General features: G+C 43.3%; 5 protein-coding genes across 5 annotated transcripts; 1 reads left to right on the top strand and 4 right to left on the bottom strand.

The window, feature by feature from the left end:
* Positions 1–33598: 33598 nt before the first annotated feature.
* ANTXR1 (ANTXR cell adhesion molecule 1) lies at positions 33599–215448 on the bottom strand. Its single transcript, XM_054019546.1, has 18 exons — positions 214936–215448; positions 199318–199389; positions 198263–198334; positions 192020–192101; positions 190265–190298; positions 188211–188290; positions 186863–186931; positions 184592–184672; positions 174216–174276; positions 166494–166592; positions 148826–148895; positions 146820–146898; positions 122685–122780; positions 108888–108929; positions 92532–92627; positions 89503–89670; positions 84162–84242; positions 33599–39825 (listed from the first exon to the last, which is right to left on the bottom strand). Exons 1-18 carry the CDS (start codon positions 215085–215087, stop codon positions 39553–39555), a joined length of 1707 nt encoding a protein of 568 aa, XP_053875521.1. The 5' UTR covers positions 215088–215448; the 3' UTR covers positions 33599–39552.
* Positions 215449–224309: 8861 nt separating this feature from the next.
* LOC128832290 (gastrokine-2-like) lies at positions 224310–233487 on the bottom strand. Its single transcript, XM_054019547.1, has 6 exons — positions 233430–233487; positions 232148–232201; positions 230670–230807; positions 229068–229178; positions 226595–226721; positions 224310–225113 (listed from the first exon to the last, which is right to left on the bottom strand). The coding sequence occupies exons 1-6, from the start codon at positions 233439–233441 to the stop codon at positions 225022–225024; spliced, it is 534 nt and encodes a 177-aa protein (XP_053875522.1). The 5' UTR covers positions 233442–233487; the 3' UTR covers positions 224310–225021.
* A 3301-nt stretch (positions 233488–236788) lies between these two features.
* On the bottom strand, positions 236789–243204 carry LOC128831008 (gastrokine-1-like). Its single transcript, XM_054017030.1, has 6 exons — positions 243149–243204; positions 242441–242494; positions 241005–241142; positions 240642–240752; positions 238224–238365; positions 236789–237071 (listed from the first exon to the last, which is right to left on the bottom strand). Exons 1-6 carry the CDS (start codon positions 243158–243160, stop codon positions 236977–236979), a joined length of 552 nt encoding a protein of 183 aa, XP_053873005.1. The 5' UTR covers positions 243161–243204; the 3' UTR covers positions 236789–236976.
* A 10874-nt stretch (positions 243205–254078) lies between these two features.
* Positions 254079–263716, bottom strand: LOC128830883 (gastrokine-1-like). Its single transcript, XM_054016744.1, has 6 exons — positions 263608–263716; positions 261075–261128; positions 258603–258740; positions 257640–257750; positions 256865–257006; positions 254079–254348 (listed from the first exon to the last, which is right to left on the bottom strand). The coding sequence occupies exons 1-6, from the start codon at positions 263617–263619 to the stop codon at positions 254278–254280; spliced, it is 528 nt and encodes a 175-aa protein (XP_053872719.1). The 5' UTR covers positions 263620–263716; the 3' UTR covers positions 254079–254277.
* A 5280-nt stretch (positions 263717–268996) lies between these two features.
* On the top strand, positions 268997–274052 carry GKN2 (gastrokine 2). Its single transcript, XM_054018544.1, has 6 exons — positions 268997–269082; positions 270492–270545; positions 271304–271435; positions 271853–271963; positions 272762–272915; positions 273796–274052. The coding sequence occupies exons 1-6, from the start codon at positions 269071–269073 to the stop codon at positions 273876–273878; spliced, it is 546 nt and encodes a 181-aa protein (XP_053874519.1). The 5' UTR covers positions 268997–269070; the 3' UTR covers positions 273879–274052.
* The last annotated feature ends 667 nt before the right edge of the window (positions 274053–274719 follow it).

The following is a 274719-nucleotide window of genomic DNA, read 5'->3' as shown; positions in this document are numbered from 1 at the left end:
TTTGTATAGCTCTTCCCTCCTCCAGACCACAGGCAGACGTCAACATGGAAGATGAAGGGGTCTACAGACAAAGTAAGCCACACTAAAGTGGATTGTGAATGCTTATGGCAAAGGCTAGGTCCTTTGGACATTTACCTCAAGACATGGGATCCCTCCCCAGTGTGAGAAAACTGACAGAAAACCATTGGTATCTGTCTGAATTGAAGGCTAACTTAGTTTTCTTCCTTCTTCAGTGTGTGTAAATTGAAATTTGAAGTGGCAAATATTACCATATCTTCCCTTCTAGCATTGTTTTCCTTTGCATGTACATATCCAGCTGGCTTGGTTTATGGGGACCATTCTGTATCTGGCTTCCTGTTATATGCTGTCTGCAGAAGATGTTTTAATTTTGTGTGTAGTATTTTATAATTTGGGTTTTGTCTTTTGCTTACTTTTTGTATCTCACCCTTTGAATAAAATGAAGTGCCCAACATTAAGTGGAGAGATGTCATGTGAAATTTTCTATTGCTAAGTAGATCCTGAGCATATTAGTAGAAGGAGCATTATTCTCTAAAAAGAATTAACTGAACCCAAATATTCATTATATAACTGAAGATCTAGTGGGAGTCTTACAGACTCAAATCACTGATTAAGGAATACAACTTCACCCTGAGGGCATCTGTAACTTCTATGAATGTAGTAATTGCCATACTTAATCAGAAGAGAGCACTATCTGCCCCTGCTCAGTGCTCCAGTTGGAAATAGCCTGCCCTTAGGAAAGCTTCCTCCTAAACCATGTCACTTACAGATAGGTTCAAGCATTTTTATTTCTTCCACTCTAACCAAATATGGATAATGAATATAGATTTAAAAACCTGAGTTGTAGATACCCAGAAACTGAACTGGTTCCCAGAGGTATAGCAGTAAAATATACCCCATTCCACCTAGAACCTCATGTCCCCAGAAGTGACTGATGCTGATTGAATCCTACCATGCGCTTGGCCTCGCTGATATCTTGTGACAGAGTTCCAAAGAATGGAGTCAGACCTTTCAGCGGGTTGGCTACTTGCTATTGTAATACAGGTCTGTCACATTTAGCGTGACAATTCAACTTTATGCGGTCAAAAAAAACAAATTTAAAAACTGTAGTGTGGGCGATTCCGCCTGCCATTACACTTAGTCAAAATTACATTATACGCAGTTTTCGCCTTACGTGCTGACCGCGGAACGTAACCCCAGCGTAAGATGAGACAGACCTATACACAAGGACATAAATAGGATAGGAGTCCTTGTGGCACCTTAGACTAACAAATTTATTTGAGCATAAGCTTTCGTAGGCTACAGCCCACTTCATCAGATGCATAGAATGGAACATCAAATTATATATAGACACACACACAGAGGATAGGGGCATTCCTGCTGTGAGGTTTTTGTTCTAATAGAACAGCACAGAGCACCAAGATCATGCCATTAGTTGTAATTTCTCATAAGACAGCAGCTGAGGGATAATCAAGATAGTTCACTGCTAGGAAATGCCTAGACAACCCAGTAAGTTAGACTCTCTTGCTTTTGTGGGTTTAAGTCTGAAATTCCATCCTCCAAGTCAAACCCGTAGATATTTGACCAATGCCTTTTTGTGATTTACTGGCCTCTGGTATTCCCCCCTGCAAAGAGAGGAGTCTGAATCTCTCACCAGCTACTGTTGTTCCTTGGTTAGATGTACAGCATTTAGGGTTGCCACTTTGACAAGCAATTGATTCACAATATCATTGTGAATCATCTTAAAGGCCAGCCTTTGAATGGCTTGTACCCCTAGCACCAAATTAAGACTGAAAGTTTAACAGCTATGCCAGAGAAAAGCTAACCCAGAGCCTTCCCTATGCATTTAAAACACTACACTTACCCAACTATGAAGTACCGTGAATACATTACTAGCATTGCCTCTCCTGCCTATGGCACAGGAGTCAATATGAGGGAAACTACCTTCTCTTAACCAATTACACTGAGCAATTAAGTACTACCGGATATGGCACTGACACTGCTTGGTCCTCTGGTTATTTGCATGCCTAATTCACAATAGTAACTTCGCTCAGGACCAGAATAGCAAGAATGTTACATTTGCTGTCACCTTATAATAGCCATCTAATGTAACCAGACAGGTGTGCATTAAGCAGCCTTACAATAACTTGCTACAGTTAGAGAAGTCTTCATTTAAATTATTCTGTTGCACAGAGATCCAAAAGCTCACATTAAGCATAGGAACAGAGAACCTGGCCATATGTATAGAATGGGGGACTATCATGGGAAGGAGTAACAAAGAATTGGGGGGTGGCTGGACAATCAGCTCTTTGGTCACATTCAGGGCTTGTTTTCAGCTAACATGATTCAGGGAAGCTTGAGATTATTTGACCATTGCTGGGATCCTGTGTCCTGTTCTGGTGCTCACAATTCAAGAAGGATGTTGATAAATTGGAGAGGGATCAGAGAATGCTTTGATTAAACTCAACAAAGAGGAAGTTAAAGGATGTCTTGATTACAGACTATGGGGAACAAATATTTGATAATGGCTCTTTGGTCTAACAGGGGGGAGGTCTAATGCAATCCAAGGGCTGGAAGTTGAAACGAGACAAATTCAGACTAGAAATAAGGTATACATGTTTAACAGCAAGTAATTAATCATTGGAACAATTTACCCCAAGAGTTGTGGTAGATTCTCCATCTCCAACCCTTTTTAAAATCAAGATTGGATGTTGTTCTAAAAGATACATTCTAGGAATTATGTTGGGGAAGTTCTCTGACCTATGTTATACAAGGAGTCAGTCTGGGTAATCACAATGGTTCCTTCTGGCCTTGGAATCTAAAACATGGTTGCCAATATGCATCACACGGTGACTGAAAAAACTCAGGTCCTGCCACTTGGCCTAGGGGGAAGTCTCTTACAGCAGCTGTAGTTACAATTGAATCTAGTAGAGGGCAGCGATGCACACATTAGCCTGTGAATGCATGCCCTAAGTACTAACAGTTGTCAAAAGAAATGAATCATTGCTTGAGCATAAGTTTCAAGTGGCTGTTTTGACTCAGAGCCAAATTCATTCCTAACACAACTCCATTGACTTAAAATGGACAAATCCCCCAAACACCAGCCTAGAAGCATTGTCAGCTCACTAACCCGTATGAGTAGTTCTCAGTGATTTGCATTACAGATTTTGCAACATCTAGAAGCCACAACCAAGAGCAGGCCACCCTCATGCTAGGGCAGGGTATATTCTAGAGCAGTGGCTCTCAACCTTTTCAGATGACTGTACCCCTTTCGGGAGTCTGATTTGTCTTGAGTACCCTCAAGTTTCGCCTCATTTAAAAACTACTTGCTTATAAAATCAGACATAAAAATACAAAAAAGTGTCACAGCCACACTAGTGCTGACTCCCATTTTTACCATACAATTATAAAATAGATCAATTGGAATATAAATATTGTACTTACATTTCAGAGTGTGTGTGTGTGTATATATATTACACACACACACACACACACCCCTCCCTATACACTGAAATATATAGAGCAGTATAAACAAGTCATTGTATGAAATTTTAGTTTGTACTGACTTCGCTGGTGCTTTTTCTGTAGCCTGTTTAAAACTAGGCAAGTGTCTAGATGAGTTGATGTAGCCCTAGTTGAGAAACACTGTACTATAGAATAATACACTCTAAATGTACCTATGTAACAGGTATACGATAGAAGGGGGAACAGACAAAGGGGTGTGTCTAAGGTGAAATAGTAAGTCAGTTGCACAGCTAAGGATGGAACTCAGATTTCTTGACTTGTAGTCCAATCCCTGTTCACTTAGCTAGGCAATCTTTGCTTGACTAAACCTAGTGGGATATCTGCAATGAAGGCAGCATTGGATCTAGCTCCTGCTAGCCCTTTTATGCACAGAGTGCCCTTTGAATTCAGTCAGTTCCATCCACTGCAGATTTGGGCCAGATTTGTAAAGGTATTTCATACCTGTCTAATGAGAGAAGCATCTAGTTGCCTAGCGCCCAATGAAATCACCAGGTGCCTATCTGCAGCCTTAGGCTCCTAAATACCTTTAAAAATCTGGCCCTTTGTGCTTAGTTGTTATTCCTCTAAATCTGAAAAATCCATTTATTTGATCGAAGATTTGCTGCTTTTATCCACCACAAGCTTTTGGGGACTATAAAACAGTATCTTAGAACACTTTCACAGCACAGGCATCATCTTAAGGCTTGTCTACACAGGTGCAAGTTCCTCCAATATAGCCACATGGATTTATTTACAAAACCATTAATGTCAGTACCATGCACAGGTGTTAACCTCTGCTTATAACAGGGCATTGGATCTATGTTAAGGGATTCCACTCATGTAAATACCAGCAGTGTAGTCAGTGGTGCAAATTTACTGTACAAGAGGATAGAGCCTTAATGGGGAACATTTAGAAACACTCTAGAGAAATCTCTCAAGTTAGATGACTCCCACATGCTCATTCCTATTCATCTAGAACTTCTAACCTGCTGCCCACTGGGCCCCTGCATATTACTCCTTGCCACTGTCACTTCTAGTATTCCAAATCTTGAGTCATGGTGCTTCCAGTTCTCCCCTCATTTATCCTACTCGATTACAAACTGTACCTCCAACAACTGCTGGAGCTTGAAGGGCCAGTGGTCAAAGTGCTATCCTGGGATTTAGGAGCCCTGGATTTCCCTCCTGCCCCCTGCTCTCGGTATTACCTTTGGCAAGTCACCTAAGTCTAGATTCTCAAAAGATGTAGGCACCTAACTCCCGCTGAAGTTAGAGTTAGGATCCTCAGTGTCTTTGGGCCTCAGCTCTGCCCTCTGTACAATGGGGATAATAGCACATCCCTCCCTCACAGGGGTGTTGTGGGGATAAAAACATGTAAAGAGTGTTTGATACTCAGATCTCACAGTAACGGGGTTATGGATAGAATGCCAGGATGAGTGGACTAATATTCCATTCAACTTGGGTGCTGGTGTTTGCACATGGACTGTCATGGGTCTTAAAATCTGGGTCCCCAAGATTCGCTAAAAACAGAGAGAATCTGGTAATGTCAGGTGTATGATCAGATTCTGTAATAACTTCAGTGTAACAACAGGGGAAGGCCTGCACGATACTTCTACAAGGGGTGTTTTAGACTCAGATTTAGAGACTTTAAGGCCAGAAGGGACCACCATGATCATCTAGTCCAGTGGGTTTCAACCTTTTTTCATTTGCAGACCCCTAAAAAATTCCAAAGTGAGGTGCAGGTCCCTTTGGAAATCTTAGTCTGCAGACAGCTGGGGATCCCTGGACCACATGTTCAAAACCACTGATCTAGTCTGACCTCCTGCACATTGCAGGCCACAGAACCTTACCCACTCCTGTAACAGACCCTTAACTTCTGGCTCAGTTACTGAAGTCCTCAAATCATGATTTAAAGACTTAAGTTACAGAGAATCCACCATTTTCATGTGTTGTTCAGACAGCAGGAAGGTGTAAAGGGTGTTTGAAACAAGAGGACTGTGATCTATCAGATCTGCCCTGTTTGTTCATGAGGAGCGAGATCCTCATTCACACAGCAACAAAGGAACACTCGCTTTTGGGTGAAAAAGTTTGTAAATGTAAGATGAAATAGTGCCCTCACAGGTTAAGACATGCCAATGTAAACAGTTTTAAACAAATCTCTGTCCTGGTGACAATCCAAACACCGCTAGTGCACAAAACAATGCCTTGTCTGTACTCATGGTCCAAGCCCACAATAATGCAGCACACTGAAAAGGAAGGCAGACTGATAAGTCCCACTCATCTGCTTCACCAGAACACAGCATTGCTAAAGCTAGTGTAGCCAGCCTTAGGTGCATGACCTAGCATATGGGGATGGAGCTTCTGGTAGCACAGAGCTGATGTAGCAGCGCCAGCCCCATCCCTCCAGTCAGCAGAAGGGGTGTGACCGGGGTATCCCTGTTTGCCAGCTCTTTACAGCTTCCACATAAGCCCATTGGGCTATAACCTAGAGCAAGCAGAAGGCTGCTCTAAATTATACAGCTGGGTGAACAGCAAGTCCCAGGTATGGAGGAGAAAGGGTGTAGGTCAACACACAGCCCTTGAGTTATGCTCCTTAGGGATTCAGGGGCTGTATTTGCCCCCTCCCCCCTCAGCTTTATGAACCTCTGCGCCCCCAGCAGCACTGGGGAAGTTTGGTTCTGGAAACAGGACGATGCTGCAGGGTAAAACTAATTCAGGCAAGTTTTTACAGTGTCTCCTCCCGGAGGGAGCAGGGTTTTGTTACATGCATCAACCAGTCATTTAAAAAACAAAGCAGATGCCAGCGGATGAGAAACGCCAACATTCTCATTCAGACTCTGATCACGGCTTTACAGGCCTGTTCAAGCGTAGGGAGCAGCAGCCTGTTTGGATTCCTAGGGCGCTTTCTGCCTGTACAGCGCCCACAGCATGCGAGTGAGCGCTTGCCTTCACCTCCCCTGTGGCTTATCTGAGACATGACTCATACTCCTCCGTCATGAGCAGACACCACAGGATCTGCCCCGACAGTTATTTCACATCTTATACATTATTACCCCTGGTTATCAATCACACAGCTCCTGCAATGCCTGATCTTTCCTTGGCTGGAGAAAACACAGCTCATTACTGGTTTATGCTACCAAAAATGTGGTTTAATTCAATTTCTAGAGTCCTCAGGAGGAGGGGGGTTGCTACGTGGCTCTGTGTGTGCGTGCGCGTAATTCAGAGACGGTCTCCATGCTACGCTTGCCACAGGGTAGAATTCCACATTCGCTGCAAAACCACTCCGCTTTAGCTGGGGAGAGGGCAGGTAGGGGAAACAGACAGTCTTTAAACTTGACCTGTACAGGGGTGGATTAAAACTCAGCAGAAGCAGTTACCAGCAAAATGCCACTGGACACATCTTCTAACCTAGATCCTTTGCTCAGCACAGCCTGCCTCTCTCACATAGACTATTCCTCCTCCTAGATAGATGCTTGACCCTCTATCCTGCTTCAATCTTTGACCTTCCTCCTGAGCTAAGCAGCCCAGTCACACTCCAGCAGGCAACAAGCCAGCAGCAATCAGCTGTATACCGTTCAGACTCCTGCTGCTTGTGCTCCCATTAATATCCGCAGCCACAGAGCAAAGATCATGACAATCCACCCCCCGGCATTTTAATTGAAGATTCCAGATTCCGTTGCTACACAATATCCTTCTAGTCCCATGGGGGTCCTCCAGGACTTAGGTTCTAGAGCTGTTAAGGAGGATGGATGCTGCTGGGCGTCTGTGAGATTTACAGCCATGCTCTGTCTTTTTTAAAAAAAAAAAAAAACCCAAACAAGTCTTCCTTAGTCAAGTAGCCCCAGCTGGCCTGCACTGTAGGAGGGGTTGGGAGAACTCAGGGCATACATATTCAGTGCCAGACAGTTATAGTAATGCAACATTCGCATTACGAAGCCAGCCATTTCTAAAGGGGGGCTGTGCCGTGCCAGGAATTGCTGAAAGCCGTGCAAATTCCCACCTAACCTCACCAAAAGTCCCAATAGTCTCAGATTTTTTTTTAATCACAAGGCAAAATAGGAGGTTTTGCTCACTAATCACTTTGCTAAGTAAGGGGTATCAGAGGATGGTGTTTGTTTAGATCACAGTCTGGCTTACAGAACCACTGCACCATATAAGAACTTAGTCGGACTGGCAGACTTCCTGCAGGAAGGACTCAAGGACAGAGCAGAACATGAAGAAAGGCCATTTCTGCGGGGCATTGCCAGAGTTAGGGCAGGGGAGGCAAACACGTTACGGAGATGAAACGAACATGGCAGGCAATAGACAGCCATGCCAATAAACTGAAACTTGGCAGGAGTTCCTAGCACTGGACTGTCCAGCCACAAAGTAATAAGTGACCCACTCAATGTGAGCTTGCGGGGGAGAGAAGGGTGTGAGCTCAATGTCTCGGGACTCTGAACACCAGATCAAGGGTGCGTGTGGGGGAAAAGGGCTTGTAGGTTTATATGATGATTAATTCAAACACCAAGCTCCAGGGGTACTCCTCATTCCTGGTACCCTTTCCTACGTCTCTGACCTGGCTTTGGTTCCTGGTGATAAGTTGTAATCAATCCCTCAAGGACAACCCCCTGCAAACTGCACCTGCTGTATTAGTCAGTCTGCCAGGGTCACACCCAAGCCCTGGACCCGAGCACCATCCCAAGCTGTGCTGCTCAGAACACACAGCACAGGAGCTGCCAACACAGCTGGAAAAGTTTCAGCTTGAAAATCCTGTTGGACACAGGCGAGGCTGTTTCAATCTGGATGCTGCACAGACGAGTGAGGTTGACATGAAGCGACCTAGAAATGGTGCGTGAATACAACATCGGAGCTCTTCTCTCTGAGCACCTCAGAGAGCAGGATTCGAATGGCATGACGCACACTGTGCCAGCATCAGCTGAAACTCAACTGCCTGAATCCAGGGCTTTTGGGTTGCTCAGCAAAGAGTAACTTGAATGAGAAATGAGGGCCATGGCCAAAGTCACAGACCCCACCACCAACTAGATTTTGAGGCTCAGACTTGCGATGAGTCTAGCTACAAATAAATCATCAGGAGACCTCAAGGCATTTTACAAAGGTCAGTCTCATTATATACATATTACAGATGGGGAAACTGAGGCACAAAGAAGGGATGCGACTTGCCCAAGGTCACCCAGCTGGCCAGTGGCACAGCTAGGAATAGAACCTAGGTCTCCTGAGTCCCAGTCAGAGTTTGAGGCCAGAAGAGACCAGATCATTTAATCTGACCACCTTTATAACACAGGCCACTACGACCTGCACACTAAATCAAATGGTTTAGTCCAGTGCACTCTCTTTTAGTACTCCCCATTTAATTTTCTTGTGTGCAGATACAGCAGCCATTTCCCCATCCAGAATAGCTGCAGTCTCTTAAAAAGGAGATACACACACTGTGCTCTCTCTCATCACATAATTCTTTCCCTTATTCTAAAAAGCAAGCCAGGAGTTCTCAAACTTTGTCACAGTGTGGACCACAATTGAGTAAGGCAGTTGTCTCCTGCAAACCTCCCCCAATTTATATTTGCAGTGTTCTGTCCAGCCATTAGATGTCACTGTGGGTAGTCCCTGGTAAACAAGAGAGACAAAGCTGGGACACAAGCCCATTGTGCCTAAGGCTGGTTTTGTGTTTTTTTTAAAAAAACACCCTTTAAGAAAGCTTCCATATATCCTGACACTCCCCCTCCACATATCCTGACACAGCAGGTGCAGTTCGCTGGGGGTTGTCCTCGAGGGATCGATCACAACATGCCCAACTACAGACAATGATTCTATGGAAAAGTAATAAGGAAAGTCATGTCTTCAAAGTGGCCTTGAATTTAATGCAACAGCTGGAAACAAAGACGAGCCAGAACCATGCGACCAGCCAGTGCTCAGCAGAACAGCAGCCAGTACTTTATGGATAACTGGAGGTTCGTGGACCATTGCTCTGAAACGAATCCTTCTCGACTCCAGGTATGGGGCTACTCTTTGCACACGGAAAATAAACCTTTCAAAATGACACTAGAGGTGAGTCTTAACTTGTTGGTTCAAGAAACCCCCTAGCGAGAGGGGAACGAAGAGGTAAATGTGACATTGGGGCAGACTTTATAAAAGGAATGATCGTCCCTGTTTTACAGATGGGGAAGCTAAGAGACAGGAGGGGAAGTGACTTGTCTAATGTCAGGCATTAGATTCAGACTTTAAGGCTGGAAGGACCATTATGATAATCTAATCTGACCTCCTGCACATCACAGGCCACAGAACCTCACCACCCACTCCTGTAACAGACCCCTAACCCTTGTCTGAGTCACAGAAGTCCTTAGATCCTGGTTTAAAGACTTCTATTCCCTATGCTATTCCTTGAACCCAGGACTTCCCCTCCCCCCATCCCCTTATAGGAAAGGATTCCAAATTTGAATTTGTATGTTTCCCCTGTCTAGTAGTTGGGCTCAGAGCCTCAGATGCATGTGCACGTACATGCTTTACTAAACAAGCTGCATTAGGGAGTGGAGACACGTTCTAAGCTCCACCCGCGTCATTACATTCCCATTGCCTTCCTACGGACTGGATGCTGCCAGCAGCACTCTCCATGCTGAATGGACAGCCCCAAGACTTAATGCAATTCAGCCTTCGGGAAATCCCAGCTGTCTCCAAGGCAGCCTGACACAACTGCTATCCTAAGCGGGTGCAGTTTGCCCACCTTTGGCACAAACAAAACCACAAGCCTGTATTCACCGAGGGAGTCCAAGGAGCTGAAGATCCATCTGCATGGAGTACGTAGTGAGACAAAACCCTGGGGAAGGGGCTGGGAAGGTGGAAAAAAGTCTTGGCTTTGCTTCTTGACTCCCCCTGGGCCTGTAGGTTTATGGGAGGGGCTGTTTCCACATGCCCCACTAGTTTTCCTGTTTCTAGGCAATGAATGGAAGAGCTGGACAGACAGATTGGACAGCTGATCCTGCTGCTAGTAAGATCAGTGGTGAGACTACCACTGGCTTTCGGGGGCAGCAGGATTAGACCCTCGCCCAGCACTTTTTGAATGTAGCCATTTTAGGAATATCCAAGGGCTCAAAATTTCACCTCTCCCTGTGTGTGACTCTCCTGTAGCCACAGTTGGCTAGAAAAATGCCCTGGCCACCATACTTCTGAGACTTGTTCTTTTGTGGACAACTGGGGGTGGGGGGGGGGAGAGGGGAAGAGAAGAGATTTAGGGCCTGATCCTGCAGTCCTTACTTGGGCAAGACTCCCACTGGAGTCCCAGGGATGGAGAAGGGTTCTTTAGCCTAGTTGCACTGATACGTGGACTATTTCTGGCTGGAGAGGAAGTCACAGCTCTACCTGCTGCACATTTTACCCCCAGAATTCCTGTCACATTATGTCCATTCTACCAGAACTGAGCAGGTATAGTGCTCCTTACAAGGGAATATTTTTCTCACTGCATAGTTCTCTGTAATTAGCTTACAGAGTGAATATTATTGTAAGAGTGGAATTATTCTCCTCCTAGGCAGAGGAAAACAAGCATACCAAATTCTTCTTTGTTTAAAGCAAAGAATTAAAACCAGTACAGATCTCTGATCTCAGAAAGCTTCGAAATAATGCATTATCTTCCCTGCTTAACATAGCACCACGAATGGCCTGATTTTCAAAGGGGCCCAACTTGTCATTCCTTAGAGGGACCTGATTTTCAAAGACCGCTTTTTGAAAATCAGGGCCTTTTAAGGCATCTCAAGTGGGTATCTCCAAAGTTAAGGCATCCAGAAGTCACTAGGCACTTCTGAAAAACTTGGACTAAAGATAAACATTTTTATAACAAGATCTCCATTCCCCACTCCCCCCCAACCATTAAAAAAAAAGATTGTTTTACAAAGAAAAAGAAGAAGAACATTTGTGCTGAAATGCATCTTTCTTGGCTGTCTCCTACCCCTCTTGGCCTCTAGAGGCCAAGAAACACTGCCGAGGTCAGGAACTGCTTGACGAGTATGCAAATGAGATTCAAGGTCAGAGACAGAATGTAGATGGTTTTGGTGCATAACTAAATTTTATGCCCTGGTTTAAATTCCATGCCTTTCCCCATGTTACAATGGCCAGGAAGTGCCTTTGTGGAGCTCTCTTAGGCTTCAAGTATTACTGATCTAAAAGCTGAAATGGAAAGACTGCCTAGCTAAAGGAAAAATCAACTCCAATCAGTGTGACATCATCTCTGTGCGAGAATTTGGAACGGGTTCTTCCAAACAATTCCACGTTCTTCAGGGAAGGGGAGAGGTCACTGCAAAATCCAGGAGTGAAATCCCAGCCTCCTTGAAATCAGCAGCAAAACTCACATCGACTTCAATGGAGCCAGGATTTCACCCTCTGGCTGTTTAGATGAATTTATTGGAGATGAAAGGAAACCCTGAGGATCTAAACTCCTTTGTTTATCAACAGCACTGGGGCAGAGAATGACAATCCACATTTCCTCCACTATTAGGCGCCAGCCACGAACTGATGGAGAAGAGGTTTTCATGGTGTTCTCAGGTTGCCCATCTCAGAAGGAGAACGACTAACAATTTCCTTTTTTCCTGTTCAAATACAGGATGCCTCCAATCCACTGCACTAACCACCCCGGGAAGGAAGGAGGGCTTATGGGGCTAGCCTGGGATTCATTCCCTGCTCCTCCACTGCGTGACCTTGGGCAAGTCACTTAGTCGTTCCGTGCCTTAGTTTCCAATCTGTAAAGCAGAGGTAACAGCCCTGCCTCACGGGGTGTTGTGAGGATAAATACATTAATGATTATGAGATGTTCATAAACTACTGTAACGAGGGCCATGTAAGTACCCAAGACAGAGAGATAAACAGAATCCACCCAACAGCTCTACCAACAGTGCAACAGGAATGTTGGTTTAAAAGCAGTAAACACCCCCTTCCTCCCCAACTGACCCTCTGCCCTCCCCAGGAGGCCTTCCAAGCATGCCCGAAAGGTCAATCGATTCAGGTTGTTTCACACCAAGGAAGGCCCCAGGCTCCAGAGCTAAAGGGCCTCCCTGAGAATGCCCTGTGGGCAGCCCTGTCCTTTGCCATGAGAGGGATCAGCAGCATGGCAGGGCAGGGCGGGGCGAAGAGGCGTTTTTGGGTAAGCAGGTTCCTAACCACTCAGAGCTTTATTGCTACAAGAAAATGCTTTAAAAACTCTGCCTGGGAACCAACCAATCAGTGGCCAGCGCAACCCTGAGCACGTTGCTATCCCACGTTCCTGGCAGCGCTGGTCGTCAGGCGGCCAGGTTTCTGTGCCAGCTTGTGTTACCCAGCGAATTGAAGCTGTGGCACGCCCCATGGGGAGCATGTTGCAGTGCGAGGAGCACGGATGACAGCAGCAGGGGCTGCCTTCAAAGGAAGGCACCCCGGGCAGACACAGCTGCACAGAGAGCCATCCTGCTGCAATGGGAGGCAGTGTGGCCTAGTGGATAGGGGACTGCACTGGAAGCCAAGAGTCCTGGGGTCACCCAGCTCTGCAACTGGATTTTTGAGTGACCTTGGGCAGGTAACTGCCCTGCACCTCAGTTTCTCCATCAATAAAATGGATCATGATACTGCTCTCCTTTGTAAAGTGCATTTTGATGGAAAGCCCTGTAGAAGGGTACTATGGTAATCATGTAAATGCCATGGCCAAACCTGAATGAGCAGGGGTGGCCAGGGACCAGCTCCTGCATGAGGACTTCCTCCCAGGGGTTCACCTGCCTCACTTCACTTCTAGTAGACGAGAGATCACTTGATCATTACCTGTTAGGTTCACTCCCTCTGGGGCACCTGGCATTGGCCACTGTCGGCAGACAGGATACTGGGCTGGATGGACCTTTGGCCTAACCCAGTATGGCCGTTCTTATGTGCCTATGTCCCCTCCCAGGGATGGGGTGTCACTGCTCTAGGAGGACAGGCTAAAAGGCAAGAGCTGAGCCTGGCATTGACTCAGTGGGCAAAGTCCGGGGGCCAGCTGCTGCCTGGCTCCATGGGGATACCTGGGGGAACATTTCTGGGGGTGCCCCTGAAGAGAACCTTAGTGGGCACACTCCGAATCCTAGTGCCAGCCCTATGAACGACCCAGCAAAGCCCCTGGCACACAAGGAATATCAGAGACAAATACAGCTGCGTTGGAAAGGAAATTTGATTGCACACACCTCATTGTAAATCCTTCTGAGTATCTGTCTGGGTCACTTACTGGCTTTGGGGTTAGATTTATTCTGTCTGCTTACCATCACTCTGTGTTGCACAATCGGCTGGGGAGACGGAAAAAACCCCAAAGGAACCCCTAACATTTCTACAGGAGAAAACTAGGCTGGATGCCATTTCTCTTTGTTACCAGGAGATCCTGCCTTCTGAAAGTCACCCAAGGCCACTCAGTGATTTGCCCCCTGGCTCCACTCCTGGTGAGAGAAACGCAGCTGGAATATTTATGGCAAGCTCTTGGGATGGGAAAGGAGCAGTTGCTGTGCACACCTCAAGTTCAGGCCTTGGTAACGAGAGACATAGGAAGAATGTTTGTGTGTTTAAGCCATTAGGCTGGGATGTAGGAGATCCCTGGCCCGGCCAGACTTCCTGTGGGCAAGTCACATAGCCCCAGGTCCTCAACAAGTATTCAGGGATTTAACTCCCATTGAAAATCAACAGGAGTTATGTGCTTTTAAGGCCAACATTCTCCAAAGCATGCGTCTCTCTGTTCCTCAGTTCCCCATCTATAAAATGCGGGTAAGATTTCATTTCAGTCATTGGTCTTGTTTATTTAGACTAAGTTCTTCAGGACAGGAACTCTCATGCATTTGTACATCTCTGAATACAACGGGGCACAAATCTTGGTTGGGGCCCTAGGTGCTCCCATTATACAAATAACCACCGGATACAGGCAGGTCAGGCTAGTCCCGGCGGAGAAAGGAAGGAGATCACAGGATTTTAATGTTGTTTTAGCCATTGTGTGTGATAATGTTTTTTAAAGGTCCTGTAGATTCACCTGGAGCAGACTAGCAGGGGCATTTAATCAAAATAAGAGAAGGTCCCTCTGTCTTCTCTGCACTTTCACCACATCTGAGCCTCACTGAGGGCAGGTCTACACTAACCCCCCAATTCGAACTAAGGTACGCAACTTCAGCTACGTGAATAACGTAGCTGAAGTTCGAAGTACCTTAGTTCGAACTTACTTCGGTCCAGACGCAGCAGGCAAGCTCCCCCGTAGGCACCGAGTCTGCGATTATATTGAGAACTTCAAAGCATCAATTGTTTCCGCTCTTCCTGAGCCCTGCCCGGCCCTCAGACTCGCCAGGGAAATGGCAGGAGCTGCATGGCTCAAACTAGACTGGAACAGATCACCCTGGAGTGACCACGCCTGCATCAGCCTGGTGACCTCAGCTCTCTGGTGCGGAGTTATGATACGCAAAACACATCTTCCAAAAAGTGGGAGGAAAACCCTGAAAAGCACCTGTTATTTTTCTTAGCTCCAAGTTTGCCATTTGCCTGAGTGAGTTCCTCTCTGCTCCCAAACTACCTCACCGCATCAGATCACAAAACCCATGTCTAGGAAAAGAACACCCCCTCCCCCCGGCCATGCTTTTTGCCCAGCTTATTCCCCTAAACTAAACCAAACAGCAGCCAGTTAGTTTTAAAAACCTTTTTATGGGAGCCTCTACCTAGATGCCTTCTTAAAAGGCGTTCCCTAATTCATGGTGGTCCAGTGCTTCACAAACATTCATCACCTCTAGAATAAATAAATAAATAAATAAATAAAAAAGATAGTAAAGCCTATTTCCTATACAGCACTTTCAATCAGTAGATCTCAAAGCGCTTCACAATCTGAAAGTTTTTTATCCTGAATGCTATTAGCCCCATTAACAGGTGGCAAACTGAGGCACGGAGATAAGGGACTCGCCCAAGGTCACACAGGAAGTCCACGGCAGAGCTGGGAATTGAACCCCGGGCTCCCACGTCCTAAGCATCTCAGGGTATGTCTACACTGCAATAAAAGACCCACATCACCAAGTCTCAGAGCCCTGGTCAATTGACTGGGTCCAGGGGGCTCGGGCTGTAGGGTTAAAGATAGCAGTGAAGACATCTGGGCTCAGGCTGGAGATCTGGCTCTGTGACCCACCCCCCTCAGCAGATTTCAGAGCCCAGGCTCCAGCCTGAATGTCTACACTGCTATTTTAGTCCCGCAGCCTGAGTCAATTGACCTGGGCTCTGAGACTTGGCACCGCAGGTCTTTTATTGCAGTGTAGACTTACCTAGGCAGGTAAGTTGGGGTGTAGAGGAGGAAACAGGTGCAAAGAGGTTTAAGGCCTGATTTCCAGAGGTGCTGAGCTCCCACAACTACAAGTCATTTGAGTTCTAGTCATGCCTGGTGGTGCTTAATGAGATCAGGTCTCCATTGTGCTGGAGGCTGGACATATTCTCTGTTCCAAATAGCTTACAATCTAAATAGACACAACACACAGAGGGTGGGCGGGGGAAACAGAGAAGTGACTTGCCCAAGGTCACACAGTCCCAGCTCTTCCACTGATCTACTGGATCTAGATCTGAATCCCTGTCCAGTGCTTTAGCCACTAAATCACGCAAGCAGAAATACAAACAAACACAGAAGCAGAAATCTCGCTGTCCTTGAAAGCAGTGGAGTTATTCACTTGGATAAAAAAGACAGGATTCGGCCAGAGTATTCTGCCATGCAAGTTACTAGCATCATGTATTGATGCTGTATAGTAACGATACTGATGCCTCCTTTATCAAATGCTTTGCGAGCTACTGATGAAAAGCACTTTGTAAGAGCTAGGTATTATTAGAAATTGTGCAGAATAATTCCAAAACACTTGTAAATCATGATATTGGCTTTAAAATTATGAGATTTGTTTTTAAATTGAGTTTCGGAATCTTTTTATTTGTGGGGTCACAGACAATAGGGGGTCAAGTTTTCAAGCTTCATTCCATAGCTGTGGGACTAAAAAAATTTTTTTTTTTAAATTGAAAGCTGAGATTCTCACATACAGTAGTCACCTGATCCCAGGAGCTGAGGCTTTAAGAAAATACCAAATATCCTGAGAGCTGACAATAGTTACGTTCACAGCACACACAATGGAGGGGGGGGGGGGGGAGAAATTTTTACACTCTTCCAATGGAACACTGCTTTCTCTTAGAATTTAGAAAAGCGAACACACAATGACCAATTACAGAGAGACACAAAGCAGGCTGGTCCCTAAGGCAGAAAGGTACAACTCAAGCAACCTTGTTCTGGACTAATCACCCTTTTGAAGACCCAGATCGCATGCCCTCTTGCCTGCAAGCAGGATCAGAAAACCCCTCACAATGTAAAGTGATAGTTTGTAATGCTAATGCGGTTTCCAATACACCACACTCCTAGAGGTACCCAACCTTAAGATGGGAGCACTGTCAACCAGAGCAAACAAGCTGTGAGCCCTCCCTGCTCATGGGGACAACAATTTACCTACCTCACAGCCTAAATCAGTTTCACGTTTAGAAAGTGTTCAGTGATCCCTGGATGAAAGGTTCTGTGCAGGCTCAGAGATGCCCAGGTCTTGCCAGAAATGAGGTGAGGGACTTTTAGTTATTAAAGCATGTTGCTGCTAGAGCTTAATCCTGGCGAGACTGATGGAGATAAGGAGTCACTGTGGTTTTCCACTGTGAGCGGAGGGGAAATAGATTACACACGACGGATGTATCGCCCAACTGGCTAACTCAGCTGTGTAAAGTCTGGCCGAGCCAGCGCTCCTCAAGGGTGCAGAAAGCTTCTGCCATCTGTGCAGTTCTGGGCTATTAATTCCCCCACACACACACTTGCCTGAGCATAGGGAAGGGATTGTATTATTCTGCTTGCAAATCTCAGTTCAAAGACTGAGTGGGAGCCACTAAAAAGTAAAAAAGTTACACTGGGCTGATCCCACAATGGAAGTATCTAATCCAATAGTCCAGTGACATCAATGGAAAAGCTCCCACAGGGGTTAGATCTGGCTCTTACTGCACAGATCTGGATTTCTTTATCTGGTCTCATCTATTTAGATTGTAAACGGTAGAGGGGAATGACTGACTCTTCGGGTACATCTACACTGCAGCTGGAGGCCTCATTTCTCCAGAAGTGGATTAAGCTAAACCGCAAGCAGGCACTTTTGGGGTACGTCTATGTCACACATTTCTTTTGGCAGTGTGCAGTGTACACACACACACACACACACGAGTCTCCCCCTTAGCACGGGTATAAATAGCAGCATAGATGGCCAGGCTTGGCTTGGGCGAGAAAAGACATCTGAAGGGTGTGGGTACATACCCGAGTACCTACCCTACACGGTTCTCTACTTGCCTAAACTGGGCTGACGTGTCTACTCTGCTCTTTTAGCAGCGTAGCGTTCCACTACCTCCCCCCGCCAGAGTCTTTCACCAATGCATGTACCTACACACTGCAGTGTGTGGACCCAGCTGGTTTGTCATTGGGGCATGTAGCTATGCAGACCCTGCACGCAGCTGCCAACGGTGCATGGCGTAGACATAACCTTAGGCAACACAGTCCCATAGTGAAGATGCAGCCGACACTGATGGAAGGGTTTTTTTTTTCTGCCAGAGTAAGACCACCACCTTCTGGAATGAGGTTAGTTACAATGATGGAAGCATAGCTGTGTCTACTCTGTGAGTTTTGTTGGCATAGCTATGTCAGGAGTGTGGTTCTTAGCTATACCAATAGGATATTTCACTGTGGGTCAAGACTTAGTGCAGAACAAGCGTCTCCACATCAAGAGCTAGCACAGAACAGCTGAATGCACTTTAAATTTGCACTTTAAATTCACACCCTAGCTTATTTTTCAATAGCTTCCTCATGCAGACAAGCCGTAACTGACTGACGCTAAACTGAAGAAAGCCTGGGTTAGAGGACAAGTGTCCACACAGCCTTTTGTGCCAGTTTAATTAAACCTGTTTAAAAAAAGTCTCATCTTAAGTTAAACTGGTGCAACTTGGCATGTAGACAAGCCCTTTAAAAATGAACTAATTTACCTGAGAAGATGGAAAATGAATTACCGGTATATGCTTCCTTACTACATTTTAATTTCAGGTGTGGAGCCCTAATAATAATAATACCTAGCTCTTATATAGCACTTTCCATACATAGATCTCGAAGAACTTTACAAAGGAGAGCAGTATCATTATTTCCATCTTACAGACAGGAAAACTGAGGCAGAGAGAGTCGATGTGATCGGCAGGCCAGTGGCAGAACCAAAAATAGAACCCAGGTTGCCTGAACCCCAGTTCAGTGCTCTATCCATTAGACATCACAGCTGCTGCAGCTTCACTGGTTGGGACCCGAGTTAGCTACATTAAAGCTACATCAGGTACTGCACTGCAATCATACCCAGCGACTGGGATATAGACGTACCCTTTGAATCTCTCCAACTTGCAAACCCTGGCTCACATATGCCAACTGTTTGTATCAAAAAAAGAAGAACAGGAGTACTTGTGGCACCTTAGAGACTAACAAATTTATTAGAGCATAAGCTTTCGTGGACTACAGCCCATGCATCAGTCTTCTCCTGAAAGGCACTCTCACTCCCCGCAGCTCGAAGAAGTTGGGAGATTTTCCTGGTGCGTTGGCAGTTGAATGGAACGACTGTTTAGCTTTCTTGTCCTCCGTCTTCAGGGTGGTCCTGCTAACGGGTGAATGGGCAGGGAGCTAAGATATGATCTGAGTTTGCCAGATTGCGGTTCTCCCTCTAAACGGAGATTAGTAAACTCTTAACGTTTCCTGCTAACATGGACACATTAAGGGTTCCCCAGGCTAACAACATCTCTGCCTACACTTCTGATGAAACTCAGCGGTTAACCCATCGAGTCAAGCAATTCTTCTCTGGCTAGCTTCCAGCAATTCATGCCTCCCTTTATGCTTTCCATATTCCAGTCTGTTTTCTATTTGTTTAATATTTATGTTGCGAGAACCTAAACTGTGCCCAGTAGATTAAACCACTGGTCTGGGTGAGCCAGCACCTGGCCTCCGCCAAAGCATGGTGCTTCAGCCAAATGCTTTTGGTGAAACATGGATTCAAAAGAGAAACAAAGCGAAGGCCAAATCCTGCAGTCCTTAAGCAGGCAAAACTCCCAGTGACTTCAAACCCAGGAGTGGAAGGATGGTCCAGTGGTTAGAGCATTAGCCTGGCATTCAGTTCATTTTTCTGCTCTGCCGCAGGCCTCCTGAGATACCTTGGGGTAGGTCGCCTAGACTCTGTGCCTCAGTTTCCCCAGCTGTAAAATGGGGATTATACTGCAGATTAACTACTACTGATTAGGATTAAACTAATTCAAAATAAGGCATTCATATTCTAGAATAAGAACATCCACCCATGGAGTTAATCAGGATGACCTACTCTGGAATAACTCTTCATGCAGTATAAGAAGTGTGTCCACATGGAAGTTGGTGCTGAATAGCTATTGTACTTCAAATCCAAAGCCTAGTTTATTTTGTAACAACTTCCCCACATAAACAAGCCCATAGTCTAATGCCTTGTCTGCCTATGAAACCATATCAGTGCCTGGAACTTTTGAAGCCTGTTCTCCAACAACTTTCCCAGTAACATAGAAGAGGCCAGTGTGTCATTGATAAGATTCAGCCTAAGAGAAAACCAATCAAGCTCTTTCTGTTGGATGGCCCTCATGCCTGGCTTTGTGATAATGTGGGATAATGACTTTCAAACACTTCCTGCATATTTAGCATTCCCCTAACATTGGTGTTTATAGCATCTTGTTCATATGCAGGAGTAACCATGAACGAATCGTCCTGTTCTAAAACCGCCTGGTGACAGAGGATGCTGTGAACCTGAACTGAGAAAGGGAATTCAAATCAGCAAAGGGCCAAGCAGAGGTTGATTGTTTGGCTCCAGTCTCTGTTTCAGGGAGTCTGTAAGACTGGGCTGGGACTCATGAAAACATGTTCTCTCCCAAAGCCCCAGGTGCTTCTGTTTCCCCTCTCAGATAGAAAGGTTGAAAGAACAGTCTCCTTTTCAGCACTGCTGATCCTACTCAGAACCCAGGAGTGTAACTTGCATGCCGGGAAACCCCCATTTAGCCAAACACTTTGGAGCCCCGCTGAAAGCTCCATGCTTGTTTTCAAGTGAGCTGCAGAGAGAGGCCTGAGCTGAGCTACACAGACGACTGTAACAGAGAAAAAGGGAGATTTCGTCATCTACAGAAGCTCCCGCTCATAGGGAGCCCGCATGGAAAAACAAAGCAAAAACACACATGAAAGGCTATAAGGGACCTTCAAAGAACATCCCTGAGATGGCCTTCATGGCCAATATTCCCTACTGCTGTTGCCATTGTAAATACACAGTCTTGGGTCCTCGCAGCTGATAATGAGAAACACGTGGCTCTAACCCTTGAGCCTATAAACAATTGCTGCAGAAGTCCAGAAAGAGCAATATGTATTGTTATGGCAGGAGTCACCAGATGGTGCCAGGGCACGTAGTCCTACAAGTTCAAGAGAGATGCTGTCTTTCAAGGAATACTGTGTTGTTAGTTGTGTGAGGTAGGTTCTCTGGAGGAGGAGCGGGGGAGCTGTGGCAAGCAGCAAGGGAGTTTGTCTGCCTTAATTGTTCTAACCAGATTAAATTTGTGGAACAGAGCTGCTGTGGGAACTGGCCTCTGGACGGAGATCCCTGAAAGAAGGAATTGCCTGTGTGCTGTTTGTGACCACCTCTGTTCCAGGACTGGTGTATACAATGTGCAACAACCAACTTACATGAAGAATATACCCAGTATCTGTGCCACTAATTTCTCCATTTCAAGGAAACAGATCTGCCTGGCCCCAGTATCAGCTACTGCTCAGCAGAGGGGAGACAATACCATCACACACATGCTCTGTTGTGTATTTCTGTATGGTTAGTTCATGATCTTCTTTGGGTTTTTTATTAAAGAAAGTACAGTCTGCTGATTGGAGCCCATGACCTAGGGAGAAAGGACCCAAGGTCTATCCTCTGGTTCCTTCCTGGGGTAACTTTGGGCCATTAACTTAACTTGACTTGACTACCAATCTTTAGAATGGGCAAAGATCCTCATTGTTTTCAGAGCACATCAAGATCCTTTGGAAAAAAGTGTTATGCTAGGTCCCATGCTGCCTCTCATGCTTGGGAGAAGCACCCCATAGCCATCTGCAAAGGCCCCCAACTTTTAAAACACTAGCATTTTCCTTTCATTTGTTTCCATGAGCTAGACAGAGTAATCCCAGGGAATTTCAGTCTTCAGATGGAAACAAGACTCCTTTTGTATCAGTAGAGCCCCAAATACCCCTAATGATTAGCAGCCAGAGCAGGGCTTTTCTTGGTCGTTATCTCGGATGTCTTCCATTTACAAAGGACGCCCTTTCAAACCTTGCCAATTTTGCCTCCGACAAGAAGATAAAGTTACTTCCATACGTGGAGCATTACCAAGTTTCCTCTGCTTGCTATAGGCAGAGAATGCTGAGCTATTTAAAGAACTGGCAAACTTTTAAAGGGGACTGATCATTGTGTTTCTTTTTCAAAGACCTCCAATACTCTTGCGACCGTGACCTCTTTCCAAACCACCTTTGCACATGGAAAGCTCCTCAGAGCAGTCACTGGGGCCTAGATGGAGCTACAGAGATTTACACCGGCCAGTTGAGCATCTGGTTCCACATCCTTAGTGTGTCTCTGTGGGCACAGAGCACCCTGCGGGATGCCCAGGGAGAGAGGAATATGTTCTACAGGAGACGTTGCTGCTCTCCCCATGTTCTAGTTCTGCTCCCACGGACTTCAGTGGAAAATTGTGACCTTGAGATTCAAAGGGAGCTGGGGCTGTTGCATCATAAAGAGTTTAGGCCCTGCAATTGGATCCACGTGGGTGCAAAAGTCTTCCCCCGTGGATCTGGCCTTAAATATGCGTCAGTTAGGAGTCGCTCTGTACTCAGTATGATCAATTGTTAACTAGAGGCGCTAATGGAGGATGTCTAGGAGGTGGTTGGCGAAGAACTTATGGGGTGGAAAGGGGGCTGGGAGGGAACATATTTGAAATACCAAGTAGGAGGGTCTTGGCAGTATCTTACTAAGCTGTTTGGCCTGGGCTTGGAATTCTGGTCAGAATCAGGGAGAGTGCACTCAGAGTGCACTGCATCGTAAGAGCCATGTCTGCTTGAAAAGTGCAAGATGGGGCACTTAGATAAAAGCACCTGATCTCCCAGGCATCTCTATCTGTCTGTGTGTGTGTGTGGGGGGGGGGAGGGTGGATGCACCTCTCTATCTGCTTGGGGGGAGAGGGGTGCACCTCTCAGCTTGCTCCCGGAGCCCCAGGGTCAGACAAGCCTCCAGGATTTGAAGCAGCTCACCGAGGACTAGGGGGTGGCTACAGTGCAACGGGTTTGGGTGTGGAGGTACAGCGCAGTGGCCGGAGAGGCTTCCTGCCAACAGCACCCAGAAGATGGTAGAGGGCCTTTCAGGGAGCTAAGGGGTGGCTTTTACATGTGGTCTTTGCCAATAGAGCCTAGTTCACCCAACTCCCCAGTGACAGCAGCCAGCTACCCAGCCAACCATGGCCCTCCTTGAGCGTGAACACCTAGAGCGCTAGAATTCTGGCTGACCTCTGCATACCAGGAGAGGGATGGGTTGCCAAGATCCTGTCTCCCTCTCCTCTTGCACAGGCCCACAGAATCTTGCCCTCGGAGCCATGTCCTGTTGGTGTGAAACCTTCAAACCAGTTCACATCAGAGCGAACAGACTTGTCAGTTTTCCAACCACTTGTGCCCTAGGCCAGGCAAATCGCAAGGGGTCACCTGAACGTTTTGCCCCATTCCAACAGCAATCTAGAGAAATACCTCCCAGGGGCCACGCCGCTGTGAGCCAGATCCTGCTTTCCCTGAACTTAATGGGCTCACTTTCCTGAGTGAGGCAAGCAGGACTTGACAGTATATTCTAGCAGGCAAGTTCCTGTTTGCAGGGCCGGTTCCAGCTTTTTTGCCGCCCCAAGCGGTGGAAAAAAAAAAAAAAAAGAGAGAAAAAAGAAAAACCCAATTGAGCTGCCACCGAAGTGCTGCCGAAGAGGAAGAGAGGGACTGAAGGACCCGCCGCCAAATTGCTGCCGCAGACCCGGACATGCCACTCCAATAACGGACGGAGTGCCGCCCCTTTGTATTGGCCGCCCCAGGCACCTGCTTCCTTCGCTGGTGCCTGGAGCCGGCCCTGCCTGTTTGCATTATCAGTCCCACCTAGCTGTCCCAGCTGAGGTCAGGGCCCCATTGTGTGAGGTGCTGCGCGTGCGCACACACACACACACACAGATCACCCAAATTTTACAGATGGGGAAACTGAGGCATGGAGGCTTGCTGAACGGTCCATAGGAAGTCTGCTGTCGATGAAGAGATTGACTCAGTCTCCTAAGTCCCAGCTCACTGCTTTAACCACAAAGCACTTTTTCTCACCCTTACATAGAGGGTGAAATTCACTCTTTGGCAGAGAATCAGCAAAATTCCTATGCATGGGAATGGGATTTAAGTAGCATATGGACCATTTGCTGGCAGTTAGTGGAAAAACTGCCCAGTCACACAGTGCTGGCTCTCTTAGCTTCCTGCTGCTACGTTGCATTAGACACGCCTAAAAATACTTACATGACTGGCCTATTATTTTTCCACCTCAGCCATTGCTGTAGCTACTGGAGAGACGTTCTGCCACTGTGAATGGGAAGGGGGAGGTAATTCACGCAGCCACGCATGGCTGAGGAGGTGGCCACAAGACAGCATCCTCATTAAGTTGTTGGTCTACGAAGAAGGCTTAGCACCCTGGCATTAGTCTATTTATTACAACATTCTAGCCCGAAAGGGTGAGAACATTTACACTGCAAAAAGTACCCCACAGTACTGAGTCGCAGAGCCCGGGACAAATGGGGCTAGTGCTCCAGGGCAAGAATGGCCATGTAGACATTCCCACTTGGACTGGAGCCTGGGTTGTGAAAGCTGGGAAGGGCGGGGCGGGGGGGGGGGTCTCAGAGCCCAGGCTCCAGCCTGAGCAGGACCATCTACTCTGCTTATTTTTAGCTTTGTAGTGCAAGGGATGACCCAGGCTCTGAGACTCACTTCCATGGTTGGTTTTTTTTTTTTTTTTGCAGCATAAATGTACCCTATATATATATATATATGTCTACACAGTGCAGTAAGCCAAGGCTTGGACTTAGGTTTGAACCCAAACCTCCCTTCTGTCCACACACAAATCAGTCTGACTCAGGTCAGTGAGGATTCAGGACCCAGGTCGTAGGACCCTGTTGGGATGGGAGAGTCAGAGACCGAGTCCCACTGTGACTCATTTCTAAGCTTCATTTTGCAGTGCGGATTATGTTTTAATCTAAACCAATCCAGTATTGTGTTTAAACTGAACTCCAGTTAAAGTAGCAATCTGTTGCATATTGACTCTGTACAGGAGCAATGAACCTTTAATATCTGAACTTTCCTGGAGGGGGCTGAACAGTGCAGAAGTCATGGTTTTGGAGAAATTGGGGACTGGGAGTGTATCAGGCTCATCCTGCAAGTAGTAACCAAGACTGGTGGAAGCCAGAGTGCAGTTGGTGTGTTGCTAACAGGTTGCTGGGGTCAAAGGTGTTGGACTAGGGCTGTAGTTATACACAGATATTCAGGTACTGCAACAGCAAAGCACCCCAAGGGTTGCAAGGTTGTGGGGCAGGCGGGTCTGGTCTGGATTGCACCCTCGAATGTACAAGTACAGGGGTAAGCGCATAGCCCATCGGTAACCGCCAGTAGCAAATATCACCAATGGCTGGTGATGGGACACTAGATGGGGAGGGCTCTGAGTTACTACAGATAATTCTTTCCCAGGTGTCTGGCTCGTGGGTCTTGCTCACATGCCCAGGGTCCAACTGATCACCATATTTGGAGTTGGGAAGGAATTTCCCCCCAGGTCAGATTGGCAGAGACTCTGGGGTGGGGGGGTTTCCGCCTTCCTCTGCCATATGGGGAACAGGTCACTTGCAGGTTTAAACTAGTGTAAATGGTGGATTCTCTGTAACTTGATGTCTTTAAGCCATGATTTGAAGACTTCAGTAACTGAACCAGAGGTTAGGGGTCTATGACAGGAGTGGCTGGGTGAGGTTCCGTGGCGTGCAATGTGCAGGAAGTCATAGAACAGGGGTAGGCAACCTATGGCACGCGTGCCGAAGGCAGCACACGAGCTGATTTTCGGTGGCACTCACACTGCCCACGTCCTGGCCACTGGTCTGGGGGGCTCTGCATTTTAATTTAATTTTAAATTAAGCTTCTTAAACATTTTGAAACCTTATTTACTTTACATACAATAGTTTAGTTTTATATTATAAACTTATAGAAAGAGACCTTCTAAAAAGGTGAAAATGTATTACTGGCACACAAAACCATAAATTAGAGTGAATAAACGAAGACTCGGCACACCACTTCTGAAAGGTTGCCAACCCTGTCATAGAATATCAGGGTTGGAAGGGACCTCAGGAGGTCATCTAGTCCAAACCCCTGCTCAAAGCAGGACCAAGCCAGACTAGAAGATTATGATTGTCCCTTCCAACCTTAAAGTCTATGAGTATCAGAGCCTAACTGAGCAGTCAGTGGCCAGCTAGAGGCAAGGAAGTTTTATTTTATTTGTTTAGATTTAAGATAATAAAAAGACACCTAAATCAAGGCTCCGAGCCCTAACACCCCATTAACACCGCAATAAATACAATGAAATCCTGGCAGTAATAAGATAAGAGGTGAAGTTACAGTCTAGTTAAAAGAGCCAATGGCTCATGAACAGCGTGGGGAAATAAACCAGCAAACAGCGCTGGTGATGTTTGGCCTGAGCATGACAGATCTGCAGAAGTTCTAAGTCTAACCGAATGGAGGCACTTTGGGAACCAAGAGGCTACATCTTCCCAGGCCATTTCTTGCATTTGATTGTTAAAACAACTGCTTAAATTTATGTGTTTGTCTACACAGGGAAAATGAGCATCATAGCTATAGTGGAATAATTTTTCTGCTTTAGCTATGCCAGTCAATTTCCTCTTGTAGAGAAGTCCTTATAAACACCACAACTAGCAAGACATTTACATTGATTCAGCAATCACAGTCACCAACATCAGGATAAAAGAATGCAAACATGCAAGTGTATTGCTCTATGCTTTTTGCTTTCCAAGGAAGTCTCCAACTAGGAGCTGAAATGTCATAACCAAAACCAGATCTCATGTTATTTCATCTCCCTGAAGCAGTACTGAGACAACACAAAAAATATAAGCACTAAGAACTGCTGGGCCTGACCCTGCCAACTGCTGAGCATCTTCTAAAAGCTGCTAAGTGCCCTAAACACACAGTGACATACACAATCAAGCCCTCAGAACAGAGATGATATAGGGCTTCTGAATGTGTATAAACAGTGGAACATCAATTCCTAATAGACCAGAAGGATTGTAAATTATGCCATACATCATATTCATTTCCCTGAACTTCTGTGTGCCTTAGTGACTATCTGTAGAATGGGTATAACAATATCCCAAAGCATCTTTGGGAGCTACAGTAATTAATTAGTCTGTAAAAAGCATTGAAAATTCCTGCTCAGGCCTGGGTAGGGTGACCAGACAGCAAATGTGAAAAATTGGGACGGGGGTGTAGGGTAATAGGCACCTATATAAGACAAAGCCCCAAATATCGGGACTATCCCTATAAAATTGGGACATCTGGTCACCCTAGGCTAGGGCATGCTTAGCTCAGGAGATTTTCTCACATCACAGGCCAAGACAACACCATATGTACTGCAGCTTCAGAGCACACATACAAACACCTTTGGAATTAAGAGGAAAATATCCACCTTACAGCAGATCCTTGAATCAAGAGACTCCCCCCCGCCCCTTTCATGATCAAATTTGTTTAGGCAGGATCCACGCTGACCTAGTAGTAACCTGTATATTGTACAAGATGCTGGCAGCATCGAGTTCTGATTAGGTCTGACTTTGCTCTTCTTCAAATAAAAAAAAAAACCAAAAAAACCAACAATGTGTGTGTGCGTGTGTATATACTCCACTACACACAAATACCACACATTGCTGGGGAAAACTACTCCAGATTTTCAGTGATTTTTCCACCCCCCTGCATGCAACAGAATTTCTTTGGCAGTGGGAACCTATTCTATTTGCCATTACGTTATCTACCAGTGCATGTTGTATAGACATGTTTCTTTAAAGAGGGCATGAGCACCACTTAAAACCTCTTGGTCTTAAAAATTAAAAAATAGCCAAGACTCTGAACACATTTTGAATCCAGTGAGAGACTTCCATTGTGCTCCTTACAAGAGCTATGAACTTAGCATGTGCAGACTGTACACATTATATATTAGAATTAGAAAAAAAATCACCCTGTTTCCTGCCCAGCATAGAATTCATCTGTTCTTGAGGTCAGAGTCAAATATCCTGGAGGGCTTTTAAAAGGGAGAATATTTATGACTCAGGACAACTCTCATAACTATGCCCCCAAAGGAAAAACATGATTCCAAACACCCCTGATGTTAGGGACTGGGGTGTTCAAATTATATTGCTCAGGCTGTCTCCAGACAGTTTACATGCCAAGATACATGTAGTCAGCTCTCACGCTCCAGACTAGAAGACTGACAGAGGGGTTAGGAAAGAATTATTCCCCTTCGCACCCACATGGGAATCCCTGGGCAATTGATCATGGGCCCGATCCAACTCCATTGGAGTCAGTGGGAATCTTTTCACTAACTGCAGTGGGTTTTGGCTTAGTTTGGGTGCACATGTGGGAAGAGAGTGTGTGTGTGTGTGTTTGTTTGGCCTTCCTGCATGGCTGCTGCTGGAGACAGAAATTTGACTCAAAGTTTCATCTGTTACGGTAAATCCTCAGAAGTGTGGAGCTACTTTTAAAACAAGAGACTAATGGCTCCAATCTGTCTCCTCCTCTAGGACCCTGAGGAAACAGTCTCCTTTCTTTGTAATCTCAACTGCTCTGGGAAACTGGGAACAATACATTAGGGAAGCTAGGAATGATACAGTATAAATTAGACTCACCGCTCACGCTCCTTCAGATAGCGCCAGCAGTCTGTACTTTGCTGTGCCCCCAAGTGGAATGGGGACCATCTCTTGCTGCGTGTTAGCTTCTTTGCAGGCTGACATTCCCAGCTGAAAGGCAAAACCCCACACTGAACTACGCTGACATTCCCTCACCCAGCCCAGAGCTGCTTAACCTGGGAAAAGACAGCAGCTTCCAGGACTTTCAGGCAAACTGTACCAGGGAAGCAAAGCACCACTCCCTGCTACTAGGCAGAGGCAAGTGCAGCTGGGGCTAATTGAGAGACACAGGTGAGTAATCAGCAGTGGCTAACAAGTAGCAGAACTCACAAAGCACAGTAGCCTGCTACAGACTTTCAAAAGCAGTTAGGGCCAGAGATTTTTCAAAGGCATTTAGACTCTTAACTTCTGTTGAAATCCCTAATGTTTTGCAGAACCTGAGCTGAGACACCTTAAGGGGGCCTGACTTGCAGGCAGTCCTCTGAAAATCAGGCCCCCTTTTAAGCGTTAACACTCCACATTACTAGTCAGACTTGGTCCTGAGAATGAAGCTGCTCCATCTCCTCAGAAAACAGGTTAGGGTAGGGCACTGTTCTAAGACAGAGGGGAGAGAATTTATTTGAGACTGTACAGTTCTTTGTGGTTTTGTTTTCCTATGCTCTTATCTGAGTCCCTCAGGAAGCGTATACAATTTCTAATGCACTCCCCACAAAGTCCCCACCTATTGGCCTCAATGCTCAGTGCAAAGATGAAATGCCTGAGGAAAACCCTGAGTTACAAACAGAGCTGAGCAAGTTTAAATCTTGTGCTAAGTTTAGGGCTGGACCTACAGCCTATCTTTGATAGCCTTTTCTTGTAGATGAGGACAGCTTGCAATTGTGCTGTCTTGTGTTGTAGGGGGAAGGGCTGTGACTTTCTGCTGTCTTTCCCCTGACAAGCCCCAGAAATAAGGCTCCTTGCTCTGATCTGAAGAGCAAGACACTGCAAGCAGAGTGAGTCTCCTCCGGTTTCCTTGCAGTAGTTAGGGTCAGGTACGTTAGATCCAACAGCAAAAACTGGCCTAAGCCTGCAGTGTTAAATATGCTGAAGGAAGCTGGGGGTAGGCCATAGAAGACCAGCCAGAGCCCACATTTTCAGGGATGGCTACTTATTTTGGATGCCCAATTTTTGAGTCCCCACGTGAGACATCTAAGGCCTGATTTTTTGCAGATTTCAGTGGGATCCTCAGTACCTCTGAAAATCAGGGTTTTGGTGGCTCAGGTTGGGAAGGGAACCCCAAAACAGAGGACTCAGAAGGAGGGGCTGTCAGATTCCAGTATATTGGGTGCTATTTGTTAAGCAATGGCAGGGGGTGTGTGAATGTGTACTCAGCACTGTACAGGATACAACATAGAGGCAATTCCTATCCTAAAGAGTTTGCAGTATGAAAGGCTGCCCGTATTGAATAGAAGTTGCACTGGAAAAGCTGGCGGAGCTTTTAATTCATTGTTGTGGACATGGTGGCAAAAGTGAGTCTTTAGGAGGATACGAATGGATAGGTGGGTTGGAAAACTGGTTCTGGCAGGTAGTCTGCAATGAGGTGCAGCGCACAACCTGGCGCATTACACCCTGCTGAATGGTTCAGGAGAACGTTTGCATGTTCCCAGCAAATTCAGTGCTGGCAGCAAGACAGATGGAGAGACAGATTTGGCAAAGAATGTTGTGGCTTGTCAATTTGCAAGCTCCCATTCGCACACCGTGTGCAAGGAGGGCCCCTATTCAGCAAAATACTTCGGCACATTGCTTAAGTCTCATTTGGGCATGTCTACAGTGCAAACGGAGGTGCTATTATAGCACAGGTAAGCACATCCATGCTAACTTTAATCTAGTGTAGAATGGTTGGGCATGGGCTTTAGTACAGGTTAGCTGCCTGAATACAAGCCCGCCAGGGACCCTGGGTACGGACTTGGGTTGCTGGGCCATGCTGAAGTCTGTACTATCATGTCTATACTACCATTGTTACCCACACTAGCTCGATTAAAGGCAAGCCCACCTCCATTTGCAGTGTAGACATACTCATTGAGGTCAATAGGACTCAAGCACATCCTTTACTGTTCAGGAAGGACAGGCAGGCCAGAAAAGGTGGGGGAGTTGCGTTGTATGTAAGAGAGGAGTATGACTGCTCAGAGCTCCGGTATGAAACTGCAGAAAAACCTGAGAGTCTCTGGATAAAGTTGAGAAGTGTGAGCAACAACGGTGATGTCGTGGTTGGAGTCTGCTATAGACCACCAGACCAGGGGGATGAGGTGGACGAGGCTTTCTTCTGGCAACTAGCAGAAGTTGCTAGATCGCAGGCCCTGGTTCTCATGGGAGACTTTAATCACCCTGATATCTGCTGGGAGAGCAATACAGTGGTGCACAGACAATCCAGGAAGTTTTTGGAAAGTGTAGGGGACAATTTCCTGGTGCAAGTGCTGGAGGAACCAACTAGGGGCAGAGCTTTTCTTGACCTGATGCTCACAAACAGGGAAGAATTAGTAGGGGAAGCAAAAGTGGATGGGAACCTGGGAGGCAGTGACCATGAGATGGTCGAGTTCAGGGTCCTGACACAAGGAAGAAAGGAGAGCAGCAGAATACGGACCCTGGACTTCAGAAAAGCAGCCTTTGACTCCCTCAGGGAACAGATGGGCAGGATCCCCTGGGAGAATAACATGAAGGGCAAAGGGGTCCAGCAGAGCTGGCTGTATTTTAAAGAATCCTTATTGCGGTTGCAGGCACAAACCATCCCGATATGTAGAAAGAATAGTAAATATGGCAGGCGACCAGCTTGGCTAAACAGTGAAATCCTTGCTGATCTTAAACGCAAAAAAGAAGCTTACAAGAAGTGGAAGATTGGACAAATGACCAGGGAGGAGTATAAAAATATTGCTCAGGCATGCAGGAGTGAAATCAGGAAGGCCAAATCACACTTGGAGTTGCAGCTAGCAAGAGATGTTAAGAGTAACAAGAAGGGTTTCTTCAGGTATGTTAGCAACAAGAAGAAAGTCAAGGAAAGTGTGGGCCCCTTACTGAATGAGGGAGGCAACCTAGTGACCGAGGATGTGGAAAAAGCTAATGTACTCAATGCTTTTTTTGCCTCTGTCTTCACGAACAAGGTCAGCTCCCAGACTGCTGCACTGGGCAGCACAATATGGGGAGAAGGTGACCAGCCCTCTGTGGAGAAAGAAGTGGTTCGGGACTATTTAGAAAAACTGGATGTGCACAAGTCCATGGGGCCGGATGCGCTGCATCCGAGGGCGCTAAAGGAGTTGGCGGATGAGATTGCAGAGCCATTAGCCATTATTTTTGAAAACTCATGGCCATCGGGGGAGGTCCCAGATGACTGGAAAAAGGCTAATGTAATGCCCATCTTTAAAAAAGGGAAGAAGGAGGATCCGGGGAACTACAGGCCAGTCAGCCTCATCTCAGACCCTGGAAAAATCATGGAGCAGGTCCTCAAGGAATCAATTATGAAACACGTAGAGGAGAGGAAAGTGATCAGGAACAGTCAGTATGGATTCACCAAGGGGAAGTTGTGCCTGACTAACCTAATTGCCTTCTATGATGAGATAACTGGCTCTGTGGATGAGGGGAAAGCAGTGGATGTGTTATTCCTTGACTTTAGCAAAGGTTTTGATACGGTCTCCCACAGTATTCTTGCCAGCAAGTTAAAGATGTATGGGCTGGATGAATGGACTATAAGGTGGATAGAAAGCTGGCTAGATCGTCGGGCTCAACGGGTAGTGATCAATGGCTCCATGTCTAGTTGGCAACCGGTTTCAAGCGGAGTGCCCCAAGGGTCGGTCCTGGGGCCGGTTTTGTTTAATATCTTTATTAATGATCTGGAGGATGGTGTGGACTGCACTCTCAGCAAGTTTGCAGATGACACTAAACTAGGAGGTGTGGTAGATACACTAGAGGGTAGGGATCGGATACAGAGGGACCTAGACAAATTAGAGGATTGGGCCAAAAAAAACCTAATGAGGTTCAACAAGGACAAGTGCAGAATCCTGCACTTAGGACGGAAGAATCCCATGCACTGCTACAGACTAGGGACCGAATGGCTAGGTAGCAGTTCTGCAGAAAAGGACCTAGGGGTCACAGTGGACGAGAAGCTGGATATGAGTCAACAGTGTGCTCTTGTTGCCAAGAGGGCTAACGGCATTTTGGGCTGTATAAGTAGGGGCATTGCCAGCAGATCGAGGAACGTGATCGTTCCCCTTTATTCGACATTGGTGAGGCCTCATCTGAAATACTGTGTCCAGTTTTGGGCCCCACACTACAAGAAGGATGTGGACAAATTGGAAAGAGTCCAGCGGAGGGCAACAAAAATGATTAGGGGTCTGGAGCACATGACTTATGAGGAGAGGCTGAGGGAACTGGGATTGTTTAGTCTGCAGAGGAGAAGAATGAGGGGGGATTTGATAGCAGCCTTCAACTACCTGAAGGGGGGTTCCAAAGAGGATGGAGCTCGGCTGTTCTCAGTGGTGGCAGATGACAGAACAAGGAGCAATGGTCTCAAGTTGCAGTGGGGGAGGTCCAGGTTGGATATTAGGAAACACTATTTCACTAGGAGGGTGGTGAAGCACTGGAATGCATTACCTAGGGAGGTGATGGAGTCTCCTTCCTTGGTGGTTTTTAAGGCCCGGCTTGACAAAGCCCTGGCTGGGATGATTTAGTTGGGAATTGGTCCTGCTTTGAGCAGGGGGTTGGACTAGATGACCTCCTGAGGTCCCTTCCAACCCTGATATTCTATGATTCTATGATTAAATTTACGCCTGTGCTTACATGGTTTGCTGAATCAGGGCCTTTGTCATGCCACTTATGCATCCATCTTCATCAATCTCCCTTCATTTCCTCCATGGAAGGAAATATTCTATTAGAAACCCACAACAGCAGAACACTGGTATGCCACACTGATGAAAGGGAAGTTTTACATGGAGCAGGTTCTCCTGCTTTTATCCTAGTGCGTTCGCCTTTGTCTAGTAAACACAACATATAGAAACAGGCATGAATTAGTGTAGTTCTTTAATAATAACCTCAAGATCAGCAAGGGTAATGACTGAATTTAACAAATGACACATGCAACAAACACAGGGAGTAGAACATCATCATTTAAACCTGGCTTAACTGTCTTCTTCCAACCAGTCCTGGGATATCAACACTGAAGTCAATATCAAAAAATAAAGCGCGTTTCCTTTCCACTGCTGCATCATTCCCAGCTATTAGCAATATTCTTGACTCAAACACTGCTAGAGTTCTCAAAGAAACTAGACAGCCCCCTCCCCTCCCTTCCAACTCCCCATCATCTAAATGATGACAGAACATGTTTTGACACAACATGGAGTATCTGGAGAATTTGGAAGATCACAAAGCTAATTTGAACAAAGGCTTCAAATTACAGCCAGCAGCAGCTTGTAACTTTTCAGCATTTTGAAATGTTCTTAATCCTCGTCAAATGCTACTGCAGATTTCTTTCAGGCTGTTGGACACAGATTGATGTAGAGCATTGAATATAAAAAATGTACATGAATAAAGAATAATATAAGTCCCAGGCCTGAGTGTCCTATTCAGAACAAATCACTCAGAGCTGTTCATTGCTATCAAGACCAATTCTGTTACTTCCATATTTTTGCATGTGCAAGTGGTAAAAACAATACAAAAAATGAAACCCTAATTCCTGTTGAAACTGCAGAGCAGATGTTTCACCGTTCAGCTCCTTCCTTTTGTTCTGTAATGAACATTTGCCTTCAAATGGCTAGTTTGGAACGACAGCTTTGTAATATGTACAACAGGAAAGTTCTATCAGGAGGGGATACATAGGGTACCATATGTCTGTATACAGTACACCAGTTCATTCAACCTCGTTTGCATAGCATTAATTGTCACTGGAAGGCGATGTGAAATTATGGCCAACATTGTCAAACCTGGTTGCCTAAAGTTTCATAAGCCTTGTCAACACTACTAAGTTAGGCTGACCCACCTATATCGCTCAGGGGTGTAGAAAATCAACACCCTTGAGCCATGTAGTTAAATCAACCTAACCCCAGTGCAGACAGAGGTAGGTGGACAGAAGAATTCTTCCATCAACCTAGCTACTTCCTCTCTGGGAGTTGGATTACTTATACTGATGGGAGAACCCCTCCCATCAGCGTTAGTAGTGCCACTGTAGCATTTCGAGTGTAGACAAGTTCATAGATTCCAAGGCCATAAAGGACCATTGTGATCATCTAGTCTGACCTCCTGTATCGCACAAGCCAGAAAACTTCCCCAAAATAGTTCCTACAGCAGATTTTTTACAGAAACATCCAACCTTGATTTTAAAATGGCCAATGATGGAGAATCCACCTTAATCCTGGTTCAATTGTTCCGCTGGTTAATTACCCTCCCTGTTAATTACTCTCATCATTATGAATTCCCACCTTATTGTCAGTCTGAATTTCTCCAGCTTCCCCTTCCAGCCACCTTTCTCTGCTAGGCCCCTAACTCCATATTTAGGCACCTCAACAAAAGGAGTCCGTTTTTTTTTTTTTTCTCAAAAGTGCCCTGCACTTGTGACTCCCCTGGATTTCAGTGAGGTTGGTGGGGGCTCAGCACCTTGGAAACTCAGCTCGCTTCTGCTAAGGTGCCCAAATATGAATGTAGGAGCCTAACTTTAAGCACGCATATTCAATGGGTTTTGGGCCCAAGCCTCAGCTGATCTCAATCACCATAGTCCCACTCAGTTGAAGATATGTCCTTTTGGTCTTAATTTCCATTCAGATTCTGGCTTTGGCAAAGGTGCCTTTACTCCCTTCCCTCTCCCCAATCTCTCCACCTGCCGCACCTTAGTTATTTCCTTTTCTCTCTTCATATTAATGCAATACAATGAAATTTAGAGATAAGTGCAGCTACCCGCCTGGTTCCCTAAGACCTGATCTTTCATAAATTCACAGGTTCTAAGGTCAGAAGGGGACCTTTCCAATCATCTAGTCTGACCTCCTGCCTAAAACAGGCAGCAGAATTTCACTTGGTCACTTCTGCATAAAGCCCATCATTTTTGGTTGAGCTAAAGCATAACTTTAGGAAAGACATCCCATCTTCTAGTGATGGAGAATCCATCAGATGCCTAAGTAAACTGTTCTAATGGTTAATTACCCTCACTGTTAAAAATGTGTGCCTTATTTCTAGTCTGAATTTGTCTAGCCTCAGTTTCCTGCCACTGGATTTTGTTACGCTTTTGTCTGCCAGATTATGTTTCGTGTACTACATGCTGGCTAATACATAAAAGGACTCCATGCTTGTAAACCTAAACTGGCCCTTTATTAAGAGAACTATTTACAGAGATGCTGAAACTGCAGCTAGCATTCCAGCCACGTGAACACAGGCTGACTTCCTGAAGCCTTCTCTGAATGGTTCCCTCCTCCAATCTGTGCTCCTGCCTCCAAGTTTCATGCAGGTTGCTACAGTTTAAAGACCCATCTGCTATCAGAAATCTTCTCCTCTTTGGGAAAATTCATTTCAGAGCTTTAGGACCATCTCTTCGGAAACTTAGGGCCACACATTTGCAGGAGCACATGTCTGCAAAGGACCGTGTACCTAGATGTTTTGCACCTGCTGAAAGCCTCTTCAGAACACACAAATGGGCCTCTGCATACATGCACAAAGGTTGGTGTTTGTGCCATGTCCCTTTCAATTTAGTACATGCACCTACTGCAGCCCCAGAAAATGTGGCCGTGGTCCTGTGCCTGTTGAAGTCAATTGCAGAACTCCCATTCACTTCAGTGGCACCAGGTTCCAAACCTGCATAATTGTACACCCATAGGTTGATTTTAAATATGACACTGGAGGTAAATTCTGCTAGCCAACATCTGCTCTGGTTTTGCTGAGTACATTTTACATGGTCAGGGCCTACTGAAAACAAGTAACTTAGATTACCCGTGGGCACTCTGATTCTATGTCCAGTTAATAACCTGCATGTTCAATGTCTAGTAAATAGCTGGTCAATAACCAGTTAATGATTCTGTGTTCAGTTAATAAAAAATAGGCATTTGCTTATCACTAGGTGTTTCTATACACACCCACTGCAGTATGGCTACACGCTACCCTAGATCCATGTGCATAACTCCCATTCAATGGATCGAGGAGTGTATATAGCCCATCTTCCTTGTAGTTCAATTAATGCTATGTAAAGCAGGTACTCGTCACTACAGGAAATATTTGTACATTTATAAAAAGCAATACAAACATAAAGAACAAAAATACAACAAGCACAGCTTGATACAATAACATGCCATGAAATATCATTGGCTTTATAATAATTTACTACAACTTGAAAAATGTTCTTTTATCCACACTGGATAGGAAATGCTTCCATCTAACATATGGTAAGCATGCAACAACAATATATACAACAACAATTTGGAGTTTGTTTTTACTCATGAGAAGGATTGTAGTACAGGGATACATTAAAATTATTTTTTTTCTGGCCTGATCGAGCTTTTCTGTTACTCTGTTTAAGTTTGTTTTTGGGGGGGCGGGCCTTTAGGGGGCTTTTTCCTCTTAAATTGTGGTAAAGAATTTTTTATAGGAATCTGCAAACACTACTTTTAGTCTTAGAGTAGTAAACTCATTTATTTTCCCCCAGCAGTTGTTCTGATTTACTGGTTGACACTAAAAAAAGATATTCTTAATGTCATTTGGTTAAAAAATAATTTTCTTTCCAAACTTTTTTGTACCGTTGAGGATCTGATAAGAGAAATACCTAGCAATCCAGCGGGACATTATTACACTATTCCCAGTTATTACACTTTCCATCTTCAGCTATTTAACTGGATGGCATCCATCTCAAGGGGAAGTCCAACCAAACCTTTGCAGGGCTTTCCAAGATTTCCAGTCCCACTTGACAATCCTAACGTCGTCTTGTTGAACCGACCGTGGCCAGTACCTGCTACAGTCTGAGTAGCATCTAACCCAGTGAATGTCAAAAGTGGGGACTGCTCTGTGCTGCCTGCAGACAAAACAGTTGTGATGGTGGCTACATCGGCCCTTTCAAATAACAGCCCGCACATGGCTGCAGACCTCAGAGACATTGTGATCCCTGTATGAAGTCATTTGTTCCATATGACATAAGACACACTGACCAAAGAGTTGGTGAGTGCCAACTGGGCTGAATCTGAGCCTGATAGAAAGGGACTGTTTATAAAGGTCCCTGACAAAAAATATCCCAGTTCGTTCCTTGACTGGGTCTTTATCTTTATATCTGCTCTGTTCCTCTTTCTTGAATAGCCTTTTCCCCTAGAAAAGCAATATTTCCAACAACACTGGAGTAACTACTTGGCAAAGCGTATCTGTGGTTGAAAAACCACCTGCTTTACATGAGTATGAAAACCCTTCGATATTCATAGAATTGTAGCTACAAAGATGATTTGTCTTTATGATGTGGCAATTTCTAGGGAGATATTCATGTCATGGGAGCTGATTGTAAAAGTAAACTAGGGAGGCAGAGGTTTGACTTTAATCTTGATCTTGTCTATTTCTAGCACTGTGTTACAAAGGCAGGTGCTCAGGAAGTTTACTATAGGTTAAAACGTGTACATACGCAGTATTGTAAACTATGGGGGGAGGGTACCACTGGGAAAAAAATAAAAAGAAGGAGAAAACATGGAGAAATGCAGCCAGTGCATTTCTTCGAAGACTGATTCCCATCTCAGGCAACTTTGTGCATGACTTCGCCTTGGCCAACAACTGATAATGGAAGTGACAAGAGCAAGATGTAGCCGCACTGTGTCCCTTTGACAAAGTGTATGGGAGACATCCAGTGCTTATTCAGGAAAGGAAAACAAACATCAAAGCAGAGAAGTTGGTAAGGTGGAAGAGGGCAATTTGCAAACAAAAAAGGCAGGGGTGAGATTCTGTGAAACTGATGACAATTACAGGATTTAAGAAGCCTAAGGGGATTGCAGTTAAAAAAAAAACTTAATAGAACCAACCACTCATTCCCAGTTCAGCTGTTTCAGAAACCTTCATTTTAAAATGGAAACGGTCACTGAATTACTCTGCTGCACTCATCAGACAGGCACTGTTAGCGAAGCGTAGTGTAACGACTCTTCTTTCAACCTCCTCTTCCATAGGCTCCTTTGCTCAGTGGTCTCCGGACCCATAGCCTGCTGAGAACATGGAAGGCTGATCTTTCATGAACTCTTCTTCTTCAGGTGTGGGGTTGGAGCCCTCCTGTGGGTTTTCTTTTTCTTTTACATGTAATTCATTTTTCTAGTAATACTTCAGCCTCGTTCACCCACACTTCCACATAACAACATACACAAATCCATACACCAGACACCTACTCCAACACCCTCCTGGGAACTAAAGGATGATGGCCCCGTTCATTCTCCAGAACAAAGTCCATTGGGATGGCTGCTTTTTTTTTTTTTTTTCAGATTAAAAATCAAAGATCTAACACTCCTCGTTGTTTTATCCTGCTGTTCGCAGGCATGTGAGAAATAATCAGCTTTCCATATTAATCTGAAGCACTGCAACAAGAAGAGAACTCATGCAGTTGTGGCAAAGTAGCCCATTGTGATCTCCACATGATCTGTAGGAAGCTTTCAGCTGTGCCCTTCACTGTGGAGGATTGCCCTACAGTCTCTGAATTTTCTAAGAGCGAGTCTAATTTCCAATTTCTTCCAGGATCACTGTGGTAAATCACAGAGGATGGGAGGGCTGAAGTGTGATTTATGTTTCTCCAGTGGCCTCATTTTTGCAGCCCCCTGGATTTTCTCTCCTTGCTGGTTTGGCAAGACTGATGCATTATGGGATTATATGTAAATAGATAAAAAGACTAATAAGTGGTTTGTTCTATTGTCACCCATTTCAGAATGTAAAGGCTTCCTATAAGCCCCCCTCCCCCCCAAGACAAGTTTGTTACAGTACTGCTGAAAGAGCCCTCCGAATGCTTCTGGAAGAGACAGGGACAAGGCTGAGCCCCTAGACGGAAGGGCGAGGGGGGGGCCTGGAGGGAGGAGGGGCTCGGTTGGGGGCCGGGGCCTGGGGAGGCGGGGGCAGTGGAGGGAGAGTGGACGATGGGGATGGGGTGGGAGGAGTGGGGGAACTGGGAGGAGGTGGGGTATAGATCGGGGCAGGGGGTGGAGGGTTGTAGATCGGGGCAGGGGGCGGAGAGGAGGGAGGGTGTGCATGGTTGAGTGGGTATTTCAGCGGTGCCTCAGCATTCTTCACTCGGGTGAAATTGATACAGCGGCCCTAAAAGAGAAACAAAAAGGTTATTGAGCGTGGCGGTGATGTAGGAGCCGAGGGCCATGCTGGTGGGTGCAGTGGTATTCCTACTCACAAATCAGCTGTCTACGTTTATTTCTCTGGGTGCACAGTTGGAGTCAAGGCCCCTTTATGGGCCAGATTCTTAACCCAATCCTTGACTTGTGTGGCTGTTCTGAGAAACCCAAAAGGATTCACATCTGGAGTGAACCATGCAGTAGCAAATGCAAGTTGACTAATCATGGATGGACCAGCCCTGCATCTGTGACTCCAGCTCGTGTGGTATTGTGAAAGTGCACACAGAACCATCCTTGCAACCACTGCTCACTGATTCTATTGCAGCCAGCACGTGCCTGTAGCCAGCGGCCATAGCATGTAAGGTCTTGTGAAGGGACATGAATAGGGCCCTACTAAATTCATGGTCCATTTTCATAAATTTCATGGTCATAGCATTTTAAAAATCTTGAATTTCATGGTTTCAGATAATTAAATCTTAAATTTCACAGTGTTATAACAAAATATGAGTATGTATTTAAAAGTGGCAACATATAAACATGTAAAGCCCTTAAGCCAGCGTTTCTCAAACTGGGGGTCCCAACCCAAAAGGGGGTTGCAAATCTATTGGAGGGGGGGTGATGGAATTGCCACCCTTCCTTCTCCACTGTCTTCAGAACTGGGCAGCCGGAAAGCAGCAGCTGCTGGCCAGGTGCCCAGCTCTGAAGGCAGTGCCGCCGCCAGCAGCAGCACAGAACTAGGGGTGTATTTTTGTATACTTTTACCTTATAGTATAGAGTAAATCACAAAAAAGACCAGATTTCATGGGGGAGACCAGATTTCATGGTCTGTGACTCGTTTTCCATGGGCGTGAATTTGGTAGGGCCTTAGGCATGAATGTCAGGGCTGAGGCACCAGTGGTTAGAATGCCAGCAGGGCAAAGGAGTATTATGGCTTTGTATTTGTTCCTTCCCACAACACCCACCCCATGGCCACAGAGTTTGGCAAGACCAACCATGGCTATATTGATGACTATGGCTGGATATCTAGATAAACAGGCATATCTGCTAATCTGTAGGTGTCTCTGCAGGCTCTTAGGACAGTTAGCCTTATGATCAACTCATTCCACTCATGTAGACGTCTGGCTAACAGTAGTTCATTCTAGCTGTCCAGGTGTGTGCATGACCACTATCACCCTGGGATCTCACTTACCCTCCATGAAAACAGATGCAGCCCTATTAAAATACTACACAGATGTCGCTACAGTTTCATACCAGACATTTGCTTGTGAGTTCAGGCATGCTTTCTCCCAACATACCCAAAGGACGGAAAATAATCAGTGCAACTATTCAACAGTGGACCAATATCTCCAGTAAGAATTCCCCTACAGTGTAATCTAGAGGGAAGACAGCTGTGAGCGACAGCCAGATTCAACTGTCAGATCTTGCTAGAAGTGTATCCACCCCCCCACCACATCTGTACACACAGGTGCTACAGACCGTGGGTGGCAAGCCTCTGAGATTAGATTTGAATTTACAATCGGTGCCATCGTGTGATGTAATAGATTTTGCACAACCTCTCTCATTTTAGCAGAGTTAAGGCAAAATTCTCCCCTTCAGAGTTTGTCTTTGGAATATATTCTGCCTACAGATCTGTCACAGGTGACAACGGAACCTACTGACCCTGCTGCAGAATACAAGTGATTCCCGGTCTGAGTACACTGATCCCACGGAGACAAGCCCGGGAGAAGAAATGGGCTGAGAAGTCAAATCATGGATTCAACAATATGGCCAGACTGAGGCACGAGTCAGCCCCCAGAATCAGGAGATAGCTTCAAAATAATGAGAGGGATATATTTGGGGTTTTTTATATTTGCTTTCTGAGCCTTTAGGATACACTTGGGTTACATTTACAAGCTTTTATCTGCAAGCAGGAGGGCTAGAAACCAACTTCTTGAAAAATGAAAGCTGAGAGTCTCATGCAATCACCTGACTCCAGCAGCTGGGGCTTTAAGAAAAACACCAAATATCACATGACTCATGATAAAATCTCAAGAGCTGGCAACAATGGTTCATGCTTCCCCTTTCCTGCTGTCGTTAGAATTCTGGCTCAGAATTTTTCCAGTGGCCCCCCCACCACCATTGGCTGATACAAAACTCCAGAGCCAAATGCCTTCCCCCCCCACACTCTGCTTGAAATCTGGAATCTGCATCTTGCATCTATATCAAATATCACTCATGTCCTGCTTCTAACCATTTACCAACTGGACAGGAGAGGGAGTATTATTTACCAAAGCTAGTTGCTTGTACCGTGTCCTTCCTGAAAGAGACAAACTGTTAAGTAGAATGTCTCCTTAGCCTGCTGCCCATGTGAAGCCAAAAACTGCTTTCTGTAGCTCTGCTATAAAAATGGTGCTAAGTTACAGTTTGTTATGCATTTTAAACAAAACCTTTGCCCTCTAAGCTGTTTAGCTTTTTCTAATAATTTCCACCTGTGAAAGATACCACAATAAATTCTCTACTGTCGGAATCCAAGTTATTATATTACAGGCTCATTCTTCCAGATATGAACTCATACGGTACAAAGAGACACTGGAGGGCTTCTGAGCCCACAGTTTGTTTTCCGTTTAGGGTGTTGGTGTGTGTTAGGACGGGGGAGGTCTGGAAGGTGAGGGGAACTGGGGGTGTTTGTGTTTTTCTCTTTCCTTTTTCAAAGTAAATGTTAGTGCTGGTGAAAAGATGCCAAACAGAACAATGATCCCAGGCAGACGGGAGTGGTTCCAACGCACAGGAATGTGGTAGGATTTAAGGCAACTACGTTAGGAGCGCTGAACCCTCTCTGTCCCATGGGGTAGTCTTATTATACCCATTTTACAGACGAGTAAACTATAGAAGAGGGATTATAAGCAGCTCGTCCATACTATCATATCACATTGCTGATAAAGCAAGATTAGAATCCAGGAGTCCTGACTCTCAGTCCCCCACCCTAAACACTAGACACCACTGAATCCCAAAAAACAAATGCAAGCAAGCTACATGGAAGTTTTGCATCAGATGTCCCTCCACTCCAGACGCTTTGCATTTTTAAAATACTAATGGCCTGTTTTTCCAAAGTGCTGAGCATCTGCAACTGGGTTTCATGCTCTGGTGCCCTGCACCTTTTGCAGTCATTTACACAAGGGGTCAGTGGTGGTAAATGCTACCAGATCAGATTGGAGTATATAACCACCCATGGTGCCAAGTTGCCACTGGGGACAGTCTAGTCCAATGGGAGGAGCGGGTGCTTAGCACCTTTGGCCATTAGGCCATAGATTTTAATTCAGTGGTAACTGTTTGATTCGTTGCACTGGGACAGGCTGCCAGATAGCGTGTCTTTATTTCAACTGCTGGGTTTGTCTCTTTAATTTTGATGCCTTCTAGTGGGTAGCTGGATATACATGTACCAACAATAAATCAGAAATAAAATGTTCCATTTCCTCCCTCCTCCTGCTCCGACGGCAGGCTGGAAAGGCTGAGAGAGAGGATTTGATGGGCTGTGGCGGCTGAAGGGAAGGGACTGATGTGAAAATAGCTTCAGACAGCTTCTATGCAAGTGCGCTGCCAAAGATATCATCATTGTTTGTGGATATTAAGAAACAGCTGTCTCAGTCTTAGACGAGCAGTAGAGGAAAGTGGATTCTGCTCTGAGACTATAAAATACCCTGCACGGCCCACAGTTGAGGACAGCCTGTTTTGTGTGAACAGAGGTCATCTAAAGAAAACTGGGTTGCAGAAATACTGTCAGTGCACACCCCGAGTCTGCTCTAAACTACACCATGGCTGCAATGGCCATCTGCTGGTAAGAGACTGGTGAAGCTTGCGAGGCTCTGGCCAGACCTTCACCAGTTTGGCAGAACTCCTAGCTACCTGTTGAAATCAACTAGGCGGCCTCTTTGCTCTTCTTGAATGGTGGGTCTGCTAAGTGAGCCATCAGTGCACAGTGAGTGTTTTAAACTAGTTCCCACTCACAGGGCTGTATTCATGCTCATTCTCAAATGTGACCCTGTTTAGACTTGCCCTACAGCATTGCAGTACACAAGGAGCCCTGTTTCCCCTCTACCCTGCCCCATGCATTGTCATTAAGGCTACATTTACACTATGAGCTGTGGGGGTGATTCCCAGCTTGCATACACATACTCTGTGCTAGCTTTCATCGAGCCAGCAGTCTAAAAATAGCAGTGTAACCTTGGTAGCACGGGCCGCGGCAGGATGGGTTAGCCGTCCCGAGTCCGTATCCATGGGGCTCAGGGGGCTTTGTATTCGGGGCGGCTAGCAACGGTGCCCATGCTGCCGTGGCTACACTACTATTTTTGGTGCGTTAGCTCAGTGACAGCAAGCGTGAGTATGTCTACATGAGCTGGGAATCATGCCCCTTCCTCCACAGTGAAGACGTAGCCTTGGGGAATGTCGACACTTCAAGTTGGAAGCTTAAACTCCAGCTCGAGGAGATATACCCATGCTAGCTCTGATAGTGTTAGCATGCTAAAAATAGAACGTAGCAGCAGCGGCGCAAGCGATGGGAGGAGCTTGCTGTCCTGAGCCCAGACCCGTCTGAGACACTGGACACTTACTCCGGGCAGCTAATCTCTTGCATGGCCATGGATACATTCTATTTGTAGCGTGCTAGCTTGATCGGCACTATTACAGGACTGTCTCCTCAAGCTAGAATTGATGCCTCCAGCTTGAAACAGAGATACACCCTTACATCTCTGCCACCATGGTGTGGGGCACTGCTCTTCTGATCTGATGGTATTTACTGCCCACTTTGCACAGGAATAAATGACAGCGTGCGGTTTAGGGCAATGGAGAATCAGGTCTGATATTTATAAGACCTGTCCCGGATACAAGTAAACCCGGGACATTACGCTGAAATATTGCACTCTTTTTTGCAAAGATCTTCACTGCATCTGTAACACTAGCTAACAAAGGGGCACCAGATGATAAAGCAGAAGAAGCATCTGAATTGAGGACACCAAGCATGCCCCAGTCTTAAATCATAGTGTCTTTGGTTTTATTTTCTCTCTGCGGGTTGGTGGCTCATCTTTAACATTGTTTTAATGCACTTTGCTGCAATTTTAAGTAAATACTGTGGGACAGGCCTGCTGAGTGAGTGAAAGTCTGAACCCAAGATTAACCAATTTTCTTCAGGAAAAAAAAAACCATAAGAATGTTTTCCTTGTGCTGGTTCCATCTCTCCTGCAATGTAACTTTAGCAGCTTCAGACTATCACTTGCATGGTCTTTGTTTATTTTCTTTATGTTGAAGTATTTATTTAAAAAAAATGGGAAACTGGGCCAGAAAATAATGGGTCGTGATTATTTTGCCCAAAGAGTTACTTAGTTTGGCGATGTGATAGTTTTGTGGATCCGACTAGAACACAAATCATACTATGGATCAGGACACTGCTGGCATCAGATATTCTTTTGGATCAAGTGGGGTCAAGTCTAGACCCCGGGCTTGGATCCTAAAAGCCATTTTGTTTCTTTGCCAGTTCAGCACTAGAGAATACAGAGAATAACTCAATCCTCAGAGAAGCACGATTCCCTCCCTGATTCCTCCACGCTTTGGGGGGTGAAGGAAGTAAGTTGGCTATTGGCCTATACCAGTCAGAAATTACTTCCTCCTCTGTGATACCTGGTGCCTTGGGTGGGCAGAGTGATGGTTCCACCTACTCTGGGGAATAGTGGGCCTGAAGATCTGGGGAGGCTGCACAGAGACCCAGGGAGGGGTTCCTACTTCCCCTGGGGTCCCATGTTGGTGAGTCCAAACGATAATTGAACCCTGATCACCTTTGCAATTAGAGCCAGTTGAAAAACAGAATAATGTTTTCACACAAATTTCATCCTGTTTTTTTTCCCCCTCACCGGAAAGTTTGAATTTTGAACCCTTCCACCCAGGTTTATTTGCCTCAGTCTCCTATGTCAGTTGAGCAGCTCCTCTTGCTCTAAACTGCTAGTTAAGAGGCCAAATTCACAGGCAATGTGGTATCAGTTGACTCCCTTAGACTTTCTCATGGCCACTTACTGATATGGGAGCGGTATGATTGCTCAGAGCTCCAGTTTGAAACTGGAGAAAAGCCTGTTGAGAGTCTTTGGGTTAAGTTTAGAGGCAAGAGCAACAAGGGTGTTGTCGTGATAGGCGTCTGCTATATCAGAAGGATGAGGTAGATGAGGCTTTCTTAGGACAACTAACTGAAGTCTCCAGATCACAGTCCCTGGTTCTAATGGGGGACTTCAGTCACCCTGACATCTGCTGGGAGAGCAATACAGCAGTGCACAGACAAACCAGGAAGTTTTTGGAGCATGTTGGGGACAACTTCCTGGTACAAGTGCCAGAGGAACCGACTAGGGGTCGTGCTCCTCTTGACCTGCTGCTTACAAACAGGGAAGAATTGGTAGGGGAAGTAGAAGTGGGTGGCAACCTAGGCAGCAGTGACCATGAGATGGTTGAGTTCAGGACCCTGAAAAAAGGAAGAAAGGAGAGTACCAAATTACTGACCCTAGACTTCAGAAAAGAAGACTTAGATTCCCTTAGGGAACTGATGGGCAGGATCCCCTGGGAGTCTAATATGAGGGGGCAAGGAGTCCAGGAGAGCTGGCTGTATTTAAAGAAGCCTTATTGAGGGTGCAGGGAACAAACCATCCCGATGTGCAGAAAGAATAGCAAATATGGCAGACGACCAGCTTGGCTTAACAGTGAAATCTTTGGTGAGCTTAAACTCAAAAAGGAAGCTTACAAGAAGTGGAAATTTGGATACATGATTAGAGAGGAGTATAAAAATATTGCTTGAGCATGCAGAGGTGTAATCAGAAAGGCCAAGGTACAATTGGAGTTGCAGCTAGCAAGGGATGTGAAGGGTAACAAGAAGGGTTTCTACAGATATGTTAGCAACAAGAAGAAGGTCAGGGAAAGTGTGAGACCCTTACTGAATGGGGGAGGCAACCTAGTGACAGATGATGGGATGTTAGATGGGGTGGGATCTGAGTTACTACAGAGAATTCTTTCCTGGGTGTCTGGCTGGTGAGTCTTGCCCACATGCTCAGGGTTTAGCTGATCGCCATATTTGAGGTCGGGAAGGAATTTTCCTCCAGGGCAGATTGGCAGAGGCCCTGGGGGTTTTTCGCCTTCCTCTGCAGCGTGGGGCACGGGTCACTTGCTGGAGGATTCTCTGCACCTTGAAGTCTTTAAACCATGATTTGAGGACTTCGATAGCTCAGACATAGGTTAGGGGTTTGTTACAGGAGTGGGTGGATGAGATTCTGTGGCCTGCGTTGTGCAGGAGGTCAGACTAGACAATCATAATGGTACCTTCTGACCTTAAAGTCTATGATTCTATGATGTGGAAAAAGCTGAAGTACTCAATGCTTTTTTTGCCTCAGTCTTCACAGACAAGGGCAGCTCCCAGACTGCTGCACTGGGCAACACAGCATGGGGAATAGGTGAGCAGCCCTCAGTGGTGAAAGAACAGGTTAAGGACTATTTAGAAAAGCTGGACATGCACAAGTCCATGGGTCCAGATCTAATGCATCCAAGGGTGCTGAGGGAATTGGCTGATGTGATTGCAGAGCCATTAGTCATTATCTTTGAAAATTCGTGGCTATAGGGGGAGGTCCTGGAAGACTGGAAAAAGGCAAATATAGTGCCCATATTTAAAAAACAGAAAAAAGAGAACCCGGGGAACTACAGACTGGTCAGCCTCACTTCAGTCCCTGGCAAAATCATGGAGCAGGTCCTCAAGGAATCCATTTTGAAGCACTTGGAGGAGAGGATGGTGATCAGGAACAGTCAACATGGATTCACCAAGGGCAAGTCATGCCTGACCAACCTGATTGCCTTCTATGATGAGATAACTGGCTCTGTGGATACGGGGAAAGCAGTGGATGTGATATATCTTGACTTTAGCAAAGCTTTTGATACGGTCTCCCACAGTATTCTTGCCAGCAAGTTAAAATAGTATGGATTGGATGAATGGACTATAAGGTAGATAGAAAGCTGGCTAGATTGTCGGGCTCAACGGGTAGTGATCAGTGGCTCAATGTCCAGTTGGCAGCCAGTATCAAGCAGAGTGCCCCAGGGGTCGGTTCTGGGGCTGGGTTTGTTCAACAGCTTCATTAATGATCTGGATGAAGGGATGGATTGCACCTTTAGCAAGTTTGCATATGACACTAAGCTGCGGAGAGAGGTAGATACGATGGAGGGTAGGAGTAGGGTCCAGAGTGACCTAGACAAATTGGAGGATTGGGCCAAAAGAAATCTGATGAGGTTCAACAAGGACAAGTGCAGAGTCCTGCACTTGGGATGAAAGAATCCCATACACCATTACAGGCTGGGGACCGACTGGCTAAGCAGCAGTTCTGCAGAAAAGGACCCTGGGATTACAGTGGACGAGAAACTGGATATGAGTCAGCAGTGTGCCCTTGTTTACAAGAAGGCTAATGGCGTATTGGGTTGTATTAGTAGGAGCATTGCCAGCAGATTGAGGGAAGTGATTATTCCCCTCTATTTGGCACTGGTGAGGCCACACCTGGAGTATTGCATCCAGTTTTGGTCCCCCCACTACAGAAGGGATGTGGACAAATTGGAGAAAGTCCAGTGGAGGGCAACCAAAATGATTAGGGGGCTGGGGCACATGACTTACGAGGAGAGGCTGAGGGAACTGGGGTTATTTAGTCTGCAGAAGAGAAGAGTGAGGTGGGATTTGATAGCAGCCTTCAACTACTTGAAGTGGAGTTCCAAAGAGGATGGAGCTAGACTGTTTTCAGTGGTGGCAGATGACAGAACAAGAAGCAATAGTCTCAAGTTGCAGTGGGGGAGGTCTAGGTTGGATATTAGGAAAAACTTTTTCACTAGGAGGGTGGTGAAGCACTGGAATGGGTTCCCTAGGGAGGTGGTGGACTCTCCATCCTTAGAGGTTTTTAAGGCCTGGCTTCACAAAGCTTTGGCTGGGATGATTTAGTTGGTGTTGGTCCTGCTTTGAGCAGGGGGTTGGACCAGATGACCTCCTGAGGTCTCTTCCATGATTCTATGAGTGTCTGTGTTGGAATACCTTAGTCCTTTAAAACCCACAGCTCTTTTCATAATTGTAGGGATGTTACCCCAACACATGCTAGCAAAATTCCAGTACAGGTCATTGTATCTGGCCTAGTTAAAGTCTCCCCAATGTCTCAATCAGGTATGGGCTGCTTATTCCTTTTGTGTCCTAAATTACTGCCCTGTGCTGTTGGACAGATGCTGCACTGAACCCCTGTGGTGGGTGCTGTTCCATGGAGAAGAAAGCCATATCCCATACCTACCTAACAAGCACGTGAGGCTTACTTAGTTGTCCGGAAAGTGCTTCGGACTCTTCGAATGAAAGTTGCTATACCAGGTATTATAGTATCATCATCCACAGCAGCAAATTAGGATACAGCAGATGGGACTTTCAAAGGGTTCCTGCACTGGCATAGAAGTTTTATTGACTTCATTTGGGAGCAGATAGGCCACTGGTGACCCCTTTTGAACATCCCAGCCCATGTGTCTTTCAATGCAGAGCTGACTCTGGATAGCAGTGCCAAAGCACTAGGGCTAACCTGTCTTGAGTCGTGACTTTTTTTTGTGTGTGGCTCTCATGCCAGTTTCTGATCAGTTACCCCAGTGTCAATATGGAGTAGCTCCAGTGACTTCTGCAGACTTTGGATTTGAACTGGCATGAAGGAGATCAGAATCTAACTCTCAGAATGTCAGTGAATCCACATGACATCACCATGGAGGGAACAGAAATCAGGTTGAGGCAGGCTGGCAATACATTTTCATGTCATAGCTGGAATACTGTCTCAGTACGGAAGAGAGCATCCCCAGGATCTCAGATGAGCTGCTTATACCATTGAATGCTGAAGCATTCTGAGGCAGCACTGCTGTGACTCAATAAATGCTAAGTACTGAAGTCCTGTTGCTCTTAATGCCACATTTACTGCAGCCTTCCATTTACTTTTCATCATGCTACATGGCTGCTTGCTAGTTTAGAGAGACAGTGTTGTCTTGGGCTCTCGGTGTTGAACTGAGAGAGTTGGCATTTAACTCCTGACTTCTAATTCTAGCTCCACTATGAACTCATCATGTGACCTTGGGCAACTCACCTGTACCTTTCTGTGGGCCAGATCACTGGCCTGCTTAGGGTTCCCTTTGGAGCACTCTAGCACCAACTTGCGCCTGCTTCATCAGCTGCACCAAGCATAAAGACCCAGCCTCATCTATCCAATAGCTATAATACTACTTTCTTGGGCCCCGATTCAGCAAAGCACTTTAGCATGAGCTTAACTTTAAGGGCGTGCTTAAGTAGATCTCTGTTCAGCAAAGTGTTTGTTAACGGTGGGATTTTCAAATGAGCCCTTAAACTCTGTTGAAAATCCCAGTGTTAATAAGCACTTCGCTGAATACAGATGGATTTAAGCAAGTGCTCCAGTGCTTTGCCTCAGGGTATGTCTACACTGCAATCATGGAGTTTGACTGCAGCCCAAGCAGACATATCTGAGCTAGCCTTAATCTACCTAGCCAAGGTCCTGCAGTAGTGAAGCTGAATAATTACCCAGGGTTCCAGGCAGGCTTGTACAGTGCATGCTGAAGCATGTGCTGGCACGACTTACTGCTCCAGGACCTGAGCTAGTTAATATTGGCCCTATGCCTTGACTGTGTAAAGCAGTAGGGAGCATGGTCCTGGATTTGGTGAAGTCGTATGGAAAGACTAAGGAGTGAAAAAAGAACCCCGGCAAATTTAGGCTAGAACGTGCTTTCATTTTGAGACCCAGCAGCCATGTTCTCCATATAGATTGATGCCTGCTGAATTCATGAATAAAGGCAGAATGTGCTGTGTGAGCTTCAGCTGTGTAAACACAACAATAAATGCTTCTACTTTGCAAAAATATATGAAAAGGAGCTAAATCAGCAGAAATCCCCCCTGTGAGTATGGTGGGAGGTGAAAGGAAAATGGCAACAGATGCTGATGTCATTTACTCATCTGAATACGAGTGAGTTTGTAAGCTGCTGTTTCCTGTCTACAGAGCATTTCTAATTACACAGGAGGACTTGCGGCTAGATCTGCTAGCCTCATTGGTATTCTGTTCATGCAGGCATCAAAATTATGAATGTTGAGATTGTTTTTAAAAGTTGAGACTTTCCTTTTTGCCAGTCACTTCATATTTCTAGATCTTCTTTCTCATGCAGATCTGGAGCTCTTTATTCAGAGATAATCCCAACACGATGACTCAGATTAATCCCTGGTGTAATTCAACTGACTTCAGTGGACGAGATTGCTTGGGTATCTGACCAATGTGACCACAACTAGACTTTCAAAATGTAATTAAAATGCAAACTTAACTCCAGTGGAGATTATTTCAAAAAATGGACTCTATTATTAATAATGTTCTGCATTTCTATCACACTTCGGATTCATAGAGCAACAATAAAACACAGCAATCTCTAGGGGGGAGGGCAGCAATCTGCCAGTTGATAAGGAAAGGAAAGTTTCAACCAATGATTTCTTACAGAAAGTATCCAGGAGTATTTATGGCCTGATTTCAGAGGTTGGTTGTGAGTATTTGCCACCACTGAAGATCGGGATATGCACAGTGGATTTAAGGTATCAAATGAAAGCTCCTTGCAACCTTGTCCTACTTAACAACAGAGCTAAGTATGTCCATTTCTCTGTTTCAGAGACTAGCAGAATTAAATTAATTCTCATAGGCGGTGAGTGATTTCATGGTTATGGAACAGTTAAATTCCAGCCTCTTTTTGATCTCAGTTACACCCATCTAAATCAGAAATGGCTCCATAGAAGCTTGTGAGGTACAGTGGTATAAAATCTCAGAACCGTCACAAACCCCAGTGCTCCTAATATATCACACCAGATAATAGATTACAGCTTGGGTGGGAAATGGTTTTCCCATCCTGTGAAAATTTTAATGATTCCAAAAAATTTCCAAACACAAATCAGAACAAAAAATTGAAATCTTCACATTTTTTTGTGAACTAAAAAACAAAACAAAACAATTGGGGGTGAGGGGGGGGGGGCTCTATCGAAATATTTTGTTCTGATAAATTTTGAAAAGTTTCATTTCAATGTTGACCTTTTTTATATTTAGTTTTTTTTTACTCTAATTAGCTTACATTTCAAAAGGAGAAGTCATTTTGAATCAGAAAAGCAGAATGTGTTGTTTCTGATATGTCAAAATGTCCCATTTTGACAATTTCAAAACTGTTATTTTTCAAACATTTTTCAAGTCGAGACATTCATCAAAACCTACCCATCACAGAAGATTAGGGTTGGAAGAGATCTCAGGAGGTCATCTAGTCCAATCCCCTGCTCAAAGCAGGACCAACACCAACTAAATCATCCCAGCCAGGGCTTTGTGAAGCCAGGCCTTAAAAACCTCTAAGGATGGAGATTCCACCACCTCCCTAAGTAACTCATTCCAGTGCTTCACCACCCTCCTAGTGAAATAGTGTTTCCTAATATCCAACCTAGACCTCCCCCAACTGCAACTTGAGACCATTGCTCCTTGTTCTGTCATCTGCCACCACTGAGAACAGCCGAGCTCCATCCTCTTTGGAACCCCCTTCAGGTAGTTGAAGGCTGCTATCAAATCCCCCCTCACTCTTCTCTTCTGCAGACTAAATAAGCCCAGTTCCCTCAGCCTCTCCTCGTAAGTCATGTGCCCCAGCCCCCTAATAATTTTCATTGCCTTCCGCTGGACTCTCCAATTTGTCCACATCCTTTCTGTAGTGGGGGGGAGGGGCATGAATGGAGGGCAGAAATATAGCCCAAGCTTTCTCCTTATTCCAAGTGAATTAACAGGCTAAGGAAGTTCTTTGTGTGTCTCACTGCAGAAGAGAACTCATTGTTCAACATTTCTCTCACCATGGCTGTGATTGGGAAAAGCCAGATGGCAGTTTTCATACCAGAATGGACTTTGGCTCTTTTTGTAGCTGCATAGAAGAGGGTGAAACCAACATCTGCTAGGGAAGGAACTGTCAGATCGAACGACAAGGAGAAGTCTGGGGAAAATTACCATACTATTTCACAAGAGAGCTGGAGAATGTTTTAACAGTGCTGTGAGCAAACATGAAAAGCTGACGGTGTGTGTGTTTGGTGATGGTGGGAAATGCTGCTTAGACCAAATAGCGGGATGTTAAAATAAACACAGCTTTTGGTTTGCATTTAACAATCTGATAATGGACACAGAAGCACTGAGGTTTGTGCTTGCCGGAGTGTAACCACAAGCCAAACAGGGAGTTATTTAATCTATAGTACAGGACGGCATGGCTGCCTCCAATGGAATGGTGGAGTAAGCAACGCATAAAGACCCATTAGCACCTAGAACAGTGGGGTTCTGCTCCATGAGTGGGGCTGCTGGGCACTACCTCCATACAAATAAATAAATAATAATGATACCAATATTCACTGAACTATTCCCTGGGTCTTAGTCATTTCAACGGGTAAATTGTTTGGATGAAGATTGATCGATCAATCGATCAATCTATCCTCATACACCCCGTCATCTATTATCTATCTATCTACCTACTTACATTGGTGTCCATCACCATAATATCTGAGTGCTTCCCACACGTAAAAACAATATAAGGCAGTACAGTTCTATCGCATTAATTATTGTTATTTATTTTCTCTATAATGATGGTGGGTCTCACCCACATGCTCAGGGTCTAACTGAACACCCTATTTGGGGTTGGGAAAGCATTTTTCCCCTAGTCAGATTGGCAGAGACCCTGGGTTGGTATTGGGGGAGGAGGGGTTGCCTTCCTCTGCAGCATGGGTTACTTGCTGGTTTGAACTAGGGGTAACGGTGGATTCTTTGTAACTTGAAGTCTTTAAATCAAGATTTGAGGACTCCAGTAACTCAGCCAGAGGTTATTACAGGAGTGGGTGGGTGAGGTTCTGTGGCCTGTGACGTGCAGGAGGTCAGACAAGATGATCATGATGGTCACTTCTGGCCTTAAAGTCTATGAGTATTTGGTCTGAATACGAAATCTAACCTTATTTTCCCCTCCAGACAGCTATGTAGGTGAACTCCTCTACGACAGACAGCGCCCCTCTCAGTGCAAAGCACAGCCCTCAGGAGGACCAGCCACTCTGTATTACTGAGTTCTTCATTTTTTTGGATTTGTATTGCAATAGCACTTAGGAGTCTATGAATTTATGCTGTATAGAGGTACCCACTTGAAATCAGGGACCACCCTTTGTGCTAGGTACTATATATACACTCATAGTAAGAGATAGCCCCTGCCCCGAAGAGCTTAAAATGTAAATAGAGAAGAAAGACACAGGGTGGGAGGAAGGAAATACTATTATTCCCATTTTACAGATGGGGAACTGAGGCACTGAGATTAAATGTTTGTACAGCACCTAGCACGTTGAGGTCCTGGTCTGTGATTAGGCTTCCTAGGCACTACAGTAATATAAATAATAAATAATAAGAAATGACTTGTTCAAGCCTACAGTAGGAGTCTCTGGCGGGGACAGGAATTTAGCCTATGTCTCCTCAGTCCCACAGCAGTGCCTCAAACACAAGACTGCCTTTCATCATACCAGGAAAAGCTTATAAGTACCTCAGCAACATGGCTTTGAATATAAGAGAAGCAAATTCCATCTGCGTTTCTAGCAGGGAGACAGTAGTTAGACCAGCATAATTTATGAATCTAGATAACAAGCTTTGAGTTAAAGGATTGCTCTTGCCAACTACTCAGCTATGTTTTATTTCCCTTTCTGCAGCTGCAATGCTTCAGGGGACAGAATCACAGCTGAGCCTTAGAAGAGACAACTGAAGTAATATGGATACATATTAAGGTCAGAAATTCAGTCAGGTCAGCAAAAATGGAGGTGGTAATTCACTCTAGCGTTTCATTGTTTTTCTAGACAGCGTTGCTTTCAGGCACAGGGCAGTCTGAATTCCTCTGCTTGTAGCATTCCTGCTCCTTCCCCTTTTTCTGCTAGGTGCTTTGGCATTGAACCAGCCAGCACTGCACCAGAATAGCAAAGCACCCAGATGCTCCCATAGAAAGCTAGGAAGTCTCATCTTAAGTGACAGCTGCCTCACCCCGCAAGCCCTCAGCATGCAGAACGCCGAGAAGTTACATGCAGGGAGGATTTGCTTGGCCAAGACTTTTGTTTGTCACTTACGGTGGTGTTAATAGTGCATGGCTGCTAGCACGTGTGTGTGTAAAGGTCCGTGTGGAAGCAGCTGAGAATTAAACTGGACTCTGTGGAGGCTCAGTGGGTTGCTGGTGTCTCCACATTTGGTCACAATCTCTCTCCTTTAATTAGAGAGCATCTGTTCACCCTTGATAGGGCTGTAAAGCATGGCTGCATAAAAACAGTGAATGCTCCATCCAAATAATGGCACCATAATTGGCACTTCTACAGCACCTTGGTCCGAGGGTCTCAAAGCTCTGTGCAACCTTGGCCACATCACTTGATGTCTCTGTTGACCCTCCTGCCCTTTATCTGTCTTGTCCATTTGGACTCTAAGCGCCTGGGGGCAGCGGCTGCCATTTATTCTGTGTGTATACAGCACCTGGCACAATTCATATATTCTAGGACTGGAAGCGACCTCGAGAGGTCATCGAGTCCAGTCCCCTGCCCTCATGGCAGGACCAAATACTGTCTAGACCATCCCTGACAGACATTTATCCAACCTACTCTTAAATATTTCCAGAAATGGAGATTCCACAACCTCCCTAGGCAATTTATTCCAGTGTTTAACCACTCTGACAGTTAGGAACTTTTTCCTAATGTCCAACCTAAACCTCCCTTGTTGCAATTTAAGCCCATTGTTTCTTGTTCTATCCTTAGAGGCTAAGGTGAACAAGTTTTCTCCCTCCTCCTTATGACACCCGTTTAGATACCTGAAAACTGCTATCATGTCCCCTCTCAATCTTCTCTTTTCCAAACTAAACAAACCCAATTCTTTCAGCCTTCCTGCATAAGTCATGTTCTCTAGACCTTTAATCATTCTTGTTGCTCTTCTCTGGACCCTCTCCAATTTCTCCACATCTTTCTTGAAATGCGGTGCCCAGAACTGGACACAGTACTCCAGTTGAGGCCTAACCAGCGCAGAGTAGAGCAGGAGAATAACTTCTTGTGTCTTGCTCACAACACACCTGTTAATGCATCCCAGAATCATGTTTACTTCTTTTGCAACAGCATCACACTATTGATTCATATTTAGCTTGTGGTCCACTATAACCCCTAGATCCCTTTCTGCTGTACTCCTTCCTAGACAGTCTCTTCCCATTCTGTATGTGTGAAACTGATTGTTCCTTCCTAAGTGGAGCACTTTGCATTTGTCTTATTAAACTTCATCCTGTTTACCTCAGACCATTTCTCCAATTTGTCCAGATCATTTTGAATTATGACCTTATCTTCCAAAGCAGTTGCAATCCCTCCCAGTTTGGTATCATCTGCAAACTTAATAAGCGTACTTTCTATGCCAATATCTAAGTCGTTGATGAAGATATTGAACAGAGCCGGTCCTAAAACAGACCGCTGTGGAACCCCACTTGTTATACCTTTCCAGCAGGATTGGGAACCATTAATAATTACTCTCTGAGTACAGTTATCCAGCCAGTTATGCACCCACCTTATAGTAGCCCCATCTAAGTTGTATTTGCCTAGTTTATTGATAAGAATATCATGTGAGACCGTATCAAATGCCTTACTAAAGTCTAGGTATACCACATCTACTGCTTCTCCCTTATCCACAAAGCTCGTTATCCTATTGAAGAAAGCTATCATGATTTGTTCTTTACAAATCCATGCTGGCTGTTCCCTATCACCTTACCACCTTCCAAGTGTTTGCAGATGATTTCCTTAATTACTTGCTCCATTATCTTCCCTGGCACAGAAGTTAAACTAATTGGTCTGTAGTTTCCTGGGTTGTTTTTATTTCCCTTTTTGTAGATGGGCACTATGCTTGCCCTTTTCCAGTCTTCTGGAATCTCTCCTGTCTCCCATGATTTTCCAAAGATAATAGCTAGAGGCTCAGATACCTGAAACCTTTGCTGGGCCTTCCAGGCACTCCTGTAATAAAAACAATAATAGTAGTATCTTCTGCCACACCCTTATTATAAATGCTACACTCTGCAGTCCTGATCCTGCACTCTGAGCTGCAGAGTCAGACTCTTACACCCATGTGGTATCTCATTGGGTGGGGCTCTGCATAGACACAAGCGTCCATCTGTGTGGATCAGCACGGAGCCTTCTGTAATATTGACTTTAAACACTACAGTTCAGCACAGCATGGTTTGGCCATTGCTCTGGAATGCTGTAGTATTTTTCTCTCCCCTCCATCTATCTTACCGTATTGGCTCCCATCACTATAGTATCTGAGCGTTTACACTTGGGTTGTCACCTTTTTCAGTATCTGCCTTGCTATCTATTATTCCAGCTGTTTTCGGTGATGTTCATGCAGCTGCACAAATAGAAAGTTAATTTGGGAAAGGGAAGTAGCCTGAAAGCATGTAAAGTTATGTGCTTTCCGTGGTAATAATCTGATAAGGTTGAAGAGCAAGATAAAGATAAAGATAAAATACATTTTTCTTAAGTAGAGATGAAACGTGTGTCTCTGTTTGCCCTGGTTTTATATCAACCTGGAAATAACCACCTGGAAAAACATCAACTTCTTAAGATCATAACATAGTGGGACTGGCTTCTGTGTTCCTGAGTTTTTAAAGAAACATTTGAAAAGGTTGGACCTTAATACCATTTTTCAGGGTTTATTAGTTATTAAAGATTTTCATAAACAATATTCCCCATTACTCTGTTGGATGGATGGACGGATGGAAGAAAGAAAGAAAGAAAGAAAGAAAAGCTATAGAACTGTGATTTGATTTCTGATTTCAAAAACAAGCACAAAAAGTTGTTGGATCTACTGGTCATGAAATGAACATAGGTAGTTGTTAAATAGATGCAACCCTTATTGCTCGTTTCTGGAAACAGATCGTTGACTAGAATGTAGCTAACATTAAAAGCTAGGCACGCACATTGGGAAGATTGAGGGAATCCTAGGCTAAATTGTATGGGCAAAAAACTCTTCCCCTGGATCCACACTTTGGAGCTCTGTTGCTTGATTTGAACTCAGTCCATTGGAGCTTCCACAAACATCTCTGGGAGCGATGCGTGTGGGCAGTACAGTCAAGATTCAGTGGATCCAAAAGCAGCACGGTGTCTCCAGACCCTAGGGTGGCCAATTGGCATTTTGCTTGGCTACCAGACCTGTAAGAAGAAATCTTGCCACCTCCTCTGCAGCTGTAGAGAGCCTCGCCTGCAGCAAATCCAGTGCAGTTCTGCTGCATAGGGAGGGGGTCACAAGGCCCAGAGCCTTTGCAGATGGTGCTCAACAGAGTTCCTCTTTACAGAGGCACTGAAGTGGGGATACTGGGCGTGGACTAGAGTAGGTGGGTGGCTATGCTGGCCAGAGAGCACAACCAGAGGCGATGCTATTATTGGATAGGCCACGACTCTGCAGTCTAGGGGAAAGAAGGATTGTTGAGTTTTTGGATTCATGGAGTTTCCCCGTTCCAGACCCCTAAATCTGTTCAGGAGCTAGCTTGGCTTCTGGCACATGATCAGAGTCTGAATGTTCGAAATGTGCCTGATTCACTGATTTGAACTGGCAGTGCTGCCCTTTGAAATCATGGCATCTGGAGACGGTTTTAGGAAACTAGCTTCTAGGATTTGTGAGCCAGCCTTTCAAAGAGAGTTCAGTCTCTGGGCTGAGGGTGCTTTGTAATGCCTGGAAACAATGCCTGTGCAGAAAGTACAGTCATCCTATGGCTACCTCCACCTCTTCTGGTCAGCAGGCAACTGTTACAACTGTTTTATTTCAAGATAAAATACCCCTGCACTGAAACCCCCTCCATCTGGCTCTCATTACAGAATACAGGGCCTTGTACTAAGTGTCATTTATAAGAACCTGGAAAACATTTCCCATGGTATTCCATTCACCTTGGGCATTCAATAAATGGTATATTAAAAGTCTGACCCAAAGTGCCTTTGGAGCAAAGGAAAAGATTTCCATTGACCTCAATGGGCTTCAGATCAGGCCCTAAATAAGGTTCAAATTTCCTGCATTTCTAGCATGTAAAAAGTGCACTTCAAATTAGGGATGAGCTTGAAGCTCCTCCCTGGTGTAAACTGGCATGCTTCCATCGAAGGCAATCAAGCTACATCAATTTATCCCAGTGGAGGTCATAAGCACAGTATCCAACCCAGTGACAAGTGAATCTCAACAGGAAGATGGTTAGTGTATTACAGATGGATGGGAGGATGGATCAGGGTAAGAGGTTTCCTCCACAGCTGATCAGCATTCATCTAAAATTTTGGCAAAAAAAGAAGGAAAAAAGGATAAAAAGTTAACTAAACTTTTTGATGTCCCAGAAAAGGTTTGGTTTGGATTCAGTTCAAATTCTGGGTAATGGTTTGGATTTGTACTTATTTTATCTTGCTTGGTTCAATCAAACCTAAGACCAAGACACCTAGGGGGAGGGAGTTTCTTCTATCGCTTTGCAATTGATGCTTTTGTTGACATAAGACACCTGTCTATAATAAATGGCAGAAGTAAAATAAATACTTTAAAATCATTAACATAATGTGGGTTCTCAGACTTTTCATGGGATTCTGAAAAAGCAAAAGGTTGCAAGGAAACTAGCTTAGTTACATTAGTTTGCTGAAAAGCTAGTCCAAGGATATGTGTCGTGGTAGTGTATTTCTATACAGCAGCTTTCACCTTGACAGCCCCCAGATCACTTTGGTTTAGGACCATGTAGTGTAAGCCCTATGGTACAAGGACTTTTAGTTGTGTATGTACAATGCCTAGCACAAGGGGGTTCTGGTCCCTAACTGGAGTTCCTAGGTGCTACCACAGTACAAATAGTAAATACACAATGCTTTACAAGTGAGAGATGGATCTGAACCAAAACCCTTCATTCACACACTGCCAAACTCTGGTGTGCTTGAGATCTGGGTCTACATTTTGCAGCTTCAACCCAGCTGGGAACCTACCAATGCTAGCAAGAAAAGAAAACATTGGCTAAGGGCAGCAGAGCAAACTCCATTGCTTATGAAAAGTGAAACAGTATGTCACCAGGCTGCCATGTAGCCAAATCCGAGCCTGAGACTAAATCTCGTTTCTCAGCTACTGGCCAGAGCCAGTAGAACTGGGGTGAAATGGCTCATCCGGACCGAGAGAGAGAGAGAGAGAAAGAAAGAGAAGGAGAGAGAGAGTCCTGATTGCTTTCACAGCAGCCATATTTGGCTGATCTTCACAGCATTACTGGTGTCACTTCTAGGAAGTTCTAGTCTTCCTTCCCACTGTCTTACTGGAAAGATGCAGCTACTCTTAGAGAAACACCACATGATGTAAAAAAAGAGCTTCCAGATTGATGTGGGATGTTGAGTTTTTAAGCATAAAGCAAAACCAACTCCAATGGCTGGAAGGTGAAGGCAGAAACATTCAAACTGTAAATCAGTTGCCATTTTAAAAATGACAGTGATAAATTATTGGAGTAATTAAGGGATAAAGAAAATTCCTCATCACTGGGAAGTTTTGAATCAAGCTGGATGTCTTCCTAGAAGATCCACTCTATTTCATCCATGAATTAGGGGTTCGATGCAGGAATTACGGGGTGAAATTCTATGGCCTGTGTTATGCAAGAAATGAGACATTTTAGGGCTGGATGTCTGAATTGCACGGAAGTCAATTTACACCAGCTGGGGATCTGGCCCTAAAAGCTGAGTTGTCGGAGTCCAGCAGCATTACTGTATTTAAGCACAAAATAGGTGACTATGGAATAAGTCAAAAGGGTTTTAGTTGTCTTTATATTTGTGAACAAGCAGTCACCCCTTCTGGAACAGGAGGGAGTATTTTAAGCTCAAGCTTTCCACTACCAAAAATATTGTGTGTTGGCCCTGCTGTCTTGGAAGAAAATGTAATAGGAAATGACAGTGCATCAAACTGCTCCATTCATGACGGGCTTGGAGCTGCCTTTGGTCTCACGTGACCATGGAACCGTCTGAGAAAAGAGGCACAAATCTGCATTTGGAAAAGAAGAGAAAGTTAGGGCTGTTCTCCTTCTGTTCTCTTTGGGTGCAATTCGCCTCTGTCCAGAAGGGCCAGCATGAAGGTTACACAGCACTTAAGCCGTCTTTAGGATTTGAGCAATGCATAAGCCCTCTGCACGGGGATGAATTGCATCCTCTTTGTAGTCTGGCTGCAGTTAAGGGGGGTGACAGAGACACTGCAGAACAAGGTCTAGTCCAGACCAAGAGTTCTGATGGGTTTTATTTGAACAGAAAGGAGTACTTTCCTCCAGGTTAATGCTTGTTTAGCAAATGGGGAGGGGAAGTTTGCTCCTAACCAGTGGTTGAAACCCTGGAAATAAGACTGAAGTAGGTTGTTTGGAGCTTAGTAGTTTATTAGACTCTTTGACCAGCTCCTGCATAGATAGAAATGGGAGCATTCAGCACAATTAGACTCCTATATAAACATGCTGTGGGACGGTGGCTGCTGGATACCAAACATAAATCTCTATTTAAATTCAGTTGATCCCTTTTCCATGGGGCTGAATTTCCCAAGAAATCGTGAACTTTTTTAATTAGGATTAACACCAGGACCATAAAGAAGCAGAACCTGCTTTGGGGCTGTAGCCCCACTAAACCTCTTCTGTTACACTCCGGCTGCACAAGCTGGGGGAAGATTCAGATAATGACAAGAGGAAGTGGACGGCTCATGGATTCAGATGTTTGCCAATAAACCAATTCGGAACCCCTCTGCTAGTCACACACATTTGACCAATAACCAGTTACACTGTTCTAAAAACACTAAAGAAAGTGGCTGCTGTTTTAGGAAATGGTCCAACATACACAGGGAAAGAAGATAAAGTTTGATGCTTGGGGAGAAGAGCTCCTGGCCTGATGCTGGTGATTAGGAGAGGGCTTATTGCAGACTGGTTTATAGAAGACCATGTTTTTGTATGGTGAATTTGCACTTGTAAATGATGGCCTCAGTTCGGTCTTGCCTAGGCCAAGAAATTGCACCAGTCTAACGTAAACTGATTTAACTAAACGAATTCAAAAGCCTGCGTAGACAGTCTTCTTTCAATGTGATATCTACCTCTTTTAAAGAGCTTTTCATCAGTATATTTCAACTTGCTCTACAAAGGAGGTCATGATCATTATCCCCATTTTGCAGATGGGGAAACTGAGGTACTGATCAAGGAAGTGAGTTGCACACGGTCACCCAGCAGCAGAGCTAGGAAGAGAAACTGGATTTCCTGAGTCCCAGTACAGTGCTCTAGCCACTAGGCCACAAGGGTTTCTACTTTAGCTTATGTTTCATGCCCTTTCATGCTACCAGAGTGATGTAAAGGGGGCATAATGAGAATCAGGCCCTTAAGGTTACTGCATGATAGCTAATTTAGTCAGTCACTTTCACTTCCCTTTTCTTCAGTCTAAACTTTTTCAGGGTGTAAACTATACATTAACAGTGCCATCTCCTCAGAAGGCCCTTGTCACAAACCACATTCTCCATCTCTGCATAGTCTCTTAACTTTCTTCCACTGGTCTCCTGTTAAATGAGACACAAGTCCCAATCCCACAAGCCCTTTGTCTGCAGAACTTCCATTGGCTTTAAAGGGAGTCCAGTGCATACAGAGCTTGAAGGAGTGAACTCAGTTCTGTCTGGTTAGAATGGTCCCTAGTATATTGATGGCTGGCTTGCTGTGTTTTATGAGCTGGCTATCCTTCCCCCTTCAGGAATATTGATCCTGCAGGGAAGAATTCAAGAAAACAATGCCAGAGAGAGACAAAGAGTGTGTGTGTGTATATATAGAGAGAGAGAGAGAGAGAGAGAGAGAGAGGGAGAGAGAGAGAGAGAGAGAGACACACAGTAATGAGCACTCTGTTCTGTGGCAGCACTGTAAGTTGATGAGCAGACGATCAGTGGAGCTTTTGGCTACCGAGCTGTTAGTTCCAGGAAAAGAGCGAATGTTTAGATTAATTTTCCATGACTGTATATAATGGAAAACCACACCACAATCACATGAGCAGAGAGAAGGTTACAGTTCCATTCCGAAACCCTGCAACCCATCAGCATAAACCTATTACTTTTGGCGGATACCTTTTTCTGAAGGCAAGTTTAACAATAGTTTCTAATTAGCATGTAATGAGATTTTTTTTAAACTGCAGGAAGAGGTATCTAGTAGTTAGAACACAGAGGACATGGGAGTCCAGACCCTTGGATTCTAATCCCAGGTCTGGAAGGAAGTGTGGTCTAGTGATAAAAGCAGGGACTTGGGAGTCAGAACTCATAGCTTCTAGTCTCAGCTCTTGGAAGCAGCGTGATCTGGTGTTTATAACTGAGAGTGGGATTAAAAACACATGGGTTCTATTCTGGATTCTGTGACCTTGCGCAAATCACTTACTCATCCTTAGAGTGACCAGACACCAAGTGTGAAAAATCGGGACAGGGAGTGGGGGTAATAGGCACCTATATAAGTTAAAGTCCCAAATATCGGGACTGTCCCTATAAAATCGGGACATCTGGTCACCCTACTCATCCTATGCTGCAGCTTCCTCACCTGTAAAACAGATACCTAATTTACATACTAACAATAAGCCAGGACATGACACACTTCACTGAGTCACGGCTCTGATCTGCTCCTTTTGGCATATATGATTGGTCTAGGAAAACAAACCTGTGTCACATGTTAATATTAATTTGACTATGCAGTGAAATGGCCTAGTAGACCCTATTGGAGAGATGTGTTGGAGAGACCTGGGCTCAGAATAAGCAGAGGAAAACCAGATAATATGATATGTAATTTCAATAATGTGAACTCTGAAGTATAATACTTGGGCAATACCAAAAACGTGGCTTCAAGTATCTGGGTTCCAGATTCCAGGAAAATGGGGAAGTGGAAAATGAGATTAGAGCTACGATAACAAATGCCTGGCTCACACAGAAAGAGATAAGTAGTATATCATGTGACAGGAAGATATCAGTACGATTAAAAGGGAAAGTCTATTCAATGGTGGCCCATCCAGTTTTAATGTATAGTGCTGAGCGTGGGGCAACAAGAAAACACAGGTGCAAATGGTCTGCTCCACAGAACTGTGAATGTTGAGATGGGTGGCTGGTGTAAGCAAGAAAGACCATGTGAGATATGCTCAAAGTAACACCCTTAAACAAAAACATCAAGGGAATCCAGGCTCAGATCGTTTGGTCATGCAGTCCTAGACAACTATGTAGGTAAGAGAGTCCAACAGATCAAGACTGAAGAAGAAAAAAAGACTGAAAGGTCGAGCCAAGAAGAAATGGTGAGAAGTCATAAAGGAAGACATGTTAGCATATGGTGTGAAAGAGGGTGTGGCACTGAAATAGCCTCTTAGAGTGGACCCCATTTGATGGGATTAATGCAAGGAAGAAGAAAAGTGAAACAGACTAATTCTTCCACTTTTACACCTTACTGATTTCAATCAGACCACTTGAGGAGGAAGGTATTACTCAATGTAAGTGTGGCAGAATCTGCCCCTAAATCTTCTATACTATTAGCAAATAGGTAGTGCTTTCAGGATCTTTTAATTGGATCCATGCACTTCAGATAAAGGCTACTGCTAACTGCTACATTCCCTGAGGTAGCACTAATAAGGTGTCCCCACAATTTAAAATGTACTCTGGTGTGCCGGCAATATTTAATGGGCTTTACGTTTCCTTGTGAACCTGCTGGAAACCGACTTTATGGCACGTGAATAATGGCTGAAAACTAGTAGTGGGTGATTAACACCGAAACAAATTGCTCTACGGTCCCTAGAAAGATATTTCACCCTGATTAAATCACAGATTATTAGTCACCTGGGAGGTCACCTTTCAGCAGAAAAGATACACAGATATACGTGTGATTGGGGTGGAGGGCAGCTTTGAGGCAGGAACTCTTTGCACTTGGTAAGTTCCTATCCTACTCCCCATGAGAGTTTTGCCATTGCTTACTTGCCTGCCTCTATTGATGAGTTTTGTGTCCTCTCAGGATCATAGTGTCTAAGTGCTATGGTGGGAGATGGAGTTTTGCTCTGCATTTATAGTTACATTGGAATAAGGCAGAATATATGTGGATATATATTGTATATATGGGCAACTATGGCACCCTCTGTGGGTAATCTTACATAATCAGGCACAAAGCCAGGTGGAGTTTTTCTAGCCACTCAAGAAGTACAGTTATTGCTCTGAACTACACCACCTGTGCTGTCTTTATTGCTGCTATGAAACTGCATTTATATATATGGAATTTGTAATGCATATTAAAAAAAAAATTGGAAAGCAGGCCCAGGCAATTACTGGGGATTACAGATGTGTGTCGTCACTGACCGCCAATGAGAAAAGTCCAGTTCTGTTCAATACTGCTTCTGTTATATGACCCTGATATGATGTAAGTGGCCTGACTAGATTTGCATGGGCTTACCAGATGCCCGGTGTGAAAAGAAGCCTGTAAATGGATGCAGAGCAAATATGTCACCATTAACCACCTAACAATCTGACCAGCTCAACCCAGGCCTTTTCTTTAAAGTTGGGTTCTGGGGTGCTTGTGAACCCTAGCGCTAAACAGGTCCCCTGAGCTTTCCTGCCAAGGGATACATGAGCCACCGGTGAAACAGCTGGTCCTGCTCAGTGCATGCAGAGTCAATGGGAGCTACTACCCATTTGCCTTACTTGACTCATGTGAACACGATCCTTGCGGTTTGTTGTCTTTGGCTTTCAGGACAACTGATCAGATTCTTTTCCTGTCTCAGCTTCATAGCGTCATTTACAAGATTTGAGGTTATTTTACGCCACAGGTTCCATCCTAACCCTACAATCAGAAACAACTGATTCGTTGTGTGTAATACAAAAGTTCCTGACACAGATGGTCCCTAACCAAAATCCTGGAGGCCAAACGCTCCATGAACTCTGTGGAAGAGGCTTAGAAAGTTTAGAATCTGTATCCACATTTTTCAGTTCTTTTCTCGTGTGTATTTCTGGAAATTTATTACAGTCCCACAGGACCCAATGACCTCACTTTCCCTTCATGATAATGTAGAAAAGTTCCTCCTTTCCCCAGCTGATGTGTCATACAGTGGCCCGACCCGGGGTGAAATCCTGGCCTCACTGAAGTCAATGAGAGTTTTGCCATTGCCTTTAGTGGAGCTAGGATGTCTGTCCTAACATTTGCCTTGTGACATGTCTGACCTGAGGTCATGTTCTGTCATGTCTGAGGTGCTGCAAATCATTTGTAGTATCTTCCCTAACAATAGAGGAAGGGTGTACAGTAGTTAGGGCTGTAACCTAGGACCTGAGTTTATTCTCCTACTCTGCCACAGACTTCCTGTGTAATCCCAAGCAACTGAGTGCCTCAGTTCTCCGTCTGTAAAATAGGGCCTCGTCTACACTAAAGGGAAAAGTCGATCTAAGCTACGCAATTCGAATTACGTGAATAGTTACATAAATCTTCACAGAATAGTGTAACTCAAATCGATGTAGCTTAGATCTATTTACCGCGGGATCCACACTACGCGACATCAACAGGAGACACTCTCCCGTCGACTCCCCTTAATCTTCTCGATCATGTAGTGTATAGGAGACAACAGGAGAGCAATCGGCAGTCGATTTAGCAGGTCTTCACTAGACCCACTAAATCGACCACTGATGCATTGATCGCCTCAGCATCGATCCTTCAGTAAGTGTAGACAAGCCCTAGGAATACCCTACCTCACAGAGTATGGTGGGGATAAATGTAATAAAGATTCTGAGGCACTCAGATACTGTGGTAAGGGGGGGGAAATAAATAGCCGTTATAGATGCACCCAAAAGTTGCTGGGAGTTTGTTCTGAATAAGGACTGCAGGACTGGCACTATATAGGACATCCCTGAGGAAGAGCTGCTCATAATTTTTCATTCAAACCATCACTGCCAAAATTGCCTTTTTCCAAAGGAAAATTTTCATTTCTTTTGAAATTATCCTTTTTTTTTGTTATAAAAGTGTTTCATTTTTGGAAAAACAGAAAAATTGTCAGTGTCTGATTTTTAATAAAAAAATCCAGAACTTTTTTGGATCTTTCTTTCTTTAAATGAACTTTTTTTTTAAAATTTCTTTCCAAAAATTTGTCACTGAAAATACTTCCTGCCTTCTGACCAGCTCCACCCTGAGAATTTACTCCCAGCCTTTAGTCTATTTGGAAAGTTGCTGCAGAACTACTTACTCCACATGAAGGAAAGTTTGACTAGATCATTCCATTAGCTGGTTTTTGCCTTCTTCACTTTAAAAAAGAAATCCCTTCATTCTTTTCAGTTCATTATATGGATCTGCTCCTCTTCCCAGCATTTAGAGGCATCATTTCTTTCCCTAAACTCTGCTGAGAAATGTAAAAACCTTCCCAGACTAAGAAATTTTCCTAGTAACTCATGACACTGGAAATTTCACAGTTAAATGCATAGATGGGGCAGTTTCATGCTTCAGTTAAAGTTGCACCTAAGTTAGCTGCTGTAATAATTTTGGTGCTGTAAACCCCGCCCCCCACAGTGGCTGGCATTTATACAATGACTCAGAGGTGGAAACTGCAGGTTTGGGGTGGGAGGGAAAAGGAGTGGGAATATATGAGCCTGCAACCAGACTGAGAATATGTCTTCACTGCAACCAGAAGCATGACTGCAGCATGTGCAGACATAGGCAGACTCACTAGATTAAAGCTGGCTTGGGTATGTCTATATGGGCTGCAATCACAACTCTGGATTGCAGTGTAGACATACTCTGAGGGGGACATGAATAGGATAGTACCACCTTAGAGAAGACACAAGCCCATCATATCCTCCCATAGTGGCTGTGTCTATGTATCTCCACTCACCTGATGACTCCAAAGCACTCTACAGACTTCGCACCCTCCTTTACACACTCTGTGGACCACTCCTGTCTCACTGAGAAAGATTCCACATGGGGTAGGCTGTGTTAATGTAACCCACGGGGAAGTGTGTGTTACAGGTCACCCAGTGTGCCTGATCCACGGAGGATATGATTCTGGTACAGGGATCTGTAATGCGCACTTATCAGTCGGTGACATCACATTCTGGCCAAGCTCAGTCCCATTGGCAGAGGTTTCATGGGAGTGGTACTGATGGGAGGTTGATGTAGAGAGACAGGCTGTCCTTGTGATTAAGGCATTGGATTGGGACTTAGCAGAGTGGGCTTCAATTTCCCGTTCTGCCACAGACTTCCTGTGTGACTATGGGTAAAACTCCTAGGAAAGGGAGAAACTACTTGTAAACTGGGGATGATGATGACTGCTCGTCTTATCTGTCTTCTCTCTTCAGATTGCAAGGCCTTCATGGGGGCCAGGGCTTTCTCTGACTATAGGAGGTTTGTTAAGGCATTTACATGGGAACATTTTCCCACTGGGTGCACAGAAAAGGGGACCGATTTCACAAAAGAAATCACTGTTGATATAAAAAATATCAGCATGCTTGCAGAGACTTGGCTGATATGGGGTGGGTAAATCCAAAGAGGAGAAGGAATCTGTCCCAACTACCAAAAGCCATCGATTCTTGTATCCCTTTCTGATTTCCTTCTGCCTCTGCCATGGTGGTAGGTACCTCAGAAATAATCACAGCTATTAATTATGAATTATGATTAGTAGTAGTAGTATTGGAGTAGTGTCTGGGAGACCCCATTGTGCAAACACATAACAAATAGTCCCTGCCCCCCAAAAAGTGAACCTCTAAGGGTAGTGCTTTTCCTCTGTAGATCTCATAAAGCTTTATAAAGGAAGGGATGTGTCATTATCCCCAATTTACTGATGGGGAAACAGTGATCCAGAGAGAGAAAACAACTTGCCCAGGGCCATACAAGGACAGAACGTGATTGAAAGCAAAGTCTTCTGTCTCACTGCCTAGTGCTCTATCCAACAGGACACACTAGCTCCTTAAACACATAAGATAGATGGATGGATTAGAGCCTGCTCACATAGATGGTTGTCCTGCTGTCTTCTGCTGTACTTCCCTAATGACACTATGGCCTGATTCCCATCCCATTGAGCTCAGTGCAAAGACTCACATTGACCTCAGTGGGCTTTGTACCAGGGCCTATTGGAACAAATTAAACCCTGGGGTAAGCTGCCACAACTCCACTGAAGCCAGCTGTTTACAGCAGCTGTAAAACTTGGCTTTAAAATCATGATTAGGTTCATAAGAGGTATATCTGAAATACAGCATAGTGCAAAGTTATGGTTCCCATCCTGAAATAGCTCCTAGAGTGGGAACCAGTCCCTAAATCCCCTTACATGGCCTATATTTGAAATCTAGGTTCAGTTGGCCAAACCCTGCTTGGGGGCTAGAATACAAGGTGGGGCTTGGAGATGACACAGAGGCAGTGTGTGAAGAGTGCATTAGACTGATGGGTAGGGATTTAATTTATATTGACTTCAGCGGGCTTTGAGTCAAGCCCTTAATCTCCTATAAACATAACCGTTCTTCCTTCCCCAGTCTTCTTTTCTCTTATAGGTTAGCTCCTAAATTCCCTTATGCACAAGTTCACCGAAGCCACAGAGATCAACTGCCCTCCTCCATTGGCAATTTGCAACTTTTGTGCTGAAGATTTGATGTTACATGGGTGTATCTGCTTTGAATGCATCCCCTAAATATTTTTCACCAAGCTATTAGAAGCTGAGCACTTATTCAATGATATCTTTTTTTTTTCTTTTTTCTTTTTTTTTGGTCAAGAATTGATCTAAGATTCTATTCATATTTCTTTGGACAGACTGACCTGTCATGCTGCACAGAGGCACTTTCACTGAGTTATTATAGTAAGGAGAGCTGGCAGTTTCTCAAGGAGACAATATTAAATGCATAACTGCCAACTATTCCAATGCATAGGAAAGATAGAAAGAACAGTAAGAGGCCAATGTGACTCTATCAGGAGCTCTTTAATAACCTGTAAATCAAAAAACAGAAATATGGACAAATTGCTAAGGAGGAGTACAAAAGAATAGCAAAAGCATGTAGGGACAAAATCAGAAAGGCTAAGGCACAAAATGAGTTACAACTAGCAAGGGACATGAAAGGCAATAAGAAGAGGTTTTTAAAATACATTAGGAGCAAGAGAAAGACACAGGAAAGTGTAGGTCTACTACTTAGTAGGGAAGGACAACTAATAACAAATGACATGAAGAAGGCAAAGATGTTTAATGCCTGTTTCACTTTTGTCTTCACTAAGAAGGTTAATAGCAACCAGATATTCAACACAATTAATATTAGCAACAAGGAGGAAGGAACGTAAGCCAAACTAGGGAAAGAACAGGATAAAGAATAGTTAGATAAATTAGATGTATTCAAGCTGGCAGGGGCTGATGAAATTCATGCTAGGGTATGTAAGGAACTAGCTGAAGCAATCTCAAAACTGTTCGAGAACTCATGGAGGACGGGTGAGGTCCCAGAAACATGGAGAAGGGCAAACATACCACCTATCTTTAAAAAGGGGAACAAAGAGGACCCACGGAATAATAGACCAGTCAGCCTAACTTTGATACTTGGAAAGATTCTGGAACAAACGATGAAACAATCAATTTGTGAGCACCTAGAGGATAACAGGTTTATAAGTAATAGTCAGCATGAATTTGTCAAGAACACATTATGCCAGACCAACCTATTTTCCTTCTTTGACAGGATTACTGGCCTATAGTGGGTAGGCAGGAAGTGGTATACATTATATATCTTGATTTTAGTAAGGCTTTTGACATACTCCCACATGATATTCTCCTAAACAAACTAGGAAAATGTGGTCTAGATGAAATTACTACAAGGTGGGTGAACAGCTGGTTGAAAGACTGTACTCTAAGGGTCATTAGCAATGGTTCGCTGTCAAACTGGGAGGGCATATCTAGTCGGGTCCTGCAGGGGTCAGTCCTGGGGCTGGTACTATTCAATATTTTCATTAATGACTTCAGCAATGGAGTGGAGAGTAATCAAAATTGTGGATGACACCAAGTTGGGTAGGGGTGCACCTTTGGAGGACAGAATTCGATTTCAAAAGGACCGTGACAAATTGGAGAATAGGTCTGAAATTAACAGGGTGAAATTCAGTAAAAACAAGTACAAAGTACTACTCTGAAGAAGATAAAATCAAATGCACAACTCCAAAATGGGGAATAACTGGTTAGGTGGAAAAGGATCTGGGGTTTATAGTGGATCAGAGACTGAATATGAATCAACAATGTGATGCACTTGCAAAAAAGTCTAATATTCTGGGGTGTATTAACAGGAGTATAGTGTGAAGACAAAGGAGGTAATTGTCCTATTCCACTCAGCCTCAGTGAAACCTCAGTTGGAGTACTGTGTCCAATTCTGGGCACCACACTTTATGAAAGATATAGACAAATTGGAGAGTTCAAAGGAGAGCAAGAAAAATGATCAAAGGTTTAGAAACCCTGACCTATGAGGAAAGGTTAAAATAATGGGCATGTTTAGTCTTGAGACAAGTAGATTGAATGGGGACTTGATAACAGTCTTCAAATATGTAAAGGGTTGTTATAAAAAGACGAGGATCAATTGTTCTCCAAGTCCACTGAAGGTAGGACAAACAGTAATGGGCTCACTCTGCAGCAAGGGAGATTTAGGTTAGATATTAGAAAAAAATGTGCTAACTGTACAGCACATCTCTGGAACAGGCTTCCAAGGGAGGTTATGGAATTCCCATCATGGAGGTTTTTAAGAAGAAGTTGAACAAACACCTGTCAGGGATAGTCTAGGACAGGGGTCGGCAACCTATGGCACGTGTGCCAAACACGGCACGCGAATCGATTTTGAGTGGCATGCAGCTCCCCTGACACAATCCCGGCCCTCAGCCCCCGCCGTCCACTGCTCTCCCCTGCGGGGGCAGGAGGCAGAAGCTTGGTTCTGTGGCAGCCAAGCTTCCCCCCTCCCCTGCTTCTTCCCCCAGCATGGTGCTTTCCTGCCCCTCCTCCTTTCCTTCCCTGCGCCAATCAGCTGATGGCCCTAGCGAGGGGGAGGGGGAAGAGCGGCAGCGTGCACACAGCTTCATAGAGGAGGCAGAGAGAGGTAGGGGCGGAGCCTGGGGGAAGGGGGTGGAACAGGGCATATCCCTTCCAGCCCCCTGCCATAAGCCGCACAGGGCAGGGGGCTGGGAGCACTCCCACGAGCTGAGCACCCCAGCCCTCTGCCCTGACCCCCCCCACACACACTCAGCCTTCTGCCCTGCACCCCCACCCTCTGCCCTGAACCCCCCCACCCCAACACTCACCCAGCCTTCTGCCCTGCACCCCCATACCCCTAGCCCTCTGCCCTGCACCCCCATGCCCCCAGCCCTCTGCCCTGAACCCCCCACACCCCAACACACACCCAGCCTTCTGCCCTGCACCCCCCCACACACCCCAGCCTTCTGCCCTAAACCCCCTCCCCCAGCCCTCTGCCCTGACCCCTGAAACACCCCGCCCCCAGGTCTGGGGTCCCAGCCACAGGCCCTACTCAGCCTGCTGCCGGCCTAGGTGAACAGAACCCCAGGCTGGCAGTGAGCTGAGCAGGCTGGTGGCGTAAGATCAGCATTTTAATTTAATTTTAAATGACGCTTCTTAAACATTTTGAAAACCTTGTTTACTTTACATACAATAGTTTAGTTATATAATATAGACTTATAGAAAGAGACCTTCTAAAAACATTTAAATGTATTACCGGCACGCGAAACCTTAAATTAGAGTGAATAAATGAAGATTCGGTACACCACTTCTGAAAGGTTGCCTATTCCTGGTCTGGGAATATTTGGTCTTGCCTCAGTGCAGAGGGCTGGACTTGATGTCATCTTGAGGTCCCTCCTATGATATACATTGATACATGATCCTATGATACATTCCTATGATATAATTCTATGATTCCTCTGTGGCATAATCATCTTAGGCATCGATATCACAGGCCTGGTCTACACTAGGGGGGGTGTCGATGTAAGATACGCAACTTCAGCTACGGGAATACCGTAGCTGAAGTCGACGTATCTTATTCCGACTTACCTCCCGTCTTCACGGCACGGGATCGACGGCCGCGGCTCCCCCGTCGACTCCGCTACCACCGCTCGCTCCGGTGGAGTTCTGGAGTCAACGGGGAGCGCGTTTGGGGATCGATATAGCGCGTCTTGGAGACACGATATATTAATCCCCGATAAATCGATTGCTACCTACCGATACGGCGGGTAGTCTGGACGTACATTAAGGTAGCTGTGCTGAGCCCACTGCCTATTATGCAGACCAATATTGTCTCATTGTGTCCTTGTGCCCTTCATCTGTCTGTTGTCTCTTGTCTTCTAAGCTCTCTGGGGAGCTAGGCACCTAAATGTCCTTAAAAATCTGTCCCTAAGTGATTTGACCAAAGTCAGACAAAGAGTCAGTCTCAGAGCTGAGAGCAGAATGGACGTCCCCAGATTCCCAGTCTAGTTCCCTAACCAGTAGATCATGCTGCTGCCACATGATAACAGTCTATATACGTTAACTGGACATGTTAGATCTGTCATCATAGTAGCTAAGATGAACATGAAAAGGGCTATTAATCCCCGGGCTTCATGGCCTCAGATGGTCACCAGCGGGGTAAAGCAAAAAGCTCCTTCCCCTCCCCATTTTGCATAATTGTGGGAATTTAGGCCCTGATTCAGCAAAACATGTGAGCATGTGCTTAAGTCCCTTTGAATTCAATAAGATGAGCACACACCTAAAGTTCAGCATGTGTTCAAGTGCTTTGCAGAATCAGGACCTAACCAGGAATGGCCCACTGTTAGACGGACGATGGATCTATTCCAGTGTGGCAAATTTTATTCCCCAGGTTGTATGAAACATTCACAGTGAAACCATCCAAAGTTGAGGTTTTGGCCTTTCATTGTAACTTAAAGACATAACCTTAATTGGGGGTGGAGAGGATTTTGGGCATATTTCATTGTAAAAACACACGAGATTTTGTCAAAGAAATTTTTCACAGTATTTCAGAGCCGCATCCTCCTCAGCTAATTAAACACCGTTTGTACCATAGACATTTCATTGATATCTAACAAGATACTAGTCCAAGTGACTACATTGGAGAATTTGCAAAGAGTGTTTATCTAAAAAATTCTTCTCCCTGTACATTTTGGGTAAGAGTTGTGGCCTCTTTATTTATACATAATTTTGCATGGTCTTGTTATGCTTTTTCCTCCACCTACACGCACAAGTAATGCAAAAGCAATGCAAATTAAATTACCAATAAAAATATAAACATAATTTGTTCCCAGCTTTAGACTTTATAGGCCTCGTTTGAGCTTCAGACACATTTTTACAAATGACTTCTAAATTCCTGAAAAACATGGAAACACAACTGGCAACTTTCAAGTGCCACTAGTGGGCACCACTATAATTACTACGATCCTTTGCACTAATGAGAACTTTCGTCCAGAATGATAAAAGGGCCCAACGTTTTTTTTTAAAAATCCCATCTGATGATGTTTTGACTATAAAAATAACCTCATTAATGCAGACAAAAATGCAAACCTAGTCTCTCTAGAATGCAAGAAGACCACAGGAATCCCACGTTACCCTGACTTCCTTGACTTATTAGAAACAGCTGTGTCTGTTGGTAACCTCAGACCATTTCCAGGTTTGACGCTGAGGAAAGAATTTCACAACCTCTTTGTGTATCTCAGCTTCTCTGAGTGAATTCAAAACAGGTCTTGCTTGACCCTCTCTTTTCCTTTTGCTTTCCAATGAAAAACACACGTCAGAAAGACCCTTGCTATTGTAAACAAGGGCTTGCTGCACATTTCGTTCTTGTGGATACAAAGTGGGATGTATGACCTGTCAAGGCAGAGATAAATACTATGGGTTGGATCCTCAACTGATGTCAATTGGCAGAGCCTCAATGGGCCGTTAGACAAAAAGACAGCTTCCGGAAATACTGAGCTCTGATAATCACATGATATTTATGTGTAACTCACACACCTTCTGGGTGTGGTGTTCTGTCCCATCTAGTGGCACCCAGACCACTGAGAGAGAGAGGTAAAAATGAGTCTGCTCTACAGCCTGAGCTAAGAGCCAGTTGGCTTTTAGCTCATGTGGTAGAGCCTCATGCACTAAGCTCCAAAGGTGCCAGGTTCGATCCTGCCTGCCGACGATCGGGGTCTGTTGGTGTTACATGTGCACATTGTAATAATGCTGAGCCCTGCCGTAGTTCTACGGTGCCTTCCATCCCGGAGTCTCGCAGTCCCTTGCTAACAGTAATCATCCTTCACAGCCCCATGAGAGGTTAGTATGCTTATCTTCATGGGCAGATTAAGGGCCCGCTGCAGAGCCCATCAAGGCCAAGGGGAGTCTTTCCATTGACTTCAGTGGGCTTTGGATCCGGCACTAAGGGCTAGATCCACAAAAGGATGGAGGCATCTAAGTGTTACTTACCTATCTAAGTCCAAGTGTTAGCTCTTCCAAACCCCTGTACAGCTGCTGCCTCGCCCTGTAGGTGCCGAATATTCCTTGGCATCTACCTGTCTGCCAGTGGGCATGCGCAAAGCCATCGCGAGGATTCACAAACTAGGTGTTCCCCCACTTATCTTGCCTGCAGGGTTCACTCTGATAGGTGCTCTGAGAGCACATCTAACCCATAAAAAGTGGGGAGACGGTGCCCTCCTCCCCTTCCAAATAGCCAGAGCACTCAACTAGGAGGTAGAAGGCCAGGGTCCAAGTTCCTTTTCTGACTCTGGCAAAGGGGGGATTTGAACTTATGTCTCCCACATCCATGGGTATAAGGGTGGCGCCTCCTCCTTTTTTATCAGAAAGGGCTAACCTGGTTCAGTTGCCTAACTCCAGGAAAGGGGTCATGCTTCCGAATCCTAAGCAGAGAGAGGCTCCTTCCTCTGGCCCGGACTCAGGCGCCTAACTCCCTTTGATCTGTGGGGTGAGTGTGGCCTAAAGAGAATGAATAAGATCTCTGGGGTGTGGGAGCTGACAGTGGGAGGAGGCAGCTGGGTTTAGGTTAGACTGATAGTTTGACCGGAGTTAAGATGCTCTGTATATATGTTAACCTGTTGTTAAGTTACTAGCAATGACTGATTATTAAGACTAGTGGATTACTTGGATATAAAACAACACTTGGTACCAGGATTGAAGGATGTGATAAAAAAGAACTGGAAGAAGGAAACTAGCGAAAAATTAGTTTGAATGAAATAAGAAGGATCAATTAAGAGTTCCCACATTTCTAAAAACGTTGAGAAATGCTGCAGAAAACTGGGAAAGGTTTAAAGAAGCATTTGATTTATTTCTGATGGCATCAGGATTTACTCATAAGAGAGATGAACAAAAGATTGCCATCTTTCTGAATAATGCAGGTACTGAAGCTATTTCATTATATAATTCATTGGAGCTTAATGTTAGGGAATTCACCACTCAGCATGCGGGCTTCTGAGAATCCCATTCTTAGGTGCTTAACTCTCCCCATGCATTGTATAGGGAGCCTGAGCACCTGATTTGGGCCAGCAGATCCCACTAGGCACCAGGGCGCCTAAACGGTAGGCATTGCAATGCTGAGCCTAAATCCCCTTGGCAGTTCTGACTCACTGCTCCAAAGGAGTTCCCATGTATGGTGACCTGATTTCCATACTGACCTCTACCACTTTGGTTCCAGGAGCACTGACTGGGAGAGACAGGGCAGAACTCAAAGGAGAGCCCAGGCACTCCTGTCTCCCAGGCCCCACTCTGCTTCCTTCTCATTGTGCATCCACATGTACCCTGGCCATATTTATGTCCCTCTTCTGCTTACGGTTATCACAGAACCCACTTTAACCAGAAGGCTTTGTCGTTTGTATTACAGCAGCACCAGGAGACCCCAGCCAAGATGAGGGCCCTATTGTGCAAGGCCCTGTACAAACCCATATCCTAGGCTGGCATTGCACAAGAAGGGTGTGGCTTTTACACTGAGATAGCTAACTGGAGAGAGATCTGTGTAAAATCCTAATTGGGGACAAAGCGTAGGTAGTTTATACCTCGATATAGCTGGTCTAAGGAAACCCCAGGTGGAGGTAGAGGGTTGACCTCAACTAGCTACATCAAGGTCAATAAAATTACCCCCCTGCCTTGTCTCCACCAGGATTTTATATTGAGATAGCCATCACTAGCTAGCTATCCCTATGCACGAGCTACACCTGTTCTGCAGTAAAGAAGCCATAGCTCTAGTATGAGACAGTCCCTGCCCCCAAAAACTTATAATCCAAATAGAAAAAAAGGTGGTGGGGGGAAACTGAGGCACAGAGGGATGCTATGACTTGCCCAAGGTCACACAGCAGATCAGTAACAGAAGTAGGCATGGAGCCCAGGTCTCCTAACCAACTGTGTCATCCACTGGACCCCTTACTGGAGTTGACTTCCATACCTATTGCCTACTTGTTCTCTTTCTTCTAACCTATGCCTACTTGTCACAGCCATATTCTGTGAGCTCCTTGGGGCAGGAACCAGTCCTTCCTGAATATCTACCTAGCACACTGCAGGAGTCACCATAAATACAGTAGACCCTCAGAGTTATGAACATCTCGGGAATGGAGGTTGTTCGTAACTCTGAAATGTCTGTAACTCAGAACAAAACGTTATGGTTATCTTTCCAAAGTTTACAACTGAACATTGACTTAATACAGCTATGAAACATTACTATGCAGAAGAAAAATGCTGCTTTCCCTTTATTGTTTTAGTAGTTTATGTTTAACACAGTACTGTACTGTATTTGCTTTTTGTTTTTGTTTTGTTTCTGCTGCTGCTGCCTGATTCCGTACTTCCGGTTCCAAATGAGGTGTGTGGTTGACTAGTCAGTTTGTAACTCTGGTGTTCGTAACTCTGAGGTTCTACTGTAAACAGTAATAACTTTGCAATGCAATGCTGAAGCAAGAACCATGAGGCACCCTGCTCATGGACTAGTAGTGTTTAAAGGAACTGATTCCTTCAATGGACTGCTTATATGAAAGTGGTGTCATCCTGGGATCTAGTTCAATTACTTTTCAGCCTCCAAAATAAACAGAGATTCTTTTCAGTTACTTTGCATCTTGCTTTATTTGTTTAGCTTTATACTTTTATGCTGACCAAGTGGGTGTATTAATGTGCCCATGTAGCTACCAAGGGGTTGGGCATCAACTCTTTTTTGGGAGGGAAAATAGAAAGAAATAAGGTGCAAATTGCTTTCACAAGGGCCCCCTTGTAGCTCTTAGAAATAACACATGCTCACGGGTTCCTGTCCGCAAATTTCAAGTGACTCTTTATAAGCTATTCCTTTTGCCTGCGAGGCTCCAAATACTTATCTAAGCCTTTCCTGAGAATACACAGTGCAGTGTTTCTCCTAGTAGAGGAAAGACAGGGCTCAGTGGTAATGAATATAAAATGGATCCACTTTGAAGCTACTAGACTCAGAAGAGACCCTGTGGGGCTTTCTAGTTCTCCCTCCCAGACTGACTGACCGAGTCTGCGCTGCCTACGCTCACTATATAGCGTCCGGACCAGACAGCAATGAAAGAGGCTACTGACTCTATGTCTCGAAGTGGCGCGGCAGATGAAAATATGCAACACTGCTCTGAGAATCAGCGGGTGCAGAGGGGGAAGTGGGCGTGCCATTGCTTTCATTATGGGGTAGCAGGAGACGGCAGACCAATGAGAATAATGAGAGATGGGCCCCGTCTTAGATTTGTATCAGAACTGGAGTTCTTCCCATGTCTGGGAGCGTTTGGATTTGGGGGATCTGGTCAGTTATAAAGATCAGGTCTGGACCCCAGCATCCCCACTGAATGTTCTGCGGGGCGCCCAGCTCTAGGGAGTGTGCGGTTACAGCAGAAGCCGCAGATGAGGACCTCGCATCTGGTGGAACTCTTGTCGATGGGGTTGTATGTGAACGGTTTCAGTGCACTGCAATATGGAAATCCCAGGTCTGGTTATAGGGAGCTTCTGCCTGGAGACATGAGGGACAAAGTAACTGCCCTGGACAAGGGAGACACTGTGCTCACGTAGGTGTAGTTTGACTTCCATATTTGAGGAGTAGGGGGCAACTCCAGTCAGTCTAATAGGACTGTGGTTCGGAGGCAAATTCCGCATCTGCCTGAGGCTTGCAGTTTGGATGGGCCTCCCCAAACAAAACCCACGTGTGCTCCCCGACAGCAGGTCAGGTGATTATCTTTGACAGTAGGATTTTTTTCCTTTAGAGGAGTATAGGAGGGTCAGGAGAGAATTTCTAAGCCGGCGGCTGACCTGCCCCATGCAGCAGTAGCGCTAAGCCCTGAGAGTTTGACTGCCTTAAGTTTCCTGCCTTCCGAAGCTAGCAAGGCCCAGCGTTTACACACGGCTCCAGCATATCAGGGCTGCCCTTTCAAACCAGCTGCGGCTCTGCTTTAAAATCACAAGGATCCCCTGGAATCATCGATGCCAGCAGCCTGGGTCTGTTTACTGACCTGCTGGCTGCAGCATTCAAGTACCAGCCCCTTCTGTCAGAACAAAGGACAAAAACAGGATCAAAAACAAATCCGTCATCGAGATCTCTGTGAAATACCCCACAATTGCAAATCACCAAGCCGTGCCAAAGATTTCATAACCTGGTAAGAACAAAGTGCGTCCTTGCTGCTCCCAGCCACCACTGTACTGGCTGGTCTGAGTGTCTTACTCACAATCACATGCCACAGCCAAAGGTAGTTACTTGCCACAGCCCAATTTGCTCATGCCAGGAAGAATCTCTCAACCTTACCGTGCTGGCTAATGTTTAGTGCTGACAAACCCCAAGCAAGAAACACGTGACTGTGAGAATGTGTCTGTGGGTGTCTGTCTGGGGAGGTGTGCGTGTGGGTGAGTGGGTGAATGTGGGGTGTCTGTGTGTGGAATTGTATGTGGGGGGGTGGTGACTGTGTGGAGAAGTATATGAGAGTGGATGAAGGTGTGGCCATATGGCTCTGTGCACACACATGATGCTGGAACAGTGGCCTCAGCTAAAAAAACAATTGCATGAAAATGCCAAACAGAATGTCAAACAGGATGTACCATCTTCCTTGCCCACTTCTGAAGGGGAGCTATCCATGACGTAAGGACTGTGATTCAAAGGAAGAAACCAGATCAAAACTCTCCAGCCAGACTCCAGACCACATAACTGTCCTGCCTTCCTGACCATGGGACTCTTGCTGTAGGGTTTGTTTACATCTATGGAAATTTCATGTCATTGTGATGTGATATGTGTTGCAAAGAAAACACACTGTTTGGTTAAGCAGAACTTCTGTGTGTCACTTTGAGCCCTCCCAGGCATCCCCATGAGGGCTCCTCTGTAGGGCTTCCCCATTTTTCATTTTGAGAAGGGGAATTTTATTTTTTATTTTTGTCTTTAGGGAACATAAACGATTAACACTGACCCTGGGGTGTGTCCGTATTTAGGTATCTGGGAGGCACAGAGAGCTGCAGCCTGGATTTATGGCTGTTTCCACACTGCCACTCCAAACAACTCAGCACTAACCTTCATGCTGGATTTCTTTTCAGAGCTGGGTGCCAATCATACCAAGGCGGGGATGTCTTTTATGAACTAGTGTTTGATGTGTGCTGGCCCACGAAAAGAAGCTAACCTTAAGGTAACCTAGACTATGCTGGGTTTATAACGTCAGCTTCCACTTCCTCCACCGGAAAAGTGACCAGAGAACAATAGAGAGAGCTCTGAAGAGCTCTCAAAGGGCTTATTTTATTCATTGGCTTTAATTGATTACAAATAATTTTTAATTACAAGCTTTTAAAATTTAACTGAACTGGCATCTTACTGCGCTCTCTGAGCCCTTCACATACCTGAGTGAATTTAGCCTCACTGGGTGGGGTAGCTATCATCAACTGCACTTTATATATGAGGAAAGCAAAGAGAAGTTAAGGGACTTGCCCAAGGTCACACAGGATGTCTGTGCCAGGAATATAAGCCTGGTTTTAAGACTCCCAGGTCAGTTCTTTAACCATCCTTCCTCCGAAGATCAAAACATTACAGTCCTTTACACTACAAGGGTTTTTGTCTGAGGATCTCACAGCTTCACAGCTCTCTTATAGGTAGCAAAGTGTCATGATCCTCCCAATTTTGCTGATGGAGGAAACTGAAGAACAGAGAAGGTAAACAACTTGCTTTTGATCACTTACTGAGTCAGTGGCCATAGAGCCCATGGGTATGTCTACACAGCAAAAAAAAAAAAAAAAAAAAAAGACCCATGGTAGCGAGTCTCTGAGCCTGGGTCAACTGACTTGGGTGCAGAGTGCTTGTGCTGCAGGGCTAAAAATAGCAGTATAGACGTTTGGGCTTGGACTGGAATCTGGGCTCTGAAATGCAGCGAGGTGGGAGGGTCTTGGACCCCAGGCTTCAGCCCAAGCCCACACGTTTAGACTGCTATTTGTTAGCCCCAGACCTGCAAACCCGAGTCAATTACTTTGGGCTCTGAGACTTGCTGCTATGTGTTTTTTTTCCCGTTTTTTTTGCTGTGTAGACGTACCCTATGAGTCCTAATTCCAATTGCCTTGTTAGCCACGAGGCTGTACTCAAACTCCCAAAGCAGGAGAATTTATTTTGCATTAATTCAATTACACTTTCTCTAAGTGGCAGCATCTACTGTGCTCTCACTTGTTCAACACATGAGTTCTACGCTATTTTCCCCTCTCTTTAGGTTCAGCCTGCAGCTGAAAAATGTGGCAAATTTGGATGAACTTCAGGAAATGGCCCCGCAGGCTTCACTAAGCATTCAATAAAGCGTCAGCGCAGCAATGCCCATAAAATACCCACAGATACGCCATAGGCCCATAACAGGCCTACAGTCCCTGTACCCAGCTCCCATTGGCACAACTGGAAATGCCGTCAAGGAGTGGGCCATATGTACTGCTAGGTAAGATGACGTAGATTGTAAGCGCTTTCAGGCAGCGACCATCTTTTTGTTCTCTATTGCAAGTGAATTAAACTAAACCAAATGAAAGCCACTTTAATTCTGAGAGACAGCACCCACACAGGGGTTTAATGTGATTTAAGTAATCCTCGTTGAAGTCACACCTTTAGTTAATTTGGACTGGTTTTTCAGAGTGTCTTTATCTAGACAAGTTGTTCCACTGCATGGACTTATTTGGATGCAAAACCAGTAAAAGAAAAGCAGGATCAACGCTGTGTGTGTGAAGGTGAAAAGTATAACTGGGTTCAAAAAAGAATTAGAGAAATTCACGGAGTTCAATGGAGATAAATTCAATGGCTATTAGCTATCATAGCCAGGGACACAACCCCATTCTCTGGGTGTCCCTAAACATCCATCTGCCAGAAACTGGGATTGGACGACAAAGGACAGGGGACGGATCATTTGGAATTGTCCCGTTCTGTTCATTCCCTTTGAAGCATCTGGCACTGGCCATTGTCAGAAACAGGATATTGGGCTAGATGTACTGTTGGTCTGAGCCAGTGTAGCCATTCCTATGTTCCTATGCACATGGAAGGCTGGACACTGCTCTCAGTTATAATGATGTAGATTGCTACTAACTCCGTTGGCTTCAATGAAGTTACTCTGGATTTTCCCAGGTGTAATTGAGGGCAGAATCTTTCAACTAGCATAGTTTTAGCTTATCAATGTACAAGATCAATCTATATAAGAAAAAAGCACCACTTGTACTCAGATCTCTAAGGGGAAAGTTCATGCAAATTGTCTGCCATTAGCAATTTGTCAAGTGTGAACTCCTCCCAGAGATGGGCATCAGACAACTAAGCCATTTTTGCAAATTTTACCTTTGAAGGCAGAAAGCCAATGGAAAACTATACAGGGAACCAAATATTACAGAACTATGGATCAAAACCAAATATATTACATGGTCGTTAGCACTGTTTCTTGTCTAGTTGAGTTTCCTGAAATCTTCTGAATGCTACACACCAATATGAAAAAACTGAGACAAATATGTTCCTGATGTAACACTACTGCACTCAGCTGATTTATGCTAGGGATAAATTTGGCCTTCTGTCTACTAACTGTATACATAATTAGTACAATTCATAGATGACTCAGTTATGCTGATTTAGCTATAAACAGACATATAATTGTGTAGGTGTATGTATACAAACACACGCATATAAAGATACACACCCAAACTACGATAGTGCACTGTTAATGTTGCAAGTTTGCACAATTAAAGTCACAAGAAGTCAGTAAATGCAAAACTTATGGTTTCTACAATTTTATCAGCTTGCCCATATTGCATGTTTTGTATGTACTCTTATATATATTTTAGAATATCAACTACATATATGAATCTGTGTGTTTTAGCAGAAGAAAAATAGGAATAGAAAACACTTCATACATGAAATGCAACAGTTAACATTGGTATTGGTGCCTCAGCTTGTACCATTTCTCCTTTCACCTTCAAGTAGGACACACAAGTCCATAGATTTTAATGGATTTTACTATCCCATTTTCTGAAGATGTGTGTAATCGTAAGAACACATGAATAGATGCAGACATATTATCTGTGCTCCTTCCTTCTATTCTATACTATTAATTATTCATTAAGCTGCGAGCCCAGGATCTGCTGTAGACAGAGCAAACATGAGAACAGATACTCCACCCCTCTGCATTTCACACCTATCCCCTTCCATTATGGAGAGGTTTTTCATCTGCTAGAAATTAATATTGGAGAACCAACAGCTTTATGAGGTTCCAAATTAAGACACACAAAACCTGGATCTCAACCTCCAATCCCTGAACAGGAAAAACTCCAACTGACTTTAAAATTATGGAGTGAAATCCTGGCCCCATCACAGTCAATGGGAGTTTTGCCATTGACGTCAATGAGGTCAGGATTTCACCCCTGGAGTGTAAGACGGAGAACTAGGTCTTTGAGCAATGAGAAATGCATGTACATTTTTCTTCCGCATCCAAGGCTCTAGCTAATTGAAAGTGGCCATAAAATTGTAACAGCAAAACAATATCAGATTGATAGTTTCTGCATAGATGGACAATTGCTATTGCAACGTGATCTATATAACTTAACTGTGTCAACAGGGCTCTGAGCCAAAGGAATCTGAACCCTTATGAATCTCAGTTGCAAACAAAGTTCATGCAAGTGGCTAAGGTTGTTTCTGAGATGGTATGTTGGTATATAACAAAAGGGACAGACATCTCCCGACGACACGACCATTCAGTCCCAGACCTGGAAAGTTTGTGGGTTCGGATGTTGTTGTTTTTTAAGTACAATAAATGTTATAAAAGGGACAGTACCTGGTCTCCAGGCTGTGGGCGCATCACAGACACACGATCATAGCCTTTCCGCAGCAGGACCCAGAGAGCATCCAACTTGCCCTGCAATTACAAGAAATACAGTGAATTATTTCTGATACGCTCAACAAGTGTTTGGTGAATAGCTTAGTTCAGGGGCAGCACAGCTCGGACCTCTATTTGGATTAAACTGAATGCTGTGCTTGTGAAAGGTGCTGGATCATCAATCATGGAGCGTGATGTCTTCTCTCAACAGAAGCTCTATCAGCACTTACTGTGGATTCAAAAAATGAAGTTTTCAAAGAGCAATTAGGCACTTGGGTCCTGTTGAAAATCAACAGAAGCTGGGCGACTAACTTCCATTTGTACCTTTGAAAATCTCCCTCAAATCTTACGGGCCACTTAAATACCTGAAAGGGTGTTTAAAGCATGCACAGTTCTAATGCAAACTTCCCCACTCTTCCCCCCAGCCTTAACTCTCAGCTGGATGGGGACCATGATGGGTTGAGGGGTCTCCATTGTCCATTCACTCCCTGGAATCTCTGCTGAGGTTGCTGGTGAAAATGCTATATAAATTCAGGAAACCGATCGGGTGCATTTATACATGACATTCCCCGCCAGTTCCTCTTTCTCTTCATTAACTGGGATGGAGTAGTGGGTTTGTAAGTAGTGATGGGTTTCCTATTAGCAGTGCCAACCTGGTTCTAACTGCTTCCACTCTGCTACACAGATCAGTCTGATGGTTGCATTGTGATATGTGTAAATAACCTGCCTTGGATTCATTAATGGAGCAGAGAATGAAAAACTATTTATCCAACCATCCATCCTCCACAAGACAGCTTGGTCATGACAATGTGCTATACAGAAACCCATTTAATCTTTCGTTTTAACTGCAGATTCGTAACAGAATATCAGGTTACCAAAGCTCATGTGCTCGTCTCTCTAGCTCTGTCCCTTATGCCAAGTCAGTGTCTGTGACTTTTCCCAGCAATCACAAACACCCTTCAAAACCTTGTATTCCTGTATCCTCAGTGTCAGGGCTGGTCTACGCTCGGGGGGTGGGGGAGGGGGGGGGAATCGATCCAAGATACGCAACTTCAGCTAGGCGAATAGCATACCTGAAGTCGAAGTATCTTGGATCGAATTACCTAGGGTCCACATGGCGCGGGATCGACGGCCGCGGCTCCCCCGTCGACTGCGCTACCGCCGCTCGCTCTGGTGGAGTTCCGGAGTCGACGGTGAGCGCGTTCGGGGATTGATATATCGCGTCTTAACGAGACGCAATATATCGATCCCGGATAAATCGATTGCTACCCGCCGATACGGTGTGTAGTGAAGACGTACCCTCAGTTTCCCCACAGCTATCAGCCTCATGCTGTAGTACTGTTTGTGGCAGCAATTAACCTCATTGTGTGGTCTTTCTTTGGCCTTAGCTAAAGAGAAATCTTACGTGCAATTGTAATTTCACATCTAGCTGAAGGATTTCAACAGGGGGAATTAGTTAGAAATAGAGCTGATTGGAAAATGGATTTTTTTCCCTGCAGAAAATGTCAAATTTCTATTGAAAAAACAAAATTTTTCAGCTTGCAGTTGAAAATGGAAAATTTTTGGATTTTGGCCTTTCAGTTTTCTGATAAAAAGCCAAAATTTTCCATAGAAAGTAGACACTTTGTGCACAAAAAATAAATAAAATAAAAATCGTTTGGTCAAAAACCCAATTATCTGTCAAAAACAGTTTCAACAGGACGCTTTCGAGCAGCTCCCAGTTAGAAGCGACAGATTGACATGTCGGAATTCCTGCCTTTGTAGCACATCTGTGCAATCCCAATAAGGCATTCCTCTATTTCTGATTGGAAGAGGCAGTGAGAAAAGAGGCAAATACTGTGGTTGTTTTCCAGACGAGTTTAACGAGGCCAGAAAAAGTGTACAGCTGTGCACAGCACCATGTGCTCAGAAACATATATTCACTACCCAGGGATTCCCCGCATTGTTATAATGTTCTTCCTGTCCCTTCTATAAGGGGCCACTCTTCCACTCTCAAAAATGAATCAGCTTCCCTGAGATCTGAAGAAGCGTTTTCCTGAGCGCAGCATGTTGGAATTTTTAATTTCCGGCTGAATGGAAGAGCACAGAGGTATACCTAGCATATTTATCAAACAGTCTCTGAATTTCTGCCAATTGAACCTTTCCAGGCTGAATGCATGATACTGGATTTTTTTGGGTACTGCTACAGAAGGATGTTTGAAGACATTTGCAATAAAATTACGGTCAATCCTGGATGCTGCTTGCGATTAACTGAATATCTGCCAGCAGTACCACACCTTTGTGTGGAACAATTTTTCAGGGAAATCAGTAGAAACCCCTATGCTGGAATCCTTCTACACATGGACTGCACAAACACGCAAGGCTAAACAGAGAGCCAGTTCAGATGATCTTATCCTTATCTTGCTGACAACTTTCACACTAGAGCAGGTGGGAACTTTTAATCCCCCCCCCCCCCAGAAAACGGACACTAAAGAAACAGTTTTCATTTTTGAAAAAATTTTAAGTGGAAAAATTTGACTTTACCAATAAAGAAAACCCAAAAAACCTAAAAAAATTTCATCTGAAAACTGAAAGATGTGTAATTTTTAGCTGAAAATATTCAGTTTTCCAAATAAATAAATAAATAAATAAATAAATAATTTTCTTGTTGAGGAAAGAGAACATTTTTCGGTGTATAGCTGCAGACCACTATGGAAGCAGAGGGCCAGACTGGAAGCTCAGACAAGCAGAGGGGGCGAGGGGTTGTATAAGGACAGCAGGGATCATGAGTCTGGAGGAAGTGAGGTAGACTGGGGTTCAGAGCTATGCAAATAATGAATTTTCTAGTTTGCTGCATTTCTCCCTTTCAGCTGGGCAAAGGGATTAGCAAACTGCTCTAAATGCACTGTTTTGCTTTTTTCCTTGGATTACTGAAGAACATAAGAACATAAAATGACAACCAAACTGGGTCCAACCAAGGGTCCATCTAGCCCAGTGTCCTGTCTTCTGACAGCAGCCAATGCCAGGTGCTTCAGAGGGAATGAACAGAACAGGTAATGATCAAATGGATCCATCCATTTAAACTGGATTATACAGCTGATAAATTTTTAAACATCTGAAAGAATGTTTAAGGTGGGGTGGGAAGTCCATTTGGTACCATCCAAATAAGTAACAACACAAAAGTCTGCTGTCTGACAGCACTTAAAGTCCAGGGTATTTCAAGCTACAATATATCCATTCTCAACTAAAGGCAATCCACCTACTGGACAGACGCTCCTGTGGAAGCAAATGTAAAGGGAAGAAAAACTCCATCAGATAAAGTGACAAAAGCCAGGAAATTCCGAGTGAAGGATAGCGCTTCTGCGGCTGTGTGAAGTGAAGGATCATGTGCAAAGGAACAGAGATGATCACCCCTTAAATGTGAATTTCCTGCTTAACTTTCCTCAAACATCGGTCCTAAGATTTGGTTTTGTGTTCTGCTTTATGAGGACTTTTTTTGTTGTTATTAGATTGCAACACACACATTATTTACCTTCCATCCACTGAGTGAGGAGGTATTTTAAGCAGTGTAATACAACCAGAGGGAATGGTATGTCTTGTTTAGCCAATGGAGTTGTGCGCACTTCGAGCACTGGAATGAAGGAATATTTAAGATGAACACCAGGAGACACTTCCAATGGGTGAGGGCAGTGAGTCTGTGGAATATTCTCCCACAGGGAACAGTGGGTGGTGATCTGTTATTTGCAAAGCAGACTGGAAAAAGCACTGAAGGATACACTCGAGTTAGCAATTCTGCTTTGGCTGGGCACGTGGACTCAGTGACCTAATAAGTCTCTCCTGCCTCTGGCTTTTGTGATGATGTGAGCACTTCCCTGCACGACACAATGCAAATTCATCTCTTCATGTTGTCCGAGGAAAAGATTTTGCCAAGAGCAGAGTGGGGTGCTGGAAATTTTTCTGATTGTAGGGGAAGGGCAGTAGCAGATCATCAAGTTCCCAGAAACTGTTCCTTCTTTTCTGCTGAGTTCTCATGGATTGTGTTTAGGGAAAGTTTTGGATGCAGTTATTCCATCTGCATACGTTGTCTTTTGGGGGTCATCCAGTGAGGGTGTGGTGAAGATTAATAACTAGGTAAAGTCTGTTCTACAGATGGGCTCAAGCCACTCATTGCTGTAGTATGTGAGCACCTTTCAGACATACGTTAAGCAGCATGGCTATCCTCTGTCCCATGTGGTTCGTTCTCTCACTCACCCCCTTCTGAGGGGGAGAAGTGTGCGTGCAGTGAAGTGGTTTGTTTTGGTCGGGCTTTATGTTAGTTGGTTTGAACTCTACCTGCTGCTCTGTGTTTATCTTATACCTATCTCACAGAACTGGAAGGGACCCCGAAAGGTCATAGATTCTAGCCCCCTGCCTTCACTAGCAGGACCAAGTACTGATTTTGCCCCAGATCCCTAAGTGGCCCCCTCAAGGATTGAACTCACAACCCTGGGATGGTCCTTAGTTCTTGTGGGAGTTTGTTCCACAGTCTTGCACTGCCACAGCCTTAGCATAAATGAGAATCTGGCCCTTAACTTCCGAGGCTGCTTTGAGTCAGTCAGAGAGCGTTTGCAGGGCATTCCCTCCCCGGGGGATGGGCAAGCTGCCCTGCGGTGTTCCAAGCCCTGCCGACCATGGTCATTGGCCGTCATTCGCTCTCTGCGCAACAGAATCAGTCCTTCATTTCCTAGGGGCAGCTCTTCCTTGTGGCATCTGGCAAGAATTATTTTTTTCTTCACCATTCTAATTATTAAGTAAGCGCGGGAGCGAGGTTTCTCTCTCTCTCGCTGCACTCAGAGAACGGAAGACCTACCTTTGCAGACTTTGTGGGGGCTTCAGGCATGAGTAGGGGAGAAAGCACTTTCAAAGGCTTAGCTACGCCACTGCAAGAGCCGAGGGCCCCATTCCTCAAGTGCATTCTGGCTGCTCTGTACCACTCCAAAGCAGCCCTAAAGCCGGCTTAACCAGCCCCTCTCCACTGCCTAGTGGAACCCTTGGGAAGTGGAGAGATGCTGCCATGGTTTTTACATTGCAGATAGCATGGAGGGAGAAAAGAAGCACGACTGGGGCTCCTTTATACCGAACAACCCCTTGAGGCAAAGGCACCTGGTACAAGTTAAAACAGCCTTTGGGTGGACTCCCAGGTCTGGGACAGGGAACTTTACACAAAGTCATTCTCACTGCTTTAATCTTTGCACATGAAAACTCTCTATAAGGCTGTATGAGTGTTTAACATGTATCTACTGGAATCAATCTATAGACTATGTACCTGGATAAGACCTACCTTGATTGGTGTGTACCACCTCCGGGGAGAAGAGGACCTGCGCATGCTATTCCCCAGGTTTCTGGGTTCAGGGAATTCATATTCTTGCTCTGGCATCTTCACTCTGGCATTCTTGGCTTTCTCTAGTTTAGCCCCTTCTTCTGTGGACCCCTTTTCTCCCCAGCGGACCTAAGAAGAAAAACATCGTTGGCAACTTAAAATAGCATCTGCTGTTGAACGTAAAGCTGCAACATTTGAATCTGGATCTAGATTTCCCCATTGTCCAGATTCACTGTTGCGAGAGGGACAAGCTGCAAAGTTTGGGGCTTTGGGTGCTGGGATCTGGGGCTTTGGTTCAGTCCCATCTCTCCTGATTGCAGCTGCAAGGAGTTCCCACTCTGGGCATTTTGGCACATGTAGATGCTGGGTTTTCTAGAAATGAAGAAGATCATTTGCCTCAGAGAAGACAATTGTTGTACAGAATCTGGAGGTCTTTCCATACTTCAATCCTGATTCTGAAACCATCAATCCCCATTCATGCAGGCAGTCCCACTGGCGTCAACAGGGCCAGTTGCTTGAGTTGGGGTTGGTAGAAGCAGCAGAAAATGCAATTGCAAAGGGCTAGCTACACCCCTGCGAGAGTCCAAAGTCCCATTCCTTAAGTATATTCTGGATGCTCTGCACTTGCCCAGTGGAACAATGATTACTAAACCATTGGAACAGCTCACCATGGGATGGGGTAGATTCTCCATCACTAGACGTCTTTAAATTGAGACTGGATGTCTCTCTAAGGTTACATCCGGTATGTAGAGTACAGACACTGCATGCCCAGCTAGCATGGGTATAAATAGCAGTGTAGACAGTGAGGCACGGCTTAGGTGAGTAGAATGCCCTAAACAGCTGAACCCCCAGGGTATGCCCCCTACACAGCTCTCTGCACGTCCAAGCAGGGCCTCCCATGTCTAAACAGCTATTTTTAGCAGTGCGATGTCCTGCTGACTCCCTGCTGCCAGAGCCTTTGTGAAAGACTCCAGCGGTGGGGAAAGGCTCTGGTAGATCCCCGCTGCCAGAGCTTTTCACTGTGATATGCAGCTACACTCAGCAGTGACCAGTGTGGACACAGCCTGACTTTCAGTGTGGTGTGTAGCTATGCATGTAGTACCTGTGCTCTACGCATAGGGTGACCAGATAGCAAGCGTGAAAAATTGGGACGGGGGTGGGGAGCAATAGGTGCCTACATAAGAAAAAACTCCAAATATCGGGACTGTCCCTATAAAACTGGGACATCTGGTTACCCTATCTACGTGCAACGGTAAGTGTAAACATAGCCTAAAAGATACACTATAGCTCAACCACAAGTTACGGGTGCTACTTTATGGCTTGTGTTATGTAGGAGGTCAGACTAGACAATAGTCCTTTATAATAATAGCCCCATAATGGTCTCTTCTGGCCTTGAAGTCAATGGGCTTCATTCTCATTGCCCTGTATCATGGGTTGTCATTGACACCAGTGCAAAGTGAGTGGTAAATGCTACCATTCTGATTGGATAGCGTTTTACTCCCCCGACACACTCATTTCGCACTGGTGTTAAGTTACTGAAGGGTAACAGAAAACAAGAAGCCCCTAACATCTGTGGAGCATCAAAGCCGAAAACTCCCAAGGCTCTTTCTCCTTTGTGCTCCATTGACAAATGAGAAAATGGGAAAGGCAGTGTTATTACCTGCCACGACTGAATGTTATGGGCTATTGACAACGTGAGTTATTAAAAACAAACAAACAAACAAACAACCCAATAAATTCCATTTGGGTTTTTATTAAAAATTGATTCCTGACATGCATCCAACACAGTGCGGTTCCGCGGAATTCCCTTCGGGCAGCTCCAGAAGAACCAATACAGTGTTTTATGAAGACAAGGAAAGTACCTTGCACTCCTGCAGACCAACGTGGCTTAGGGCTTGTCTACACTTAAAATGCTGCAACTGTGCCAATGAGGTGCTTCAGTGAAGATACTACCTACACCAATGGGGCGGGGGTTTCTCCTGTCAATGTAAGTACTCCACCTCCCATTGGCCTATTGCTGTCTACACAGGGGGTTATTTCACACCTCTGAGCGACATAGTTATACTGACCTCACTTCCTTGTGTAGACCAGGCTTTAGATGTGCATAGAAGAGGGCACAGAGCCGTGATTCCCAGGCTGCTTCCATGAAATCTCCTTCTTCTTTCAAACCCTACTTCAGGGCTTTCCACAGAAGCCCAATTTTCTCCCTGTGGAGAACTTGGAGTTCTCAGCTCTTTTATGAGGCCCAGTTATTTCTCAGGCTGCCATCTGCCCCCAATTAGTTCTGTCCTTTTAGGCTGGGAGGCAGGTCATTATGGTTCAGGGAGGCCTGGTCCCAATTCCTCTCAAAGGAGCCAGTCACAAAAAAGTGAGAGAAAGTGGTATGTTCCCCAGCAGAATGAAATGAAAAAATGCAGCGTTTGGAAAAACCTTTCAAATTTTTCATTTTGAAAAAATTTTGGTGGGGTGGAGGTTGAAAAAAAAATCTTGATGAAAATGGACATTTCCATTTACTAGGAAAGCCATTTTGGGTGGGGTGGTGGTAGGGATGGGGGGAAATCTGACCATCCCTTATGAACAGAAACTAGTCACTGGTAGAGATAAGCAGTCAACAAAACCCAAGAGAGCAAACCAAAGCATTCACAGAGCCTATTGAAGAACGATCAGCGACTTACACCAACACTTTCAAACATGATGTCTAAAGTTAGGCTTCTAAACCCATATTTCAGCTGGAATTTTCAAAGGAGAGCCTAAGAAGGGTAGGTGCCTAAATCCTATTGAATTTCAATGGGATTCCTGAATAAATGCCCTGATTTTCAGAGGTTCCATATACCCACATTCACCTCAGTGGAGTTACTTCCAATTAACACCGGCATCCCAGAGAGAGAGGTCACACCTCCTCTTTGTTTCCCTCTGGGAGAATGGCCGAAGGATCTTGTGGCTGAGTTTACGAGTGAGTTTTCCTGGTACGTAAGCAAATATTTAGTTACCTCCATCCTTTTAATGCCACCAACACCTCGCCCACCATAGTAAGAAGCATCGACTGTTGGCCACTTCTTCTTAGGAAGGCCATCGTCATCTTCTTCCTATCAAACAGAAAGGAGATAGATACTTTACATCACGGGGTTGCGTTGTCAGTGGACACAAATGGATGACTAAGTAAAGTGCAAACATAGACTGTAAGACCCCTTTACATGGGTTACGTTGAGCCAGCAAAAGCTGTACATGGGTTAGCTTACTGACGCTAGCTTGAATCTAACTAGCACTGGTAGCAACAGCAGTGAAGACAGTGCAGCATGGGCTTCAATGCAGGTAGTGTAAACCCAGCATGGACCCTGAATATGTACTTGGCTCACCAGCCTGCACTATGTTGCTTTCACTGTTATATTGCCTGCTAGCTAGACTCATGCTAGCTCAGGTACCTAGCCCATGCACAGCTTTTGCTGTGTAGACTTGCCCATAAAGTGTCAGAGAGCTGTAAAGGGGTCTAGATCTTTTGGTGGTTATTTTTCAGGGGCTGTGCCTTCGTGTTAAGAAGATATTGTTTGGGCTATGAAATAACACCACTTGACAGGTACAATCCTGCCCCAGCAAAACAACTTGTTTTGTTTTAAAGAGACTCTGTCTTGCATCATCTCTGAATTCTGAGAAGTAAGCGGGTTGATCCCACAATGTTTTCAAGTTGCAAAATCATTGCTTGAAATCTAGTTGAGACCGCCTTAAAACAGAAGAAAGAAGAAGGAATACTGGGCCAGATCCTGAGGTATGGCCAAAAAGCACTCAGCACAGCTCAGGAAGGAGGCATGAAGGTGGCTTTAAAACATCTTTGCACTCCCCCGATCCTGGGGCCTTCTGGGTGCTGCCCTGGGTACCTACACTGGCTGTCAGTGGCAACAAGGAGCAGATCAGGGGGACTTATTTCCAATGCTGGTGAAACCCTTCTGCAGTCAGATAAATCTGTTTAGGATCTGTTAGGATGGTGTCCCTAGCCTCTGTTTGCCAGAAGCTGGGAATGGGTGACAGGGGGATGGATCACTTGATGATGACCTGTTCTATTCATTCCCTCTGGGGCACCTGGCATTGGCCACTGCCAGAAGACAGGATACTGGGCTAGGTGGGCCTTTGGTCTGACCCAGTATGGCTGTTTTTATGTTCTTAAGGGTACATATAGCAGAGTGGCCCCTGTGCACATTCAATACGAGACAAGTGTCAGCAAACTAAGGATCTCAGAGAACAGAAGGGGTAAAAAACTAAGAGGCAAGAGGGATTCACTCTTTTAGGGATTCAAACAACTTGCTTGTCCAAACGAAAATAAAAGATAACTACCGGGATGTAAATACCAAGGAGGGAGAAGAATGCTCTGAAGTGGTTCAAGATGACATTACCAAGATGAACAGGATGCAAGTGAGCAAATGTAGGCTGAATATTAGAAGACAGTCTTAATAATGATCTTTGACTTGTGTAATCTACGAGGGAGACTGCCCTTTAAAGACGGACACAAACACTCTGCTGGTGTGACTTCAGTGACTTTACTGGATTTATGCCAGCAGAGAATTTGGCTCCCTGTGTAAAAATGGAAATCCTGATCCTGCAAAAGCTTAAGCATGTGCTTAGCTTTACACACAGTGAGTAGTTCCACTGAAGTCAGTGGGACTGTTCATAAAAGGGAAACACGTGCAGAATCAAGGTCTAAGTAAAGGCATTAGGATTTGGCCCAGTGAATTCTATAAAGCATGGTAAAGTCCCCCTCAAGGTAAGTGACTGAGACTTGATTGCCTTAGTTATTTAAAAATGAACTGGAGAAAGCCCAAGAGAGGTTCTCAAACTGGGGGTTGTGACCCCTCACAGGGTTATGTGGGGATCACAAGCTGTCAGCCTCCACCCCCAAACCCTGCTTTGCCTTCAGCATTTATAAGAGTGTTAAATATAAAAATGCGTTTTTAATTTATAAGGGTCTTAGGGTCACATTCAGAGGCTTGCTGTGTAAAAAGGGTCACCGATACAAAAGTTTGAGAACCACTATGCAGTAGGTGACAATCCTGCACTGGTCCCAGGGCAATGCACTATCTGACCCCCATGGTTTATAATTTCCATGATTCTCAAATTGGGCTGAGAATTGGCAAAGCAGAAAAGCAGAGCTGGTTAGAAAAGGGGACGCATTTTCCATGAAAAAAATGTAGGAAGAAATATTTTTTTTCTTTCTTTTATTTCTAAATGGTTTACAAGAATATTCCAGGGTTTTGATCAAAAAGCAAAAACCTCTTCAGGTTTCAAAAATCAAAAACAAGAAAAATACATTTTTTAACTAAAAAAATATTTTTAGTTTTTCATTGAATAATCAGAAAAACATAGAATCATAGAATATCAGGGTTGGAAGGGACCTCAGGAGGTCATCTAGTCCAGCCCCCTACTCAAAGCAGGACCAATTCCCAACTAAATCATCCCAGCCAGGGTTTGTCAAGCCTGAACTTAAAAACCTTTAAGGAAGGAGATTCCACCACCTCCCTAGGTAACCCATTCCAGTGCTTCACTACCCTCCTAGTGAAAAAGTTTTTCCTAATATCCAACCTAAACCTCCCCCACAAAATTTCAAAGGAAACTCAATTTTTCATTTCCAAACACAGGCATTCTTTTGTCAATTTTGTTTTTCAGTTGGAAAATTTTGACCTGTTCTAAAGAAAAGCTAATGATTAACTAAGAACTGCAAGTTTCTTCTTTGCTGAAGCCTCTCTCTCTTTGCTGAAATATAAGAACTTAATATCTCTGCATGAATTTTTCCATGAGGATTATTATTTTTTTTAATTGGGACCAAAGCCATCCAAATATTTTCTTTCAGCGTCTTTCTTTCAGCACAAACTGGACTTCTCACAACAGGAAATGCCAAGACTTAAGAAATCTTCCCCGCAAGCCCTTATTAGCTCTGCGAGTCTTTTCAGACCTTGAAAGGAGGCGTGTCTGCCAAAACAACAACAAAAATAACACCCCCTCATCCTCCGAATGGCTACAGCATAGGCTTGGAAAGCAAGAGTCACAAGCCCACTGCAGGATTGGGCTGTTTACATGATTTGTAGGCACAGGCGATTTTGCAACACAAGCACAGAAAACACCCTTGATGTCTTCAGACTTGGCCAGAAATTCAACAGGACATACGAGTAGCTAAAACAAAGGAAGCACAAATATATAGAGAGAGGCAGATGGATCGCAGGTCTGGGCACATTAGTATCACTGTCCCTATTTTACGATCTGAGGTACAGCAGGGCATGGAGCAGCATTCACGTCGCACTGCACTGGGCCAGGCAAGCTAATGATCCAACCAACGGACCAAATTCAGTGATGAATCCTGGTCACATGCCCCGAGGCATGTTGTGCATACGCTAAGGAGAATCTGAAGCACAGAGGGGTGACTTTCATAGATTCAGAGGCCAGAAGGGACCATTGCAATCATCTGTCTCACCTCCCGTATAACACGGGCCATAAATAAAGTCAGACAGCAAATCGATGGCAGAGTCACAAATAGAACCAAAAGGTCAGGAGCCCACTGCAGTGCTTTAGCCTCCAAACCGTCCTTCTTCTCGGTTAAGAATGTGGGGCCAAACACTGAAGTCCTTGCTCAGTAATGAGTCAGTCCTTGTTTAGACCACCCTTCCACTGATGGTAACAGGAATTTTTCTTGCGTAAGAGCTGAGTCAGAGCTGAGAAAGGATTTTCAGGCTTTGGCCCAGCAGCGATAGGAAAACGAGAACCCTAAAAATCCAAGTGCGTTTCAGGAAGTTGGACAGTGACTGTATAAAAGTTTTTAGCCTTAGATGGAGCTTACCACCAGCTTTGGGCTGCATTCCCAAGCAACCCAACTCCAAGAAGACCCGGTCCCGGCACGCCGGGGGCCGCTACCGGCCTCACACCATCCACGTGCATCTCTTAATGGTTTCACGTCCTCTTGAACTCTAGAACTTTGAAGAGAGAGCTCAAGAGGGCGTGAAACCGTTAAGAGGTGCGCGTGGAGGGTGTGAGGCCGGTAGCGGCCCCCGGAGTGCCGGGACCGGGTCTTCTTGGAGTCAAGTTGCTTGGGAATGCAGCCCAAAACTGGTGGAGAACCTTGAAGAGAGAGTTCAAGAGGGTGTGAAACCGTTAAGAGGTGTGCGTGGAGGGTGTGAGGCCGGTAGCGGCCCCCGGCGTGCCGGGACCGGGTCCTCTTGGAGTCGGGTTGCTTGGGAATGCAGCCTAAAGCTGGTGCTAAACTCCATCTAAGGCTAAATACTGGCACGAGACCGATAGTCAACAAGTACCGTAAGGGAATGTATAAAAGTTGGCATCTTTCCACCCCAAATATCTGCTTTAGATGGAACTGGAGTTAAATTAAACATAAAAGAAGATGCCGACACAGATACATTTTTGGAGCCAGAGATCCATCTTCATAAACTGCCAGATGACAAAAAAACAAAGATCTTTGTCTCGTATTTTGTACTAGGCTCCACGTTCTTCAACCCTGACCTGAGGGAACCTTATTTGTGGTTGACATAAGGATAATTCAAGCTCCCCTAGGAGCATCTGAAACACTCAGGGCAAGAATTCAAACTGAATTTGAACAGATATGAAAACGCTTGGAAACCTTCCCCTCTTCCCTGCCTTAATAATTATTTTCACAGTGGCCTCTGCACTGCTGGAGCCCCACCAGAATAACATTTGTGCAGCACTTTGCAGGCTCAAAGCACTGTATAGCCATTGACAGCCCTGCTCCCTGCCACATGGCTGGGCATTATTATCCCCATTTTACAGCAGAGGAAACAAGGCACAGAGTGGCAAAATATGACTAGTGGAAGGCCAGTAGTGGAGCCTGGATTAGAACTCACTGTCTCCTCCTTCCCAATGTCTCCCAGTCTTGCTGCCGCTTTTCCATCAAATCCCCAAAATGCCTCGAGAAAGGCTGTTCTCATGGGAGTGATGGTGTGACCAGAAGAAGGCAGCCCCACTAATCCAGAGAGACAACCTGTTCTCAAGAGACTTTTTGCTCAATTTTGCAGACTCCAACAGTTGGCATACGATTCTCATCCGCATCCAAAACCCAAGCCTGCAAGCCCTGTATGGGTGGAGCTCCCACTGGCTCCGGGAGTAGTTCTGCAGGCAGAGGGCTCCCATGCTCTTGCATTTACCTGCCCTAGCCCTCCACAGTGGGAATTCTGTCCTGTGCTCTGGGCATAAAGGGCCAGTGAGACACCCTAGGGAAATACCCCTGACTCCAAGGGTCTCTCCAGCACATGGAGAGATATCCTCACTGTGTTTGCAGTCCCTCAGAAGGAGTCATGCTAGGGGCCATATGGGGCAGGAAGAGGCATGTGTGAGTAGCTCAGTTTTTGACCGGGAAGTCCGTCGAAAAGGGGACCTGGCAGTGACCGGTCAGATGTCCTGACCGGACACCAAAAGCTCAGTTACTGCGGGGTGCGGGGAGGTGCCGGGTCATTAACCCGCGCCAGCCCCTGCTCACCTGGGGTTGCCTCCTACCTGCAGGCAGGCTCCTTGTCAGGCTGCAGCAGCTCCCATTCCAGCCCCTAGCAGAGGGAGCAGAGCTGGGGTGGGGAGGGAGGTGGAGATGATCCAGTGAGCAATGAAGGGAAGGAGGGAGAGGAGCGAGCAATGGGGGCGGGGCCTTGGGAGAAGAGGCAGAGCGGGGGGGGCTTGGAGGAAGAGGCGGAGCAACAGGCGGGGCCTGTGGAAGAGGCAGAGCAGGGGCCGGCCTTGAGGTGAAGAGGGGGGGCAGGGCCTTGGGGGGGGGGGTCCAGTTACCAACAATTGGAAAGGTGGCAACCCTAGTGAGCAGTCCTATGCACTCACCATTTGCCAGTTGCCACAAGTCCTATAGAAATGATGCCCTAACCAGTGCTGGGGGCCAAACTGGAGCCCAGCTGCCTCAAGATGGGTAAGGCACAAGCCCAGTGCTGGGATGAATCTCCTGAGGTTCACTCCTGACCAGTATTCAGGTCTGCTCAGTCCTTGCCGGCTGAGCTCTGGCTGCCAGCCTGTGCAACGCAGATAGTGTCTTTCAACTCCCTCACTTGCTGCCCGCCGTAGTTTCCTGTACAGCAGGTTCTCAAACTGGGGGTCGGAATCCCTCAGGGGGTCATGAGGTTATTAGATGGGGGGTCACGAGCTGTCAGCCTCCACCCCAAACCCTGCTTTGCCTCCAGCATTTATAATGGTGTTAAATATACACCTCTACCCCGATATAATGCGACCTGATATAACACGAATTCGGATATAACGCGGTAAAGCAGCACTCCGGGGGGGCGGGGCCGCGCGCTCCGGCAGATCAAAGCAAGTTCAATATAACACGGTTTCACCTATAACTTGGTAAGATTTTTTGGTTCCCGAGGACAGTGTTATATCGGGGTAGAGGTGTATTAAAAAGTGTTTATAATTTATTACGGGGGTCGCACTCAGAGGCTTCCTATGTGAAAGGGGTCACCAGTACAAAAGTTTGAGAACCACTGCTGTACATGAACATAATTGCTGTTTGGAAACAGAGAATTTCTCCTGAATTAATTCTGCAAATTCGGGATTTTTTTATAGCAAATGAAACAAATATATGGTTGATTGCTATTAAATCCCAAATTACAGAATTAGCTCAGGACAAATTCTTTGTTTGTAATATTATATATTTCAGCCAGGCCAGCTGGCTCTGGACAAATGGATTTATGTTGCTGAGGGCAGAATGAAGCAAGCGTGCAACATGTGGTGCCTATTAACTGAGTTGGATGCCATATTTCTCAGCTACCTGGCTGTCTTGAGAAAGATCAGAAACACTTAAGATTAAAGGCTGCATAAGAGATTCGTGCTTGTTTTAGTTTATTTTTTATAGGCTGTCTCTTCATGTCACTATAAAAAAAATTAGCTGACCGACCGGCACTTCCGCCACTCAAGTGTTCTCCTTAACCTAAAGTAAACCCAGTGCACTGAACTTTCCATCCCTTCAGCTCTACTGTTTAGGCATCTTAGATCTCCTAACCTTAGACAAGCTGGGATAGGTCAGTAATCGGATGAGAGACCATCAGGGAAAAGCAAGGTACTGCATGAAGTAATGTCAGTGATTTACAAGGAAGCACTCTTCTCTTTAAAATCAAAGGGGTCCTGCTTTGAACTAGCTAACTCAATAACAATAGCAGTGAAGCCATGGCAGCATGAGCTAGCCACTCACTGGCCATACCCAGGGACCCAGGTGGGCTTGTCACAGTTTCACTGCTATTGCTATTCGACCTAGCTAATTCAGAGCTAGTTCAGGTTTGTCTACATGTGCTGCAGTCACATCTCTGACTGCAGGGTAGACAGACCCCTAGTATTATTATTTGTTTTTGCAGCTGAGATTGGGACCTCACTATGCTAGGCACTGTACAAACACACAATAGGAAGAGAAAGTACTTGATCTGAGCAGATATGACAAACAAAGGAAATGCAATTATCCCCATTTGACAGATGGAACACGATGGTACAGAGAGATTAAAACACTTGCCCAAGGTCATGCAGGTAATTCTGTAGCAGAGCCAGAAATTGAATCCAGTCCCCTGGAATTATATAGTCCACTGCCTTAATTGTAGTCATGTTCCCTCTCTTTCAACCAATGCCCCCTTGTGGTGAGAGGTGTGTTGTGCTGCTGGAGATGTCTTCTCTAGCGGAGATATAACAACGGTGGTCTTTGACATGTGACAAGTATCAGGGGGTAGCCGTGTTAGTCTGTATCCACAAAAACAACAAGGAGTCCGTGGCACCGGAAAGACTCCTTGTTGTTTTTGACATGCGAGTTCATTATAAATCCCATAGCCCTTTCTATGATGTGTAGCCAATGATTTTAGTTTATTATTTATTTATTGTGTGATGTTATGATTAATTAACATGCTATATTATATATATTTATTGTATGTTAAATAGAGTTAATGTGTAGAATTATAGAAGTATAAGATTGATCAGTATTTAAAGGGAATCATGTATTAGATAAAAGTAAGACATGCTGAAATGCAAGAACCTGTAGGCTGAGGTCTGCAAGATTTTAGCCTAGCTATTTTAGGCCTTGGAGATAAGAAATGCTGACATAAGTAAATGACCGAGGAATAACCCAATGCCCTAAGATTATTGGAAAAGAGATACCAAGTGGTAATATTGCAAAAATTTAGTCGGAAGATTAATTTTAAATTATAAAAATGCTGTAAAAGCACATCTTTCTCCAACATGTGTCTTAACCACAGAATACAGGTGGGGCATCAATGTTAATGAGAATAAAGAGAACCTACACAGCCTATAGAATTCGGGGTTCTTTATGTTTCTAGGGGACATAGACCAATAAGAAAAGAGAGGATTGACGCTTTCATGTACATGCGCAGCATGTAGGTATAGACAGAATCACATTATAAAAAAGGGAGCCCAGAGCGGGAAAACTCCAGCAGGGACCATCCCTGCATTGATGATCAATCCATGAGAGAGCCATCAGACTCTAACACCACCTAAGAAGATGTCAGTATGTCTGTAGTTATAACTGGTGCATGGATATATTTAGGAATTGTATATGCTGTGACATTCATAACTTTGTTGGCAACTTTAATAAAACTGCTAAAAGCTAGAGAACTTTGTTCATGTGATTGTCTGTGTTACTTGCCTATGGTTTCATGTGTTCCTATGAGCTCTAGAGCTGAACTTGAGACTAGCCACTAGAGCTGAACCCGTGGTGGCATAATGTAATTTACATCAAATAAAATAAGTCCATAGATGTGAAAGAAATCAACCCTAATTGTCTATGCAAATTCTCACTTCAAGGGGGAGCTAACTTCTCGCTATCCTCTGCTCTAATCAGGTTTGCTGCACCAGTCCACCATTCTGCCTATATGTTTCAAATTCAATTTGGCTATTTAAATCCTCACCTTCCACGCATAAAACCCACTTCTCCCCATTCCCAAAGGTGCCCAATCGATTTTCTCTTACACTTCTTTCTTCCTTCTCTTTCCTGGAAAGTTCCTTTCCCTCCCACTCTGCAATCCCTGGTTACTAGAGAGGGGGCTGAACAAAATATGAAGGCACACAACTGCAACCTGGCTTCTTTCAGGAATACATTTCCTGCTTGGGTGTCTGAAAAAAATTCAGAGCAGACTCTCGCCCTGGGATGAGCCACTACCAGCTATTCTCTGGCTCCAGGAATGTGCTAGCATGTGCCTGGGAGATGGCTTGGGGCAGAACAAAGGAGTTCAAGGGGGAGAGATGAACAGAAGCTTTCATCTGATGGCTCAACAGCGACCTCCATGTGGTGAGTTAAATTTCTCCAAGAAGAGGACATAGGAGCCTGCGTGGTTTTGCAGGCAGACTTCCCTTGACAGTGATAATCATCACCTTCAGCCTGTCATAAATGTGCTGCTGAATGCGCCTTTCTTTCCAGGACTTTCTTGTGTGTGTTTGTTTTGATGTATGTGGGTAAGACGACAACAGACGTAAGCATTATCCAATTACGGGCTGGCTGGTGGCTTGGCCCTGGTGCTGTGCCGGGAATGACCTTACGGCTCGGGTGAAAAGGCTGATGCAGCGTGGAGAGAACAGGTCGGAGCTCTGGGGAGAGGGTGCATACTGTGGCAGCCTGTCTGGTTCTCTTGTCTGTGAATGTCTTGGGGAGAGAAGGTGTCACAATAGTGGGGAAAAGTTAGCTCCAAAATCAAATGCCAGCAATACATCATAACACCTCTCCTTCCCCACCTCCAGAGCAGGGAAGGAACAGACTCTAAGAGGTACAATGTTTCTTGGGATTACTCCTTGCACTCTGTCCTTTGCTCTGTGGCTGTATTCTCAATCTAGCTCTCTGTGGATCAGTAGCAGCACACTGGGTCTGGTAGTGAACGGGGAACCCGTGGCATATTACAAAGCACTGGCCTGACACATTGTCTTTGATTTGTCCTATGTAGGAGACAGGCTGCCATGCTGGGTCCCAGATTCAGCTCATTGGTGAATTTCTTGTCCGGTCTGAATCGGAGGGAGTTGCAGTAAGTCCAATAGCCAGGCATTCATCCAACAGGACTAGCTGGAGCCTTCTTACCAGCTGGAGGTGGAAGCATGTGTGTTTTTGATCTAATCAAGGCCAGCAAAGAGTCTGGCATACCCATACAAGTGCATTCAACCTTAACTGCTGAAGGGCATATACTCCAATCAGAGAACGATCGGGTGCTTACTAGCTCTTCAAGCCTTTTAGCTCTTCTGATTGGCATTACTTAGATCTTTTCTGGATGTCATTTAAACCATCTGTCCTACATCCAGGCCCGCAGTGCTCTGTACTATCCGTGGGACAGCATTTGTGATCTTGAGGTTAATCAATCAGAAATCTTCAGCTGATAAAAGTATTGCTTTGCCAACAGCAAGTGTGTCTCCAATCTGTCTCAGACGTCCTTTCAAATAAAACCTTGGGCAGATTTCTGAAAGCACTGAGGCTAGTTCTTCATTGTCACAGTATAATGTGTTGTCCTTGCAATGCAAAGCCATCTGGCCTCAGCTTTTAAATCTGCTGATGCAAGAATTCCTCCTATGCATCCGAAGAAGTGAGGTTTTTACTCATGAAAGCTCATGCCCAAATAAATCTGTTAGTCTTTAAGGTGCCACCAGACTCCTTGTTGTTTTTGTAGATACAGACTAACACGGCTACCCCCTGATTCTTGTCTTATTTTTGCCAAGAGTTGGGGGGGGGGGGGAATTCTTACTGTAAATGTAATGCTGCTACTTAAGGGATTAGCACTGCTTCATGCTGGAGATGAGTGGTTACCAGGTTTTCTATGGGGGAGAGAGCTATCTACAGCATGCTAAAAACACTAGACTGAATCCATCTTCCATTTATTTTTAGAAAAATAGAGAGAATGGGGCCCGATTCTCTCTGCCATGCAACGTGTTGCTTCCAAAGGCCGTCCTCCTTTCAGGATTGGGCTCTATAATGGTAACTGAGTCCAATGAAATGTACTTTGTCAAAATGTCTGCCTTCTTTTCTGGGCCTGATCCTGGGAATTGCTGAGCACAGCCTCAACTTCCACTAATTTCCTAAAGGTGTCTAAAGAAGTTTTCAGATTCTGACCTTTAAAAGATTTATGTCAATTATATTCCAAGATAGAGGGTGCTGGTTCACTTTAACATGAGGGCAATGTTACACCTTTCTGGTGGTGTAAAGGGGGCCCAAGGTGGGAGGAAACTATATAGAAGGCCGCTTTACTGCTAACATGATGTAAAGTGGTCTTAGGGTAAATGAGAATCAGGTTTATAAAATTCTAGGCTCTGGAGGAAAGTGCTGTCAGATCAAAGGCTTTTTCCAACATAAGAATGACACTCACAACATGGACACCCCTTTCAATGCCCCAAACCCCAGCACCTAAACACTTATGCCCCACACGACCTGCCCTAAATCATGGAGTCATATTTGGTTATGTCTACACTGCAGCTGGGAGCAAGCCTCCCAGCCCAGGCAGACAGGCTCACACTAGCTCTGCTCAAGCCAGCATGCTAAAAATAGCAGCATGGGCCAGCCACCCAAGTGTTGGCTGGGCTTGTGCTCGGGCATGCCATAATGTCCACACTACTATTTTGAGCAGGCTAACTCGAACAGAGATAGTGCATTTCTGTCTATCCACTCTGGGAGGCATGCTCCCAGCTGCAGTGTGGACACAGCCTTTAAGGGACCACCAGATCATCCCATGGTAAGTTGTGGCAGAGCCAGGAATAAAACCCCAAGAGTCAAATCCTCCACTTATGTAGTGTGAATAGAGCTGCTCCAGGTTACACCAGCTGAGGATCCATCTCCTGGGACTCTTTGACTCCTAGAACGCTGCTCTACTAGACTGCAAGCCAGATCAAATCTCTATCATTCATGACAATTCCTACCCTAACAGTGCCTCATGCACCTGCATAAATAAAATAAAGATAGGGAAAATGCATTTTTTTTTGGTACATCTCTTTGTCTGGTGCACATACCCAGACAGTGTCTTCATTAGCTGTATCTTTGCATTTAAAGTAATTGCAGGATTTGAAACACCAAACCTCAGAATGTCTTTCTTCTTAATCTCAGCAACTCTTTGAAGTTGCTGCGTTGTGTTGCGTGCTTCTCTGCCAGAGCATGTCGAGAGATGCTGGATTTACAATGGACATTACGTGCTCCTTAGACCAGGAAGCCGAAATTCACGGTAGCAAAATTAAAAACATCCAGTACTATCACTTCCTGTTCAGTCCCACCAACAACTCAACTACGTGAGAATATATCCTCTCCATCAACAGTCACTTGTGTGGAGAAATCAGGTTACTCAGACCTTTGCTGGACAATACTGATTGCAGGGTTACAAGTTCTGTAGTTCCGTCTCCTAGCCAGCTCTGAATTTAAACCAGACAGCAATTGCTTTGAAAACTTTGGATAACACTGAATGCATCCCTGGGATTCTCTTTGGTTTGGGATGGTTGAAAGTGTGACAGATTTACAATATCCTGAACAAACTTTATGAAATTAAGATACATTTTACTGAATGATGTTAAACCTTATTGAATTAGGGTTAACACCTTTGGAATTCATTGTATTACAAATGCAAATGTTTATGTACTCCTGTGAAATTTTATGGAACTGCTTTACCAGAAAGACAAGATTAATTCAATCTCTGGAAGGTCAGAGGAAGTTCGAAGATCTTTTTGGAACTCTACAGTGTGAAGTGGATTTCCTTAGGAAATACCTTGAAGTGAGGGGAATGCAAATTCTCCTGCTCTGAAGCCAACCTTTTGGAGATATTCCCTGAGGAGAGAGATCCTGTGTATACTAACTACCTGCTTTGGGAAACTCCAGTTCAAAGACCCCTAAACTGTACAAAAAGGGAACTAAACATGTTATGAGGGGGCTTGTTCTGAGCTGCAGCTCTGATGAACTTGTAACCACAAGGATTCCCTTAGGGTGGGGTATTAAAAGGCTGCACTTGCCAGAACCCAGGCGAGAGCTGGGATGAACTCTGGTAAGCTTATTAGCATGCATGTGGGTTCTTTTATTCATTGTAATATGTTTTCTCTGGAATGTTTTTTACCTTATGCATAAAGTAGGCTTGCTTAGAAAGAATTGTGTGGTAATCTGCAGCAATTACAATGTTATCCGTCTCTAAAGAGAAAGCGAGCAGGTGTCATAGGGCAACCTGTCTATGCCTGGATGACATAGTGAAGGTAGGGGACTGTCCTGCTTGGCAATACTCCAGTCAGAAGGGAGAGTGACATGTGTCTTCACCCACAGGGGCAACAGCTGGGGAGCTGAAAGCCAAGATTGGGGGGCCCTTGCTGAACCACTGAGGGAAAATACAGCTGCAGTTGCCCGTAGCTGTGACAGAAAGTTCATTGGACACATTTCCCCCTCGAGGATTCTCTTCAGTGGTGGTAGCCGCTCAGCTGTTCATGCTTCTAGTGACTGACATGCTGTATGAGTCCCATTGTGTCAGTAGGAAAACAGATAAGCTGCAAATACAGGTTCAGGTAACAACAGGAGCACATTTATTGAGGCATAATGTAGCGCCCTACCCCTGGCTGGGTTATCAGCAGTAGGGCCAAAACCTGGGACCTCTGGAGGTAAAAAGCATGAAAAGCATAAAAAATAAGGCCACTCCTACTCACCAATGCTGTAGCAAGCTCATCAGCCTCTACCTATGGCTCAGCCACCCACTGAGTATGTGTGGGTTACCAATATGCAGCGTACTTTGAAGGGTCCCTTACAATATGTGCTAACTACTTATGCCAAACAATCTGTTCCACCCTGCATTTTGCTGTGATGCTGGGAGTTCCTTTCCCGGACTTGAAGAAGAGCTCCGTGTGGCTCGAAAGCTTGTCTCTCTCACTGACGACTGTTGGTCCAATAAAAGATATTACCTCACCTGCCTTGTCTGTCTATGGGTTACAAAGACAGTCCCAATGGAAAAGACTCCAAGCCCAGATCCTCAAAGGTATCAATAGGAGCTAGATCTGGGCCTCCCTGATAGAGCATGGTGAAACTGTCTGTGTAATCACAGTGCACACAGGTAGGTGTCAGAGGGGTCTGGTTTTCAGAGAGACAGCCGCCCCAAGTTTTATGTACAATTTCCCTACCCCTTCCAAGGTGCTGACACTGTGATTAGTCTCAGGCTTAACAAATGCTAATAACAAACACAACATTAGAAGAAAAAAAATCTCCAGTGAAAATAACAGGAGAAGGAAAATCTCTCTTAGCAAATGGCTCCAATCCTGCAAGGCCTCCTCCATGTTTGCTCTGTGCATTGAAGGGTCAGCGAAAAATATAACTCAGAGAAAAAGCATCTTCACAGCAGTTTAATTAATCTCTTGTTCTTTAGTTCAGCTTCTGCCAAGAGAGACTGGCCAATAGAACCAAACAGAACTTGAAGCAAATGCTGCTTTATTTGCAAAACATTTGCAGGATTACCAAATGCCTCCTTATGTGCGAGACGTACATCCCCCCCATTACACCAAGATGTAATTTCCCTTCTCAGTGTCTGGGCAGAGAGCTAGCATTCCAACCTGATGTATTTTAATTGATTTCAGCTATTGAATCCCTTGACTTGGAGGCATGTGGAGCGCAGAGCAGATGAGCCACATGCAATTTCAAGTGAATACATTTTCCCTTTCCTTCTGAAGCTGGAAACTGACAAAGTTGTTGGATTTACTTCGGGCCCAACAACAGACAGAGCTGATTAGGGAAGTATGTCAGATGGTTGCAAAGAGAGGCACGGATTGAAAATGCCATTATGAGAGATGAGCATTCTGATCTGGAGGCTGATTCAAATCCAAACTTTCCTGGACTTTGGGAGCATTATGACTTGAGTTTCTGCTTCAGAGCTACAAAGTCTCAGGTTCCGTTCCTGGCTTGGGCTCCAGCTATTCTGAGCCATTCCACTGATGGGAAGCTCACTGGCTTTCCCATGAGTACTACATCAGCAGAAACGGAGCAGGATTCCGGAGAGGCTAATGCTTCTCAGCCCTGAGCATTAACAGCTCTGCCTTAGAGCAGAGAGTGCTCTCTGGACAGACTGGAGTGGGGGAAGGCTCAATCCAGCAAACACATTTTCACTCGTGAGGTGGATGAGAGTCGAGAATACATCTCCAGCAGCAAAAGGCAAGGGAACAAACCCACTGTACCACTCTGTTCATGGGCTTGAGCCTCCTCTCACTTACCCTGCTGTAAAGAGCTGATCCAAACCGGACTGAAATCAACGCTGAGTCCCACTGATGTCAGTGGGCTCAGGACAAGGTCTAGTCAGTCTAGTAACTGAAGTGCAAAGCAGTGGAAGGGAAAGAAGAATCTCTCTCACTGCTAGTTGAAAGCAGCAGTATGTGGATATGGCACAGAAAGGACCGGCATATATCAGGGAGGAATCTGTCCCAGGAAAGCAATAGTGATCCAGATTTAATCATCACACATGACTGGATTTGTACAGAAAGAGTTAGTGGGGAGTAAGTTTAAGATTTTCACATGAGAGTTTTAAGGTTGCTTTTCTCTCTCCTTGAGTAAAACCTGTGGGCCCAGTTCGCTGGTGTAAAATGGTGCTGCTCCTCTGAAGTCAATGGAATTACACCAATTTACACCAGCTCATAATTTGGCCTTTGGGCTTCAGACCTAATTTGCTAGAAAGGAACGTTAAGGAATAGCGCATACAGCCTTTACTCACACTGGTGATGTGGTGCAACTTAGTGCTCACCCATCCGTCTAGATGACATAGTCTAGTGTGGTTATGTCTTCCTATTGAGTTAAAAGTTAAGCATGCACTTAACTGCTGTCCTGAACAGGGCTGATTTGCTACATTGCTCTACTACTCAAAGCAGAGAACAGTCTCTCTCTCCCGCCCCCTGTACAGGCGCAGCTCTGACTGGCTATGGCTCGTTACCTAATCACTTTGTGAAAATAAGGTGACTGATCCCTATGTGAACGAAACATGCGCTGAAGACATTAATCAGAAAGCACAGTGCGCCCAAAACCTCACTTGTGGCTTCAACAGCCCCGTTTGCCTATTGGGTGCAAGAGCACAGGAGGTGAATGCAAAATGCTAACTCCTGCCTCCTGCTATGTTCTGGAGTACTTGTGGCACCTTAGAGACTAACAAATTTATTAGACCATAAGCTTTCGTGGACTACAGCCCACTTCTTCAGATGCCGAAGAAGTGGGCTGTAGTCCACGAAAGCTTATGCTCTGATAAATTTGTTAGTCTCTAAGGTGCCACAAGTACTCCTGTTCTTCTTTTTGCGGATACAGACTAACACGGCTGTTACTCTGAAACCTGCTATGTTCTGTGTGCTACCTGCCTGGAAGCGAAGGCACAGTGAGAGCTGGTAATGCTGGTGTCACTTACCTCACTGTCCTCTTCAGGTGGTGGAGGGGGCTCTTTGATAATCTGGAAGGAACAAACAGAAACAGACAACCTTAAATCCACACTTCGTTCGTTGGCATGATGCAAAAGTCACTTTAATAGAGGATTTGTCCCTGCCAGCTCCTCGATCGCGACTGTGATGCATGTGGATTACACGGTTCCTACGTGTGCTAATGCTGTCGGGATAACCAGGGGGATTCCTAATAAGCCACTGTAAAACCCTGCCATGCAGGCGTTCCCTAATTATAGTTCCCAATTAGAGTTTATATCACCTGTTGCTATGATCGCTGCCAATCATGATGTCAAGGTGAATCTAACCAGTCTTGGAACTGACACTCCGGCTTTCTGATCTAGGAACAAAATACTCAGTGCAGCTAAAAAAACCCTCAGCTGAGTAATAATGGGCTGGTCTAAACTAGAGAATTAGATCGACCCAACGATGTCGCTCAGAGGTGTGAAAAATCCCCACCTCTGAGTGACGTAGTTAAACTGACCTAAGATCCTGTGTGGTCAGGGCTAGGTCAGTGGAAGAATACTTTTGTCAACCTACCTACCATGTTTTAGGGAGGTGGATTAACTACAGATACAGATTATTGTATCACCTAAAGGCTGCAGCTGAGATCAGCACCCCATGTGCTAAGCACTGTACATAGAATCATAGAAGATTAGGGTTGGAAGAGATCTCAGGAGGTCATCTAGTCCAACCCCCTGCTCAAAGCAGGACCAACCCAGAGGTGAAAGTAAGCCGGTACGCCCCGCCTGGGGCGCCCAGCAGTGGGAAGGAAAGCAGTTATTGCTTATTATCCTTCACACTGTTGGGCTAAGAAGTCACTCTCTCGTGAGCTTTTTAATTTAAAAAGAAAAAAAAACATATAAGTTGGAGGCTCTCCCAGCATTTCTAAGTAATAAAGCAATTGGGGTGAGGTTTTGGGCTGATCGGGTGTATTCTCCATAGAAACCATTTAAATTTATGTGGGAGGGAGGCTATTAGTTCATGCATGAAGTTTGTATCTAGGACTCAACAAATAGCTGGCTATTATTACAGCTCTCCACTCCAAGTGCAATAGAAAGCCATCCAAAGGGACAGCTATTACATACAGGCATGTCAAACATCTCTCCCTAACTCCAAATTCATCCCTGGGGCATGGCTGTTGAAATCAGTGGGCTAAATCCAACCTTGGGGAAAGCCCAGTGATGTCAATGTGACTACACCAGGGATTCATTTTGTCCCATGGCCACATATTTATCTGAATGAAGGAACCCTTTCTTTAAACTGCACTCAACAGGCCAGAGGCTACAAGATGTGGAGTGCCTCCTGCAAGGTGGCAAACACCCTCAGTTTCCCTGACTTCAACACGTCGCAGATTTGGGTCCTGGGGCATGTGTGAACTGCTGGAGGTTTGCTGCAGATGTGCTTAGGCCCTGGAGTTAGTAATTTTTAAAAGCGAGGCTCCACAAACAACTTGACTGTTTAAATAGAAAGGGAAGGAAAAATATGGCTGCTGCACAAGAGTCCCAGAGACATAAATATTTATGAAAATTCCTCTTGTTCCCTGTTTTGCTTCTCCGATGAGCTCACTGTTTTTATTTTCCTCTCACAAGCCCCGAGTCATGCAATGTGGTCATTAATGAGGAGCATGTGCCCTCGTGTAACAATGTTGAAAGGGGCTGGCCAGGGGGTCAGGGTTATCCCCTTGTTCATGGCTTGACTCGGAGCAGGGGTGTCCCCGAGTCACTGCAGCTACCTGTCCCTGGGCAGAGTACCTGCCGTTTGTTTAATTGGCCATTGCGTAAAGCTTTGAAGAGCTGGTGCGTGTGCACTGAAACCAAATCAACCCTTTGTGTTTTGTGTTTAGAAGCAAAAAGGCCATTTGGAAGGAAGCAATGACATCTGAAGAGGATTAAAGGAAGCACCAGCAAACCCAAGGGCCAGGCTGTGGCGGTGAAGTTGCTGGCCACATTACAGGGAAGGGAGTACAAGCAGGAATCCCCAGAGGAATTCTGGCTGACTTGCAGGTTGGAGCTAGCAAAGGTTGAAAGGCTGCAGCAAGTATAACCCAGTGATTAGTGTTTGTCACAGTGTCCCCGATCCAAAGAGGCTCTGAGTCTGTTACAGCCCCAGCTGCGGAGCCTTGTCTCCAGTTCAATTCCTGGTGTGTCAGCCAAGATAGCAGCTGTCATACATGCGCCCAGCAAACCCGAGGTCATGCACGTGTCAACATCACGTGCCATGAATGGGGACTGAACCAAGGTCCTTCCTGAAACAATAATGGATTCTGATGGTTGAGCTAAAGGATGGCCACAGCTGTGACTGACTCAGAATAGCAGGCACCGTTGGTGCTATTATGCCAACCCACAATGGCCCGATCTCAGCACAGACTGACACAGTGGGTAGGCTTGCCGGAAGCAAGGCTAATCCAAACTCACACATGCAGATTTGAATGCTGCTGCGAGGGGGAGCCACTAATGTACGCATGGCTGCAAGATGTGTTACATGCATGGTGAGTAGTGTGCTAAATTTCTCTAGTGTAAACAAGGTCATAGTTCCTGGAGCCAGCAAGTGTGGGAGACATAGCCACAGAGTCTAGCACAGTGAATTATATGAGCCGAAAGGTAGCAGGGACAAAAGGCCCTGCCTTCCTCCACTTCTCCCTGCACCCTTTGGGCATCCTAGCTTGGACAGTGTCTGTACACTCCTCAGCATGATTGTGACTGGCCTTAAAGAGGCTCGGGGCGTTTCCATACACCTTCTCCCTCCCATGAATTGACGGGTAGCAAATCAAACAATCCTAAAGCAACAAGATAGTGCTCAGTCATCTACACTACTCTTCTTTAGCATAATACAAGAGTTAAAGATGAGAAGGACCTATAGCTTATCCGGTCAATTGTCTTGCAAGGGAAAGCTTGATACTGGGTAATAGTTATATTCTGGTTGCTCCATCTATTCCTCTTGTTCTGCACATTGCTGAATTGTTTGCACTGTGTGTTGGCTGTACTCTGGGTGGTCTACATATTGTTTGCACAGCGTGTTTCAACTTTATGTTGTTGTATAGTGTACACCGGGGTAGGCAACCTATGGCACACGTGCCAAAGGCAGCACGCAAGCTGATTTTCAGTGGCACTCACACTGCCTGGGTCCTGGCCACCAGTACAGCGGGCTCTGCATTTTAATTTAAGTTTAAATGAAGCTTCTTAAACATTTTAAAAACCTTATTTACTTTACGTACAACAATAGTTTAGTTATATATTATAGAAATAGAAAGAGACCTTCTAAAAATGTTAAAATGTATTACTGGCACGCGAAACCTTAAGTTAGAGTGAATAAAGGAAAACTTGGCACATTACTTCTGAAAGGTTGCCGACCCCGGTGTACATTGTGTGTTGATTGCATTCTGTTTGTACTTATCTTGTTTGCACTGTCCTGATTGTGTTCATGTTGAATTGTATATTGATTGCAGTGTGTTGACTGTATTTTGGTTGCTCTATATAGTTTGCAGTGTGTTACTGTATTGTTTGCTTTGCATGTTGATTGTATTCTGATTGCATTGTATATTGTTTTGTATGTCAACTGTATTCTAAATTCACGATGTACTGTTTGCGCTGTATTTTGGTTGTACTCTAATTGCTCCTCATATTGGTTGCACGGTGTGTTGCTGTATTGTTTACACTGTATGTTGATGGCATTCTGCTATCACACAGATCCAGACCATAAAGAGAGAATATGAGATGAGCACTGATTGCTGAGCAGGGTTAAAAAGTTCAGGACTAGCAGGATTATAAATTCACTCTGTTATCCTGATAAACAAGCCAGATTTCTCTCAGCACAACTACACCTAAATCATTAGGGTTTGCATGGAAAGCAACAAGAAAAAATCCTGGAAAACTTCTTGGACGAGAATCTGATGAAATGATTAATTGGAACCAAATATGGAGTAAAGCTGTTGCTTGGAGCACCATTTAGATTGTATTATGAATATAACTGAGCCAGGGAACAAGGTTACACCACAGTTGCCCAGCACTAACACCCTTTGTATTGGCCTGTCATTGAGAAACAAGACTCCCCTCCCTTCCCATCTCCCTGGGCCCCTACTGCGCACAATAACATGCCTTCCTTTGAAGCAGCCTCACATTCCTGCACTCCTTGGCTACCGTCTGGGTTCTTCCGCCTCCCTGCAGCCCCTCATGCATGTTCCCATTCTGAGCATTAGGAGTTAGGTTACGTAGGAAGTGGCGAGTCTTTCCAGGAATCCCACCCTGTCCAACAGCCAGGAACTTTCCTCTCACCCTCCCTGATCCCCTATGGAAAAGTCATATAAGGAATGTAAATAAATGGGGCTCTATAGAAATTGAATAAAGAATGAGATCCCCCCTTCTGTAGTTTTTTTGTGAGCCATGCTATGGAATTCTGTATCAGGGGACCTTTGGAAAAGCACTTAGGGCCAGATTTGTAAAGATATTTGGGACCCTAACTCCAGTTGATTTCAATGGGAATTAGAGGCCTAAATACCTTTAGGCCTTAGGGCCTGATTCTTTGTTACATTAAGTTCCCTTTGTCCCACTCTGGGAGCAGGCAAAGGGGCCTTAAAATAATCATGAATGAACCAGGTTCAATTGGCTCTCTGTGTATCAGTTTCCCCATCTGTAAAATGGGAGAGATAATGCTTCCCTACTTCATAAAGGTGTTGAGGATCAATGCATCAATGACTATGAGATACTGCAGTGATGGGAACCATGTAAGGAGATGGATGAATTTGTCAGTAAAAGTGCAAAGTGTGATCATGTATTATTTTTATGTGTATTAGGTGTCATAACCATGCTAGGCACTGTAAAAAACACATAATGAGAGACTGTTCCCACCATTAAGAGATTATAATCTAAAGAAACAAGATGGGCAAAAGGTAGGAGGGGGAAAAAAGGCAGACAAACATCTGATCGTAACACCTTCCACTGCAAGTACCAGGCGCACTTCTTTGACTTGCCTTCTCTAACATAAACACAGAGCAGTGTGGATGTGTGTGTGTATTATATATAAAATTCCCCCCTCTTCCCCAAAAAACCCTACCAAAACAAATCACTATACTCCACAAACAATTCTGCCTTCTGGGGAGAGGATGAGAAAGAATGAACTGTCAACAGATGATAATCATGTCACTTAATGCACAACTGGAAGGTGCTCAGATACTATGGTGATAAGGATGATATAAGAACCTATATAGATAAGAATAGATTAGGAGAATGATTTCCCCAAGGTCAGTGACAGCTGTGAATATAACTCAATTCCCATGAGTACCTATCAACTGCACAATCCACTTGACCATGCGGGCTTTCATGTGTATTTATCAAGTTAGACTTGTTATTTGTATTAGAAGCATACTCAAGGAGAATGGGTTCTTCCTTTTATTATTTCTCCACAGCTCGTAAAACACCGCAAGCTGTAGGAATTTCCAGGTTTGCTAAATGGCTCAGGGAGGACAAAGAGAAAGAACAAATATGCAGATTTCCAATCCTGCAAGGGATCCAAGGCACAAAGGCACAAGATCGCAGAGGAGTGTGCTTGCTTAACCTGAGTGTCTTTATTCTCTGGCAGGTCTAGGACCATGGGTTTCATTAGTCAGCATTTTTGAATGTCTCAGACAAACAGGCTCTGAGTATATCAAAGGGCACTGCATAGTTTGCCAAGGGGGTTAAACCAACCCAGTGCCTTGGTGAAGGAGTTCAGCTTCTAATGGGTGAGAAGGAGCCCATATCAAATAGAACCTTGCTTTCTGGAGATGGAATTATGGGTTTAAGCAAGATGGTTTATTCAACGTGGTGCTCTTTGTTTTAAGAACGTGAAGACGACAAGACCTCCGGAAAATGGCTTTTAACAGCACAAACGCTGTCCGTGCATGCAGAAGTTCCAAAGTCCACAGTGGAGGCTTTTCTAGCCCCGTTATCAGAAATATTTGGGTTTCTGGCCACAGTGGTGGGTTGAAGCTCTGACGCAGACCCAAAACCCCAGATCCAACCTGTGGAAGTTCAGATCAGGGTCCAAAATTTGAGGCTTTTCATGACCCCTGAAAGATGCCTTAGGCTTGTCTCACACATTGTTTATACTGTGTGAGCCCGTTGAGTTCAGTGGAGCTACTCCTGGTTTGCAATGGTATATGTCTGCGGACAAACAGGCCCGGGAGGTTTGGCTAAGTATCCAAACATTTATCTGCATAGCTGAAGTTATCGAAAACTGTTGGGACTTCAGATTGGGCTGGAAATCCAGAGAGATGGGTTTGAGCTATATGTAGTCTCTCTCTCTTGCTCACACACATACACCTCGTGTGCACAGACAGACAGACAGACAGACACACACACACACACAAAATGGATGTAAAGTGGTACCAAATCAGAGGGGCAGTGTTTTACACCTGCTCACTTTGCACAAGCATAAAGTGACTTCCCAATACAGAGAAGAAACAGAGCTCCAGTGTAGTTGATGGGTGCGAATTCGGTGTGTTGGGACAGGAGGATCAAGCCTGCTGTGGTTTGTACAGGGCTGTGAAGTGTAGCTCTCTCTCCCTCTCTCTCTATCAGCGTGTGCCACATGGGCCTGCAGAATGCAATCAGCTGGGAGAGTGCCTGGCCAAGCAAAACGCTTAGCCTAGTTTAGCTTGGCAAAGCTGAAGTGTTTGTTCATGTGTGTTGTAATTGTTTTTATAACCCCAGGCTATTTCTTCTTTCTTGGTGTCACTTGCTCCTATGGACCCTGTGTCTTGATGGGGAGAAATGACCATCGTTCATCGACCATATTAGCTAGTTAGCCCATAGACACCTGAGGGCTTCTGCTGCATCATCATGTTATGATAATGCTTCCTTATGGCCGTTTTGTTTGAAAGGTAGCAAGGGTGGGTGGAGAGTGTGGTCATTGGCTTTTCTTGGCACAGGAAGAAGCTTTGAGATTTGTTCTCAGGCCGTTTGCACATTTAGCTGTGAAAATTCAGGGCAATAAACTGATTCTTTGTCTTTATACCATCTTTCACCAAATGTTCTCAACATGCTTGTAAACTGACGGATGCAAAGCTCTCTTTCCTGACTCACCCTGATGTCAGGTGCTAGCACCATGCAGAGAAATGCAGCTCTTTCTGCTGACCCGCCCTCTGTTAGAGCAGGTAAGCACGATCAGATACAACCTAGAAGTACAAAAGAGCTTGAGTGTCTGATTCTCCTCTGCCTAGGGGGAGTGGGTGTAAAATCCCATTCAATCCAATTTTTACACCAATTTTGCACAGGTGTAAATGGCTCAGAGAAGATGGAGAATCAGGCGCTGAGTTGCTGAGGCAGAGGGAATCAGGACTAGGACAGAGGAGGTCCTACAGGAAAAAACACCCCACTACAATTATCCGCGCTCTGGAAGAGATGTGAGTTGCATCATTGTTATTTCGGTTAGCAATAAAGGCGAACTCCAGGAACTGAGGGTAAACCTGAATCCTATCCAGTGTGTCTTCACGGTGTTAGAAGCTGAGTAGGATCTCCACCTGCTTGGAATGCTGTACATACTAACTCCTTACAGCGCTATGTGATAAATAAGTGATAAAGAGGCATCACATCATTTACTGCTGCCTCTTGGATGGAACGCAACAGATATTTCATAGCTTCACAAACAGTTTAAGGCAGGAAATGAAGAAGGCTGTATCTAGCTGAAAGTACAGCAGTAATTTAGGAAAGGAGAATGGTATTACCTGAGGGGGAATTTGACCCTTATTCATACAGAAAGTCATAGAACACTAATACATTGTAGTCACTGTAAAACCCCTAATTTTTATTATTATTTTCAAACTGGTGGAAGCCCAGTGGTTCAAGACATTTAAAGCTAGACAGGGCAGAGCACCAGAGAATGGACTGTGGGGACCAATCTGCACTGGTGGAGTTAGAGGAGATGGATTGGGCATCAAGACCTAGCAGGTATATTTCAGTTTTAATGTCTATGCCAGGTGTTCTCAGCATGGATGTGCCTTCAGTTTTTGGGTGTTCATGTTCAGGGGCCTCAGAGTGGGTGCTGTGCTATTTCTGAAAAGTCAGGCCCCTTTGAGATGTCTTAAATTGGGGACCCAAATCACTAGACACTTTTGAAAATCTGTGGCTGTGGTTCTAAGGTTTCAATCAGAGTAGAAACCTGAGGTTCAGAAAGCTGCCCCACTCCGTTACCTTAACTAGAGCCTTCTCCAAACTCTCAGAGGAGGGGAAAAACAACTGGACCTTACTGGAAATCAGTCCCAGCAAGGAAGCCAATTAGTCCAAATTTAAATCTGACCAATTCCATGAGGGTGGGAGGAAATCCAGGCATCTTAATATGAACCTCTCTAAAATTTGGGGTGGGAAACACTGTCTATTTTCAGATCTGAAACTGTGTCTGGCTTTTATTCTCATGTTGACATGCAAAAACAGACATGTGGCTAACTTTGTTTAATATTAATTGTGGTTCATGCCAAACTCCTCCATGTGTTTAGGGGAGACTAGACCCCCTGGATTAAGAACCAAAACCTTCCATTAATTAACCCCATCTTGGCTTGTGATGCAGTTTGCAGATGAATGGAGCTGACATGCAATTCCACAAGGAATGCAAATGACATTCCAGAATCTGCAAAGGGCACTCCCTTTTCCTAGGCTGATTTTCTGAACCGATTAGGCAGATAAATTGGGCCAGGTTCAATGGGTGTTGCCCCCAAATGTCTAACCCATTTTCTTCAGAATGAATATCTAAGTGAAATCCATTTGCAGAAACAAAACAAAAAAGTTGTCAGATCCAGCAAGCCTTGCTATGATCCAACTGCCTAAGGAAGGATACAGTTTTAAAGCAATATTTCTCATTAGACGGGGAGAACCAACCTCCTCCTGCAGATCTGAGAGCTGATACAATTGCAAAAAAGACTGATATCATTCCGGTGTGCATTAACAGAAATGCCATATGTAAGACACAGGAGGTAGCTGTCCTGCTCTACTCAGCATTGGTAAGACCTCATCTGGAGTACTGTGTTCAGTTCTGGGCTCCACACTTTAGGAAAGATGTGGACAAATTGGAGAGAGTCCAGAGGAGACCAACAAAAAGTGATAAAAGGTTTAGAAAAACTGACCTATAAGGAAAGGCTTAAAAAAATGGGCACATGTAATAAACTGCAGCAAGGGAGGTCTAGGTTGGACATTAGGAAAAAGTTCCTAACTGTCAGGGTGGTTAAACACTGGAACAAATTGCCTAGGGAGGTTGTGGAATCTCCGTCTCTGGAGATATTTAAGAGTAGGTTAGATAAATGTCTATCAGGGATGGTCTAGACAGTATTTGGTCCTGCCATGCGGGCAGGGGACTGGACTCGATGACCTCTCGAGGTCCCTTCCAGTCCTATAATCTATGATTCTATGATAATCTTGAGAAAAGAAGACTGAGGAGGGGAACCTAACAACAGTCTTCAAATACGTTAAGAACTCTTATAAAGAGGACTGTGATCAATTGTTCTCCATGTCCACTGAAGGTAGGCAAGAACTAATTATCATAATCTGCAGCAAGGGAGATTTAGGTTAGATATTAGGAAAAAAACTTTCTAACTCTACGGGTGGTTAAGCTCTGGAACAGGTTTCCAAGGGAGGCTGTGGAATCCCCATCATTGGAGGTTTTTAAGAACAGGCTGGACAGACCCCTGTCAGGGATGGTCTAGGTTTACCTGGTCCTGCCTCATCACAAGGAGCTGGACTTGATGACCTCTCGAGGTCCCTTCCAGCCCTACATTTTATGATTCTATGACCAGCGAAAAGATAAGGGGTGGCGGGGGGGGTGTGGAGGAAGGTGGAGAATTTTTCAGTTTAACTGAGGCAAAAAAAGAATAGTACCTCCAATATATTCAGTCAGTTACAGAGTGGTTGAGGAAACTGAGAGTCGGGATTCCTGGGCCTAAACTTTGGGGCAATTCCATTTTTGGGTGCCCAACTGAAAGCAAATCATAAGGGTCTGATTTTCAGAGGACAGGTGCTCAACATTTTCTGAAAACCAGGCCCCTATAAGATGTGTCAAAATTGGACACCCAAGAATTAATAGGCATGTTTGATAATTTGGCCTCTCTGTGTCTGGATAACCCTTGCCTGACTGATGGGGCTATTAGTAGAGTTAATGTCAGTAAAGTGCTGTGGGACACCTGGAGGAAAGGTGGGTGCTAGATAAAATAAATTGGTTTAACCTCCCTCTGTGTTCAGTAGGTCCACATTATTTTATATCCCCTAGCAGGAATGCAGGGACTGCAACAAGGAAACAAGCTGAAGGAATGTCCTTTCTCTGCTTCTCACCATCTTTGCTCACACAGGGCCAGATTCTGTTCTCATTTATTCGGGCATAAATCTGGAATAACTCCAGTGGAATTACTCGCAGACTCACTCTGGTATAACCAAAAACAGAATGCGGCCTACTGCAAGCAGTGCACTGTTCCTGGCTATTATTTCCTTGATTAGCTGCATGTTTGACTCTTATACAATCCCCAGAGTGGCAATTTTTCTTTTCATTCCAGTTTATGTGCTTGGTGTTTCATTGCCTTAGTACACTCCCACACCCTCCGCAGCCCTCTCTGTGGTGGAAAGAATGTGTGTAATCTCATTGTCCTGGTCTTGATTTAGCTTGGGTTTAGTTAGCATGACCTAAATGTCACCTTTTTTCAAGTAGAGATGCAAGGTTACACCTGTGGCTTGATATTAGCTGGTTTGGTTGTAACCTAGGCTCCTGCCTAGGTGTTAGGCCTAGCAAGGGTACAACTCAATTAGCTATAAGGTGTTACCCTGAATCTCTACTAGGAAAAAGGAGTTAGGTCAGACTTAGCGACCTTAGCTAAGCTTGATCTACCCTGGAGCACTTCTTGTAGTCAAGCCAAGGCTAGTTTCCCCCATGGAATATTACAATGGTTTGTAACTTTATTGTCCCTGAGGGAGAGGAAAAGCCACAGATGATGGAATTGTGTCAAAGAAAGAAATTGTCATTGTTGAGTCCTTTAGGATCTACTGTAGGGAAGCAGGGATGGAAACTTAGGGACAGATCTTTCATTTCTCTCAGTCAAAACTCATACTGACTTCAGAGAGGGTAAGAACTGAGGGCCAGATTCTGAGGCCCTCACTCATGCCGCCAGCACTGAAAGCCATGTGGGTCCTAGGGTATGTCTACACGGCAGCAAGTCCCAAAGCCCGGGACAGCTGATGGGTCATGGGGCTCAGACTGCAAGGCTAAAAATGGCAGTGTAGATACTGGGGCTTAAGCTGGAGCCTCGGCTCTGAGATCCTCCCCAATCGCGGGGTTTCAGAGGCTGAGCTTGAAACGTCTACAATGCTATTTCAAGCCCCACAGCTTGAACCCTGTGAGCTGGTCAGCTGACCTGGGCTTTGAGACTTGGTGTTGTGGGACTCTTATCATTGCTGTGTAGACATACCTCTACCAACTACAGTGGGACCGCTCGTGGAATAAGACACTATCCGGTGTGAGCAACAAGATAAGATACTCATCTGGCGTAAATCAGCACAGCTCCATTGGCATCAATGAAACTATATCAATTTACACCAGGTGAGGATTTGGCCTTTGGCCCAGAGTATTAGAATCTTGCTCTGAGTGAGGACTGGAGGATGGGGTACTAAGAGAATGTCTCTCTCCATGTTAATATCCCTGTCAGGCAGGAGCGGCGCCAGGGTTTTTGCTGCCTTAGGCTGCAGCGCTCCTCCTCTGAGCATTTGGCAGCGGGGGTCCGCATCTTCGGGGCACTTCGGCAGTGGGTCCTGGAGCGAGTGAAGGACCCACCGCCGAATTTCCGCTGAAGACCCGGAGCTGAAGGACAACCCCCCCCCCACCGCTGAATTTGCGTCGAGGGCAGCAAAATGCCGCCCCCCAAATCCTGCTGCCTTGGGGGACCACCTAGGGTCGCCTAGTGGAAGCGCCGGCCCTGTTGTCAGGTCTTTCACTAGATTGTTTGTATTTTTTTTTAATCATCTTAACTGGAGAGGAATTGAGCCTAATTTTACAGATCCACGTGGGAATAGATGAGTGTCAGAGTACGTATAACTTTTTGTTATTCATGACTGACAAGTTGGAGGGAGTGGGTGTAAAATATAATTTTATGGCTCTTCAGGGTTACTGTAGACTCACACTCTGTGTTTCCTCCTTTCCCTCAAGTTTAACAGTGCTTCTTGCATCTTTCTAGCATATTTCCTGTTTTTTCCCCCCTCCAACTTCTGGTTCCAAACACTTTGGCTGGCTGCAGTCCAGACTGAGAACCAAGCAAATTGCTGGATTCTTCCACACAGCCTTCCAGAAAGCTGCGGTAAAGCCGAGACTGGTGTAAGATGTTAGAGGTGTGGCCCAGCACCTCATTTAAATACTGTCCTCGCCCCTGTACTGAAAGAAGCTCTGGCACAGAAATTAGAAGGATTCACATGCCGAGAGTGGGGTCAGGTTCAGGCTATGTCTACACTAGGAGCCAGGGCTATGATTCCCAGCTCGTGTAGACAAACTTGCGCACGGACTCATTGAGCAACTGTGCTAAAAATAGTAGAATCATAGAATATCAGGGTTGGAAGGGACCTCAGGAGGTCATCTAGTCCAACCCCCTGTGCTCAAAGCAGGACCAACACCAAATAAATCCTCCCAGCCAGGGCTTTGTCAAGCCTGACCTTAAAAACCTCTAAGGAAGGAGATTCCACCACCTCCCTAGGTAACCCATTCCAGTGCTTCACACCCTAGTGGTGTAGCAATGGGCAATAGCGGTGGCTAGCTGCCCTGAGTATGTACCCCCAGCATCCAGGCGGGTTTGTACTCAGCACAGCTAGCCTCTTGTGTGCACAAACAACCATTGCACACATAATGCACCTAGCTGTCCATTTGCACTTTCAATTATCCACTTTGCATGTGCAAATGTGCAGTGGAATCCTAGTCCCGCTGGATTAAATGGCAAAACTCCCACTGATTTCCATTCCAACAGAATGTCATCTGTGGTGTTTTTCAAATAGATCCTCCTTTGGAAACCTGGCTTGTAAGGTCATTCTACTGTAGTTGGCATTTCATCTTCCATCGTTCTCTCAAAGTGCACATAGGTAGAAATGTCGATTCAGCAGAGCATCCTGGGCTAGTTTCATTCATCTCTGAACCTGCTCCTGTATGCATCTCCTGAAACCCTTTCCTATGTTAGTGCCTCACCCTAAGCCTTCCCATGCCCATAACTCCCACTGATGTCAAGGGGAGTTTTGCCTCTATTGTAACTCCATGACCTATTTACTGTTCTGATGCACTGAGTGACCTTTGCATCTACTGTAAATAGAGTGATGAATTGCACACTTCATCCCAGAATCCCATAAGCATGGATACATTTGGAAACAATGTTGCTTTTATATGGGTGGATGCCAAAGGAGACAGTGGGCCAGATGAATCCCTGGAACAAGTCCAGTGGACTTATTCCAGGGATGAATTTGGCTTGATATGTTGCCTGGGTCATTCCTATTTAATTAAAAAATATGCCAAGATGAACTTAAGTGTTTAGAAATGAGCTTGTCTCTCAGAAATACTTTTATTCCCGGTAATAAAAATCCTCCCCCTCACTGCCCCGGATGCACACTAAATTATCACTGGGCTTGAATCCACAGCAGTGTCTCTTGGTTTGCAGTTTGGTTATCAGAGGCTACTGCTTGTCAGCTTTCTATGTCTGTTGACCATGCCAGCGCCTCTGCTATTCTTTCACACCATGCCCCTGACAGCGCAGTTACTGCTACAGACAGACTGGGGTGGAAGTGGGGACTTACCACTGTGCAGCAGAGAGGCCAGAACCACCAGAGCAGAGCCAGCATCAGGAGAAGAAAGAGGATCAACAAGGCGATGGCCAGGATGGTCCCATCAGACTGCAAGGGGGAGAGGCAAAGAGAATGTGAGCTGCAGCAGGAGCTAAATACAAACTCCTCCCTCCCCAGCACCTACAAAGCATCCTGCTTTGGTATGAGTGCACGCGGTCCTTTGTGCCCAGTAATTACCCTGATAGGCTCTTGCAAACTGAGTTTATTTTTACTTACAAAGCATAATTTCCCAGCCCCCCATTCCCCCCCCCAACACCTTCCCTCCTCCTCTCACCCACATCATCACTCAACCACTTCAGTGCTAGTGGAAGCTGACGCCCTCATAGCCCTGCAGAAGGAAGGCATCTCTTTATTCAGAGGACATGTGTAGCAGCTATGCAAGAGGATCCACCTCCAGGGGCAGGAAAAGAGTTCTTGGCCTCTCAGTGGACCAATCAGAGCTGGTTTATTGAGTGATGTGGACATCTGCCTACTCTGCAATGGACTGAGACTACCAGTTCATTTCTTATAGACCTCTGAACAGCAGCCGGACGGTAGCCAGATTTAACCATAGAGCGGGGAGGTGTTTGACCACTATGACCAAGGCCTTGAGACACCCAGTCCCACAGCTGATTTATCCATCATGTCTAGATGAGTGGCTTTTTTGAGGTGAAAGGTTACTCTGGCTCAGAAGCAGCTCAAAATACCAGTTAAATGGTCTGTAGCCACATAGGATTTTGCAGTTGTCATCCTACTACATGTCATGACCACTGAGAATTGATTGGGAGGACTGGGAATAGAACTCAGATTCTCCTGCTCCAAAAGATGGAGCTAAAGGTGAAGCTCATTAGCTCTTCTCTTCTATTCTATATCGGTTCTTAGACAGTGCTCATCAGCATAGTATCTCACCACCTTCCAGTAGTGCATTAGCTATTAGCAGTGTAGGGACTAGATCACAGAGTTGGGCAGTTCTGAAACCAATCAGTAGATGGCAATGGTGCACACCCACAGTAACCCAGTGGGTTTTCAATCTTTTCCATATCAGAACCCTATCTCCCCCCTAAGGATTCCCCTCCCATCTAGCTGGAACCCCTCTCCCATTTAGCAGTATGGGAAGGACAGAGTAATTGCAGCCCCCTGACACCTGTTTGCAAATCCCACTCTGAGAACTTCTGCACTATCTAACTCACTGCAACGATCAAAATTGAACATGACATGTCTCATTGCTTCCAGATTTAATTTGAGGGATAAGCTCTTAGCTTCCTGAGATAAGCCAGTGTTTCTATGCCATTCCTGTCTTCTATCATCAGGCTTTGGGATCAGCAAAAAGGCAATTCGCTTTGGCTGGAGTCCAGTTGAGATGTTTTTGGTCTAAGAGCCAGACAGTTTTTTAAAAAATGACCAAGATTACAACTTCTTAAGGAGGCCTCTCGTGACATCAGGTTGAACTAGAGGGTTCTGGAGGCTCTGTTATCCAGGTGTTTATTTAAGTAGCTGTCATTCATTGGCTGGCTGATCACCGATCACAATGTTATTGTCAGCAGTGTGAGCTCAACCAATGAAAAATCAGATCAGGAAGGCTTCTCAAATCTATTTGGGGAATTTAGAAATAATTGCTAGAAAACTGGCATCCCAATCCCCCAAACACAGAGAGATGGAGAGAGACAGCTCAGGCAAAAGAAAAATCTCCCCAAACCTTTCACGGGATCCCAACTAAACTCTCTAATGTATGCTGGGGAACCCTATGATCCCTGCAGTAGCCCCGGATCAGAAGGGCACAAAGTTGGCTTAAAGCCACCATAGCCCACCCCGCTCACTCTCTAGGCTTTGTGTTCTTAGCTTCACTGTTAGAGGCACAGCACAGAATATCACCCATTGTGCTCTCACAGGTAGCTACTGAGTGCTGGGCACTCCAGAAAAGATACCCCCCCCTCCCACTGTCCCCCCATTGCATTAGCTGCCACGGAAGCACAGAAGAAACAGACTCAGGAAATCTTTAGGCTCTCATTGTTCTTAGCTCCCATCACTTCTTTGCTGCCTGTAGCTCACAAAAGCATCTTTTCATTAACAATAGCCTACAGTCTGATTGCTACAAAACAAAGAAAAATTAGAGCTTTTTATACTTGTCTGTTAACCACAATTTGTTTTTAGATTTTTCTTTTGCAATTGCCTGTAAGTACCCTGCTACATTATCACATTTGGTTTTGTGCTAGGCATCTTAAGTTGCCAGATGTTATACTGTATCTCATAATAAAAAAATAAATAAAAAATTTGGAAAGATTATGTATGTGAAATCTTCACGTCCTTACTGAGGCCATTACTCTTACTGAAGTTCTGTTTTGTCTCAGTGAGGATTTCAGGATCTGATCTGATGTACCCACCAAAAATTCAACCTTGAAAAATGTTGGTTTTAATTTTTACAAACTTCAAAAGATTGAATCTAGAGTTTGTGACTACAACTTCTGAAATATATAATGTTTTATTTTACCAATTTACTGATATTCTCAGCCTATAAATACTGTGCACTGTGTACTCCAACACAAAACATATTAAAAATAAGAGTGATCAGCCTTTTGTCTAAATCTACATGAGTCCTGAGTGATTGAGCGAATCCAGACTGCTGAGACAGCTGTAAAAACCTCTGCCAAACACTAGCCTAGGTGTAAAACTTGTGTAATTTACTCCTTGACAACTGTTGAGATGCACCATCTATGCTTGGAGTGGTCTTTTATTTTTAAATGTCTTGCTATGATACCAAATAATTTTTTAAAAAAAATTAGCTTCTAATGTGCTGCAGATTTTACATGGTAGGACTCTGATGTCCAGACTTTGAAACAAATATGTTGGTAGAGAGAGCAAGGCAGATGTGGGATGAAACCATATTTTCACTGCCAAAGAGTCCAGCAAAGCCAGAAAATGCTGCAGAGTGTTGTTGGCAGTGGAAGGACAATGAAAACAAACACTGGAATATATTGTAAAACATAAATTTGCTCTATTAAAAGGAAATCTTATAGAAAACATACTGGAGGCATTTCCTAATAGATTCTTCCCGCCCCCCACCCTGAAAAATCATAATAAAATCCAAGAATTCTTGGCTTAGCGACATCAATAGTTGAAAGAATGCACTTTACAGTAAAGCACACACATGTTAAAAACATATGGCAGGATCCATAAATGCAGGGTAGCTGTGGAAGTTTTTTCTATAAGGGAAACTTTTCACTTAAGTTCTATTTTGGGATTCTATTCTGCATCAACACTTCAGTCTGGTGTTAGTGGGTGCCATGCCACTGGAGGTGCCCATCTGTCAGACAAGAAGTAAAACTGAGGTCCCACCACTTATTATTTATTATTTGTATTATCATAGTGCCTAACAGCCCCAGTCATGGACCAGGATCCTTTGTGCTAGGCGCTGTACAAACAAAGAAAAAAAAAAGGTCCCTGCAACAAAGAACTTATCATCTAAGTACAGGTCTTTAAGGATCCCATGGTACTCAGATGTGTTCATAAGAGAGGAACCTGAACCAGAACCTTGGATCACCTCACACTCAAATTTGGGTTTAAGGGTGGATTAAAAATTCAGTTCCATATTTAACAGTTGTGTCTTAGCTCTAAACTCCCACAATACGTCATTGAGATGAGTATTATCACTATTTTAGAGAGAGAGAGAGAGAAAATGGAGGCACTGCAAGGTTATAGCAGGGCAAAGTGGTTCAACTACGTACCCAAAGTCCCAGGAGGGCTTTGACAGTCCGTGCGGCTGCGGCTTCACTGCTATTGTTATTTGAGCGAGCTAGATCAAAGCTAGCTCAGGTATGTCCATGTGGTTTCTGTCACCCCGCTGATTGCAGCACAGACATGCCCTTTGACACTGAGGGGGATTACCTCAAACACTTAGAATTGGCCTAACTCCAACGCTCATTGAAGTCCATGGGAATTTAACCATTGGCTTGGTGTGAGCAGAGTTAGGCCAGTGTTTCTGAAAATCCCACGCACAGCTTTGAATGAACCTGGAGAGAAAGGAGAAACTTCTCTGTTGTTTAATTTCTTTTTTTGATGTACAGGGGAAGAGAGGATAATGGGTGAGCCTTCTTCTCACCACAGATTTAGATGGCTCTTATTGTGAAGCCCCATTTCCATTCGACTTCACTGGGGACAGCTTTCGTTACGGAAGTGACAGCTGACATCTATCATTCTTTTTATCACATATGTATTAACTTTTGAAACAATCTGGTGAAACAATCTGGTCCAATAAAAAGGAAATGAAAACTCACTGAATGTGCTCTTTTTAGATTGCAGTTTGCTTTGATCACATGCTGTGTGCATCTTTTTGAGTGGCAGCCAACTCGGTGAGGGACATGACCATAAAATACCTGCTCTAGGCTCACCCAGCATATGTAATCTAGTCTACCTTGCTATGAAGTGATATGCCCTATGGAAAAACCCAACTGAATTTAAAAGATGAGAACCTTTGCGTAGGCTTTTGGAGCATCCTCTGTTATTTGTATTCTGGGAGTGCTACAGGCCCTGCTGACATCAAGTGCTAGGTACTGTACAAAAATATAGTACAACATAAATAGGGAACTGAGGTCAGAGAGGACAATGCTCTAATCCTACAAATACTTACACATGCTTAATTTTTAATTCAGTGAGACTGTCCACAAGCTTCAAATTAAACATGTGCTTAAGCTTTTGCAAGATCGGGGCCAAAGTGATTTCCCAACGACATACAAGGAGTCGATAGAAGAGCTAAGAGAGGAATCCAGATTTTCTGAGCCCCAGGGCCACGCTTAACCACAAAGCCATCCTTCCCCCCCATGTCCTGCCTATAAAATTCAATAAGGAATTGTATCTCTGCTATATAATTTGGTAGGATGGTTACAAAAAACCTACACAAAGCTCAGCCTCCTTATTAAAAACTATAGGCTTTAATGATAAATTCTATAGATTTTCAGGTGGTTTTCCTGAGATCGACACCTCTCCAGTGAGAACTCAACGGCGCGTGTGTCTACAATGCAATCAGTTGTGACGGCAGCTTACCCAAGCTAGCTTTGAGCTGGCCAACTGAGGTAACCATAGCAGTGAAGCCAGGGCAGAACGGACAGTGCTATTGTTCTTTGAGCTAGCTAGGACAAAGCCAGCTCAGGTGTGTCAACTCATGCCACAGTCACGCCTCCGATTGTTGGGTAGACATACCCTGAGATCTACAAAGACATTTCCCACATTAGCTGCAGAACAGGCCTCAGATGTATTAAATGCCCCGCTCTTTCTATGCTAGAGGCTGAAATAGGACCATGCACTAGTGAACAGCTGCACACTTCAACTCTAGTTACGTTGATCCTTGTTACTTTATCGGGATTAATAAGACTTCAGGTGCTACAGTTCTAAAAGGTTAACAGCCTTGCAGTAACCAGCGGAGCCTCACAGTTGCTAAGTCTCAGCACTTTGTTTGCAGCAGTAGATGAGTATCTTTATTATCTTCTTTTACGGAGGCTGTTACATTTCCCAACCCATTCCTTTTATCCTGGCATTAAGTGAGTGCTGTGGGATGGAAGCAGAGAAGTTGTGTGTGGCAACCTGCTTTTCTTAGGGCCAGTCTACTCACAAACTTGCACTGAAATAACTAACATCTTTTCCATGCAAGTCTGGGTGTGGGCATTATTATTTTGGAACAAAAGCAATGTATTTTGATCTCTCTTGAGCAGATAATAATAAAAGATATTACCTCACCTCCCTCGTCTCTCTGGATAATACTAGACTTTCATTTAGAAATCGGAGTCTGTTGTCCACACACACTTGCACCGAAATAACCAAAAATATTAATTAAAACCCATTTAGTTCTTATGATGCAAGTTTGTGCATAGGCCAACCCTTACTAAAAATATGCTACATCCATTTCTTTGGGCATCAATTGAAGTAACAGAAGCTATAGAAATGACAGAGGAAGAACAGATTTTTCTCACAATGGTCAGTGTTTGTGTTGATGGGTTTTATGTTTTGTGGGCTGCGGAAGGAAGAAAAATAACAGTTCTGAATGACTTGTCTCTCCATAGTTGTATGCGATGCCAAGTAAATTAGAAACTGTACTAGAGGAGTGATTGGAAAAACTTCAAAAGAATCTTCTCTCACTTGCCTCTCAGATTCACTTCTGTAGCCCCAGTCCTGCAACTGGATCTATGCTGGTGGCCCAGTTTGCCTGCACAGAATCCCACTGAACTCCACATGAGTGCACAGATCCACCTGTAGGATCAGGACTAGAACTGATTAAAATAATTTTTTTTAAATGGAAAATGCTGTTTTCTGAAAATTAAAACATTTTGTGGGAATGTGTTGATTTCAAGAAAAATTTAGATGGGGGGAAGTTTCAGAAGGAATCATTATGACTTTTTCATTTTGTTTTGACAGTGTTGAAACATTTTGTTTGTCAGGTAAAAAGGTTTTGTTTTGATGTTATCATTTCCATTAATTTTGTTTTGACTTTTAAAAGTAGTATTTTGCTATAATGTCCTGTTAATACATTAAATATGATATGTATGCACTATATTTCATATTTTATGTTTGAACATGACTGAAATGAAATTATTCAATGTCATAGAAGCAAGATGTTTCAAGATGGATCGATTTGCAGGGGTGGGGGGGTGGGGAAATATCTGCTGCCATGAAAAATTTTAACTTTTCTTTCTGATTCAGACCAGCTCCAATCAAGACCTTAGCTTGTAAGTGGCACAGGGCACGAGCATGCTTTCTGTGGAGTACCTAGCATACTTGTGAGTGCTAATAAAATAATCTACCTAGCAATGTCAGTGCACAGACCAATTTCAGCAATTCAACTTCTAGTGTGATCTGTATTAGCAGAAAAGGTCAATGCAAATTATATTTGCAGCGTAAAGTAATTAAGAGCAATTTATTTTAAAAACAAATTTGAGACCATATGCCCTATAGTCCCCATAAAGCACTCCCTCAACTAATAAGATACAGGTCAAGGGCCTAGGAAAATGCTCATTAAACGTAGTTTGCATTTCACAAAGCTTCTGTTGATACAACAGTGCAGTTCACCTTAATTGCCTGTAGACTTAGGAACACTGTTGGCAAAGCCTTCATTCTACAGCCCAGAACAGAGTCAGAACTGAAAAATTCATTTTGAAAGGAATTGTATTGAAGAAAATAACCCCAGAGTGAAGGGGGCCTGTTGTTTTTAATACAGTCTGCAGTGCTTTTCAGAGTCACATGGGGTTTTTTGTTGTTGTTGTTTAAAGATTAAATCCACCCACCATTGCTTTACATTTGAAAGTGGTTTAAGTTTTGGTTGTCTTCCAAATGGCCACAAAACCTATTTGAATGAAGAGGTGCATCAAAGAGTCCTTTTTCCTCCCAGTTTTACTTTTAAAATTGAGAGAAGGTTAAGAGGCCCAATTCTGCCTTCCCTCTAATTTTAATGGGAGATACACCCATGGGAGAACTGGAATCAAAGTGCAATTCTTATGGTTTCTGAAGTGGTTGGCCTGTAACACACCTTATTCCTCACCAGACATCCCAGGCCATTTGTTACTGGTCACCCCTGTCACCTCCATCGCGGTGTGGCGACTGCCTCATTAAAGGCAGGTCTCTAATCCATAAGGCCTTCCATCTTCCCCAAGTTGGGGTCAGGTGCAGTGAGTCACAGGCACCCATGTACACCGAGACAGAGTTCCAAGGAGTTCTGAATTCCATAGCGAGGCTTGGCTTGGCTCAGCTGCTCCAACAATTCCGGTACTGCACCGTTTTCTAAATGTGAAACGCTGCCCAGGACTGCCAGCTGCTGTAAAGGTGCTCGCTTCCTGGCTAGGCATTAGATCACTCTATGATTTTCCTCTCAAAGAGCCATTTGCAGCTTCAGAGTCTCAAGCTGTGTAACGAACAGGGGGTTGTTTTTTTAATAAGTGCGGGATGGATCGACACCTTTGAAGAGATCAGTCACAGCATGTACGGAGGCAACGTAACCTTCCTCCATGCTGCCTCTAGCTAATGTGCCTCACTCGTGAGCAGGCAGGATCCCCTTTTCAAGTGAAAGCGTTGCTTATTTTTCCATGCTCATTCAATCCATGACCTCCCTGCTGAGACTACTTGCTGTGACATCGGAAGATGTCCATTGTGAACTGGAGTCACTCCACGGGCCACGGAACTAATGGCAGATCACCACAACTCAATAATTGCTCTAGTCTGTTCACTCCCTCTGAAGCAGTGATTCTCATGCAGGGGTACACAGAGATCTTCCAGGGGTGCACATCAACTCATCTAGATACTTGCTTAGTTTTACAACAGGCTACCTTAAAAGCACTAACAAAGTCAATACAAGCTAAAATTTCATACAATGTCTTGTTTAGACTGCTCTATATACTATACACTGAAATATAAGTACAATATTTATATTCCAATTGATTTATTTTATAATTATATGGTAAAAATGAGAAAGGAATCAATTTGTCAGTAACAGTGTGCTGTGACACTTTTGTATTTTCATGTCTGATTTTGTAATCAAGTAGTTTTTAAGTGAGGTGAAACTCAGGGCTACGCAAGATAAATCAGACTTCTGAGAGGGGTACAGTAGTCTGGAAAGGTTGAAAGCCAATGCTCTGAAGCATCTGGCATTGGCCACAGTCAGAAGACCGGGTACTGGACTAGATGGACCATTGGTCTGACCCAGTATGGCCGTTCTTATGTTACTGACCTTGGGCAGATCTGAATGCTCAACCTACTGTTGAAAGGTTCTCCTGTTCCTTCATTGACTCTCTGAGCCATCCTGTCTCTTTGCAAAGAAGTGCTTTACATTTCTCCTTAGGTGAGGCAAGTATAAAGTTGCCAAAGACCTTAGTGCAAACAGCTGCAGCATATGTCCTGCATGCATTCATGTTTGTCTGGGCTGCTGGAACTTAAAGAAGCACTAAATGATATTCGTACCATTGACACTGTCACACTGCAGAGGACAGTACAACTAAGTGCATGCAATTGGCAACGAGCTTCAATCCATATCAAAGGAAGCTGAAATGATTCCGTAGGGCCTGATCCTGAAATTTGCTGAGGGTGCTCACCTTACATCGTCGGGGCCACAAGGAAGGATTTTTAAAGTGCTCAACAATACCTAACTCTGCTCCCATTAAAGTCAATGATCAAACACCCATTGACTCCAACAGGAGCAGAATTAGGCCACTTTTGAAAACTGCACTATTAATTACCATCTGTCACAAAATGTAGCCTCTGGGCTCTCTGATTAAAGGGGGAGAATGTGGAGCAGTATGATATCTGTAGCATAAATACCAGCTGTCAAATTCCAGATTTCTGGGTCATGGATCCTTAATTTCTATCTCAAATAAAAGAATATATTTCTCAGGCAGACATGTTAAAAGGCCTTGGATAAACCCAGTGTTAAATGCAGCAGGGAGGGAGTTGGTAATAGTCATAAGAACAGAAAATCACAGTTTTTCTTGGTCTATGCAAATACTCCAAGCCATTTGTATATTTAAAAATTATTCCTAACTGTGTCCTGCTGTCTCTTCAATCCAAACTGTAAACGCTTAGGGCTTGATTGAGCCAGGGGATACTTTGGCTTCTCTCAGCACAAAGGCCTTGGTAGCAGAAAACAAAGGAATCTCCTAAAAACAAAAAGGCCCACCCTGGAAGACATGTACCTTTCTAGGACACTGGAAAACAGGCTGGCAGCAGCCCGCTGAGACCAAGAACAATTCTAGTATGTAAGAAAACTAGTCTTATCTCCCAAATTATTAGCTTGTAAGCTCTTTGGGGGCAGGGACTGTCTTTTTGTTCTGTGTTTGTACAATGCCGGGCTGTGGTCCAAGCCTGGAGCTTCTAGGTGCTACTGCAGTACACATAAATAATAATTACATTCATAATAAATGCTGAAGAAAACTGGAGATTTCTTCCTACCCCCAGATCCCACCAGGAATGGGTTGAGACACATTCATAGAACCATAGAATATTACAGTTGGAAGAGACCTCAGGAGGTCATCTAGTCCAATCCCCTGCTCCAGCGGCAGCATGGAGGATATTGATTATTAAATATTATTTGTCCTACAGAAGTGCCTATAGACCCTATCGGAGATGGAGGCCCCGTTGTACCAAGTGCTGCGCAAACATATGGTGAGAAATAGTCCTTGCCCCAAGAACTTACATCCTAAATAGACAAGACAGGCAAAGGACTGGCGAAAGGAAGGCCATAGATGGGAACTGAGGCCTAGAGAGATGAAGGTCCAAGGTCACACAGGGACCTGTGGCACAGCTGGGATCGAGCCCAGATCTCCTGAGCCCCAGTCTAGTGCTAGAACCACAGGGTCATCCCTTCCCTTTACCCCTGCTCCTTCTGTCCCTGTTCTTTGTCTATACAGAGGATTGAAGTCTCAGGGCAGTATACTTGGCACCTTTCCCCAACACTAAGTTCACCCATGTTGGCCATCTTTGTCCCTGTGTTTCTTTTTTCTTCAGGTAATGCACAGTTTTAGAATCATTCATGGAGATGGGGAGGATTCTTTCCCCTGCTCTCAACACGGGGACAGGAAGTTTTCAAATCAAAGAAAAACAGTGCTTCCTTTTTTAAAAGGTAAAAGTTTAGAAAAGGCAACTTTAAAAAAACCTCCAAGACAAACAAATTCATCAAATATTTCCAGCCAGCCGAGCCATGTCATACTGGAGATCCTGGCATCTTATCCCACAACTAAGTGTATAAACAGCCCACTGTCTCTGGGACTTTAATAATGCACTCACGCCAGCCATTCCCTTTTCTGATGGGGTAGCTGCCAATGGCCAAATGCCACCTTCACTTAAACCCATACCACAGCTACTCAACTTGAATGGAGTTGCATGACAGTAAGCGGGGGCAAAACTTAGCTCTTTGTCCACAAACACCCCCCTCCCCCCGCTTTACGCAGTAATTTCCCCTTGTTACTGAAAAAAAGCCAACTTTCTAATGCTTGTCATCACCAGCCAAAACACAGCCATCCTCAGCTTTGGCTTGCAGCTAGCAGAGCCTTGAAAGGAAAACAAGAAATATGGGTTTGGTCTGAGAAAATTGGGTACAAGTTTAATATTTAAAAAGACAGAATCTCCGTCCACCCCAGCAGCCCCAGTGCTCTCTCATATATTAGAACAGGGGTACCTGAATATTGCAAGACCGAGCACTGCAGTAATAGCATATTGGGAACTGAAGGGTTTCATCTGCATTCCATAACTTAATAAAATCAGCCTGGGAATAAGGCGTACATTTTTAACAGTGAGGGTAATTAACCATTGGAACAATTTGCCAAGGGTTGTGGTGGATTCTCCATCACTGGCGATTGTTGAATCAAGATGGGACATTTTTCTGAAAGCTCTGCTCTAGTTCAAACAGGAATTAATTCAGGGAAATCCTATGGCCTGTGTTATACAAGAGGTAAGACTAGATAATCACAGAGGACCCTCCTGGTTTGATGATCTATGAAAATGCCCTTGGGTTTGTATTGCATTTGATAGAGGAGCTGAGATGGATATATGGGCTGACCTCACCAGCGATAAAAACCTCTCTATACCCTGAAGCTACAGGGAGAGGTTGGTGGCTGGCCTTGCTTGATAGAATCACAGAAACGTAGGCCTGGAAGGGAGCCTGAGACATCATCTAGTCCATCCTCTTACACCGAAGCAGGACCAAGCAGACCTAGACCTTCCCTGACTCTGGACTTTGCCAGCTGCATTTGGCTCTTCGGTCCTGCTCCGGGCACACCTGGAGGATGCGGGAATAGGAACAGAATACAGGCCTTCTTGAAACATCTCATTTTCCCCAGCCAGATTCTGCCATCACTTCCCTCTGCTCAGCCCAACCCTGCGATCTGCCAGAGCGTGCTCTCTCTCTAACCAACTAAGGGTAGGTGTTGGCTAATTAATTAGGTCAGGCTCACTTTATAACCTGGCAAGCATTGGATACGATATTCCTGGCCCCTCTGCAGGACACGCTGATTTTCCATTGCTGACAGATGGAATTCTGCTCTTAAGTTTAACGATCTCACAGGTGTGTGGCATGGACCAGCCAGGTTTCCTGTTATAGACTTCAGCCCTCAAATATCGGAACAGCAATAAGATATTTAGACACAACAAAAACAATCTGTGACAGAGTAATATTGAGGAGGTGGGGTATTTAATTTAAAAATCACAGTAATGAGATTTAGAGGGAAATCTCTCCTTATGTAACTCCAGTTCTAATTTATTACAATTATGTAATCCTGAATTAGAGCTAAAGAGATTCCAAGAGCTCTGAACCTTGGGAAAGTTTGGAACCAGATTTCACAGCTCACTCCTAACTCTATTAAGGGCCAAACTTAAATAATGTATCAGCTCTGAACACAATCTCTCTTTCTAACTTTGTGGAAGTTCAGATCTCAGCTTTGTAGCTTGGGACCCTATATTGCTGGGACACCAGCAGAACTGACATAGAGTAAGATGAAGAGTGCTGCTCAGAGTGTCAGCAATGGTTCAGATAAAATACAGACAGGCCTGAATCAATCTTCACTCAGAGCTTGAACCAAAACATCTACAGGGGCTAAAACCTTCCCTTTGCTTTGTTGTTATGCACTGCTGCACTTCTTGTGTCAGTCCAGAAGTGAAAGTACTGAAATTCCACATCAAACACAGCTCCCGCTTTACCCCAGTAGAGAATTTGGCCTACAGCTTTTCCTTACATCTGATTTCTCTCCGTGCTAGAGACTTGAATCTGTAAAAGCGACCTGTGGAATTCTAGGTAAATGTCTCTTATTGACTCCAGAAGGATATGATCAAATGACAACTGAACCTTTGTTTAGCCAAGGGTCATCCCTGCCATGAGATCTGAAAGTCATGCTGGGTTCTTCCTCACTCCCACATCCTCATCAGTCGTGCATTTGGAACTTGGTTTATTCTGCTAATGGATATGTGCATCTCTAGTCAAATTCTGGACTACCTGATACCTAGCACAAGGCATTTAAAGTGGCTTAATGTATATAACTAACTTCTCTGTCTGTAAGAATTGCTTTTGAAAATCCATTCTGTGATTAAGATGTAAGAAGGAAAAATAAAATCTTAAACCACTGACCTCCGGCAGATTATTTCACATCTCAGGCTTGGAAATAGCCAATTTAAGCCAATTTTTTTTTTTTTTAATGTAGACGTTGTACAGTCCAGATCACGTCTTTTTGTTTTGTTTCTAGGTTATTACATTTTTCCAAAAACATACTTTATTATGGAAACACTGACAGACCCTTGACTGCAAATGCTTCTCTTTGGAAAAAATGCATTTTTTCCCCATTTTTTAAATGTTTTACTCAGTAAGCCATGCTTATCTATGCTATATTAAGAACTGGATATATTATCATCATTTCTTCTGAGAGCCAGAGAGTTCCTAGTGGACTATAAGCAAAGCATGGGAGTAAAATTTCCTAAGTGACTTAGGAGCCTTTGTCCCATTTTAGTCACTTTTGAAAATGGGATTTAGCCACTTTGGAAAATTTTGTCCTCGCATTTTTGGTTCTGTCACTGCCTTAGGTCCTCATTCAGAAAAGCGTTTCTATTCAGGAAGAGTGCTTAAAATGCTTAAACTTTAAGCATATTTTAAGTCCCATTGTGGCCAATGGGATTTTGCTTTAATGTATAAAGATGGACTTAAACACATGCTTAAGTGCAGTCCTGCATCAAGGTCTGTCTGACTTTAGGCAAGTCACTAAGGGCTTGTCTACACAAAGAGACGTTGTGAATGGTAAATTGGGGTGTGCATCTACAGTGCTCTAGCCTGCCATATGCTCTGTGGCCATGTGGACCATGCTAGGGTGCACTGAATGTTCTGTATAGTAGGGAACGTTTAGTGCACAGTAGCAGGGTCCACATGTGGTGCTGTAGTGAAGAACCTTACTACCTCTACGGAAGGGTTTTTTCTGTTGCTGTAGTAAATCCATTCCCTCGAGAGGTGGCAGCTAGGTCAATGGAAGAATTCTTCTGTTGACCTAGCAGTTTCCAAGCTGGGGCTTAGATAAGTACTGATTATTACTGGGGAGGCAGGCCTAGACCTAAATCCCAGACCTGAGTATCCCTCAAACTTTGCAACATTATCCCCTCTCCAACCAGTGAGTAAGTTTGTACAATTTCTTGAGAACTGTGGGAGGCAGAATCAATGGCGTCAGTCCTTATGTCAAGATTCCACTGTGCCTGTTTGCACATGCATGTGCAGAGATTGCACACATAGCCTGCAGCTTTGAAGGTTGTTTCAGCTCTGTACTATAACAACTCCCTGTTGTCATGATTAAAAATATATATATATATAGCTGTGACTGATCTGGGACTGACAGGTATTTGACAAGCACCATCCCTCAATGCTGGAAATGAGATCTATTTTGGGCTTTCCTAAAGGGCTTGGAATTGGACCAAGCTAGTCATCACATACACTTTTTACTCCTCGTCGTCAAAATGTTTTCCTCGTTTTCTATTCCCTGAAACGTTGCAGCAGATTTCACACTGCAGGTGGAGAAATGCAAGGAATGGCTTATGTTAGACTCTATGCGCTCATATAAAGTTCCGCCTATCCTCAGAGGGAGTCTGCGGAGCTGCACCAATTTACACTAGCTAAGGATCTGGCCCTCTATTTCAATGATCACTGTATTTGGAAACACAAAACAGCACGTACAGTGCTAGCCTGTCTCCCCGGGCTAGGAGGGAGTGGCACCGAGCCCAGAGTCTGGCTCAGGTTCCTTTTACTTAGGACTTCAGCTTTGTTTCTTCCACATAAAATTCATATAGCACATCAATCATCCTTTCCCCGCTAGCCTGGGGATTTCTGCAGGGGCCTATCTATTCCCTACAGGCCGGAGGGGGAGGGTGTTGTTCTGGGCCCTGCACCACTCTAGGGATGACCCTGCCTCACTTGATCACACTTCCTCATGAAGGGCCTAATTTACCATTGCCATGCACAAGTGCAAAGCTCTATCAAACCAGAATGGTGGCATTTTACCCCCCCTTTGCACTGGTGCAAATGACTAAATGCAATGGTAAATCCAGCTGTAAGTGCCTGCCCTAAGGAACACAATGGGAGTTTTACCATTGACTTCAACAGACTCTAATGACACATTATGGGCAGTAAACACCTTGATGTGCAAACATAACAGGAGAAAGATATAACAAGATCCAATGGCTGGAAGTTGAAGCCAGACAAATTCAAAATAAGACTCAAATTTGTAACAATGCCAATAATTATCCATTGGAACAACCAACCAAGGGAAGTGGTGGAGGCTCCATCTTTTGATGTCTTCAGACCAGGATGCCTTTCTGGAAGATATGCTTTAGTCAAACAGGTGACTGGGATCCACAGAGGAGTAACCAGGTGAAATTCTATATTCTATGTTATATAGGAGGATGGACTAGATGATTGAATGGTCCCTTCTGGCCTTAAAAATCTACAAATCTATGACTTTTTTAACATGATGTAACAAATCAAATAAACAGAACTCCCTGCATCTCTGTGAGCTCCCAGGCAATCATGCTGAATATGTTTCCCAGAGGGCTGCCGAGGTTTGGCTGTGCTGCCAGCACCTCACTGGAAATTGGTTTGGCGTGGATTTTTCAGTATCACTTACAGCTCCTTCCTAGGAATGTCAAAATTTTCCACTCTTGCAAAAACTGAGTCTGAGTATATTAAAAAAAGAGGTTTTTTTCTTTTGAATTAAGTATTTTAAGGCTAAGTTTGTTAGGGTTTCAGTTTTCTTTACAAGATCAGATAAAATCCAAAAGGAAGCATTGGTTACATTTTTTTCCTTGAAGAGTGAAAGAATAGAATCAATGCAAACAAAAACAAGGCAAATTAACCCAAACATATGCAGTTATAATAGCTAGGCAAAGGGCCCACAGGTTTTATGGATACAGCTGATTTTTGTTGTTTATTTACATTTAGAAACACAATTCCTGCAAATTGTACAGGTCGTTAATTCATGTGTTTCATTGCAGTTACCTTCTTCTTCCCTGTTTGTCTGTTATATCCACTCAGTGCATCTAGTCTTTCATTAGGGTCAGATTGTCAACCCTGAGCACATACAGTGATGAGCAGTTACTTAATCCCACAAGTTACTTTAATGGAACTACTGGTGTGAGTAGTTGTTGATTGTTGGGAGTAAAGGATTCACAATCTGGCCTTTACTTTGCAAGCTCTTTGGTGGGAAGGACTGTTTCTTTTGTACAGCCCCTAGCACAATGAGGACTTCTCATCCTGATTTGCGTTTTACTGCCAACAAATATTAAATAATAGTAATTTGGAATGAGGTGTTCATGTGTTTGATTAAAGCCATCAGATGAAACATCCTGGTTACTTAAAACAAATGTTTTTATCAAACAGAGAGAATATTAGAGCTAGTGAATTGCACCTCAGTCCAGTGAAATGTTTCATACATGTTCCATATATACTCATATATATTTCACTAGGGCTATGTCTACACTGTGAGTTAGGGGTGTGATTCCCCTGCTCGTGCACACAGGCTCACAGTCGTGTGGCCACAGTAGCACTAGTAGTAGTAGTGGAGGCACAACTGAGCCATGCCAAGTACAAACCCACCTGAAAGCGGTAGGTATATACTCAGCATGGCTCAGCCAAGCCTGCACGGTCACTGCTAGTGCCACTGTGGCTACACGACCATTTATGCTTGTGCTAGCTTGATAAGAGCTAGAGCAAGAATGTGTACACTAGCAGGGGAGTCACACCCACAGACATAGCTTTAGGACAGGGGTTCTCAAACTGGGGGTCAGGATCCTTCAGGGGGTCGCGAGGTTATTATATGGGGGGTTGCGAGCTGTCAGCCTCCACCCCAAACCCCGCTTGCCTCCGGCATTTATAATGGCGTTAAATATATTTAAAAGTTTATTTAATTTATTGGTGGGGGGGTCGCACTCAGAGGCTTGCTGTGTGAAAGGGGTCGCCAGTAAAAAAGTTTGAGACCCACTGCTTTAGGAGTCACTTCCAAAGTGATCTGGTCATTTAGGTGCCTAACTCCCGTTTAAATCACCTCCTGCTGAAATCAATAGGAGTAAGGTGTCCCAATATATTTGAGAATCTAAATCCTAAGTGGCTAAGCACCAAATTTTCGGTGCCTAAAAATGGGGAAAGGTGCTGAGTAAGATTATCAAAAATGCCGACGCAAGTTAGACTCCTAACTCCCAATGGAATCAGTGGCAGTTAGGAGTCTATCTGCATCTTTAGGAGTTAAAATACCTTTGAAAATCTGGCCCCAAATCCCTGCTGAAAATGGGATTTAGGCTCCTAGACATTAAATGCTTTTGAAAACTTTAGCCTGGATCTAGTATTCTCATTGTTTGATAAAATGTTATATATCTAGAGAGATTGCAGGGCTGGGGGATAGATAGATAGATAGATAGATAGATAGATAGATAGATAGATAGATAGATAGATTTGTCTCTCTCTTTTCTCTATGAGTCTTTAGATGCTGGACACAGGAGGCAGACCCTAAACTGTTAAATTAGCTTAGTTCCACTGTCATCAGTGAAACTGCGCCAGTTTTCTCCAGCTGAGAACCTGGCCGAGGATTTCAGGCTTTGGGTGTTATAAAACTTTGTCAGGCAGGAGTGATGGTGCCGACAGACTCAGTTAGTGATCCGATGATGGCATTAATCAATGCATCAATGATTTAGGAGTCAGGGAGATTTTATGACGCCTTGTATATTTTAGGTAATTGGTTGCTAGGAGTGCAGGTTTACATGAGTGTCAGTTCTCCTCTTAGTAGCTGTTCATTTCTCTTCTTTGAGAAGGGTTGTAGCATTACCAATGAAATGTTAAGAACAGTTAATCCTTGGGTGTCGTGGGTTGGATTCTCTGAAAGATTCAGAGCTAATGCTCTGGATGATGGGTTTTGACAAAAGTGTTGGCGGTGTATATTCCAACAAAAGAAATGTATCTTTGATGAATGAGTCCCATAAGAAACAATGTAACACAGAGCAGTTACAGTAGCACATTTAATGTTGGGCTCTAGAAGCACCCAGGGAAATCTGGCTTGATAATACCTCTTTATACCACTGTGGCAGCATAGAGGGTCTTAAAATGGTATAAAGGGACATTAGCATATCTGAGGATTGGGCCCATCGATTGGCATTTTCTAAAGACCCTATGGGACTTAGGCACCCACTTCCCATTCAAAGCCAATGGGACTTGGGTGCCTAACTCCCATAGCTCCCTTTGAAAATCCCATATTAGTGGGTTGTGTCTGACTGACATTGCCCAATGGGGAGATAGTTTAAATTGGCACCATAGGACTGGATACAGTTCAAATAGAGTGAGATGTGCCAGGCAATTTTGTTCAAACAGCACAGAACTCCACGGGAGAGAGAAAGAGAACGTCTTGTTGAAAGATAATTAGGGAATCATCCAAATGCCAATTGCTGATTTAAATCAAAGCATATTCCTTTCAGACCTCTGTAACTTATTGAGGGGAACTCCCATGAAGTTGGACCCATAACTTCCCTTGATGTCTTTGAAAATCTCCCCCCGAGAGAGAGAGAGATTGATTACTGGTCAAACAATGGAAAAGAAATTTCAGAAGAAAAAATATTCCTTTTTTTAAATCAAAATGTCTAATTTCTCAAAAGGATTAGATCAGCTCTGAGTTTTATATAAATTCCTTTCCATCCATTGATGGACTTTAGATAGTTTTGTATGAAACAACCTTCTTCCGAGAGTTATGGGGGAAATGACAGAGTCTATCTTGAAGATCTCCAAGCCATGAGAATGTGTTGTAAGAATTTGTTGCTATGTTGTAGAATCGTGTAAGAAAGAAGTGGTAAAGCCCATTACAGTATTCAGTCCCTTTATTTGGAGGTCTGTTCCTTAACAAGCTATTTTCCAGGGTTTTCTGCCATCTACATTTAAAATGTCCGAACCATCTCCTTTGGGAGACTACTCCACAGCTAATAATCTCACTGATATCATGATACACATATACATCTGATGAAGTGGGTTCTAGCCCACGAAAGCTTATGCCCAAATAAATTTGTTAGTCTCTAAGGTGCCACAAGGACTCCTCATTTTTTTTTTTTTTTTTTTTTTTTTTTTTGCTGATACAGACTAACACAGCTACCACTGAAACCTGTCACTGATAGGAAAGTTTCTGAATATAAACATTCCTTTTGAAAGTTTATACCCACGGGCAACAGCCTCAGATATTCACTCCCCTCTCTGATGTTTACGCCCTTTACAAACTGGCAGTTGCGTCCCCCTGCTCAGAGGTCATTTTGCCATGTTATAATATGTTATTCCAATCTTTCATCATAAGCTCTTCCCCTCTCGTCCCTGTGAGCCTGATCCAATGGTGAGTCTTTCCATTGGCTTTAATGGGAGTTGGATGTTGGCCAGTTCTTTGGACAAATGCTTGCTAGAAAGAGAGCTAATGCTAATTGTTTGCTGGGGGTATGCTTACACTGTAGCTGGCAGAGAGCCTCCCAGCCCGGGGTAGACAGACACATGCTAGCATCAAAGGAGGTGATGCGCTAAAAATAGCAGGGTGGACATTTGAGGCTCCAGAAGAGCCTCAGGCTAGCTACCTGAGTTCAAACCCATGAGGCTGGGTAGGCTTGGATTCGGTAGCTAGCCCAAGCCTCCACCAGAGCACAATGTCCACACAGCTATTTTTAGCACACTAGGTCAAGCTAAACTAAAGCCAGTGTCTACCCACAGCTCTCTCCCAGCTACAGTGTAGACATCTGTGAAACCCTAGATAATGCTTCTAATGTGACTGACTGGATCTTTATTTTTCAGTAATTAATGCTGGGCCTGCATCTATACGGCCTTAAATATGGGATTCAGGTGGGTGGAGGAAAATCTGAACCCAACTCCATGTTTACAAACAGTCCCAGTCTTCAGAACAGAACAAAGCTCCCTGCATCCAAACACTCCTGACCTTCAGACTGCTTGAAATCTGGATCTGAACTTCTGGCTAGAACCCGTCTCCAGCCAGAAGGATTGTTACTATGATTTCTTGAGCTATTGATAGAATTTCAAACTTTGCAGCTCACAAGTCACACTGGACTTGGAAATGAGACAGGTGCACCACACTCCATTTGCTGATTCTCCAGACTTGGGCAAACACATATATTTTAAAGAAGCATACATACATTCTGGTTCCTCAGAGGTTTCACATAGCATGGTGCCACGCACTTTCATCTTCTGAGTAGGAGGCCAGTCCCCAAACTTCAAGAAATATGGAAACACTGGTGTGGGCACCACTTTCTGAATGAAACCTCTATTTGCTTACTCATTTGCTCAACAAACCGCAGCTTCTGGTGAGCAATGGTTCTGAGAGTTAAAGCGTTTGCACAAGTGCCAAACACTGAGCTGTTGTTGTGATCCGGGTGGGAGATGAACAGACAGGAAGAATTTGTGGTACGTTCAGGACATCGTTCCAGATCTAGGGCAGTTTTTGCATGCTGTCTGAAAAGAGCTTCACTGACGTGCCATGGAGAAAAGATTTACTTCAGTCTTTACAGACGACCTATTCCCTTCCCTCCCCTCCAAGGTTTGTTTGCAAAGTGAGGAAAGAAGCTCTCTCTGCACTGTGCTGTCACCTCCTGCTGCAGCTTTCCAAATTTACTGGCTTTGGCGTGATTCTGCAAACACACATGTGCTCATCTTTCAAGCTTGAAGCCAGTCGCAACTATTCATCAATTGCCTGAAGTTATGCACATATGTAAGCATTTGCAAGATTGGAGCCCTTGTTTTAGCTTTCTTTAAAGAGATCAGAATCTGAGAAATTATCCCGGTTACTATGTCTACAGCGGGTGCTATTTAAACACAGACAATAAATAAACCCCTCTCTTCTCCTAGGGTGACCAAATGTCCCGATTTTATAGGGACAATCCTGATATTTAGGGCTTTTTCTTATATAGGCTCCTATTACCCCCCACCCCGTCTCAATTTTTCACACTTGCTGTCTCGTCACCCTATCTTCTCCAAAAGAAACTTTACAAACAATTTAAGAGACATTTACAACCAAATTTTCAAAGCAGGTCACTGAGTTTGAATGCCATGCTTGACACACCACATGCAAACTACATTTTCAGAGATGCTGGAATTGATCTGAATTGGGGGTGGGGTTGCTCAGCATTTTTGGAAAACAAGCTTATGGTTTCACAGGTTGGATACTCAAACTCAGAGGTACTGAAGATTAGCAGGTATTTTTGAAAAGGTGGCTGTCACCGGGAATACTGCCAGAACCAACAAAAGCTTTCAAATTGGAAGAAATTTTCTATGCACCCAGTGTAGGTGAAATGATCACCATTATGCAGCCTATTGCCTGGAAATAATTCCCACAAAAATATTAGGGGAAGTATCAGTGAAAAGGTTGCTACAAGTATCAGGGGGTAGCCGTGTTAGTCTGTATCTACAAAAACAACAAGGAGTCTGGTGGCACTGTTAGTCTTTAAGGTTGCTACAGTGAGTTCTATCCATCTATGTTCCAATTAAGTGATGAAAGCTCCATACTTAGGATCAAATTTGGGTCACTTAGAACAGACAGAGATACAAAAATATACTGTACATACACTTGTGCAGTGCCATATCTGTCTCTCCATCTATGAGTCTCTGAAATCTATACCGCTATACACACATTTATAGAATGAACAAGCAGATTTAAATAATTTGTGTTTACCTCTTGATATCTAGACATACCGAATCTGCTGATTTTTACCTTACTCTGAATGTGTTGGCTGAGTAGCCTCCCGATACAGAACATATGGAAAACCAGAAATTCAAAGGAAGAATTTTTTTTTAATTAGAATGTTGAATCCTACAAATCTTGTGTTTTAAATGTTCTCATGCTTCTTGCATGAAGCATCATCCGACAGGGACTGCACTAAAGGAACAGCTCATTGCTTTTATCCTAAATGTTGCAAGCGAGAACAGTTATGGGGGGGAAAGGATAGCTCAGTGGTTTGAGCATTGGCCTGCTAAACCCAGGGTTGTGAGTTCAATCCTTGAGGGGGCCACTTTGGCATCTAGGGCAAAATCAGTACTTGGTTCTGCTAGTGAAGGCAGGGGGCTGGACTCAATGACCTTTCAAGGTCCCTTCCAGTTCTAGGAGATAAGATAACTCCATTAATTTTTTTTTTAGTATCCATCCCCTTCTTGGAAATGAATGAAATAATCAAGTTCTGCTCTCACAATTCATATGTGAGCTGCTCCATTGAAGTCAATGGGGCCAATATTCCTTTGGTGTAAATTGTCACACTGCTGTTGGAGCTAAGACAATTTACACCGAGTATCTGCCCCATGTTGCAGATGTCAAACAGCTGCATTTTGCTGTCTGTGTTGATCATATCCATATCTTGCTTCAAAAGGCAAAGCAGAAAAATTGTACATAGTTCTCTCTCTCTCTCTCACACACACTTTCATCATGGCAGCAAAGAGAACTTGAATTGAAATATCAAATCCAGCTGAAATAAAAGCCTCTCTCTCAAGGCATAAAGATGCCCTTGTCAATTGCAGAGAAATAAGCCTTCATCTCAGCTATGAAAACCGATGGGTTAATCGTGTAGACAATGCTGGTGTCTCTAGACAATCTTGTTGTTGTTGCGACAGGTGAAATGGTACAGGAGATATTTTCCCCCTAAGCCTGTGCATCAGTGTTCATGGATCACAACTGAATAGTCTTGGTATGTGGATATTACATATCTTGGCCTTCCATTAGCTCCACATAGAAACATGTTGCAATTTTGTTTGGCAGATTTGAAGGGGGCAGGCAAAGAGACCTGCCATAAAAGTCTTCAAGTCAAATCCTGCAGTCCTTTCTCAGCCAAGACTCCCCGGGAAATTTTGGCTGAATAATGACTGCAGGAATTGGTCCTTCGTATGAAATTTATGACAGTGCAGAGAGCCAGCATAAGGTGTAAGAGCAGGGCATAGGCTTTATGCTAGTCTCTCTGAACAGTGATGAAGTGAAGAAAGCCAGATGTAAACACATCATTGCATGAAGAACGAAGTTTTAAATGGCATCAATATGGGTGTCGATTACTGATGCTTAGAGATCCAGGGCCAGACCCCAAAAGATTCTGAATATCTTTTGCTAGGTGCTAAGGGTCTCAACTCCCACAGGTTTCAATGGTAACCTAAGGTGCTTAGAATCACGCAGGAGGCACTCAGCTCCTGGTAGGGTTGTGCCCTATAACTGTGACCTTACCTTAATAAAACAGCTTATTTCAAAACAACAGTATATAACAGAACCCCCTTTTCACTAGCTTAAGACCACACAGGTCAGTCAAAAGGCTTGACCAAACTTATGAATCTCACATGCTATGTACATGGATCCCAATCCTATACATTCTATTCAGTCAGAACTCCCACCTTCTCATGAGATTCCCAATATTTTCTGTTTTCATGAGCACAAAGTAAATTCCTCCCAAATCTCCTTTATCCTTACTACCATGAGGCCTCCCTTCCCAATGGTCTTACTTTAGCAGAATTAAAACCCGCTTCAAGACAACGGTGTTATTAACAGTAAGAATTTGCTTTCCTTTGCTCTGGCTGCTGCAAGAGGCTTATGAGAACAAGTGACTCAAGCATTGCTAGCAAAGGAGGATGTGGGGTCAGTGCCAGCTCTGCACTTGTGCAGAGCTCCCCAAACTTCTGGGGGGATATCGATTTATAGACAAAGTGTCTGATTGTCACTGCCTTGCAACTTCTGCCATCATTTACATCTATGCAAAGTGGGTTTAAACAGCTACCACTGGTGTGAGTGGACATGTCTGATTAGCTGGTGCAATTTGCACTCACCGTGCAAGGAGCAAAGCAGTGGAGAACCAGGCCCTGACACCTCTGCTATATCACAAAACCACTTCCTCGTCTCCCATACATGCTCTATCTCAGATAGAGCACGAGCTGCTTGCTCCAAACCCATGTTAAGGTGCACACCACATGGGGAATGGTAGTGCATGAGGGCCATGCATATGAGCTCACCACTAAGGCAGAGAGGTGGCTCCTTAGCATACCACTCACCCAAGCCTCAAGCACCAGTACAAGCACAGCTTATATGTGGTTTAGAACCCTTTTGCTACTGAAAAATTTTATGCACAAAAGTTGAAACTTACACAGTGTGTGCTGGAGATGATGACAGAGCTTGAGATGAAACTGAGGCCGTCATTCATGCTGACCTGAAGAGCTGCCTCCCTGCAAAAAAAAAAACCCAGGACAGCCATCTGCCATGCTGCATCAGACACGTGCCCCCCTTGAATCTGGGATCCTGATATCAGGCTCTGGCCAGTACCTGATATTTCAAACATAGGCTAATTCCCCCCATCCTCACTGCCCCATACCGCTATATTGTAATGCACTCAGCCAACTGTGCAATGTATTATATGGAGAAAAAATTGACAACGCTGAGAAAAGAAGGGAGCAAAATATCACCTCTTCATTCCCTTAGTCCTAGGCCCAACCTAGCCTTAGCACAATTTAGAGCAGCTTCAGAGTTGCTCTATATTTTCCTTAACTGGCTGTATTATCTGGTATCTCTACTATCTGGTTAACAATTGTCTGTTCTGTTTATTAGGATCAGAACATACATACAAACTCCCTCTCCAGCATAACAACAGGGTATTCCCCACTCCCATATAAAGAACTGTTTTCCCTCTACTAACTGACACGGGATTAAAAATTACATCATCTTCCTCGAGCTCTGTACTTTCTATTCCAATTGGGAATAAAAAAAAACACTTGACCCTCTCAGTTCATCGGTTGAGAGGAAGTCACAAAAATATGTCAAGCACTGCGGAGTACAGAGCGCAAAGCCCAAAACAAGGGACATGACAGCTGGGGACAAAGCATTCTCTAGTGAATGGTTCCTGCTATGGAATGAATTTCCAGAGGAGATTAGACTAAGATAGAATCTGCCTGTCTTTAGGGAAAGTTGCAAAAAACTCTCTTACTACCATATCGCATTTCCACCATAACCAGAATGACATTTACATCATCAGCCCCGCTCTGCTTGCTTCCCACACAAAATGAAAAACAGAAATGCCTTCCTCAAGCAGAATTCCTATAACCCAAAAGGAAGAGGAAGGAATGACTCCATGAACTCTACTAGGGACCTCGCTATTGCCAATCCAATGCATGTGAAAAGAGATGAGATACCTTGGTGATGGACAGCAGTACAAAATCTTTGGATACAGTGGAAAGTTAGGAATGCACCTGCCTGCCTTATCGTTATGGTGATGTTACTATGGGAGAGGCAGTGGGAAGAGGCAATGGGACACAAACAAGCAACACACATTTAAAAAAAAAAATTGTATGAGCTCTTAAACCTATTAACAGGCCAGATTCACAGAGTCTGCAGGTGATGACTGATTTCACGCAGCTCCAGCTCCAGGGCTTCACGGTAGTATAACATTTAGTATAACATTGTGCGGAAGAACTGAGCAGATGCAGTGACTGCTGTCCAATAACAAAATGGTCTCTTAAAACTGAGGAATGATGATGCACTGCAGAACTTCTAGAGCTGTGCAGTATGGGCAGTCAGAGACAAACTAATTCAGCATTGTCTCCCATGCTTTGAGCCAATCATGCCATCCTTTTTCACATAAGTCAATGGTAACTGACTTATGTGTCAATGCCCATTCAAATCAGTTGACTTGAATGGCTCTGGATCTGGATTTCTAAGTGAGAAAGGGCAGCAGGACTGGGCCACTTCTGTCTTATGACCAGTTCTCCCCCTTTTTAACTGTCTCCCAACTCCCAAAGATCAGCAGATTTTCACAAAATCCCGTTGTTTGGATCATATCTTGAGTCACAGGAGCACTGGAGGCTCAATACCCCACTGTCTAGCTTTACACTATTGAAATAATTTCAGAGAGAGCTTCTAAGGCTACTGTTTTACAATTAAGTTAAGATCTAGTCAGTCCTGACATGTCCATACATGACCAACAGACTGTGGTTCAGTTTTCCTGTGTGGAATTTGTGGGATAGGAAGTAACTGTGGCCCAGTTTAATAGTGAATACAGGGATAGATGTTAGTTAAAAGCAGGCAAATCAATTATTCTTCCTCAGGCAATAAATGGGATCAGTCAATTTCAAATGCTGGTGGATATCTCTAAGAACTTACATGCCAGCTTCTCGTAATACAGGTGCTGGGCAGAGCAAATAGGTATCTTCTACCACGAAAGGTTTCTCATCTGGAGAAAGAAAGAGAGAAAGTGGTCTGATGTGTGAGGAGATTGGTACCACACCATTTATAAATTAGGATTACCATAAAATTTACAACATCTTAATTCTCTCTCATGGTATATAAATAGGCTTTGAAGGATTAGATTTTTAATCTGTAAACATCAGTACATGTCTGTTTCGCTGTACACATACAAACTGCTGAGGAAATATTTCCACTGATAATAGCTGAAATGTAGAGTTAAACAAAGTGAGAAATATGGTGCTTGAGAACTTAGAGTTTAATGTAAAGATATTTATTTTGTATAGTTTGACATGTGATGTTGACAATTTGTGTTTTAATGGTTATCAAACCTTAATTTTTTTTAATATCAGCATCAAACTGTCATTAAATAATTATTGGTTGACCCTCCCCCAGGTGACAACCCCATTAATTTTCCACTGTGAAAATTTAAGTTGATAAAAATAGGGAAAATATTGCTTAAAGTCCATAGTCTTGTGCAACTGTGAAAATTTAAATAGATACAAATAAAAGAAAGATTAAAAATAGATGTCTCTCAAAATTATTTAAAAAAAAATCGAATTCTGCCAAACCTATATATAAACACATGGAGTGGGGGTGGAAATCTAGTGGTCAGACTGCATTGAAAACTCCTGGATTCTATCTCTGGCTCCCCACTGACTTGGTGCGATGACCTTAAGCAAATCCATTTTACCTCTCTGTGCTTCAGTTTACCCACCTGTGTAATAGGGATAATAATACTTACCTGCCTCTGGGGTGTTGTGAGGCTCAGTTAATTAAGAGAAGTCCCATGCATGCATGCCTAGGTGCGTTTAATATACTGCTCTCTCTGCTATTGCACTATGCAGTTACTAGAACCGGGTGAAATTTTCAACAAAAAATGCAGATTTGCCAAAACACACATTTCACCAATTTGTGTCAGTTTTCCTGAACTGTTCATTTTGACAAACAAACCAAATAAATTCAGAAAAAGTTGACATTTTCCAAACAAAATATTTCAATTTTTCTCTGTTTGAAATGACTTTTTCTTTCAAAATTCCCTTCAATTGTATTAAAAAAAATGTGAATGTGTTAAAAATGCTCAAACTTGAAATGAAACGTTTCATTTTGGATCAAACAAAACATTTTGTTCAAAACAATTTTTTTTTATTTTACGATTTACTGAAAAATTTGTTATTCTCAAGCTGTAGAGGATGCTGCCATCAAGGATTGTAGGCTTCTGAACTGCCCCATAATTAGAGACGTGCAAACCTCAGAGGTGATTATGCCAACCTCTTTGGCTTAGAAAATCTCATCAAAAGTAGGCTCAAAACCTTGAGATTCCAGGTGTTTCCTTGGTTTTAGCTGGACTGGAAATACTGCAAGAGTAGCTTTTTATGAATTAATGTGCTGGTTCTGCTTCCAAATCAGGATGGGTAGAGGTTGTAAGGGAATTTAGATTGGGATTTTCAAAGGAGCCTTATGGGAATTAGGCATCCAACTCCCATCGACACTCCTAACTCCCTTAGAACTCTTTGGAAATGGTAATCTAAATTTTTGACTTTTCAACCCTCAGAAAGGATTAAGGATTTGAGCAGGGGATTGGATTAGATGACCTCCTGAGGTCTCTTCCAATCCGAATATTCTATGACGCTATGATTCTAAGGTTTGAATGAGGTTCAGGTAATCTGTTTCACCTGAACTGATTTCCTGGCTCAAGAGAAAAAACAGTCAGTGTGTGCACGCATCTGTCTAGGCATTCATAACATGCTCATCACTGTAATATCTCTAGTATAACCATTAAAGCCTAGCACTGGAAGTAGGGAGATCTGGCTTCTACCAGATCTGGTAGTTCCTGATTCTACCAATAAGTAACTGCGACCCATATCTTAGCAAAGCAGCTATGCAGATGAATAACTTCAAGCACATGAATAGTTCCATTGATATCAATGGAACAGCTTACATGCATAAAGTTACCCACATGCTTAAACATTTTTCTGGTTTGGGACCTGTCTGACTTTGGGCAAATTATATAAATGCTCTGTGCCTCAGTTTCCCTAGCTGTATAATGATAATTATCTTTATCTTTATTGGGGACTTGATTCAGGTTAGTAAAGTGCTTTGAGATCCTCAAGTAGAAAGCAAAACAGAAGTGCTGTGTACTAAAGGTATCCTTTTACATAGCTTAAAAAGGGTTCATTAATGCTATATTGAGTGAGTCCCAGCATCACAATAGGTTGCTTATCACTAGAAGTGGCCAAAAAAGGAAATTTCCGTTTCATGGGAAATTTCATTCAACCTGACACTATAGCCTGAACCCTACATGACTGAATGCTACTCTCATTGCTAGAACACAAAAATTGTCTTCACAGCCCAGGACTGGACAATATGGGCTAGATTCTCTCCCCCTGTTCTGGCCACTTTGCCCTGCCTGATAGAATCTGGCCCTAAATGGCTAGCTGAGAATCCCCCAGTGCAGGGAAGCTCCCAACTCAGATAAATTGACAAAGACAGTTCTTATGCCAACTCCCCTATCCTGGCATAGAGGGGACATGATGAGAAAGGGAAGGGGTGGATCTCAGCAAGACAGAGAATCTGGACCTCTCTCTCTCTCTCTCCCTCTTTATATAGCTGGTTGCTTCTCAATCATGGCAATTGGTCACTCAAAATTTACAACAAACTGGCCAACACCTGGGGGTCAAATTTTAAGAAATGGCCAGCATCCAACAACTCCTATTAATAATACCTAGCACTTTTCATCAGTAGATCTCAACGCATACTACAAAGGAGGTCAGTATAATTATCCCCATCTTACAGATGGGAAAACTGTGGCACCGAGTGGGCCAGAGACTTATCCAAGGTCACTCAGCAGGGCTGGGAACTGAATCCAGGGCTCCTGAGTCCCAGTCTAGTGCTTTATCCTCTAGGACACATCACCTCTCGCTAAGAGCAACAGCAGCTGGTAGGTATGGAATATCCCTAAAAAAAAAAGGGTAGGATCCTAAGTAGGAGTTGAGCTCTTTTGCAAATCTGGCCCTCTGTTTTTAGGGAATCTTGAGCAAGTTGGAATTCCGAATTGTCTATCAGTATTTGTTAGTTGTATGACCAGAGCTCCTAGGAACCCTAGTCATGGACTAGGACCCCCTGCTCTTTTCGCCCATCATGCTAGGTGCTGTACAAAACACAGAACCAAAAGATGATCCCTGCCCCAAAGAGCATCAGAAAGAGGCAAACTTTGAAGCTGAACAGAGTGCTGCGAACGTCCAGGAGAGATTTTCTTCAGCAGCTTCTGACCTCATTTAAACTTTCACTGGTCACAATGCAACTGTTTCCCCCACTGCAGGCCAACCCACAGCAACAGCAGAGCCCTCTGTGAAACCATGGCCCTCTCCTCAGTGGTTAGCTCAGCAGGGCTCACTGGGAAATGAGGCAGTACAGCATATTTTGCTGCAACCCCATGAAGTTCTGAGGGGGTGAGGCAGATGCTGATCACAGGGTTTTTATGGCCCTGCAGCTAGCAACATAAAACCCTCTAGGGGCTGGAAGCAAATAATAGCAGAAGAGAATTCTCTCCCTGACATTTCTATGGCAGCTTTTCTTATTGAAGATAAATATATATTATTTTGCAGTATTGTTCCATGGGTACCCTCCCAGTGCATATGACACCCTCATGTGTTTTCCTGATATGGCAGCATTTTGAAAGAGGATTTTCCAAAGCCGGTTGGGAAATGTTTATTTTTATTCCCATGGAAAATTTCAACAATAATGAGGAAAAAAGTTAGTTTTCACGAAATTTTTCTTAAGAAGTTTTCATGTTTTCATTTAAAAAAGCAGGGAGAGGGGTTGGGAGGCTTTCTGCAACAACAACAAAAAGTTTTAGGTTTTGGGGAGGTTTTTTGACCAAAAAACTCAAAAATGTTGCCAAAATTGGACATTTCCCACACATTTCCATTTTTGTCAAAAATAAGTTGTGAAAGAAAAATTTCGATGAGCGCCATTATTTTCAGTGATGGGTCAGGTCTTGGCATCTGGATTTTGTGCACACAGCTCAGCGGATGAGAGTTGGTTTTAAGCCACTGTTACTCTCCCCTGAACCTGTGCCCACCAGGTGCTAATTTGGTGCCATGCTTACTCTGCCCATAGCCCCAAGGGGATTGCCAGGGTACAGGGAGATACACTGACAACCTTCTTGGTTTGGGAGAATGTGGGGGTGGGTTGGATGGAGGCTGGCAAAGAGGCTGGCTTTACAGCATCAGAGGATTTCCCAACACTAGCTACAGACCCTTTAAGCCATGTGGAGATCAGAGTTGGACTGCAGGCAGTATACAATCTATAGGTGACCTTTCGCATCCACCTCACACAGGCGTAACCGGGACCCACAAGGTACAAGACAGAGGAGAATCAGGCCCTGGGACCATAAACACCCTGAGGAGCCTGATTCTATTCTCACTTATACCAGTGTAAATCAGGAGTAACTCTAGGGAAGTTAATGAATCATATCAATGCATGTGACAGCAGAATGAGGTCTCATGTCAGTCAGATGGGCCATTTTCTTCTTCTAAAACATCAAGGTAAAAGGCAAAGAACATGCACTCTCCAGCATTTAAAGCACTAAAAGCTGCTTTCGTTTTGCAAGACCTTTTGCTGAGAATATTTCACAAGCATTTTGTTTCTCTCCTTTCCTCCCCACTCCATTTCTTCTCCCGAAATTAAATCTACTCTCCTCTAGAAAGTTTATCGGTCTTCTAGTCCCCAGGGCCTACCCTAGCTCATAGCTGGCAGGTTTAGCTATGGGGAGGGATTGTTTTGTTTGGAGAATGTTTTTGTTTCACCACAGAAATGAGTAACTTTAACTCCCCCCCCCCAAACAAAAGAAGATCCTTTTGGTTTGCATAACTCCAGCCATCTGACTCCTTCCTGGAAAATTGCATTGTGAAACAAAACAAAAATGCCTTTCATCTGCTATTCAGTTTGTCTGTGCAGGATGCATTTGAAACGATGCTGCTCCTCTTTGCAGGCTGCAGAAAAATGGGCTGTATTCCTCTGCAGGGAAAGATGGGCCAAAACATTAACAATCTTTAGACTTTGTGGCTTGGACCTGTCTCAGTTCACAAGATACATAGACGAACCGTTGATGGTAGAGTAATCAGGTACTCAGGGCATTAGATGGGAGACAAAAGACTTGAATTTTATGCCTGACTCTGTCACGGACCAGCTGTGGGTCCCTGGGAAAGTCACTTCACCTCTCTGAGCCTCCATTTCATTGATTTAGAATAGATCGTAAGCTCTTTAAGATCAGGAACTTTCTCTTAATACAGTCCTGCCTAAAGGCCCCATTGTGCTAGATGCGTTATCCACATATAATAATACAGATTTCCTGACCTGACGAGCTTACAAATCTAAACAGGAATCAGTGCAATAGTTCACAATGTCCTTGTTGGCAGTCTCAGTAGAGAAGACAAGGTGCAATGGGTATATGGACACTAACCAACCGTTTAACTGAGGGGTACATTTCCAGGGCAGTGTGTGTATGGGAAGCTTTCTTGCTGCAGCTCATGCAAATCTATTCTCTGCATAGAGGTCCTCATGCAATAAGGAACCTTCCATCAGCACTTAAACTTATGCAATCTACTCATTAACCTTTAATTCGCTCTCCTCTGGCTCAAAGAATATTTACAGCCTGTAAAACCAACTGATCCTCACTTGAAGACCATTCCTTTCTGCTTCTGACCTTGGCGAGCTTCTACCAATTGCCTTCCACTGAGCCAACCCTCTTTTCAATCTGTAACCTTAGGGTGAAAAAAATTCCAGACACATACTGGATTTCACAGGTAGCTTAGAATGGATGTTTTGATGGAACATAAAGGAGCAAAATGACCCAAGCAGAGCCACCAAAAGAAGGTAGAACTACTTTCATATAACCATGCAGTGCAGAAGCAGGCCAGCTTTAGGCTAGAAGCTAACTCTGTAGAGACAATTGGAGGACAGACTGAATGGGGACTGCATGAAGGCTAAGACAAGGATTTTAAAAACTAACCATGCGTCTGACGAAGTGGGTATTCACCCACGAAAGCTTATGCTCCAATACATCTGTTAGTCTTAAAGGTGCCACAGGACTCTCTGTTGCTTTTTACAGATCCAGCCTAACACGCCTACCCCTCTGATACTTGTAACCAGTGATTGTTACTGTTTATTATTTGCATTGCTGTGGCATCTAGGAGCCCTGGTCATGGATCTGGGTCCCATTGTGCTAGGTGCTGTACAAACACGGAACAGAAAAAAAACAACCCCTCCCTCAAAGAGCGTATACAACTCTCAAATGATTTGGGGTGCCTCTCTTTCTGAGAAAGACACAATGCAAAGGGGCCCGAAAGCTCACCACTTTCTGAAAATCGTTTCTCTTTACTATGTCTCAACTCCCTACTAATCATGTCTTTTCATCTTGGCCTTCGTGCTTGAGTCTTCATTTATTTCACTTGCCTAAAGTGTATCTTCCCAAGGATCATCCAGCCTTGATGTGACCCACTGTTTCCTTGTTTGATAATTGGATTGTTTGGGGGGCAGGGATCATCTATTGTATAGTGCCATAATTCAAATTCTAATAATAGTCACTGCAGTGACTCCTGAAGCAACAGGCTCCCCCCAGGAACATCTGTTCTGTGCTGCATCCTAGATGCTTCTTCAGGAAGTGTTTAAGACTAGCCTATCTTGAGCCTTTTAACTCTTCAGCTATTCCTTCGACACCAGGCAGAGATTAAAAAAAAAAAAAAAGGGAGGTCAAGAAAATACCTTGGAAATCTTCATGCCATCTACTGAACAGTGATCTTTGTTTATCCTAGCTGATTTTTTTCCCCTCCCACTCTACTGCTTAGGGTAGCCTTCCAAGAAAAAATCCTTTTTTTGACTTGAAACCCGTTTGTGGGGAGGTAGGAATGCAGAAAGAGAGACACTGTTGTGTTCTCAGAGCTAGAGAAATTGCCTATTAAAAGACCCCATCAGTAAGAAATGAATATTTTGCTAATGCTATAATGAAAGCCATGCTGAAATCATGCTATAATTTCCCTGCTTTGTATAGGGAGCCACGCTTTCTGAAACCCAAGGCCATTGCGAGGCAATTTAGGGAATGTTTGGAGGGGGAATGGGTAAAGTATAGAGCTGTGATGTCACATTCTGCATGATTTGTAGCTAGAGTGAAAGGATCTGGATGGAATCTGTTTTCTCCGATCGGTTCATCTGTCATGCTTGGGATTTTATTTTAAATGACAACACATGCTTTAAAAAGGCTGTTAATGAAACTTGGCAGGCATTGTATTACCACTGGGCGAATTTGCTTTCACTAATAGCTGATGGCTCAGAAGGGTAGCGCATGCTCTAAATAAGTGTCATTCCATAGAAGAAAGCTTTAAGAACTCCAGAATGCTACATTTCCATCATGGTCCTGTAGAGCTGTATCACAGCATCTCCATATCTACTGTTGTTATTATTAACAGACACTGCACAAACACAGAGTGTGAGACAGTCCCTGCCCTACAGAGCTTACACAGACAAACAGAGAGAGAGGAACTGAATTGCCCAAAGTCACACAGCAGACCAGTGGCCAAGCCCAGGCCTTCTAATTCCCTGGCCGGTACTCTATCCACAGCCTGTTCTGATGTGGTGCATTACTCCAAGCTAAATACCATAACTTCATGCACGCGTAATCTGTCCTGGGAAAGGCAGCTGCATTTCCTATAGCATTGTTCATACAACCTGGATCCCATTACATTGTATGGCGTTTGCTCATACCGTTATAGAGTTCAACACTGCCATGACACAGAGAGAGGACAATTAAGAGGCTTAGGCAGGGGAAGAGAGACACGTATTCAGTAAAGGCTTAAAGCGAGATGGTGAGTCAACCAGGCAGACACAAATTAGAAAACGGGAGCTGTGGAGCAAAAGGCTCCTGCGCTAATGGTGGCCAGGCCGCATGGAGCTGTGGAGAGTAAGTCAGTGTGAGGCAGCCAGAGGAAGAGGGAAGACAGGAAGTCCGTGGAAGGTAAAAATAAGAAAGTCAGGAGGAATTGCATGGGGAATTGGTGGATATGCTGGTCCATGCAGTTTGGACCATAAACCTCACTCCCTGCTGGTATCCAGCACATACATATGTGGTCCTGTTCCTGTTGTTTCTCGCCTCTCTTCAGACGCCAATTGCACTCATGGAAACAGGATGTCATGTCTCTACCCTGAGATATTTTCTCCTGCCTTGTTACCGGTGCCACGCCATGGCTAGCTCACTCTGCTGCATTAAGGTAAGGAGCCATTCGGTCCTGTGTACCAAGTGCTTGCCTAATCATCAGAAGACATAGGTTCTACCGCTGGCTCTGCTACTAACCAGCTGTGTGACCTTAGGCAAGTCATTTCACCTCTATTTTCCCTCACACTCTTTGTCTGGCTAGTCAGCTTGTAAACTCTTTGGTGCAGGGACTGTCTCTTGTTATGTGCATGTACAATGCCCTGAACAAGGAGTCCATTATTTTGTTTGGGACATCCAGGTGATCCTGGAGCTTAAGAATGGATGAGAGTCTTTTAGCAACATAAGTGATTCAGGTAGATTGTAATTAGAATCTCTCTGGATAAATCCATTTGAGCCTGTACAATTCATAGATTCATAGATTCTAGGACTGGAAGGGACCTCAAGAGGTCATCGAGTCCAGTCCCCTGTCCTCATGGCAGAACCAAATACTGTCTAGACCATCCCTGATAGACATTTATCTAACCTACTCTTAAATATCTCCAGAGACGGAGATTCCACAAGCTCCCTAGGCAATTTATTCCAGTGTTTAACCACCCTGACAGTTAGGAACTTTTTCCTAATGTCCAACCTAAACCTCCCTGGCTGCAGTTTAAGCCCATTGCTTCTTGTTCTATCCTTAGAGGCTAAGGTGAACAAGTTTTCTCCCTCCTCCTTATGACACCCTTTTAGTGAAAAGTGTTTCTAAGAGTTCCTGCCATCTGCAGAAAAATCCTGCTGGTGGATGTTCACCTGATCACAGGCCAGCTCAGCCGGTCACTCACAACTTTAGCAGTCACAGCTTTTTCTCTCTCTTTTTATTTTTCATCTTGTAACTATGAACATTACAAGTTGATTCTCTCACCTCTCCTCACCATCATCCCTCGCCAATAAGTAACGGGCTTAATCTGCAGCAAAGAAGATTTAGGTTAGATCTTAGGAAAACCTTTCTAGCTCTAAGGGTGGTTAAGCTCTGGAACAGGCTTCCAAGGGAGGTGGTGGAATCTCCATAATTGGAGGTTTTTAAAAACAGGTTGGACAAACTCCTGTCAGGGATGGTCTAGCCTTACTTGGTCCTGCCTCGGAACAGGGGGGCTGGATTTGATGACCTCTCAAGGTCCCTTCCAGCCCTGTATTTCTATGATTCTGTGTATAATCCCAATAAAATATATATTGAAAATCTATTAGCTCCATGGCTTTAATGACCTCAGTGAGCCTTGTCCATCTTGTTTTGGGTCTCATTTCAGCTGATCTATAGTTTTAGGAATTGCTGGCTTCATCTTATCTTTAAAATAAGCATCTTGCCTGATATAATCAGATGCTGAGAGGTTTCAAACAAACAAAACAGCTGAGCTATCCAGCCCCCCATGTGGTTCCCATTAATCCCTAACTGAGTTAACTCATATTTTAAACCTGTTACAGCCAAGTATCACAAAAACACATCAAGAATGCAGGCTGGGCCTGCAGTGCTGTATTAAAAATAACAACCGGCCAAATCCTCTCTGGGTACAAGTCAGCGCAGCTCAAAGCTACAATAGCTGTACCAATATTACACTGGTAGAGAATTTGGCCCAAGATTGGCCTAAGAACCCCAGACAGAATTTGTTGAGTTCCAGTACAAGGAGGTGGCTCGCTCACAGGTCTTAGCTTTTCTCCTTGGCTTGGCAGTGGGGTGAGCGACCTTTCACCTCTAGGTTACCAAATCAAATCCAGACCAGGGCTGTGAGAAACTAGTTGACGGGTCTCAGTCCAGTTCCTAATAGCTGCCTCAAAATAATCAGCTGCAAATAGCACAAGGTGCCAAGGACTACCTAGGAGAGACTGAGCTACTCCCTTTGCCCCCAGTGGACTTCTCTTCAGATCAGGGTTGATGCATATTGGCTGGGAGGGGACAACTTCTATGGTCACTATACCTGGTCTCTGGGTAATAGAGGACTTTGGCTTCACATTACAGGGGCACTGGAAGGAGATGCTAGATGTGTAGGCCCCTGAGTTCCATCTCCACCCTCTGACAAACAGAGGCTAGGAACACCAGATAGATAGATGCAGCAAGTAAACAAAAGTGGTGGAAGAAATCCTCTTCAACTCATCTAAGTACCAGGTCACAGTGTTTGGGAGTGAGATTCCATTCACTTCAACTGGTTCCTCCTCTTGGCAAGCTAGAATTTTATCTCTCTGTGAGCAGAATGCACTGAATAGCATAAAGCTGACTGACGACATTACAGTTTCATAAAAGATGTTTGGATGTTTCCTAGAATGCCTGGCCTCAGAGCTAGCCAAGGCCAAGGCAGCCAATTATGGAGGCGAGGCAGGTTAAAATACAGATTGTGTGTCACAGTTAACATCGCAGGGTGATAGATCTCACAGCTGTTGTGAGACAGTGCTGATGGTATTCTCTAGTCTGCTCCGGAGGAAAACAGGGATAAATTACTGGAGTCTTCACAGAGACTTGGGAGAAGAAGAATGGTCTAGCAGTTAGGTTGCCAGTCTGGGACTCTAGGAAGCTAGGTTCTAGTCCCAGTTCTCCCAGTGACCTTGGGCAAATCACTTTGTCTCTCAATTCCCTATCTGAAAAATGGGGATAATAGCACTGCTGTGCCTTACAGGGGTGTTGTGAGGATAAATATCACCCCAGGGGCTCTTTACAGTAATAAGAACCATGCAAATATGGCTCACAGAGAGATAGCTATGTAGGTAGACAGATGGGAAATCTCCTAGGAATGGAAAAAGTGTTTCAGAAAACCTGAACACTAACTTCAAAAGGGATGCACCAGAGACCACTGGCTAGGATAACAGCCTGGGAGTTAGCACATGCAGTTTCTTTTCCTAGATTTGCCACTGACTCATTTGGGGCAGGTCATGGCCCCCTCTGTGCCTCAGGTTCCCCATCTCTAAAATGGGGGTAGTGAAACTTATCTGTCTCTAGGAGGTGTTTTGATCATTTTGGATGAAAAATGCTAATTATCTTCAATATTTCAAAAAAGAATTAAAGTTCAAACATCAAGATAAGGACCATATTTCCAATTGCCCTGGAGTGCAAATTCAGAGTTCTCGTTATGAGTCCCAGCTCTTGAAGCAGAAGGTTGTTTCAAAACAGCAACTTACAAACTCAGGGCAAAAATTAAAAAAAAAAAAAAAAAAAAACTGAAATTCCTTCAACCATCACTCTAGTCAGGGAAAAAGAGCAGCAAGGAACATATATGGAAACACTCTTCTCTCGATTTACTGAATCTTCCTCAGTAGTCACTTAGTGGAGCCACGTTCTCATAGCTCTCCCCAGCTGCTCCTTGTTCTTATGGAAACTAGCAAAGCAGACTCACTGTACTGCTGCCATTGTGGAAACTAGATGGAGTGGAACTGGTACTGCTATTGTTAACTAGGGATAGATGAAATGGCTAATATAAAATAGACAGCAGCTGGACTTTCAGTTTTGACACTTAAAAGTTTTCTTCATCCCCCTCCACACACACACACACACACATCTGCCCATTGTTATTCTGGATTTTCTTGATTCTGGCCATCACACTTACTGACTAAAGATGGGATCAAGCCATAAAACTTGGAATTGGACACAGGGTATAAACACCCCAAACTCTCGGGGCAGGGTTTGGATTCCTAGTTATGGTTCAGACCTAGCACTGTTAAGTGTTCAGAATCTACAACACAACACAACAAGGATTTTGTCCCCTCAGCCATCGGAAGAGCGGGAAGAACAAGATTACAAAACTGCCTCTTGCTCTTGCCAATACCACAAATCAGTTCACAGTTTCACTAGATCAGAAGGGTAGCCATGTTAGTCTGGATCTGTAAAAAGCGACAAAGAGTCCTGTGGCACCTTATAGACTAACAGAAGTATTGAAGCATAAGCTTTCATGGGTGAATACCCACTTCGTCAGACCCATGCATCTGACGAAGTGGGTATTCACCCACAAAAGCTTATGCTCCAATACTTCTGTTAGTCTATAAGGTGCTACAGGACTCTGTCGAGTTTCACTTGAGTTTCCTTATTAAACTGGTCTACTCAGGGTTGATCCAGAGCTCACTGAAGTCAACAATAGAGCTGATTGTCCCTCGGGAGATTTCAAAAGGTTTTGCTGTCCTGGATTATGATGAAAAATCAAAAACTCAAAAAGTTTTGTGACCCAATAATCCTGAAAATATTTCTGATAGGGTCAATTGAAAATTTCATTTTGATACTTTTGAAACATTTTATTTCAATGTCAACCTTTTAATTTTTTTTAAAGTATAATTTCACTAAAATTTCAAAACAAAGAGTTGTTTTGAACTGAAAAAACTAAATTTTCCATTTTGAGAATGTCAAACTAGGACATTCCAACAATTTCAAAATTTATTTTCTTTTTCAAAATGTTTTTGAATTAGGAGCCTAGTTAAAACTGGCCCTTTCCTGTAAACAGTTCTGGTTTTGACAAATTGGCATTTTCAAAATCTTTTGTCAGAAAATCCCCAATCAGTTCGAGGCTTCGGATCAGGCTCTTCGTTTTGCATCTATCTCTTCAAAAACTCCATATTTTCTTCCTGCCTATTTCACAAAAAATAAAAAACAACACCTACAGTCCCAGAGAGGCTCCCTAAATAGAGAATAATAAAAATTAGCAAGGATTTGCTCCTTTTCCTTGTTTTCTGGCAGCCTCATTACTGGATTACCCCTCTAATGCCACCGTGCCAGTCCATTGTTTGCTTTGTGATGGTGATGCACATGGCTATGTAGGGTGGGATGGGGGTCCAGCAACTTCCGTTAAATAAAGCAAGAAAATAAAGAAATGTATCAATTTCCAAAAACATCTGGAGTGGAGTACAACATCCCAGGTGTCCTTCCTGTCCCTAAACTGCTGTGTTTTTAGTTACCACATCTCCTTTCGGGAAGGCACATTTTCCTGCGCACTCACTTCTGCCGTTTGATTTCCCTTGTACACCGAAGACTACATGTTCTCTTCCTGGATGCTGTTTGTGCAAATTCTATTGCAATCAGTGGGAGGCATGGAGGTTGGAACTTGTCCCTATATCACTTTAGGTCAACAGGAAAATGCCCATTACTCCAGGGTCTGAGAACCTGAGAGCTGGGGAAGTGCTGTTGTTCCCATTTTATGGTGGGGAAATGAGGCATGGAGAGACTAAGTGACTTGACAAAGGTTACAAAAGAAGTCTTTGGTGAAGCGGTGAATAAAACCCAGGTCTCCCAAATCCCAGGGTAGCAACCTGACCACTGACCCATCCTTCCCCCACACACCGAGTTCTAATTCTGAAACTATCTGTTTAGATTACGGCTGCCCTGCCTGGTTTCTATGTATGTAGCAGGGCCTGATTGCTCATGGTCATCAAAGATCAAATAGCGCGTGCTTGCAAGAACAGGTTGTTTGCTGCAATGATCTTGCCAGAATCCAGATGGGCAATTACACTCAGTCTACCTGTAATTGTCCCTGTAATTTCCACTGGATAAATTATTTCTCACTTTCTGTTGTGTACTGTTGGGGTGCAAGCATAGTGTTATCCTGGCAGCTCACCTTCCACCTCCAAGACAGATGCATTTCACCAATGGATTTAGTGATTTTCTTCTCCTACATTGTTTGTAGAGTGATTTGGGGATCCACAAGTGAAAGGTACTACAGAAGGGACTGCCTCTAACCCCGTGTAATGTGTTGTTATACCAAAATGACTCAGAAATTATCACGTCACTGCTCTAATTTTATCTCTATTATTTATAGCACATTCTGTACTGGAATTTAGCTTTCAAGACAGCAGCTAGGCACTAACTCATTGTCATGCAAGTCTACTGTCACTTTCGCTGTTCTTCTAGCTCAGTTAAATGCTTGCAAGGTTGGTCAAGGCCCAGGGGTGGGAGTCAGATGACCCAAGTCTTACTCTCGGCTCTTCCACAGATATTAGGGAAGTCACTGAAGGACAGATTCAGATACAGAAGGCCTGGTTCTTCACTGTGCCCGAGACATACAAATAAAGTTGCAGTTGTATGTGCATTGTCTGCTTTGTGGGTCTTAAGCAATGTCTGTTGACCACCAGGCCAGAAGACTGCTTGCACCCCAACAACCACCAGCATGGCTTGCAAACAGGAGACCAAATATAAATCAGACCTCTTCCGGAGAGCCCCAACTGCCTTCAGGTTTCTCAGCCAAGACTTTTTAGTAAACATTGCTTCCATTCAGAGCTGTAGCTCTTCAAGCATAGGACAGGGTTTACAATAAAACAGCTGCATTGTAAGAAAATTGCTGTGCTTGTTTCACAATATTTCATATGATTCTGTGGAGCCACCAATGGGATTAGGGTATAATTTAACAGCCAGTCCGATCCTTAATCTCCTTCCCCCTCCTCCCCCACCACACACATGTGCTTCGCGAATCCTCCCCTTGTGTGGTCCCAAAATTAGAATGCCGCTGAACATGTTCATGTGACTATTCTTCTAGAAGTCAAAGGGCCGTGAGGCCTTGGGCCTCCGAAAAGGCTCTCAGGCCCAGAGGATGCTCAGGAATGAGGCCTTGGAATAAAGGAGAGAGAGTCAAAATTTTCCCATCAACGTTTTTTGCCAAAGTGGAAATGTTCACATAGAGAGAATCCTGTTTTTGTAGAAAATGTTCATATTTTCATTGAAAGCAAAAAACAGAAAGCTACAATAATTTTCAGCAACCAAAACCTGATTTTTTTTTTTTGGCTTTATAATGACTTTTTTTTTTTTTTTAATAAAAACCCAAACAAGAGTCTAAGAAATTTTTCAGCAAAAAATGAAACTAAAGATTCATTTTCCTTTAAATTTGAATGGTAAAAAAAAAAAGTAATTTCCTTCCCAGCTGTAGAGCGAGCAGAGCTATGTGAGACTTTATAACAGAGAGGGGCCCAAACCAAACCCTTGATCTGAACTCCACTGAGATTTGGAGCACTTCAGATCTGAGCAGGACACTTTGTGGCTCAGCCGCATCATTGGGGTAGAAGCCAGACCAGGCTCAGTGTTTTCATGTGGCCTTGATCCAGAGCCCAGGATTTTCCGATAAGTGTCAGTTTTATGTTGGGGGTTCATAACGGAAAGCAAGAATCCGAGAGCTGGCTCTGCAGTTCTTCCTCTTGAAACCCACCTCTCCCCTGTTGCACACAGTATATCAGCTGCAGCTCCCATTGCTGGCCAGTTGGCACAACTGATGCTGATATCTGTGTGCTGACCAGCCACCTCTTCAAGGAGCCCCACTCACCCTGGGAGTGATTTTGCTTGCCTCTCCTTCCCCAACTCACTGTTCCAGCTTTCCCACTGACAGCGCTCACCTGAGCCCTACTACTTCCCTTCCTACTGTCTCAGAGAAAAGAAATCCAGGTTGGAAACAGTTAAACTATGACCAACCAAATATTCTGCTTATAACCAAGCAACGTAACACTGGAAGAATCAGGAACTTTGCCTTCTAGGAGTGTTTGGCAGATCAGTAGACACAAGTTACACTCCTTAAGTCTCAGACGCACAAGCATGTTCTGATCTCTTACCCCTATTCTTTGCATGGCAGACAGCCACGGTAAGCTGCTCTTAGGTTTTAACTAGCAAATTACACAGACACCCAAAGGAAGAAGTGGGACCTTCAGTGTGCTCAGATGAGTTCTGAGTGCAAGAGCTTGGTTTTAATTTCCTTTGAATCAGCCAATTAGCTCAACACCGTTCAGCACCATCATCAACACTTGGGCTATTACAAGGATCAGGAAATCTCCGCTGCCAGGAAATCTGTCCAGCTTGATGCAGCTTTGCCAAACAAAAGTGAGCAAGTCCAGTGCTCGGCCATTTGACTTTGATGTATTGTCAGAGAAAATTAAAAAAAATAAAGAAATCTTATTCTTTGAAGGGTCAAGCCCTGTTCTCAATCTATCAGCTTTTCCATTGATTCCACATTATGCAAGATGAATTCTCCCCTCCCTTACGGTGTTAGAAATGAGCTATGCCATTTGGTTCTCAAACCCTAGTTGACTCACAGGAATACCAGAGCAGACAGAAAATAAAAATATCTATGACTCAATAGTTCCTTTCACCTTGTTACGCACTGGGCCTAACTCTCTCTTCTACTAGAATAAAGTAAGAGTCACACCACTGAGGCCAATGGAGTTATACTGATATAAGGCAGATCTTAGGGTACGTCTACACTATCCGCCGGATCGGCAGGTAGCGATCGATCTATCGGGGATCGATTTATTGCGTCTAGAGTAGAAGTGATAAAATCGTTCCCCAATTGCTCTGTCATTGACTCCGGAACTCCAGCGTGGTGAGAGGCGGAAGCGGAGTCGACAGGGGAGCGGCAGCGGTCGACTCGCCGCCATCCTCACGGCCAGGTAAATCGACCTAAGATACACGTAGCTGAAGTTGTGTATCTTAGGTCGACCCCCCCCCCAGTGTAGACCTAGCCTAAGATTGTCAACTCCTTGGGGCTGGGATTGTCTTTTTGTTCTGTGTTTGTGTAGCACCTCACACAATGGGATCCAGATCCATGACTAGGGCTCCTAGGCATACAAATAATAAAAAGCAAGAAGAGAAACAGATCCACTCTAGACTCACACTTCCCACAATATCTACACAGGAACCCTCATATACATACATAAGGATATCTTTCCCCCCCATGATTTAAGTGTCTCCATTCATATACTCACAGTCACAGATCTAATACAGGCAAAACACTGGGTTTATCGTGTGACATGAACGTCATCTCTTACTGATGGAACTCCTAAAAGTGGATCAAATCTTTCTTGTGAGCACAGGGATGGGTAAGGGTCCTATTTCCATTTTCCTGATTGAGGTCTGGGGTCGGGAGGAAGGATGAGCGTCTCTCAAATTTTGCTGCTTGGCATAATCTGTTTAACTTTTAAACCAATAGAATAGGCCGCCTTGTCTTTTGCCCATATTGGACATAGCAGCAGCGAAAAGAGTGCTGAACTATTCAGTGCATCTGGAGCCAATTTATGCAGTTCTAAGCTATTAGCTACAAAATCCACTTAGGGCCAGCTCTGTTCCACCCATGCAAGATGCAGCAAAGGCTGCCATGGTTGCCAGGAAAACTTAGATGTGATTTTATTTGGGATACAGCATTCTGCATTCACACTGCCTGTCCACCAAACTGTGTTAGTCCCTCATTGGTGTGAACCTCCCTGCTTATTAATACCTGACTAAGCCATGCCCAGGGAGAGGTTTTCTTTCAGTTCACTGCAACACAGGCACTAGCCCTGAGCTGCAACAACCTACATTCAAGAGCTCTCCCTCTCAGGACGATAACCCCCAGAGAAACTAAACTGTCAAAGTCTTTTGGAGGAAAACAGCCACTAGTAAAGGTATAATAACAAACTACTCACTGACAGTAACCGTTTCATTGATCCTGAAGCTGCAGAGCACTCGATCGACGTTCCGGGTGTGTCGGAAACCATTCCCTCTCACCACGACTTGGAACGATTCTAAGGCAAAGATTAAATGGATTATTTGCCTTGCATCAGTAATAACGGGGACTGGTTATAGCTGGTCAGACAACAGACAATTTCTTCCTGAAAGAAATGTTTAACAAAAAGTCCTGGGCCTTGTCTACACTCCAAAATTAAGTCAACCTAACTTATGTCGGCATACAGCTGCCACAGTAGTTACATCGCTTATGCGTGTCTACACTTTGCTCCTTCTGTCAGCAGTGCAAGTCCTCACCAGGAATACTTGCATCGATTGTACTGGTAGTGTGGGGCATTGTGGGACGGCTCCCGAAAGCCAGTATCAATCGATGTAAGCAATGCAGTGTCTACACCGACGCTGCGTCAACCTCACTACATCAATCGTGACTCTATGCCGCTCGTGAAGGTGGTGTTACTAAACTGGCATAGAGAGGCAATTATGTCATCGGGAGCCAAATTTAAGTGAAGACACTTCCACAGCTAGGCCAATGCAAGGCAGCCTACATCAACCTTACCCAGTAATGCAGACCAGGCCTTGGTGTGAAATTTTTCAGTCTAAGGTTCTCAGTTTTCCCCTGGCAAGTTTCAAATTGATTAAAAAAAAAAGATTTTCATTTTGAATTAACATTTCAAAACAGAATTAAATTTTTTGTTCTGTTTCAACTTAATATATTTTGGGGTTTTTTAACCAAAAACTTTAAATGAAACATTTTAAGTGGACTTGAAACAAAAATTTTCATTTCAACGTCTTCTGCAGGAAAAATAAAAAGTTTTCACTTGAGCTGACATTTCCCTGTGGAAAATTTGGTTTTGATGAAACCGTATTTTTCAGAAGAAGGAAAACTTCCCATATGGCAAATTTTGACCATTTCCTAGAAATCTGTCAAACTGTCCCAGTCTCCATGTGTCTGTCCCACACTCTACAATACTAGCTTGCAAGATGGACACAAATGCTTAGCTAGACTGTGTCTAGTCTTGCACCGGTGGGGAAATCTAGGATGCTTGGATGGGCATGCTAGTCACAATCACAGCCCTGGTGCTCCCCAGGGCTTGCTGACGTTTTTCCTCCTGCTGCATACTACCCCTGTTCATCTCTACTGGTGGGTAGCAGAAAGGGAAGTGCTAGCTTAGACATTTTAAGCACCACAGTGAGCAGAGACCTGCTTTGAGCAAGCATGGTTAGAAAATGTGTGGTTAAAGCACCAGCAGACTCGGCCACTTAGGGATCTGGGGCAAAATCAGTACTTGGTCCTGCTAGTGAAGGCAGGGGGCTGGACTCGATGACCTTTCAAGGTCCCTTCCAGTTCTAGGAGATGGGATATCTCCATTAATTTAAATTTAAATTTAAAAATTCCTGGCTACAATCTTACTTCCAGTGTTGCTGCAACTGGAGCTGAACCAACAGTAGCAATGATGGGGAAGACTGATGACATTCTTGCACACAGAGGGGATGCAACAAGGGTTACCCTTGTCCATACTCCCAGAAACCTCTTGGTGGAGTCAGGAAGTTCTGCAGCTCCATATGACCCAGGGCTATGGGCAGCAAAGCTACTTTTGTAGCTGAGTGTGGCAAATGGCCAATGCTATTGTGGTGGGTCCGTGCTTTTCCTTGGTGTGGTGGGTCAGGGTTAATGTTAGCCCTAGTCTTGGGCTCCTCAAGTGCTCTGGAGGGGGAGAGAAGGAGAGCAGGGAAGGGACCTAGCTTCACTCCCCTACTCCGGTCCCAGCCCCTTCGGCTTCACAGGTTTCTTACCCTCTTCCTCCTGGGCAGGGTTTCTTTTGGTTCTCTGTGCTGGGGGAATCCCTCTGCCCTGCTTGGGCGGGGGCTCCCTTCCCTTGGTATTCTAATCCTCTGATCAACAACTGTACACCTCCAAACTACAGTCAGCTCTCCTTCCATCCTCCTGTCTCACAGAAGTAGGGGTTTTTATTATGTCTCAGGTGGGGCCTTAATTGGCCCAGGTGCTCTAATTAACCTGTAGTAACCTTTCCTTAGTCTACAGGAAATAAGGCTCTGATCATCCTGGAGTTTATATACCTCCCATCAATCACTCTCCTGCTGCTCTCTGGCCCTGCTGTATCACATGAGGTAGAGAGTAATAGAACAATCTGTGCTCTGTATCCTTTGTGTGTCACAACTGAGCAGTGCCATGTTGTATTACGACATAGAATCATAGAATATCAGGGTTGGAAGAGACCTCAGGAGGTCATCTAGTCCAACCCCCTGCTCAAAGCAGGACCAATTCCCAACTAAATTATCCCAGCCAGGGCTTTGTCAAGCCAGGCCTTAAAAACCTCTAAGGATGGAGATTCCACCACCTCCCTAGGTAACCCATTCCAGTGTTTCACCACACTCCTAGTGAAATGGTTTTTCCTAATATCCAACCTAAACCTCCCCCACTGCAACTTGAGACCATTACTCCTTGTTCTGTCATCTGGTACCATTGAGAACAGCCGAGCTTCATCCTCTTTGGAGCCCCCCTTCAGGTAATTGAAGGCTGCTATCAAATCCCCCCTCACTCTTCTCTTTTCTGCAGACTAAACAAGCCCAGTTCCCTCAGCCTCTCCTTGTAAGTCATGTGCCTCAGCCCCCTAATCATTTTCGTTGCCCTCCGCTGGACTCTCTCCTATTTGTCCACATTATTTCTGTAGCATGGGGTCCAAAACTGGATGTAATACTCCAGGTGTGGCCTCACCAGTGCCAAATAGAGAGGAATAATCACTTCCCTCGATCTGCTGGCAATGCTCCTACTAATGCAGCCCAATATGCCATTAGCCTTCTTGGCAACAAGGCACACTGTTGACTCACATCCAGCTCTTCGTCCACTGTAATCCCTAGGTCCTTTTCTGCAGAACTGCCGCTTAGACAGTCTGTAGCAGTGCATGGGATTCTTCCGTCCTAAGTGCAGGACTCTGCACTTGTCCTTGTTGTACCTCATCAGATTTCTTTTGGCCCGATCCTCCAATTTGTCTAGGTCACTCTGGACCCTATCCCTACCCTCCAGCATATCTACCTCTCCCCCAAGTTAGAGTCATCTGTGAACTTGCTGAGGGTGCAATCCATTCCTTCATCCAGATCATTAATAAAGATGTTGAACAAAAATGGCCCCAGGACTGACCCTTGGGCACTCCGCTTGATACGGCCTGCCAACTAGACATCGAGCCATTGACCACTACCCATTGAGCCCGACGATCTAGCGAGCTTACTATCCAACTTATAGTCCATTCATCCAATTCATACTTTTTTAAGTTGCTGGCAAGAATACTGTGGGAGACCGTATCAAAAGCTTTGCTAAAGTCAAGATATATCACATCCACCACTTTCCCCATATCCACAGAGCCAGTTATCTCATCATAGAAGGCAATCAGGTCCCAGAACAAAAGAATAATTTTACCACGGGGGCAACCCTTGGAGCCCCAAGCTGGAGAAAAATCAAATCAAGAGGAGTTTTGTAGCTGAGCTGACATCTGCAGTAATAATAGGGGGAGATTGGTACTCAGCTCCCACTGACACTTGTAAATCAGTCTCACCATGCATGTGGCTTTATCTACACCAGCACTTTTGTCAGCAAAACTTGTGTTGGACAGGAGTGTGAAAAAACACCCCTCTGACTGACATAAGATTCACCGACAAATGTGCCGGAGCTGACAGCACTACATCAGCGGGAGACACAGCTACTGCCGCTTGCTCCGGGTAGTATAATTATGCTGGTGGGAGAGCTCTCTCCCATCAACAGAGAGCAGCTATCTCATCATAGAAGGCAACCTTACAGTGATGCAGCTGTGCCACTGCAAGGTCCAAAGTGTAGACATGGCCTGTGGCTCACCCAGACAAAACATTTACAATTTTATGTCCGAGGAGATGCAGGAGCAGTCAGTGTATCATGACCCGAGCTCTGTATTAAGACTCCTCTTTGCCATTTAAACTTCTTAAGCAGCAAAACCGATCCAAATTTCTGCCGATTCAAAGCTGTTCCTTGTACATTACAGAAGCCACCTTATCTAATTGCCCTGAGGGACTCCTGCACTGTAGCTGTCAGAATAGCATATTCGCTCTGGAATCTGGGCTGTGTTCCAGGTCTCATTTTCTTATAGCCAGGAAGAAGTCAGCTGCAAACAATCCCAGCACATCTATCCAAGCAGGCTGCCTTTTAATCCCATTGTGTCTTGTCCAAGCTCATTCAAGAAGAGCAAAGGGAGCAATGCTGAGCTCTGGAGGGTGGGGGGATGTAAAATTGTTAGGCGCAATTATGGAAATCGTATGGGATGGGATTACAGGTACAGAAGAGTACAAAAACCTTTGTGATAATGTATCCAGTCTGGAACTGTAATTAACAAGCCCAGCGATGACTATCACATTTCTATATTTATGCAAAACCAACAAGTATGGAGACTAACTTTTCAGAATGGGGTGCCGCTGCTGCTAACTGAGCTAGGCTAGGGTGGGGGTGAGGTGTGGGGTATTGGGGACTGTGCCTTTAAGGGCTGGGCTTCCCAGACTGAATGTCTGGGAGTGACACTGAAGCTCTTCTTAGGCACAGGCTGTTGGAAGTGGACACAGAATAAAGCAGAGCTCTTGCAAGCACCTTCAGTACTGCATGATCACTGAACACCACAAGATACAGCGCTCAAGCTGCAGTGTTTGGAGCCAGTGTGCCAGCGTCAGAGTAATGTCTACCCTGCAGCTACAGCACATGTAGACATACCCAAGCAAGCTTTGGTAACTAGATCAAAACTAGCTCAAGTAACAACAGCAGTGAAGCCAAGGCAGGATGGGCAGAGGCTCTCACATATGTTCCCAGGCAGCCGGGGCTAGTCCTTGCAGCCGTCCATCCTGCCAAAGCATCACTGCTATTGTTACTCGAGCTAGCTTTCATCTAACTACCTCGGGTGTGTCTCCTGATTGCAGTGTAGACATATCCTAAATCATAATCCTCCAGGGTACCAGAGAGATGACAGGAAGGTGTGGCCAGCCCTCCTCACAGTGATGCCATTCTAATACGCACAGGGTGTGGGGATCACGGCCCGATCTAGCGTAGATCCTTTCTGGGACCCCACCTTGCATTCCCCAGGCTTGCAGCCAAATTACAGCCATGATCTACATAAGCACACTAGGAGGAATAGTGCCCCCTCTCACACAGACCATGAGCTACAGTTGCCATAATTCGTCCCTTTGTAATTCTCAGAGGAACTAATTCAATTAAGATTTATATAATTCTTTTCATTTTTACTAGCTGTGAGCTCAAGCTTGAAATCCTCACGCCGGGGAAAACTCCCACTGCACTTTGAACTCAATACACGTTTTGTCTGAACCCAGACTTTAGGATTTTGGGCCCCATGTCACCCACCAAGCAATAACAACTTGCTGCTCAAATTAGTGTTGCTGGCACATTGCGTTATTATTGAATTGGTACCCAGCATGTGCTAAGAGGCACCACACTGTGCAAGATGCTTTCTTTCCAAAAAGGCATAACACTGCGGTCTTGGATGAGTAACCGCGCTCAGTAAAATGTCCCTTGGCAATTTTCAGGGTTAACATCACTCCCCCTGTGGCAGCTTGGCCAATTTCTTTAACTTGAGTCATTACATAATGTCTTCCAATATTTTCCTTCCTACTGTTTCAATTGGATACAGTATTCAGTCACATTAAGGCTGCTCCATTTGTAAATGGTTTGCCTGTGGCTAATAGATGTTACAAGCATGTTAGTGACATGATTTATAGATGTAGTGGTGTAGATAGTTCTAAGCACATAAAAGGTGTTGCAAATTATAAACCATGAATATAAGTAACTTATGGACACTATAACCATCTATTGCAATTGATGAACCAGTTAATAAATCGCCTGTTAAGTATTTATTAACCCTTCATAAACTATGTATAAATGGAATATAAAGTGAGACCTAGTACTCTTCTTCACTTCTTTCCCAAAATTTTATACATTGTTACTATGCTCTGCCAAAGTCCCTGTTGTGTCCAGCCCAGATTCAACTGCATTTCAGTGGTGAATAGAGAGTTTCCTGTATATTATTTGAATAGCATTTTTTAAATTGCTCTGTAGTCCTTTTGGGTGAATGGTTCTCTGTAAATGCAAGAGGTCATTACTGATGCAGTCCAGATTTTCAGCAAGAATGCTTTAAATGGACAGAAGGGAAGAGAGGAGGCAAATAGCAAAATAATAAGCCTCAGACAAACAAACTCATATCAACTAAGTCTCGGCATTAACTAAAACCAAAAATGACAGTAAGGATAACTGAATGCAAAAGTTATCTGCATTTTCTTTTCAGGACCTTGACTTTGCTATTAAAACACGATCATTTCTTTATTAAATACAACTTAGTATCAATTCATTGCTAGCAATGCAGATGCCCAGTCACTCCAATAGTGGGAAACTCAGGAAGGATGAATCAAACATGCTTCTGAACTGAAAACACAAAGAACTTATTACAACTGGCTTTCCTATTTGGGCTACAAAATTATGAAATGGAAATTTTTTTTGGCAGAGTTCACCAGTGACTCGTTGTATTGCTCTGCACACTTTGGCTTTGGTCCTGGCCCCTCTATCTAGTGAGCTGTTCTGCATTAAACAACTGGGATCCACTCTGCAAAATTAGCAAAATTCATGGGAAAAAGCTGGATCTGGAATCATATGGAGAGTAGCTGGACAATGCTGAGAGCATCTCTCAAGCTCCAGTCTGAGGGGGTTGGATTTTGTATGCAGTGTAGTTGTAGCCATGTCGATCCCATAATATTCAAGAGACATGGCAGTGAAGCAATAACTTTTATTGGAGCAACTTCTGTTGGTGAGAGAGACAAGCTTTTGAGCTTACACAGGGTGCTTCTTCAGGTCTGGGAAACTTACTCAGAGTGTCACAGCTAAATACAAGATTGTACAGATTGGAGTTGGATTTCGCTGAACACAGAAATACTTCCCAGGGACTTTTAATCCACAAAGTAAATGGCATAACTGTATTAGAATGAGCACTGGGAAAGGGATCAGCACAATTCAGTGTCAGTCAAGTGTATGGTGTCTTAACTGGCCACTTACAATCATTCTCAGGGGTTCCAGCAAATTTTTGTACAACGATGTGTTCAAGGCCCACCCCTACTAGGGAGTTTTAGCATTCACTTTAATGGGAGCAGAGTCAGACTAACTTGGAGTGCTTTGGAAAAAATCCCACACTTGATTTATACTCTGACAATATATGAAGCGAGGCTAACCTAGAGGGGTTTGCTGTTTGCCAGTAATGCAGTAATGCAGATTGTAAGAAATATTCACACTGTAATCTGAAAACCTCCAAATCTGTCTCCTCACAAAGATGATCTGATTTTGCAGTCTGGCTTTGAAATTTCACAGCATTTTTGCTTAAAGGTTAGCACTGTTTGATGAAAAATGGGCTGCTTTGAGTTAAGGTCATAATTTAGATCAAACAAAGATTCGTTTTCAGAACTGAGCATGATTGTTTTTAATTTCCTTCATTTTGAGACAAAAAAAAATCTTGTTTTGTGAAATTTCACAATAGTAGCAAAATATTTTAGAAATTAACTCCAGTTAACTCAATCATTCTGGGCTCCTCAGGGATCAGGGATGGGTCGATAGAGACAATTGCACTGGTAAACACGGAGGACTGGTTTAAACTTACCTCCTGCACATATACTGGAAGGCTCTGCTGCAAGAATCTCTATACATGATTTCTTCAAAATCTAGAAGACAAGAAAGAAAGAAGAAATGTGATAAAATATTTTGGAGGACATTTTATGTAGGAACTCTACCTCCTTGAGCAACAGTTGCCAGGTCAATGGAAACATTCTTCTGTCAACCTAGCCATGTCTACACCAGGGGGTAGGTCTGCATAGCTTCAGTGCTAAGGGTGTGCAATTTTTCACACCCCTGAGTGACATAGCTTTATTGATCTAACTTTTAAGTTACATAAAGGCATAACTCCAAGGACCTTTGTTCTCATTTAACTTAATGCCCCTTCACACTGCAAATGACACCCATTTACACTGCCAGAATGGTGCAAATGAGACTCTAGCCTCCTAAGCCTACAGTCGAAGGCCTGAACTTCACTTAAAATTAGATCGACCTAGCTATGTTGCTCTGAGCTGTGAAAAATTTTGCACCCTGAGCCAACCTAAGCCCCTATGTAGAGGTGGATAGGTTGATGGAAGAATTCTTCTGTCAACCTAACTACCACCACTGAGAGAGGTGGATTGACTACATTAATGGGAAAACCCCTTCTGTCTGTGCAAGAAGTGACTGCACTACAGTGGAACAGCTGCAGCACCGTAGCTGTGCCTCTGTCATAGATGTAGTGTAGACATACCCTACGTCTAACGGCTTGTCCACATGCAGATTTGCACCAATTTCACTTAAGGTTTGTTTTTAAGCCAATGTACCTATGGGTGCTCTCTTATTTCAATTAGAAACGGTTTTAAGCTAAACTGAAATAAGTGAGTGTACACGGTTTGCACCAGTTTAACTAAACCGATACAAGTTTGTGTGTAAACAGTCTCTGGGTATGTTTACACTGCAATTAGACACCCTTACACCACTGACTGTGGTTCGTGGGGCTGTTTAATTGTGATGTAGTTGTTGGGGCTTGGGCTGCACCCCAAGTTCTGGGACCCAACCACCTTGCAGGGTCCTAGAGCCCGGGCTCCACCTCAAGCCCGAACATCTATACTGCAATTAAACAACCCCGCGAGCCTAAGTCAGCCGGCATGGGCCAGCTATGAGTTTTTAACTGCAGTGTAGACATATCTCCTAAGGCCCAGGTTCAGTTTCAAGCTATGCATACCTTTGGAACGTTGGGCTGAGCGTATCGCCAGCCATTCACTAGGTTGGGAGTATTACTATTCAAATACCGTGTTAGAACTGATCCAGCTGTTCTTTGCCAATGACAGCCCTGATGCTGCACAGCCCGATACACATGCTTCACTATATGCACTGTGAGTTGTTCCACAATCCCATGTGTAAGTCTTTGCAGGTTTGGGGGCCTTAACAAGGAACTGGGACTTCTCAGCCCCATTCTGGAATGGGACATTGGAGAGGCAGCACATAAGCTAGCCAGCAATGAGAGGCCGGAAAATGTTGGCCAAGCAACACAACTCAATCCAGCAGCAAAATTGTTTTCCCAACCTTAAACTGAAACATCTGTAAGAAACACAAACTACAGCTAATATGATAAATTATGTTAAGAAAATAGACAATCCAGCATTTCACTGTAATTAAGGCTCCATGCGTCAGAAATACCTGCTTGCAAAAGGTGCAGATATAGTTATGGGTTTGTTTGGGGGTTGTTTTTTTTGAAGGGCTTATTAGTCACTCAGAAACAGTGATGCCAAAGTCTTCTGGGATACCAGGGACCGAAGAGAACCAGGTCCTTCTGAGCTGCTGACAGATTGACAGGGCATGGGGAAAAGGAGAAGCTTTGGAGGAACAAGGCCAGTCAGATGGAACTGCAAGGGAGAAACAAAGAGAGAAAGAGAGAGAAGCAGCAGTTACACAGTCGAGAGCACAATCGACAAGCAAAAGGCGGCTCTGAAAGCAGAATCAGAGAAAGGACATTCAAGATTAGAGGTGGGTAGGTGCTGTAATATGCTGCCTGCCAGATACCACACGGGTGCTGTCTAGCCATTCCTAAAACCAGATTTTGGGACTAGCTTACTCCACAAGTGGTCCCACTGACCATTCATGCGGGGGAGATACTAGTCAATGTAATACAGCTGGTCGACATTTTTCTAAGGAAAAAATATTCTTTTCATTGACAAATGGCTCTGTTTCAAAAATGGAAACTTTTCACACACTTTTGTCTATTCTTCTTAAGTTTTGCCTTTTTTCAGTGGAACCCCAAATCAAAAATCTTTTGGTTTTCAATTTTTCCTTTCCCTATGCCCCCCTTTCAGCAGTAAAATGGAAACATGGAGGACGAAGGGAAAAGGTGAAAAAGGAAGGGGGGGGCAACCAGGGCCGACTCCAGCATTTCTGCCGCCCCCCCCCCCCCCCCCCAAAAAAAAAAAAAGCCGCGATCGGCGGCGGCAGGTCCTTCGCTCCTAGAGGGAGTGGGAGACCTTCTGCCCCCGAATTGCCACACGTGCTGCCCCTCTCCCTTGGCCGCCCCAAGCACCTGCTTGTTAAGCTGGTGCCTGGAGCCGGCCCTGGGGGCAACAAACCTTATAGCTTGATAAACATCTTCACAACAAAGTGCAAATAAAAAACAATAAAATTAATTCCTTTTGAAACCAGCCTTATTTCTGTATTATTTTGTATTCTGTAGTACAAATTTTTTTTTATTTTTTCCACCTCTGAGCTGGCCTTTAGGACTTAATAGAATACCTATGATAATATTTGTTTGCATTTATTTAGATTTTAAAACAATAAAAAGACAAGGATCCATGACTCTAAGTACCCTAACATCATTAATAAACACAACGAGGTCCCAGCAGCATTAAGTAATCATTCCAACAGTCCTCATCTTTCATCATTATGAGAAGCAATAGTTATCAAAGGACTTCACATATAAGTAAGATATGCCCTAGTAGGCTTCATGAGGTCTGCTGCTTTCCTCCCTTCCAGGGTGGTGGAAGGCTCTTGCTTGCATTGCATGTACACTGCTGGAGGGATTAGGTAGGGTTACCATATTTCAACAAGCAAAAAAGAGGACGGGAGGAGCCCCGCCCTAGCCCCGCCCCTGCCCCTCCCACTTCCCGCCCCCCCAGAACCCCCAACCCTCCCCCCGTTCCTTGTCCCCTGACTGCCCCCTCCTGGGACCCCTGCCCCTAACTGCCCCCCGGGACTCCACTCCCTATCTAAGCCTCCTTGCCTCTTGTCCCCTGACTGCCCCAACCCTTATCCACACCCCCACCCCCAGACAGACCCCTGGGACTCCCACGCCCCATCCAACCACTCCCCACCCCCTGACAGCCCCCCCCATAACTCCCAACCCATCTAAACCCCTCTGCTCCCTGTCCCCTGACTGCTCCGATCCCTCTCCGCACTCCTGCCCCCTGACAGCCCCCCCCAGAACTCCCGACCCATCTAAACCTCTCTGCTCCCTGTCCCGACTGCTCCGATCCCTCTCCCCACTCCTGCCCCCTGACAGCCCCCCCCCAGAACTCCCGACCCATCTAAACCCCTCTGCTCCCTGTCCCCTGACTGCTCCGATCCCTCTCCCCACTCCTGTCCCCTGACAGCCCCCCCCCCAGAACTCCCAGCTCCCCACCCCCCTGCTCCTTGTCCCCTGACTGCCCCTTCCTGGGACCCCTGCTCCTAACTGCCCTCCAGAACCCCACCCCTAAGCCTCCCTGTTCCTTGTCCCCTAACTGCCCCCTCCTAAGACCCCCCCAACTGCCCCCCCAGGACCCTACCCCCTACCTGTACCCTGACTGCCCAAAACTTTCTCCACCCCCCCAAAAGCCCCCCCTCGTTTCTTGACTGCCCCCTCCAGAACCTTCCTGCCCCCGTCCCCCTTACCCTGCTGCTCAGAACAGGGTGTTGGGCTCTGTGCAGCCGAGCCGGACACGTGGCTGCGCTCCCCAGCACAACAAAACCCGGTCCCTGGCCCTGCACAACAAAACCCGGTCCCTGGCCCTGCACAGTGCTGCCAGACCGGGTTGCAGGAGAGGCCAACTCAGAATGCAGGGCGGCTCCGGCTCCTCTCCAGCTGCTCAGGAGTCCAGCCCGGGATTTTTCTGCAGCCCTCCCAGCCGCTCGCTCTGCCGGGGGAGGGGGAAATCCCGGACATTGTGAGTGCTTTACAAATTCCCCCCGGACGCTATTTTTAGCGCGAAAAGGAGGACATGTCCGGGTAAATCCGGACGAATGGTAACCCTAGATTAGGTAACCTGGCTCAAACAAGCCAGTGAAATAGTGTCTGACAGCGTTCAGTCAGTTGCCAGGCAGAAGACCTAGTATAAATCACTCCTACAGTGTGCTCAGTACAACTGACCTAGTGGTGAATCCTACTCACGACAAATCTAGCCTCGTGTTTGATTGGCGAATCCCGTCGCTCCAGTCCTGGCTCGTTCATTAATGCCTTTCTTGTGGCCTTTGGGCAAGGGGGAAAAAAAGCAAGAATGCTTTAAATGGACAGAAAGGGGCGGGGGAGGGAGTGCTTAAATTCCATTGACTTCAGTGGCACGTGCTTAGAGAGAAACACATGCTTAAGTGCTCTCCTGAATAAGGAATCTTAGGCTCAACTGCCTCAGTTTCCTCATGTATTCCCAGGGGATAATAAACATGTCCCTACCTCACAGGGGTTGGTTAGTTAATGTTTGTAAACAACTTTGAAAATGTAAATATTGTGTAATGTGTTCTCATGGAAGATTGATACTTAAGCACTTTTCATGGCTTGCTCATATCACAGGGTAGAATGGCCCTTTAAGAGAGGCAGGCTTAGCCCTACCTGTGACTAACCCACAGCCTCCCAGGTGAGGGGTCTGAGGCCAGGGATCAGGTGATAGCCTGTAGCTCACCTGGTCCTTAGATCAAGGCCAACAAACAGCTCAGTTGGGAGAGAGATCTGCAGGAAACCCCTGGGTCCGAGGAAAAGAAACTGGTTGACTTGTGTTGCACTGTTTTGTTTTGAGGAATAAACCCATCCCTGAAGAGAGGGACTGAAACTCAGATGCTGTTGGGAGCTTTATTTGATGCACTGACTGGCGAGTTGGCCCACCAGTTTATACCTAGGCTTCTTCGGCACAGCAGCTAGAGGACGTTTTCTATTAACAGGGGTTTTATTGAATTTGTGTTTTTTAATGAGCAAACAGGATGTGGAAGTTTAGAGGAGGGGTACTGCATATGTCTGTTAGTGTGAATGACCTGTAGTCTAAGTCTAGGTACTGATTACCCAAGATTTGGTGAATCATTGCAAAACAAAGTCTGTTGCCAATTACAAAACAGTAATTTAATTCTATTTATACAATACTTCCTTTCCAGCATCGCTAGCATTTGGTACATCAAAAAGCAACATGCTTCAGAGATGATTTGGGGGAAGAGGGAAGAAGTGTCAGATGTGACCACACATCATGCTGAAAAGCAATTGTAAACATTAAACATGTCATAATGCACAATATACACACTTGGTCCAAATTTTCAAACTGGATTCTTAAGTATGCACACCCCATGTGTTGCAAACTAGGTAATTGTCTCTCACTATCCTTATGTGTGCATGCTCATCTGACTTGAACATGTTGGTGGACACACAAGAAACATTTGCATGTATAGTTTTAGAGGCCCATTTGAAAAGCTGGCCATAAGATGATCTCAAGAAAAGATAATGGTGCATCTTAGATTTGGCAAAGGACAAACAATTTGGTTCTTCGGATGCACATGCGAGATTCTCACTGAAATCAGTGGATTCTGGGATAAGATTTGTCCTTTGGGTATATCCATTTTCCTATAGGAGTTCAGATACCTGTGTAACATACAGCACTTGGAGAGTTTCATTTTCCATCTTAAAACTTTCTATGGCAAATGTATATGCAACACTGACAGAACAAATTTAAGAGCTGAGATATGAAGAGAGATTGGGAATGCAGTAGAGACCAATAAATCCTATGTGGGTATAAAGTTGAAATGCAATGAACAAGCAGGGTATTAAGTTAAAGAGGAGAAATAAATTATGCAAAGGTACCAATCAATAGGAATATAGATGATTGGATTCTCTTCTAGATACAATGAAAGATTAAAAGAAGTCTAATATAATTCTGCCTCTAGTTCCTTTTTTCACAGCTGCCTTCTTAACCTCACATACATAATTTGTACAGTCATATATAGTTAGTATCTTGTTTTCATTTTTGGTTTTCAAGATACAATCCTTTCCATGTCTGAAATGAGTTTTCAGCTGCAGCAAACTGCAAGGACCTGGGAGCATTCCTGCTTCTGAGTCATAGCTGTGTTACTAAATTGTTTAGGTTACAGTCTATAAGGGAGATAACAAAGGTATCCTATCCTAACTTTCATGATGTTCTATATTTCACAGCCTGGACCACTCCTCATACCAGACAAAGAAGTCCTGAGCAGTTGATGAATTTGAGCTTCAGGTTTTCACTCTAGGTCTTGCGCCGTTTGCTTTAAATTGACAAGTTACGATCTGCAGAAATTCCCATGGAAACCACAGTAACAAAAAAAAGCTATAAAATACTTTGTTCCTCTGAATTGTTGTCCAGCTCATAGGGACCAGGTGTCTGCCTTATTTTCCTTACTCCTTAAAAAGGAAGCTGTGCATATCTTCCTCCACACTGAGGGATGGGGTAATTTTTATGAGCTTACACTGTACAGTTTTCTGTGCAGCGCAAGACAATACAATCGTCAGTTTACACTCTAGAGCAGGTGAGCACTTAAGTGCTGGGCAATTCCCTAGCTGAGTCTTCCCATGCAGAGCTGATTTCAGTGTCTGTATCTTTCTGCAGCTGGGTGTGTCCCTACCTGTGTGTGCGCTGGAGGAGGCTTGAGGGCCTGGCTCAGCAGGACAATGTAAGGGAGCCCCAACTGGTGAAACAGACGAGCTCAGCGGTACCCCGGGACATCAGGTGGCACTTCGGAGTGGGGGGTAAGCCGTCACAGGGGTGAAAAGAGGTTCACGCAACACTGCCGGCCCAGAGCTTCGCCTGAGAGTTGAATAAACCCAGAAACCCACTTCTGAGGTTTGAAAATAAAAAATTCTGATGCGTTCCCCTGCCCCCCAGCCACATAGTTTTCCATTTGTCTCTCTCCGTTGTTCAAAAGTGATCCTGAACCAGTGCCCATGCGCAGTGTTAGGTCTCACTGCCGGGCTGCCAGAGGTGCACCCTTTCAGCCGTGAGCAAAGCCAAGTTTCAGCCAACTGCGGGTGCCTTGTTTGCTTGCTTTGCACTGAAGTGTTCAGTTCCGCAAAGGTAAAACCTTTACGTTCTACACTGCGATAAGAACCCAAAGGTAGTCTTCAAACCACCTGTCCTCCCACTGCTTTGTAGTCGTGTTACAAATCCTTCAGCTTGAATCTTTCCAGGTTCTGACATTCTTTTGCTGCTAATTCCCTACTGCACTGTCCATGCTGCTGCTGTTCTGGTGATGCCCCCATTAAAAGTGATGAATAATCCGGGCATTCGGTGTATTTGGAAGCATTTGTGGCACATTCTGGCTATACAGTAGGAATCACCAGACAGCATAATCACCTGGCAGGGAATTTCCCATGGTTTTTCAGACAGACCATCATTGTCTGTTCACAATCCCACCACAAACTTACTGCAGCAGTTATGCTTTCTGGTGTAGCTGGTAAATGGAACAGCACTTAACAGAATTAGCTCTGAATTCGGCTCCCAAGACTGAAATCTTATGTTTTATGATATACAGCCACAGAGAGAATGTCAGAGAGCCACCTCTGGATTTCATTAAAGACAGCTGCAAAGAGACTGCCAGGCTGAGAACCAAGGTTTTAAGAAGATAGACAACACCTGATCATCCAAGAGAAAATCTGGGGAAAGCAGCTCCAGATTGCAAAATGTCAGGAAAACAAGTAATATGGAATCATATTCCTTCCGCAAGAGAAAGAGCTGGGGAAACAGAGCTTGTCTTGGAAAGAATCATTTTTGCTTGATACCTTGTGGTCAGGATAGCATGTAACTATTGTAAAAAATAGAAATCCTAGATCCCTTTTATGAAGCTGACTTTCCTTGCTCTGGGTTTTATCAACAACAACAAAAAAAACCTACCAAATGGCCAGTACATAGACACACATTTAAAAGGATTCCCCATCTGGCATCATAGCTCTGGGAAACTCAATCTGGTTAGAATAGCTATGTGTACCAAGTGAGCAAAGGAAAACTAAAAAAAAAAACCCAAAATAGATCCTTTCCTAGAGAACATTCGGAATATTTTACACTTTTTTTTTTGTTTTTAAATTAATGGTCCAGACAGTCCCTCATGTGCTGCTTTCCCTGCTCTGCCCATGGAGGCTTTGGAAATGCATTGAGTCAGACAGGATTACTCAGAATTAAATGAAATTTAATGTGGATAAATGTAAAGTAATCCACATTGGAAAAAATAACCCCAACTATACATACAATATGATGGGGGCTAATTTAGCGACAACTAATCAGGAAAGAGATCTTGGAGTCATCGTGGATAGTTCTCTGAAGACGTCCACGCAGTGTGCAGCGGCAGTCAAAAAAGCAAACAGGATGTTAGGAATCATTCAAAAAGGGATGGAGAATAAGACAGAGAATATCTTATTGCCCTTATATAAATCCATGGTACGCCCACATCTTGAATATTGCATACAGATGTGGTCTCCTCATCTCAAAAAAGATATACCGGCATTAGAAAAGGTTCAGAGAAGGGCAACTAAAATGATTAGGGATTTGGAACAGGTCCCATATGAGGAAAGATTAAAGAGGCTAGGACTTTTCAGCTTGGAAAAGAGGAGACTAAGGGAGGATATGATAGAGGTATATAAAATCATGAGTGGTGTAGAGAAAGTGAATAAGGAAAAGTTATTTACTTGTTCCCATAATATAAGAACTAGGGGCCATCAAATGAAATTAATGGGCAGCAGGTTTAAAACAAATAAAAGGAAGTTCTTCTTCACACAGCGCACGGTCAACCTGTGGAACTCCTTGCCTGAGGAGGATGTGAAGGCTAGGACTATAACAGGGTTTAAAAGAGGAATAGATACATTCATGGAGGTTAAGTCCATTAATGGCTATTAGCCAGGATGGGTAAGGAATGGTGTCCCTAGCCTCTGTTTGTCAGAGGGTGGAGATGGATGGCAGGAGAGAGAGATCACTTATGAAACCACTGGAGTCAGGGATGGAAGGGCCGTACAGGTCCCAATCCTATTCCCATTGAAGTTAATGGAGATATTTGCATGAGTGAAGCAAGCGTAGCTGGAATGTGTACATTAGTTCTGGGACCTGTATGCTAGTCCGGGGTTTGCATTACCATTTTCTACAGCTCTCTTTGGATCCTGATACTGCTGCCAGGGAAGCACATGGCAAAACTCCTACTGATCAGGACGGGGGCTGTTGACTCTAGAGTGTCACCACCTCCAAGAGGAGGTTAGTTTGGTTTTTGGCTTAGTGCTGGTGGCCTGTGATATACAGAAGGTCAGACTAGAAGATCTGGTGGACCCGTCTGGCCTTAAACTCAATAATTCTCTGAATTCCCTGACTGCTTCCTATTGCTGCAGCCAACACATGGGAATCCCAGGCAACTGAACAACTCTAGAAGAGAAATGTAGCCAAGCAGAGAAATGGCCTGTTTGCAGGGCGGCCCGACCCATGAACCTCTGAGTGAGAATGGCTGGCTTTTTAGGACTTCAGGCAAGCTAGGAAAGTCCATCTCTTATTTCCCCATCATCTTCATACTCTGCTTTTTTTAGCAAAGAGGAGAAATACCACAGAGAACCAAAACTCAGAGCAGTGGAGTATATCTGCCAACAAAGGAAGGACACAACAAGCAGCAGGAGGAAAAGCAGAATGGAGCCCCTCTTTGTTTCAGGAAGCAGTGTGTTTCAATGGTTAGGCCAGGGGACTAGGATCCTGGAGTCTACCCACAGCTCTGCCACTGACCCACTGTGTGACCTTGGATAGGTCATTTAAGTCTCTCACTACCTCGGTTTCCCCCATGTGTAAAATGGGAATACCAGCACTTGCTGTACTTACAACTTCTCACAGGAATGAGTAATTCTTGTAAGGGATGGGGAGACTAGAGGTGGGCAAAATGTTTTGACATTTGAAATTTCAGTTACTTTGTTTTTGGGGATTCTGAGGGAAGGATAAATCAGGAAAAAATTTCATGATTCCTTCCCCCCCCACACACATACCTTTTTTTTTAAACCAGATCAGATGAGAAAGTACCAGATACTTCCAACGTGGTAATATCAGAATCAGATTTGTCCTCCAGCTAAAGCAGAGAAAGCTTAAAAAAGCAATACAATAGTGATGACCTGTCACTTAGAGTATGATAGACAGGTTCCCCCAGCCACCGCACACACGCATATATGTCCACACACATACAGCCAAGATTAATACTCACAGAATCTATGATCCCCTGCAGGGCTTCAAAGCCGTCATTCACTGGGAAGACATGATCCTTGCTGTCAGCGATTCGAGCCAGCTGACAGAACAGCAAAAAATAGAAAAGCCAACAATGGTATAAATTAGCCAGCCGTCAGCAAATTAAAAGGAGTTCTTCAAATGCATACAGTTGCAAATAAAAATCAATACTCAATGGAGTGCGAATTGCTAATACGCTGTAACTCTTTGGAAATTAGCTAACAGTAATACCACGGGCCTGGTTGATTTTAAGGGACCTGTGGGAGTCAGAGAAGGTTTCCTGAAGTTGGCAGGTGAGAAGCAGAGGCCACATGCCCAAGGGTGAATGATCACAGAGCCAGCAGCAATAGGAAAGTGGGTAGGTGGCGGGAGGTGGTGGGTCTGTGTGAGGAGGGGGGGAAACAAAGCACAGGCGGCAGATGAGCATTTTGTGGTCCCCTTTGGCTGGAGAGAGAGAGGCCATGAATGCCACACTGGAGGAGGTGAAAGACAAGTTTATCTGCCTTTGGTGCACTAGGGATTAAGAAGAATGGTGAGCCCGGCTCAGGAGTAAGGAGCTCTCCATGCAGCAGCTGGAGCAGAATCAAGTTTTATTGCTGCGACGGTGACATTTGTTTTAATAATTCTCTCGAATAGCAGGAGTAACATCGCCCAACTGCCTGGGGCTCAGCCTCCCCTGTAGCATGGCAAATTGGAGGCAGAGAACTAGCCACGCCCTCATCTCCAAGCCCCGCAAGCCTCACCCCCCGTCGTCCCTGTCGATCAGTTCGATGTATAATCAGAATTAAAATAAACATTTATAGACGACTCTTAAAACAAACAAACATACCCTCCAGGTTTGTGCCCATAGGGAACATCCCAGGCTCTTGGCTCCCCTCTACTATGAAGCAAGGTAATTAAGTTGCTTAGAGATCATAAACCAAGATATAGCAGTTACAGTCAATGGGTGGATTTATAGTTTCCTGAATTCATTCTCTATGGTCTTTCTGCTGGAAGCTTTTGGGGTTTCGAATAACAGTGGGGCTTTATCATTGAACTCGAGTTAACATCTCTAATGCCTGGATGACTTCAGGCTGTGCCCATCTCGATGGCCAGTCCTCTCTCCTCCCTTTGCATAAGGCTTGTCTATATTGGAGATTTTTGCACCGATGGTAAATGCACCAGTGCAAACCTCTATTATAGACGTGCTTCACCAGTGTAAAAAGTGTCATGTAGCACTGCAGGTCTACTCTGGTTACAAACCAGGGAAAGTGCAAGCTATCTGCACTAGCAGTCTGCCGTGGGGCAGTTACCATGCCACAACTGCACAGTAGACAAGACCATAGAGAGGGAGTCTAATTTCTCACCACCTCCACAAATACTCTTATTTTCTTGCCTCATCTTACATTAGGGATGGAATCTGAACCACAACCCTGCACCCAAACACAACCACAACCACATTTTGAAGTTCGGATCTCAATCTTCATTGCAGACCAGGCCCATCTTTGGATCTTGCTGGCTGTTTTTAGAGCTATGCAATACTCAGTGATTTTGGTTCACAAGAGTTAGTAGAAAGCTTTTCTTTGTGTTTCTTTTGGGCAGGGGTGACATGGGGTTTAAGCTGCCTTGAGGGGAACCCATTTGAGGTTCAAACGAAATGCCGAAGACTCAGACTTGAAACCAGTAATAACCAGCGCGTTTTTCCTTGCTTACGTCAAAACAATGAAACCCCCACTTGTCCCACATTAACTCAATCCTGGTCCCAAGTTCATTGGAAACCATTAGGCTCTTCACTGTACCTTCCAACAAGCTCAGCCCGGGTCTGTAGCTAAATCCACAATGAGATGAGTTTGATAAGTTTCTCTTTTTTCATTAACGAGATTCATTTTTATTATTCGGGGAGAAAGAGCACTGGGTATTTTGGACTGGGGACTATGGCAAGTCCTAAAGGAAGCAGAACTCTAGAAAGATTTATAATAATTAGGGGGAGTCAAGGTTATCAGAGTTTAACAGATGCTAATAATTCAATTGAGATCTCAGAAGGGATATGTATGGGCCAGATCCTTAGCTGGTGTAAATAGGAATTGTTCCATTGACTATGGAGTTACATCACTTAATGCTAGCTGAAGGTCTGGCTCTTGTATGGACATGAGCAGCACCTGAAATTGCCCCAGCTAGGCGCAAATGAAAAGTCCACTCATAGCTGCTGTATGTGAACTGACAGTATATAGTCCACCTTTGCCAGAATTCCAAACAAAAACGACTCATTTACCTGTGTTTCATTGAAATCTTTCACCCCAACACAGTACACTGTGGCTCCCAGGTCACGAGATCGATTAGCCTGGAACCAGAATGCAAAACTTGTAAATAAACAGGTACATGTTACAGATGCAGATTTCTGTACATTTGTAATTGTATTTTTAATATCTCCGTCCTGCTGTCATTCTATGAGTGGAACTCGCCTCAGAATCAAGGACTGGGGGCATGATAAGGGATAGAATTAAAAGTCTTAGGCCAAATTCTTCTCTCAGATCTGGATAGCAGATCTTGACTCTAACATTCTGCTCTCCTGCAGATGCAGAAGTCTGTCTATTCCTATAGTAGCTAGTTGCATGGTAAACAAAAACATTTATCCATTCTTTTACCAAACAAATCCAATTTCTAGCCATTCCAACTTAGCAACATTTGCCCATTGAAAGTGTGCAGTATAAAACAAATGAAACAGATTCAGCCCTCAAAGTTTATATAATTTCTAAGGACAGTGGAAGCCCTGAAAAAAAATGGTATGTATTGCTTCTGGGATCTATGATAACCATGGTATCGCCTCATACTTAGTGTAGGAGGCATTTCAGTACAATAGCTATTTGCAGAGCTATAGCACTTAATTATTTACAATATCATTAAAAGGGGGGTGGAGAATTTGCACAAAAAAATTCTTCTCCTTTCAATTTTCTTTTTAAACAATTTATTTATAAGTATTCTGGTATTCAAAGTCCATTAGGAAAACACTTCTCTTGCAAGGCCTTGTTACTGAATTGGTGACTTTCAGGGCCAGCTCTTCAAAAGAGCGCAGGGCCAGATTTTCATGTATGGAGCATCCAGAATTGGGGGTCAAAGTTTCCAAAAGAGCCCAGCAGCACTCAGCAGCTCTCACTGTGACGCTTACAGACATATTTTCAGAAGCAATCAGCACTCAAAGTGCTTTTTTTAAAACTTGAGCAGAAATCTTGTGGTCTGAAAGCCTTGCAGAAATCTTGCTTCTATTAGTATTTATCCCTACAAACACATGCTTCCTTAGCATACATATCTTGTTTTGGCAGAAATGACAGAAACTCTGGTACTGCGGTCTCAAGAACATGGACCATAAGGGTATGTCTACACTGCAATCACAGGGTACATGTAGATATATCCAGGGTAGCTTTAATCTAGCTAGTTCAGATATCGCTAGCAGTGAAGCTGTAGCATCACAGACTTCGACACAAGCTGTACAAGCCCACCCAGAACCCTCGGTAATTACTCATATGGCTAGCCCATACTACTACAGCTTCTCCTCTCCAGTACACAAGCTAGCTAGATTAAAACCCTGCAATTGCATTATAGCCAGGCCCTGAATCTCTTACCTCACGCTCAGCGTAAAAGAAGAGGTCTTCGTGGAGTTCGCCATCCGTCAGAGCAATGATGACACTAGCAGTTCTGTAGCCTACATAAATTAAACAAAGCATCTTTCACAAGGACTAAATTGGTGTGCCAAACACCTAGCCAGTGAGCCGGTAGTGGGCTGATAGGGTCAGAAGTGATATATTCCAAACTTTATATCCTTCACCTCTGTTTAACACCCTACATTAACAAGGCCCCAAGTTTCAATGGAAATTTTTGACCACTTTTAATAAAGCACCTCCAGGATTGGCCTGGAGTCTCCCAGAATCGGCATCGATCTCCTGGTGACTACTGAAAACAATCCGGAAGATTTTAGTAGGATATTTTAAGAAAATTACATTATGTCATGTTGGGGGGAAAAATCTCCCGGAATAGCTTCAGTCAGAGTTGGTAACCCTACTACTGTATTTATCAGACTTCTGGGCATTTATATTGTGCTCCTCCAAAAGATGTCTGAATCACTCTAAACTGAGAGCCTAGTAAACAAATGTTTAAATATTTCAAACAGATTTGACTGATTGCACGGCAGCCATTTACAAATTTCTTGAAAACACTTCCAGTTATTTCCTGCCTTTATGCATGCTATCTATCCATTCTCTAAACCCACAGAGATTTTCAGTTTATAGTTATGTCTTCTACGGCTAAATTGGAATTTAATGAGACTTTGGTAGGAAAATTATTAAAAAGCTTAATTCCTCTTCATCCTTTCAATCATATATACTGACAATGGAGTTGTAACAAGAAGACTGTAATCTTCTTTTATAATATCGATTGTAGCCCAGGCTTGTATGGGCTTCTTTCTGTGTAAATTTACAGCAGCACTGAATGGAATTAATTTGGGTTTCTGGCAACAGACACTTGGTATAAATCCAAAACAGCTGTGCAGTTATGCATTACACGTGAACATTGATACTTCACTTTAGTAAAAGCTAAATATAATGTGAAGGTTGTTTCTGAAAAAGTGAAAATCTGGCTAATTAATTTTAAATGTCCTAAATCATCAGGAGGATTTTCATGTAGTTATGAACAGATGGGCATTTGTCTGTGCTGATGAAGAGGAAAAAAAACAACTTTTGCTGGAACGATCTGGTTTGGGTCCATTTGCTTTTGCAGACAGGCACAAACTTCCCTTCTGTTCTGTGACCAGACTATCACACAGCCTGTGCCACGGTTCCTGACCTTGGGGAGTTATAAATATGGAAGGAGGAGCCTGTACTCATGGGACACTGAATGTCCTTATAGAAATGAATGAGAGTGTTATATGGTAAGACTGTGAATTTCAAAGGCATCTACAGGAAATCAAGTACTCAACTCCTGCTGAAAGTCAATGGGATTTAGGCACCTATCTCGCTTAGTCTCCTTCGAAAATCCCAGCCTAGACTAATAAAAAGGTTCTCTCACACAATCATGCAACAATAAAAGAGCAATGACTTGATGAAAAACAATGGAAAGCACAATGAGTACAAAGAAAACAGAATGCCAGGCCTTGTGAAAATACAAAATGCATAGGCCAATATTTACAGAATTGTGTGTCTGATTCTCCACTGGTTTGCACATTGCATCGTCATTTGTACCTCTGCAGTGTGAGAGTATGTGTGTGAGAGAGAAAAACATTACCAAACCGGAATGGTATAATTTCATATATAGATATTATATATATGGGGAAGGGGGGAGTTAATGGGGCTGAGCTTTCCAGACAGAGTCTAAGACTGGCACGGTGAAGTTTTGTTGTTATGCACTGCCATATGGAACCGGACACCGAATCAACCACTTTAACCACTGAGGGATCACTAAACATCACAACACCAATCTGCCTCTTTACACAACTGGCCCTCAGTCCTCAATATGAAATGTATTCAAAGTCCTTTATTGCTCTTCAGGGGAAACTGCATTGAATAACATTGAATTCCTGCAAAAAGCAACAGTCACACCCTTGTCCTCTAGTAAGTTTACACTCCAGGACTGAAGTCAATCACACAGACAAAAAGCGAGAGGAACGGGGAAAACACACTCTTACCTTGCACATTTTCATAGTAAATCTGTTCACTTGCCTGAAATTAAATCCAAACAGCAGCATTAGCAATAACTGAATAATACTTAGTGATTGCTTCTAATTGACCTGCTAGCAACTTGGAAGTGGCAGCAAAGATTCCAAATTTGTTAATCTCTAAGGTGCCACAAGTACTCCTGTTCTTTTTGCAAATATGGAGACTGCATTTTATCGCAGGCGACATTCATTCTGAAATTAATGTCCCCTTTACATTCTGTAACCCCATGCAAAAAACTTTTGCACAATTTTGTTTTCAATTTTACATTTCCCTCTGCTTAGGCTCAGTTCCAAGAGCTGGGGGTTCACATTGCATGTATCCTGACACTGTTTTGTACCTGTGTTCCCTTTGCCAACCCTTGAGATGGACATTATAGCATATCTCATCATTTACTTAGTGTGACACAGTCAAATTTAGCATCACCATTGACCGTAATGAATTTGGGAGCCCCAGCCTAATGCCTGGGCTAATTTTAGTGTGCTCTTAATATTATTATGTCTATTGCTGTAGCACATAAAAGCCGCAGTCATGGACCAGGGCCCCATTGTGTTAGGTGCTGTACACATAAACAACAAAAAGACAGTCCCTGCCTCCAAAGAGCTAATAGTCTAGGATAAGACAAAAGGTGGAAGGAGACACACACACAGACGGGGAGTACAAGGATACCATGTGCACCCTACACTCTAATTCTGCTCATCCAAATGGGGTGAGCTAGCAGGAGTTGTGTTAATCTTATCTCAGGTGGAAATTCCTCTGTCTGCATTTTACGCTTTACACATGAACAAGCAGATTTTGCAAGACAGAGGTCAAACACTTCTGTGTGTATCGGAGATTGGAATTAAGAGATGGGTCTGCATCTGGGCTTTGAACTCCTCTTTGGAGCTAGGATTCTGGTTGCTGAATTTGGATCTGGCTTTGGATTTTGAGCACCCCTGCAAGGTTTGGGGGTGTTTGGGTCTGGGAGTTTTGTTCAGGCTCATTTCTGGCTAGAACCAAATCTTGGCTAGCTCTCCTTGCAGCCTGGAATGCACTGTAATTTTCCCATGTGCTGGACTACAGGAATGCAATTCATCTTCATCGGGGGGCATAATTGCTTTCAAAAACCTCTAAAATGTTTAGTGAAGGTGGGAGACAGGAATAAAGAAATTCTGTGCGGTTTGCATGCAAATGTTTGAGCTAATAAAGTCTGCAGCAGGGCACGGCAAGAGGGAGAGGAGACTACAAGGTGGGGTGGCTTATCCACCCCATGGAACAGGCTGTGAGGCCAGCCCTCAAACCTAGCCGATGACCTGCAGGATCCACTCAAGGCCAAGGTCATCCACCCGAAGCTGTGGTCTCCTGCAGCTTGCCCCCCTTTAGCAGCACAGCTCCAAATGGAGCTCCGTGGACAGGGTGCAGCTGTCCTGTGCCCTCGATTGCTCTCCTGAAGAGGGAACGCCCAGCACCGAAGACAGGGACACAGGAAGATACTATAGCCTGAGGAGATAATATTCCAGCCTAAAATCAGCAGGGTGAATGATGTACACCCCGCCCCACGTAGCCCAGTTCCTCAATCTTTCTGCCTTCAGGATCCCATCCGTTAAGACATGGATAATACCACTTACCTCCTGGGGGGGGGGGGGGGGGCGTTCTATGGCTTCATGAATTAATTAGTGTTTGCAAAGCACTCTGAGTCCCCCCTGCCGAAAGACATTGTAGAAGCACTTTAAGATTCGTTTATTCACCCTTTCAAATCCTTCGTGCATGTAAGTGTCGCCTCCTGGCAGAACTTTCTGCAGCTCTTCTAGGCCTTGACGTATCTGATCCCTGAAATATTAAGACAGACGCTCCCTTAGTTCTCATAGACTTTAGACTTTAAGGTCAGAAGGGACCATTATGATTGTCTAGTCTGACCTCCTGCACAATGCAGGCCACAGAATCTCACCCACCCACTCCTGTAACAAACCTCTGACCTACATCTGAGCTATTGAAGTCCTCAACTTGTGGTTTAAAGACTTCAAGGTGCAAAGATTTCTGTTAGCAAATGTATGTTGGTCAGGATCTGACATGCGGGCAGATGGGTGGAAGGCAATGGGTACATGCATGGAGAAAAGTCAGGCTATGTCTACACTGCTACAGCCTTTGTCAGCAAACTTATGTCACTCAGGGGTGTGAATATTCCACCCCCCCCCCCCGAGGGACATAAGTTACACTGACGTAAGCGCTGGTGTGCACAGCACTATGTTGGTGGGAGAGCTTCTCCTGCTGACACAGCTTATGCCGCTCGCGGGGGTAGGTTTTTTTTATGCCGATGGGAGAGCTCTCGTGTAGTGCGTTGTGCATGTAGACATAGCCCAGTCAACTCAGGTCCTGCAGTGGATTGCAGCACCCACCCACTGACGTCAATAGAGCTTCCGGAGCATGCATCCCACTTCCAACAAGGCACTTAAGGCTGGAATGCTCAAAAGAACCAAAGGGAGCTGAATTTGGGCATCTAAATCCTTGCTTTAAAGGCAGGTATTTGAGAAAGAAAATTGCTATGTTTGGGAATGCTCCTAGTTCCCTCCTCTCGGCCATCTGTCTGTGCTACTGTAAATAACAACAAAGAAACGTTTTATTCCATTGGCTACATAATGGCAGGTCAGGCAATGAAGTACAAACTTTGGCCACAGTCTTGGTAACCTAAGAATTAAAGGCTTTTATTTTTAAGCGGTAACAGGGGAACACTTGACTGCCTCTCTCTCTAGGGGTGTGAAAACTAGACCAGAGTCGATATTCATTGCTAGTCTCACAGCCTGGAGAAAGCATCACGACAGAAACATCTCCTGTGATATTCTGGCATATGTATTTCTCCACACTCATACTCCCTTTACAACCCCAGTATATCTTGTGGCTAGACAAGTGGAGCTGCTGACTTACATCTGGCTCTTATTCTTTAGTTGTGCTTGGTGATGACACAAGCTGAATCAAACAGCCAGGAATGTGATATCGATAATATAAGATCATCCGGCAGGCTCCAGTATATTTGGACACGATGCCTTCCACTCCCAGCCAAACCCAGCTTCAAGATTAATGAGCTAATGTAAAAGGCTTTAAGATTCAGGGTGTCCCATTTAATCTTTTGGAAACCCAGGCATAGTGACTGATCAATCAGAAGCTAAGTGGGGTTGGGGGGACGGACATGATTCACTGAGTTGCAGACACCAACGTGTAAGAGCTGAGTACAGTTTAGATGTTTTTATAAAGCCCAGATGAAGTTTTTGTGGTATGCAGGGTATCTCTGAATGAACTAATGCTATCTTCATGGGAACTAGATTAAATCAATTTGTATGCAGGACCACACTAACTCTGCAGGCCTGAATGCCAGAGATATTTAGCCACATGGCTCTAAATCTCTTTTGCTGTATGGGTCCAGGATTCTTCCAGGAATGCAAGAACCAAAAATGATTTGGGGATAAAATTTCCATGCTTCCATCTATCTGTACCATTTGAGTCTTCAAATTTGGGCAGCAATTCTCTGAGAAATGAGCTCACTTCTGAAAATTATGGGGTTATTGCTCCCCAGCTGGAAATACAGGCTTTTTCATGAGTTTTAGGATATAGTGAATCACCCAAATAGGATATAGTGAGGCTCTGAATTTCAAAAAACAGACTGTCTGTCTCAGGATACTCTGACCCTTCTATTGCTAGATCTTAAAGGAACAAAATATAGAAAAATGAAAAACAAGAATTGAAAAAGTGATTTGTCCTAAATACACTAAAAAATTCATAAGAACCAAAGAATGCTCACGCTGGGTCAGATCAAAGGTCCCTCTAGCCCAGTATCCTGTCTTCTGGCAGTGACCAATGCCAGGTGCTTCAGAGGGAATGAACAGAACAGGTAATGATCAAGTGATCCATCCCCTGTCACCCATTCCCAGCTTCTGGCAATTCAGTTTGGCTTTAGATAAATTGGGCCAAATTCATCTCCAATTATTTCAAGGGAGTTAATTCAAGGATGAGCTTGTCTTAATGTTGATAGGCACTTTCAAAATAGGATAGGATGAGATGGAAATTCCAGGATATCAGATCTTATTTTATCTGAACTGGATTCCCCATCCTTTAACAAACAAACAAATTTTCCCAAAGGAAAATTTTCAGAACGATTCAGCTTCTTACAAGTACTAGGTATTCATATGTTTTCATTTTAAAAGGTTCCTTTTTATGGTGATAACATACTCTGGTTAATAAACCCCATGTAATCAAAGCTTCTTTGATTTGTAATATACATGGCACTGTCTGGGTCCGAGTCTGCAATTGGATCCACATGGCTAATCTATGCAGAGCGCCAGCAGGATGGTGAGGGGAATCTGCCCTGGTGGAACGGATTGCAGGACTGGGGGCTGAATGAGTCATTGTCACCTGTGACACTAAAGGCAAAGTTGGATGGGGGATGGAGTGGGGGGAGATTTTCTCAATACAAATTAATAACAAAGCCCAGGGTTACTATGCCGACCAAAACATTTTCTGCATTAATATTGATCAGCAACTTTTCAGTTTGGAATTATGATTTTTAAATTCACATGCTAACGTTCCTCCCACCTGGCGTGTTCTCTGGGTTCATGCTCCTTGTTAACAGCTCAGCCCTAGAAGAGATCGAGAGCCTCCCAAGAGTGTCCGTCACCTCCAGATGCCCTTGGACGCTGGTGAGGCTGAACACTTAGCAGGAAGCTGAGCATGTTCTTTAGAGATGTCCTGAATCAGAGCATCAGCACTTCGCAAATGGGGCTTCAGTGCCCCATTCACTTTTTCTGCTGGGGATCTCACAGGCACTGGCAGCATCCCTTTTCCAAATGGGCTCATCCAAACCATCACCCAAAGATGCTTTTTTACAAATCCAAATAAAAGAAAAGGCCATTGCTAATTACAGCCTTTGCACACAGCTATACATCGGGAAGGCTGATGATATATGCCAACAGACCCTCATTTTACCTGTCAATCCTCCAGCCGAAACAGAAGACTGACACCCGCCAGCATGCTGGATTTTAGCTAGTGCCACACTACTGTCCTGCCTGAAATCAACATCATTTCTAGGTCTGTTGGGTAAGTTTATACATTCCCATATGGAAACAAAGGTTTCATGTACATAAGTAGCAGGCCTTCTTATGTATGTGACATGGAGCCTTGCCCATTCTGTAGGGGGATGGGTTTTCGTCTGATAATCGAGTTAAATAAAATTAATTTTCTCATTGTCCTCCATTGTTATTGTAAATGGCAGAGGAGTAGATTTCATGCCCCGACTGGCCAGTTTTAATAGCATTTTTTAGGCTGGTATGCATGTAGACTATACTATAGGAAAGTGGCCAGTTTCCTATTAGTTCATAAACAGGAGCTATGGTGGTATGCAATCTTAGAGAAGTCCAATATGTAAAACATATGCTATTCATACAGCATTCGCATGTGTTACACATTTTTTCTTCCACGTGGCAATGAAGTTAACAGAGGAAACTGTAATGATTAAAGGGGCCTGATCCAACTTACACTTGAAATCAATGAAAAGTCTCCCATTGATTTTCTAAGAGGGAACAATGGGAATACTTTCCAAAAGTGTTATGCTTATAAACTGGCCCGGTCAAAAACCACCGAACCCACCTAGATCCTCTGCCTGCCTGTGTTATAGCTCCTTATTCATTTCAAAGGCTTCTCATTAATCTTAATATCCATCACAAATGCCTCTAAGTAATTATACAGATCAGTCAATTCCAACCTCTCACCCACTTCAATGCACTTTCCATAATAGTACAGGGACCCCAAACAAAGTGTCTGGAAAGAGGTGAACTACAGATGAGAAAAATAATGTTTGGAAAAGCACTGGGCTTCTCTGCACTGGCGGTGAAAGCAACCCCACTCCTCCCCTTCCAGCATGGAGAAAAGGCAAAAAAATCAAAGGACAGGCCTATGATGGGGGAACAACGTCTTGCTCTGATTTCTCTCTTTCTTCCCCTTTCAATATGCTCAAAGTCAAGCAACCAGCATGTGCACTTCAGACAGATCAGAACTGGCACATATTCAGCTGTCCAAATCTGGCACACAGGTGCTTCCTCTGCTATTAGGCAGTTATGAAACCTGCTGTCAGGGTGTTTTGGTTTATGGCAGGGGGAGATAAGTTATTTGGGGGGGGGGGCAGTTCCTTTTTTTGAATGGTGAAGGAACCACCTACAAATGTTTCTCAGGAGACTGACCATAGTTCCCACACTTTGCACAAACAGAGACCCTCTTCTTCTGTCCATTTGCTCTCTCACCCCTAGAGCAGAGGTGAGTAAACTCCATGAAAGGTCCTGAAAAGTGAGAATAAGATCCTGAAGCGGAGGGTTATTCTCTGAAGGTGAGATTTTCAAAGCTGCCTGAAGGGATCTGGATTAAAAAATTGTATTAAGATGATGTTAAAAAAAATAGTGAACAGAGTTTGAGCATAGAAGTTTCTGGTTATCAGGGAATAACATACAGATTATCGAGGGTGCAAAGTTTGAACTACAATGAAAACTGGGCATCCAGATCCCTTAGATAGCTTTGAAAAAATCTCAGCCCAAGTCTTTAGAGTTTACCCTTCCACGGGCTAGATCCCACTCCCACCCTGCACTCCCAGTTCTACTCAGAATCCTCTAGAGAAAGCAAGAACCCAACAGAATGCCTGTTGGTGTTCTTGCAGTTACCCACACAAAGAAGATCCTTTTCAAAACAATTGCTCCAAACTTGATCTTTCTGATGTTCCAATTCAACTGCTCTACTGGCCACAGATTGGTATACTGGCTCACTTTATTAATATAGGGTTATTAAAAATCAGCTACGAGTGCGACAAATGTACACAATGCTTTACAAAACTGGAGTGAGACCTCTTTTCTGCTCTGAAGAATCTGCAGGTTCAGATAGATGGGGAAAGCAGGGACAAGACAAAATGTAATACACTTGTGAAGCATCCCCCCTCTAGTAACTGAATACTCTCTAGAAGAGAATAGCCTACTACTGCTGCCAGCTAATGGAGTTACTCCTTTCTGCTCAAGTTGCAGAGGTCTGTGCTTTGGCGCTCAGTGTCTCAGGTGCTGAGAACCCATGGTAGGGATCATTACAAAGGCATGGGAGAACAATTCAGGTAAAGGAAGGCGTAGGGAGGCTTGTCAATGAGGCAACCCAAGTACTGAGTTATCCTAGAAGAAATTGATTTAAGGAGGGGGACTTCACCTAGGTTGCCAAGTAGAGGGGAAACAGTTTCAAGAGCCAGTGGTAACATAACTGATGGTATAAAACTGGGAGTAGGAGCAAGAGAGGAATAACATGGTAGGAATTGGGAACAAGATGGGGAATAGGGGGAAATTCAAGCAGAGGGGTAGATTATGGGGGGACAATACAAGACTCTGAAGAAGAGGACAAAAGAGCATGAATTTGATGCAAGAAGAGAAAGGAAAGGATTCACTGAGACTCAATGGCGGGGGAAGGAGGAGGAATTACTGGCTTCCCCTTCCTCCCCTGTCACCCATCTCCATGGCCCATTTAGCCCTTTGCCTCTGTACTGAAACACTAAACAAAAGCCAGGTTTTGTGACACGAAGGCGAACCACTGGACAAAAAATGAAGGGGGAGAGGGAGTGGAAGAAATTTCCACAGAAAATTTCAAGTATTTGTCAAAACAAACAACTTCGGGTTTCAGCTGAAAATTTTGGGTTTTTCAATTTTCTTTTCTGATGAAAAGAATAAAAAATTTTCAAGGAAAGCAGACACTCTCTGGGTGGGTGGGAGGGAGGAAACAATTTTCCACCAAAAAACGGTGTTGATTAAAATTTTTGACTGGCTCTTCCTTTAAGAGCCTAACATGCATATCAGATGTTAAATACAGCCAAGTGATTTAAAGTTATCGAGTCATTTGATATGAAGTCAGAATGCACTAGCCAGAAATAGGGAGAAAGTGCAAAAGGAAGGACATTGCTTTGTGCTATTGCCCCAAATTCTTCTTACCTGTCTTCAGTTAACCTCATTAGAGTTGAGCCTCTAGTTGAGAAAACAATGAATGACATCCTCAGCTGGGGACTGGAGACGGAGAATAGACAGAAATGAGAGTGAATGATTTGCAATCCATTTCTCCATTCATTCACCTAGTCAGTATTTCTCCTCTCTCTTGCTTTACCCTTCTGGCTCCTTGCAATGACTCTTCCTTGTACCACTGCTCCCCTCCAACCCTTTCTCTGTCTTGTCTTCTTGTAAGATCTTTAGGGCAGGGACTCTCTCTCACTAGATGTATGTACAGCACCTAGCACAATGGGGGTGCGATCTTGATTGGGCCTGTGACTGCTACCATAATAATAATGGAATCATAAGAAGATGGAGGCCTAAATAGAGCCGGCTGGAATCAGCAGATGGGAGCCTTATGAAGTCTCATTCCTCCTTGCAAAACCATGCAAATTCCTAAGCAGTTCCCTCTAGAAGCGAATGCCATTCCTGTTTGCATAATTTCCACAATGAGGTTATGTCACAGAAGCAAGTTTGTACACTTCAGTGTCCCCTTATCACTATGTGGAGGTGCGAGGAGACTAGCCTGTGTCTTTTCACTTCTCACATTGGACTCACAACCCACAGGCTCGCCCAACAGCTACTCGAACATTCAAGTGGTTTGGAAAGACATTGCTCCTGATCGCTTCCTGCAGAGGCAAACTCCACTCCCCCTCTTCCACCACATGGCAGCTGAGAGCCTTAGAGGTATCTTTACCCTCCCCATGGTACTTCCACAGGATGGTATAATCTGACCCATAGAAATTAGAGATAGAAGTGATTTATTTGCTCATCTTCAGGGGCTCAGTGCATTTGCGACAATCGCTGCTTACCTCTGGAGTACTACCATTAAAATCAATGGGGCATCTTGCATAAAAAAAGTGAACAGGACTCAATCCCTTAAAAAGACCTAGGGTCTGACTGTTGGCTGGTATGAATCAGCATATGCACCACATGGGATCTGACTCCGAGTTCGCAGCTCACATCACCCAGTTGGGTTTATCTGCAAAACTAGCATTTCTTACCTTATGAACTTGTGGGCAAGATGTTCTACGAAAAAATAGATTTCATTCCAGTGGTGCAGGACGCTTCCTGATCTGGGAAAACAATCATTGCAGGAAATATTAGCTTAATTTCATATAGTTAGGCCACTGCTTTATTATTTCCCAGCCTAATGTATTGTTATACATCTGTTCATCTCATCATTTCTTTTACAACTAAAACTACACCTAAACTTCTACAACTAAAACTCCTTTTTGTGTTTCCTTAAAGTGGGGTTAGGGAGTGGGGGGTGGAAATCACATCATATCTCAGACACAGCTTTGAAATGCGAAGCATATAATTTATACTTAAGTTGAGCATTTGAGGCTGCTTCTTGACAAGAATATATGGCAGCTCTGTTAGACCTTTAACTTGGCAGTAAGCAAATAACCCAGGGTTAGCGCTGATCTATGTCACTGTCAAGTATTTTGGGTGGATTCCACTGGCTTACTCACTGTGTCATTGTGCCTAGTTATCAGCTTGAGTGCATTTGGGGAACATAATGCATTTGGAAGGAAGGAAAGATTCCTAAATCTAAACCACTGTTTCCATTGTGCTGGTGACAATGAGAGGTAAAATATCTTAGACCTATAATTCAGCCATAACTGGTGTATTCTCTAGTAAAAGACTGCAATATGCTGCTGGGATACTCAGCGCTGCGGGCCACAGAGTTACCTATCCACCTCAGCAAGAGTGAGTTTTGCTGGAGATTAGACTGTCTGTCAGCTCCCTGCCGCACCAGTCTGTCTTCTTCACCAGAAGACTCCTCAAGGCTCTCCCGGCCTAAACCTTACCAAGCAGGTGGCAATCAGTGAATGCCAGCACCCGAGCTCCTCAGAGATTTTTTTTTGCAATGCACAGCCCCTGCTGCTGTACATTGACAGAAGACAAGTGCTCTGTTAAAGAGCCTGTACATCACAGCTTCTTAATTTAACAGGGTAAATATACCCTTCCCTTCAAGCACAGCAAGGAATTAGTTTATAGTAAAAGTAAATCGAGTTTATTAACAAAAGGGCATGGATTAAGTGATACCAAGTAAAAGAGATAAAGGTAGAGATGGCTGCAAACAAATAAAAATGAAAACATGCATCCAGAAGTCTAAAACTTAAACTAGCAAGATACAGTTTTTGTTCAAGATGGTCTCTCTCACACAGTCTCCTTTCCAGCTTTTTTACTGGCCAGGACCCACCACAGAGATCGAATCACTTGGTTTCTTTGTCTCCTAAGATGAAGGATAAAGATGGAGTCTCTCTTTGCTCCTTATAGTCCCAAAGAGATTGCCTTTTTCTTACAAGTCAAGAAGGCCTCCCGGGGATTCAGTCTTTTGTCTCTCTCTGGGGTACAGGAGCCATGTTAATTCTCTGTCTCTCGAGTTCAGGAGCAGGATAACCCCCAGTGGTTTAGTTTGATAGCTTCGGTTACAGCTAACATGTAAACTGAGGTAAAGCCACATTCCTTTATCTAGGACAGACCTGTTTATCACCTTTACCTACACTAGATTGTCTCTTCTTAAATTTGTCCTACTAACATCATGCAGAGGGAATTCACAACTTCACATATAATATTAATACATGCATTTTACAGTGATATTAATAGCCAGTATGTTATTAGCTTTCATATGATACCTCACAGGGCCTATTTCATCAAGATATTATTGCAGTAGTGGGTAGGGTGCGAATATAGGGGTACCTAGGGTCACACCGATTGGGCCTTAATCCTGCTCTCAGTGAGTTCACAGGGAGATTTGTCATTGATTTTTATTGGATTGGGACTGAGACAAGATTTTTCCTTTTTACATTGATAAACAGCAAAAAAGCGAGGCTAACTAGACAATCTACGCAGCAAGTCTGCTTATCAGTCTATGCATAGATTTGTGCAATCCTTACTCACACTGGTGAGCACTGACACAAGTACTCTTATTGAGTTTACATTGTTTCAATCCGCTCGGTTGGGTTTTTCTTTATTCTGCTGTTACAGAGTCTTACAACTGAAAGAGCAACAATATTCCTGTTAAAGGCTGAGTTGAATATCATCCAAGAGACAAGAAATGTGGAGGTTTGGGGCTGGGCGTGGATAAGCTTTTGAAAAACATGTAAAAGTATCTAACATTTCTCTGTTATGTCTCCTCTCTGGGAAACCAGACTGAGAGCCATAAATGAAATCATCACAACATGCAGAAGCTGGTGCATACAAGTCCGGCCTGGCTGTTAATGACGTGACATCACTTCCCTGACTAAGTGCAATGCAAAGCCAAGCCACAGTGTATGGATTATTCATAGATTTGTTTCATTTTTGTTCACAGCAACTCATTAAAAACCTGATTTACTTTCTTGTTCTGAGACCCCGAATCTTAGTTCTGCTACATGGCTTTGTGCGCTCTTCACTTTAGTCAATGACACTGCAGTGCTTTCAGGCTTGCATGTAAATTCATAGTTTCAGATGAAACTTGATCATGGGCCCTCTTTCTGCTCTCAATGAAATCACTGGGTGTTTTCCCATTGACTTCCATGAGATCAGAATTTGGACCCTAATAATAATACCTAGTTCCAATACAGTACTTTTCATTGGTAAATCTCAAAACATTTTACAAAAAGGGGGGTCATTTACAGATGGGGTAACTGAGGCACAGAGAGGCAAAGTGACCTGACCAAGGTCATACCACAGGTCAGTGGCAGAGCCAGGAATTGAACCCAGCTCTCCCAAGTCCCAGTTAGTGCTCTTTCCACTAGGCAACACTCCCTCTTTCTACCAGAATCATCATCTACTGACCATTGTTGCATTGTATTCCTGTGTTCCTATTAGAAGCCTCTGAACTAGGCTGGTTTTCACAATTTTTTTTCTTAAACACAGTGAGGCAGCTTCAAATGAGAAACAGCCACAAAGCCCATATGGTATGTAGGTCGTTATATAAAACAGTGCCATTTTCCATGGCTCAGAGAAGTCCTGGGGTTGGTTTTTTTTTTTTTTAAAGCACAGCATTAGCCAGAACTGAGTTTAAAACCTAGTTGCTTGTATGCCAGTTGCCAGCAAACTACATTCTCTGTTTAAATGTTTGCCTTTGTGATTGTTGTTCCACTGGACTTGGTTTTAAGTGGTTTTGAAAAAGGCAGTTTTCTCAGTTACGCACTGCTTTTTAATTCTCCACATAAGCTGCAGTTTCAATTTCACCCTCCCCCCATCCCTTTGGAACAAGAATCCAAACATCTAAAATTACAGCTCTTCTTTTTCCATGAAACCTTCCCACACATATATTCACACAGAGGGGAAGAACAGCACAAGGTCCAAGACCGGCAGAGATTTCACATGTGGGTTTAGCAGAGCTTCTTATCCTTCTCTCTATGATGATATTTATAAAAACAACTCACTGGCCCCCTGCAAAAAGGGCCAGATTCTCATCTCAGGTAGGGAGGCGTTAATCCAGACTCAATCCACTGTCTTCAGCAGAGTTACACCACTGTGAGGTCAGAACTGGTTCCCCAAAATTAAATCTTTTGCATATAACTGACTGTATGCCATTGCTTCTAGTACAAGGCTTCTCAATGGGGGGGGGGGGTTGCCCCCTGCCCTACTGGGGTAACAAACACATATTAGGGAGTCTAGTTACTGCTGAAAAGGAGAGGGGTCCCTGCTAGATGGGAAAGGGGTGCTCCATGTATGCATGTGGTGTCACTATATGGAAAATGTTGAGAATGCTCATTTTACTCCATGACAAGCACACATCATCCTTCCTATTATACAGTCATTTCTAGTTTCAAAACTCTTCACAAGCTCCAAGTAACTAATTGTCACAACAGCTCTTGTCTAATAGGTAAGGATTGTTATACCCATTTTTACAGAGGTGGGAAAAACATAGAATATCAGGGTTGGAAGGGACCTCAGGAGGTCATCTAGTCCAACCCCCCTGCTCAAAGCAGGACCAATCCCCAAATAGATTTTTACCCCAGTTCCCTAAAGGCCCCCCAGGAACTCACAACCCTGGGTTTAACAGGCCAATGCTCAAACCACTGAGCTATCCCTCCAGTTTCTTGGATGTTAAGTGCCTTGCTTGAGGCCTGACAGAGAGAGAGAGAGAGCGCGAGCGAGCGAGAGCAGGTATTCAAACTGGTACTGAAGACCAGTAGTTGCTGGTTTCCCAACCTGTTCTCAGACATTTGACTTATCAAAAAGTCCATTATCTAATGTTAGTAGCAGATCTCTTACCTTCTCTCTGGGCCCTCATTAACTTACACACACAAAGCCAGTTCATTACACCATGCTAGCAAAATCCAATCAAGAGCTATTATACTATGCATGCATTGAAGAGCTTGTTGATGCTGAATTCACAGCCCCAGACACTAGTACCAAATATTGTAATTCCACCTTCCCGTATATTATCCAGTAACATGGCTTCTGGGACTGTGGGTTGCCCACATGACCCAGTGGAACTGTTTGCTATTGGTACGCTCTCTTCAGCCGGGCAAATTGGCATCACAACTGTGTCTACAGATGCAACAGCAGCAGCCTCACCAGTGACGAGATTTTCAGTTCTCCTCCGTGTACATATTGTAATGTTGATTGGTTCTCATTTCTGAGCTGTGGTTAGAGCCGGGGACTCAGAGGCCGGTCTCCCAAGTTCTAGTCCACATGCTCACAACCGAGGCCAGATTGTCAAGGGAGCTCAGCTCCCATCCAAGAAACTAAAAAAAGGTCTGATCTTCCAAAAGCATCCCTCATTGTGGCACTTGCTGCCAGATTGACAACAGAGCTCAGCACCCAAATGTACATCCAAAGGACTGAGCACTTTTGAAAACCTAGCTACTTATTTTGGCGCTTAAATGGCACCTGAGCTCATATGAAACTCTAACCCCTTAAGTTCTCCATGCCTCCATTTAAAATGAAGATGGTGATGATCACAGGGGCATTGCAAACCTTAATTCATTAATACACATAATGCACAGTGGTATCTGCAGATGAAAGGCACTGTGCATAGGCCAAGTATTATTTTGTAATGACAATGAAGCCTCTTTGACTATCCACTTCTCAGGTAATGTCTATATTGCAATTAAAACCCTACAGCTGGCCCATGCCAGCTCACTCGGGTTCGCAGGGCTTGGGCTAGGGGCTGTTTAATTGCAGTGTAGACATTCTGGCTCAGGCTGGATCTCGGGCTATAAGACCCTGTGAGGTGGGAGGGTCCCAGAGCTCGGGCTGAAGCAGATAAACATCCCCATACTCCCAGCCAGCTGGTACGGATCGGCCGTGGGTGTCTAATTGCAAAGTAGACATACCCTCAGTTATTCAGCCACCCCTGCTTTCTGCTCTTCCTCTTCTCAGAGCGTCTTCAACCTGACATTTAGCCATGGCAAGTTCTACCCTAACAGCTGCATCAGACATGGTTTTATTGGGAGCTGTTTACTTGGCACTGTTTGTCGCTTGCTCTTTATCCTCAAAAAACCCCAAAAGGCAGCAAAATCTAGAATTTAAAGGCTCTCTTTTAGACAAAAGGTCAAATCCTTCAATCCCTGCTTGTGACCTCATCTTGCTCACGCTGAAGGCGATACGAGTTTTGCCATTGACTTCAATGGAAGGAGTACCAAGCCCCCTTATTATTATTCATACTCTGCAGGGTTGGGGGAAATCTCACTGAGATCAACAGAAGCTTTGCCTGAGTAAAGACTCTTATATCTCCGAAAGGCCCCCTCGAATCTAATAAAAGAACACAGAACTAGCCAGAGCAGTGAGTGGTTTTGGTTTTTGCGTCAAGAACACACATCAAACCAGGAGGGGGTCACAAGATCTGGGTCCCATTTAGCTGATCCCCCTAGACTTTCAGGAGGTTCAGATATTTGGTTCCAGTTTAGCTCATATCAAATAGAGACGAGCATGGTTTTGCTCTTGCAAGCTCAAAACCTGGTGCAGTTTGGCTGCATGTCTCAATTTAACCAGGGAGAAGTCATTAAAAAATTAACAAACCCCAAACCCAACAACTGTTATAATCAACCATAATAGCACAAAATGCTATAGCTTACGATTACGTTACTAGCAGTCTTTTGCACCATTGCTGCAAAATGATATAATAATTTTTTAAGTACCAATCAGCCTAACTGTTTAAAATAAAACATCTGAATTTGTTATGTTTATAACTGTAGATCTAGCAAGAGGAACAAAATGACCAACCAGCCAAGATGATGCAACCTTATGGCTTGTACAGTATGTGTACAGAACAGCTAAGAAATATCATAATGAGAGTGCCAGGACCTCTCTTTACTGCAGAAAAAATGCATACTTGGAGTAAACTTAAACCATTATGCCTGTAGCAAGTAGGTAAATTCCACTATCAACGACATTAGCATTTGGTAAATCCAAATGAGGCTAGAAGACTTACACTGGTATAATGAGAACCAGATCTGGCTCAGAGTTTCTATCATTGCATGGTAATGTCCTGATTCAGGAAAGCAATTAAGCATGTTCTTTAGTCCCATTGACATCAATATTTAAAAGTATGCTTAAAGTTAAATATGTGCTATAGTGTTTTCCTGAATTAAGGCCAAATTATTATTCATGCTCTTTACGTCAATGTCACCCCACCACACACAGTGTCCAATTCCAATCACACTTGTTTACACTTCCAATGACACTTGTTCACACTTGCATTGGTTTCCTCTCCTCCAATGATGCCAGTGGAGTTACACCAGTGTATTCGAAGACAGAATCAGGCCCATAGACTTCATGCAATGGCCCCTTCTGGCCTTGGAATCTAAGCTCATATCTACTTGTACATACATGCCAACAGCGGACAAAACAAAAAAGAAAGGTGTTTGGTTTAGAGATTGATGGAGGTCAGATTCTTCTCTCAGTTATGCCAGTGCAAGAATGGAGTCACTCCACTTCATTCCATGGCTGTCAATGAGAGCTGAATTTGGCCCAGGAAATTTTGTTGCAGCATCTTACTGAGCTCTTTAGAGATCAGTATGGTTTTATTGGAAGAGCCAGCCACTTCATTCCATCTTCCCAGGTATTCCAAGAGACATTTGGAAAAAGCCAATAGGTTTGGACATACCCCATCACTGTTAGTAAAGTGATTTAACTCTATTGTTTGAGCTGCATGAGGCCTGTACATATTGGGGTGGTCACCAGCTCCTACCCTGAAGGGCTTGAAATCAGCCCTGAAAGAGGGCTGTAGCTCTAAAAGCTGGGCTGTTTGGGGAAGCGGCCGCAGCTGGGCCACACCCCAATCAGGCCACAGCTGGCCTGTATAAGAGGCTGGGAGCCAGGAGCTCAGCAGTCTGTCTTTGCATTCAGACAGAGAAGGGCCTGGCTGCAGGGAGCTTAACCAGGTATCTGGAGTGGGGAAAGGCCAAGGGAGCCGGGGAGCTCCGGCCTAGGAAAGCCCCAGGCTGCAGGCCTGGTAAGGCCTATTAGGTACTGGGTTGCAGGGGCAGCCCACGGAAAGCTGGAGGCAGCAGGTCCAAACCCCTTTACCTGTGATGAGTGGCTTATACTGCAGTCTGCCCCAGTGAATGGGGCTAGATGGAGACTGGGCAGTAGCCAAGACTGAGGTGAAGTGGGGACAGTGGGTGGGGGTTCCCCTGGGAGGGGGAGACCCAGAACTGTGGGGGTACTGCCAGGGGGCAACATCCAGTTAAAGGGGCACTGGGGTCCTGTGAGGGACATGGGGGGCCAGCAGTGGTAGTGGATCACTGGCTGACAGAGGGCGCTCTGAAGACAACCAGCAGGATGTGCCGCCAGGTGAGTCTGTGCCCGTCTACACGGCCACTCACTAATAAAGACCAACCATTAAACATTGTAGTGTGATGTGATTTGTGTTTCAGGGCTTGCTCAGTTGCAACCAGAGCAGAGTTTTGTCCTTATGACCAAATGCAGTCCAAGTCTAAGAGAACAAGAATTCCACTGAAGTCAGTTAGCCTGTAATTGTCATAGCTGCCATCATGTTAGACATCAGGAATTGAACTGCAGATCTCCAGAGCTAAATGCAAATAGCTTTACAGTTTGAGCCAAAGAACCAGGCTGATTAGTTGGGAATCTGTTAGTCCCTCATCCTTTGTAGATCAGGCAACAGACACTACCTACCAATCCATGGCGCACCCACACCTTGAATGCTGCCAGCAATTCTGGTTGCCCCCTCTTCAAAAGAGATATATTAAAATGGGAAAACATACAGATAAGGGCAACAAAAATGATTAAGTGCATGGAACAGCTTCCATATGAGATTAAAAAGCCTGAGACTTCTCAGCTTGGAAAAAGAGACAACTAAGGGGGGAATGTGTTAGATGTATAAAATCATGAATGGTTTGGAGAAAGTGAATAAGGAAGTGTTATTTACTCTTCATATAACACAAGAACCCATGGCCACCCAGTGAAATTAATAGGCAGCAGGTTTAAAACAAACAGAAGTACTTCTTCACACAATGCAGTCGACCTGTGGAACTAATTGCCAGGGGATGTTGTGAAGGTCAAAAAAGAATTAAGTAAGTTCATGGAGGATAGGTCCATCAATGGCTATTAGCCAAGATAGTCAGGGATGCAACCCCATACTCTGGGTGTCCCTAGCCTCGGTTTGCCAGAAGCTGTGGTTGGATAACAGGGGATGGATCACTTGATGATTGCCCAGTTCTGTTTATTCCCTCTGAAGCACCTGGCATTGGCCACTGTTGGAAGACAGGATACTGGGCTAGGTGGACCATTGGTCAGTATGGCCATTCTTATGTTACATTTATCCACAGAACAGGTACAAAGACAGCTGAACTACAAGCTTCTCCACAGTCCTGACAACACACCTTACACCTAATGTTAAAGAAACACATATAAGGGGCAGCAAGCAGGAAGCTCAGGCTACATGCCTTGGTCAACCTAGTGAGACAACCAACAGCTGTGCCAACTGTGTGTGGTAGACACCAGACCATTACAAACTGGATTGAGACCTTTCACAATGGTCACCAGTCATCAGATAGTAAAAAGCTTTTGTCTCAAGTGACTTGGGACAGATTTGAACTGGTTCCTTAGAGGCAAAAGTGTCTTCATTCCACAGAGCCTGTATCTCTGGTGACTAAAACAGCTAGACTAGCACTCTGTTCCAGAAAGTTCTGTGGATGGATTTTGCTAGAGCTTTTGTTTCTCCCATGGGAAGAATCACCCCCCTCCCCACAGGAAGTGGTTCCTGGAGGACAGTCTTGTCTCTATGTGATGTCAAATGCTTCTTATTTTTGTCTGCTTCCCATCACTCGGTGAGCTCAATTTCCCCTTATTTATACTGGTGCAAATGAGCAGTTACAGGAGTTATTTAAGTCAGAGTTATACCAAGTAAAGCTAGTATAAGGGAGAGAAAGATCTAGCCCTTTATTTGTTATATGTACTTTTAATAGCGGGAGTTCATTTCAATGCGGTTTGTTAAAAATAGAATGGCTGGATGGACAATGAAAGGATCACAGGAAATGGCTCAGATTTCTTGCCTCCCTTCATCACTGTTCTCTTACTGCTAGATTTTTCATCTGGCTCATGCAAATTTTTGCATGCGCACACCTGTTTGCATGCATTCGCCGACAAATCAGTTTTATGCATTTGTTCGTGTGGGTGGGTATAAAATGCCGGCTGTTCTGAGAAGTCCCCTTTGAAAATAAGGCCTTTAACCTTGGGCTTGTAAATGACAGAAAATATTAGTGCCAGGATTTATTATTCACCTCTTGAATTGCAAATCAATGGTTCCGTGAGCCTCTCCTAACCAGTGTTCAAGTGGCTGGTGCCTAGGTAGTTTGGTGCTAGACATATTATAAAGGGGATGGATAAATGCATTAGTCAATCATATGCTGTGACACCTATATGGAGATATACCTATCTCATAAAACTGGAAGGGACCCTGAAAGGTCATTGAGTCCAGCTCCCTGCCTTCACTAGCAAGACCAAGTACTGATTTTGCCCCAGATTCCTAAGTGGTGCCCTCAAGGATTGAGCTCACAACCCTGGGTTTGGCAGACCAATGCTCAAACCACTGAGCTATCTCTCCCCCCAAGTTTGTTAGATAATAGTGAATGGAACAAACCAACCAAAAGACTGGTCTGCCTATCATGCTGACCAATATCTTCTCGTTGTTTCCATAGGCTCCCCTATCTGTCTGTAGCCTCCTGTTGTCTCTTATCTTAGACTTAGATTGTAAGCTGTTTGGAGCAGGAAGCATCTTTTTGTTGTGTTTGTACAGCACCTAGCACAATGGGGTCCTGGTTCACGACTGAGTCTCCTAGGCAATACTGCAATTCAAATCATAAAAAGGTAATGTGCCACAACCACTAATGGCTGTGGCTGTCCCAACCACTAATTCACACAAACATCCATAATTACACCCAGCTTCCTTATTTCCATAATACTCAGGTCCAACATAATGAGACACCAGAGAGATTTCTTCATGAGTTCCAATATCGCACCATCTAATTAATTAATTCAAAAGTCAATACAGTACAATCTAAAAACGCCCGTGCTAAAGAACATCAGCCCCCTCTAACTGCATTGGGCAGCAATGCAGTTTATGCTGCATGATCAAAAAATATCTGCCTCCGGGTACATTTTGCCAATAACCCCGTAAAACCAGGGATGAAAAGAAGTTCCTGTTACTTGCACACATCTGTGGAAAACATTCTGCAGTCAGAGAAATCTCTGATTGGTTCAGCACATTGCTAAACAATAAACCAGCCAGTCCAAAAATTCCCTTTTTTTCTATCCAAATAGTTGTTCTCACTGATGGAACCTGTTGGAATGGGCACGGCATACTATATGGTGATAGTATGTACTTGAAGGGCTGGGATAACTTCATATTTCTTGCCTAAGAAACCCCTCTCCTCAAGGAAACCAAAAGAAAAGTTATAGATTGAGATTTTCAAAAAAAGTCTAGGGGATTTAAACCCAGATCCTGCATTAAAACTAATGGAATATCTGGGTCTAAATATCCTAAGGCAACTTTGAAAACCTGAGCCCACGGATTATAGGGCTCAGACCCCACTGGCAACGAACATCTCAGGTAATATTGAAGGTCCTGATTTCAGATATTGATCTTTTTCGCTGCAGAAGTACAAATATCAGGATTAAAATAAACCACAGTGGAAAGTCATTCCTTTCTCTCACTGGACCAAAGCTTGAGTTCCTAATGCAAAATTCCTAATCCAAAGCCCAGCCTCCTTTCTCAGGCAATGTTACAAATGGCTAAATCCTGAGTGGTTCTCAGCACGCAGAATATCCATTGATGTCTCAGGAGTGTGCCCTTTGAAATCAATGGGAGTTTTGACTAAGTGAATTAGGACTCAACACTCAGATCTATAACCTAAGGGATCTTTGACTCCTCTCTTGCTCTGCACATCCATACTGCATCCAGATTTTGCTGCTGCTTCTGTAACATTTCTAAGAGCAATTCTTTGTGTGCTGTTCAGAGAGTCAAAACTCTTATCCAAGCCTTCCTCATCTCCTGTCTTGATTATCATAAACAACTCTTCTCTGGCATACCTGACATCCCATTGTACCCCTTCGTCCACACAAAACCCAGCTAATAAGGTTGTCTTCTTTCCCTGTCATTCTAACCTCCTTCGAGAGCCTAATCCTAAAACCACTGGGAATCTTTCCATTGACTTCAAATCTCTCCATTGTCTCCCTCTTTTTCCAACACAAACTCAAGCTTGACTTTGGTTTCTTGTTCAAGCTTCATTCATTTTCAAGACCCTTCACAAGTTTTCCTTCTGTCTTATTTCCCCTATTTCATCCTGGGTCCTCTTCTCCATTGGTAGTGCTAACCTTGTCTGCCTGTTTGCTAGCTTCCCACCAGGACCTTCTTCCACACTGCCCCTTATGCATGGAATGCCACCCCTCATCTCTTCTGTACTACCCTCTTCACCTTCAAATCTCTTCTTGAGACCTGTTTCTGCAAGATGCCTATAAGAAGCCTGCACTGGCAATTGATGAGTCTCATGATATTTGGTGTTTTACTTAGATCCAAGTGAATACAGGATCACCTCAGCTGCTTTGTTGTTGTTGTTTGTTAAATAACTTTCTAGTCCTCCTGGTTACAGAGAAAAGTTTGAAAATGTGACCTGACCAGAACTCTAAAGGCTCAAACACCAGAAGAAATGTGTAAGAGTTTGTAGGATTGGGGCCTCAGATTGTAAATTCAACTAAGAAAAAAAATGATTGGACATTTATATAGATATCATGAATATTCTGAGTGTTCATAATTATCATCATCATCATCCTTTTGGAAAGGATATTAAACTTCAGATCACCAGCCCATCTCTAGCTATTAGAGATCAGGATGAGATGTAATGCAAATGGGTAGATTATCCCACATCTGCTACCGTGGGGTTCTCAGTTCTTCCTCTACTGTATCTGTTGCTGGCCACAGTCAGAGACAGGAGACTAGGTCTCCCAATTCCCACGTTCTTAACTCTTCAAGGCAGGAAGCATGTTTTCATGTGGGTTTTGTACAATAGGGAACAGTTCCTGATTGTACCTCTAAGTTCACCAGGCCGTGAATAGCAATGAGATCAGGATCTGCTTCACTGTCTTCATTTGGATCTACCTTAAAAATAATTAAAGCCCAGTGATAAAGGACCCTAATCAGGAACGGGGAAGAGTTTCATTCTGAGACATAAGAAATAATATCAAAAAAATAAACACAGCCCTGGAAGTCAAGCAATGCTGGAGCCCTCTACTGTCTCCTCTGCCTCAGTGCCTAATTAGATTTATTTCAGGTTTCAGAGTAGCAGCCACAAGTACTCCTGTTTTTTTAATTAGATTTAGTATCCATTTAAATCCATGTCATGCCCTATAACCATGTTACTTGTACAACATGGCATGGTTGTTGATGGTACTGCATGCAGAATCTCATGTCAGAACCCTGACTGGCTCTCAGAGCTTCCCTCAGAATCAGACTACAGCAAAAAGGATATTTACAATGAGCATGTACTCTGTCATTGAAAAAAAATGGCCATTGCAGGCTATGCTCAGAATCTGTGCCATCATGCCTTGTCCTTGCGCAGAGGGTTCTGCATTATTGTTATGGGGTCCTGGCTACTCACTTGATACACTGTTGAACTGAACATGTTCCCCCAGACCATGGACAGGAGAGGCATCCAGGTTGCAGACAGAATGGTCTGAAACCCTGCATGCAAACTGACTATTTCACATGGTGGCCGGATCAAGAATAATCCCAGTATTCTCCTTCTGTCTTTATGCCCCAGAATGATAACATGAGAGTAGCAAACTGACTGACTGCCTAAGACATGTGGGGTGACCCTGCTAGGGAATCACTGAGGCCGGTTGTTATTCCCCCACACACACATCCTAAGATAGTGTGTAAAGGTTTCCTATAATTTTGGCAGCAATGGATACTTGGTGAAAGCCCATCCTTCCGAGATCTCCCCCTCCCACCCATCCACCACAGGGCCACATGACCTTGGGTTGCTAAACCCTGTCCGGAAGCTGAACAAGAACGACCCTGAGATCAGCAGGATGAAGAAAAGATGCAATTTTAAACTGTGCCTTCCCCACGCCAAACAAAACGACACCTAGACACCGCTGTCAGTAGGTGAGGAGTAGACTGTGAGGTTCACCATGTACACCACGGATCACTGCTCAGCCACACATCACATATGGGCAATTAACCTGATAGGATGACAACAGACAGCACATGAACATGGGGCCAAATTCAGACCCATTGTGCCTGACAGCAACTCCACAGAAGTTGATGGAATTACATACACTTAGATCAGGGCTGATGGGGACCAGATAACCCATTTTTTGCAAAACATAAAGAAGGTATAAAGGAGGTGGTAGCTCTGGCCATTTCTTGCTACTTTCTATCTAAGGTGTTTGGATGACCCAATCCTGCAGGGTGCTGAGTTTCCTTTGTGAGGTGCTGATCAGACCCATCTCCACAGAGGTGCTCAGTTTCTTGCAAGATCAGGTCCACAGAGCATCCAACATGGTAGTACCTTAGCACTGTGAACCTGCTCCTAAGCCCATGGAAATTTTTCAATGGGTTTTGAATCAGGCCCCATCTGTGACCCTTTCTACATTAAAGAATTTTGCACCAGTGAAAAACCCAAATGTAGAGCAGCTGCACCAGTGCAAAATGAGGCTTACGGAAGTGTAACATGAACCAGTGATATACATGTACTGGTGCAGCATTTCTACCTTTGGGGTTTGTACTGGCTGAGCAAATTTTCACTTTTCCACCCAAGTTCACAATCCTCTTAGCAAGTCTAGCAGGTTACACTTTTTATGTCATAAGAGGATGCCTTCGATTTAGACATTTATAAAAATTAAACCAACTCCGAGGTATAACAAAGCATATCTACGGAGAGGGGAAAAACCTCCAGCCACCTCAACTTTAACCTTAGGGGAAACTTAGTGTATGTAAGTAATCTGCAATAGAAATCATACTCAACATTTTTTCTAGAAGCATTGCTATGAAATCTGGTGATAAAAGGAACTATTCCAAATGACAGAACAGAATGACCAAAGCAATAAGAAACTGTAGTTGAGAAGAACTTTTTCATTGGACTAAGTAAAATGAAAATAAAATCACTTTTTCCTTGAGTATTTAACATTCTGGTTTTCCTAAATATCCAGTGTATTTATCTTTTTTTAAATCAAGTATCTTGCTGCATAACTAACTGTAATTTAGAATGGGCTTTTATACTAATGGAATCTGGGAGCCACTGCAAAATACAGATGGGGTTAACTAGTTTCTTTTCCACACTTTTTTGGAGAGCTTCCTATCTTTTCAACTTGTATATAGTGCAATTTGAAGGTCTTTAAATTACAGCAAGAAGCCACTAATGCAAAAACAATGACGTATCATATGAGTGGTAAATAACATGAGTAAGCATTTATCCTCACTGTATACTATTGGTTAGTTAAGCAGTAAAAATATGCATTTCATTAACTGGGAACAAAGAAAATCTGACTGAGGGCTGAGAAAAACTGGCTGACTTTAAAAAAAAGCCTTAAGAAAGTCTATATATTTTCCATCACAGTGACCAAAATCAGATTTTCTTTGAAACAGAGTATTCAGCCGCTAAAGAGCATTTTTTTTTTTTTTTAAATCAACTAGTCACTTAAACTGGAACATTTGGATCTAATGGGGAAAATGGTTGAACAGTAACATTTCAGTCAGACTGGCATTTCCTCTGAAAGAGGTGAGCTAAAAATTAATGCCTCTGGTAACGTTCCCCTGCCATCTCCTTTTAGAAGTGCCTCAACCTTTGCAGGTCAGAGAAAAAGCAGATATAACCAGTTTTTTTTCCCTCCCTCCCATCCTTCCTCATTGCCAATTTTAGGACACTGTAAAGTATCCACTATAGCATCTACACTAATCACAATAACAAAACATTTCAATTCACAAAGCTGGGCAAATCTACTATATATATCATTGCAGAAAGGCATATTGTAGCTACTGTAGAAGTTACCAAAACAAAAATAAAGCCATAAGAGTAGAACCTTTATCAGATCCCTTGGAGACAGGATGTCTTTTACAAACCCTAAGTCAAGCCTCTTTTAAGTGCCAATTGATAAAATGTCCATGCCTTGGTGAAGGATTCATCTAAAACAAAAACAAACCAACTTACTTGTCTAAAATGAAGTACAAATCAAATCCTCCATAACAAGCAGGACCTCCGTTCTCTTTATTTCCACCTTGTCCATCACAGGCTAATACAAACGTTGCGAAGAAGAGAAATCTGAAGCCGAATCTCAAGACTCTTTGCTTTGCAATTGCCATTATATCCAGAAAGGGGGAAAAAAAGTTCTCTACTTCCAAAGCTCCCTTATTTCACAGCCTTCTCCAAAAATGCCATTCAATAGCTTTGAAATGTATATACATATATTTTGCTCCTTAAACTCCACTTGCAGCAATTGTCCTCTGAAATTGCAAGACTTTTTCCCCTTGTTTCCCCTGCAGTTCTGTTTCTTGGTTTCAGATTTCAAGATGCACAATACTGTATTTCGCTTTTTTTATTTAAAGGGACTTCTCCGTCACTCTCCCCTGTAGCTCTCTGAAAGCAGTATCATTGTTTTGCAACAGGAGAAACTACTTCCTGACAATTCTTGCTTTGCCCCAGATTTCAGAGAATCTGAGGAGGGTTTGGAGTGTTTCTTCTTAATTATTATTGTTATTGTGGGTGGTGGGTTTTGTTGTTTCTTACAAAAGAAAGTTCAGAGAATGCCATCTTGTGGTGAAGTCCTGATGAAACAGACTGGAGCCTTTGAAACAATATTAATTAGATAGAACACTCATGCCCTGAGCTTACAAAGTGCATGCTGCAGCAATTTTGGTTGCATACATGTGACCTATCTTGCATACACTGATGCACGGGCCTACCTGGGACTACTTACTTACATAACATAACACACATACATGTTTGGTGTTTGTCACCCATTTAGGTAGGGCTCTGAATTCTGTTCTCAAGCACATAAGTGTAAATCCAGAGTTACTCCAGACTTACAGCAGCAGTAAATGAAAGGGAGTTTGGCCCAGTGTATTTTTCTAGTCATTAAACATGCAATTATTTATTAAGCACACTTATCTCCCTACCTAATCAAGGAGGTGCCTTTCCAGAATTTCCCTTAATGAGCTCATTTCAGCACCTGAGGCTACAGCATTTCTCCTGCCTGGCTGATTAGCCAAGAAAACTCAGCAAGGTTCTGTAGTCCCACTCATTCTTTGCTACAAAATGGTTTCTTGGAATCTGCAAAGGCAGTTCTGTGGGTTTAGACAGGTGAATCCTGTCTGAGCCCATCTGTGTTCTTGTATGCTAGGGAAAATTCTCACTGTCAGAGCACAGGGTGCTGAGCCGCCACTGGGAATAGGGAGTGAATCTAGCAATACAGCACGATAACTTATGAACCCCCATCTACCAAATACCTCTCAAAAATTAGCAAAGCAACAGCAGCGCAGCTGAATATTAGAATCATAGAATATTCAGGTTGGAAGAGACCTCAGGAGGTCATCTAGTCCAATCCCCTGCTCAAAGCAGGACCAACACCAACTAATTAGCCCACAAAGCCTGTGCTGGGCAGCTTCAGGTGTCTGTAATGAACTCTTTAAGGAGAGTGACATAAGGGAGTTTGCCTGGTTTTAAATGAGGGAGTGGAGGAGAGTATTACAAAAGAACTAAGCTAGCCTGTGGGATCATTAAGCTTATGTGTTATGCTATTATTTATATTAGTTATACCACAGACATTGTAATAGCCTTGCATATCATTAGTAGTAGAGACAACCCCAAGCATTCAAAAATCATGAGGTGTGGGTTTTTTTGAATGACACATCGTGGGTCCTTTTTATTTCCCTTTGATTTCTGAGCCTTTTAGCTGTGCAGGGGTTGGCTTTTAAGCTGTTTCTCTGCAGCCACAAGGGCCAGACACCTCCTTACTAATAAATTTGTTAGTCTCTAAGGTGCCACAAGTACTCCTGTTCTTTTTGCGGATACAGACTAACACGGCTGTTACTCTGAAACTTATTTTTAAATGAAAGTGGAAATTCTTATGTAAATATCAACAGAGGGTCCTGTGGCACCTTTAAGACTAACAGAAGTATTGGGAGCATAAGCTTTTGTGGGTAAGACCCTCACTTTTTCAGATGCATCTGAAAAAGTGAGGTTCTTACCCATGGAAGCTTATGCTCCCAATACTTCTGTTAGTCTTAAAAGTGTCACAGGACCCTCTGTTGCTTTTTAAAGATTCAGACTAACATGGCTACCCCTCTGATACTTGACATCATGTAAATATCTTGATTCTAGGAGCTGGGTTTAAAGAAAAAAACACAAATCATCAATGAAATTGCAAAAGTTGTTCAACGCTGGATTAAGAGCGAGCAACAGGCACCTATGTCTGGATCCTAATATTCACAGAATATGTCATCCCTTGAATCTGGGTATCATTCCCATTAACATACTAGCCTAAATGCTTCCAGAACTTGCTCCGCATGCATGTTGGGCCTGCTCTCCACTCACCTTGACCTTGCAGAGTCCCTGACTCCCCACTCCACCTCCAATGTGGGGGTGAGGTTAACAAGCAAGCCCTACTGCCCCATAGTCTATGCACACCCCGGGGGAACTCTGCAGTGCTAGGGGAGAGTGGCTTTTTTCTCACCTGCTGCTATGGCTGCCACTGCTGGATTGAGCTTGAAATGGTACTACTTGTGGTAAATAAGGAAATCTCTTCTGAGTAGTTCTGTGCTCATCTAGGTGTGGTCTAGGGATGCCTGTGCTGGGAATCAGGAGGGCAGAGTTCTATTCCTGACTGCACCAATGGCTTCCTAGCCGGCAGCAGATCAACCTATAGTTAAGTGGCTAGGGCACCAGTGGTGGATTCAGGGGACTTTTGCGCTCTTCCCATCTCTGGCAGTGAGCTGCTGGGTGAGTTTGGGCATGTCACTTCCCTGCTTTCTGCCTTAGTTTCCCCATTTGTAAAGTGGGATTAATGATACCGATCTCCTTTGTAAAGCTCTTAGCGATCTAAACATAAAAAAGAACTAGGATTATTAAGGTTGGGCTTTTAAACCCATACCTCAGCATCTAAATAACTGTCCTCACCCACCTTATCTCTCTAATATCCTGGGACCGACATGGCTACAACAACACTGATTTCCAGAGGCATTGAGCTCTCAACAGATCTCATTTAAGCTAGTTATTATTTTTTCACCAATCTGAATCCTTCCAGTGCCATCAGACATTGCTTAGGACACGTACAAGGTTACATCATCCCTGTATAGCCTGGGTCTTTCTGCATTTTCTCTGTGTTGTTAAGTCCCATGAGTTTTTCTTTTCTAAATACTTTTCAGTGTAGGGATTCTTTCACCCAACCCCTTTTATATGTTCCTCCAGCTACCCCATGGCACACCTGCCATGGCAGATGCTTTGGTTTCATTCTTAACACATGTCCCACATATGTCCATCTTCTCTTCTGGAGAACTTTAGAGATAAGGAATTGTTGAACTCTTTGACAAATCTCAGAATTTCTTATAAATTCAATCCATCAACTATCTAGTATTTTCCTTAGCCATTTGCTTTCAAAGACATTTAGATGTCAGCCTGTGCCTATGATGGATTCCCAGGTTTCACATCAATGTGTTAGGGTAGAAATAACATTTGAGTTGAAGACTCAAAGGCTCGGCTTTAAGTTGTAGATTTTCAATGATCAGATCTTGTTTAAGCCACGTGTGGCATTTTGGCTGCTTCAGTACTCTGCAGCCACAATAACCGCTGGGTGCTCTGGAGCGCAGCTACAGCTACTGTAGCAAGGGTGTATGGACACGCAGAACAGAAAGGATCTTGCATTTGAAAGTGTCAACTGGGACGGGAGACCCTTCTAAATTTAATAAACATACACTTGAGGGACTTCCGCTGTGAGGCTGATGTTGAAAACACACCGGGCAGCTGTGTAAAAGGCTGGTGCACATGCCTAGGTGTGGTACTGTGTTGGAGAGGGAGGCCTGGCTTGTGCATGAGTTTAGACATTTGATGAAGAAAATGAACTGAATACAGGAAACAAAAATTCCTCTGAGTGGGAAGGGTGAAGAAAAAAAATCCCTTGACGAGCTTTGGCCAGATTCTGGTCTCATGGTCACCACTGTAACTTCACCAAAGTCAGAAGAATAGCTCCGGGCTTCCGCCATCATGACTGCAGTCGGAATCCAGCCCTCAGCCTGTAACCTGCTAAAAGTGAAAAGCTAAACTGAAAAAAAAATTATATATATTTAGATTCGTTTCCAGTTGGCCCTGAGATGAGAAAAAGCAAGCAATGAAAATCCTGAAAGAGCCTCAGGAAAATAAGTTTGGCCAGAAGCTCTAAGCGAGCAGAGAAAAAAGAGGGGAAAGGCAGGGAATCATATTCCCTATATGCATCTATGGATTCAGGCTGACAGTCGGCTCAATATGGCTTGGGAAAGAGCCAGTGGATAAGGCATCTGAGAAAGCTTGAAGCAGTGATCAAGATGGGGAGAGCAACTGATAAAGTGAAAAGCGGTTCATACTGTGCCTTGGGTTTTCTTTCTTTAGAGCTATTTCTCATCCATTTGTTCCTCTCTGCAAGCCTGCTTTTTTCTTTGTGGTCAGGTGACAGTGGCAAGATGATTATGCCTACAAAAAGAAGCCCTGGCTCTTTTACAGATTCTGGCAACCATGTTTGAGGCGGGAGGGTGGGGGGGCAGGATGTCAGAATTTCCACCTCTCTCTGTCCCTCACTCACTAAAAATGCTAGAAATGTTGTAGAAAAGCACAGTAGAGCTTTGTGTTAAAGACCTAATAATTTTGGGGAAATGGATTTCATGGGCTGCAGTATATGTGTGCGTGAGACAGAGACAGAATTAACACATTAACTGTCACACTGCTGTATGTAATTATGCTACAGCTGGTGCCGCTTGTGTGTGAAGCTAATTTCTGTGTGTAAATGATGCGGGGGGGGGGGGGTGTAGAGGGGAGAATGCTGTAGGCTGCCAGTATGCCCCTCCCCAGTCTTATTATCTTCCCCGTTGTACTGATCATGAGAGCCCTCTGAAATTTAGAGCCCTAGTGTTATTGGTTTTGCCCGTCTCTTACCATGAATGTTTTCTTTTATGAAGTGAGATGTGCAGTGAGCATACTGCCCTGTTCTCATGGGAGTTCTCATACACAGCATTGTGGGAAGCTTGTGAGCATACAGCACACTAAACTGCTGTGCACTAAGTTGGCATATGGACCCTGCTGATGTGCACTAAAAAGTTCCGCAGTGGGTTTATCACAAGAGATGTTAGGCATAGTAGCAGCAAAAATTTAACAATGCCTTATTAATTATTTGAAAAACAAGTCCTCGAAGGACTGTGTTCAACATGCTTGACTTTAAGCTTCAGTCTATCCTTTGTGGTTAAATTAATATTATTCATTTTTATTTATAAAGTACCTAACAAGTGCTGAGCTAAAGAGAACAGGTAAAATCCTGACTCCATGAAAGTCAATGTCAAAACTCCCATTGACTTCAATGGGGCCAAGATTTCACCCACAGTCCCCACATCAAGGAGCTTATGCTAGACACAGACTGCATGGAAACCATGAAATTAGCTCAATGCCACAATTTTTCAGTGCCTTCAGTCCACCATTTTAGATTGGGTCTCCGACGGTGCCATTAGAGCAGAAGAAAGAACCAGTGCCATCATTGCTTGGAAGACGAGCAGCTGGGGTCTCAGCTGGGAGGTGGAAGCGGGCATCTGCATATGCTGGAAAAGACCACAATTGCACGGTCTTGTCACCTTCCTTCCGTACAGATTCTTTCCCTAGCCTGCAACAGCGTCATGTCAGAGCAGCAGTTTGGGAGGACCCAGTGGCCTAGCCTTATGCATGGGAATGTGGCAGTGCCCTTCTGCTGACTACATTCCGTGCATATTCCGTGAGATGTAGTACTTTATCCCTGTCTCTGCTGGGAATTTGCTTAAAAAACAACAACAACACATGCTTAGGCACGAGGCCATGAGTCAGAGCAACAAAAAGAAGCAGAGAAGGAGAGAGAGGATGAGGGTTACAATAATAACATTCAGTGGTTACTTAGGTTCATTGGGCCAGATCCTCCGCTAGTGGAAATCGGCATAGCTTGATGGACACCAATGGAGCCACATCAGTTTATAGCAGCTAGGGATCGGGACCCTTATGTGCATGTCATGATGGGGCTGCTGTTTAATTAAAAAAAAAATCATATTCAAATAAAATGTGGTTCAAGACTGGCACCCAGTGGCCAAGTGGATTTATTTCCCTCTAGGTCATTCCTGTGTTCCAATGGGTTAGATGAATTCTTCCTCTTTGATTCATCTGACTTTGTTTCTGCAATATTTGGCCTCTCTGCTATAATATCCGGGCACCTTGGTCCAGTGTCTTTCTATTGATTAGAGCTTGTCAAATAATACCACTAATTCAATGCATGTATATTTAATGTCTTCCTGACAGTGAGAGGTATTATGCTGTGGTGTAGTCACCCAAAAGAAGTGGAGGAAGCCACGTTGCTTGAGAAATTTAATACTAGACTGGCCAAAACACTAGAAAATGAGCCATAGAGAACAGTCCTGCCCTGGACAGGAAATGAAGTGAATGGTCTCATAGGTCTTTCCTTTTTCTAGCATCTCCATTTCAACAATTTTGAAGCACTTTACCTGCATTGATGCCTTCTCACAACACCACAGCAATATAGTGAAACAATTTTTATAAACTAGATAAACAGAAGTTAAGGCAACTATTGTCAAAAGTGACCTTTATAATTTTGGGTGCCTCTGATTTTGCATAGTCTAATGGAGATCACTAGGGTCCAGCTGATTCCCACTGGTACCTTGCTCCTACCACTCCAGTTGTAGTTAATGGGAACTGATGGTGCCCAGCACTTCTGAAAATCAGGCATCTAAAGTGGGTCACTCAAAAAAACCAGACACACTCAGAATTGGAAGCAGCTTTTGAAAATTTGGATGTAGGGCTGCCAGCCTGTGTCCTCCAGACCTGGAAGGACTAACGCCACATCCAAGTATCTTTCAGGTCCTTCGCTCGGTACAGAGTTTATTAATTTACACACAAAACTCTCAAAGTAACACAAACAAAAATCTCAGAGTGATACCTTGTTGATGTTCCCTTGACCAACACAGGCTGCAGGGCCTACGGGCCTTTCCAATTGCACTTCTATCTCTGCTCTAGGGCCAGTCGCAGAGAGATCTGAAGGAAGAAACTAACCAATTTCAGCCCTTTATAGGCATCAAGGGACCTCTTAAGGTCCCTTCCAGCCCTACATTTCTATGATTCTATGATCATCTGATCCCTTCCTAGCTGGGTCTGATAATCAAACAGGGCTGGCTGTTCCCAGGCCCCTGACCCTCAAAGGAGCACACCGTTTAGTGACATTGGGCTCGAATGATTTACTCAAGTTTACCCAGTGACCTAGAGCCAGATCCACAAAGGAGGTTAGGCACCTAAGTCCCAGTTTTAGGCACCACTGCAAGCATCAAAACCCACTCAGCTGCCACCAAACGCTGTAGGCGCCTAAAGTCACTCAGCATCTAAATTCCCACTGTAAAAATTCCCTCAGTGCCTAAGTTCTGGGCACGCGCACTGCTGCCTCATTCTAGGTGTCCAGTCACCTATGTCATACCTAAGCCCCAGCCTCAAACCAGGGTAGGGCAGGATCCAGGCGTGACAGAGCCAAGAATAGAACCCGGCTGTCTGGACTCTCAGTCCCTCTGTCAATTATTAGTCCACACAACCTAGTACTGGGTTAACTGCAGTCTTCACTAGTCAAATATAAGTGATTAGTTAATTCTTATGGCATTACATATCCCATGTTTGGTACATGGAGATATTGTTGACATAGTATGAACCCTGTAACGCTCAAGTCTAAATAAGGCAGTAGCATTTAACTACCGTAGGCAATTTACATCTAATTGTGGTGTAATGCATGAGTATGCAAACAGCACCAGCAAAGTGCTGTGTGTTCGAATGAGCATTAGGTCCTTTGAATTCATGTTCCAAAGGATTTAAAGTAAAAGGCTCATCACATATGCCCAGCAAGAGGGAGCAAACCAGCATATAATAAAACATTCAGATTTACAGACTTCAGTTTACATAATCCTGAAGAGCTTAAAAAAAATCCTACTGTATTTTATTTTAACAGCAAAAATAAGCTGCAATGTTAGAGGTGTTTTACCAGCTTGTGAGGAGTCACAGAGTTCCTGTTAGCAATGTGTGACTGAAAAACACCTCCACTGTCAGGTGAGAACTAGAGAATACAATCTTATTCTGCCTAAAGCCCCATGTTCAAACAATCATCAGTGTCTGACTCATCCCTTCCAAACTGCAATGTAAAAATAGACTTGGAGAAAACCTGACAAACATGTTATAAGTAAAGAATTATTCATTACTCTTTATCACTTTCAGACTGTAAGCTTTTTGGTACAGCACAATGGGTCCCTGATCTGGTTGTACCAGTGCTACTGCAATCTAAATGTTAAATAATAAAACTAATAAGTAGAAAGGATCATGGTCTAGTGGTTAGAGCACAAGGTGTGGAGTCAGAAGATCTATGTTCTATTTTTGTCACTGACTCTTATCTAATAATGGTTTTGCAGCTGTGTTGGTCCCAGGATATTAGAGAGACAAGGTGGGTGAGGTAATATCTTTTATTGGACCAACTTCTGTTGGTGAAAGAGACAAATTTTGGAGCTACACAGAGCTCGTCTTCTTTTTGAGACCTGAAGAAGAGCTCTGTATAGCTCGAAAGCTTGTCTCTTTCACCAACAGAAGTTGGTCAAATAAAAGTTGGTCCAATTACCTCGCCAACCTTGTCTGTCTCTTATCTAACAAATCATTTATACTCTGCAGAACACTGCCATATGTGAGCACCTAACAAAATGATCATCACCACAATACAAAAGCAGTCATAAGAAGTGCTTTCCTTTTGCCTCCTTTGGAGGCATCTGGGAAATATGTTTCTCCTCCTACTCCAGCCCAGGTGGGGCAAAACTAACAACTTTTATATGAACACCCTACTCCAGAAATTGAATGATTAAGATAAAATGAGCCATGGATCCTAAGTATTGCTGAATTTTGATTTGGTTTTGTAAAGTCAAAACCTAACCACAGAAGTTTTGCAAAGTCCAAAACAAAATATGACCTCTTCACCCTCTGTCTAAGCAAAATCCAGGCTGGGATTTCACTCTTTCTCTGATGGGTATGTTCAGATCTGATCTTTGAGGTTCAAGGAGCGTATTCTGTAAGAGTGCAGTCATTATTTTTTCTTATGGTGTCCAAATAATAGCATTTATCTTGATGAAGTCTTTGGTTACTGATGTGGAAATGTGTCATTTTGGAGCAATTTCCCTATAATTACGTTTCCATAGTAACGGGCTTGAGGTCACAAAATTACAGCACTGGGCAAGGAAAAGAAGAAAAATTATTTATTTTAATAATACAAGGTATCCATCAAGGTATACTGCAGTCTTTGCTCAGGCAAAATTCCTATTGATTTCAGTGCAATTGCAGTCAGACTACAAAAGAATTTAGGCAGATAAGGACTGAATAAAGAGCTTAGATACTATGCTACTGAATGCTGTTATAAGTACCTGGATAGATAGATACAGATATACTGCCTGGCAGGCTGGCTGACTGATTGAAAGATTGAAAGATCAGCTAATGGAATCTTTACTCCAAAGCATTTGTAGAAACTAACAGCAGAGTTATCAGACTTTTCTTCTTTCCTTTCTGACACATATAAACACACATGTCATTTCAGCTAGAGACAGGTCCCGGCCACAAAATTCCAATCCAGATTTCAAACTCTCCAGCAGCCTGGTGTATTCAGATTAGGGGCCGTTCAAGGGTGTTGGTTGGTTCAGCTCATTACAGAGAAGGGAACAGGTGTGAAATGTGATATCTGGTGTCGGTAAGCTGTGAGCATTCACAAGTAAAGCTGTGGATTCCACTCTTTGTTCCAAATATTGATGCTGTCAGAAATTGTATTGGCCATGGTCCGTATGTTTTTCCAATCATCATTTTATTTTTATTCCCATTCGCAGTTGGAGTGTTTTCTATGGCCGCATGTCAGCACAAGCTTTGCAAAGAAGGGCCAGAGATCAACCATTCTCTGGAATGAGACTGAGTAAAAGTAGTGGTGAGCCGTGAGGCTGAAATATTATAAGTTTCTGCTATGTCTCTTGGTTAGAAGAGCTTACGGCCGCCACACAGGTTCACATCCAGAATGAGGAGTTTAACACCCATGCAGCCAATACCACTAAGTAAATTTTGTGGTCCTATAAAATAAAGACAGGATAAGTCATCCCAGCAACAACGACAACAAAACCCTCAAAATCTTTGCATTCATAAAAACATCTGAAATGCATTGTTCAAATAAATGCAGTTCTAGTAGAAACCACTAACTAACCTCTTAAAAATTAATCTCCTAAAATCCCAACCACCTTCATTCCTGATCTTGTGGAATAAATGGTTGTGCAACCAGCAAAAACAGGTGTCCTTCAAGGTTTCTGCTGAGGCTGTATGAAATGAAGACTCTAGGCACAAAGTGAATCTTTGGATCAGGAAGTCAGTCAATTTCCATTGTATATGGACTCCAGGATATACAGTGACTCATGTATGAGCAACCACATTTCTTACACGGCTTCCTGTCTTTAAAAGACCACCTCAAAATATCCCCATGTATACTAGTTACATTTCTTCTCAGGTGGTCCCTTGAATACTGGAAAGGCTGTATGTTGAAAAGTTTCACTTCTGTCTCTTTTACATTACAGTGTGATGTCACTGGAGAGACTCCTGATTTATATCCATCTACATGAGAGGAGAATCAGGCCTTCTGAGTACATATTAGTATTTATGAAATACTAGGCTACAGTACCCCTTATTAATAGAAGCACGGGACCTGATCAAGCACCATGTAAGTCCAATTTTACATTGGCATAACTAGAGCTGGTAAAAAAAAATTGATCACAAATAATCAGAGCCACAGAGTTGAAGTCCAGAAGGGACCATCAGAACATCTAATCTGACCTCCTGTGTATCACTGGCCACCAAACACCAAACAGCACCTGCACACTAACCCAACAACCTAAGTTAGACCAAAGTATTACAGCCCACAGGAGATCAGACTATTATGTGTCACAGTTTCCAACAAGTTTCTCTAATGGTTTTCATAACATTTTTGATAACAATCTCATGATAAAAATTTGCAAAGAATGAAACATTTTTAAAGCCAAAGGTTTTTCAAACCGATTTGTTGCAGGGGAGGGAGAAAGGCAGTTTTGCAATGAAAAAAAAAACTCTGTTGGAAAAATTTCAACCTGATGTAGGTATAACACCACTGGTGAATCAGGCCTAGGAAGTTTTGACCACTAGTCATTTGAATATAATCAGTAAAGGTTGTTTCAGATGCTGAGTGTACTCTTCCAACCAACTTAAAAAATCATTACATACACTTTTCAAGGCTGCTTGCAGTAAATCTGTTTAGACTGCAAGCTCTTTGAGGGGTAGGGTGACCAGATGTCCCGATTTTATAGGGACAGTCCCAATTTGTGGGGGCTTTTTCTTATATAGGCACCTATTACCCCCGACCCCTGTCCTGATTTTTTACACTTGCTATCTGGTCACCCTGTTGAGGGGGGAACTGTTTTTTTGTTCTGTGTTTCTACAGTACTTAGCACAATGTGCTTCTAGGCACTACCACAATAACCATCATCATAATGAATAAATACATTTCTCGTTAAGTTGAGGCTGAACTCACTGTCATATTCAGTAGCCCAGTAGGTGGAAAGTCCTTCACATGTTGCCTGGATGGGTGCCCCAAGTCCAGCTACATTTCTGACATAGTTGCGGGATATCCCATAGCTTCTGTGGAAGGAATTCAGGTCCTGAAAAAATGATGGAAGATTATCCACTTGCTTTGGCCAAAAGCATGAATCAGCCCTGACACCTAGCTGGCTTCCCAGCTTCTTTTGCATTGTTAATAATACTTATGATGGTAATAATGCATTTATATAGCATCTAATATCTTGATGGATTCCCTAAACCGCTTCACAGACTCTGCAGATGAATATGAGACTTGTGTGCATTCACTTCTAAGCATGATGGGAACCTACAAGCCTGATTCTCCTTTCACTTACGCCAGTGGAAATCAGCAGAAATTCCTTGAGGTCAGTAAAATGATACGGTTATAAAACCAAGAGAACTGAGTGGAAAACCAGACCCTAAACTATATGTACAGAAGGATCCTTTCACCTGTTTCTAAAATGTAGCCACCTATGTCTTGGAATGTGGCGTCTGTTCGGCCTCATGGTGCAATAGTTTAGAACAGGAAGAGAAGAATACCACATCTGATTGAAAATGCTGGGGAGAATTTAGACAAGTTGAAATTTGGTTAGGGAACTAGGATTAATACCCCAACAAAAAGTGCCAAAGGAATTTTAAAAACCAGCGGTGAGTAGGAGCTCAGTTTTACAACTCATTTGAAAGACCGTATTATATTGATCCAGTGGCTGCCAACCTGTGTGTGTGTGTGTGTGTGTGTGTGTGTGTGTGTTTTAGGGCTACCATATGTCCAGATTTCCCCAGACATGTCTGGCTTTTCGATCTATAAATAGCCATCTGGGGGGGGATTTCTAAAAATCTAAAAATGTCTGGGATTTCCCCCCAGTCGGCTATTTATATATCGAAAAGCGGCGCCACTCGGCAGCCAAAGCCCCTTCTCGGCTTCCCCCATCCCCTGCAGCCTTAGCACGCCCCCAGCCCCGCAGCTGTCTTCCCCCTCCTCCCCTCCCCTGAATGCTCCGCCCCCCTGCTCCTCCCGCCCCCTGCTTCCTGCGAATCAGATCTTCGCGGGAAGTCTGAAAAGACGCAGGGGCAGGCAGGCAGCAGCAGGTAAGCTGGGGCGGGGGGGACGCGAGGAGGAGGGCTCCAGGGTGGCGCGGCATGGCCCAGTCTGGCCCCGGCCGAGCAGCTCCGGCCCCAGCGGCTCCGGCCTGGCCTGGCTCGGGCCCTGGGGCACCAGCCCCAGTTCCGGCCGAGTGTGCTGGCCTGGCCCCGGCCCCGGCCGCAGCGGATCCGGCCAGCTCGGGCCCCAGGGCAGCGGCCCCGGTTCTGAACGAGTGCGCCGGCCCCAGCCTCAGCGGCGGCCCCAGGGCGGCCAGCCCGGCCCCGGCAGAGCACCTCCGGCCCCAGAGGCTCCGGCCTGGCCCAGCTTGGGCCCCGGGGCACTGGCCCCAGTTCCGGCCGAGTGGCGCCGGCCGAGCACCCCCGGCCCCGGCTCCAGCGGCTCCGGTTCCGGCCGAGCGCGCCAGCCCTGACCCTAGCGGCTCCAGCCCAGCTCGGGTCCCAGGGCGGCGGCCCCGGTTCCGGCCGAGCGCGCCGGCCCAAGCGGCTCCGGCCCAGCTTGGGCCCCAGGGCGGCCGGCCTGGCCCCAAGCCCCGCGACTCTGGCCGGAGCACAGCCCGATTCCTGGGCTCTTCCTAAAGCCGGCCCTGTTCAGGGGACGGGGGGGAGGGATTGGATGGGTCGGGAATTCAGGGGGGGTTGTCAGGGGGGAAGGGGTGTGGAGAGGGGTTGAAGCAGGCAGGAAGCAGAGGAAGTTGGATGGGTCGGGAGTTCTGGGGGTCCTGTCAGTGGGCGGGGAGCAGTTGGATAGGGCATGGGAGTCCCGGGGGTCTGTCTGGGGGTGGGGGTGTGAATATGGGGTGGAGGTGTGGATAAGGGTCGGGGCAGTCAGGGGACAGGTAGGATCCTAGGGGGAAATTAGGGTGGGGGGTTCTCAGGAGGGGACAGTCAGGGAACAAGAAGCGGGGGACTTAGATAGAGGGTGGGATCCTAGGGGGCAGTTAGTGGCAGGGGTCCCAGGAGGGGGCAGTCAGGGGACAAGGAGCGGGGGGTGGGTTGGGGGTTCTGAGGGAGGCAGTCAGGGGGTGGGAAGTGTGAGGGAGTGGATGGGGGCGGGGCAGGGCAGGGACGGGGCTAGAGTGGGGCTCCTCCCCCCCGTGTCCTCTTTTTGGATTGTGCAAATATGGTAACCCGTGTGTGTGTGTGTGTGTGTGTGTAAAAATATAATATACACACTTAAAGTGAGATTAATGTGTAAGGAAACAATGTCTTATTCTGTTCCTATTGAGTTCATTGGTAGTTTTGCCATTGACATCAGTGAATCCAGGATTTAGCCTAAAGAGGTGTAAAAGCATATACCACATATAACTATTATTTGTCTTAGTTACCCTTTGATTATTGACCATATCCTCAAGTTGGTTTAAAGTTGGAAAGGTTGCCCTGTTCATTCTGGAAACAACACATATCTTCTTGTATGGCATGTGGTAAGCAATTATACCCTGTGAAACACAACCACAAGTTTCAGCAAATCTTCTTTTCCTTTCATTTCCAAATAATTTATCCTATTTTAAAGACTCTTGCAAATCAGGGTACTTGAGATATTTACAAGCTGCTTCACACTTGCACTTTGCTTCTAGTTTGACAAGAATCAGAGTTCAATGCACTGGTTGAAATTTATCTCTTGTGTAACTCTATGGATTTCAATGCAGCTACGCCACAGAGACATTTGTGCAATGTATCAAGACACCTAGGCTAAAATCTACTTACATTTACACTGATGAAAATCTGGAATAATGTCAGAATGTGACTCCAGCTGGCTTTTGTATGATTTTATAATCCAGTGTCTTCACTATGAATTAATTTTGAATATATATCAAATAGATGAATTCCAAAGCAGTGGTGGTAGGAAATATCAGTTAAATATTAGATATTTTGGCTTTCACTTCTTGGAATTTAATATAAAGACCTAAATGCTCAAAAATCTGCTTGGAAAATGAAAATATCTCTAAGAAAATGGCATTTATTTATTTAATGTTTCAGGAGTTTGCACATCTATTGCACAGGTCTGTAGGAGACTGAAATATGCACTTGACTCAAATGCCTGCCAGCTCTGTTGGCCACCAGAGCCAACACTCTGGGCTACACTGCCTCTTCCATGTCCCCTTTGGGGTGGTTAGTCCATTAAAGAATGCTAGCAGAGAGCAGTCCTTGCACGGAGATCAGAACAGTCCTTAACGTGAAGGACATCAGGGCAGAAAGCTCCTAACACCACCTTGTGCCCTGGTATAGAGGTCAAGCAAAATCCAGCTTTACAGTTAACATGGTCGCACTGTATGTTAAGGTTCCATTTAAAAAATATTGATAAAGGGTTAAAAAATGATTAATTGGTGTTATAAGCATGTTACAGACTTGAGGAGTATGTGCTATAGGAGGTTGTAAGCACATAATTAGAAGGTGCTGTAGATGGTTATAAGCAGCCTATTGACCTGTTGGACTCTATAACAATCTATAACAATTTATTAATCATTTATTAAAACTTCTACTAATAATTTATTAACCCTTAATAAACTATTTCTAAATGGAACATTGATGTAAGTGTTACCATTTACATGTATAAAATGGTAGTTTGTCTTTTGCTCTATTCATAATGGAATTTTGTATTTTTTAACACACATAACTTCCATGCCTGTCTGTTCATTTATTAAGAAATAATATCCACTGTGGGGGTAGACAAAAAATTATCTTAAGAATTTAACCAGGGGGCTAGCTTCTTTCCATATGATCTAAAAAAGATGCTAAATTACTTCATCTTTCAATAGTGGATGGATTATCCATTTGCTTTCAAGTCTAATGTCATTCCTTTCCAGTGAGAGCTTTCAGAGGAATAAAGCACATCTTTCAAGTTGCTTAAAGTACATATTTTTATTCTATTTGCAGTGAATGTTATGTAAGCTGAACAAAGCAACCAGATCACCTCTTTTGACACTTACACGGTCGTAGTCGAAGATTGCATTGGAGGAGTGTGCTCCGGAATAAATGTTGAATGTAGCAACGTTCACATCATGATTGATGTTCACTGTCTGGTAGACAGTTCCCCCATCATTTCCCTGATTTATGAGCTGGATATTCTAAAATGAAACATTTATTGTCAGATAACATTGTATTGCAACCTAAAAATGTCTCTCAAACAGTTGCATCTAACAGAGAAGAATGGTGACATCAGAATAGTAGGGAAGCTAATACATAAAGTCCAACTCAGTTAGATTACCCAATAGCGGGGAAAGGTCTGATTCAGATTTACATCCACTTCTAAACAACTTCCACTACTCACCCTATGGCTAGGGTACAATTCGTTCTAGGGTTATGATTATAGTTAGGTTTATATTTACCATTTGGCCCAGGATTAGGATTAGGGTCATTCCTTGCCTGAAGGCTAAAGATAGGGTTAGGATTACTGCTTGGTTTACGGATAGGGGTAGGTTTAACCCAGCTGTTCCCAAACTGTGGTCTACTGAATATTTGCTGATGCCCAAAGACTTCATTGGCCATACGATGCTCATTCCTTTTCCTAATTTCCACATGATAATTGCATTAAATGAAAGTAAAAATAATTAAATGTAATTAAAAAATTTTGTGTAAGCAAATGTTACAGTTGCCTGAGGGATGGGTGGTGGTTTGTGTAATGACTAAGGGAAGCAGACTTCCACAAGACAAATCCTCCATTAAGATGTGACCAATGTTATGAAAAAGTTGGTGAATTTCTGCTCTAACTCCTACTACCAAAGGCTCTATTGGTTGTGAAAATGTAGGAAGTCTAGCCTATTTGTTACTAGTACTATCTTTTCCACTAGGTTCTAAGGAATGGTGCCTTAGATTTCCCATTCAAGATCATCTCAGGCCTTTGCAGAAATAAAATGCATGAAACTTTGAGGATGGTTATAAAGGAAGCTGTTCCTTCCAGATAGCTTTTAGAGGGTACCTGCTAGTCTATCCCTACCCATATAGAAGATGTTCAGCCAGCTGCATGAGATTTCAGTGTTATAGTGTCATTTTTATTAATTAACACAATAGCTAGTAGAACCATAGATAAGTACTTTAAAGCAAGCAAGCTCATTGCCTACTATTGTCGCTAATGAGCCAAGTTATAATGAAGAAAAGTCCTGGGAGAGTTCAACTTAAGTTTATTTGTATATAACTTGGCAATGCTATGTTTTTTAAAAAAAATATGAGCAAATGTTTTTTTGCTTTTGGAGACTGATTTTTACATGCTAAGCAATAGCAGGAGTGTGGAGAATTTAATGGAAACATTGTCATAAATGTGTTACATTAATTTACATATTAGCAGAGAGTGACTCATAAAGAAAGATCCATATTTTGATTTAATAAGGATGGTAATCTCATAAACAATATGGTAAAGCAGATCCATGAAAGAAGAATCATAAAACTTGACACATAGCCCTCTACTTACATTACTCGCAAAGCCTGGATTCATACAGATACCCAGAACGACAAGAAGCAGAATCTGTAATACAGCATGGAAAACATTAAGGGAGATTTTTATACACTCTGCAGGTCCTTTTTAATTGCCAAATGCAACTAAAATCACATGGTAATAAGTCTTTTTGATTTTCCACAAACTCACGTAAGTTACTGAGTGGGATTTTATAATTCATTTATTTTATCTTTTCTATTCACAGGGGCTACAGAGTACAACTATACTTAGGTGGATCATTCTAATTAATAATGTAACACCTGTACAGCTAGATTCTGATCTCAGTCCCCAGGGTGATTCTATTGTTACTCCAGTTTTATACTAGTGTAATTGAGATTGAAATTTGGTACATTAAGTAGAACGGGATGCTTCTAACTTAACTCAATAGCTATTTTCCTACATACAGAACTATGGGATTTCTTCCTCAATTAAGTGTCATGTCCTGTCCCCCAAAATATTTAAAGTATGATTTAATTGCTTGACATGCTAACATTCTCCATGCCGCGTTCTTGATTATTTAGAGAGCATTTTAAAAAAAAACCTGGAGTCAAATCCTGCAGTCCTCACTCAGGTCATGTTCCTGCCCTCACTCTATCCATGTACTTAAGTTTATTCATGTGCCTAGTCTCGTTGGTTCTCAGGATCAGGGCATCAGTCATCACGCAGCAAGGAAAGAGTTAAAACTGAGTAAGGGCTTCATGGTAAAATTCTGGCCCCATCGAAATCAATGGGAGTTTTGCCAATGACTTAAACAAGACCAGGATTATATCTTGATGTATTGTTGCAGGATTGGGGACCCTCACAAAAGGGCCTGAGATAGGCACCTACTTCCCATTGATTTTGAATGGAAGTTAAACACCTCTCCTGCTTAGAAGCTTTTGTAACATCCATTAGGTGCCTATCTTCATCTTTAGGTCCAGAGAAATATCTTTGTAAATCTGAGTCCTGTTGACTAAATTTGAGTGTGGGTGCATGGCACGTCTCAAAATCAGGTCCACAGGGTCTCAAGTTGGACTCCAAAAAATTGGGGCACCCCAAATTAGTGGCCACTAATAGTGAAAAATTAGGCCTAAGGGCACAGTTTTGTCAGGTGCTGAGTCCCTTCCCAATCCCATCTCCCATTTTCTTATATCTTATCTTATCTATCCCATTGACTTCAATGGGAACCATGGACTCTCAGAACAGCCCAGAGTTGGGCCCTAAATATACTAAAATACAAACCATTTAACAGAAAATGTAGGTTGTCAAAACTACTTACAAGTGTCTTCATTTTGAAGCCAACCTGGATTTGATGCTGATCTGACACAAAATGCTGAAGAAAATGAATTTATATGTCTTGTACTGACCTTATATATTTTATCAAGGTTGGATCTGAACAAAAGCCCCCAGATAAAATATTTGTTTTTCTCATTACGAACAGAAGTGAAACACTAGAGCAAACTAAATATTTTCTGTGTTCTATATTTATCTATGAGGCTGGGTAACACATATTCCCTGTCAACAGTCTTTATCAAAGCCTTCTGTTTGAGATGATTAATGATACAAACATGAGCATTAAATAGACCATGGAGATGGTTCAATGCAACCAAAGGAGAATTTCCCCCTTTTCTCAGTCTGTTTTCATCATAGTCTTATTTTCAAAACCCTTTCGATTAAGTGTTGTCTAAATCATGTGATGATATAAATTTTCAGAGCATTCTGTGAGAGATCTGAGTTGAGGGGCTCATTCTCTGCTTGCTTCTGGTCTGGAGGGCCCTATTCAGCTTCGCACCTACTGTGAACTGTGTCAGAAATGTCAGCTACTCTCTAGAATGGTCATCTTCAGACCAGTGCTGGAAATGGCAAGAAGCGTATTTGCATATATGATTAGGGCGTGTGTTCATTGAGGTACACAAACTTTGGGAAGGGGTAAAGTGACATGAGATCTTTGTTTCAACCCTGGATAGAAAATGGAAGGAAGGGCCTACGGCTGGATTAAATTTCTTTAAATCCTCTTTTGGATGTGGTTTCTTGAGATACTTAAGGGACTTGGGCCCTCATTCTCAGGGAGCTAGATGACAGATGGACAATGGGTTTTTTAGTTTTGTTTTGTTGTTGCTGAGCAGCATTTCTTTGGAGCTGGGGTTTGATAAGTGACTGAAACTTCCATTCTTTACTTCTAAAAACCTTCATTCTAGTTCCTGCTAGAGGGGGAAGTTATGCAGAGAAATACCAGTAAGAGAGCAAAGTGGGTCATGGTACAAGTTTGAAGATTCCTGAAGGTGCTGCATAATTCCTCCAAAAATAAATGAAAAACCTTGCTGCACTTTGATTCTTGCCTTGTTCTGTCATTTTTTGCATCACAGCATCCTGTGTAAGAAGAGAACTGAGGCTGCGTACAGGGATTAAAAATGAAAGTCTAGTGAAATAGCCACAAGAAAAGAGCTGACAGCAGCTCAAACAGTAAAAAAGAAAAAAAGAAAAGTCCGTCTCCCACTAGAGTTAATTTGTGGTCATTTAGACACTTTTCTTGAAATGCAGGCCGGTGTAACCAAACAAACTCAGTCTGCTTCCAAACTGGTGGAAGAATAAAACCCAAAGGGATTAGTAAAAATCTTAAAATGTGTTGGGAATGGAGGAATGGTCTGTGGCTGGCTGTTTTCTCCTGGAATTCATTGCTTCATAGATTATAAAGTTCATGAGTTCATAAGGAAAGCTTTATGATCTGTGAATCATACACTACAAGTATGTGCTAGGAATCTGTGCTGTATCATGCGTGAATCATGTGGAGAGAAGAGTTCACTCTTCTGGACTCTCAATCTGGACCCTTTTACAGACTTTAAATTCATATGAAAAATTTTAATTATAAGCCCTTCCCCTAAAAAAATCCCCTCAAACCCCAAATCAGGAATTTTTCATTTATGGCCTCCATGCCAATCTTGACTTTGCTTTCTGTATACCTTAATTCTGCCCTCAGTACACCCACTCTCCTTATCGGAATCAAAGAGCCATTCTTCCATGTACCCTAACCTCCTTCCACATACAGGCCCTTAACATACACGTACTGTATGAATCATTGTATAAAGCTTGCCACAAGAACTATGGACGTCGATGGGGTATGTCTGTATTTAAGACTTGAACAGTTCTGTATAGCTCAAAATCTTGTCTCTTTCATCAACAGAAGTTGGTCCAATAATAGTCATTATCTTACCCACCTTGTCTCTCATGTATTTATCAAGGCTTTTACAAGCAGCAAAGTACAACCATTCCTTGCATGGCCTGATTTTTTAAAGTTCATCACATCACATCTACACTTTGTGATGCCCAGGGCCGGCTCTAACTTTTTTGCTGCCCCAAGCAGCAAAAAAAAGCGCCACCCTGCCGAGCCCCTGCCCCCGCCAAGCACCGCGCCGCCAGAACCCCCCCTTGAGCGCTGCGCCCCGCGCCGCCCCCCTGAGCGCCGCGCCGCCGGAGTCCGCTCCCCCAGAGCGTCCCGCGCCACCCCCCCCGAGCGCCGTGCCGCCGGAACCCCTCCTTGAGCACCGCGCCCCGCGCCGCCCCCCCTCCGCCAAGCGCCGCACCACCGGAACCCCTCCCTGAGCGCCGCGCCCCCGCCGAGCGCCGCACCGCCGAAGCGTGCCGCCGGAGTGTGCCCCCCCCACAGAATGCTGCCCCGCGCTGCCCCCCGCCACCCCAAGATTGGCTGCCCCTTACCAGGTGCCGCCCCAAGCATGTGCTTGGTTGCCTGGTGCCTGGAGTCGGCCCTGGTGATGCCAAATTAAACAGAAAAAATAAGCTAAATAGGAAATAAGCCTATATCAAGAACATGGTTTATTCAATACCAGGGTTACTTTCTGAAAAGATAAGGTTGGGTAGGGGCACATGGCCATTTGAGTGCCTATCTTGACAACCACTGATCCATCTGTTGGCCACTAAACCAGTTATTTCGATGTCTCTGTCTTGGCTTCCCCCTCTTTCAGTTTTCAGTAGAACTTATTCTCTTCTCTGTCAGCTTTAAACTGGCTGTCGACCGTTGTTCTCTGTCTCAGGTACAACGCACTACATTAGGCCGAATAAGCAATATCACATTCATCATACAAAATAATGATATTCTAATCCTGGGCAAGAAATGAAGTTCCTTAATATTTCAGATACATTTTTAAAGCTTGGGAAAGATAAATGATGTGCTTCAACTAAAAATAATTCCACTGCTCAAGAGTTTAATTGTCCACAACAGCCCTTTAACTTGAGAAGCCTAAAAAACCTTAACTTCCTCCAAATTTTGTAATTCACCTAGTTCATCAAAGCTTCTCTAGAGACAGTTTGTAGTCCAGCCTTAGGTGTCCATGCAGGGGAGGAAGGAGGAGTGAGATCCCATGTCTGTACTCTTGCATGGGGATATGGTTGTACCCCTTGGGGGAAGGATAGAGTGTTCCTTCATGCCATGCTTGAGATTTGGTTCAGTCCTGACCCAAAGGTGTGCACCACAATCAGTAACCTCATTTCCTGAAACTTGTTGGGTTTCCTTGAATATCTCCCACCCACATATTGACCGGGTCCAGCCTTGACTTCCATGTGAGATCACATCCTGACTTGTATGATTAAGGATATAAAAGAGGAGAAACAAGACACAGCTGATTCCAATGCTAAATGTATTTAATTGACAGACATCGTAACAGCCTAGGTTTTTCTACACACAAAGCATAAAGGGAAGACAAAGACAAAACATCAAGAAAATGGAGTGTCATGGGAAGAATAATGACAGAACTGATTTTATCCAATCAGCGGACACATTGTCAGACCAGTTCCAAGCAGTGAAGAATTTACTACTTGAATGAAACGTCACAGAAGCCAATATTAATAACCCACAGGATGCTAGCATCAACGCAGCCTATAGAGAAGTAGTTTGCTCCTTTCGCTCCTTAATGAAAAGAAAAAGAACAGTTATTGTCAGGTGATGCCTGAAGTGGATGTTAGGAGATCTGTGCATTCATTACAGTTCAAGCCACACAGAACCCTGCACCTCATATAGCCACTAACACCTGCACAAAGTGATCACAAAGTAGGTGTGAAATGCTACCCAATCAGAGTGGCAACATCTGCAAGGTAATGGAGAGTCAGACCCAGAAAATTCCCACTGTTCTACAGGATTGATTCCTTGAATAACACTGAGTTCCTGTAACAAGGAACTTCTTTCCTGCAGAACAAATACAAATTTTAATGAGATCAAGGAGGACAAGACATAGCAGCCACCTCAGACAGTGGATGATTTGTCTCTGCATGGTTTGTAACCTCTACTATTTTTGGTAACAGTTCAACAACATTTGTTATAAAAGAATATATTTCTATTACTCTGGAGTAATAGAAATATATTCTTTTATAGATTCTGGTAAAGAATCTTTTAATATAAATTTTTTTCAAATGTATAAATAAAAGTATAAAAAAAATACGATCAACAAAGCCAATTGGATTTTTGCCTCAAAAATGACTGACCAAAAATTTGTGCTAATTTGTATTCTTCAATGATCCCTAGCTAATTAATCCTCTCAACAATCATGTGTGGTAGTCAAGTAATAGCTGTTATTCCCATCAAGAACCTGCAAGGTGCTAAGAAATGTGGCCTGATCCAGCAAAACGCTTAAGAACATGTTTAACTTTAGGCATATGAGTAGTCCCACTGTAGGATTGAGCCCTCAGCAGTTTTTCCATGGCCGAGTCAGCAGTGAATGGGTTAGAAGCTAGTAGTTCCTGAATCCCAGCACCAAGTTTACTCTACTAAACCACACTGTCTCTCTTCTTTATCTTAGAGATAGCCAAGGTACAAAATTCTGTACCAGAGTCTGAACAACACAATGTTTGGGAGTGTTGGAATCTGAGCTTTTACCATTATAGAGGTATAGACTGACTGCAAAAAAAAAAAAAAAAAAAAAAATCAGATCCAGAATCTAACACCCTTCTGAAGCACACCAAGTTCTTTGTTCTTGTCCATCTCTACCTAGGACAGTAACATTCATTCCATGCAGGAAATGCAACTCAATTCACTTCATGAATAGTTACTTTAACTTGCACTCACTCTCAGCCTCATGAGCCACGTAGGTAGGAAGTCCTCTGCATAAAGCTTCAATGTTCTTTCCGTAAGGGGCCAGATCAGGGACTCTGGTCTTTGAGACAATGAATCTCAGTTCCTTCGGAGTAGGCCCTTGAGCTCCGGTCTTCTAAACATCCGGAAAGCAAACTCAGAACAATGTCATTCAATAAAACTGATGACTAGAATCATTTATTACAATTTATGTTCCTGTACTGACATTTCTGACACAGTGCACAGTGTGTGCCAGGCTGAATAGGGCCCTCCAGACCAGAAGCAAGCAGGGAATGAGCTCCTCAACTCAGATCTCACACAGGGGCACAAAGTGGAGGTAGGGACAGAAGACGCAACCATGCATTATGAGAAGAGCATTGAAACCCCATAATGCTGACCGCGGAAAAGAGAAAGGTAATCTATACTTTACCTGGGCCTTCTCTCTAAAATATTCCCTTAATCCTATGCTCAATCCTGTACATGGGTTTGTAGATAGGGGAAGTGAGGGGTTGGGAATCTATTAATTTATTTTCTCATAACCATACAAATGAGAAGGCAGGAACATGTGTATTAAACACATTTGCTGGAAATGTTTACAACCTGTTCTTGAGAACGCTAATGAATATATTGATAGAACGGCATACTGTTTGGTAGAACTAAGTAAAAATTGGAATTTCCATCCCACAAAAAAGCCTGATGTTTCAACATTTGTTTTCATCATGAATTGGAACAAAAAGTTGAAATACTGAAATTTTTCAAGGAATATAAAATTCCAGAAAATTTTTGATTTGGCAATGTAAAATTTCATTTTGCATTTTTGATCAAAAAGGAACATTTTGATATTTTTGAATCAAATTGTTTTTCTTCAGTTTATTGAACTGACCCAAACTGCTGTCTTTTGTCTCAGTTCAGCATTAAGCTGTACTTTCCTATTCTGGCTCATTGCCTCCTGGGAGCTGTAGATAAGGTTGCCTGATGTCCCTGTTCTCCTCTGTGGGCAGGCTCTCTGACTCAAGTACATGTCCCATGATGCACCTGCAATGATGTGACTCCCATGACATGTAATGCCGCTCAGTCAGAAGAAAAACTCTGTTGCATCATGAGAGATGTAAAATTGAACTAACTCAAAATGAAGCATTTTGGATTAAACTGATCCAAAACAAAATAGTTAGTTTATATTTTCCCAATAAAAAAATGAATTAATCAAAAACAAAATTTCCCATAGAAAATTTCAATTTTGCAGCAACTGCATTTTCCATCAGAAAATCATTCTGTTGAAAAATTCCAAGCTAGCTCTATTGTTGAGCTTGGGTTATTTGAAGCAGTGCTGAAGGCTGTGATGGACTATGATGGGGTATCTTCCAAAAAGGAATTTTAAAAACACCTCAAATCTGTCCCTAACTCGGTGCCATCTGGTCTTCTCCAGAGTGAGAAAGTATGTTTTTCAGGAATATTTCGATGAGCCCCAGAGTTATGTCATATTTCGCAGGGAGGACTGAGAAATATCCCTCTAGTTGTATGGTGGAATTGTAACAAGGGGCTGAGCTCTTTTGAAAATCTAGCCCCAATTGTGTGTTCTGAGCCATTGAAAATATGTCCTTGAGTTCCTTTGAAAAATTGGCCGCCTCTAAAGCCTTGGAGAAAACCACGTTTGGCCAGAGACATTTGTTCCCCTCCAATTTCAGCTGTTCAGAACATGGATTTTATCTGATGTGAAAAATTTTGAAATTTGATATTTTGTTCATCCTAATTAGGATGAAAAACCAAAATTTTGAATTTTTTCAAGAAATGAAATTCTGGAAAAAATATTTTCAGTTGTATTGTTTCATTTCAATACATTCAGAATGTTTCATTTTCATTCTGACCCTGCTGGTTTTTTTATATATATATTATATATATAAATAAAATCAGCAGAATCAAAATGAAAATGTTATATATATATATATATATTTAAAAACAAAGCTACAAAAAACTTTGTTACAAAAATGTCAAAACAGGACTCTTCTAAAGTTGTAAAAATTTTCAGTTTCATCTAAAGAGGAATTTCTGACAGAAAACTGTTTTGATGAACATTTTCCTACCTACAACAGCTCTACCTCCAGCATCTTAAGATGATTCATTTGCACAATTAGCTTTATGCTACTAGGGTTTGTTTATATGGGGACACTCAGGAAAGTTAAGATGAATTCATTAAAGGTGTGAAGTTAATGTGCATAAATTAAAGTGTCTTAACACCCCCCTGCCCCCACTGCGGACAATCTCAGAAAATGGCCCAAGTTTGTGGAGGATTAAACTATAGTGAACTAAAGCCACTTTAGTCGTGAATGAGAGCATGTGTGGGGGTGTAGACAAGCCCTTAGAAAAAAGCAACCTCACTCCCACCCATCATTCCAGCATTCCCTTCCATCTTACCTTCCTTTCGCTAATCAGTTTGGGAATGACTGCAATATCAGGCATGGCATTTTTGTTCATTTTAGCAATGATGCAAGATTTCTTGGAAAATACCCTGGTTGCCATGAAGCCCTGTAAAATAAAGTTGCAAAGACCTAGACGTTTTGTTTGAGCGGCTCCACAATAAATGAGACTCAAATCAGGTTTGTTTAATTTTGAAATTAAATAACATTTAATACAGATTTCCCCTCCCCCCCCCGACATTAAGACCAATTTTATAAATGATAAATTATTAGTAATTTCCATGCATTCTGACTAATCATTTAGGCACTACTCCAGTCAGTGGCTCCATAAGTTTCCCAAAAATGCATGTTTGCCACTTACATTGCCGTAGTCCCAAACAGAATTCCATGAGTTCCAGCCATTGTTTGTGTCAATGTTGGCCACGTGCTTATCGTTGTTGATGTTCACAGTCTGGTGTGAATTTCCACCTTTGTTTCCCTGATTGTTTTCGTTCACATTCTTGGATTTAAAAACAAAAAGTGACACATTTAGGTTTTTCGGGATTCTCTCCGTCAAAAGGGCTTTGGAAAATCATTGCTGTTAAAATTATGTTATAGTGATGTAATGAAGTAAGCCATGCCTACCCATGCAGAGGCTACTAAAGCTTTCATGCCAAACTCTGAAATCTCTTATTCTATCTTATGCAGCCCTTCTTCAGCAAATGCTATTGATACAAATCTAGAGCTGGAGTTTTGCTTGAGTGAGAACTCAGTAAGAATTTGTCCAATTGGCTTCAGTTAAAATATAGCCAGATCATTCAATCACAGATCATCCCTAACAGATTTTCCCTTCCTGCATGGAAGTAAGGGGTCATCTGTCTTTGCAGGACAGACCCTCACTTTTCCAGATCCTACTGACAGTGCTCAACAGGGAGAGAACTCCATCATCATCACCACCAATAATAATAATAATGATAAAAACCGATTTGTTTGTTTGAATTATTGTAGCATCTACAAGCTCCAGTCATGAATCAGGACAATCATGCTTAAAAGCCTGTTTGGAGATGGGTTTGTTGTTTTCAATCACATTTATAATATAATGAATTAAGTTTCTGCAACGGACAAGAAACTCTTGTGAGGTTACCATTGGGTTACATACATTTGTCATTGTTTTAACCTGTTGTTATGGGGCAGTCAGAACCATTCCTAAATATTAACATATCTTTGTGATCAAATTTTCATCATTATTAAAATACTCAGTAGTTTCCTACGGTTTGATTCTCATTTATGCTAAGGCGTTTTTACATCAGTCTGACAGTAGGAAAGGACCTTAAATTGTGTGTAAATTAAATATATGCCCTTTGCAAGGACTGTTTATACTACCTGAGCAGCATAACAAGGAGTAAGTATAAATTAGAATCAAGCTCATAATATATATATAATAGTATCTCAATGGAATTTTTTCCACTGATGGAACAAATATTCATTTTCCCACTAGGAACTCGATCAATACCCACAACAGTTTGACAATGGCAGAACAATACTGATGCATTGCGATAGATATTACACAATTTTTCCTTTCATGTTTGGTCTGACATGCAGTAAAGTTAATAGCAAAATCATTCTCTGAATAGGTTAGCTGAATAATTATTTTCTTTAGAACACAAATCCAGTCTTGTGATATTGCATTTTTATGTGCTAAGGACATTTTAGATTTTTCTTCAGAAACATCTTTCAGAGATGTGAAAATTCATGAAGCATAAATTAAACAAATTGACAGGAGGAATATTATGAAACATATTTGATCTTTATACTCACATCAGTAGCAAGAGATGGAGTTAGGAAGACTCCAAGAAGACCAGCAATCACAATCTGAAATAAACATTGAAAGCATATCAGTATAAAGGCTGATATGGCTAAAAATATAGTAAGAAGAACCTTGACACACACCTTTCCTCCAAATTGATGTAAAGTAACGTATCTGGACTGCTTTCACTCTCACACTGGATGCATATTACTTCAGTGGATTTATGTCTTTGCTGACACTAGTGTGAGATCAGATTCAGCTCCATTGCTTTAATTTTTTACATATCAGCTATTTAAGATTATTTAAAGATCCTTCAGTCCTCGCTTACATATTAGCTTGGGAAATACTTTTTTGCTTGAGTAAGACGAGCAGGATTATGCTTATACTATTTAAAAATTACAAAAAGTGGGCTTGATCCATCACTGTGTTACACTAGTTTTCTGATGCTATAACTTTATTGACATCAGTTGGCACTGGACCATGCCCCATGCCCTCTGCATACAATACAATATGCATCTAAATCTTATTCAGCTTAATGTGGTCTGATAAGTTGCATTTCCTGACGCAGTGAAATCACTGGTGACCCTACAGCCCTTGCACCAATGCAGCTTCCATTGAAATGTCTGGTATTTCTGCGTGTGTAAAGACTACTCTTTTTGGACCAACTAGAGTGTCAATATTATATTATTTTGTAGGAAGCAAATGGTAACTATACTCACGGAGAGCTTCATTTTGACAGTAGAGGCGGTGAAAGATCTGCTTGAGGAAGTGATACAAATCCTTCCACTTTATATACATCAGGGGCTCCCAAAATTAGGTGTGGAAAGTAAACTTATCATACTCGCCTGTAGCCTTTGATATGTGACATTGCACATTATCTCCTGGCACAATTATTATGCAAACAAAGGGGTTTGAAACTGGCCTGATAGAGTCAGTCACCTGTAGCAGATAAGGGTCAGTGATACTTAATTGAGATCAGACTTTCAATCCCTAAAGTCAAACAAGATTCTTGGTGCAAAATAGTGCCTGCGTGCCAAATGCCTCGGCCCAGCAAACATTTTTCTCTCTATAACTTATAGTATTGATAAAATATGATGTCATCTGTTTGTGCCAGGGACCCCATGGCTCTAGTCCAGCCCACATGAAAAGGAGAGTTAGCTGCCTTTATGGCTATGTGTTGGCTCCTCTGGCACTGTGAAGGGCCATCTCCATGTGTTCGGGGTCTGCCCTTGCGAAATGGTAGGTCCAAGGCATGCTGGGAGCAGAAATAGATGGAACAGGGACAATGCTGGAGAGACCACAGCATCCTCCTTCCAGCTTTATGGAACATAAGCAGAAAAAATAATATGTCCTAAGACCATGTTATCTTTCACTTAGCCCCCAAGGCTAGAATCCTGGCGTGAAATGTGGCCCGGGAGTATCCCTGGTTACTACTGCCCAGGAACTGGCAGTCCTACCAAGGGTTAGAGCAGTGGTTCCCAAACTGGGGTTTGTGAACCCCTGGGGGTTCGCAAAATGTTACAGGGGGTTCTCGGAAAAAAAATCCCTAATGGCGGACAGAGTTGTCCCTAGGGATTCTGGGTAGCATGGGGCCAACAGCCCGGAGCCCTTGGACTTCCAAGAGTTAAGCAGATCAAAGCAAGCATATCTATCACACTGAGGCGATTTAAACGTCAAGACTCCTTATAAGAAATGGAAAGGGAGGTGGATATTTTTTGCTGTTTTTAAAATTAAATTGGCAGCTAGTATTGTTTTTAAAATTATTATGAAGAACAAGTTTAAGCTTTGTTGTAACGTGCGTTGTTTGTCTGGACTGCTCAAGACCTGAATGCTTGTGTACGAGGAACTCTTTGAGTTGGCTTCTTAAATACCTTCATGCTGTTTCACATCTGATACTCCTTGATGAAACATAGGAGCCTTGTCTTATAACAGACTTATTCAAAGTGATACAAACTATGAAAGTAAGATCTTGGAAGAGTGTTGCCGTTTTCATAATGTAATAAAAATACTGTAATGATAAATAATAATTAATAATAAATAGTGTGTAATAAGCTTGTCATAAAAATATATTTCCAAGATCACTGCTTTTATAATTTATACTCAGGTAAAGGAGAAAATCCCTGGAAATATTCATTTTTAGGAGGGGGTTTATGAGACTTGACATTTTAGTGAAAGTGGTTCACAGGTTGTTAAAGTTTGGGAACCACTGGGTTAGAGCCATGGCAGATCCACCAGACTTGGCTCCTATTCCCAGTCCAGCCCCAGTCTCCAAATCCTCTAATTTTCTGCCAAACATTAATTTTAACATTTACTGGTTCCTATGAGAAGGGTATCAAGGAACTGAACGAAGCAACGGGATGCAGCTAATCTCTGTGGTGCAGTGACTAAGAATGCTTCAACAACCATAATTATTTCAACTGCCACAGACAACATGTGCCTCTTAGAAATGTGAATCTCCAATCCCCTTTAGACTGTTGGTTGCTCATTATAGTCTATCTGTCAAACTTGCATTGCTGGGCCTCTGGAGTCTGTGACAAGCTTTGGAAACTAATTAGATTCACAGAAATCAGAGATGGAAAATACTCTGCTGCACCATGTCCCCAATGCAGGGTTGTTCCCTATAACATGGGCTTTAATACTTTGCCAAAAATGTTCTCTTATGATGTGCAGAAGGTACCTAGAGGCAGGCAACTGGACCTGGATAAGAATAGATTCATAGATTATAAAGCTAGAAGGGACTGCTGTGATCATCTAGTATGGTCTCTTATATAACACAGGCAATAGGAATTCCCTGGATTAATTCCTGTTTGAACTAGAGAATATCTTTTAGAAAAAACATGCAATCATGATTTTAAAAGATTGATGGAGAATTCACCAAAGTCCTTGGTAAGTTGCTCCAATGGTTAATTACCCTCTCTGTTACAAATGTGCAACTTATTTCTAGTCTAAACCTGTCCAGCTTCAACTTCCAGCCATTGGATCTTGTTAAGCCTTTGTGAGCTAGATTGAAAAGCCCTCTTTTACCAAATTTCTGGTCCCCATGTAGGTATTTAGAGATTGTGATCAAGTCAGCCCTCTCTGTGATGAGCTAAATAGTTTGAGCTCCCTGAGTCTTTCTCTATAAGATATGTTTTTCAATCTTTTAATCATTCGTATGGCTCTTCTCTGAATCCACTTCAATTTCTCAAAATCCTTGAATTTTGGACACCAGAACTGGACACAGTATTCTAGTAGCAGCAGGGCCGTCCCTAGCAGGGTAGCGGGGCCCGGGGCAGAAGTGATGAATCTGTCATTTCCAGGACCGACCTGTCACTTTTGGGACCGACCGCACCGGACAATCACGCCGGCCCCCCAAAATGCGGGGCCCGGAACGATCGTCCTGATTCACCATATCCTAGAGACGGCTCTGAGTAGCAGTCACACGAGTGCCAAATACAGAAGTAATACATAACCTCTCTATTCCTACTTGCCTGTGGTCTATCATGGGGAAAGGGAGCCTACCTTTCATAAAGGAGAATGGGAGCACGAAGCACTGTGGCTGTATTTCCAATCAAAATATTTCTGATTTAAATTTTTGTCTAAAAGTCAAAATTTCTGGGTGTGGGAGGAAAAAAAACCCAATATTCCCCCCCCCCCCAGCTCTGTTATTCACCCCCACACTGGCCCTGGCAGAAGGAGCATGACATGGCCAGAGAGAACATGGCTACAGAACTCCTGCACTTCAGCAATACCCAGTTGGCAGATGGTAGGACAGGTGCCAAAATATTTTAGGGCAGTGAGCTGGAAGGCAGTATAGAATTGGCCCCAGCATCGGGGATTCACAACCTGATCCTTTGGGCCACCCATCTCCCACTGTGCTGCATTTCAATTCCTCAGAGCTTACCAGAAAATTCATCCCCAAGTACTGACCTGAGAAATACATTTTGTCAGCTACACGTTATTTGCTTTAGGTGGAAAGTTCAGCTGAGGGGTAATAACTGAATGCAAAGGTCAGAGTGACACATTTTGTTAGTCTTTTAGGTGGTGGCATATAGCTCTATAGCCCTATCCCTCTTATCTCTTGTGGGTGAAGTCAATACTTATCAGAAGCATCTCAAGAAATGTTGATTTACCAGGGGAGATTTCTGAATCAATGTTTTTTTCATCTGAGTTTGTTTGAGCTGGTTTTTCAGGTGTTGTTAGCCTGCTTCTGCTTGGTTGAAATGAAAGAATTTTGCAGATTAGAAAAAGACTCTAACTACAATTTTATAAATTTATCGTTTTCAAAAATCCACATCTCTTTTATTTAAATGATTGACATCAGGTGCTGGGACTAAAATAATGAAACTTCTGCTTTTGGTTACATCCATGTAATCTGTGTTAAATCCATTGGCTGCAATGATATCAAAGTCATTGCAGTTGCACTGGTATAAGCTACAGCAGGAATTGAACCCATGAAAATAACTAGGAGAGAGGCAATTTCCTGTAACTTTTTTTCTATTTTTACAAAGCATTTACAGAACATTTTTTTCCATTCCAACACCTTAGTCACACTCCATTCTCTCCTCCTCTCTTCTCTGCAATGATGTTACCTGTCTGACTTTGAGCACAATAACACAGTATAATAGTAGTGACCGATTTTGCAGGCACTGGATGGAAAAGTTTGCTATCCCCTGGCCTTGACCAAGAACAGCTGATGCAAAAAGGGAAATGCAAATAATCAGCTGAAAGTTCAGATTTGCTAAGTGACATTCAAACCTGCCATCCTTAGTTTATGCTGCTTTCATTCTACACAAGGATTGACATTAGTGAAACGTTGCACATAGACTGAAGGAAATTTTATGGCCTTTGGTGTCTAACCATTTACCTAGCTTTAGTGAACATAGCAAGTATTCAGCTACATAATCAAAAGAGGTTTTACATGGCTTTTCCTCATTGAAAATCTCCCATTGGTACTTTTGGGATGCATTGTGCATACAATAAATGGGGATTATATTCCCCAAAGTAGCAATGTTATTTGTGCTAGGAAGGGTGTACATACTTGTATGAATTATAGTGCATAGGTAGTTAGAAAACAGCCTGTGAAGTGACTGAGAAGTGGGAATGGGAAGATATGAACCCCACTCTGTAGCCGGAGAGACAAGCAGAAGATTCTATTAACCAATAGAGCGCCTGAGCTGTGACAGAAAAAAGGCGGGAAAACACTGAGGGGAAGAAGAATCCCAACCCATGTCCTGAGAGAAAAACAAAGCTCCTTTTGAACAAATAGAGAGTCTTGCTCCCTGAGCCATGGCAGGAAAATGGAGGGGAAACTGCTCTTGTGCAGCACGAGGGAAGAGAGGACCCTCACCCTCACTCAGTCATGAGCATACCACAGAAATTCTTATTAAACAACATAGAATAGCGAAGGGATACTCATTTAACCAGGGAAGCCAACAGTATCACAGAGTTGACATTTTGCTGTCTGGGATGAGTATCTGACTGGCTATTAGTGATATTTCTAGTTGTGTCCTTACTCATGTTGGCCCTATGCCCATTTGCTGGTCAATTCAGAGATATGGATGTTGACCAGCAAAAAAGCAATATACTATATACTTCCTTTCCAATGGGAGTTAGGTACCTATGTGCTGCTGAAAAATCCTACTAGGTGTCTTTTGGTGACTAAATATCTTTGAAAAATCTGACCCCAAAGTGATTTAGAAGCATAAGTCCTACTGAAAGTCAACAGAACATAGGCTCTGCAATCACATGAGTGATTTTTGAAAAATGTACCTTTAATCTTTGTTTTAAGGCCCTTTTTTCCTGACAAGGCTCAGGGTTATGGAAGGTTATAACTAGAGCTGTGAGAATAACTGATTTTTTTGGTACAGTGGCCAACCCAAAAAATGGGGTGGGGGAGGGGAAATTGTTTCAGGTTTATCCTAATTGAAAATTCTTTTGCATTTTTCAGGGAACTCAAAAAAAGGTGAAAATATTTTGTTTCAGGTCAAATGAAACTTTTTGTTTTCATTTAGATAGTTGTGGGGTTTTTTTACCTTTAAAAAAAATAATAAAATTGAAGTAAAATTCAAAACAAAGTCATTCTGAATCAAAAAGTTGAAATATTTGGTTTTGAAAATTTTTCAGAATTTTGAGGCAGTTCGGTTTTCTTGACCAAAACAGTTTGGTGAATTCAACATGAATTTGCAGAATGTTTTGATGGACCAAATCAGCATTTCTCACTCCCCCCCCCCCAAAAAAAATTGGTTCAAAACATTTCATCCAGCTGTACTTTTAACTCGTATCACATGGTAGGAGTCAGAATCCACTGTCACAATTCTCTCTCATAGATTAATTTGCGCAGCACATGGAATATTGTTTTCTGCTAGGAAGAATGTCAGATCTGCTCAACTGTGTGTGTCAAAGATTCAACAGTATTGTCAACCCCAAACGTTCAAAAATCACAAGTCAAACTCCAGAAATCATGACATCACAAGTATTTTTAAAAAATATATCTATATTTAGGGGTCTTTTTATTTATCATCTGGCTTTTGGGCCTTTAGGGCACATTATTAATTTTTTTTCTGCAACAACGTCTAGAAACTTTTAAAAAAATAAAAACTGAGATTCTCACACATTCACATAACTCCACAAGCTGAGGTTTAAGAAATACACTAAATATCATGAGAGTCACGATAAAATAGTGAGAGTTGGCAACACCAAGTTAGCCCTGCTAGTGGGAATAAAAGTACAGAGAATAAAAGCACTACAGATAATGGGAATTTTCCTTTAGCAAAAAACAAGCCCATGCTTTACTGAGGAGGGTCATTTTTTTCCTGCTGATTTGAAATTATGAGTTATTTTATTAAATTAAAAAGGTAAATATCTATATGCATTCTTGAAAAAGTATCATTTTATTAAATTCACAGCTACTGAAGTCTCTTTTGAGCTACTAAACCAGTCAGTTTGGAATCTCTGGTTTGATTTCCTTCTCCTTACTTTCAGTGGAAATTATTCTCTTTTCAGTCTGCTTTAAGCCAACTGTCCACATTTTTGCTGTCTCAAGTACAATTATGGTATTGTGCTGAACAATCAATACTATATTCATCATGCAGTTTAATGATTTCCTAATCAATCCTAGCAAGAAACCAAGATCCATAATATTTGAATTAAATTCTTAAGGTTTTTCAAATGCAATGTGATTCATCTAAAAAAGTAATTCCACTTCTGAAGAATTTAGCTTCCTGTGACAGCACTTTCACTTGAGAAACAATTTCCTTAGCTATATTTATATGTTTGACTGAGTCCATTCTAAGGCATCAACTGTTGTTTTTCACTAAAGTTTCTTTGCAGATTTCAGACTTGCTTTGAATTCTTAGGTTCACTAGCTCGATTTCCGTAGCATTCATGGTGCTTCACTGTAAAAATATACTGATGGATCTGCCTAGTTATGTTTTTTACAGGCCATTTCCATGGGGGAAAATGTGCAGTTGGAGATGGATGAAATATTGCAATATGTAATAATAAATTATAATAAAAATAGGCATTTATGGTCATGCCTTTTATTGTGAAGTGTTTGAAGATTATAGACAAAATTCTTGGCCCTGTTCCAGATGCTTATTGTGCCACTCAACCCTAACGTTTGGACCCTGTAAAATTGTCCCTGATTTAGGGTAATCATTGATGTTCTAGAACAGGCAAAGTGGCTCCTAGACCAGGGCCAGCTCCAGCATTTCTGCCGCCGCAAGCAAAAATAAAAAAAAATAAAAAGCCGCGATCGGCGGCGGCAGTTCAGCGGCAAGTTCTTCGCTCCTAGAGGGAGTGAGGGACCTGCCGCCCCCGAATTGCCGTACGTGCCGCCCCTCTCCCTTGGCCGCCCCAAGCACCTGCTTGTTAAGCTGGTGCCTCGAGCCAGCCCTGTCCTAGACTACTCCTGTCCCAACCCCCAGTGCCAGGTGCAATCCAGGGAGAAAGAGCTCTTGCTGCTGGAAAAAGTCTTTGTGGGCCCTGGGCATCCATCATAAATTTGAGTAGATTGTCCCCTGACATCCGTCCCTGTCTCTTGCCTAATTCCATTCTCTTTACTCACAGTTTTAATAGGAAATTAATATATGTTTTCATGTCCTGTCTTAAACTGTTACTAAGCACTATTAAACAACAGCTGCGCTCCACTGTAAGGTGGCTGCATTTCAATAATACACTTATTGATCCTCAAATAGCTACACACATGAATCTGGATTTCAATAATTATTATTTCAATAATAAGTATATTGATCCACAAATATATATATATTAGGGCTGTCAAGCAATTAAAAAATTAATCGCGATTAATTGTACTGTTAATAATAGAATACCATTTATTTAAATATTTTTGGATGTTTTCTACATTTTCAAATATTTTGATTTCAATTACAACACGGAATACAAAGTGTACAGTGCTCACTTTATATTTATTTTTATTACAAATATTTGCACTGTAAAAAACAAACAAATAAATAGTATATTTCAATTCACCTAATACAAGTACTGTAGTGCAATCTCTTTATAATGAAAGTTGAACTTACAAATGTAGAATTATGTACAAAAAATAACTGCATTCAAAAATAGAACAATGTAAAACTTTAGAACCTACAAGTCCACTCAGTCCTACTTCAGCCAATTGCTCAGACAAACAGCTTTGTTTACAATTTGCAGGAGATAATGCTGCCCACATCTTGTTTACAATGTCACCTGAAAATGAGAACAGGCATTCACATGGCAGTGTTGTAGCCGGCATTGCAAGATATTTACGTGCCAGATGCGCTAAAGATTCATATGTCACTTCATGCTTCAACCACCATTCCAGAATATATGTGTCCATGCTGATGATGGGTTCTGCTCGATAACAATCCAAAGTAGTGCGAACTGACGCATGTATATTTTCATCATCTGAGTCAGATGCCACCAGCAGAAGGTTGATTTCCTCTTTTGGTGGTTTGGGTTCTGTAGTTTCCTCATCAGAGTATTGCTCTTTTAAGACATCTGAAAGCATTCTCCACACCTCGTCCCTCTCAGATTTTGGAAGGCACTTCAGATTCTTAAACCTTGGGTCAAGTGCTGTGTCTGTCCTTAGAAATCTCATATTGGTACCTTCTTTGCATTTTGTCAAATCTGCGGTGAAAGTGTTCTTAAAACGAACATGTGCTAGGTCATCATCCGAGACTGCTATAACATGAAATATATGGCAGAATGTGGGTAAAACAGAACAGGAGACATACAATTCTCCTCCAAGGAGTTTAGTCACAAATTTAATTAACGCGTTATTTTTTTAACGAGCATCATCAGCATGGAAGCATGTCCTCTGGAATGGTGGCTGTAGCATGAAGGGGCATACGAATGTTTAGCATATTTGGCCCGTAAATACCTTGCAATGCCGGCTACAAAAGTGCCATGCGAATGCCTTTTCTCATTTTCAGGTGACATTGTAAATAAGAAGCAGTCAGCAGTATCTCCCATAAATATAAACAAACTTGTTTGTCTTAGCAATTGACTGAACAAGAAGTAGGACTGAGTGGACTTGTAGGCTATAAAGTTTTACATTATTTTGTTTTTGAGTACAGTTATGTAACAAAAAAAAATCTACATTTGTAAATTACACTTTCACAATAAAGAGATTGCACTGAAATCTTGTATGAGGTGACTTGAAAAATATTATTTCTTTTGTTTATCATTTTAACAGTGCATATATCTGTTATTAAAAATAATATAAAGTGAGCACTGTACCCAGAGTATTCTGTGTTGTAACAGAAATCAATATATATGAAAATGTAGAAAAACATCCAAAAATATTTAATAAATTGCAATTGGCATTCTATTGATTAACAGTGTGATTAATCATGATTCATTTTTTTAATTGCAGTTAATTTTTATGAGTTAATCACGTTAGTTACTTGCGATTAATCGACAGCCCTAATATATATATATATATATATATATATATATATAGTGACAGACCCAACCAGTGGGGTACAGGAGTCTGGTAGAGGGCAAATATACTGGTCACTGGATGAGTAGTTTTCTGTTCCCTGAGTGACCAGAGAAGGGGCTGCACTAGAGTAATCAGGAACCTGCTAGAACCAGTTAAGGCAGGCAGGCTAATTTAGGACACCTGGAGCCAATTAAGAAGAAGCTGCTAGAATCAATTAAGGCAGGCTAATCAGGGCACCTGGGTTTTAAAAGGAGCTCACTTCAGTTTGTGGTGTGAGTGTGAAGAGCTGGGAGCAAGAGGCGCAAGGAGCTGAGAGTGAGAGGATGTGCTGCTAGAAGACTGAGTAGTACAAGCATTATCAGACACCAGGAGGAAGATCCTGTGGTGAGAATAAGGAAGGTGTTTGGAGGAGGCCATGGGGAAGTAGCCCAGGGAGTTGTAGCTGTCATGCAGCTGTTACAGGAGGCACTACAGACAGCTGCGGTCCACAGGGCCCTGGGCTGGAACCCGGAGTAGAGGGCGGGCCCAGGTTCCCCCCAAACCTCCCAATTGACCTGGACTATGGGTTCTTCCAGAGGGGAAGGTCTCTGGGCTGTTCCCCAACCCACATAGTGAATCTCTGAGGCAAGAAAATCCGCTAATAAGCGCAGGACCCACCAAGATAGACGAGGAACTTTGTCACAATATATATATATATATATTTATATATATGTGTGTGTGTATTTATAAAATGCACCTGAATTTCAATTTTTATTATTTCAATTTATTATTATTTCAGTTTATTGATGCTTAAATAGCCATCTGGGTCAATAAACCTTATTGAAATACAGCTACCTTATAGTGTAATGCAGCTGTTGTTTAACAATGTTCAGTAAGAGTTTAATTCAGGAAATGAATCAGTGTACCATAGCCAATTAAAACTGCAGTGGGAAATTTTAGATAATCATATTAATTTGCCCTAATTGGAATTTGGCACGTACACTACCATTAACCCCATTCTTGCAAAAAGAATCATGATTTCTTCGAGGCCCGCATGTTCAGGATCTCAGTTTCAAGTAATGGAAAGCACCAGTGTTCTTTAACATCACATAGGGAAACTGCTTCATTACTGACATGGGAGACTGCAACCTTCTAAATCAGGGGTGGCCTGAGAAGGAGCCAGAATTTACCAATATACATTGCCAAAGAGCTGCAGTAATACGTGAGCCACCAGCTCCCCCCAACCCGCTCCCAGCGTCTCCCATCCCCCGGCAGCCCCACCGATCAGTGCCTCCCCCTCCCTCCCCGCACTTCCGGATCAGCTGTTTCATGGTGTGCAGGAGGCTCTGGGAGGGGAAGGGGGGAGGAGTGAGGGCACGGCAGGCTCAGCGGAGGGGGCGGGAAGGGGTGGAGTGGAGTGGGGGCAGGGCCTGTGGCAGAGCCAGTGGTTGAGCAGTGAGCCCGTCCCCCCCACCCCCGGCACATTAGAAAGTTGGTACCTGTAGTTCCAGCCCCCGAGTCGGTGCCTATACAAGGAGTCGCATATTAACTTCTGAAGAGCCACATGTGGCTCCGGAGCCACAGGTTGGCCACCCCAGTTCTAAATCATTAGCCTCCTTGCATGCAGCCCCAAGGTTCTCTTTCATTAAGGTCTCCCATCCAAATACTAACCAGGCCCAAACCTCTCAGATCACATCCTGAAACATTATCCGTGACAGAAGACAGAAATGATTAGAAACATGGCATAACTGACTAATTCCTTTTATTGACAGATATTGTAACAGCCTAGATTTGTTCTACACAGAAAACATATGGAGGAGAGGAAAACAAATATCTGATAACATGATCATGAAAAGAACTGCAACAAAAATATTATTTTTCTAATCAGTGGGGGGCATTGCTAGCAGGATTCTATCAGCAACGATTTTATTTGAAAGATGCAGTTTAGCTGCAATAGTTTAATGTCATTGTGTGCATTATATTAGTCTTGAAACATTGTCCAGAATAATTGTCTCCTAAGGAAAAAGAAAAACAAAAATGAATATCAGGTGATGGCTAAGGATGTTATCATAGTCATCTATTCATTACAGTCCTGAATAATTCTCCTGCAAAGAACATTCCAAACCATTTCCCATTCAGTCCAAACTATCCAAGGTCTATGCCATCTAATAAAAACCCTCAATGCACTATCATGATGTGGGAATCAGTGGATTATTAATTTGTGAGCAACAGCATTAAAATTCCACCTGCCCTACAGTTAATTCTTTTGTATGACAATGAGTTACTATAATAAAAAAAAACCCTCCTTTCCTGTATGCAGAATTTTAATATACTGAAGCATGACTCAAAGCTCATCGAAGTTAATGAAAAGATTATTTCCATGGGCTTTGGTTCAGTTTCAGGACCACTTGGACATTAGTACTTGGATATCTATTCTTCTATCTTAGATATTTACACTGCCCGTATTGGCATATCTGTGTGACTGTGATGTCAACAATCAACAGAGAATGATTTATCCCTCCATGTCTTGAGGCCTCTTCAATTTTTTTCATTTTATTTTTCAGTACTGATTACAGTCATCTTTAAAATCTTGCTAACAATAAGTAGCAAAGATTCAACTCAAAAGGAAATAATGGGCCTGATTCAACATTGGGTTGGTTTAATTTTAGTTCAGTACAGCTGCACTTAAACCAATGCAATCACTGCAGTGCAAAACTGGAGTAACAAAGTGGGTAATAGGGCCCAGTAACTCTGAAAAAGAATAATTATTTGTTTAGTACCAGTCTTAAAGTCACGCTGGGTTTCTACATTATAAAAAACTGGCAACTATTGAGTATTCCAAAAAATAATTAAAAAATAAATAAAAAAATGCACTACTGAATAGGGAGACTATGAGGTTTTCAGAGCAATACCATGGCATCTCAACACACTTTGCTGAAAGGAGATACTTCTGCCATAAGATTGTCCTCTGAACCATCTAGATCCTCACAAATCTAGGTGAAGTTCATCTTTGTGGCAGGGCCAGCTCCAGGCACCAGCTTGGCAAGCAGGTGCTTGGGGCGGCCACTCCGGAGAGGGGTGGCAGGTCCAGCTATTCGGCGGCAATTCGGCAGCCGGTCCCTCACTCCCGCTCCGAGCGAAGGACCTTCCGCCGAATTGCCGCTGCAGATCACGATCGCGGCTTTTATTTATGTATTTATTTATTTATTTTGGCTGCTTGGGGCGGCCAAAACCCTGGAGCCGGCCCTGCTTTGTGGAGAGAGCCAGCATGAGTTCAATGCATCTCTTAAGTCTGACTTAAACTATTAAAAAGGGCTGAAGTGGAATTTAAATGGCATATAAGCCTTTATCCTCTATCCTATATACACACATGACCTAAGCTAGCATGACCTACCTTCATCAAAATAAAAAGACCAATCTCTTTCTCATCTACAATGAGGCCGTGATTTGCAGAAGGCAATTATGCCACCTATTGACTCAGATTTAAGCAAACAGATTTAAACAATTTGTTTCGGTGCAGCTGTGTTGCTCTAGTGTTTGTTTATCAGAGAAAAAGTAGTTTTTTACTTTAATGTGATGATTTTTCTTATTTCTCCAAACTTCAAACATGAGTCAGTCTTCATCAGTTATTGGAGCAATGTTCAGCACAAAGAAGGAAAAGCCAGTGGTGGAAAATGAATGCTTTAGCAATTTCCACAGACAGGTCCATTTTTCTGCCCACCATTGTTTCAAACAATAAAGGAAGTTTTTCACAATAATTTGGCCATACAAATGCTATGAAATAAGCAATATCCTAACATTACATGACTTCATATTATTTTTACATACCTTAAATACTTTAAATTTCTATGAAAAATTCCATTATCCTTAATCAAAATGATCCTGCTTCCCATTAAAGTAAATAGGAGTTTCATCATGGGAAAGGGAATGAGGCATTTAGTGCTCTCAAATATATTCTTCCTCAGATTTTTAGCATTCTGATTTATAGAGAAAGATTTCGAGGCTATCAAACCTCATTTAAGAGTCCAAGTGATTGGAAGGCCATTGCAATGCTTGAGAGCAGACAAAATTGCTTTGGTGATATACTACAAGATGAAGGAATAGAGTGGAGAGAGGACAAGTTACATGCAGCTCTAACAGCCTCTAAACCTGCTCTGCAAGGAGATTGCAAGGATGATGAGGGAATAAAGAAATCCTTGCATTTCTCCATTACTTTGTGGAGTAGAAACAAAGTTGTATGAATATTCATTTAAAATTTTAGATGAGAGCCTGAGCTGCAAAATTCTTTTCTGTATTTTGAACCCCATAAAATCCAGGCGTGGTGGGATCTGAACTTTGGTTTCAGCCCCTTATAGAGATTGCCTGCAAAATTCAGATCCAGATCTGGGTTCAGATCCTGATGTCTTCCTGAAATATCCCAGGTTGCTTCTGGCCCGTTTCCATGTAGGAAAGTGACACGCTTGCCATATTTCATATTGTAAATTCAATGGGTGGTTTTGCAGCATGAAATGTTAGTTAAATCTGTACTCACCATGAGCTTCGCGAGCAACATAGGTTGGAATTCCTCTGCACATAGATTCAACAGACTTCCCATATTGGGCCAGGTCACTGACTCTGGTTTTTGAGACAGCGAATTGCAGTTCCACTGGGGGAGGCCCTCGAGAGCCGGCTTCCTAAACATTCAGTAAGCAAAGCCAGAATAACAGCATTGAATAAAATCATGATCCTTTTTGTGACATTCCTAAGAGTGCACAGCTTGTGACAATGTGGGTACGGCCTAAGATACCAGGAGCAAGCTGAGAGTCAGCTCCATTGCTCAGCTCTTCCATAGGGCACAAGTGGAGAATCCAAGAAGGGCTAGGGGCTGAAGACCCCAAAAGGGCACTGAAAAGAGTCATTGGAACAGTGAAGTGCTGCCAATATTTCCACTGTTATGTAAAAACCTTTTTCTTTCATCACTACTAATGCAAACTAGGGGTCCAGTTCACCATTAACCCACACCCTGGGCAGTCACTTTCACCATGGACTGCTAAGAGAGTGCAAAATGATTATAAAACACTACCTGATCAGATTAATAGCATTTTACACCTGCTTTGTTCTGTTGTAAATGACTGCAGAAGGTGCAAGGCAACAAAGAATGAGGCAATAAGGCTCCAGAATAAAGGCTTGGAGCAAACCATGCTTGGCGAGAAACATGACTTTTGCTTCTGGAACCTTTCTACCATTTTAAGATGATGCATTTTCACAAGCAAACTCCCTAGGTCCACCCTCCACCAATCATCCCCACCTTTTCCCCTCCTTCTTACCTTCTTTTCTTTAATCAGCTGGGGAAGCTCTAAAATATCAGGCATAACGTTTTTGTTCATTTTAGCAATGATGCAGGCTTTCTTTGAAAGTATCCTAGTTGCAATGTAACCCTGCAAAATAGAAGTACGGAGAGAGTGGCATTTTGTTTCAAAGCAGCTCCTCTCTTTGGTCACAAATGAAATAAGCAATGGAACTTGGGGCTCAAAAAATAGATGAAGTAGTATTTAGAAATGTGATGTGTAGAGACTTGCTATACTGCAAGCAAATGATGAATTTTATTTGTCAAGTCATACTATCATGATGCCTGGGGCATTTTTATCATGGATGAAGCAAATAAGCATTCCAATGCGGCTATATGATTGGTATGCTCTCCTGTTTCAGGCATGTGAATGGATGCTCAGTTGATAATACTGACGCAACATATATTGTACCAGAAGTAGTAAAAAGGTTAATCAGGACATTTTCAAAGCCATTAAAGGATTTAGGACTAAAAGTTCCATTGATGCTTCCAGGCATTTTTGAAAATCTTTTCCTAATACACTCGATTCTTTTGCCGTGGAAGATCTGGATTCAGATTTAGATGGCAAGTGAAGCGTATGTTTGAAAGTTTGCGCCTAACTGGTCTTGCTCATACTTTCCTTGGCTTCGGGGAGAACTACTCTACCAGTTTTGAATTTTAATGAAAACTAAAATAATTCTCTTTTCAAGCCTGTTTTCTGCTCTCACTTATACAGGCATAAATCAAAAATATTTCTGCTGAAGCCAATGGAGTTAGTTACTTACATCAGCGTAACACAGGTGGTGAGAGGAGAATCAGACTTATTGGAGTCTTATTTACACTGGCGTAACTCCATTGTTTTCAGTGCAGTTACTTACTAATGATTGATGCCCCAATCCAGTGGAGCAGAATGCGCAGAGCTGTTGGCTCAAGGAGTCTCCAAAAATGCATGTTTGCCACTTACATTGCCATAGTCCCAGACGGAGCTCCATGAGCTCCAGCCGTTGTTTGAGTCAATGTTGGCCACATGCTTATCGTTGTTGATGCTCACAGTCTGGTGGGAGTTTCCGCCATCATTTCCCTGATTGTTTTCATTCACATTCTGTTTATTTTTTTAAAAAAAGACAAGCATTTATGTGTTTAGATTTCTAAAGATCTGTTCTATAAATCCATTTCCATAACTAGTGCTATGGAAAATCATTGGCCTTAAAATAACGTTAAAAGGATATAACAGAGACTTTGGGGAGTGGCTGGGATGCTGCTAAAACTATCTGAGCCAAAGCATAAAGGTTCTTAGACTCATGGACTCATAGACTGTAAGGCCAGAAGGGGCCATCATGATCCTCTAGTCTGACCTCCTGCAGTTCACAAGCCACAGAACCTCACCCACCCATTCCAGTAATAGACCCATAACCTCTAGCTGAGTTACTGAAGTCCTCAAATCTTGATTTAAAGACTTCGAGTTTCAAAGAATCTACCATTTACTCTATTTCAAACCAGCAAGTGACCCATGCCTCATGTTGCCGAGGAAGGCACGCACACACACACACACACACACACACACACACCCCGCCAGGGTCTCTGCCAATCTGACCTGAAGAAAAATTCCTCCCCAACCCCAAATATGGCAATCAGTTAGACCCTGAGCATATGAGCAAGACCCACCAGTCAAATACTTGGGAAAGAATTCTCTGTAGTAACTCAGAGCTAATTTGTAAACACAGTCTCCTATGACTGCAGAATTGCAAATACAGTATGAAGGGGGAAGTGATCTGGGAAACTACAGGCCCATTAGTTTGACTTCAATTTTTTTAGCCAGGTGTGAGAACAAATTTTGAAAGAGAAAGCAGTTAAGGACATAGAGGTGAACAGTAATTGGGATAAAATAAGCATGGTATTGGAAAAGGTAAATCATACTAGACCAACCGTATCTCTTTCTTTGAGAAGATACCCAATTTTCTAGTTAAGGAAATGCAGTAAATTTGACTGATATAGTTCCACATGGGAAATTATTTGTTAAATTGGAGAAGATGGGGATTAAAAGGAGAATTAAATGGTGGGTAAGAAACTGGTTAAAGGGGAGACTACACTAGGTCATGCTGAAAGGTGAACTGTCAGGCAGGAGGGAAGTTACTAGTGGAGTTCCTCAAGGATCAGTCTTGGGACTGATCTTATTTAATATTTTAATTAATGACCTTGGCATAAAAAGTAGGAGTGTGCTAATAAAATGTGCAGATGACACAAAGATGGGAGGTATTGCCAATATGGAGGAGGACCGGAATATTATACAAGAAGATTTGGGTGACCTTGAAAACTGGAGTAATAGAAATGGGATGAAATTTAATAGTACACAGTGCAAGGTCATGCATTTAGGGATTAACAACAATAATTTTTGCTATAAGCTGGGGACATATCAGTTGGAAGTGACAGAGGAAAAGAAAGACCTGGGTGTACTGATCAATCATAGGGTGACTGACCTACCAATGTAATGTAGCGTGAAAAAGGCTAATGCAATCCTGGGATGTATCAGGTGAGGTATTTCTAGAAGAGATAAGGAATTATCAGTATACAAGTCACTGGTGAAACCTCATCTGGAATACTGTGTGCAGTTTTGGTCTCCCATATTTAGGAAAGATGAATTCAAACTGGAACAGGTGCAAAGAAGGGCTTCTAGCATGATCAGAGGAATGGAGAATCTATCTTACAAGTGGAGACTTATGGAGCTTGGCTTGTTTCGTCTAACCAAACAAAGGCTGAGGGGAATATGATTATGCTATAAATACATTAGAGGGATAAATACCAGGAAGGGAGAGAAGTTATTTAAGTTAAGGGCCAATGGTGACCACAAGAACAAATAGATATAAATTGGCCATCAACAAATTTAGGCTTGAAATTAGAAAAAGGTTTCTAACCATCAGAGGAGTGAAGTTCTGAAACAGCCTTCCAAGACTAGTAGTGGGGGCAAAAAACCTAACTCGTTTCAAGAGTGAGCTTGATAAGTTTATGTAGGGCATGGTATGATAAGCTTGCCTACAATAGCAATCTAACAAATTCCATGAAAAATAAAATACATTTCCCATCCAGCTCTCCCCATCATTAATCTGCAAACAGACATTCATTGATATCATTGCACTGTGTTTCTGTGATCAAATCCTCAATGCTATCATTATCCCACCACTCCACCCAATGATTTCATAATATTTATTCTAGTATCAAAATATAATTTGATGTTTCCTAAACTGCCAATAATTGAGTTTTCCCCCTGAGTAAGTAAACAGACTAAATATTTTCTTTAGCATGCAAACACAATCTTGTGCTATGTCAGTTTAATGCACTAAGGAAATCTTAGATTCCTTTTCAGAAATTTATTGTTCAGCTGTGAAAACTCATACAGCCCAAAAGAAACATTTTGATAAGAGTTGATCATTATACTTACATCATTAGCAAAAATTGGAGTTAGGAAGACTCCGAGCAGAGCAGCAATCACAATCTGAAATTAACATTGGAAGCATAACAATGTAAGTACTTGCCTTGGTAAAACATGTTCTAAAAGTTCTTTGTTGTCTAAGAATAGGCTTAGGCATGTGCTTACATTTAAGCACATACTTAAGTGCTTTGCTGGACTGGATCCTAACCTGTAATCTATTTGAAGATTATTCAAATATGCTGAAATAATCATATGGGTAAATCTGTTACCTTTTCTGATGCAAATTCCTATTAGCCTGGGCAGGATGCTTTGCCTAGGTGAGAAGAGCAACATTTGGCTCATAGTATTTGTGACTGATTTGGCAATTTCCAACAAAATCCTTGAAAAACCTTGCTGAATTAAGTTCAAATATATTTGGAGTCCATTGTATCAAATGTAAAGGTTATGTATTATTGTGGGCCTGGATGATCAAAGGACTATATTGAACAATATGGCAAAGAAGAAGGGTCTTTTGGGACAGTACACATGAAGTGTATTTCCTGATAACTATCTAGCGGGAGGTGAATGCAAATTCCCCACCCTCAGTTATACAAAAGCCCAGCCTTTTGAAGCTCCACCCTAAGCCTTTGTCTGCTGATCACCTGAGGTTAAGATCAGAGGGCCAAGCTGTCTAAAGGAAAAACTGAATTATTCATAATTGTTCTGGTTCTAAGCTAAGGTTGCTATGAACTTGTAACCACAGAAAAAGGCTAGGTGGAGTGTGAAGGACTGACTCCTGTCAGAGCCTTTGATGGAGTTGGGGGGTGATCTCTAGTAAACTTATTAAGAGGCATGTAGGTTATTTTATTGTTTTTAATATGTTTTCTCTGTAATGCTTTTACCTTAAGAATAAATATACTTGCTATGTGTTGACTTGTTAATGCAGGCAATCAGAGCCATTCAGAGCCTTCAAAGAGAAAGCAAAGCATAGACACTGGCCTTTTTGGATAGTTTGGTTTGCTAGGAATATCACAGTGTAATCAGGGAACTGTGCAGACTGGAAAAACTGGTCAGGAGATGACAGCTGACCAGCTAATTGCGTAGAATGGTTGTCCTTGAAGGACCATGGAAAGGGAATATATGTGCAGTTGCCCTGAACTATGAGAGTATTTAAAGCCTACCAAAAAAAAGTGTATTTAAAAATAGTGGAATGTCCAGGATGTGGGAGACAAGATGACAAACTTGGATAGGAGGTGAACCCTTTGTATGGAATATTTCATTCTTTAAAAGAGAGTTGATTTTTCCCTTGATGTTTTTATTTTGAATATTGACCAGAGCAATAACATTACATTATATGTGTATTCATAAAGAGTTAGGTCATGCCTGATCAGCACAGTCCTGTGCTGAGAACAGTGCAAAGATACATAACCCTCTCCACTCCCTTTAGGGTGAGGCATGTCCCGAAGGAACATCTTGGTAGCATCTCTGTACTTCTCCAAGTGCATTTCTGGATAGCTTTTATGGCTCCATAACCCCTTCCCCATGTGGGTCACACAGGGCAGGGGAATTCTCTTTAATTCCTTCCCCATATTGACTAGTCAAACTAAACGAAAATTCAGACTGGTTCAATACCTGACTATGCTTTGCTGGAAGTGATTGGATATTTATAGAGGACATAATTTAAGAGTTCACACCAGTGATTGATTTTCAAGTTGAGACAGACACAACATAAACAAACCTTGAAACTACATAAGTAGCACTTCTTTGTTTCAATCCAAAGAAAATGTTAACAATACTCCTGACCTGAATACAGAAATAAATAATGGAAGGGCTGACACAGTCTTATCTATTGCAGAAAACAATAATGCTAAATGCTTTTGTTATTCTGTTCTAAATACATGCATAATTTTTACATAGGCTAAATATTATTCAAACTTCCCTAATTTATTTAGTCTAAGTCAGAGCCAATATATATTGCTGTAACATTTAATAATTTTACATTATGTCATTTCAAGACATAATTATTGTCTTAGAGACAAATTTTGAAATCTTTCCTCAGATGTAAACTCCCACTGACTTCCATAAGCGCTTCTCACGAGTAAGTGCTGAATGTGACTCAGTAACTTCTTAGAATTAATTCCTCAAACTAGGATGAGTTTAAATACAGTTTTGCTCTCCAGTCATATATCCAGATTCTCACATTTCATGATTCTATGGATCAGATTCTCCCCTCACTTCTGTGATCATACACCAGTGTTGTAACCCCCTCAAATTTCATGGAATAGCTTCTGATTTAAGCTTAGGTACTGTAAATGAGGATCGGGCACTCTGTAGACAATACAACATGCATTTAAGTCTGGGATAAAAATTCTCTCCTATTTTCATTAAAATTCTAGAGATTAATGCATAGATGGGTCCATTTCCTTATGGAGTGAAATCTCTGCTGAAAGTAAAATTTCTAAAACTTCTAATGAAGTTAACAGTAGTTCTGTGTGTGCATGGTCACATCCCAACCCTATGCAACATTCCTGTTGTATAAGAAGAAAGTAGTAAATGTACTCACAGCGAGCTTCATTTTGATGGCGGAGGAGATTCAAGATCTGCTGGGCTAAATGAAACAAACCCTTCTACTTTTTATGCACCAGTTTCCAAAGTTAAATACGGGAAGGTTAAATACTGAAATAAACTTATCTTATTGGCATGTATTTATTCATTTATGACATTACACACTGTTTCCTGGTGTAATTGCTCTAACAAGCAATTTGTCACCAGACTGATAGTGTCAATCACATGTAGCAGATAAGAGACCATTTGTAATGGTAAACTCAATATATTTTATCATAACTTTCTGTTATAGTTACACATAGTACATTTCTTTTAATAATGCTTAATCAAACCTAGATGATTAATCCATAAAGTCAAACAAGATTCCCAGTGACAAATTTTGCCTGCATGTTAAAGGCCTCACCCCAGATATCTTATATCCATAATTCATAATATTGATAAAGTATACCAGATTGCCAGCCTCAAGCATTCAAAAATTAGTCAGGCCCCACAAAATCATGAGATGCTCTAGGTCTAGTTGAAAATTTGAAATGTTTCAACACAAATTAAAGACAAATTTTTCACTAAACCATTCTCTAAAAAATTACCATTTTCCAACCAGCTCTACTTCACACCCACTTTACATTGCCAGAGTGATATAAAGAGACCTTCATGAAACTAAGAACTTAAGCAACTGGGTCAGATCTTCCCATCGTGCAAATATATGTGCTTCCTTAACCTTAATGCAGTTAGGACAATTTAAAGCAGCCAATTGTATATAGAAGCATCAGGCCTGATTCTCATTTACATTAAGGCTACTTTGAAGTGAACCATTGTGACTTTTAAAGGGATGGTGCAACATTATCTGTTGTCTTGCATCCTGAGTTGTCATTTACACTTGTGCTAAGTGAAGGCAGAGGAGGTGTAAAATTTTACATTTAGCACAAGGTATAAAGTAGAGACCACTCAGGCCAACAGACTGCTGAGTGGAATGATCTACAGTTCTTGTAATCTATCTGAATTGCAGATGGCAAATGGAGCTGCATATGTGTGCTGTCAATGGAATCCAAAACACACAGAACAGTACATTGTTCATGTCATCAACTCCTCTCTTTTTTTCTGGACCATTAATAAATTGGGTAGTGATCATGAGAAAGGGATCAAGGAAACTGAGCTACGTAATGCCATTTAGCTAATCTCTGTGGTATCATTAGCAACGACTTGGAAAGTTCCTTTGTTCAAGAGTTCAATAACCAAAGCCATTTTGGCCATCACAGATAATGTGTCACACTTGGAAGTCTGAATCTACAAATCCCTCATCAGCTTTTCATTGTTTATATAGTCTGTTTGGCAAACTTGTATGGCTGGAGTTATTGATTGTAAGACAAAATTATGGAAACTAAATAGAACGGTAGAAATCAGAGAAGGAAAAGTTCCAACTGTACAAGATCCCATTCCTTGGCCAATGTTTCCTGTAATATTATCTTTAAAGCTTTGCTCAGAACATTTTCTCTCTATATACAGACTCTTAGAGGTTATCAGACAACAGGGAAACTCATATTGTTAGGAACCAACTTTAACCAAAAGTGAATTAGATTCTATTTCTGAGGCCCAAAGACATGTTCATTTTATACATATATATCTGCTTTTTCATGCATCATTATACATCCTTTCAAGCAGGATCAGAACTAGAAATAGTGAAATTAGGGCTGGACTAACCCAAGTAATTTTTTTTCTAACCATACGATTTGTAGATCCCTGAACCTGCCCCTGCTCTTGGGGAATGAAACCCCCGGACAAAGGCTCTTGTAGGTAAATGTTATCACATATCAAGATATTACCAATGGGGTTATGTACTATGTGATCAAAATGAAGCAACTAGCACTAACTGGGAAAACTCTGATGAAACCATATTCCGTTGAAATATGTGGTTCAGTCAAAATCGAAATTCTTTGTGAAATTGGGTCCATTTTGCCAAATTTAATTTTAACAAATTTAAAATAAGCTCCAACAATGTTGAAACATCACATTTCAACATTATGGGAATGAAACATTTCAATTTTTCATTTTGAAATGACTTTTCATTTAGAATTATTTTACTATTTGTTTTATATATTACAATGATATATATATATATATATATATATATATATATATAATATAACTTTTTAAAAACTTGAAATTTAAACAAAACATTTCAGTTCTGTCAAAACGAAACATTTTGAATGGCCTGAAGTGAAAACTGATTTGGAATTTCCCTTCACAGAGAATTTTGAAATGTTCTTTTTTTTTTTCCCGGTTTGGAATGAAACCAAATGTAGAAATCCTTTACAAAATGGATCTTCTGTTCTCCACATGGCCATAGTAGCAATTTTCATTCATGCCTGGCCAGTACAGGAATCCAGACACAGCCTGTTTTACAGCCCTTACATAAAGTCCTGCTAATGCAAAAACAAAAGAATGCAAAGGCTGGCGTGGTACAGTTTGTTGGTTTTTGAGGTGGTGATGGGCACTTTTTCCCTCATGTCAGCTTATCTCTTCTGGGTGGAACAAATATTTATCAAAACCACCCGAAGAAACCATGATTCAACAGGGGAGTTTTTTGTATCAATATTTTTTTCCATCTTAATTTGTTCGATTTGATTTCCTATGTGGTGTTAGCCTTCTGCATTGAAATTTGCTGGATGACTGGAAATCAGTCTTGAACTGAAATTGCCCAAGTTTTTCCTTGATTCTATTTTCAAGACCCCTTCGTTTAAATTATCTACAGTGGGTGCTGGGGCTAAAACAATGGGCCAGATTCTCCTTTTGGTTATACCACTGTAACTCAAGAGTAACTCCATTAACTTTAAGAGTATTGCACTGGTGTAAATAAGGGCAGACTTGGACCCATGAAAATAACAAAGACTGACAATTCCTCACAACAAGAAATTAATTTGATTTTCTCTATTTTTACAAGCATTTACAGTGCATTTTCTTTTGTCCCAGCACCTGAGTCCAGCTCCGTTCCTTCCTCCCATAGTCTCTGTGCAGATGTCACCAGTTGTCACCAGACCTTGAGTTGTCACCAGACCTTGAGTGAACCAGCTGAGAAAAAGTGGCTGATTTGGGGGATGTGGAAGAGAAAAGTTTGCAACCCCCTGACTTAGACCAAAAGCAGCCAAGGCAAGAAGCTGGCTTTGGGACATGTGAATATTCAGCTGAAAGATCAGGTTCACAGAGAGATACTCAGACCTGAAGTGGTCACCTTATCTAAAACTTCATTCTGCATGAGAGTTGACATTAGCGAGAGCTGTGCACATGAAATTCGACATACAGGAGTCACCACTGAACTGATACTGCAGTTCGGTCTCCGTTGGTCATTCAGTCCTTGATCTCTCTGCTGAGACTGCAAAGAAAGAAAGAATGTTGAAAGTAAAAGAGATGATACATAAAAGATATAAAAATAAAATATAATGGATTATTGTAAAGAACTAGGAAATACAGTATTTAGGAAGGAAAATTTTATGGGATTTAAACTCTTTCTTTGAATATAGTTTTAGACACTACACCAAAATTGCAGACTATTATTTTTGAGATACAGAATGTGTCCTTTGTGTATGACCTGATCCAATGTCCACTGAAGTTATATGAAGATTCCAGTGGAAAATAGATTAGGTCCAGTGGAACCGCTGGTGTTTTTCCATTGACTTTGGTGGGCATTGGACGAGGCCCTTGTAGCATAATACAGTTCTGGGTAAAGAATAAACCTGCTGGACTTAAAATGAACTCTGTTAAAACACATATAATTAGTTGGTCAAATTTATTTCTGAAATAAATGGGAAAACTGCCTTCTTTTCTCTCTCTCTCTCATGCATCTCTGTGAAACCAGCAATGTACAAAAGTCTTGCTCTTTTCTTCCCACACAAACACACAGGGCTCCTCCCTTTGAACTTATATATTATTGGCAATGGTGGGCTTCTGTGTTTACTTAGGGAGTTGTCTGCCCTTGCTAGTGCCTGAAGGCAAAGAAAAGTTAATAATGCTATTTTCATCTGTGCTAGCTGATATGGAATCATTAAGAGAACAGAGATGGAACGTACCCATTTTTATAGAGTAAATTTTTCACAACACGACCACACTGTAAGGGAGGCAGTGAGGTCTAGCTGAAATAAAGAACAGTTGTAACTGGGATTCTATTCCACACTCTTCCAATCATCCATTTTGTAACAATTCACACATCCTCTCTTTGCTAGTTTCCCCATACATCTTTATATCAGGGAGATTAAGACTTACCCAATTTATGCATTCAAAGCATTATTAATAATAATAATAAGTCATTTTAATTACAGTAGTTTTTTAATGGGCTATTTTGGAGGCAATACACCTCTACCCCGATATAACGCTGTCCTCGGGAGCCAAAAAATCTTACCGCGTTATAAGTGAAACCGCGTTATATCGAACTTGCTTTGATCCACCGGAGTGCGCAGCTCGCCTCCCCCCCTGGAGCACTGCTTTACCACGTTATATCTGAATTCATGTTATATCGGATTGCTTTATATCGGGGTAGAGGTGTAGCTAAAAACTGTGAGGTGCAGTAGCTGACTGGTTCAGGTGTTCAACTAAAATCCTGCAGGGTGTGGGGTTTTGGCTCAATAAATCTCATGTTAAAAGGCCACGTCCAGTTTACCCAGGTGCAAAATGGGTACCTGATCTATCAGGTTAGAGCATTCAAAGATGGTCACCTGTGATGCTGGCCCCATAATGCCCTGGTGTTCTGTTAGGGTGACCAGATAGAAAGTGTGAGAAATCGGGATGAGGATGGGGGGGGGGGGGTAATAGGTGCCAATATAAGAAAAAGCCCCAAATATCAGGACTGTCCCTATAAAAATCGGGACATCTGGTCACCCTATGTTCTGTTGGCTATGAAACTGATATGCATTAACTGTGCCAGCCTGATGAGACATTGGCTTGGGGGAACCTTGACTTTGACCTAGAAAGTTGATCTATTCATTGGTATTTAGCCAGTACTGGTGGCTTGCCATGATATGGATATTTCTGTCCAGGTTCACCTTTAAGCTATGTGAGTGTTTGGGGATGGAGATACAGAAAAGGAAATTTAAACAGTAGGAAAGAGCAGTAGAGTCTTTCCTTATATCCATTTCTGCTAATAAAGAAAGCTTGACAAGTTAAAATTATGTCTGTGTTTTAAAAATTAAAATAGCATTTGTACCCTCTAGAGAGTTAATTAGTAAATAATAGATATTTGCAAAGTGAGCAATTTTAATCTTTTCAGGGTGGACTAAAGTGCTTTCAACATATCAGGCCCAAAATTCAGATAAAGCAGTTTACCATGGTGTGGCATGTAGATATGGAATCACTGAAGTCACAAAGCATATTTCTGTTAAGTGCTTCCCACACCTGTAGCAAGATATAAAAGTTACAGGTCTCTGCAATTTTTTTCCATTTCATCCACAACTTCTTGTTCTTATCCGAAAGAAAAATGAACACAGTTGTGAGTATATTTGTCCTTTATTGCAGTTGTAATTATTTTTAAAAGCTACTATTTATATAAAAATGTGAATTCTTTTTGACTAGAAGCAAGAGTGTTCAGTGAAGTTAGCACTGTTTTGAGAATAATTATGTTTCATGTTTCATTTGCTGGTACAACAAGAAGGTACTGTCCTGCATTCTTTGTGCTGCAGTAATCTCCTTGAAATCAGTGGGAATCATGCATTAACAAGGGATGCAGGATTGAGCCCGAATGTAAGCATGTTTCATTGCTAATTTTTGTTATCATTTTTTAGAGGAATCAAGAAATATTTTTGGAAGCAATCAATGTAATTTTTGAATAGCAAGAAAAATGTAACTTCTTAAAGGGAAAAGTATTGTCTGTTGTTTTCTGAATGAAATAATTAAGAAAACTGAATTTACAAAATTTTTACACAGACAAAACTGTGAGAAATGTCTCAGACAAAGTCAGACAAGGAATGGTAAAATGCACATGAATATTACTGTCTGATAGAAAATATTTAGCAAGGTACATTTTTTAAATTTAGACTTTGGACTGGACTTTGTAATATTTTATCTAGTAAAGTAGGCCTCAACCAAATATGGGAATCTAGGAAATTCCATACTAGATCTGACCTGTGGTCATTATAGTCGTACCAGTCTCAGACAGTGACCAGCACCAGATTTTTTCAGAGGAAGGTATAAAAAACCGTGCTGTGGGCAATTAGGGAATCATCAATCCACCAGATATAAATATCCCAGATTTTGTGGGCAATCAAAATCTGCATATGCTTCTAGTTCCAATAGAAAGGGGCAGGGATTTTGGGTCTGACCATCTAAAAGTTTTTGCTTGTTTTTGTTAACGCATAATTAATATCAATGACTAACATTTTGGAGGAAGAAAGTGTTTGTTAAATTCCTTCTTCCCTTCAGCTGAGGCGTGAGAGCTGATGTACTTTGAGTCCCCACCAACAGGTCCTCCAACAAAACTAGGGAACAGTAGGTTTGGGATTCCTAATATTTCTAAGACAAAAACACAAGTATCAAAACAATCACAAAGTAGATAGATAGAATAGATACCATAATACCATAAAAAAGTAAACAAGTTCACAAGTAGAATTTTTTTTTAATTCCTTTTTGGGTTCCCTTTAAGATTAAGCAGTTTTTATAAAGTTTCACAGTGATACAAGCAAAATGAAACGCAACCAGGAGAAACTTACAATTGGAAAATGTAATTATTTTCAGATAATCCGCATGCAATGCAAAATGGATAATTTTTTCAAGCCTTGGGAATAAAATAGCTTCCCTTGATTCATTAATTCTGCAAGCTCTGAGTTTTGGCCTGAACTCTATCCATGTGTCATGGTGGTTTTTAGTTTCTATTGCATATGAATGCTGTTATTTCTTTTTCAGGCTACAGTAATTGCTGTGCTGGGAGTCTTCTGGACTCAAGCTTATTCATATGAAGTAAGTAGACTGCCAATGCTTTGTACTGCCTAGTATTCATTTGCAATGCATTAGGTGCCTGGAGAAATGGAGTAACCAGGAAGAAAAGCACTGAGGAAGTTAATAAAATGCTTATTGCTGAGCACAAAGGAAAAGGTAATCTTCGCCAAACCAGACAATCCTATAAATTAAGGAGCCAATCCTGCTGTCATTACTCAGGAAGAACTCCCATTGACACTTGCCTGAGGAAGGACTGTTAGATAAGGCCCCAAAGAAGAAAAAGACCTGTGAGGTCACCTCCTTCCATCCCACTAAATCAGTTCAGGATTATTCCCTACAGTATAGATATTTGCGAGCGCAACACTTCCCAGGCAAGAATAATCCACAGTCCAATAGATCTTGCCATGAAGAAATTATTGCTGCTTTATACATCCCAAATAATTGTGTTCACTTTATAAACAGTTGCTCCTGGTTATCTCCCTTCTAAAAAATGTCTCCCCTTTCTTAATATTTCACCATGTCATATATAGATAGTATCTCCCTCCTTAATCATCCCTTAGTGAAGCAAGATGCAGCAGGCCTGATTCTTACTTACAGTAAGGCCCCTTTGGTAGCGTAAAGTGATGCAAAAGGGCATTAGCCAAATAAAAATCAGACTCATTTTAGTTCTTTAACTCCATTAGCCCTGGAATCATAACAGGTAAAATAGTGTCTTTTATGTTGCACTTTTCAGATGAGTGAAAAAGGCGACTATCACATATTTTGTGTTTTGTACTCAGTTCTATAGCCTCCCAGGAACAAACGGTGACTACGTCCAGCAAACCGTGACTATTAGCAATGAACTTCATATTGCTGATATCCATGTCCATGCTGGGATGTGCTCCTCTGATACCATTTTTGACTACAAACATGTAAGTGAAACCAAAAATCTGTCTTGACTCAAAATCATCTCAATGTTTTTTTTCTTTTTAAACACAGTAAACTAGCTTGATACCTCTTCTTCCTCATGAATAACCCTTAAACGATGTCTATTTTAGTCATCCATCTCTTTGGTTTCTTCATATGTCTATGCAATGCAACAGAAATACAAAATGAAGAAAAGATAAATTTTGCCCTTAGAACTGTACATAGACATAAACACGGAGATATATATTCTGTTGCTAGTTACAATGGTGTGAATGCAGAGTAACTCCATTGAAGTCCATGAATGCACTCTGCATTTACACTATTGCAGCTCAGAGCAAAATTTGGCCCAGCATACAAAGAGAATTAACAACTGGGTGGCAGTAACTGTTTTCAAATTATAAACCTGCTCTTGTATATCACAGGGATATATTGCTACAAGGCTGTTTTCCCGGAGGGCCTGCTTTATCTTGAAAATGGAGAAAGGATATATCCCAGAGCTGAAAGAAATCGGACGGCTTGCTTACGAGAAACAGGTAATTCTCTGAAGTATTATGTACTATATACAAGCAAGTCACGTTAGAGAGGTGGTGTGATGGAAGTAAAGGGTACTGCCATCTGGAGTACTCTCTTTTCTTAGGAGTCTTTCTTATTAGACTGGTGATAACAAAACAGAGACTTTGATACTACAGTGATGCAGGTTTCAGGGTGGTAGCCATGTTAGTCTGTATCAGCAAAAAGAACAAGGAGTACTTGTGCACCTTACAGACTAACAAATTTATTTGAGCATGCTTGGGGATTGCATAACTAGTTAGCATGCCAGAGTCTCTGAGCATCTGGTCATCAGTTTACTTGAGCCAACCCATGAAGTTCTTATACAGGCAAAACGTTCACTGAAATCAATAGGGATTTGGCTTGAGTGGGAATTTCAGAATTCGGCCTCTTATATGACAGGTGAACAGTAACATATTCATAGCAAAATTACTTCATATATTTATAATAACTGTACAGATTAGGAGGGTGAACATGGAAAACAAAGTGAAAGCTGCCAAAGTGTAAAACTATATGGCTGTTCTATATTATTATTAATCATTATTAAGTAGTTTATTAATGCAGTTCATTTTTGCTATGTGTATATAATTACCGGTACTCTTCAGTGAACTTTGTGACTATTTCCTTCTTTGTAATTAGCAATCTGTTACTTCTGTAGATGACGCTTTGTATGTGGCTAGAGGAAATTTGTTAGAGGTGGGTGGGTTTTCTCACAAGGATGTTACAGAAGATTAAGGAATAAGATGTCTTGCTAACTATATTTTAATATTTTCTCCTTTAAGATGATGAACAAGATGTTTTCCCAAAAACATCTGTGGGTGCAATATGAACCCAGTGATTCTATATTTGGTGAAATCAAGGAGTGGTTTACCTTTGGTAAACCCATTGAGAAACTCTGCAAGGGTGTGCCTGTCTACAAGGTTCGCAAGGTTGAAGGTGAGTAACAAGAATGAAACCAAATTCTTTAGAAGGCGCCGAGTCTTAAAGAAGCTGTTTTTCCTAGTTCTATCTCTGGTTCTGATGTGAGCCATAGTTCCTGAGCACCTCACAATCTTTCGCATATTTCCTTGGGATCTAGGTCAGTGTTATTATCCCCCATTTTATCGATGGGTAACCAAAGCAGAGAGAGGCTAAGGGTGGAATGCTCAAAAGAAGTTAGGATAACTCCTTTTGAGCATCCTACCTTAAGTGACTTGCCCAAGGTCACACAGGAAGTCTCTGGCGGAGCAGGAAATTAAACCAGGTCTCCCAAGTCCAAGGTTAATACCCTAATCACTGTACTGTCCTCCCTCTCTTGCTGAATATAAAATGACCGCTTGGGCTCATCTCTGCACTCCACAATTTAGTAACAAGATGGATTTGCTGGAGTGGCGGCCCAGGATCTGTCTTGCAAGGCAGGCAAAGGTAGCACTTTCTGGAGCCCCTATTGATGTTCCTCCATTACACCCTGCTGCTGGCATAGAGGATGTGGCCATGGGAATGGGGGGAGCCAAGATTCCTTTGTTCTCTAATGATCCCCTGCCAATGGCTATAGTAGGTCTAACTTATGCCAGAGCACTGGCTTGACACATGGCTGGCCCAGGACCAGAAGCACAGAAAGGTGGCTTAAAGCTGCATTTGCATCTCCCCCATTTGAGTTGCACCATAAGAGTCTGATCCAACTCCCACACACATCATTTGGAGTCTAAAATGTGTGTTGGGCTGAACCCTAACTGACAATCAAGTCCTGTACTTGTATTTTATTTTATTTTATTTTTTTGCTTAATTTTGGAGAATTGTCACTGAAAATGTATTTGTGTCCTTGTTTCCTGTTTAGGTGCCATAAGAACTGGTGGCTGTGCTAAGGCAGGAATCCTGGGCATTTTGGACATTTCAATCTGCGGAAGGATCGATGTTTAGACATAACCCTGGCAGTGCCATTGCTTGGAATGGGCTTATTATTTTCCAGGTGCTCTCATACTTTGTAAGCCACGAGCAACGTTATTAAATTGGGATAGATCTCATTGTTCCAGATAATCAGCCTCTCCCGATCTTTCTGCAAACTATGATCTACTAATAAAAGAATGAAACATCCCAACTGCCTTGTGTTTCTTTTGCAAAACAAGCAGCACACAACTAAATGAATCCCCTCTCCTCTTATTTTTGTGCTTTTATGCTTCCCTCCAAAGCAAAATAAAGCTATCCTGGGTCCATTCATCTTTTCAGCATGCAATGTGTCATACACAATGTGAGCTCAACTTTGCAGGGTTTTTTACAGACAAAACTCCCCAGTGAAGTCAGCATCTAGATACTTCAGTGACTGACACTCCATAAATGTCATGGCTAGAGATATTGAGACAGATAGATAGATAGATAGATGTCATCCAAACTAGCAGCCACATCTTTAATACTTCAGGACTCCTTTTAGAATGTTTTATTTAAATGTTGCTTTTAGAGATTCGTCTGAACCAAAACCCCAGACCTTAACATCATCAAACTTTGAGAAAGTTTAGATCTGGAAGTTTACAGTCAATCCCTATTTTTATTGTGAGATGAATCAGACATTGAATGTGAACACCAACCCAACCTGGGAAAAGTTTGGATGGGACCCTTTGTTTTGCAGTGCATTTCAGATTCCTCACTGACTTAGATTGCAATTTTCAAAGGGGCCTACATCGATTGGAATTGACTACCTAATTTACTTATAGCCTTTGAAATCTCACCATAATGTATCATCATTATTATTAATAATAATAATAAT

Source organism: Malaclemys terrapin, chromosome 2 (genome assembly GCF_027887155.1).
Source record: "Malaclemys terrapin pileata isolate rMalTer1 chromosome 2, rMalTer1.hap1, whole genome shotgun sequence".
In the NCBI taxonomy this organism is placed as follows: Eukaryota; Metazoa; Chordata; order Testudines; family Emydidae; genus Malaclemys; species Malaclemys terrapin.
Note: the sequence above shows the minus strand (reverse complement) of the source record. Positions and strands in the feature narration are given on the sequence as shown.

What these genes read in the sequence shown, in the direction of transcription:
- GKN2 (XM_054018544.1), top strand. An exon ending in CTCAAGCTTATTCATATGAA is followed by an intron (nt 270,546 to 271,303) that starts GTAAGTAGACTG and finishes TTTTGTACTCAG; the next exon opens with TTCTATAGCCTCCCAGGAAC. An exon ending in GGCTTGCTTACGAGAAACAG is followed by an intron (nt 271,964 to 272,761) that starts GTAATTCTCTGA and finishes TTCTCCTTTAAG; the next exon opens with ATGATGAACAAGATGTTTTC.
- LOC128832290 (XM_054019547.1), bottom strand. An exon ending in ATCCAGGCTTTGCGAGTAAT is followed by an intron (nt 230,808 to 232,147) that starts GTAAGTAGAGGG and finishes GTTTCATTTTAG; the next exon opens with AATATCCAGCTCATAAATCA. An exon ending in CTGGGCTACTGAATATGACA is followed by an intron (nt 225,114 to 226,594) that starts GTGAGTTCAGCC and finishes TTTATTTTATAG; the next exon opens with GACCACAAAATTTACTTAGT.
- LOC128830883 (XM_054016744.1), bottom strand. An exon ending in CCGTCTGGGACTATGGCAAT is followed by an intron (nt 257,751 to 258,602) that starts GTAAGTGGCAAA and finishes TCTATTTTGCAG; the next exon opens with GGTTACATTGCAACTAGGAT. An exon ending in AGCTGATTAAAGAAAAGAAG is followed by an intron (nt 257,007 to 257,639) that starts GTAAGAAGGAGG and finishes CTGAATGTTTAG; the next exon opens with GAAGCCGGCTCTCGAGGGCC.
- LOC128831008 (XM_054017030.1), bottom strand. An exon ending in CTCCATCTCTTGCTACTGAT is followed by an intron (nt 241,143 to 242,440) that starts GTGAGTATAAAG and finishes TTTAAATCCAAG; the next exon opens with AATGTGAACGAAAACAATCA. An exon ending in CTGTTTGGGACTACGGCAAT is followed by an intron (nt 240,753 to 241,004) that starts GTAAGTGGCAAA and finishes TTTATTTTACAG; the next exon opens with GGCTTCATGGCAACCAGGGT.
- ANTXR1 (XM_054019546.1), bottom strand. Translation starts at nt 215,087, where the DNA reads ATGGCAATTGCAAAGCAAAGAGTCTTGAGATTCGGCTTCAGATTTCTC. An exon ending in CAATGAAACGGTTACTGTCA is followed by an intron (nt 148,896 to 166,493) that starts GTGAGTAGTTTG and finishes TTCTTTCTCCAG; the next exon opens with ATGAGAAACCTTTCGTGGTA. An exon ending in GTGGCATTAAAAGGATGGAG is followed by an intron (nt 89,671 to 92,531) that starts GTAACTAAATAT and finishes TTTTCTTCTTAG; the next exon opens with GTCCGCTGGGGAGAAAAGGG.